Source organism: Lepeophtheirus salmonis, chromosome 8, assembly GCF_016086655.4.
Source record: "Lepeophtheirus salmonis chromosome 8, UVic_Lsal_1.4, whole genome shotgun sequence".
Lineage (NCBI taxonomy): Eukaryota > Metazoa > Arthropoda > Copepoda > Siphonostomatoida > Caligidae > Lepeophtheirus > Lepeophtheirus salmonis.
The window spans coordinates 12648312-12936669 of NC_052138.2; the positions used below are offsets into that span (position 1 = coordinate 12648312).

The following is a 288358-nucleotide window of genomic DNA, read 5'->3' on the forward strand; positions in this document are numbered from 1 at the left end:
TTTACAATAATTTTTCACAAAAATTTTAATTTTCAAATTAAAAAAATATACTGACCACAGATACAGATATCGTTTTTTTCCAAATGACTACCAACGATAAATATATACATATAATTGCAAATTATGCAGTAAGCACTGTAAGCGTATAAAATTGATAAAAGAAGGTGGATCTACCTCTATCTCAATTGGGAAAATAGGGTGGGAAAATGACGTCCAGAGACCTCCATGTATTTAAATTTTCATAACTCAGCTGTGACATTCTTTCTGATTTTATAGCCGTTGAGTACTTTTTTCCATTCTTATTAATTTTAATTCGATTTAAATTCGATGGGGCAAGTTGGCTTGGAAATTTATAAGCATTAGTATTGATATTACAGCCAAAGTACAATTAACTATGTATGCTATGAAATTGATGCCATAAGTTCCACATTACTTTGAACTTTGCAACAGCAAAACTCAAATTTCAATGCCACTTCAACAAACTGCAAAATGCAAAAAAAATAAAAAATAGCTTAGTTAGCTAGTTTAGCTATATTGACGTTTTCTAAAATTAACTGTAAACACCGATGAGAAGAAGGAAATAAACACAAATCCATCCCGTATCTAGTAGAGCTGTGGACTCGAGTCACATGATTAAGACTTGAGTCTGACTCGAGTCACGTGACTTGGACTTGCGTCTGACTCGAGCCATTAATATAAGAACTTGTGACTCGAGTTTGACTTGAACTGAAATTACTCTTGAATTGACGTGAGGAAGTAATGACCTGTGACTCAAGGCAGACTCATATATAAATGACTTACAACTCGTAGGGGATTAAATTGTATATAAGGTTAATGTATCGATAAACAAGTCTACAAAAGAAAAATATACTGATACACTGAAAAGGGGAAGAAAAAGGTGTATGAATATAAATTTACTTACACAAGTAGACCACAGAGTGAGCGACAGAGTTAGAAAGAGACAATTTCCTCTTCCTCTTTGAATAGGTAATGCGTGATATCATCAAGGGAGTCACGAGTCTTACAAAATAAGTTCATAATGATTTGTGTCTCGAGTCATTTTGTACTGACTTGTGACTCAAGTCTGAACTGAATTTACTCTTGACCTGATTTGGACTCGGCTTGGTCTCACCTCTGGTATCTAGCAAGAACATATACAAGAATTACTGTGATGTCGATTCTCAATTCTAGGCTAAGTCTACACTTCTAACTCCAGAAAAAAGAAATTATGAGCATATGCACTAGTGATTACATATACTTAGATTGTATGTCTTCAAAAATGAAATAATAATAATAACATCTTTGGTAATAAAAACACGACTCAGATTGCAGACTAAAAAAATATCGCACGTTTTTATAATCATATTTTCCACAATGATATATATTTAGTTTTTTTAGAACATGAGGAAAAACAGTTTGTGACTTGTTTTATAGATATTTATTCGTAGAAACATTTGTTCAATATAATGCGTATTAAAGCATCATAAACTTAATTTCCACTCGTCAATTAATAAATATCGATTGGAATTATTAATTATGAATGCGGATAATCCATTTTTTTAAGCACGAATTCATAAATTATTTGAATCAAAAAGTAAATTGCTATAATATTATCTAATAATGTAAAAATGTCATTTTTTTTTTTTTTTTTTTTTTTTGAGTATTTGACTACAATATGTAACCATGTTACGTACCAATTGTTTTCCAATTATTTATATCTAGGCATAGAACGCATTGTTCATTTAAATTAATGAAGAGGAAAGCTTTCACTAAGTATATATGGGTAATCGAAATTTACAAAAAAAAAAAATACCAAAAATTAATTATTATTTTAATGAAAACAAAGGAACGATGGACCATTCAGACTAGGGAAAGATTTTTCGTCCGTTGAGAAGGGACTCCAATCCCTTTATTAGAAAAAAGCGTATTCCTTAAAATAAACATTAGGTGAGTCATTAGGTGACGTAAATTGCTAATTGAGAGTGTAATAGTACTTTTCAAATCTTGTATTTATATGAATCAATATTTGAGGGGAAAAAAAGGTATTTACTGCATCTTTCAATCTTTTCTCCTGTAAAAAGAGTTGGTCAAAATAGGAGAAAGGAACTAGTATAAGTTAGCCAATTACATCAATATCTCCAACTTGAGATGTTCAAAAATAGTCGAAACCCTCGTTAATACAGCTGGTCGAAAGTAAATGAGGGTAACAAATAGTAATGAAAATCGTGTGCAATCTTGGCATGCTTAAAGAAAGGAAAAATAAACTTGGTAACTAACAAAAAATTTGATGGAGAACAGCTACAATCAGCTGTGACGAGGGAAGAGGAGGAGAAGTGAATAAACAACGAAAGGATCAAGAATTACTCCGATATCGATCCTCAATTCTACTCTGACTCCAACAAGCAGTTACAACTGTACCTCCGCAACAAATCTTCAAAGTTACTATCCGTTCTTTAATGAGCTCACACGACTGTTCAATCAGATTTTGAATATAATAGAATGTAGTAGGAAAGGAAGTTGACTACTGAGGAGTAAAATAAGAATGACGAAAGGTAAGTAAAAGAATGTTACTTCATTCTTCATATTACCAATTCAAAAAAACGGGTCAGATATACAAATTTACACGATTTACCTCACGAAAAAAGGGACGTTGCCACGGGTGTGTGTGGGGAAGGAGGGGTGACCCCCATGGACTATTGGAGTTGTAAAAAAGTATTAAAGTCGGATTTAAACCGGAGGTTTTGTGGAATCAATTGAAATTGAAATAAAATATTTTAGCTAAAATTGCCCCAAAAAGGATTGACTTTTATGGAAAAAGGTAATTAAAATATAAGAAATCTTAAAAAAGAAACCGTAGTTCCCTAAATAAATAACAAATAAAGAAACTCATCCAGAAATGCCCTAATTCTTTGAAAAGGCACGTACTTTATTTTCACAAAAAAAAACCCTACGAAAAGTCCTTGATCCGACCCTTAATTGGTAACCTGCATGATATTAACACTTAAAATTTTCCTCTTTAATTCAAAAATAGCCAGCAATATTGTTTATATAGTTATATCTGTCAGCAGGTATGTCGTCTCTCAAAGTTACAACCAAATATTTCTTCTTTTTTTCATTTAGACTGATGAGGATTTCAACAAATTTCACATCTCTATCCCCAAGTGTTACATTATTCTTTATTTCACACGGGGTTATCCCACAAACAGAATTTTTTTTGTAAGCTATCGATTTTTCTAACACTCTTGCCCTTTTATCTATTCAACTGTAATTGTTTCTCCTCAAGAGTATGAATTAAATAAATAAAGATCCCTTAATAACCCTATTTTCTTTATCTTTAAGAAAGAGAGGTTGAGAGATACAATAAAAATTTATAGGGCTGTAAATTGTACGCATTTTTTAGTGTGCTGCATTCTCAACTGTGTTTTATTTGTTTTCCTAAAGATATTATAATTATTGTTTCATTCTTGAGGTGAGAACATCTAAGTAAAGTATAACCTGGAGTGGGTTTGCTCACGAAAGAACAAGTGTAACCACAGAGCATATATAGAAGTCCAGTAAGACGATATCGTGACTGATGTTGTTAGTGGCTCCCTCATGCACCCAGTGTGTATAATTAATCATGATGCGCTTAAAGTAGGATTAGGTTTTTATAAAATCTCCATAAAATTTGTTTGTATTTATTAAATCTACATAGTCACGGTTCCAGATATTAAAAAAATAAAATCGTAACCCTGTATCCAAAGAAGTTAGCCAGAAATAAAAAATTTAGATTTTCTCTATATACCTTACGTATGATTTATAATAATGAAATACGTATATGCATTTGTTTTCTGTTTTAGTATAATCTTAACAAATATATTAATCGTTTTAATAAGTTAATATAGACATTACTACGCAATTAATTTACTTTCATAAGTTGCAGAGTACTTTAACAGATTGCTAAACACAATTACTTATTAATCATTGACAATCACAAAGGAAATCTTATTCGCATACTTCATATAGAAGAACTATGGCATACTATGAAGGTTATAATCCTGAAAATCATTATCTTAGAAAATCTGATAGACCAGCATCTGAGACATTAAAAGATTTTGTCCAAAATCAATTATTCAATTTTTATACAGAATTTTCCAATTTTCTACCAACTGGAATTTACTAAAGATGCCGATTGAAATTTGTAGCTGCACAAAAAAATGGCAGCGTTGTCCAGTCTACTCTTGATTACAAAAAACTTGTGGATCATCTTCAGTCGTTGCCACCTATAACCAGATTGCACAATGATTGCCATTGTGTAATTTGTCGCATCGCAAGAATAATAGGTACTAGGCCCTTAACTAGTGAGTTTTATATGGAATAAAACCAAAAGGTAGGCCATCTACTCAAACAATATGCCTCACTTATTTTTCCTACAAAGTTTGTGCCAAATGCCAGTGTAAAATAGGTCCGGGACTCTCACATCCTTGTTTAAAAAGTACAACTTTGGAACATATCAGCACTGTCTTAACTCTCAAAAAAAAAAAATCTTTTAGCTCTCTAATCAAACTGTAGTGTCTACGCACCCGACCCGCTTGACCCCTTAATATAAATCTACTCTTTTATTTATTTGATTATCTTACTTTTATCTTATTTTACATATGCAATTTCAGCTTGTGAATCTCCACGAGGATGTTACCAGTCCTCGTGTCTATTGTGTCTTTTTATAGAGTATACTACTCCTTTTGGTAAATATCAATCCACCCTCACTCTTTCTTCCCGACGTTCTTATCTTCCTGACCCTGGCCTGTCGACGAGTTTTTAAAGAATACCACACAAAAAAAAGTTCAATCAGTGTGGTGATAATATTTTAATATTATCCACTTGAGGACACCCTATGAGCTTATCTGTTGGTTCTGAATCTGTCAAACGGCAGATATTTTCCAATCCTTTGTCATATGACACGATGGCAAAAATGCAAACTAGTTTAAATTTAAGTGATAGATAAACGATTAAAGTTAGTCCTATCATCAGAGAAGGTTGGATTACCCCGGCAAGCAATTGCACCTAATCTTGTTTCAGCTATGAGAGATAAAAGTAAATTAATTATTCCATATTTCAATGTAAAATTCATTGAATTTGAGACCAAAGATGCTGATGAAGGAAAATTAACGAAGAGTCAAGTTGTGTACTGTAGCAATGTTGCTTCATTCATCCAGTTTGTCAATCAAAAAAGACAGAGTTCTAGTGATATAGGTACATGAAACCTATGGGAACGTCAAAAAAATGCTGGAACTCATAGGCACAGAAAAAGTTGGATTTACTTGTGCAACTGACATGAAGTTAGCCAATATTTGCGCAGGTATTGGCTCTCATCCCAGTAAATACAGCTGCTTGTATTGTGAGAGTTGTTCTCCAGTAAAGAAAGATGTGTTGTGAGAGCACGCAAGAGTAATAACTATTGGAAGAATTTATGAATGCCTTCAAGGAAGGCTTACAGAAAGATTTAACCGTTACTTTGCCCTCTTTTTATCAGGCTCTTTATACCTTAAATAAGGTCAGAAAAGATTGCTTTAGTAAAGATTTCTCGTCTAGTACCGAGTCTGATATTGCAGAATTTCAAGAAATATTTTTTAAATTGGCACTAAAAGTGTTTTGTAAGAATGAAGGCTGTGGACTTGGTCCATATTCAGAACAAGTAAGTACATGCCGATTGGAAGCATTCCTGGAATAATTTTAAAATAGAAGACACAAACGAAAAATTTGGAGATTTTTTTCTTGGCTAGTGTAGTTAAATATAACTCACTTCATCTTTAAAAATTTAGAATATATTTTAAATATATAATTCATACATTATAAATATATAGCCTTTATTAAATGTGTAAACAAAATAGAGAATATAAGTAAGTTCACTTTGTAACTATATACATATGCTAACGTTGATGTTTTAATGACTTATGAAGCAAAAAAAATGGTTAAATTATAAAAATACGTATAATTCCTTTGTTTACAGGGTTACAATTTTTTTTATCTGGAACCCTGAGAATATCTAGATTCAGTAAATACATACAAATTTTATGGAAATTTTTTCAACCTAATCCTGCTTTAAACACGCCGTGTAATCTTATGAACAATCACAATGATGATATAAATATTACCTAAAAGGATATTTATTGCAAATTTCTATGAAATGATGTATCCTCATTCTTCCCTATATCTGTTTCCCCAGTTTAAAAAAAATAAAGTGAACTCTTCATGGAAAATTAACCAATGTCAGTACTCCTGGAATGTCAAATTATGAATATTTTGAATTTCAACGATGTTATCATCATTGATGTCAAATGAATTAGTGGATCCAAAACGAACTTATTAAAGCTGAATAGTCAAAGTAATTTCTTATTAAGAACCGTACCGAACAAATCACTTTGAAATGAATTAGTTATGTAACTACAAGTATTTCCTTCTATCCCACGTCGTTAACTTAATTATATCATGCATCCTTTCATCCAAAAAGAAACCAGACTATCAATGTCATATTATTTCACACCATTTTAAAAATAAATTTCATCTTATTAAAATTTATTCGATACTGCATTACAATATTGCTTACTAATATTTTATTAAAAGAGTACTTATGATTAGTTATTATAGTATTTCTATGAAGAAATAGCCTAAATTTCTTCATAGAAATAGTAAAATGGTCAATATGTATATTATAGAAACGACGAGGGATCAACAAGAAATTGTTTTCCTGTTCTTTTGGAAACTGAGCATAAGAATAACTTATGAATTAGCCATGACTTATCAAGAAAGAAGATGGAATCGACAGCTGATAACGAAATACATCGGGTATTTTTGTAATAGTGAGTTAACACCGTGATCCATTTTCAGAAAAGGAGAGGCAGCTCTAGGAAAATAGGATGCAGTGACGTCAGAAATGTAAGACTTTGTAACAATATAAGCAATCTGGTGTTTGGAAGTTCATAGCAGAGGCAGAAAAAAGGAAAAATAACTTAAGTCCCCAAGTAGACTTCCAGTACTTTGTGAACCCGCTTTAAGTCCCTGTTGGACTCATGGTAGATTTGAGAATTGAAACCGGAGTAAATCCTCCCTTGTTTCATACGGAGTGGGACTTTTGTTTATTTTCTTGCCATCATAGCTGCTTGCTGCTAATCTAATGAATTTTCAAAACAGGTAAGCTGCTCTAATTCAAAAAATTATACAATTTGTCTCGGTTCCAATGCTTATTTTTTTTTTCTTTTTTTTTTATATACCCAAAATGCTTACGATTTACAGCCCCAATTTTATATATGTACATAGAAATAGTATGTATTAATATACTTTGTAAAAAATGGTAGTTATTTGCCGAATTTGGTATTATTTTTGAAATTTTTTATTATTCTTAATTATAGAGAGAAGAGGCCTTGATTAATGGACACAGTCATTTTATATCATAAATATGTACATACATACATATAGTATTTTATATCACTCACTTTGTTCAATTATTAATGCAGATTGTGTGTACAAGTATTAAGGGCGTAGCTGCGTAAATGGAAGTACATACATATTTGGTGTTTTAATGGAGGATTGCTCCACATTTCAAGGCGTACCTAAACTATTGCTTATTTAGGTTGGAGGAAGGAACATTAAGGATTAAAGTGTGTGTACTCATGAATGACGGAGAGAGTAAGACCAATGATTTGTTGAGGAATTGTAAGTGTAAGTCCTTGTTGGTCTCGGACTAACATTGAGGATTGACACAGAAGTAATTCCTAACTGTTTGTTAGATAAGGATTTGGATTTGTGTTTATTTCTTTCCTCGCTGTCAGAGTATCACATTACTATTGGTGTGTCAGTCCTTATATATTCAGTTCAGTCCATTCTTAGGATCGGTCCTATCAGTTCTTGGGACAGGTCCTTCGGACTGTCAGTAGCAGAACTGTTTTTGAAAGAAGAAATAGAGTTGAGTGACGTCATCAAGGACCGAACTTATTAAATTTTAAGGACTGATATATGGACATAAACAGACCGGACAGAGACTGAACTAAACAGGATTACAGTCTGTCACAACACTATTGTTGTGTTGGTCCTTATTTCTTGGCTCCACTCCCTAAAAATGTCAATGGTTTATTAAATCCAAATGAGATATGTATTAACATCATTGCACATTTGAGCAGTTTGATTTTCAACTTTTTTCGTATTTTGACTATGGGTTTACCTATACATAATTCCATTGTTCAACAAGGTCCTCCGTAGGTCGCACATATCGATCAAATTAAGAAAAAAGGCAAAAACTCTTTACTTAGAGTATATATGTACAAAAAAGGCTTCTTTAGTTATTTTGCACAAAATAATTTTGATACACATTTCTTGAACCTATAAAAATTTAAAAAAGTTGTATTATAAAATTGTTCTAAAAAACAAAAAAAAATGTGACTAAAATATGCGTATAATGTACATCATTTTGTATACTTAAAAGAAGGAAAGATAAAAGTTTTCTTATGTTATTATCTCTTTTTACACCATAAGGTAGCTTTGGAAAGAAGGTTATTAATCTTTTTTATAGGTTAGAATAATGTTTATCATATTACATCGATACAAAATAAAGATTAATGCTGTATTTTAATATTTATGAACAAAATAAATAACTTTTGTCTCCTCTCAAACTTTGAACTAAATTTGCTACGTAAAGATGACTTCGCAGAAAAAATAAACTTTGCATGGCTGTTTTTTCCCCCATATCACAAATTTTTGAACGAACAATAATCATAATTCAAAAAAAGGGAAAAAAGAAAAACGTCCTATTGCTCACATCTTGCAAAAAAATATTTATTTTTACATTATAATGCAATATAAAACAAACCTGTAAAATTTTTACTTAGTTATATAATTTATAAGAAAATAATCAAAAAAAGGAAAAAGACGCTCAATGATGTCACGAGGGATCGATTTTAAAGAATCTTAAAGGGTCGACAAGTGGGACTGGACTAGACTGTTATATAAGTACCAACAACTCGCAGCAAATCTAAGAAAAAAATAATGACAGCTACGCTGCTCTCCTTTTAAAATTCTTTAAATTGTCGGGATTACCAAGTACATATATTTTGAGTTTCTATTCTTTTTCTTTTTTGGAGGCAGGTAGGTGATATTTTTTACAACTCTACCTATATGCATCGGGAGGGTCTATCAGTTCTCATCCATAAGGCAAATTTTATATTTTCCAGTTAAAAGACTACTTTTTATCATTCGTTGCTTAAATATTGCATGAGTCTCGATAATAATAACGTTATGAATATTCTATGAGAGAGGAACAAAACCTTATTTTCTTCTGCTTATATACATATATACTCCTCTGGACTTTACAATAAAATCCACTCATAAATAAACATGACCAGTAACTAATCATATGATCGACACCTTCTTCTCAAGCAATGAGTGTTGACAAGATGGCCAAGATCGGTTAAGTTCAGCTTAGCACCTAGAGAGTAGGGACCCAAACCTTGAAGTAGCTTTTAATTAGGATTTTATCCCCGCTATTTTTAATTGCAAGTTTTAACGATAGCTGAAGCAAAATAATCAAGCTTTGAATGGATCCCATGTCCCTTAGTATAAAAATGTTGGAGCAACAACCAAAAAGACAAGGCGTTTGTTATCTCATCTGTAACGGTGTCAGTACCGAGAAGTTTGTAGAGACTGTTGGAATCCCCATCTAGACTACCTACATCATCAAAATTCCATTAAGGATGGAAATGGTGTTGAAATTTGTATTCTAAATCTAACCACCCCAACATTTCTTTTATCAACATTATGTCTAACTTCTTGCCTGCCTCTATTTTGCTCTCAACCCCCTGGACTTTGCAGTTTGAGGCGTTTTGGAGAAGAAAATATAAGTTGTACTTCTCAATTAAATTTGGATACCCTCCGAGTCGCAATATGACAGCGTGGTACGCCATAAACACGACCTTACCGTCAAGAGGTGCCAAGCTGTTCGTTGGCCTGTCCAGGTTTTTATTGCAGAAAAAAAGGACTAATTGAATTTCAAAAATATAGTTAAATATAGTATTTAAATATATTTAAATACTCTTCAGTAGTCATATCTGGATTTCATAAAAACAAATCTTCGTAATTTAGTCATGCTACTCGAAGTGTGGGAACACGGTCATATTCTTAACAATAACTCGTACATTAAAAATGCTTAGGATTGACAAATCAAGTAATTAATTCTCAAATAGCAGCATGAGAAACTACAAAACAAAAAGTTTCATTAATATAAATAGGTATTTTATAATTTGAAAATTAATAATTTTCAGCAAAGTTTCCTGTGAAATAGATTCTTTGAGTTTCTGAACCACATTTCATAGACTCATATTTCTCATAGTATAACTTCCCTGAAAAATCAAAATATTTTTATAGATGTTTTGTTTCAAAATGACGGCAAGGATTGTACTCTTTCAAAGCCGCAAGATTTTTGCTGCATATTACGCAACTAGCTTAGTATTTCTTTGTTTTCACAAAGAAATACTTTACTACTCACTCTTTACTGAAAACACGATACTTGGCGTCAACTTCTCTTTTTAGTACCCATAATGAAGGGTGAAGAAGAAAAAACGGGAACAGAAGGTGCTACATGTACACTGAATATATATTTGTCGAAATGCACGGAACAAGACAAGGCTCCTCTATAGTTATTTACAAGGTAATACGCATAAAATACTCTACAACAATAAATAATTAAAGGCACTTATGGAGCAATCAAGATCTTCCCCTATTCTAAACATTATATTCAAATTTAAACTTTATCAGAAAGTTGTGTGTTTCATACATTTCATCAAGCAAATTTAAGTACAGTCGTTGGGCCAGATGGACTCAATACTCCTATTGGACAATAAAAGTTGCCTAGATTGAAATATTCATCACTAGGTCTTCGTATAGCCACTTGGTTTAAGGGTTTGATTTGATTTTTTGACTTGCATGTGATTCTTTGACTTTGATTTACATATAATTAAAAATTTATTCTAATAGAACTGCAAAAAAAATTTTATTCATTTAATATGTATGACGATATCCTAGGTAATTGTGCTAAACAACATTCCATTTTTAAATTGTTGTAGCAATATCATTTATAATTAAGTTTATACACAAATATAGATTGCTTGAGTAGTCGATTATTACGTTATTAGACGTCAGTGGTGAAAAAGGAAACTTTATTGCATATATAAACTTGAATTATATTACAGTAATGCAGAAGGCAAAAAACTAAAATAAAATAAATTTCCCAAGAAAAAGCAGACACAAAATCATGCAATAACAGCGTCCCCGAGCAAATTACCGTCACTTTTCTATAAGATCATTGACAAAATTTTTGTATTAATGTTTTTAACATTACTTAACGGCGTTACTTCACTAACAAAAATATACATTGTATTTTTCTCTCAGCTGTCAATGTGTCTGTTTCTATTGTCATAATCAGTGTTATGAAGGTTGATTGATTGAATTAGAATTAGCTGAGATTAAGTTGACTATAATAATTCTATAGTTGAAAGAATGGCCTAACTGCCAACTGATTTTGGGACTCTTCTCTTTTCCAAAATATACACATTAAATACATTGAGGCAGCAAGTTATTTTTTATGTCAGTTTGTCATTTGTGAGACAAACGTCTTTTTGAATATACAGTATAGGTAGAAAAATTCAGCTTCTATAAACCTAAATTGTGTAGAAATGTTTTTGGTTTGATAAATAAATTTCAACTATTTAATGTATACTCTACTCCACTCAATGTTATTTTTTTTATAGATCAGCTGAGTTAATTGAATTGATACAATGATTGGACAGAACCGTATCCCAAAAGGAAGAAAAATTCTTCTTCACTCACGACGTTACCTCACAAACACAAAAATATACAGTCTATTTTGATATGAGATGTTGATTTGTATTCTTCTTTTCCCCTTATCAGTGTTCTGAATGTTGATTGGTTGAATTAGAACACTTTGCAACAGTTATAGAATAATAGTTCCATAGTTGGGAAGAACTATCGGGCGATGTTCGGCTTTTTTCTGTTTCTTTTCCTATGAATGGTTGCGTGATACATCCTTGTTTGTCAACAGCTGATATTTAAATCAAGATATTCCCCAATTTGTCACCTTTATATATTTCTTTCTCTATGGTTTAGAAGAATATATGTAATACGTAACTACCTGCAGAATCTTATTGAAACGCAGAGTGAGGCTCTTGAATAATTAATTATCACTCTGAGTATTCATAAAACTTCATACATACTTTATTCCCCTCTATATGTGTTGCTTGCCTCAAAAAAAAGAAAAAGCACGTATGACGTTAACCATATACGTAGGTATTGAGTACTTTCATAGAATGACCATAATTCATTGTACTCAATGAATATGGAATCAGTAAAAAGTTAATATATTATACTTGTTATATATATTGAAGTAAAAGAATGGTTTGCAATTTGAATTACTCCTTTAAATAATTTCATTTTATTTCGCAAATGCTCTTGTCAATCAATTCTCGCTCCACGGCGACGAGAGAACGTATACACACACTATACATTTACAAACAAAAAGGAGAATTAATGTTATTTCGCTACTGAATACAGAGTAAAAGAAGAACCATCGAAATGGCTTTCAGTTTTAACAAGTATGTCATCAGGTGATCATACGGCGTTGAGCTCTGTCGACTCTGGGTTCAACGACAGGGAAGATGGAGCTGAAGGCTCCAAGTATCTACAAGATGTTTTAGGAGATATATTATCCAAGGCACTCTCCCTTTGTGCACGTCATCGTCCCAAAGATCCCATTCAATTTGTAGCAGACTACTTATATACCCATAATCGAGAGAATCCCCTTGTGCCTATAAAAGACATTGATAAATTATCAGAGTTAGTCCGCCGTCCAGAAAGCAATCACCACCCTCGTCATAGTGTAGAACTGAATAATGACCATCATCAGCATGGTAATCCAGAACTCATTTCGCGTCATCAACATCGTTCCAGTGGGGGAGGAGGCTTCCCGGATGACAATGATGAAGATTTAGAGAGTGACGAATCCATCCAAAGTAGAAGACGGAGAATTCGACGTAGTCGAAGAAAAAAGAAATCCACCTATGATGCTAGTGATGATTATAACCTTCGTGAAACAGCAGGCTCAGAACCTGTTCCTCAATATAGTACCGTTGAATCCAAAACTCCATCTACTTTGAAACGTTCCTCGAGCGTTGGAAATCGACTAATATCCAACTTACCATATGATTTAAGTCGATTTGATCCGAAGCTAAGAAATTTATCCATGAAAGTTCCAACAGTGGCCCTTCCTCCAGATGAATATCGGCGTCGGAGAGGTTTCAAATGGCTGCCACCTATGAAGGACAAGCCAGAGTATGATGCTTCCTCTGCAGAGGATGACTCACGCTATGGATCTCGAAATGTGAGTAATAAAATCTATGGTCAGCCTAGACGTACTTCCAATAAAAAGCTAGAACCACTCTCTGGAGTGGAAGACCATGGAGAGAAGCCTCACAAAAAATCGAAAAAGAAGGTTTATAATAATCATCATGTCCGAGTTAAATAACTATAAGATCAAAGATGACATAAAGTATTCATATTTATTTTTATAAACAGTTTATGATGATTCTAATGTATTTATGATTGAAGATTTGACAAATAAACAGAACAAAAATCCTTTGTTTATATTTACAAATGATAATTAGAGTAGTAAATGGGCCCAATGAGTAACAGTGAGCAAGGTCATTACGAAATAACTTCTACTAAATAACTTTCTTAAGTCAATACAATGTAGTCAAATAAAACAAACAACACTTTTTTCATGTTGAATTACTTGTCGGTGATTGAATTATGTATTTAAGCCATTTAATGTTGGAGGTGCATGAAACTTGTGTGGTATCTCAACACAAAAGCAAGCTGGCCGGATTTTCTCCAAAAGTGAGTTTGTATTATTTGTATATTCGTAATCTAATTATATTAGCCCATTTCAGCCGCAATCTTCTATATTTATAATGTGATATAAATTTGCAGACTTGTAACGTAAATATTCACATTGTCAGCATTAAACTTCACACAAACACTTCTACAGATCAAATTAGTCATATTGAGCGTTTTTATGTGAGGTCAGGCTAGTAGATCTGGGACATTTAAAAGGACTAAACAACCCAGTTTTTTATTAATATAAATACTATTTTAAGGAAAATTGTGAACTATTGGATGTGAAAATCAGATCAATTATTAAATTAACAGCTTAAATTAACAAATACCAACTCAAACCGCACTGTCTATCAAAAATAATTCCTTTAATGCCTAGTTCTACAATATATATCGGAGCTTTAAAATATGTTATTTCATCGTGTTACAATCTTATTTCATGAATGTAGGTTGACAATAAATTAACTACTACTATGGAAAGAAAAATATATTTTTCTCTAATTATCCTACTTTTTTCGCCCTTAATCTATTAAAAGAAAAAACTGTTTAAATGTAACTAAATAATAGAGATTTTTAGAACCCTTTACTTTCATTTAATTCAAATATCAGGGTTTATCATCGGCATCAAGTAGTGTTCCGTGCAGATATTATTATTATTTTTTTTTATAATTTAAGCCATTTGACGTATTTTCATCAGGATTTATGTAAAATTTGAATATCAGCAAAGTAATATGTAATGAAAATCCTTATAAAATGTCTAAATTTCTGCAACTTTTTCTTGATCGCTTAAAGACGGGGAAAAATAGGACAAGTAGAGAAAAATATATAATCTTTAGATTTTAATTGTTAATGTTTATCAATTAAATATAAAGATAAAATTGTATTACGATGTAATAACATATTTTGAATGGATATTTTAGTTAGATATATAAATATTTTTTATAAAAAGTCAGTTTCAAGTCCGTTTAATTGTTGTTTTTCTTTTGCTATCGAATAGTTCATTAATATTAATGAAAAAAGGGGTTTTGTGGCTGTAACTCAGGACCAGGAGTAAAATTTTAACTTTTTTTTTTCAAATAAATTAAAACCCCTAGTATTTATTTGGTAGCCATCAATAGTAAATTTTATTAGTGAATTTGTTATAATGGAGAAAGTTAATCTTTTTAGGTGATGCAATATTCTTATTTGAAAGACTCAGCCTACCAGTATGAAAGCTGAACTGGATTCTACTCTAATTGTGTCTGTTTCTTTGTTTACAAAAGTATAACTTTGGCTAGCTGAGTTTATGTACTGAAGTGGTCCACCAAATGAGGTGACGACTAGAGAAATGGTGAAGAAAATCCACTAAGTGGTCCTAGTGGAACGTCGACGAGGTCATGAAGAGTTTAAATTTTGTAATTTTTGCAACCAAAATTCAGATTGTTTGCACTTCTTTATAACACTGTTTGAAACATGGTTCAATTTCTTAACACTTGATACAAAAGAATGTACTTAAAATTGAGAACCGGGTCCAAAAAGGCGAAGAGCGTTTTATCAGCAGACAAGGTTATTGTGTCGGTTTTTGGGATGCACGTAGTATAATTTTTATTGACTATCTATAAAAAAAAGTATTAAAACTATCCATGGTGAGTATTATGCAAATATATTGCAACATTGGAGAGAAAAATCAAGCAAAAACGGCTGCATTTGGCCAAGATAAAGGGTTATTTCATCAATACAATGCACCAATTGACAAATTAATTTTTGAATTGCTAACTCATGCTCCCTATTCTCTAAATTTAGTCTTTTAAGGTTATTTTCTGCTCCAAAACTTGAAAAATGGCTTAGTGGTGTACGATTTTCAATAATGAGAATGAAATTTGAATAATTAATGAATAAAATAATTTTGAGGAACAAGACAACTCTTTTCATAAAAAAGGCATTGCCCTTTTTGAACATATCTGGGGAAAAATGTATAATGCTGAAAGGAGACTATTTTGCAAAATGATTTTTTTCCCCCCAACATTTAGTGTTTTCTTTGCTGAGTCGGGTACTTTTGGGACCCCCCTCATAAAATGTAGTTCCCAGTTTTATTTAGCTATCATTGTGTCGTCAGAGAAATTGTAAAATAAGTGAGGCCATTATTAAATTTTCAAAAAAAAACTTAAAATAGGTTTATTATATGAAGTTTATTCTAGCTATGTAAAGACATCAAAAAAATATATTATTGTATTTGTTTATTGCACACTCTCTTTAAGCACTACTAAATTTAGTAGCAATAAGTCTGAGCGTTGTTTACTTATATTAGCTTGTTTACCAAAAGATCGATAAGGGTGCTACCTTTTAAAATGAAGAATTTTTGTGATTTAGAGTCTTTTGATTGTTGAAGTGAAAGTACAATAATAAATCACTTGAAATCACATAACCTATTTATTTTAACTGGGAGAGTTGTTCAGAGGTTTGAAGATTATACTATGAAAAGTTCTAAGAACAAACTAGTGTGTACACCCATGAAAGATATGTAGAGTTGTATAAAATATGCCCTCCCGGAATGTAAAAATACAAGAAACCGAAAATTATCGTCGTAATCCGGACAATAGATGTGGTAACTCAAGTACTAATAGAGAGAATGACTGAAGATATAATTGTGGTAGCTGTTCAAGGCAGTCCTCAAATTCAATTTATTTTTTATTTTTCCTGCATTTATTTGTTTTTTATTACTTCACTTTTATAACGTCACAAATTATAATGAGCAAGGAAGTTAAAAGACTACAGTCAACAGCTGACTCAAGGATCATTCCAAGTAAAATCAATCAAAAAAAGGACATATTTGATATTTGTCTAATTTGGCCCATACTTTTACTTTAGTTCAAAACTCAAAAATCCAAAATTTTACCATTTTTTGTCATATCGAGCTCAGAATTTAGAGACTACTAAAAAAATAGAGTCTCAGCCTTTCCAGGACGAGACTCTTTTTTCAATTACTTTATTTTGAATGTTTTTGAAGATATCTACTACTTTAAAAACCATCTAATAGATAATTGTTTTATTTTATTGTATAACCCAACAAGATGTGTGTTTACCCATAAGATCACGAGGCTAATATTTTCACCTCAAAAAAATTAAACATGTCCATTTTCAATTTCACACAAATTTTTATATGTTAATTTTTGATGTATCATAAACATATTTAAAAAGTATTTAGAGATGCATTCTATTCTACTCAATTAATACATGCTAAGAACCGAGCATATATATTGCAAAAACTCGAGTATAATATTTAGACATTTGCTTTACCTACGCACACATTTTCATCTGTAGTATTTAAGTAGTTTTGGGTAACCCACTTCTACTTATCTTTGGGGACGATATATTTTTGCTACTTTAAGTACAATAAGCTCAATTTTGAGCCAAAAATCATTATAGCTTACTTTTATGTTAAAATACCACATGCACACATTTATACCATGTTTATAGATGAAACTTTTGCGTAGTTGATTTATGTGAAAAGGATTTAATTGTTTGCATGTAAAGAAGTTATGTTATGTAGGAAGTTTTACTTTCTTTTTTGATCAATTAATTACTCTATGGTTTGCTCAAAAATTTATGAGATATTTCCCTTAATGTGCTAAAGTCATTCAAAATGTTTCTTACATTTCACATAAGTTATATAGAGCTTGGTTATATACTTACATATGACTTACAAACCTTTAAAAGTTTATTATAGCATATTACCTAAATAAACGAATAAATTTTATATTTGAAACTAAGTTACAAGAAATGATGTGTGGTTTCTGTGGCAATGTTTATAGTATCATACAAAAACGATTTTCAAGGGGAATGGAGCGTGTTTATATGACATCAGCCTTTTATGATGCTCTATGGCTATAGTTATAAGTAATATGACATCCTGGTATGTTTAAAAAAACGAAAAATTTACGTGCTCCCCCTGACATTTGGGAGAAGAACAGCTTAGCTGTCATGCCGTTTCATTAAATTCACTGCAAGCATCTATGAGATGCGATTTAAGTAGTAAACAAAAATCCGATTCCGTTTCTTGCACTTTCAATTCTAGCCCGAGTCCAACAGAGACTTACATTTATAACTCTACATTAAATACACAAATTTATTCTTCATGTTTCACGCATTAGTTCTCTCTTCAAGGATAAAATAAATATGATAACAGCTTGCAGGGACGTCTGCAGGGTGGGCTGGATGTCTGTATCCCCCAAAAAAAAAAGGAATTTTAGCTGTTTACTAGAAGGTTTAAAATTAAAAAATTTAATAAAAAAATTTCATATTTGAAATTTAAAATTTTTTTTTTCCCAAAAATTTCATATTTGAAATTTAATTTTTTAAGGGTAGTTATAGATTTTTGAAATTTTTTTATGAATAGCTGTGGATTTTTTTAATTTTTTGAGAATGGCTTTGGATTTCTGATTTTTTTTTTTTTTTTCAAAAGCCTTGAAGAAAAAAACTACTGTTAGCAAATACCAAAAGTCTTGCACTTTTTACAAATATAATAATAACTCTTTTCAATTCAATATAAGGGAAATAGTGAATTATTGCCAAGTGTATTTGAATGTCGAAATCCAATCAACAAAAAAATGTTTTTAAACCTTACTTTCTATCAAAATGTATCCTTCTTATACCTAGTTTTATTATATATCTTTGATATATAATAAAATATGTACTACAATCAAATTTCCATAGTGTAGATAATAAATGCACTATTACAACGGAAAGAATAAAATAGTTCTGTTGTTCCAAAAGTATTCTAAAAAACACAAAAATTTTACAAATTTAGACATTTCATTCGGAGTTTTAATACCTATTACTTTTATTAAATTATAATATAATTGTTTATCATTGCATCAATTAGGTTTTAATTTAAGTGATGATACTTTTTTATTCTTAAAGGCATTGGATGAAGTTCAATAAAGATTTACTGGACATTTATTTTTGTTTTTATGTAGATAAAATATCAACTAACAACTACAAACATGGCCGCATTTAGCTATTTTATCCATATGCAACCTCGACAGACAAAAGGGAAAGAAAAATTGTGAAAGACAATTGGGAATTAGCCTTCTGTCTTTTTCGCATTACGAACCATTAATTATTTGGATATTGTTACAGAAGACTAAATACACTGTCCAACAGCAAAAATGGTACAAAAACAGTATAAATTGTATTAAATAGAGTTTCATCCCTTGATTTCAAATATAGCCTTATTTTTTCTCTCATAGCCTCTTGGTCTTTAGAAAAATGTTATACATTTTTTATTATTTTTAAGGTTCAAATCTGTTTTAAGCCCTTGGTGTTGAAGATAGGGATAAATTATGTTAATATATTTTAAAACCAAATGTTACAAAATTCTAAAACCATTTTTAAAATGTCTGCATCAAACTTTTAACTCGAGTTATCTTTGTTTAAAGTGCAAAATAGGTGCTTTTTATTCAGAGGCTCATAGCTTCAAGACAAATAGATTTATAAAGTTTAAAAATATTGCATTCGATGCCTAAAAGTATTAACTTTAATTTTAAAAAAGGGCCTCTCAAAAAACACTCCATATCGTTGTCAATTTAAGATAAAAGAATTTAGGAAAAATGGTTCTTCTATGTACTTTTCTTTGTCTGTTCATTATTTAATAGGTCGTCTTGTTGTTAAATTCTCCTTCTGAAGTAAGCAATATTTCCTATCTTTGATGTAAATTGTTTTAAAAATACATAATTAAAAAAATATCAAATTTATCTAAATATTAGTGTTGAGACTCGGTCCAGCACTGAACTTTTTTTCGGTTCGGTCTTATGTGATTTTTTCTGGACTGATTTTTCTGTCCAGACTACGGTCTCAGACCGTTGACTGATTGTATACATATAAAAAATGGAGGGATCAAAATTAATCCGAGCTATCTTTGTTTAAACTTCGTATAACGTCATTTTACTTTAAAAAACCTTTGATGTCATGTTATAAACAATTTGTCTGGAAATCGGTGTAGACCGATTCTTTTGGGACTGAACTAGACCGAATTTGTATTTTAGCTTACGCCTAATAACTCTGGGCAATGATGGTACTCCCACTTGCAACAGCTGTTTGAGAGAGGGGATGTGAGTGTTTTTGTAAAAATTAACAAAATCGAGTATTGCTCTGATGGCGCAGTTTAGGCACCGATGAATTACTGTAGATGAAACTTGGATACACAATTATATGCCTGAAACAAAAATACAGCCCAAACAGTGTAAAGCAAAGATTTTCGTCAAATGAAATGGCAATCACGTTAGTGAACAATTATTTTGCAGAGAAAAACGCCGGGTACTATTTGGAGGGGTTACAGAGATGGGAGCATCGCTGAGAGAAGTCTGTAGAGTTACATGAAGTCTATGTAGAAAAATATAAACATAAATTCAGAAAAAATGTATTTTATCTTTAATAGGTCGGAAACTTTTCAGACCATCATCGTTAATTATGTAAATCCGGTGTGTTTTTTAGTTAGTCCGTTAGTTTGTAATTGGTAATACATAGAAGGAATTTTCTTTTCGTCACCAGTTTCATTTATTATTTTATTCCTGAGTAGTGAATATCCTTTCCTAAATAGAATCAATTATATTGAAAACCTGATTGAGCATTCGGGTGTACTCATAAAAGACGGAACGTAACCCTAAGGATTTGTTGCTGAGTTATAATTGTAAGTCCTTTTTAGACTTAGAGTATAATTGGAGATCGAAATTGGATTAATTTTAGCAAATGTCCTTTTTAATATCCTTTTATTCTTCCTCTCTTTTCACAGCTGATTGTAGCTGATCTAATGAAACGTCATGAGCATTATTCTTTCTCTCCTCCAAAACATTCTTCCAATTGTCAGGGTTACGACATTGATTTTTGGGTTTTTTTGTTTTTTTTCAACATGCCCATTCTTAACTTGATTTTATCATTAATCACTGTATATGTTGATCATCTTATTATTTCTATGAAGCCACATTTTAGCATTAATTTCTAGTTTTGAATTACACTCGCTCAAAACTCGTACTTCCGTTTCGAATATCCTTTGGTTTTTGCAATACATAGACTATCAACATCGTGTTTTTCAATAAAAATACATTACGTTCTTCATTCATTATTTGATTAATGTTATTTTTATATTTTCCTTCACTTTGAGAATTAAAATTGCAGGTTTTATCATTGTGAGTGATCACATGTACCATAAATATATTGGGTCCCATATGGGCCAAAGTTAATTAAGTTTAATACTACTAAGCAATATTATTATCCAGTATCGAATAAAATACTATGTATTTTTGCGGGGAGAAATAACACGATAGTAAGCGAGTACTTGGAAGATATGGAGCGGTTAGTATGATTGACTTATTTTGATAACTACCAGCTAATTTTGCCTTCTTTTCTGTTTATTTTGGTAGGAAAAGTTCTGGGGTAAAATAAAGGCAACGACGTGCTGCATATTTGTTTATTTCAAAAAGCTTTTATGGGGGTCGATTTCAATTATGAAACAAAGTAGGATGTCCATAAAAACGCTCTATTATTAATAATAAAACTTAAAACAGTCCACCCTAATCGATTTGTCTTTCTTCATCGACCATATTCCCAGCTTTTTACAATTAGGAAGTGAATTGCTATTTGTAAGAGCCTGTCAATATGTACAATGTGTATAATTATATTTTGATATAAAATTATGTACGTGTTATCTATTGAAGACAGTTTATTCGATAATCCAATAACTTCTTTAATTGTGCAATAGTTACAGTATTCATAGAGTTGTGAAAAATATGATTTTAAACTAGCACGATAATTTTTTGTAGTTGTAGCCTTCAAAACTGATATCATTATTCTTACATTTTTGAAGAGAGAATATATAAAAATAAAGTAATCACTAGGATGTGAAAATTGTCTAAGTACTCGTGAGTATAAATTTTTAAGATGAGTATATATTCAGATTAAATGACAGTTGAGAGTGTCATTTCACTACTCGGAAGTTAAATAAAAATGACAATGGGTAAATGAAAATGACATGTATTCTTCAGATGTGGGGCGATAACATAAAAGCAGGCTGGGATATTTCTTCACAATATTGCGACAGTATGATAAACGTATCCGTTGATATGAGGCCTATAATTTATATTAATTCTAAAAAGGGATAAAGTTCTTAGGAGTCGCGGTTTTTAAGGTTAATTAAACCTGATAAAATCGGTTTTTTGGTTACACTGATGATAATAGGTACTGAGACGTCATGGCGTCAAAATTATTTTCAAGAAGAGTGTATAAGTATTCATATTGCGAGAATAACGAAAATAAGAAAGGGATTAGCTTGTTAAGAATATGACTCACCAACCGAAATAGATTACAATGATGATATCAAAATTCGATTTAAAGTTCAAAGACCGCACGATCAAATTGACTGAACTTGCATATAATATGTTCATGTAAAAATTTAAACAAATATTAATCAGATTAATATCTTGTTAGACAGTTTTTCAATGGTTTATTATTGTATGTGAGATGATCTGATGGGAGTCTTCCGGGAATGATCTGCTTTGATATGTATGCAACATATCCTTCAAGGGAGCAAATGAGCTTTTTGACCATATCAAGAGTAATTTTAGAGAGGAACACTACTAGTAAACTCACTGCTACAAGTAGTGTATGGCGTTGCTCCCCACTCTCGGATAATACTTACTGGAACATTCCCCTCGTTATGTTTTGGAGTTAGTTTCATTCTAAAAATCAAATTTGATAGGAAAAATTGGTATGGAAAACAAATGTCCAGAAGATATATTGGCAGACAATGGAAGCGAGTGGATCACTTCAAGAAAACATGGAAGTCCAAATTCATTGATCCATGGAGGTACAAAGGAATTAGGGACTTAATAATATTAATCATATTTTGAACTCTGGTTTGTGATGCTGAAATGATGCCTTCAGCTCTCCAAATTTCATCTGCGTAGTTATAAAATTGAATTTTTCAAATACATATAGTACAGGCAAATTTGCGAATAATTCGAGCCAAAGTTATGCCTTTAGGCAAAGCATTAGTGAGCGGCTCTCTTTTGAGCACATACATTCGTCTGAATAACAGACAATAATTCAATTTATTTATTATCCTTTTAAGGTTAGAAAATATTTTACAAAACTGATATTAGAATAAAATATAATTCATATAAGTGTCATCCCTCATGGTTTTTAGACGTAATTTCCATGAACATCCTAACACATCCTTAGCCATTGGGAAGAAAAGAAAAGCAACTAAACAACTCATACATTCATATGAATATGTACTACATGCATTCTCTATCACTTTTTATAAATTTAAATATATATAAGATGGTAATATCAATTTGTGAATAAAGGAGAAAAATAATTAAAATTGTTGTACACCAATTCATCAGAAAGAACAAATACAAGAATATCCCTTCCCAAGAATGCCAACAAAATCATCTAGACTTTTCTATTGTATAAATGAAGGTCTTTTTAAAAAGGGAGGAATAATTAACAATTAATATAGTCAGATTCAACTAAAGCTGTTAAGGAAAAAACGCAATAATATATTACGGATCATTATTCTTCTTTATTTCAAAGTACTTCATTAATACAACAGATCAATGTAGAACAAAATTAAACGAGGGTGTGATCTATTTTGATATTAATAACACACCCTTAGTGAAGAAGACTAAATTTTATGTTGCACTTATGAAAGTACACTCTTCTATATAGTTAAATTTTGGTATTAATTAGAAATAATTAGAGGCTATTTTGAAGAAATTGTGAAAAAATCTATCGGAAATGAAAGCAGAAAAATAATCTTTGAAATGCAATTGGAACTTTGAACATTTTTTTTTTTTACGTGTAGAAAAAGAGAAAAAAAACTGCGACTGAAAGATCGAAATTCAATTTACGACGTCATTTAGAGTCTCGCCATGGTACAGAAGTCCTGGAAAAATTCGAAAAAATCATTCAATCCGGAAAAGGGGGGGGAAAAGTTCAAAGTATATTCACAATCTCAAGCCTCAATCCAACTTTCTTTTTTAAACTAAAGGCTCAAGTTCTGGAGCTCCCTAAATAAAGAAAAAAAACATGAAACATAATTGGTTGGTACATAGAAATGTCTTGTAAATATTTTTAAAAAACTAAAATGGGCAATCGGTAAATTGCAAAACCTTTACCTAAAATCAAATTCAGTTATTTATTTCCATTTGTTCTAAATGATGGTCTATTATGCATTTTTTACCTTTTGTGTTACCTCGGCCTCACAGAATTCAATGGCCTCTTACTGTAACAATATATATAATTTTCGTACCAAGTAGGATCAAAATCGATCCGTAACTTTGCAATAATCCTGGGTGACTAACAAACAAACCGAGGCAAAAATATAACCTCCTTTTAATTTAATCGGCGGAGATAAAAGTCATAGTATATCGTAAAGTGAAAACAAACTATTTTATAATTAGTAAAATGAGCACTTAAAAAATTAATATTTTAAAAAATATTTAAGTTTTGTTGCTTGAAAAATATTTTTGTTTATTTGTCGAGCTGTCAAGGTTTATTGATAGTATGTATGTGAAGTGATGCTATTAGTGGACCAGAAAAAACAGAAATTTTGGGTAGAATCTTCCTTTTTATTTTTTACAAGGTAAAAGCAATCAAGAAATAAAATAAGTATAACAAATGATTTAGAATATTATAGACGAGTACCTATTGAAATAATTTTGATCTCAACATATTAGTTCAAATTTTTACCATAATAAGAAATTCAAACACATACATTTATATTTTCTCCCAAATGGTATGAGGAGTCATCTGTAAGAATCGAAAACTAATTACATGTAAAATATTCCAGAATTCAATAGTAGTATTAGTACCTCATACAGTATATTTATCCAAAAAGGCGAAGATGTTTCATTTCTCCATGATATTCTAATTCAACTCCCATATTACGTCCTCAATTTGTAATGTAAAACAACCTATTTGAGTTACAACAACTCTTACTTCCTTCTCCACTCTTATTGACTTTTCGGAGATTAAGTTCATTCCATATTCATCTATTCAAAGAGAAAAAACTCACTTCTTATCTTCCTTTAAAATCAATTTATTTTCTTTTTAAGATACATAAAAAAAAGTAAAGTTATATATAGTTTTTTTGTTTATTTGTCATGTTATCAAGGTTTATTGATAGTAAGTATATGAAGTCCTGCTATTTGTTGAGCAGAAAAACCTGAATCAACAAAACTTTTAATATTTTAGCACAATCGCCAATAACTTATTAATAATCAACTAATCATCAAATTATTTTATTACTATTTAGGAATTTATGTGTGTGTCTGCTGTTCGCCCCGCTTAAATAAACAATGATAAAAACTCATTTATTTAACAAACGAAATACATAATTAATAAGTAACTTTAAATGCAAAACAGAAAAGTTGTTTAAAAAGAAATGGTCGGTATAGTAATTAACTATGTCACTATGAGATGTATAAATTTTATTTGGTCACAAATTACAATTTGGCTCTGATAGCAAGACAAATTTTTATTAAAGTGTAGAAAAATATCCGTTTTAAGATTTAAAAAAAGAAAATTTACTTTTGTCATATTTTCACTTTATTTTCATTCTTTTCCAAATGATGCTGTAAAAATATCATCAAAAAAGTATTATCAATCGAACGACGAATTTCCACTCTCGCACTCCAATCAGTTAGAGGAAAAAAGTCCGAAGCATTGGAGAAGAAGAAGGGCTCCATCAAAAAGGCCAAACTGGACTTGGAGGAGTTAAAGAAAACAGCCCAGGGCAATACCCTCAAGTCCATGAGGGCCCGTGCAATATATCTTGAGGTTGTATACCAGACTTTCGAGAGAGCTATCAAAAAAGTGGGTGGAAAGTGCCTTGTGATCGTTATATTTTTCGAAATCATTATTGTAATAATCATCAAATTATTTTATTAAGTGCCTTGTGAGGGGTGAAAAGGCCACTTTTTTATGAAAAAATTAAATATAGTTGAAAAAATTATTTGAACACAAATTACTTGTTAAATAATAATACTAGAGAGCTAAAAGTGAAGCCATCAAATTTGGTGTGTTGCAATAATTTTAAATTTGCACAGTTTGTCCAAATTGAGTAATTTAAACAGGATTATAAAACTTTTAAAAAATCAACTAATCATCAAATTATTTTATTACTATCTAGGAATTTATGTTGTTTCTGCTGTTCACGAAATAAACAATGATAAAAACTCATTTATTTAACAAACGACAAAGATACAGACTTTAAACAGAAAACAGAAAAGTTGTTTATAATTTTAAGTAAAAATTACATTTGTTTTTTCACTTATAAGTTCATTTTTTCAAAAGATTCCCCGTGTTTCAAAGTAATTTTTTAAGGTATGTTATCGACAAATTATATTAAATACGAATAAAAAGGAAATAAAGGACGAAGAAGTGAACATTATATCTTATATAATAATTGTATTTATTCCGAGAATAACCCTTACTTCAGGTCGCAATCAGTTTTCTTTTTCACTTATAAGAAAACAGTTCCGAATTAAGTTAGCAATGGGAATGACAATAAATAAATCCCAATGTCAAACATTTGAAAAAAATTGCTTTATATTTACTAAAATCAGTATTTTCACATGGTCAACTACATGTTACATATTCAAAAGTGTCCAAAGGGGTGCAGTTTTGATTATATTTTCTTTTCAAGAGAAATTTACTTTTATTATTGAAACATTTTTTATATTAGGTAATTAGGTTTAGCTACTTATATTAAACAATTTAAAAAAATATTCGCTTCTAAATAAGATCTTTCATTTTACTTGTTTATTATGATTACCCCCATTTTGTAGGAACTAAATCTCTAAATCCAAATTATAATCAAGAATGGCATAATAATTAGGTTTGGGTCTAAAGGGTTAAAGACCAAACATTCTGGCTATTGAAAATTTTAAAGATACTTTGTCGTGTTCTATGGCGTAAGTAACAATAACGAATGTAGGTTTTAGCCGGTGGGAGCTCCAAGACCTGAATTTTGTTGCATAGTGATAATCGGTGAAAAAAACCCAAAGGATATTGCACATTACAAATACAATGCCGTCGTAAGCGGGAGGGGACAGGAAGGTGGCATTTAACCCTCCAAAAAGTGATTTTTTTCCCATTTTTTTATTATTTTTTAATAAGTAAAAATTACGTTTTGATATCCAACTACCCTCAATGTTTGAAAACTTTCAAAAAGCTCTATAGAGCCTTTTGACTGACTTCACAAATGAACAGACAGCGTCACCAAGTAGAAGGATATGTACTAAAATTTTAGAATATAAAAACCTCCATTTAGACGGTGTTTTACGTGACGCCACGTAAAAATGCAACAAATATATAGTTTTGATTGAATAGTTACTATATTTATAAAGAGAAAACTTTCTTTAGGATCATGCCACGTAAACAAAACTTTCATATTTATACCATAAGGTAGTATATATGTATGCCCAAATGAAAAACTTCTTGGATATTAACAATAATTAATCAATACAGTGAAACCATTCATTGCATTGGTTTCCGGCTGAGGTAAATAACAACCACTCAATTATTTCCCCTGCTACTTTTCTAATCAAAAACTAAAGCCAGACTTTTTTATGTAGGACTAGAAGCTATAGGTTCAAAGTTAAAGAATAATTGATATCTTATGTACAATGTTAATGCATATGTAGTGTATCAACATCAAAACAATCTTGGACAAGAAATTGTGATTTTTTTTTTTTTTTTTGTACTTCATAAACATATTTGAGTCAATTAGAGTCAAGCTTTATTCAAGTTACTGAGATGAATTATGATATTCAATCAATTCAGCTATCGTTTACATAATCTATTTGGCCCGGTATCGTCTTTTAAACAAAATCTATACATTTTTTTCAGTTTTTAGCTACCACTTTAAGTGTGAAATTTGAGGAGCACCTAAAGGGTTAACAGAACATTTTATAGATGGAAATTGAGGAGAGTTCGTTGGAAAATATAAGTGTAATAAACACTCACTTTTGAGAAAAATCATTCTAGCTTGCTTTTGTGTTGACTGGCCACAAATGTAACTAAGGCATAAATAGCTATGTTTTTTAACCCTTAAATGTTTAGTTTTTCTTTTTTTGGCTTGAAAATAATTTTATGAATTGAATCATGTTTCCTACAAGTAGTAATATCTTAATAATAACTGTACTTATGATAGAAACACCAAAATATTACTAATATCTATACATACTAACCAAGAAATTTGTTTCAGATATTTAAAAAAGCTGCAATTTGACATATTTTAATATTTTGGCGTTTTATGGTATGTTGCATATGTGCAATAAAAGGCATTTAAGGGTTAAAAGGTTTTATTTAGTGTGCCTCTCCGTAACATAACTTGTTATTTTAATTTAATTCAAAACTGTAGGAGAGATAGTTGCAAAACTTTTTGCTTTTGGATCAATGGGTGAATGCTGATTTGTTTAAGAGACACCAAAATTTAACACCACCATGAATTAATTACCTCTAAGGAAAGAGGTGACATGCCAGTTGAAATAATAATCAAATAAAAAAACATGTACATAAATTATGTTCACTCATTTGCACACCTTGATCAAAAAATGACTTGAGATGGGGCTTTTGTAGAGCGAGACGAGAATACACCTGGTGTTGTGATGGTGATTATTTATTTGGTAGATTGAAGTCTTAAGGCCGGTCCTTACGACAATTGGTCCTGGAATTTTTTTTTTAAATATGGTAGGTTTATTAAATCAGAATACATATATCGTGCAAAAAATATGTGTTTTCATTATAATACAACATAATACGAACATATTATATTTCTACTAAGTTATATAATTTATTCTATGTATGATATAATTGAATAATTAAAATAAAGAAAAACACACTCAATGACGTCACAAGGGATTTATTTGCCTACTTTAAGAATCGATAAGTGGGACTGATACAACAAAAAATAAAACTGTTATGTTAAACAAAACAAAATCCCATCTCAAAAATGATAGGTGTCAAAGGCTATAGATAGTGCACTAAAAGTGGGTTCACTGAATTGCTTACGCCTAATTTCTACCTTTTTATTATTATTATTGAACTTTACTTCATTTATAATATACATATATATTTTTTTTTAAGTTACTAGATAAAAAGGAAGAAGATATGAATTCTAAATGAGTGCGTAAGCACTTCTGTGAGATTACCTTTAGAAATTTGAAACCTGAGTGATTCCATCTCAAATCAGCCAAGGCCTTACACCAAGTATCTGGGATTTTCTTCATTTTTAGGTATGCATTGGTTTTTACTCTAAAAACTCTCCTGCCAAAATTTGAAGTAATAACGATGAAGCGTTCCCGATTTTTTGATGTTTTCGTTAAGGCCCCATTTCCTAATATGGACTGATTCACAATTCAAATATATAATTTCAAACAAATTTAATTTCAAACGGATAATTTTTCTTCGAAAATCTTGCAGAAATTACTTTGATTTTATCTCTTGATGTGGAAATTTTAATACATCAATAACTCAAGAACACCTCATCGTAGTGACTTCAAATTTTGACAGGGGATTTATAAAATTTGAGATAAATCATATCCAAAAATGAAGAAAATCTTAATACCTTGGTATAAATTTTGAAAAAAAGGGTTATTTGACAATGACCCACGAATTAGAATTCGAGGTGTTTATTTTTTTCATATTAATATGTTTGTTGCCTTGTTTTCTTAGAGTTTTCTTTTAGTAAAATTATTATAATCCTAGAAAAAATCATAAAATGAACTGATCAGCCTCTCGTTTCTCATTAGTCAGTGTCAATAATTATGTTTCTGATTGAGTTTTCAAAATGTGTTTATGCTTAGAGTTCATTTCTACAAATTCTATTATCACGGATGTATATTGAACATGCATATAATATATGTCGTGTATACTTAACTATAAATTACAATATATAAATATGTACTAGCTTTTGGTTTTCGAAACATTTACATCAATGACGTTCAGTAACAATACAAATTATAGTCAAGCAGTATGATATATTTGCTGGTATTAGGACCATTTAAAAAATAAAATTATTTTTACGATAATTAGTCATAAATTCAATCGTCTAATCATTGAAAAAAATTATATAATTTTCCCAGATATCATAAAAATTTATATCGATACTATTTCGATATAATATATCATTTTTGCAGATCAATAATAATACTCTTATTTTATATCTCGAATTCATGTTATATTCATTCATAGATTGATAAGGGATTGGAAGCAACCCATTTTCTTCAACTATGATTGTCCGGTAACAAAAATGCTACTTTTCAATTTTATTTTAGAATAGTATAATAATTTTCGTATTATTGGAGTGTTTTCTGAAATGGGACACTAAAATATCCGCCTTTGGAGAGAATTAAGATTCTACTTTCAATGATAAATGTGGTAGGAAACAGAAAGAAATTAAAAGGAATCACATTAACGAAATTAATCTATCTTTCTTTTTTTCTTTTTTTAATTTTCTAGTATTTTATTGTAGATTCAAGTGCAATTTGCTACACACATAAAAGGATAGAAATAATAATTACTTGATATAAAAAGATAATTAGAAAACAAATATAATTCACAGTCAATTTTGAACAAAATCATTCTAGCTTGCTTTTGTAAAATAATCCATCAGGTCTAATGATATTATAATTGCTAACAGAGAATTAAGTGATTAGTTTTTCTTCCATTCGAACCGCTGTTGCACTTGTTTATTTTTCTTTTATCTTTTTTTTTTTTTTTTTTTTCAGCTTCATGTGTATGTTCATCTATCATAAATTATTACTTAATTTTTTTTTTTCGAGAATTAGATATATTGGACGACCTAACTCTCATCCTAATGTTGTAGAATCAATAGATCGATTTTATATTATTGTAATCAGTGGCTCTCTGAAAAGATTATTGTTGAAAAAGCTCCAATTAACTTTCAAAATGAAGATCACTCTCAATCCATGATTCAACAAGTCACAGAGAGTATATTGGATATAAAATTTTTAGAATCTATAACAGAAAATTATGAACAAGAAGAATACAAGGACCTTAAATCTGGTAATGAAGATGAAATCAGAAACTACAATGACGGAGCTTTTGCAAGTATTCCCAATAAAAAAAAATTGTCAGAAAAAGGGATTTAATTACGTTATGGGGTATGCTGCCAAAAAATCCCTCCAGAAATTCAAAACATTAGGAATCCATACCTCATATCTTAATGTTCCACCTAGCCCATGGCTACAAACTCTATCAAGACAGGATTAATTAAACCATCTTCAGAATTTATAATCTTTTCAAAGAAAATGGAAGACGAATTTAATCAATTTCACGACAACTAAGTAGATACTAAACCATTTGTTATGGATAAACTGATAAAAATTATTCATAGTAAATACCCTCATGTAACTCGTGAAGATATAAAAGAATTTATACGTGCTTAAATCTTTATTGGACTAAAATATATTTATAAATTAAATAAGAGCCTTATAAAAAATGAATTAGCTAAGAAAATAAGAAATTCTCTAATTTATTTTTATTGTAATTTTTGAAGCGATTTATATATTTTTTTATGTTTTCGAAATATAGATTATTTCCCTCTTTAATATTTTATTTTTTAGATTTATTTAATTTTAAAAACTGAAATTCATTTTAGTCTTAATTATTAAGATCAATCACTTCATAATTAACCGTGAATTCAATCAATGAATTTAATAGTATATCAACTCTGAAGTCACGCTCTATCAAAAACGAAAAAAGAGAAAACACTTGGTGGAAGACACACATCTGTCCATATATATTTATTATTGTAAAAAAGTCAAAAAATACCCACCACCCCAAAAAAAAAAAAAAAAAAAAATGCTTGCCTTTTTATTTATTTCTTTTCAAAAAAAAATTGTTGCATGGTACAATAAAGGTAAAGACGTGACTGCTTGTAATAGATTTCTTTTGGGTTTTTAAGTCAACTATTGATTCTGGTTCATTTTAATGTTTTATTTGTATTACAGAAGCCAATTAGTACTGTATATGGAAGTTATTAGTTATGAGTCTCAGCTGTCTATTAGTGACTGATTGTATTCCCAAGAAAACTTTATAATCTCCCCCTAGAATGAAACCACGTTAAACTCCACTACTACTTCTACAGTCTGATCCATCATGATTATTTAGTTTATTTTCTTTATGTTCTATGTATCAAATGAAAGCTGGGAACCTAAGTTGATTTTTTTTTACCACTCAACGAAAACAAGCGAACATTATCAATCTCCTCAAATAAGTAAATATGTACATATAAATAATAAAATAAGCATAAATTAATCTATAATAAAATGAATTTTTACAGATTCATTCATTTTCACTGGGAAACTTTTAAAGGTGTATAAAATTAAAAAAATTAAGTTATTAAAATGATAACTTCAAATATTCCCCCCCCCTTCCCACACAAAACAAAACAATTATTTAAAAAAATAAGAAGATTACAACAACTATAAAAAAAAGAACTGATAGCATTTGTGACTCTCGTGAGACGGGTTAGCGAGTGCGAGAAAGCGTGAAATCAACAGCAAAAAACACTAAATAATCTTAATCAACACATTCTCGTCGCATTAAAAGAATTAAAAGTCCGGTTAAATTAACTGGGAACCTAAGTTTTCAGTTAAGCGATTAAAACTTTTGGATTAAACTTGTCAAAAAAGGCGACTGAAAAGATGTTTTTCGTACCAAGAGATCTAAAGTACGCACAAACATAATTGTTTATAAATGAAGGAGAGTACCAATGAGGATTTGTAGAAGAGTTATGGTTGTTCGTGTAGGACTCAGAGTAGAATTGATGATCGTCATCGGAATAATTTCTAAATATGTTCTAGCTAGATACGGGGTAGGATTAGTGTTTATTTCCTTCCCTGTCAAAGCTGAATGCAGCTAATCTAATTAAACGTCACAACAGCTAAGCTGCTATCCTCCGAAACATGCTTCAAATTGTCAGAGCTACAATGCCAATTCGTCATTATTTTTTTAACATATCGACTTATTCGAACGAAAAACTCTATACAAACATATATAGACAATGGCAATGATATACACATGTTAGGGATGCCTGCAGGGGTGGACTGGAGGGGTTGTTGCCCTCCCTCAAATTATGGAATTTTTTCTATTTACTAGTCGTTGTTTTATTTCGACATTTGGGCAACCTCTGCAGCAGAGAAAAAAAATTGAATTTAATAAAATTATAGCTATGGATTTTTGAAAAAAATTTGCAAACAATTTATTTCTTTGTGAATAGGTATGGATTTCCAAAAAAATTAATCTTTGAAATTTTTTCCAAAAAAAAAAATAATTTTCTGTGAGTAGCTATGGATTATTGAATTTTTTTTTCCAAAAAAAAATTATTTACTGTAAGTCGCTCTGGATTTTTGAAAAAAATTTCCCAAATCTTGAATATGGGAAGTTTAATTTTTGAAATTTTTTTCCAAAAATTTGCATTTTTTTTGGAATAGCTATGTTTTTTTGAATTTTTTTCCCATAAAATAATTTTCTGTGAGTAGCTATGGGTTTTTGAAATAAAAAAATATATATTCCAAAAACCAAGCCCCCCAAAAAAAAAAAACACATCCTCCTTCAGACGCCCCTGCATCTAGCCTTTTGAGAGGCCTTTATCTAATGGAGTCTATTTAAGAATATTAGTAACAGTCTCTCCAACCTACAATCCTTATTCATAAAAGTACAACAAAGTTGTATGTACAATATTATATAGGACATACATACATAGGTAATTAAGTATCGATTTGAACCTATGAGTGGTTTCCTCTTTGCTGTATATTAAGAGTAATTTAAATTTTAATCATAATACTTGTTTAAACTTTTGACAAGTCAATGAATATATGTATTTAAGGGTGTTTCAATACAGAGAGACGAAATATCAAAGAGCAAAAAATTTTATTCTTCATTTACACTCCTGTTTCATTAGCTCATAAAACAAATTTGAACAAATTTCAGCTTGAATCGAACATATCTAAGAGCCCAGGAAATTAAATACTTTCTATAATTAGGAGTGTTGTCACGATACTGATGTTTTTGTAACAGTCCCGTTACCAATCAGGTAACAATACCAATAATGAAAAAAAAAAAAGCACACGAATAACTGTTTTTCCTTTTCTATTCGGTAAACTTAGTTCTTGTTTTTTACCACACATAATCTCTTTAGTTATTACTGGAGTTGAGTAGTTTGTTATGAATAATGGTGAAAATCCAGTGTAGAATGGGCATGTTTAAAAAAAAAGAAACCGAAAATCAACAAGGTAACCCTGACAATTTGAAAAAGGTTTCGAGGAGAGAAAGAATAACGCTCATGACGTTTCAATAGATCAGCCCCAATTAGCTGTGACAAGAGAGGAAGAAGAAAAGGATATAAACAAAGAAATTTTCCGGAATTACTCCGATTTTGATCCCCAATTCTAGTCAGAGTCCAACAAGTACATACAATTAAAGCACTGCAACAAATAGTCAGGGTTACTCTCCGTATTTTATGAGCACACACGAACGTTCATACAGGTTTTGAATATAATTGAATCTATTTATGAAATGATGTTCACTACTCAGGAATTAAATAATAATGACAACTCCTAAGAAAAAGATAATTACTTCTTTATACTACCAATTACAAATTAGCTAAAAAACACACCGGATTTACATCATTAATTATGAAAAAAAACGACTTTTAAAATTGGAAATGAAAAAACAGTTGTTGGAGGATGTTATATTTTGAAAAAAGCTAGTATATTATGTTAAGAGGAGCTTGGAGTTACATGAAGAACAAGGATTTGTTATGTTCTGATATTATGAACCACCCTAATGATATATTAGCACTAATATGTATTAGGAATAAATTAATGTTATGCTTGTCATAATATAATAATGCACACATAAATCTAATTTGATAATGTTTCATAAAGGAGAAAACAAAAAAACAGGACTCATTTTGTCCTCGATCCAGGGCACTTGAAAAAGCTTTATTTTCTTGAAAAAGTTGAAACTAACAATCAAATTGAATAAACATTAATTATTATTTAACACGTCCTATCATAATGAATGTTCAAGTCCTTAATATTTAAAAAAGTTAACTTTCTAGATTTATATGTATGTAAATAATTATTTGAATTATGAGGATAGAAGCAAACAAAATATTAGTATAGATTAGTTGTCCTAACATTCCCTTCTAAATTTCAGTAATTAAATATTTACTCCCTTGAATTTTCTATGAATTAGAGTTGATTATCGAAACTTTTTTTATCCTAAAGTTATTCTAAATTTGTAATAACTAATATGTCTCTATAAGTTAATTATAAAAATGAATATATAAATGATAATATACCAGCTCAACCAGTTTAATCTTGCTTTTATTATTTTCCATCCTGTCCTATATAAAAAACCTATACCTTTCTATGACCGAACTAGGGACTCGAACAAAACTTATCTCCTTGTATATTTAAAAGAGGCAGTCTTCAATATTCCACCAACTTCTACCGAACCAGAACACAGGGTTTTCAAGTCTTTCACTTTTTTCTACTAAGCTTCGCAATCGAGTAGAGATGATACTCTTCCTTCTTTGCCATTATTACGCGCAGATATCAATTTAAAGGGTCTAAAAACTGAAATATAAAACTTATTTCTGTCAATAATTTTCAGGATAATTTTTTAACCATTACCAATATTATCAATTCCCGGTAATTCCAAAAAGATTGATAATGTATCACCACTAGTACAAATCTATATGTAATACAAATATAATTTTTAAGAGCTGTTTCACTCCTTACATTTATTTTGCTTTAATTCTTAATTTAGTGAGAATGTCAGAGGTCGTTTTATTTCCCCAGGATGTAAAACGGGTTATTTGGGTTATAAAAAACAAGAATTTATTATGATCACAAAAGATTCCATCCAATCTCAAGGAGCTATAAATGGATAAAGGCCATCAAAAACGTTATGGGCGATTAGATGTATCCTTCAAACACCAAGAAACCTCTAACCTCGCTAAATTCCTTAAAATATGTATATTTGATATGGGTGGCCTCTTTGCATAATCAGAAATAGTAGATATGGTAGTTTTATATGTATAAATTTATATGAAGACATTTGGAAATCCCCCCCATATCCTCCAAAAATTAATTATTAATTCGGAAAGAAACAATCTTTATTTGCTCCTGCCATTACCCAGAAAATGGAGGGGGAAAGACTTAATAGATATAATATAAAAGATGAACGCAGATTTGGCCATTTCAAGGATAATGCTCTCTGTATTCATGATAAAGAATTACAGAAAAGAGGGATCATGTCCGGCAATGTAATAAAAAATATTAACCGACTAATCAAAGAAACATATCAAAATTGAATGGTAAATTATACATATTTTTGAGTATATTAAAGATAAGTCTTATAATCAGGGTTTGTGATTTTTTTGGCTTTTTTAGAAAAAATCCAAAAAATTGTCTTTTTAATTTAAATCAACTTTTTTTTATTGTTTTGATCAAAATAATTATAGTTCTTAACAAGGTATAATGATTTTTCATATACAAATAATTAAGTTTATAACAAAAATAACAATTAAATGAGAACAAATATAATTGTGAAAATGTTCGTTTTTAATAAATTTATATGATAATATTGCAGGATTGTGGACCACCAAATTAATAAATAGCCTGAGTCACAGAATTAAAAGTAGTTGGATTTAGATTTTAACTCATATATCTAAAAAAAAGTTTGCAAAATTATAAGTCTTTGATAAATCAAATACGTGGAGTCAGAGTTGAAATAGTGAAATGAAGTATAATGTATAAAAGTGGTCTATATTTATAGATTTAGATATTTCTCAATTGAAAATCAATGAAGGTTGAAATGAGGAACAAAAGTAAGATGTCTCTAACAAATATGAATGAAAAGGAAGTGAGCTTATATAAGGAACTGCTATTATGCTTAGTTCCTGTAATTTTTTTCTTTTGTTCTTAGTTGAAGCGAACTACAGGATTATCGTAAGGAGCCAATATACTGCGTAGTTTTGTATCGCACTTAACTGTATAGTTCGTATCGTAATTAACTGCATAGTTGTTAATTCTTATCGTACTTAATAGCAATACAAGGATATATCATAACACTTTTGCGACTGTTGTTTGATTTCCACCACGCTTTCTAATAGTGACGTCAAAGGGTATAACTGTTACCAAGAGTAGCAAGAAATCACCTTCCCTGACTGTTACGATAAGAATACCACTGTTATACTCTATAACGTCAAAATCTGTCTATTTTGAATAGCAGTCAATATGGTACATCAAATAGTTTTGTCATATTTTTCCTTGAATATTTAGTTACAATTTTGCATTAAGTTATAAATTAAGTCTTCTGGTTCTGGATTTGATAGCAAAATTGACCTTGTTTGAAATTATTTCGAAAAATCACCAACACCATCTGGAAAAGAATTCCGTGCTGAATGCAAGAATTGTAACCAAGATCTACAGGATATTGTTTCACGATTAAAATTTCTTATTGGAAAGTGTCAAAGCCTATCTCAGGAAAGAGATTCAGGTTAGAAAAGTTTATTTACAGTATTTTATTCCACCTATTCTAATTTTTATGTGCAACTATGCACATAAAAACGTGCATGTACATTACATGTCTTAATAAAATTCAGAAATCTGAATTTCCAAAAGAAAAAAAAAATCTCAAATTTGCTATCTACCCATTATGGAATAAGATAAATTTTCACTATCTTTCATTATCTGTGTCTACTTTATACAGGTTTATTCCCTCAATCATCGACTTTCCAGGAATTAAATACAAACTTGAGCCACCAAACTTTGAAAAAAAAATCACTATCAAAGGGAAAAATCGTATACAACAAAAAAAGGAGAGACGCAAACTTCTTTGCACCCATCAGCAAACCCACCTTAAGACAATTTACTTAGCCTATCCCAACCCTTACTTCGGCATGACTCTTCCAACACAAAAATATACCCTGTCAACTTCGATTTTTTGTTTCTTTTTTTTTTTCTTAAAATCTGTGTTCTGAACTTTGATTGGTTGAATCAGAATTAGCTCTTTTTAAGTTGTGAATATAACTTTTGAATAAATATTCCATGGTTGGGAAGAACTGATTTTGGGACTTTTTTCTTTTTGGGAGGAAAGTTTAAGTCATACATTACATGTAACGACGTTTTATGATTCGCTCTTTTTATTTAATTTAAAGTAGATATTTGAAAAGAAACGAATTTATAATAATTAATCTTGGATTCTGAACAACACTTAATTTCAACCACTTTACTTCAAAATGGATTTTTTACATTACTATTTATATATGCACGAGGAAAGTACAATCGAACTTAGTTTAATTTTTTGCTCGAGTATAACTTAGGTGTACTGTATAAATAGGACTGGGGATACAGGTCAGAGCGAGGAGAGAGTAGGAGCTACATATATCGACAGTACTATTACTATTGATTAAATTTTATTATAAAAAATCAGCTGCCTATAATGTTATGATTTTTAGAGGAAAGAAACATTTTACTATTGGGACGCCTCCAAGCTACATAAAGAGGGTAATTCATGACTTTTTCTATCAATATTGGTGTTACCAATACTCTAAAAGATTAAAGTATGAAACATACGCATACTATGTTTAATAAGCCGAAGTCGAAGTGTATCTAGCTCGGAAGAGAAAAATTGAGACTCATTTTACATGACTACACGTGAAATTGTCCTTTCTAGCCCACCTAAGCAAGTGGACAGACATAAGCTCAACAAGCTCTTCTAGTTGAAAATTATTCAAAGTTTTCGCCAGATCGTAGTTTCCGTGTCATTTCAAAATCTTATTATAATCAACAAAAAATTGAATATGTGGAAGATTTAGTGAAATCAGTCGAAAATGATCTACTGAATTTAGTGTGATATCTTCCAAGAAGAGCGGATGCCTACTAATTCAGTGATATAATCGTAAGATATTTTTAGAAAAATATTTCCACCGTCTAAAAGGAATAAAAAATTGTCACACCTTCGCATCTGCTTTTCCTGGAGTTGTACATGTTAAAATAAGTTGTCCGATAGTACACAAGGTATTCCTATAAATGTATCAAAACCTGGAATTCCGTACTCAGATTTGCCATTACCTATTCCTGAAAAATATATTTTGACAAAAAATAAATTACGTGAGGAAAGAATGGAATATCTCATGAAGAATGTCGTTCCTTTGTAGTGAAAAAAAAACTGTTCTTAAAGTCTATAAAAAACGAATCGAACTTATCCGACACAGAATTATTTAATATTCCTTCTTCTCAAGATAATGACTTTGTGTTTCCAACTACTTCTCAACATAACGATTTCATTCCTCCGTCAACTTCTTCTCTTAGACCATCTATCAATTTAACCGAAGATAGTCCATTTTATCTTTACCCACAAATTATTTGATACAAGATAATTCCTCATCATCTTTGAGTAATTTGTTAGAGGGTTTAACTCATCATTTTCTGTTGCTTCATTTTTTAAATTTTGATCTACTTGTTTTTCTATCATTATGTAACTTTTATAGCACAAATAAGGATGTATCTACATCTTTTGGTCCGGATAAAAAACTTCCAGATAAATCAAAAAATGATGTGCTTAAATCACGAGGAATAAAAAGGAAGTGCTTTTAATTTGAATGATGTAATTTGCGCAGTAAATATTTAAAAAAGGAGATCCAAAAATTGGGGATATTACAAACATTGTATTAAAAAGAAAACCAATACAAAAAAATCTTGCAAGAAATGTATTTGTACAAAACAGGGCTGGGGAGTCGATACATAAAATGGCCTACTCCAGTATTCTGAATATCACCGACTCCGACTCCAACACACATCATTATTTTTAAATAATATATTTTATTGCCAATATTAGTACTATTGAGTCATTTGAGTATATATATTTTAAATATAGATTTAATTTATAGCTATAGGTAGTTATTAGTTATAGGTTTTAAATAATTGTGCTCTATATAAAGAAAATATTTGGAATATAAGATATTTAAGAAGATGAACAAGAAATGAAATGGAGCAAAATCCATCTATTGCTAATATATTCATAAGTTTGCCAAGAGTGGCTTAAAACAAATATTCCTTCTTGGTACAAATCTATGTGGCCCCATTCAAGTCCATATCTTAACCCTCTCGACTAATTTTTGTAGTGTTATATCGAGTAGAACGTAAAAATTTGTCAATATTTAAATTTGGAAGATGTCCGTGCCTCAATTCACATGGAATAGGTAAAACTTCCCAAATCTATGGTGGCATGTGAAACATTTCAATCAGGAGGAAGTTATATTGAATAATTTATAAAATATGGATTTCTAAAATATTTAATTAGAGTGGTTTTCTCTACTATCAATCTATCACTCAATATATATAATTTAAAAAGGTTTAAAACTTGTGGTCACCCCTGTATATGAATTTAAATATAAAAACAATATTTTCCCGGCATTTTAAATGTAAAAGGTTCAGTAATTCATTTTCTCTCCCCCCTCCCAAATCATATAACTGGAAGCTGATATTAACAATGGTCTTAATTCTGTAAGACCATATGTCTCGCTCCTACCTTCCTCTCGCACTATTACACACATCCCATGTTTAGTAATGAGTAATGACTTAAATCTCTTAAATGAGAGAGTAATGCAACTTGCCACCTCAAATTTATTTTATAAGGACATGGAGAAAGTTTTTATTTAATATATTTGTTTACGCAGTCGAGGATAGTGGTGTCGTCTTGGTTGTTGTTATGGTTTAAAAGTAGTTTAGTAACTTATTTGTAAAGAGGGGATGTGTCTAAAGAAATAACTAAGTATAACGATTAGAAAAGGAAAAACGGTTGTTGCATGTGCTCTTTCTTCTTTTTTGTTTATTATTTAATAAGTTGTGTGTGTGTATTAACATTTCCCTCTAAAAGAAGAATTCTCGGCTCTATTTGGTGTAAATTAATTTAATAATGCATAATAAAATAAATATCTATGAATTTAAATATAATTACAATATTTTACTCTTTATAGCAATAATTCCTTTTTAGTCTCCCCCACCCCCAGCCTCAAAAAAAAAAAAATCTTATAACTAGAAGCTGATATTAACAACGGTCTTAATTCAGTAGCACCATAAATCTCGCTTCAGCCTTCTCCTAGCGCTCTCACAAAAAGACAACAAAAAACAAACATATCTATGCATTCATTAGCTTGCGATTTTTTGGTTTTTTTAAAACCTGAACTGGTTTTTTTTTTTTAAAGCTGTTATCATTATTTTTTCATTCCTGAGGAGGGAACATCTGAATGTAACCAAGAGTGTGTTAGCTCATAAAAGACAAAGAGTAGCACTGAGGATTTGTTAAGGAGTCATAATTGCAAACCCTTATAGAACTCAGATTAGATTTGAGGATCGGATCGGAGTCTCTATATCCTTACTTGTGTTTGTTTCCTTTCTCTCATAAGGATTTTAGTTTTGCAGCTAATCTGACAAAACGTCGTGAGATCTAAGCTGCTCTCCCAAAAACATTATTTAAATTGTCAGGGTTAACATATTAATTTTCGGGGTTTTTTTTTGTTTTCTTTTTTCATACTGAAAATGCTTACGAGATACAACCCCAGTGATAGCGATACGAAATACTACCGATAAAGAACACATATATAAGTATAAACTGCCCTGTGCCAGCAAAACAGAGTATCTCAATAGAATGTGATTGTTAATTAATTTGAATTCTTTAAATGTCAGGTACACACTACATTTTTTCATGTACAGCAATGTTGATCAAGTATTTATACTCTTATCAAATTTATAACTAGCCAGGCTTTTATACTATAATTATAAAATGAATTGTTATCAGTTAAAATATGTAATGGTTGATATATTCATTTAATCAAGTAAAAACAATTGTCCTTGTATTTTTTTATTAATTAATCCTACAAAAATGGCTTAATTTATTTACCTTGGTAAAACGATAGTACATTGTACGGATCAACAATCTTGACAGTTTTATATTTGTTTAAAATATATGTATTCAGGGGCGTCCGCAGGATTATGTATATAGTATATATATTTATTTTTTTTTTGGGTGGGGGGCTTGGTTTTAGAATTTTTTTTGAAAAAAAAAGTCCAAAAATTAAAATTTTATTAATAAAATTTATAAGAAAAAATGAATTAAAAATATAGTTCCTTTAGAAAAAAAATTCAAAAAGCCGTAGCTATTGAAAAAAAAAAACTTTATGGAAAAAACTTTCAAGAATCTGCAGCTGTTCACAAAAAATTATTTTCTTTAGAAATTAGTATCAAAAATATATTTTAAATATAAAATTATTTGAAGAAAAAAAAGAACCAAAATCTATAGCTATTGATAGAAAATTTAATTTTTCGGAAAAAAAATTGATTAATTAATTGAAATTTAAAATATTAAACTTTCTAGTAAAAAGCAAAACTCTATAAATGGAGGGGGGCTATATCCCCTGCAGACACCCCTGGTATAGCTGGTAAGAATGGAGTCAATATCTTTAAGTCATAATAATTAGTACTTTTATTGAACTATTCATGGAACATGAATACTGACACTTGGTTTAAGAAGTAGTACTTTACAAGGAGCGGATCTATACATGCTATTAAAATACCTCGTATCTAGAGCTTACTTTTTTTAATAAAGCCTAGGGCTAGGCATTATTTTATTATACATATTAGATTCATGATTTCAATTTATTGATTCATTGTTCAAACCTGCTCTTAACTAAAAAATATTTCATATTTATCAGAATGAATTCGGCTGTTCATATGGGATGTTTAACAAAACAAATTGAATATTTAAAGAGATTTTATACAAAAAGTTGTAGCGATTTTTGCATTTTGCTGTCATAATCAAAATATATTATACTCATTTTTAATAAAAGTCTTTAAAGAAGCAGCAGACATGTATTGGACGGTGTCCGGTAAAATGACATGTTTGAAAAAGTGAACATCGAGTGGGACAAAAATGATTCCACCGTTCACTGAGGTAGATTAAGCTATTTTAGGATAATTAAAAAGACCATGGCTCCAATATTTTGTTTAGTTATAGATATAGTATTTGCGTGCTTCATATGATACATACATTTTTGTAAGGCTAGGTCTTTGAACAAAAGATAATATTTTACGACCATATCAAAATGGTTCAGGGTAAATGTAACCTCCCTTGGGGCCTAGCAGTTCACCTGTACAACCCGTGGATCGGGGAAATTTTTGGAAATTAGAAGGAGTCCTTGATGCTCAAAGAAGCTGCAACTGTGGAATTTGACCTACCTAGAGACCCAATAGTTCACCTGCAGAGCCTGTAGGCCGGGTGTATTATGGGATATGAAATTGGGTATCTCATGACATGTTTTTTGTTTTTTTTTCATAATTTATTAGTTGTATTGTCGGAATAAAAGTAAATTGTATCGAAATTGTACACTATGGTATTATCTTGCGATGAAATTACTCACAATAATATTGTTTACAAAGATGTTGTTTCATGATAATACTACCTTCTACAATTTTGTCTCACAATGATAATGTTCACCTAAACTTAACCACGCAACAATATTACCCCCCAAGATTTGGTACGCAATCCTTTTACCACAACAATTTTAGAGTGAACTAAGCATTTTATAGCGTGCGAGTTTTGTAGCTGCTGTTTGAAATCTGAACAGTGTTATTTTTTATGTTTTTTTTTTCAAACTTTCCTCATTTTTATTTCATTCTTACAGAGAAAATATCTAAGTATTGAGTAACTACATACATATGAGGGTTTGGGGAGTTATCTTCTACATTATATATTTTTTAATGTTCCTGTAATTGGTCAGATGGAGTTGCACGGGTTAAGTATTGGTAAAAATTATAGTATCACTCCACTTGTCCTAGGAATTGTCTTTGTAGTCCATATACAGTTATGCTAATCTGGAGCATTTTTGTGAATGCTAAAAAAAAACAAAGGGGTAGAGGGAAATGGAAATAAAATTGTTCAAATGCTGATCCTCAATTATACTGTGAGTCCAAAAGGGATTACAGTTGCATATCTGCAACAAATCCTCAAGGTTACTCCACGTCTTTTATAAGCACACTCGAATGTTCAATCAGGTTTTTGAATATAATTGAAAAGAAAGTTAATTACTAACGTATATATATAATAATGACAACAGCTAAGGGAAAGAAAATTCATTTTTCTGATTACCGATTCCAAATAACAGGCCAGCTAAAAAATACACACAATTTACATCACAAAAGATAACTCTCCAACAAATCCATAGTGTTACTCTTCTTTTTATTGCCTACACTCACAGTGAGTTATTTAATACTTCGATGTTTTCTCCTACAGAATGGAAGTATAATGACAACAACTAGAGAAAATAAAACAAGAGCATATAATTATAGCTCAGCAGCAAATCTTCAGGCTTACTCTCCATCTTTTATGAACTCACGCAAATGTTCAATCTGGTTTTGGGTATATCAGTCAAATGTAGAAGAAAAGGAAGTTCACAGCTCAGGAAATATAATAATGGCTACAGCTTAGGAAAATAAAATTCGCTCTAAAATTTGCCAACTCCAAATAATCGAGCGAGCTCAATAAATACAGCCGACTTCATTATTATCCTAACATCATATATATCTCCTTCTCTATGAGCGTGCGAGTATCGAACCTACACACATTGAATTCAAGAGAGTAATTTCTCCCGAGCGCATTGTTCATTAAAATACGTCACGATAATCTTTAAACCTCTACAAATCTCCCAAGACGTTACCTTCATAATATAAAAATGTATAACGTTTTTTGTTATGAGGATGTTTCGACTTATTTTATCTTAATCAGTGTTCTGAATGTATATGGGCTGAATTATAATTACCTTCATGTAGCCGTGTATAATTCTCTACAATTCTTGAAAAATAGTTTTATAGTTGAGAAGAATTGGCTAACTAACAACTGATTTTGGGTCTTTTTTCTATTTCTTTTCGGGGGGAAAGGCATTGTGAAGCAATAAAAATCAAGATTTGCTCCCTTTCAAAATGAAGAGATTTTATGATTTAAAATGGGTCTTGTTTGTAAGTGACTCAACCTTGATGAATTATTTTTTGGAAGTACGAAAATTACTAACCTCTCATTTTCTCTCTCCCAAACCAAGCTCAATAGAAATACAAGGTTAGACCATCATGTAATCGGGCTTCATAGAATTTTCAATTTGATGTACTGTACCAACTGCTAGGCAAGATAGACATATTTTGACGTCACAGAGTATATCAGTGGTACTCTAACAGTAACAATCAAGGAAACCGGGATATATAGCTACTCTTGGTAACAGTCATACTCTATGACGTTACTTTTAAAAAGCGTGGTGTCTAACATCAGTCGGAAAAGCGTCATGGTATAACCTTGCATTTCTATTAGTCTTGCCCAAAACATAAAAATTTAAAAAAGAAAACATCTTTATTTTGAAAGGAAGATCTGTTTAAGTTTGAAGATTATAGTATGGAAAGTTCTGAGGAATAAACTGCGAGTAGACATATGATAGATGTGGTAATCCAGCTTTACATACAAAAGCCATAGGCATATAAAATAATATACAATATAAAAACAATCTTGAACAAATATTGATAAAAGAATAAATTAGGGGTGTACCGATGCATAGAAATCGGCAAGAAACATTCTTTTTTGAAGTATCAGAGTCGGTTATAGGAATCGACTCAATACTACCCATTCCACCCATGACAGTACATACTTATTTACATATGTTCATACATTATAAAGCAAACAAAAATAATATTTTCCGAATTTTTTTAATTTGATTATTTCAAATGGTCAACCAATAAAAGAAGGTGACGATCATAGTATAGACTAACCTAGGTTTCAGCCATCACAAAAAAGTGACCATAAATGTACTTTATACTCAAAAATTTAACTTCTAAAGTAGCCTGGCAATACTAATTTTCGGCTAAACTTATCTGATTTTTGACTTGCAACCAGGGAAAAAATATCATTAAGGTGATAGCCGGAAATCCAAACTGATTTTTGAATTAGTTTAGCCAATTTTTAGTAATGTCAGAAATATATAATTAAAGCTTCGATTTTGGGCTTTGTAATTGGTAACATTCAAATTAAAAGTTTCAATGCAATATCTCACAGCACACCCAGAATCGGATCTACCTTATATCAAGCTAATTTAGCCTTAGATTAGGATCACTCAAGGATTACTCTATATATGAAACAGACACTCATTTTAGTTCTTCCTTTTTTTTGACCTATTAAGGTCTAATTTTTAGAGTAGAATATTTTTTGAATGAAAGAGGGAATTTAATTAAATAATCGTTTTAATGGATATTTTAAGATTTTTTGGAATGAGACAATAAAAATCATAAATAAACATTCTAGAGTTGATTTATTAATTTTATATTGTCAAAATTATGTTAATTTAATTCACCCTTTATGGTTTAAATGAATCTATAATTTAGGAAATAAATTATTAATATTTTATATACCGCTTCATATAAGATATGCCCTTAACGGAATGTCTAAAAACTTTGTAAAATATAACTTTCCAACGAAAGTACTTGATCTTGTGGGATCACATGAAAAATACTATCAATCAAAAGAAGATAGAATTTATGAAGAAAATAAAAGAAAACGAGAATATATTAAGACATTGCTGATGTTATGAAAAATATTTTTCATTTTGTTTCTGTTTCAAAATTATATTAAGAGAATTTTTGAAAAAATTTATTTATTATTTTAGATAATAAAATGTGTTTGCTATGATTAAAATATATTTATAAGCCGTTTATCCTTTTGGTAAATTATAATTTAAGCAATTTTTATTTTGCTTGTAAGACATGCATTTATTAAATGTATAAAGCATAACTGGTGCTAGATAATTTTATTAGAGCAGATGGGGGGGGATGTTGAAGTAGTTTTAGTTTATAAAATTTTAGTAATTACTGAAGTATTAGCATTAATAAAGTTGGTCCCTGATGGTTAGGAAACATATGGGTTAACGGAATAATTTTAAATGTAAAGAGGATAAAAAAAAAAGAGGCACTTCAGGGGCGGACGGAACAATCTCTTAATAAAACATTTCTTTCTTGAATGTTTCATGTCTACTATTTTGAATCCTAGTCTTTGGCTGCTAGTGGATGCTCTCGTTGATCTGGAGGTTGATAGCGTTGATAGAAGATAGCTTCAAAAATTTGGTCATTTAGATTGTATAGCATCCCATTTTAGGTGTCTGAAAGATTTAAAAAATTACTAAAATACAGATACTATTATAAAATCAAATGTTTAATAAAAAAACATACTAAACAAGAGTATAACAATGATTTTAGTGAAAAATGAACTAACTTAGCTGGAATACTTTCTCTTCCTAGATAGATAGGGTAATTTATTCATTTGCTGTGAAGTGTTGACTACATAACCTTGAGCTTTTTGCTGTATCTAAAAATTTTGTATGCCTTGGTATGGCCTTAAGCCACTTGTTCATATTCATAGGATCTCTCAATGGAAATGTATGAAGACTCACGTGAGAGTCTTTAAAAGTACTAGGACAACTCTCATTGCAGCCAGGAGCAGAACAATCAAAAACCATGATGAATATTCACTTCAAAACGCAGTAAAAGCTCGATTGTTCAATTGCTCCAAATATTCGAGACACAATTTCTTTTTATTCAAAAACATGAAGATTTTGAAACAGAAACAAAATGGACAAACGAAAAAATAAAAAAACATATATAGAAAAAGTGTCATAACATCGTTAGGATTAAAAACAGGAGTGACAATTCAACAAGGGACTAGTATAATGTCAATGGCTGAGGTGAGGCGTAACTGGAAAAGTGATGATATAGAATTAAGGGCGAAATTTTTTTGAGAGACGATGATATTTACAATTTGTCGGAGCTCAAACAAAAATTTGATATGAATTGTATACCAAAAAAGTAAGAGTAGATTGGATGGAAGATGAAGTTCAATTTCTGTACATAAAAAAATCAGATTAAGATATTTTGTACAACACACAAAATAAGTGACAATATTTTTCTCTTTTTGAGAAGATACTTAATTATTATTTTGATTATAATAAATGTATTTTTATTTAATTAATGATAGATAACTAGTGTTAATTCATTTTAGGGTGTCCAGTTGATTAAGTGTAATAATTCTAAGATACTTAAAATTTCAAATGTGTAATACTACCAATAAGATTTTAATCAATGAAATCATTTATTTGGTTGTTGCAGAGCGAATAAATACATGCACCAAAGTTTTAAATTTCCTTGCTTTTTGGAAGACTAAGTATTAGTTCTCGAACACCTTATCTCGGAGATTATGAACATTTAGCTATATGCTAATCCTAAATTTGAAGAAGTATTTGTTTAATTATTTTTTGAATATTTAAATAGATTAGTAATAACACACCCAAGTCTTTACACTAAGAAACTGATCTTAGAAAACCTATTTGCACGCCATTTGAAGCTAAAACCACCTTTGAGACCATTCATGATGTTGTTCTTGACCATATTACTGTATTTCGGAATGAATGTAATTGATTCTTAAAAAAGTTATTTGATAAATACTGACAGTTACGAATCTAATATTTCAATATTCTATTTTATATATCTCAACATCTCAATATGCTGAAAATCCACTCTAAGTCACAATTTACAATAGGTGTGTTTCTGTAAGTTGTCTCCTCAGAATTTGCTATGTCTCGCAAATCGTAGTACGCAGGATTTTTATCTAAAAAAGAATATAATTTGGTTTTGAATGGCTCTAGCTTGATATCGACGCGTAAATGTTCGACAATAGTGAAGCTAACAAGTAAAGGGTGTATTGCTTCTAACGCAGTAATGACCTTGGTAATTGGTTTGAGATTATGATTAATTATTGACAATTCTTCATAAATAAATTCATCATTTATAACTTAGCTTTAACGAACGTTTGTGTTTTTTTCAAAAAGGTTGTTTAAATATTCCCTGATTACTTCGAAGTTATTGAAATAGTAATCAACTGCTTTCAACCCAGTTCCCTAGCGTGTGACGATAGGTGCTGGAGGTAAGGGAATTTGGTAAGAAGCAGTAAAGTTCCTTTTTCTTAGCCCGGCATTCGAAAACATTTTTTTTTTCTGAAATGAGCTCGTTTGTCTTTGGGAATTCTTTACGTGCAAGTTCAGCCACGTTATGGAGTACATGAGCTACACAAATAATATTCTCCCGCTTTTTTATAGTAGGACGCTCCATCTGTGAGGAAAACTTTTAAATTATTCTCATCAAAGTCCAAACCAAGAGATAGTTGAATACTCTGAACGACAAAAATTGCAACATTTATGCCTATCATGTTGATTAGATAAGGACGACCCAAGAAACGGCCATCCAAAGGACCCATCAATATAGCTGTCATTGATCGAATTCCCGATTGTCTTTAGTCTCATTAACAGCTATGAAAATATCCTTATCTCCAATTTTCCTTTTAATTTTGGAGATTACATTCCTGCTGACAACCTCCATTAATCTATGAAGAGACCTTCTACTAGGGACGGTTCTATTAGCATATTTCTTCATAAAATTTGAGAAAATGGGGTTCTCCACGGTGAAAAAACGTATATTACGGGAAATTTTTCAAGTCAAAATATTTTGTGTTCGTATGCATTTATTCTTGATGGTAATCTGGTAGCTCCAAATTTTTGTTGTCTTATGGTCTCCATTTCATTTCAAAATTCAATCGAGGCGTAGGAAGAATTTTTTTTGGGGCATTTAACTAATTTTATTGTTCAAACTCAAAGGTACTCGGCGAACAATAGATTCTTTAAGGAGATGATTGCACAACAATAATTTGAGAAAGAATGAATAAATAAAATTATGGGAAATTCTAGTAACTGTTTCCTTTTCTAATCTCAAAACAGTAATGGACTTGAACAAATAGCCCAGCTTTACTTATAACAAGAGTTACATAAAATGCTATTCAAAAAGAGGGTCTGCCTTTTTGCAGTTGTTACCTAATTCAGGGAGGGGGGGGGGTCCCTGCCTTAATATATGTTTTTATTTACAAAAGCTGACATCATTATTCTTGCATTCTTTTTCATCATCACTAAATGACTCTAGGCACGTAGCCAGTTCGCAGAGTGAAGGAGTGAGTCCCCCCCTCCCCCCCGTGAAAAGAAAAGAATAAGGGTGACTACATTAGGAACATATTCTTCCTTGTGTTTTAGATTGAATTGCTTATTTTTCACTTGGCCAATCTTTCCCGAGAGTCCTTTAATCAACACTAAACCGTCATAAAGTCAATGGATTCCAAAAGTAAATTAGTGTTGTTAAAGATTAAGGGAAAACTTGTGGTAAAGGATATTTTGCCTTAGACGAGACTACAGGTAGATACAGACATTAATTATTTTTCCATGGATTCTGGGCATCAGCACTTGTACTTGGAACCAGAAAAAACCAGCAGCATGATGACGGGATCAGAAAGACCCCAAGCATGATGACTCGGACTTGATTTTTTTATGAAATTATGTTGTTGAAATGCGAATTTTCTAAAGGCTTGGATCTCAAAACCACAAAGCCCACGTGACAAAAATCTTGAAGCCTCGCCATAAATCTCTACTTTTTCTCTCCTTCATAATATTCAGTGAAAAAATTAGAATGGGACATACACAATACTGTCTAGTATAATGTTAATACTATTAATAAAGTAATCACCATTCAACCCTTCGATTCACTCTTTTTCTTAATTCTTTACTAAAACCACAAAGATTTACGTTATTTATATTGTACAAACTTGGGACATACACAATACCAAAAAGATGACTCCTAACTTTAGATTTACGTTATTTATATTGTACAAACTTCGAGAAAATGTTCAATCTAAACTTTACTTTTGGTAATTTCTTTGTAATTGTCCTGTGTAAAAATGTTAAAGGGAATTTCTGTAGGAATTCCAGGCTAAAAAATACGTAAGTTTTTTGGATCAAAAACATTTTTATTTCAGTTCAAAAATGTTGTCTTGGTGGAAGATATATTAATTGTAGCACGTGACTTCACATAGATTTTCTAATGGTGTTGAAATAAAAATTAAGTAATATTGTACAAAGTTAATTATGTATTGCCATTTGATTTTTAACCATAAAGAAATATAAATTTCCCTACATGAGGTTAAGTGATTGGCCCTTGGTTCACTCCAGATATTAATAGAACTCATTGACTAAACACTTGAGATCAAATGACCCTACTAAGAAAATTATATAAATATTCGTAACTAAGCAGCTAAATTGCTTGTTAGCATATTGGAATATTGCTCTTTCGAAAATCTGGGATCTTTACAAAAATAAATGAATTACTAAGTGTGTGTAATACGAGCTAATTATCAGTTGTTTCATTGAATACAATGTTCTAATTGTTAATCTATGTTTTTTAAATGAGCAATTCATATTTAGTGCATGATATCCACTTATTCTTAATACATTATTGATTTCTTCGCTATACTGTATTTATTTGAAAATGTATGTTCTGATCTTATTTTTATTTATTCAAAACAACTTTTAATCTATTTTTTTAAATGATTCTAGTACCCTATTGCATATCTATTTACATTAATATAATTGTTTAATTAAAATAAAATAAAAAACTGTTATATGATGTATTAATACCATTAGTTATATAAATTTGAATTTCCTCTGTGACGTCATCAAAATAGCCAGTGCAATTGAAAACAAGAGCAAAGAAACCTCTTATTGAAATCATTATTAAATCACCTTATTGACTAAAGTTCAGGTCAGAACCCCATAAGAAGAGTAAGGTCACAAGATTTCAGTTCCCCCTTGTGACAGATATCAAACGGCCCAAAAAGAACTTAATGCAATAAATGAAACTAAAAAAATAATTTTATTGAGCTTAATTATTATGAAAAAATAACTGTAATAATAACTTCTTTAACTTTTTTAATTTCACATACATATTCTTAGTCTTCCGAAAGTAGAAGAAGCTATTCTATTTTCTTTGATAATCGCAGTTTGCATTCGTAAATGTATGTGCATTCTTATACTAACATACTTAGACACTATAAGAAATAAAAAAAATTATGACATTTGGCGACAATTATAGACGACTTAATTAATGGAACCGCTACTTCACTTATTGAGTTTTCAATTTTTTTCCATTTTTTAAATTGATTTACATTAGATTTAAATAAAACCTTTATTTTTGCAAATTGATCCAAACAGTTATTGGCACAATAGATTAATTGGACAACATATAGTTCCTCAACGAATCTTAACTGAATCAAAAATAACTTAATCAAGGATTTTTTATAGGTTCATACGATCTATATTAGTACAGAATTTTGTTCACACCAAAATGACTTCTATTTGTTGACTTCCATCCGATGATTGATTGCTGTACTAGAATTAATTAAAAAAATAGATTAAAAGTTGTTTTGAATTAATAAAAATTAGATCAGAACATACATTTTCAAATAAATATAGTATAGCGAAGAAATCAATAATGTATTAAGAATAAGTGGATATCATGCACTAAATATGAAATGCTCATTTAAAAAACATAGATTAACAATTAGATCTTAATTTGTCTTTTAAGGGGAAAATCCTTAAGTCAACTTTGCTTCGTGTTCTACTATAAGAAAACTATTTCATTGATCAGTGTCTTGGATGCATATAATGCAGAAATGTATTGCCTATATGGATAATTATATAACATGAACACTTTAAGCCTAACTCCTGATTAGTGATTTCTTTATTACATGTGAGTCCCTTTTGTGATTATAAAACAAGTGGAAGATTATTATAGACTTTAAAGATAATGTGTCTATCTTTTCATGATATTTTTGTCTGCATTGCATATTGTATTCTGCTATCGCTTATTAATAGTTATAGGGAACTATTAAGTGAGTATCTGTTAAAAATTTTAAGTGACTTCGTAATTTCTGTAGATTTTATTAGAATATTTAAATGTCGTTCCAATTTCCAAACTTATTGACTCAGGAATCTTCTTCTAAGCAGCTAAATTGCTTGTTAGTATATTGGAATATTACTCTGTCGAAAATCTGGGATCTTTACAAAAATAAATAAATTGCTAAGTGAGTGTAATACGAGCTAATGATAAGTTGTTTCATTGAATACAATATTTAAAATTTTAAAAAGTTATATTACGATTATTTGATTCATTCAGTTTTATTTTAGACTTGCAAATGCCATATTGTTATTGAAACTCTTGTCGGCGAGTAGAGACTTGATAATCATTCATATTATTATTTGTTAATAATTAGTTAAATAACTATACGGGTTTGTATTACTAACTATTCCATGCTATATAAAAGTAGGGATGCTTTAGAAAACTGTATTTCCATAGCTTTACTATTTATATGGATCAACGTCACTCATTGTTTATTAACCTGTTGATACTTGTTTTTCCTTTTCTTACTTTTCAAATATATAAAATTATGAGTATACTTAAGAAAGGAGGAGATGTGACTCATCTGAAAGTTTTTAACAAATTTAATAAAATAGATATACATAATTAATGTTTGTTTTATTATAACAGTTAACTAAGGAGTCAAATGGAAAGAGCTCGAAAGATCACGGGTCGTTCATTCTAGTTCAAAACTTTTAATACTACGTGTTTTGGTTACTCTGTTGTAGAAATTCCGCATCGAGGAGGACAACAGGTGTTGTATTACAAACGAAATGTCGGAGAAAGAAGTTGAGGAGGTATTGAGTGAAATAAAGCTGCTCGAGGACGAAAAAGAGAAGCAGAGAGACAGATTGGAAAGAGGTTTAGAGAATGGATTATCGAGTGAAGATTTGGAAAAATGATTAAGGAAATTTGAAGAAACAGTGACGAATCTCAACATTTTAAAGACAAAACTGATCTATAGCAGAGCTAATCAAAGCACGGAAGGAGAACTTACTTGCAGTTAGAGAAGTAGAAGATTTGGAAGAGAGAGTTATGATGGTAAAAAATGTTGATTTGGAGTCTCACGAGAAGTCGTGATCATAACTTAAAAGAGCTGAAAATTATATGAGAAATTTGTGGAAGACAAAGTAACGATAAAGAAACGCCAAGAGAAGATGCAAGTGTGGAAATGGGATCTACACTATCAGATGAAGAAACGCCTATTGATGGAAACAATATAGAACTAATCCAAGAGAGAATGAGAACCAAAGATGTACCACTGTTTCAAGAAGGTAATGATAATAATATTAGAGCTAACGATAGTAATAGCTTTAGACTCGGAGTAGAAGCATCTATGAGTTGTTAGTCAAATCATTCTCGGTTGGAAGAAGCATTTGGGAGTAATACAGAACTTCTAAATCATATAGTAAAGGAATTAGTAGAAACGAAACTGGAATCAAAGAGTTCGGTGCTTCAAATACCTGGATATAAACCTGAAAAGTGGGATGGAGATACAAAGAATTATCATTTGTGGAAAACTTCGTTTTTAGAAACCTTAGAGGCAGCAAGTGTTACGAATGAAACAACAAAGCGAACATTATTGATTCAAGCATTGCCTAATTCTTATCACGAGGAGGTAAGAGTAAGCTCGACAATTAAAGAGGCATTTGATAAATCTGAGTATACAATAACTGAACAGAATATACTGAGAGAAATAAGGGCAGAGTTTCATAAAATAAGAAGAATTGAATATGGAAATAGTGAGCAAATGAAGAGTCTGGCATTATCTATCGAGCGCTTTCGAGATCAGATGAGAAGAATTGGTCAAGCAGAATATGTTGATAAAGGTCTTTTGGTAGGAGATATTGTAAGTCATAAATTACCTCAGAGATTATCGGAATTACTTATAACAATGAACAAGTATTGTTTCTAAAAGAAAATGCGTATCCATGTAAGAGAAACGATGTAAGAACTCAACATCACTCACTATCGTCTATGTTCAATAAAGAAGCCGTGAAGATGGAGTATGATCGTGGTTGTGGCAATAACTGTTATGACCTAAAGAAATGTAAAAAATTTGTTATATCATCTGTAAAAGAACGTCAGAATATCATAGCTATAAGAAGAGTTTGTTTTCAATGTCTGAAAGTTGAACATAAAGGTCTATGTGTCCCAATTTTGTAAAATTTAATCTTTGTAATAGACACAGCCATCATACTCGCCTTCATATACCAATCAAAGGACATAATGAGATGGAAAACACGAATGTTAATACTTACAGGTAAATAAAATACGATTACCAGTGGTTATGATTGAAATTCAAGATCGGGATGGTTTATGGAGACAAGTTCGACGATAGATTCTGGAAGATATACAAGCCTTATAAGAAAAGATTTAGTGTATCAACTAGGTTTAAATGGAATACCTTGTAATATTTGTTACGAGGTATGAACCAAAATCAAACAGAAAAGGCTTACAATCTGCGCTTGTTTTCTATAGGCAATACATATGGGAAATCGCCGGAATTAGAAAATGATTTTTTATCAAATATCCATATTTTAAGTCTTTGTATGATAGAGTAGCTAAAGAAGGTGTAGTAATTGATGTACTCATCGTTCCAAGATTTTAAATATATTTTATAAAAAAGAACTGGGCCGAATAAAACGCAAATGGAATTAACCCTGTGCAATCAAGTATCCTCTGGGATGGGCTGTTGTTGAAGTTAAGGAAGTGTCAACTAATTCTCTATTTTGTGTTAGAAGCAAAGTCAACGTTTTTAGAATAGATGATGTAATTGATGAAGACGTAGACATTTTAGGAAAATAATGTTAAATGATCAATCAGGATTAAAGCTTACTAGATTGTGCATGTGTAGTGAGAAGGAATTTGACGAGTCTCGCTTCATCAAGAAAGTGAAGGAAGATATTAAATTGGTACATGGTCACGTGGAAGTGAGCCTACGATGGAAAAAGGGTTTTCCGACAAAGCTTCCAAAAAATAGAGAGGCAGCTATCAAAGCGATGAAGTCACGTGAGAAACAACTGAAAAGGAATGGACAATTATTCATTGATCAGATAAATGAATTGGAGGAGAATGAATTTATTCAAGAAGTTAAACCAAAAGACAACGAAAAAGGTTACTATTTAAATATTCGAGGAGTCCTAAAGACAACAAGTGAATCAACTCCTTTAAGAATTGTTTGTAACTCTGCAAAGGAAGTTTGGCTGGGATTCACTTATAATGATTGTTTCGAGAAAGGACCTGATTTGGCGAATAGAGTATTTGAAGTTCTCACATGATTTAGAAGAGACAAAGTGGCTTTCCATAGTGACATTTCAAAAATGTTTAATCGTATTTTTGTTAAAGATGATGATAGAAAATATCAACGCATTGTATGGAGAAATGGAGATGAACCCTGGCGGATGCTCTCACAAAACATATATCCGTTAATGACTTTAAAATTTGGCATCAAGGTCCGTCGTTCCTCTACAGTGTAGACTTGCCAGAAGATCCCCAAGATATATATATGAATGTTCAAAACGATCCGGAAATCAAAAGAGACTAAACGTCTAAGAAGAAAATGTAGGCGAAAGATGGGAACAATTTGTTTCCGGAGGTTTGTGACTTTGAGAAGAGTACGAGCAGGTATAATTTATTCCGATCAGGGAAATAATGTAGTTGGAGCTCACTAAGAAATTAAGAAAATATGTGATAATTGGAGTGAGTTGATGAAAAATGAAACAGTACGAACTAAGGATTTGGAGTGGAAGGGGAACTGCCCCCTCGCTAGTCACATTAATGGAGATGTAGAAAGTTTAATAAAAAGTGTAAGAAAGTCTTTAAACGGAATTATGGATTATAAAAACGTAATGTTAACCCCAGATGAATGGTCTACAATATTGTATAAAATAACTTATATGGTAAATTCGAGGCCATTATTTCCTATTAATTCAGCCAATACTTTGGAAGAAACAGGTTTCATTACACTGAACATCCCCTTATACGGGGAAGAAATAATAGTGGGTTTAGGTTTTTTTTAAATCTTCACTAATAGAAAATGGAATATGATGTGATGTATCAGTAAAATCGTTTTTGGAAGCTTCTTCTACTTAAGAAAATTTAGAAATCCAGTGGAGTCATCCTCTCTATTTTTATCAATTTGTTGATGTTACTTATATATTAAATTGCGGCCACACAATTTTTACCAAATACCAATACCCTTCATCTCTTCTAATTTTTTCAAAGTTCCCTTTATAGGTAAAAGGTGTAATTGATTCCTGGCATAGATTACTTAACATCTGGATAGACACAAGCCATGCAACCTAGTTATTATAACTTATAGAATAAATAAAAAATAATTCTTCTATTAAATAACAATTGTAGAAGAGAATAATTAATTCTTGTTAAAAAGTGATGAATCCATTGATCATTTGTGATCTAAGTAATCAATCGTGGAATTGTGGATTGTCTAGCGAAAGATTATGTTGGGAAATTTCATTTTTTGGTAGTGAAACTTGAAAGAGTCCTTCAAAAGCATTAACAAAACATGATTTAATTCTGTCGAAGAAAGAGCTAATTTTTTATACAAGGTTTCATTTTATTCCTTTCAGATCTAACTTAATTACATATTGCCTTTATTAGTGAGTATGGAGGAAGGACCTCTTATTAAGCCACATTGTCGAAATACATTTTTTTGAAGGAATATCCATACCATAATATAGTTATGAGATTGTCAGATCCAATGTGTTGGTCAGTTCCTTTGTAGTTCATCATAATTATCTTGTATTGGAGATGAGCGTTTCTTGATGAACCTGTTTTCATCTATTAATGACTTCACATAAAGTAATTCTTATCTCAACGCTTGTGTTTGGATATGATCTCCCTTTTCTAATTCATTAAAAGTTTTGAAATAGGGTTTCTGATTTGATTTCCTAGATGATTATGTTTGTGGTTCATTTTTGAAGAGTTTATAATCGAGAATACCTCATCCTCCCTGTATATACATATAGTCGATATATGCTTGAATATGTACCTCTAACCTCGGGAATTTTAAACTTATATTATGGATACAGAACCTAAGTGTGGATTATTCAACATGTTAAGCATGAATTAGTCCATATTTTGCCTATTTTAATGCAACAAATTGTTATTATCGTCACTACTTAAACTTAACACATAACGAAGTTGGGTTGATATTTATTTCATCTCAAATTTATTCATTAATATTTCAAATAATAGTTAAAAAATACAATTTTGCTATAAATTTCTGAGAATTACAATTGATAAAATAAATCGTCTTTCTTTATTTAATGTAAATAATATTTATAGTAATGTACCGCGAGCAGAATTTTGCTGTATGAGAATTTTCGAGTTAAAAAAACACTCAAGAAATTACAAGCTTTACTCACTCTAAAACTCTTGGTTACTTATAAATTCATCAGGCAAAAAAATCATATTTTTAAAGAATTATTGAAACTTGTAATTTAATAACTGTTTTCGTAATTTATTTTCCAAAATTAACTTAAAAATTAGTATAACTTATTTGAATCATAGTCATAAGCGTAATTCAACAGTCTATATAGTCGACTCATCAATATTTTACTATTGTGAGGATATAACTTGTTATAACCAATTTGTTTATATTGATACTGCTGATGCTTATTAATATGAATGCATATGATAATATGTAGAAAAATAAAAGTTTTTAGACGCCTAATATTTATTTTTTACATTTACTACTATTTAAACAAAGAAGATAATGATAGTTATTGAGATAATACTCTAGCACTGAAATGCTGCAAGTGCTAAAGGAATGGGGATTATGTACAAGTTTAAATCTCAAGGGAAATGTCAAATGAATTATTAGATACAAAATCAAATTTGACAATTCAGTATGTTTCCCTTCCTCATAAATTAATTTATTAATTGTCTTTGATCTATATCAATGCAGACAAGTTTGTCGTATGTCTATTGACTATTGGTCTGAGGAGGCCTTTGAGTGTACTTAATCAACTGTGTAATTCCATGCTATGTCGATTACTCCCGTTAGTCTAAAAAAAATCAAACGAACAGGGACTAAGTGTACACATTGCACATTAGTCAACAAGTTTCTACATAGTGTTTGTTGCCTGTGGAAAACATAAATTCTAAATTTCACATAGAAAGAAGTCAGTCTTGGAAGATTTACATAAACATGTTATAATGAGCTCGAAAAAGAAAAACATAGAATTCCAAGTAATAAATAATAATCGTAAATTAAACGTTATTTTCCCGAATCCGATTTATCGTCCCATCACTACTTTATACCTAGATATTTAATATATATGTATCTTTCAAATTTGTCCTTTCTTTTTTATTGGTCGAGGTTGAGAAGGGATAAAAAAGCTAGTCTTTATTGAAATATGAACCATGTTCTTTTTTGAACTTTTAAAAAGTGATGGACCAGTAGTAATTTTGAGTGCACGCGTGCTACAAATGAAGCTGTTGATGTGCTTAAATGTGTAGTAAATTGAAGCGGGCGATTTGTAATTCTTGAATTCTATACAGTTCTGTTTACTCACAATCCAAATATTCAAATGTAATTTTTAAGACTTGTGGGAAAAGTATGACCGTTAAAAGGAGGTTTATTAATGAGAACTTGAGCGAAATCCTGGATGGAGATGTGTGCTGTATGTTTTGCCGTAATGGAGTGAATCCTGAATTGGGTACTCTCTATGAGCATGTGAATGCAAGTGTTGGATCCGCTCACACCTTTCTTGTTCATTACTTTTGTCTCCTCTTTTCTTCTGGACTCAGTCAGACGGATGATGAACATCTCGGGATCGAAGGATTCCTCCTACCGGACATATACAATGAGTGGAAGCGCAGCAAGAGGCTCAAATGTTCCTATTGTCTTAAAACTTTGGCTTCAGTCGGTAATTACTCATTTCATTCTTTTGGGATTGATTTTGACATTCTTCCTATTTTCTATTCTTGTAGGTTGTGCCATTTCCAATTGTCACAAATCATTCCACTTACCCTGTGCCATGAAGCAAGATGTTCTTCTCGTCTTCAAAGATACTTTTAGCTCTTACTGTAAAAACCATCACCCAAAACAAAAAATCCCGATCGGCGCGGAAAAAGGATCCAAGGAGTGCTCTATTTGTCTTCAATCCCTAAACAATCATTCCAAGCTCCTGTGGTCGCCATGCTGTAGCTCATGGGCTCATAAACAATGTCTGAGTTCTTATGCAGCCTCTGCTGGCTATTTCTTCAAGTGTCCCCTTTGTAATGACTCTCACGTTTTTTGTGATGAGATGAAATCCTTTGGGATTTATGTTCCTGAGCAGGATGCTTCCTGGGAAAGAGAACCTCACGCTTTTGAAGAACTCGCTCAAAGATATGGACATTGCGACGTCAAAGGAAGATGTCTTTGTCCTCAAGGGCGAAAACATGATGTTGACTACTCGGATTGGGAAATCATTCTCTGTCGTATCTGTGGTGCATCTGGTGTTCATGTTAAATGTGGGAAACTAGTTGCATCTTCCTCTAAAAAAAAACTACCTGAATGGACTTGTGAATTGTGCCATGATGTTGAGAAAAATCTTCCAGTGCATCACTTCCATCCAGTTCAAAGAAAATCAAAAAAACTCGTATCGATTTCATCTCTTCTAAAGACTATATCCTTTCGAGTCAGTGATTCTAATGATGAGTCCATTTTGTCACTAAAAATGGACTCCAATCACATCATTTCCGTGTCAAAGAGTAAAAAGGAGAAAATTCCTTCACAAGTTACCTGTTTCCTTCAACCTGATATATATAATGAAAACTCTAGTTCAGAGCCTAGTTCATCACGAATGAACACTTCCTCAAGCCCTGTTGTTCCTATTTTATCTAAAATAATTACTAAAAAAGCCACATTGATTGGTATTTTACCAAATTCATCAAGAAACCAACAAAAAAGACTCAAACGAAAATTAGAAGAAAATGAGGATGTTAATGTTGAAGGGAAAACTTCTAAGATTAATACAAACGATTGGACATTTAAGCGAAAGTCGTCATCTCCATCTACTGCAACTCCTCTTGAACCTACCCAAAGAGTACCTGCTGTCAAAAGGATAAAGATTCAATTTTCTCCTAGTTCTAATAAAGTGAAAAAGATTCCTTTTAATGACCCTAATCAAAAGCTTATCAGTAATTTTTTTTACAAAATTCCGAAAATTTGCAATTCTAAATAATATTGCTTTTATATAAACTGATGTATAATTCTATATAATGTTTTCTAAATATTGTTCTTCTTTGGTTCTTTTTGATATCAATCATGGTTATAGTAATATTTCAATGTTTCCCTGTTTATTTCACATTGATGATAGGGTTTTATATTAGGGCATTAAATTGTAATTGATTTGTTCTATTTAATATCATTTGGAAATTTATGTAAGTTCGTAAAAATCTACGAACACAAAAGTACTTAATCTTTCTTTTAAAATATCAAAAATGTATTAACATTACATCGTATACCTACTTTTTTTTAAATAGTAATATATATTTTTTAATTATCCGTTAGTACAATTATTGTCTTAAGAATAACGAACATATCAATGAAGCAAGCATATTCATCGATTTATCTATTAGTATTCACCATGCCGTGTTTTTTTTTACCCATTCTTTGTGTTCAAATGTTTCTGGGCCGTATAAGAGATTCGCCAATTCAATTCCAATATCAACATATTCTCTCCATGTATCTCTATCACCCAAATCTTCAGCGATATCTAGTATGTTTTTGATAGCGTCTAATCTTGATATCACTTTAAAACCTAAGTATTTCATCAGTTCATATCGTCTTGTACTTAGAGAAAGAGCCATGAACAAACCAGCTTCGTCTAAGTTATTGCTTTCTTTGTGATCGCAGCTTGCATTTGATAATGATTCATCATCGTCACTACAACTACTACTCCAATCATAGAGGATATCTTGTATTTGTAGCTCCAATTCTTCAACTTGGGATCGAGATCTGTTATTATCCTCTGCTTCCGGTCCTGTAAATTTATCAACAACAGAAAAAGAATTATCCAGAATTAGGAAAGTCTACCTGACAATGAACAATCCTTGCATTCACATTTAAAACCATATGAATCTTCTAGATACTTGACTCGCTTATCTCTATCCTTTGTCGCTTCGTTAATCGTAAAATAACAAAGAAAAATCTCTTCCCCCTTAGGAATATGGACGATAGAGTGAATTTCTTGACGTTTGAGAAAGGAGTTCCAATGAAATTCTGCTGTTGGAACACAGGAATGATTAAATCTTGAGAGGGATGGGAATAGGCCATTGTGTGTCTTCTGATGAGATCTACCAAGAGCAAAATTATTTGTTCTCCATATCCCAGTTTCTGTTTTTTCTTGACCTGGTAAGATCTTTGAGTCAGCAAGGGAGTAAAATGCATCCTCTTCTTCATCAGTAAGTTCGTCCAAGGCTCTAAAAATGGCTTTTTGCATCTCCTTTCTTCGAAAAACAAAATTATAATTGAACTTCATAAAACTCAAACACATTTATTTAAATCTATCAGAATATTTTATGGTAGTATCTAGTCAGTTATCAATTCTCTAAATTCCTTATAAAGAACTAATCTTTCTTTCTATTTATTTATTGTCTCTTCATCTTCCTTTCAGTTTCTGAAATATTCAGATTACTGAAATCGTTCTACTTGATTTCTTTCAGAAGCTATCAATCATTTAGGAAAAATGGTTAAACTAGACAGGATCAAATATACTAATATTTGTCTATATATATATATAGAATATAGTCTATTGTTATTTACCTTTATGCCCTATATGATAAAATTATTCTAAAGTAATGACTCTTTTAAAGGTAATTTATAATAAATTTATACACTTTGATGAAGCCATTCAAAACATGTTGAAATTAAAAATGAGTATTATACTAAAATCTCAAAAAATAAAAATAGATTTCAAAACTCACACAGAAAAAAATTGAATAGATATTATAACCATGATTGTTGTGGCATTCTATAAAAAATTAACAATTTAATTAACTTTCTATCAAATTTATTAACTGAAAAAAAAACCTACAAAATAATATTTGGCAAAGATAATTGTCTTATTTAAATACCTCTACGTAAAAATTGTCTATAAAAATATTTAAGCAAAACTTCAAGTAATTACTGAAAACTTTTGTTACTAACATCCCTAATGATTAAAGTAGACAATCAAGTTTATTTTCTAGTAAATCTCATGTTTTAAAATTTAGTTAATGAATTACTTTGGAAATTTTGTGTGACGAACCCACCACGGGAGAACTATTAACGGTTTTTCTCGAGCAAGAAGTGTTCCCGGTGGAATGTCTTGAAGAGATACAACGCCTTTTCCTTTCCCAAAGATTTCTCGGATGGTAATACACGAAGACAAAGATTTTGAAAGATAGTCATTATTTTCTTCATTATAAGTCTTGTCTAGAACATAATTTCCTCGCATATACGGAGGAATGTCTGGATCGTCCATCGTGTTAACTACAACTACAGATTTTAATACTAGTTAAAGTAAAATAAAGACGCGGGGTTATTTTGTTTCTATACATATTATTCTTTTTGAAAATAAAGAAAGTTTAGCGTAATAAGAATTTCATGTATGAAAGAGGACAGCATGATAATTTATATTTATTAACGTTTTATCTTTCAATTGAGTATACTCAAAGGAATGTAAATTACATTTAAAAAATAAGTATTTAAAGTACATATATGTATGTGTTCAACATTTATTATTTTGATCCGAGGATCCAGATCTAATGGTGTTGCCTACCCATATAAACAAAATAATCATCACAGAATTGTGCTTACTTTCGTGAAAAGAAATAATATAATATTGTTATTCATCGATTACTTACAAAACAAGATATAGGTTAATAGATATGATTATTCCTTACCATCCCTTTCTAACACTTTAAGCAAATGATGTAAATTATAATATTATATGTTATGTCAGTTGCGATGAATTAGCTTTCTTTCTATGTTCTTAAATATCTCATTCATTGTATTTTATTCAGATAAACAAACATTTTCTTAAGGTTAAGATGTAAGAAAATATATATTGTGCATAGTGATAAGGTGAAAAACTACTAATTTTTTACTTACACACATAATCTTGTAGGGAAAATATTGTGAGACAATCATTTAGAATTGTATAGACAAATATTTTAATTATTTGAAATATACATAAATACTTTTGCAATCTGTCTTTTTTTATCTGAAAGTATTAAAATCTCGATATCTCAACTAATTATTTTTGCAATCTACAAGATGTATTTCAAACTGTTCATCAATATGTACAGGGGCGTTCGCTGGGGATGGACTAGAGTGGTTGTAACCCCCTCTCCAAGAAAAGGAATTTTTGCTTTTTACTAGAATTTTTTTTCGCCATTTGGGGAAATTATGACGCAGAGCAAAAAATTTAATATTTTAAATTTTTTTTTCAAAATTTTTTTTTTTTGAATAGCTTGTAATTTTTGAAATAATATTTAAATTTTTTTTCCAAAGAATTTAATTTTTCAAATTTTTTCCCAAAAAATTTAATTTTTCATTTTTTTCCCAAAATATCCTGTGAGTATGGAATTTTGAATATTTTGTTCGAAACATTTTATTTTAAATTTTTTTTCAAAAAATTTAAAACCTACCTCCCCATAATAATCCTGCGGATTTCCTTGATGTAGGTGGGTATTTGTCTACATACATAACTTGGGACGAAAAATGCAGATAGTTCCAAAAAGGTTAAAGTAATGTAATGGATATAATATAATATTTAAAAAAACAAATAATGTTTTTTCTGATCTACAGAGAGCAACATTTTATATACCATCAACAAGCCAAATCAAACAAAAAATCTAAAAAACCTTTGGAAATCCTTAATTTTTTAAGCTGTTTTTTATTTATTATGAGGAAGTTGTATGTCTTAACATAGGTCCCTATATGATAAATTATAATTTTTGTCATAGTGATTATAAATGAAGAATTAACTAGACTTTTTTTTCAAGAAAAGATCAATTTTTTGTACTATAAGATACAGAAATGATAAAATATTTATTGAATTTAGAAACATGTAACTACAATCTATATCTTCGCTTTTTCCTTTTATTAAGATATTTCAAGGGGAAAAATAGCATTAAATCATGAAGATGTTGCAAAAAAATATTTTTGTAGATTATTCGTCCAGTATAATCAATTTAGCTTGAGTTTTACTCAAATATTCAGGTTATATATTATATTCACAAATTATATCAAGTTTGATAACAGACGTGCCAGGTCCATATTTAAAAAAATATTTTCTCTCTCGAAGTAATTATTTACGGCAATGAATCAGTGTTTTCGTCACTCTTAAGAAACAATTAATATTAAAATTTGTATCGATTGCATTTATGAAACAATCCTGATTTTTTCCCCATAAAGTTATATGAACTATTTCAGTCTACAAATTATTACTCAACACTCATATTAAATTAAATTATTTGAAGAAAAAAAAGATAACTCCTAGTTATAATAATTTATAATTAAAAGAAATGACAAACTTATTTCGATATAAGACTATTACATAAGTAGATCATATTCCATCTACTTTCAATTAGTGGAGTGTATATCATAAGCATTGGTGTAACAATTTCACTTGATTGAAAAATCTAATATACCAATCTACCACGAAATCATTGTAACCATATATTTAAATATCTATCTACGTAATTTTTCTTTCTTGAAGCTTCTTAAATGTATTGAGCATTAAAATATTTACCCCAGCTTCAGTTAGAATAACAAAAACGATAAATACATTTCAATTTTTGAAATAAGTAGGACATATCTAGTTCATTAACAATATAAATATATTATCAGTTATATTCGATAAATATATGTATATACATTCGAGACTGATTTATTAATTAAAAAATAACATGGTCAATTTTCTTTTTTATTACTCAGATGCAAATTTCAGCCGTTTATAGAAGAAAGTCCTTGATGTCATCCCTCATTTTGTCAAGTGATTTATTTTTCCTTACTTGAAAGACTAAATAATCAGGATATGATTCCGAGAAATTAATCCGGCAACTGTAGCAAAGCTCTTTCTCAATATCCTCTCTGTTTAAAGTAGATGACTGACATTCACCATCTCCCTTTCCACAGCATTCACTTTGTTCTGATGAGCAATTACTCAGATTGGTAAAAGAATCTAAAAATTCGTCTACATTTGCTTGCTTTGCTCCTTTTTGAGATAGTAATTCAGAAAAACGAGTTGCTTGTAGAGAACAGGGTTTATCTAGATTGGTATCTAAAATCCCACTACAAAGTAAACACTTTTTCGTTTCTTCGACATATTTATTTGCTGAAAGTTTATCACCAGTACGAAATATGGTGGGGATAGTCGCAGGATAATCTTCTTGCAATCCCACAACAAATTTTTCACTCAATTTCTGAATTGTTTCACCTCGAACGCCCTCAAACCTTGAGTGTTCAGGAAATGGTGGAATAAGCCTATTGAAACAATTATAAAATTCAATTTCCTGACGTGAAAATTCTCGCATGGGTCTTATTATATTTAATTTGTCATTAACGGTCTCGGAAAATGCAACGTCTTGGGCTACATTCACTCCCCGACCTTGAGCTATTCCAGATAATAGAGAAACAGCACAATCTGTGGCTGAGTCCCCTGTCATGATTTTTGTACACTCCAGTTTCAGTGCAGCTGCAATGATGATTTTATTCCAATACTGGCGAAACAAATATAGTTTTGATCCAGCATCCTTTGCACCATCAAAAAGACAATTTTCTATGTCCCTAGGCTTAGAATCAAACTTTAATGTTTCATAATCCATCGAAGATACCTCAAAATTGACGATCTTTGTTTCAAAACTATAGCGAGTTGCATGTGTTATAACCTCATCTAAGGATTCATTTAGATCTAAGCTGCGCTTTAGAATAAGAAAAATTGGTGTATAAACTACTTTTTTGGATGAAGGATCATCAAAGCCAGAATTTAGTAAATGTAAAAGAGCTGTTGCAGAAGAGCCTCCGTCAAAAACAACAAGAACTCTGTCATTTCGAGAAATTGCCTTATTTTTTCCAAGGGTTGAACGAAATTTATGAAGACAATTTGATATAAAACATGCTTCACAATAAGAATCCTTCTTTCGCAATGTTACAACGTGTTCGACATTTTTACACTTTTTACATAGGTTTGAGAGAACACTTGTTTGATCATCTTCTTCCTCTTCGTTCTTGACAAGTCCATTTTCGATAATGCTACACATTATGACTGCAATAGAAAATGTATTGAGCTCTAGCATTAAAATTAAAAAATCAGCTTAAAGATTTTACTCCATTAAATACAATATTTTTATTCTCAAATTCAATAAGTGCACAACAAAAAGACCTACTCCTTTGAATGGAAATAATTCCCACTCTCATGATATTGAAATTTAGGAAAATTAAGCTCATTAGGAGATATAAGTGACTTGTTTTGAAAATAGGGTCGTAATTTCTCAGGAATTGTGACTGATCGATCTTTGTTTTGCTTTTGTTCAACTATTGCCATTATCATCCTGGGAACGGCACAAGCTGTTCCATTTACAGTATGACAATAGCCTCCATCTTCTGTTCGAATATTAAGGCGCATGCTTTGATAGTTTGTACAATTTGAGCATGATGAAATTTCTCCATAATTCTTTTGCCGAGGAAAATATGCTTCCATATCATATTTACGTGTAGCTGGATCACCTAATTCATTTGGAGACATGTCCAAAACTTGAAAAATAAGTCCGAGATCACTAAACAAAGAATACTATTTATATAAAAAAAAGATAAATAATAATATTTATTGACTTAATTCAAAAATTTCAATTACCTCAATGTCCAAAAACTCTTGAAGTAAAGCATCACTTTCCTGAGAATTACAAACACCAAACATTTCAACTTTTGTAAAATTATGTACACGATAAATTCCCCCAGCCTCAGATTTCGTTGTAGATACTTCTGCTCGATGACATCTGGATACAGAAGCTACTTTAGTCTTTTCCTTGATGGTCTTATTCATAAAATAAGCAGCAAGTGCCATTTCAGCAGTTCCACTCAGTGCTTTACTTCTCCCAGAAAGTTTATAAACCCGATTTCTTTCACCTTCAACCTCAAATCCGCAGCGTAGAATGAGTTCAGGATCAAGAATATCTGGGACGGAAATGAGTTTAAATCCAAACTCTTGGGTTAATCTATTCACCGTGTAATTGATAAGAGCGGATTCAAGTTGTGCCAATGGACCTAAGAGATAGTAAGCTCGCTCTCCACTAATACTAGTCAAATTCTTGGATCGACAAACACCTCCAAGAGCTTCGGCAATGTTCTCAAAGGATCTTCTTTTGAATTTTTCAGTCTATAATATGAAAGAAACAAAAGACAAGGAGTCAAGAGAGAATGAAATAACAGCATGGACATACGAACATATTACATTTCTCTCCCCTAAACATGTTTTTATGACTTTAGGCTCTTTTAAATCCATGACGGCAGGATGAATATCATTGGGAATTCGAGGCAATGGACTCTTTTTCCCTTCATTAAAATAATTTTCCAATTGCTGAATTCGATCCTTTCCCACTTCGCGGAGTGCTGCATTACGAAGAACATCCTCTTTGGAACCTATCGTTGACTCCAAACTCATCTCAGGAAATTTTAATTTCCCAGAGCTTAGAGACCATCGTAAAAGTCGAGACATGCTTGACTCAACCTGCAATGAAGTACGTTCTTGTTATGATTGAAATTTCTTTTTCTAATCAACAGCTGACAATTGTCCCTTATATAAAGGGGGCGGACTTACTTCTTTTCTTTCACACAACCTATGCACTTCCATTAGTATTACTCAACGAGTTAGGAGAAGGAGGGAACTGCGTGGAAAGACGTCCTTCCCGTTCCTCAATTGAATACTCCATTCACACGCCTTCTAATACTCTTTTCAATGTCATGGTCTGTTCAAGGGATCTCATCTCGTTTAATGGAAGGATCGTTCATTGTGCAGGTGCTTCTTCATATCAAGGCCTGTGATAGGGACCTCTGATGGCGTTAATCATTATCCCTATACATACATTCTTCCAGATCTTCTGCGGAATCATCGTATACTTCTACATATAAGAACTAAAGGAGTTCCATAAAACCACAGAACTCTTGACTGAAAGACGCAGTGAGGAACAGAGAGAGTTCCCATTCTCTATTACAAGCTCCTTCTTTGAAATTTTTGAAAGTCAACTCTCTTTCGTCTCATTTCATTAATAAGAGTTCTTCAGTGTTCTTGATGTATATAACGCAGAAATCACTCACCTCAGTAACATTTATATCAATTCCATTTATAAGTTGGACTTCGTGATAATAGGTTTACATGGATAATTATATAACCTGGACACTTAAAGTTCACGCCTGATTTCTATATTACTACTAAGTCTCTTTTGTGATTGGAAAACAAGCGGAAGATGATTATACACTCGTAAAGATAATATGCTTCTCTTTTTTAGATATTTTGATATGTAAAGAATGTTCTATTCTGCTATTACATATAAATAGTTGTTCGGAACTGTTAAAGTGACTATGTGATTGAAAAATAAAAATTAAGAGACCTCTTTACTTTTGTGGACTTTGATTGAAATATCTCAATATTATTGCAATTCCTAAATGTATCGAGACGGGAATCCTCTTCTAAGCAACTCAATTGTGTGTCACCTCATTGGAATATTACTCTAACGAAGTACTTGGGTTCTCCACAGAAATATATTAATTACAGATAATACAGTTATTTGGAGCTTTTAAGGGGTTATGAGTTTTACATAATAAATAACAGACCTCCTTACTTCTGTAAGAATGTCTGAATGACAAACTTATTGAGTTAAGAATCTTGTTGTTGTTGTTGAAAAACTGATTCATTCAGTTTTATTTTGGACATGCAAATGCTATTTTGTTAATTGTGATTGTTGTCAGGCGAATATAAATTTCAAAATCCTCTCTACTATTAGTTGTAAAACTTTTATTGGTCTGTATTATAAACTGTTCCAAGCAATATTAAAGTAGGGATGCTTTAAAAAAATTGATTTCACGAGCATAATTCAAATATATACTAATAATCTGTATATCTATATATATAAAAGAGAGATTGTGTGTGTGAAGATGTTCTTGATACGTTCCCACACCGTTGAACCTAGGAGGCTGAAATTTTGCATGGTCCCTCTTTTGAGCTCGGACGTGCTAAGACAGGGAGGGGAGGGGGGTCATATAAGGGGGGCTTATGCTATGCCCAAAACATAAAAACCGTTTTTTGCAGCTCATGCAGACTAGATAGGGGTTTGAGTTATTTATCAAAAGAGAGTGTCGTTTCAAAAAACAACTATACAAATAACTACGTTTTCTAGATTTATTCAAAATCAAAAAGTTATAGGCAAAAAAAGAGATCGTTGAAAATTGCAATTTTGTTTATTTCATTAAAAAATGAACTTCCAATGGAATATGGGAGTAGTAAATAGAATAAAGTTTGTAGAAATTTTTCTGAAGATTGGTTTGCATATAAATTTGCCAAATAAAAATTTATGTTTTAATTAAATATCTGTCATTTTCTGAATAATTTTTCAATTTTTTCTCTCTTTTTTTTTTCAATTTTTTCATCAAATCTCAATTTTCAGTTTTTTAGGAAAAAATGCTACAAGACGATACTTTTTACAAAATAAATTGCCAACGCAGCCAAACATTTGGAGTATTTTCAATTTCTGGAACATTTTATTACATAATTTTTTCAATATTTGCACAAATGAAACAGTTATCGAGGGTTATTTTTTCGACAACATTATTCTTCATAACTTTTTTTTTTTGCAAGTACGAAAAGAATATTGGTAGGTTTGTGTATCTTTTACAATTCCAATAAATACTATTAACTATTTTTTTTTGCAAAATCAGTGCAAAAAAGTTTGTGCAATTTTCTTCACGAATTTCGATTCGGGAATTTTTTGAAGTAAATACAAAATGAACGTCTCATCTAGAAATTTTTTTTTCTAGATGCATATATGTCGGTAAGTTATTTGAAGTTTATAACACAATATTTATTTTCAATGCAATAATACTATTGCATTTTAGAAGAAGCAATAATAAGAGTAATTTTTATTTATTTAGGAGTTGCTATTTACCCTACTTAACCGGATTGATATAGTGTGAAGAATCCAAGAGAATTAGAATGATCAAGATCTTTCTCGACAACAACGAAACATTCATATTATAATTATTAGTAGATAGAAATATTTTCTGAATATTTTTTTAATTTTCTCAATTCATTTGACCATTTTCATTATGATTTCCCTCTCCCTCCTTGACCCGAGCAACGCCGGGTAATCCTTAGCTAGTATATCTATGTGTTTTATTTTATATTAATAACTTCTATATCGTACCAATTGTCCTTTTAAATTTGTCTAATTCTCTGCTTATGACCTTTAGACATAATTCATTTAATTGTTTTTTTAGTTGTATTTTTTTTAAATTTACCCATACTTATTTAACTTACTATTATAAGTATATGTTATGATACTTAAATAAATTATCTTAATAATATTCATTATTTCAATGGAATGATAAAGACATTATACTTTGTAATAATTAATATTTCTATATAATACCGTTCTTACAAATTGAAATAAAGTAAATAATAATTCTATTTGATATATTGAAATTCCCTACTCATCGTGAATGGATCTCTTCAATGTTGCAATCTTTTAAAGTGTTTGTCTAACATCTGTTTCTTAGTGTAAACACTTGTGTATGCTCCATGGATTCGAACATGTAGATGTGGAATTTATTTAAGATAATTTTAAGTATTTAAAGTGTATTTGAAGTATGATTGGTAATATTTAATATTAATAACTTCTATGTATGTCGTATACTCTAAGTTAAAAAAATAAAATAAATAAATAAATTAGTCAACCAATGACATAACTATATAAATTTATATTTAACATCATATATCATATAAACATTGAGCAAAAAAGATAAATTGATATATTCATATTTGAAACCAAAAAATATTCATTTTCTCAAAGAATTAATATCAATAAATATTAAATATACACACAAACCAACAAAAACTTTGTTTAAAAAATACATAATAAATATACCTAAAAACTTAAATTGTGGACAATACCTCTCAAAAAAGTTTAATATATTGCCATGATTATCGAAACCATTCACTATTCTTTGGATCCTGAGAGCAGTGTCCTTATATTTTTTCTTTTTTGTAGGAATTTCTCCCCCTGCTACATACTGTTCAATCAATGACTCATTTTTGAGAATGTCCAAAAACTTCCAAATAGCGGGGTGAGAGGCTCTCACTAGTTCATTAAAAGAGCAATGCCATCCTTTGCACGAGTTCTTTGTTTTGGAACCACCCTCCTTAGCTGCATCATAGCAATTCCAAAGGGCATAACTGAAGCGAGGGGGCCGTCGTGTAATGTTACCTGTCGGCCTACCAATCCAGATATCTTCTAAATAGTCCAGAACGGGCAGCGATTCCTCTGGGTAATCATTATAGGTGCAGATATGCTCGAAGTATTGCTCTACAGACCTTGGGGGAAAAAGGGAGAGATGCCAGCATTCAAGGCAAAGTTGGGATCATTTTCATAAATGGATTGAAGGCCATTTGACTTTATACACCTAAAAATATACTGAGAAAAATGAAATGGTAAGAATCGGAGAAAACGTTGGCAAATAAATTTATGACTGGACGTTCAAAATCAGTCATTATTTGAAGAGGGACTAGACTCGGCACTCCCACTCCTTCAGTACCTTCACAAGTCTTGTGTAACTCATCAATATACAGTACTTAGTTCACGAGATTGCAGCTTGTAAGTACTCATAGATAATATGAGTTAGTTACTATTACAACTAGATGAAATCAATGAAAGTAAGCTTCTTTAATATCTTTTCCAGCAACTTTTCTAGCTTTACGAAATGGAACTACGCAAGTGGTCTAGATTTTTAAATAAAAAGTACTGTTATTATAAAATAAATTTAGAAAATTTATATAAATACATATAGTCATATTATAGCATTTTGAAAGGTTTCCTTGGAACTTAAACACGCGGCGGCAGGCGAGTTTAAACTGCCTTGGAGCCCATAGCTTCACCTGTACAACTTGTGGACCGGGTATATTTTAGAAGGGTACCTTGATGCTCAGGGAAGCAGCGGTGGATAAATTCAACTTGCCTCGGGGCCCAGAACTTCACCTGTACATCCTGTGGACGGGGGTGTATTATAGCATATTAGAAGGGTTTCTTGGTGCTTATAAACGAGGCGATGGGGGAGTTTAAATTGCCTTGGCACTTCACCTGTACAATCTGTGGGCCGGGGTGTATTTTGGGATATTAGAAGGGTACCTTGATGCTCAGGGAAGCGGCGGCGGATAAATTCAACTTGCCTCGGGGTCCAGCAGTTCATGTACACAACCTGTGGGCCAGGGTGTATTTTAAATTAGTAGGGTTCAGAGTAGCATGTTTCTTCATCATTCAATAGTTTTACCTTCCGAATGTAATATAAATTGCAAGGAAATTGCACACGATAATATTGTTTTGCAATGAAATTACTCACAATCATATTGCTTCACGATGATTTTACCCACAACGATATTACCCCAACGTTTTTATCCATAACCTTTTTACTATAATCATTATACAGTGAACCCTTCACATGTTAAACCTCAGGACCAGGATTTTTTTGTTGTGATATCATGAAGGTTTCGTGATTCATAGGGAAGCTGTGGTGGAATAATTTATCTGGCTTCGGGGCTCAGTAGTTCATTTGCGTAACCCATGGGCCGGGGTATATTATAGCATATTAGAAGGGGTCCTTGGTACTTAGAAATGTGTCGATGGTAGATTAAAACCATATTCAAACCATATACTACGGCGTTCCATTTATAAAATGATCAATAATTAATATAAAAATATTTTTCTACAAAAGAACACTAATTAATTCACCGATATAACATAATTATATAGTATATCAACAATATCTATTGATCATACTATGTTTTTAAGTTGAGTTAAAATATACAATCCTATGTCGTATCAATAAATTTAATATCATTTTCCGGCCTTTTGTAGAATGATCGTTCTACAAAAATCAAATGGAAAAAACTTAAATGAGTGGCGCTGTTTTTTTCGCCCGTATAGGAATATTTGACAACTTATTTTGATTGCAATTAATTTCCGGAAATTTATATATTATTTATTCCAAGGAATAAAACTTAAAGATCTAAAATTATATTTAAAAAAAAAACATCCATAAAATGATAAATCAAATTTTTAGTTGTTAAATATTTGATTCATTGACAAAAGTTATTCTATTTCAAAGTTTTCATCTTTTAAACTCTGGCATCTATCCTTAAATAATTTACCCCATTTAAGAAATACGCTCTCAAACAACAGTAGCTGAAGACACCAGTTTATAAATCAGAAGGTAACGTTAGTAGTTGATTAGATCCTACGGAAATTCTACCAAATATTCAAATATAATTGAATAACAATGATTAAATTGATAGAATTCACATTAGTCATTCCACATGCAAATAAGATAATATTAAGTGCTAATGGGTATTTGGAGAGACACAATCTTATTTATAATAGGAGAGATCCAGGATGACCAAGAGACATGAGGAGAAGAATTCACGTGGAGGAATAATGTAACACTAGATCATGTGTATTCTAACTATACTCTGATATATTTACATAAGACGATACTATTTATAACACGTAAAACACAGTACTTATATAAGAAGATAAAAACCAGAAAGGACATATTAAATACATAACATCACCCCCCAAGCACCAAATCCATGGCGGTGCTTAAACAGGTTCCTCTCCATGAACAGCAGCCTATAGATCCGCTCCATCCATGTCCAGGCGAGGACAAAACATTCTTCCTTGTATCGCAAAAGTTTATCTCCATAGACGTGCCGTGCTCTCAGCACGCGCACCGGAGAAAGGAGGACAATACTCCTCATAAAGGTTTTAAGGACCCGAGCACCTTGCTCGTCCCTGGGAGAAATAACATTCACCCTTGTTGAGGTTTTAAGGACCCGAGCACCCTGCTCGTCCCTGGGAGAAACAACACTCACCCTTGTTGAGGTTTTAAGGACCCAGCACCCTGCTCGTCCCTGGGAGAAACAACACTCACCCTTGTTGAGGTTTTAAGGACCCGAGCACCCTGCTCGTCCCTGGGAGACATCTTGCTCGATGTACCCTCATCCAACTCGGGATGATCCACAAGAGAGACCGTTCCACATCCATCAACCAATGATGTGAACGGGAGAGTAGGAACAGTAGAGAACCAAAAGTGCGTAGGAACAAATCCATTTTTAATTATGTGGTCCCTGACCCGGACACACACTTCACTTCTTGAAAGTGACCAAGGTTCTCTTCCTTCCTCCACGAGGCCCAAACATAGGCACAGTCCATATTGCTCCGCCTTCCGTAGACGAACGAGCGTTCTCCCCATCGACGAAAAAGGGCTACCCAACTCCAACAGGGCTAGCTTCGCCGACGATCCCACAGCAGGGAGGTCACGTGATCCTGATCCCATCCTCGTCGCCAATGTTGCGTCTTGACGAGGGAGAGACACAATCTTATTTATAATAGGAGAGATCCAGGATGACCAAGAGACATGAGGAGAAGAATTCACGTGGAGGAATAATGTAACACTAGATCATGTGTATTCTAACTATACTCTGATATATTTACATAAGACGATACTATTTATAACACGTAAAACACAGTACTTATATAAGAAGATAAAAACCAGAGCTTGACACAGCCTCTCAAGTTTTTGAACATATGCTCGCGTATTTTGAGATCTTAGCTCAATTTACTACATAAAAATATAAGGAAATAGATTTCAGTTGGGAAAATTCATTGACAAAAAAGAAAGATTGATCTTCCAACGTAATCTCCACAGACAAAGGAGCTGGCAGTGTCTCCGAGGCAGCTGATGTATAAGACTTCTTAGAGGGGCCAACTACATGAGAGGCAAACTAGTCAATTGAAGCAGCAGAGAGCCAGAGATAAAGGATAGAAAGAAAAAAATCTAGTTTATCTTGAAACATAACTTCAACCGTCTTTCTTGCAATCTTTAAAACTATTCTTTAACTCTTAAAATTTTTGATGTTATCTCATAACATGCAGAAACGGAAAAGTAATACAAATTTATATAAATGAACAAAAATTCGAGCGATTTTATCGCTCTTCTAAATTGAAAAGCGTTCTCTCGCTCAATAATTTTGAGCGACGCTAAATTGAGCGCCGTTCCCTCACGCCTTGGTTAGTGTTCATCTTTTTTTTGCATAGGATTTACTTCTATATAAAGTCAATCTTTAATATAGAATTACGGAGGAAGGATGGAAGGGATGAATGATGAAGAACTAAATTTTTTACAGATGATTCGTACATTTAGGTAGCAACTCACTTGAGTCTATTCAGTATTCAAAATTTATAATTTGCTGAGACTGGCATAGGTTGGGGTAGAAGAGTGGGGGATTTTTTGAATCTGAACAGGGTCCCTCATGCAATGGGGCCTTAAATTGACCTTTAAAAAATTTAAAAAAATTTGTTTTTCGATTTTTTTTTGTCTTTGGGTTGTACTTCAATTTTTTGACTAGCTAACTTCTCAAAATGCTCAGAAATATTCCTTTTTTTAGGGCAGGCTCAACCCTTTCAACTTATTTTTAATACAATCCCTAAGCTTTGAGAAATTCAACGATGGGAGGCTAACGAACCCAGGAATAGAATGATCTAATTTCAAGTAATTATTATATATTTTAGAAAAAAATATATAAGATAACATTAGGCAAGAACCTTCTCTAGTACTCCTTGCATTTAGAAAAGAATCCTAACATTACAATAATTGCATTTGCCTTTTCTAGTGTCTATCATAGGACTGACCCATCGCTATGGATGACTTACGTTGTTTTGGTCTATCAGAACAAAAGCCAAAGCCCTCCCCATTTGAGGTACAAATATAAAAAATCGATACTAATATATATAATTATGTGCGTCAATATAAATAATGTGAATTTTTTAGCTGTTTCGTTTTTTTTAGAATTGGTAATCTGAAGAATGAATTTTCTTAGATGATAGTTGTGGATGATTAGTTGTTTAAATTAGTTATAGACAATTTTGCAAAAATATTAAAAATGTAGGGTATTCTGGAATAAATCCGGTTTTAATTAACCGATTTGCACAAACTGCCCCAATTTGAAATTCTTACATAACACCAGATTTTATGGCACTAATTTAACTCTCTAGAATGATTAGTTGTGGAGTTTACCGGCGTTCAAAGAATTTTGCAAATTTCATATTATGAAAATGAATTGAAGAAATCGTTTTTTGTATATTAGAAATTGAAGTGTTGAACTCTAATCAAATTATGAGGATTTAAAAAATATAAACATTTATTTTTTACACAAATATAAATTATAATTGGTATATTAAATTATAATTAAGATTTTATTGTAGACTAGGATATATTTTGTCGTAGATCAATAAATAGTAATTAATTCATAATTCAAAACTAAGGTTTGATTTAGTTTGCATGACGTTTTATAACACAAGTTAGACATAAAATAAATATATGGATAAATTAATGGAAATGTATGACTTGGTAAGTAGCTACACTATTTTTTTTTCTTCATCAAACCCTCAAGTATTGGTCAAATCCCAACTCATCAATGTACCTATACCTCAGAGATGACGTTTCATAGGGACATGGACGACCACCATATATATCTATTGGGGCATCATTTGCTCGTTCCCAGCATCTATAATTAAATTTACTGTTTCGATCCCGACGAGTAGACTTTATATTTTGATAATTGCTTCGAAATTGATGGATGGGTGATCTTGTCTCTACGATGAAACTTTGTTGGAAAGGGATCATCTTTATATAATTTCTCCTTTAGGGTACCTTTGATAGTATTTATAATTTAAAGGCCTCAGCGGATGTGAGTAAATACTCGCCAAAGTGGATGACAGGATAATGAATAAGGCTCCAAATAGTGTTAGACCCATTCCTTTTTTGTACAAATCTGAAAATAATTGGACTTGTTTTAAATGCTTTTAAGATATAAAATGTGAGATATGGAGGCTGTTTTAATATGATGGAGGTCAAATATAAAAGGCCCTACAAAAAGTAAAAAATGCATAAATTACATATATATATATATGTTTTAATGTTCGTCATTTTATTGTATAAAACCGCAGTTGGGGGAGCCTAAACTTTGTTTCCGAATGTATTTATCAATCATAGGTAGGTACGTTAAAGTCACTAATTTGGAAGTCTGGGTCAAGTCATTCAAGTCTTGGTCATGTTTCAAAATAATATTGACAAATTGCATTTAGTATTATAAGATATTATAATTCTTGGTTATGATAAAAAATGATAAATACTGTTGAATTGAAGTACTTTATTTCATATTTTTAGAACAAAATAAATTATTCGAATGAATCAAATATCGTCCATTTTCAAGTGTTGTCAAACAATATAATCGAATAATAACTGCGGGTCCTTTTAGATGACTTTCATAGGATACATAATATCTTGATGACTTTTTTATTCTTCTCAATTGGCTTTTTTTTTTAAAAACAACACTATTTTTCATTACATTTAAATTCTACATTTGCGAATCGAATAAATATAGAAAGACCAGTATTTGAATATTCTTTGTTTAATAAATAACATATTTAGTTTTAAGATGAAGTTATCTATATTAATAAAGTAAAGTTTGTTCGGATGAATATTTGTCGAGGAGTCATTTTGATTTAATATAGCAACGAGTGTGTCTAGCGAAAAAAACGGCCTAATCTCTTTGAGCAATGACGTGTCCTCTAACTAGAATTAAATATCCTTTTGTTAAACATCATTGCTTGTCGATGGAAATCATTTGAAATGTAGCATAAATTATTAAAAGCTTTATATCAATTAATATTCAATATTTATAATAAGTTAGTTACATTATTTGTACTTAATGCGAGCATTGGAGTATGGAACCAAAAAAATTGCACCAACTAACGTACAAATTTTGTACACCTTAAACCTTTAAATCAAATTAGCAAAATGCACTTGTGAGCTTGAGAAGATACATGTTCGTATGTAGATATAACTTTTTTTCAACGGAAGATATCGCTTTTACTTTTTTTTTTTCAACAAATGACGTCATTTTATCATTATTTGTCATTTTCCGTTATACCGTATACAATTTTTTTCCTTTAACAGAGTTTACTTGTTTTATTTGATTTTAGGAAAAAATAGGTTTGACCTATAGCGGTCTTAGCGATTCTAATTCTTGAACCGTTAGAATCGGATCTGATGCAATATACACTGCTTAAATTTTGTGTCAGTCTAGATTCTCAATTTCAACTATGAATAAATGACTTGTAAATCTATAATTTTATCCTTCTCATGGGAAAAATATTATATTTCATTCTCACAGACAATCGTAACCTCTTGCCATGTATGAATGACGACAAAATAATAATGATACAAAATATAGGTGCAAATTAAGGAAAAAGTTTGTACTGAAAAAAATGAATAAATCTTAATCAGAATTCATCAAATCAATTTTTCCTTCATATTCACAAATATAAGAAGAAAAAAAAAGTTCATTAAATATTGGCAGATAGTTGTTCAAATTGTTTGTTCTTGAACTCTTATAACCGAAACCGTTGAAATAGAACCTGGAAATTTGGAATATTCTCAAGATTAATAAAAATGCATGGTTACACCATAATTTAGTCAGGCTTGCTAGAATTTTCAATTTTGATGTACCTGATCGACTGCTGGGTAAGACCGACAGATTAAATTATATTAAATCCATATAATAAAAGAAAATGATAATAATTATGATAAATTGTAATAGTATGTACTCTTTGACGTCAATATTAAAAAGTGTAGTGGAAGTCAAACATATGTGGGGAAAAGTGTTATGGTGTGTACCTTGTCTTTCTATTAACCTTGGAATATTCTTAGAAGACAATTTACATATTTATCTCACGGGAATAATTTTTTTTATGATTCCCATAGACATTTCAGACACAAAAAGACATACATGAAGCGTTCTCGTTTTTTTTTACGTTCTATCTAATTTAGCAATCTCATTGAGTATACGACTTTTTATGTCTCAAAACTATACAGCTTCATTTAACGACGATACAAATGTATTTATACTGCACAAGCCTCGTCGTAACTTATAAATGGAACGCTGAACGGAACGCGGGACGAAAATAATGGCTGAACGATAAACGAAAAAAAAAAAAATTGAACGAAACTTTGAACGGAACACAAGAGTAGTGGAACGCTTACAAGCCTGTCAATTATAATATTAATATCATTAGACATGATTATTCATATTGGACAAGTCTTAAAAGAATTATGCAATTTATTCCACTTACTCACTTTTCCTTTTTTTTTCTTTGGCATTTTTTCCTGACACCATTTAATTTAGGTAAATGGTGAATTTATAGAGGTTGCAGTGTAAGTTTTAGAGTAATATTTTTTGAAAGAAGTGTCACGATGACTACTACTATCTTGTACAAATATTGATCATGTGGTGATTAGTTTAACTACATTATTTTAAAGCTTTATTTAGAACACATGACCCTAAGAAACATGAGAAGTTTCTTCATTTAAAAAGTTCATTTGATATATCTATGTATTCCACTTTTTAGTCAATGAATTACGTAGAGGAAGCTTATATTATGAAATATTTAAATGCCAGATTACCTGATAAACATTTATTTGTCAAGAATTTCAGGTAGCTGTAAAACCGCGATAAGTCCCGGTAGAACAGGAACTGAGAGATAAATAATTGTAAAAATAAAGAAGGCGGGTATAAAGAGCAACAGGATCTAACAGATACATCCAGGCAAAGTTTGACTCCATCTAGATGAATAACGAGGGCACAAGTTAAAGGCTATATGAGAGGTTGAGAGTTTTAGCATCCATTTGTCTCCGATTTTGCCGCAAATACATCAACAACAACCATTAAAGCGACACAAAGGAAACGACGCCAGGACTATCATCGAATCCACCAGGTACCGCGTCTGCAGGAGTAGGCTGGATGGATTTGAGCCCCCCCCAGCCTTAATCACTTTTTTTTCAAAGTCGTCTTTTTAAAAATAAAGGTCATTAGGTTAAATTCAGGCACGGGACAAAACTCTTCCAACTTTGTAAAACGATTTGGCCAAAATCCCCCTCCCCCCTCCAAAAAAAAACCACCAAACATTAGGACATCCCAGTAAAAAACGACTGTTCATGATGTTCAAACCTCCTGAACGAGTCGGGCGATGACACCAGGAGGTCAATTGAGGCGAATTCAACAAAATCCATGTTGAAGTTGGCCATTGACCGCTATTGATGAAGTTATCTGTTAGACTCTGTACATTGGTGTCTTACTTAGGAATTTCAAGAATTTCCTTCCTAATACTTATAAATTACTTTATACTACAAATATGCCAAATCAAGCTTTTTTTATGTATCCATAGCAAAAAGTTTATTTTGATAGCATTTTTAAGATTTAAATAATATATAGTAAATTACGTATAAAATATTATTTCATTTTATCGCATTTTTTACTAACTTAATTTTATTGATGCAACCTTTGTTGCCATTCAAATATACATACATGCATAATATACAAAGTAATTTATGGATGCACTACGCTACATGATTTCTGATATCCTTCATACTTGAATATAAGAGTAAAACAATACTTAATGAACAGTAAAGGAAGTAGTGCTTTTCAAATGAAAAATTAAAGTGATAAAAAGGGAAAGTTCATGCAAAAAACCTTTTGCTCGTTATTTGGTACTTTTAATCACTTTGATCTTTTGCAATCTATTTACAAATTAAAAAAGAATCTCATTAATAATACAAACAAATGCTGATTCTAAAGGCGGATTTAAAAAAAACCATGTCTAATAATGAAAATCAGGTATATTTATAGTTTACCTTTTTTTTCTTTTTGGAATTGGTAATCTGAAGAATAAATTTTCTTTTCATTAGCTGTTGTCATTATTATTTAATTACTGAGTATTGAACTTCCTTTTCTACTACTAGGGGCGTCCGTAGGATTATATTTTTGGGGAAGGAAGCTTGATTTTGAAATCTTTTAAAAAAAAAATCCCAAATATCATTTTTTTTTGAAAAAGGTTTTACAATGAGCAACTTTGATAATTTGTTACAGAGTTGTAATTATAATTCCTTTTTTGTGTACGTACATACTTGCAAACAGACAAACTTTGCAATAAAATATAGATGATTCTATAAACTTTACCAAAAAGTTGTCTTAGGAATTTACAAAATTACTAACCTATATCTGTTAATCATTTTTTTATTTTATTTGATATAACCATTTTTAATGTGCCCTGCTTATTCTAAATTCGATCAATTCATAATTTATTTTTTTAATTCCATTTTTACGTGCATTGATAAAAATAAAGTGTCCTTGGATACTTTACATTTTTTATGGAGTTTTTTTTTTACTGCATCTTATATATTAAGCTGTCTAGTTTTTAACGCCTTATAACTTCAACCAATGCCTGAAACTCTTGCTAGTACATAATACATCAGTTTTTATTTTAAATAAGAACATATTTTTTTTTCTAAAATTTGTATAAGAACAGGAAATTCCTCATAAATTTGAGTTACTTGTACAAAAATCATAGATTTTTGTGATCGTCGAGTAGTTCACATTCTAAATGTAAATTTGACATGGAAGTTTGAATTCAATTGAATATTATGTAAGGGACTTTTCACTTTGTGCAATCTAATATATTTTGTAGCATTTTCTTTTTATAATTCATTTTTTCACGATAATAAAACTTTTTCAAAAATGAAATAATAATATTGAAATATTGATGTCATTTTTATGAGACATATTTTACTTTCTTGTAAAAAGATGATTAAAATCTTTCTTAAAGAACTTTATGTTCCTTCATATGTAAGTACATAAATTTATTTTTTTCGTTCTTATCTTAATTATGAGAACCAGCTTTTATTTATTGCTTCTTACAAAAAATATTCTTTTAAAAAACTCAAAATGAAATAAGAAAAACTAAATATCAAACATATTAGGTAAATATTAGTGTTAAGTTTCGGTTCAAGATTGATTTTTTTTTCTATTTGGTGTTATATGATTTTTTCTAAACTGCATTCTCAGACCGTAAACGGAAATTTAATCGTTTTCAAATATAATTTGAAAAAAAATGTACTATTTGCCTATTACGGTATTTTATCATGAATAATTTCTTAATGGTGAATCTTCAAGTAGTTGATGTTGCTGACTTTATCACTAAACAGGATTGATTAATCAGAAAATGAATTGCAATATTCTAGAATACCTTAACAATTCACCAATTAAATAGGTATAATGGTAACAAGTTCTGTTCATCTTATTTTCATTTGAGTTCATTTCATTTTTCATTCAGAAAAAAAATCTTGTATCTAACAAAGATACAAGATTTTTTTTCTGAATTTTTTATATTATTTTTCAACATAGCTTCCTTGTAACTCTTCAGACTTCTTCCAGCGATGCTCCTATCACTGCAAACCGTCTAATTAGTACTCGGCGTTTTTTTCTACAAAATAATTGTTCACGAAGACCTCTTCAATTAAAGAAAAATCTGCCATCAGTCTGTCTAGTAATGGTGTTAGTATGTTTCTGTTATTCCTTTTTGAAGATAATCAATTAAAATAACTCCATGACTTAAGAGTCCTAGACGAAAAAACCGGTGCACTTGGAGGCCATATTCTTAGTGTTTTCGAAATATGACCCGTACCCATTTTATTACTAACAATCATTTATGCTAAAGTCCATAATATGACAGTTAGAATAGGACATGCGTATACTAAATATCTGCAAGGTGACAGTCTGTAGCTTGTTTTTAAAATGGCACATGCTCAAAAGAATTATAGACAGCTTTCTTTATATGAGTAACATGCACCTTTATTTTATATTACACAATATTATCATTCAGGGAGTTATATTATTTTACCGCAAGATGGCAATACTCTCTGTCGCTTTGTTTACAAATTAATATTAGTAAACAACGCTACTTCCCCATTCGCACTTACCTGAACATTTCAGCTTAAAATAAATGTCAAATAGGGCAGTTTTCCAATTTAGAGCAGAATATATGTTCCAATTTTCTATCCATTCCTAATTTATGAGTTGTACAAATATGGTTTATGCAACACATTTAACTTGAGGTTATTGTGGGTCAATTTTTTCAATTTTGAAACACAACTGACGTCATCAAGAATTAATCTATGCAATATCTCTAGAACAAATTTTAAATGAGACCAATTTTTTGTAATATCGATTCAGACTGAATTTTATCTTTATGACTGATCTAGACTGAACTTTTTTAAAAGACCGAATTAGTTTTGTCCACTAAGAATCATAACGGTCTCAGACCGGTCTAGGATTTTCAGACCGAAAACAACACTAATATACATATACATAATTATTCTAATGTTTAGATTTCTGATAAATATTTTGTAGCATGTATGTTTGTATGTAACTAATAGGAAGATATAAACTATCTAAGCATATACTCGTATATTTTATATCATTTAAAACTTGGTAAAATGAAGATAATATCTAATAACATAAAAATACTTTTCACGCCGCGTTAACTCAGTAACATGAACATTTATAATATATTTTATTGGTCAGCTCTGGGTTTGTTTTCCTCACTTTTAGAGTTTTTTTTATCATAGAGAATAGAGCAACTAAGTTTATCTTGAGGAGGTGGTTATCGACTTAAATTGACATCAACTGTTTTTGGGATATAGAAATAGTGATGAAAATTGAGTCTATTTTGGGTATGTTAAAAACAAAAGAAAATCAAAATAGTAACCCTGACAGTTTTAAGGGGAGAGCAGCTGAGCTGTTATGATGTCTCATTAAATCAGCTACAATCAGCTGTGGTGAGGAAGAAGTAAATAAACAAGGACATTAGCAGGAATTAATCCGATATCAATCATAAATTTCACTCTGAGTCCAACAAATACTTCCAATTATAACTCGAAAACATATCCTCAAGGTTATTCCCCCTCATTTTGAGCAAAGACTCAATATAATTGAATGTAGTTGAATAAGAAGTTCACTACTCATTATTTTAACGATGATTACCATATTCTTAAAAAAAAGGCGAGTGAAAACATACACTGGATTTTCATTAATAGGGATACAAGTCTTTCAAAAAGTTTTGGAAACAACTTTAATTGGGTTTTGAGAGGTTTTGGTTAATTTTATGCAAAAGTTGCGTTAACAAAGAAAAACAGCTGATTGCTCACCTTTTGAACGCCTTGTTTACCAAGACTTTAGAATAAAATGAAAAAATGGAGCAAAAAAAGGTAAGTGGCTCGTTTAGTCTGTACCAGATTTAGCAATTCTGATATTTTAAAGACCCTTAATGCCTGCAGAACCATCGTCTGGAGGGCCAGGGTTAATGTAAACAATGGTGTAGACATCAATAATCGTCATAGAAGCAGAAGACCGATCAAATTCAAGCCTGAAATGGCAGAAAATGCTTTTTTGAAATATCCGAAGACTACGTATTTGGCAATGAAGCTGTCAGTGAGCCCTTCCAAGGTGTCCAATGCTGTAAAAAAAGCTGGTGGCAAGTCTCTCCGATCTGAGGTATCCCAGAAACCAAATTTTGTTCTTCTCAGACGAGAAGACATTTAAAGTGGATCCTGCGTACAATAGGCAAAATGATCATGTCGTATGTTTTCGAGAAGTCAACTGCAACCTCCGTGAAGTGTCCACTACCAAACATCCGTCCTCAGCAATGATTGTCTCATCTGAAGGTCACAAAATGAAACCAATTTGGTTCCTCGTTGGATTCAAATTGACCAGCATGGATTAATTAATGATTTTGCAAACAAAAGTGTTTCCCAAGCTTCGCAAGATCACAAAGCAATCAAAGAAACCCGATTATTGCTTTTAAATTGACGGGGTTCCTGCACATACGGCAGAAATCGTGCTGGATTGGATGGCCAAAAAAAATGACTGAAGGACTTCTGGCCACCGCAGATCCCTGACCTTAATACCCTTGATTACAGCATCTGTTGGGGAATTGAAAGCTAGTCCTGTACACAACGTCACAGTAGTATGGAGTCTCAATCAATCGGTCGGAAAGAATAGTGATCAATGTAGAAGCACTTCATTTTCAACGTGTAAAAAGCGTTACCGGGTCGTGTGGAGTGTGTGATTGAGGGCAAAGGTGCTCAAATTAATAAATAATGTTCTCTAATGAGTAATAAACAAGATCCAATGAAAAAAAAGATATCTAGAATTTCATTGAAAGCCGCTAGGTGTAATTAATTATTCACCGTTGATTATGTTCCAAGACTTTCTTACAGCCAGATATACGTTGAGTGTTACGTATAAAGTATAAATCCGGTATATGGACCATTTTGAAATACAACTGACGTCATCGATAATTTATCTACAGAATCGGTCTAGCTCGAATTTTAAATGAGAGCAATCCAGACCATTTTTTTAAAACTGATCTTTAAATTGGCTATATTTTTCTTTGGGATCGATATAGACGAATCAATGAGTTCTACTAATATCTGGAGAGGAAAAAGGCTCACTCACTCAACCTCATATAGGGGGAAGTGTATATTTATAGTTAAAAATCAAATGGCAAAGGATGAACAATATATATAATGTAAATCTTTGATATAGAATTAAGAAAGAAAGAGGATCGAAGGAATGAATGATAATTAATTTATTAATGATAATATATTAGAAAATATTGTGTCTGGGGCATTTTCATTTCTTCGCTGAGTATTATTAATTAATTTTGCCTTATATAATAATAGCATAATGAGAAATTTGAAAAGGTAATTATTAATTATTTTTGACATTTATCGCAGGCAGAATGTATTTTGTACAGTACACTAATATGTAGCTAGTCTACTGGTTTCACATTTACTCATCTTGCCGAGCGAATTGAATGTGATGCTTCAGGTAACGTTAGTTCTTAAATTATTATTTTGCTATTTTCTTCTAATATACATATATTTTTTTATGGAATAACCATTGAAATGTTTAAATAGAAAATTAAATTTTACAAAGTATATTCTAGAAATTATTTTTGTTAGGATAGCCCCCATCATTCTGTTAAACTCTCATTGGGTTACTATTATTTTACATATAAACAAAACAAACCATTTTTGGAACACTCGATCAAATCTTTCGAAATTATAGTTTGTGTAATAATCTATGAAAATCAGACCTCCATGAATAATGCTGCATAGTATTAAAATAATTTATGTGTTTTTGTGTGGGATGTACGTTCCCTTTAGAAAACAATGATAAAAACGCATTAATTTCAAAAACGGAGACAGATACAGACATTAAACATCAAATAAAAGTTGTTCAGAACTTTAAGTTACGTACGTAAAGCTATACTTAATTCTAATCAGACCAGATTCCTGGGCCCAAGTTTGATATTGACATAATAAGTTGATTTTTTTCATAAAACAAGATCGATTCGCATTGTTTCAAAGTTTTTTTAAGGTATGGATTGTCCTTTCAAAAGTGCACAAAAAAATAAAAAATAAACCCGAATGATTGTACTAACAGAACCTACATTAAATAAGAATTAGAAAGAGGATGAGCGAGTTAATCTTAGTATGTATCTTCAATCTTCATTAATGACAATGACAATAAATAAGTCACAGGGGGAAACATTTGAAAAAATTGCTTTATATTTAAAAAAAATTAATCAATATTTTCACATGGTCTGCATTTTCAAGAGTGTCAAAAGGAGGCGTAGGTTTACATCAAATAGTACACTACAAAAAATGTTGTATATATCACAGTAGAGATTGAAATCCAGTAGAATCGTTGATTCTCCCAATAGAGATCATGATTTTAATCTGTCCTAGGACAGATTACATACAATCATGATCTCTACTAAGAGAATCAATGATTCTACTACTAGAGATTATAATCCCATTCTCTCCTAGGAGAAATTACAATTGTACTGAGGGAAAATATGACGCCAAGTCATATCCGCTATGGTACAAAACCAACAATATATTTTAAAGAAATACTTCTATTAATGACATAATGAAGCATATACCAAAATATATATTTTAAAAATTGTATTATGACAGATTCTTACATACACCAATAGTAGAAGGCTGGCATTTTATCGTATAGGGCAGTTTGACCTTAAATTGCTTGTTCTTCATCCGTTTCTTAACTAACACAGTAGTTAATCTGCTTGGTAGGTCCTAGGTTGTTGATTTTCTCTTAACACAATCGTTAAAACTCTGTCTTTGATTATATTGATTATGTCAGCAAATAACATTTATCTATGCAATTTTTAATTCAGACTTAATACAAAAACATGTTTATAGAAGTTAATCATTTACATTATAAATTTGGGTACAAAGAAACAAAGCATAATTTTCAAAAATAGAAATCGGCAATGAAAGAATCATTTTTGTAACAATATTGCAATATACAATAGAGGCATAGAGGATATGACTTGGCGTTATATTTTCTAAAGCACACAACTTCTTCAAATATTCAATGCTACTCAGTAAAATTGTAATTTGTCCTAGGAGAGAATAGGATTGTAATCTCTAGTATTAGAATTATTGATTCTCCTAGTCCTAGGACAAATTAAGATTAATTATCTACTAGGAGAATCAACGATTCTACTGAATTTTAATCTCTACTCTGACCAAGGAGGTTTTACAATAAAAATTTACCTATTATATGATTATAGTTTATAGTAAATCGTTTTATTTTAGAATATTAATATAAACAATTTAAATATAAATAAAATATTTTTAATTGGTTATCTTCGTTCCAGTACTTAATAAAATAATTTTAGATATTAAATCATTAGCAAAATTGAGTTGGGCCTATAAAAAATCATCACTTCCTGAAATATGTTTGCAATAGATAATTTCTGTGTTATTATTTAGCTTTTTAAATTTATTTTTGGGTTATCATTTATTAAAAAAGTATACCAAATAATGTGATGTTTATATTCGACAATTTTTTTTTATAAAATATGAAATAAATACTTTTCATGATGAATAACTTAGAATCAGAACTTCAAAGATATATATATAGTAGGTAATTATACTGTTAGTATATAAAATAAAATAAAAATTAATTAATAATACTCAATGAAAAAATGAAAATCGTACGCACACAATAGTGTCTACAGTAATACTAATAATGATTATCAATTAATCATCATGTTTGAACACCTCTTTGAACCTCTTTCTTTCTTAATTATATACTAAAGATTTACGTTATATACCTATATTGTACATTAGAGTGTTTGCTAAAATAAAAAAAAAGTACTAACAATTTCAAAAAAATTATAAAATAAGTTTTTCTTTTCTTATACCTTAATTATAATAAGATTTTTTTATTTTTTCAATTTGATCTCATTTTGAAGTACTTTCGGAACGCTGGAACTTTGACCGGTTGGAGGGTAACGGTTTTTGATGGCACAGAAAAACAAATTCAGGAAGTCATTACCAACACCTAAACACATCTCATGCTTCATGATAATTTTGAATTTGGTCAACTTTAAAAAATAGCGAACACTAATGTATATCCTTTGCCAAAAAGATGATTTCTAACTTTAACGGATAAAATGTTCTATTTAGACTTCATTTTTTGTAAAAAACAATAATAATTAAATAGTAGAGAAAGGTTAAAAGTAGTATCTGTAGCACTCCCAGTTTGAAACACTTACTATACACCAGTTTTTTTTAATCGAAAACTTAAACATTTCAGTTCAAAAATGTGGTTTCTGTGGAAGATATATGAATTGAAGCACTTTAATTTACATAGGTTCTCTGATGCAGATGAAATATAAAGGAAGTAGTACTATTCAATAGGGCACAAGCAAACTAAAAATTATGCATTATCCGCAAGGTGGCGTTACTCACTGTCGCTTCGGCTAATATAAGTATTGATTGCTTGAGAGCATTAGTGTCGTGTAAGATTACATCAACTTTTGTGTGGTCCCACTCCATGCTCGAGTTATTAATATTATAGGTTATAAGATTTATAGTTAATAGGTTATGGTTAATACTTATATTAATATCCTACATAGTATTAAAATAATTTATGTGTGTGTGTGATGTACGTCCTAATTAGAAAAACAATGATAAAAACGTATTTATTTTAAAAAGTGAGACAGATACAAAGTTCCAACCAGAAGATTTCCAAGTGTCAAGGTAAACTCTAGCTTACGTGGGAGGAAAAACATATTAGTATTTGAAACGAGATGCAATTCCATCCCTTTTTCTTTTGTCGCAAGCAAGGAAAAATCCAACTGAGGAAAATCATCGTTTAATTAACACGTTTAGGGCCTTCCTAAGAAATTTTCATGTAAAAACTCATACTTTTTTTTTTTAGAATGGTAACATAATTAGCAATGACAACAACATATTTATGATTCCTGATAAAAACTTGGATGTGTTGGTGGAGGAGGTAGTACATCCCGAGAACATCAACTTTGAGTATTTTAAGTTCAACAAAAGACAAAGATGACCAGAAATGATTAATATATTCGAACTACCTGTATCAAAGAAGACATCCCTCGACCTATGTTCTCGATTCAAAACTTTTATAATAATAAAAATGGTCTTATCCATTCCTAATCAAACATTTGAAGAACTGTTGGAATCCTCATCATTACTTTCCTGATGCACTTCATCTTCCTATATTAGGAAGTTGTTATGAAGAGAAATTCTTTATAAATAATTACTGTTGTCGTTGTTTTTATTTATGAGCTAAAAAGTAACCATACTCAACAAAAATTATCTTGACTTTCGTGTGAAGAACTGTTGGTAGCTCTCCTCAACTACGTGTGAATGAGTTATTCATGAATGGACTATATTCGTATCATTTTGAAAGATCCTGATCCAAAAGGATAATAGCTCTTTGTTATCTTGGTGAGTCAGTCCCTGGTCACTAAAGAAACAGATTTTGAGGATTGAACATATCTAAATGAGGATGAGGAAGGCCAGTTCATACTCATTTAGAAACTCATTCTGAAGAAATATGGAAAACTGAACCATACATACGAATAGATGTATTTCTGTTTAATCGATTTCATTCAAAATTGATTTGAAATTCAAGGACTACTAGCGAGAACGACTTGAGACTTTTCTTACATATTTTTTCAAAGAAGTAGATTATTGAAATTAACTTCTTGGGTTGTCCAAATCATCTTTGGAAGAACCACTTTACGTCAAGGAATACTTTTAAATTAATTATCACTTAATAACGTCTCAAATAATAATGAGTAATGAAATTAAAGTACTTTTCATGTCAACAGGTAACTCAACTTAATCTTAAATCCTTATCTAGCTAGTAGTCCTTGGACGGATAATGCTAAATATTATTCAAGGAGTTGTATTATTTTCCCGCAATACGGTGCTACTCACTGTCGCCTTGTTTAGGAACTAAAATAAGTAAACATCGTTCAAACCCTATTAAGTTTTGCCATTTGATATTTAATTAATTTTAATTGAGCCTTGGTCCACTACAAATATTAGTAAAACTCTTTGGCACCAGGTTGTTCCTCTTTTAAAGTTTGACTTCCTTGTTTTTACAGAGGAAGATATTGCTTATTAAAAACTTGTTTCAAGTAGAACAAAGCAAAATGACATAATATAAACATCTGCCTATTAATTTTGAATTAACAATACAATTCATTCAATTAGTATAATTTTATCACGGTTGATTACTACTTAATCAAGCCCGGAAGTCCAAATTTATTTAAATAATGAAATGTATTATTTATGATATAGTAGATAATTGTTCAGAGCATAATAAAATTTAATCCGTGTTCTAAACTTTGATTGGTTAAATTTGAACTATAACTTCCGTCGTAACCTTTATTGTATCACGCAATTGTGGACAAACCCGTGGGTCGGGGCGTATTATAGTATATTAAAATTGGTCCTTGATACTCAAGATAGCTGTGGCCATAGGTTTTGATTCCGATTTGGGAACAGCTATCCACCTGCACAAAGTGTTGGCCCAGGTATATTTTGCAAAATAAAAGAAAGTCTTACGTGACAATTTCTTATCATACGATAGTTTGATTGTCCAAATACAATATAAATTTAAATGAAAATACATACGATTATCAAATTACTTCCAATAAAATGGTATCAAAATCAAATCCTTAATCATCAAATTACTTGCAATGAATTGTTTAACAATCAAATTACCCTCAATCATTTTAGCTGACATTGTGAATGAACGTAAAATGACAACTCTTTTGGAAATTTTATAGATTGCCCGAGCATTTTTCAAAATGCTTGGTTTTCCACATTGCCAGTAGCATAAATATTTCATAATATTAAAATCCTACATAGTATTAACCAGTGCCGAAATGATTGAGACAGGTTCGTTTGAAGGGATAGGAGAAAAGTTAGCTACAAAATTCCATCAGCATCGATTTTCTCATGAATTTTATGGTACAAAAACATTCCATAGTTATTCAGAGACTAAATAACAAATGCCTACTTATCACATTTGCACATGTTTCTCTATTTGTCGCTGAACATGGAGACTTACAATTTTTGCTCGTACTTGTTAATATTTTATTAAAAGCGTATTTACTATTTATATATTTGTATTTGGATACGACAGCCCAAATTCCTTCATAGAAATAATAAAATGGACAATGTATATGTATTTTTGGTTTAAAAGTTGCAATTTTGTACACATAGCAACTTGAATAAACCCAAAAATGAGAAGAATTATCATAAGTGAAGGATTTATATTATTTAGGATGATGATAACGCACTAATTGAATATTCACTGGATGATCGATGTATTAATGGTGTAAATTTTGGCTATTTAAATGACTAAAATATATATATGCTTTTTGTAATGTATTTCCTCCCCCCTTGATCTTCTTCTTATCGTCTTGTATTTTCTTTTATGTATTAAAGTACTGTCTTCTACGTAGTATAAATAATCATGTATTTTGTATATTAATTAGAGTAGGTTTTTGTATTATAAAGAATACAGATGTTTCTTTAATAAGTATTGTATTATTTCCTCCACGCCATTCCTTCTTCTCATTTCTCTCGGTCATCCTGGATCTCTCCACCTATAAATACGTTTGTGTCTCCTCTCCCTCGTCAAGACACAACATTTTTGCACATATATTACTCATAAATACATAATAATAATATTATTTAAATACATCAAAATAAAATGATAGTATCAATTAATGATTAGTAATTAGAATGACCAATGTTCTAATTAAATAATGAATTTAAGAGGAAGAAACGCTTGTACAATTTACTTATACAAGTTGAAACTTGTACAGACCAAGGTTTATAGAAATACAAGGTATTATACCATAATGCGAGTACAACATTCACCATGCTTTTAATAGTGACACCATAGAATATGATTAGTTGAGTGTTTTGTCAAAATCGATTTGGCTTGCCCAGCAGTCAGTACGATCCATCAAATTGAAAATTCTAGCTACCCCGATTACATGATAGTCTAACCTCATATTTCTATTAACCTTGATACAGACATAGTAACTGGCACACAGTATACAGTAAACATTATAGTTTTACATTTACTCCAGGAATCTTTTTTGAAGTCCATATACATTATGCATATTTCTATCTCTAGGAACGACTCGACAGAACCTATGCACATTGAGTTCAAGAGAATAATTTTTCCAAAGCCCATTGTCCATTGAGCTACGTCGTTCCATAGGTCATTTTTTTCTGTTTCAATACGACGTGATAAGTATAGTACAAGTATAACTGATTACTCTGTTTATTTATCAGAAAGTATGAAATAGCCATGATGTATCAAGTCAGACGAGGAAATGGACACCTGACAACAAAAACATACGGTATTTTTGTGTCGAGGAGCTAACGCCGTGTTTAGTAATAAATCCATACTTCTTTTTAGAGAAAAGGATGCGATATACAATAATGGTAACGACATAACCAATGTTCAAAACACTAAATATAAGCAAAAAAGTCGAAAATCGACATCTTACACAAAATGAAAAGTAAATATTCATATTGTAAGGGAAATAACGCCGATAAATATCTTAGAATAAATATAGGAAAGATGAAAGTGTCTCATTGGTACATTTATATTTAGTTATACATATATACTGTATCAAGGATATTTGCCTATTTCATGCAAATGCCCCTAGGGAAAAATTTTTCAGGTGGAAAAAACACATTTCATTTCTACTTTTTTGTTAAACAAAAAAAGTTGTTAGGATCAAATTTCATATCATGATGAGGATAAATAAGATGTTATTTACCTATGTTATGGTCAAATAGGAATGAAAAATATTTTTTTTAATATTATAATATTATTAACCAATTTTATGATTATATTTATGTACAAGTTTTGAAGCAATTCAAAGTAATTTAAGGATATGTACATACAAAGTTTGCATTTTGTTTAATTTAAGTTTTATAACTATGAAACATATTTGAGTAAAATTGCATATGTATGCTAATTAAATGCATCAAGTATAATTATTAATTCCTATTATAATTAGATAAAACAAATATAAAAATTAGTAACCTCATTATCCATAAGGAATGAATAAAAACGCTGGATATTCACGGATTAATAGTATACACTTTATAAAATTGCCCACAATAGATATTTTCAATATACCGTAATATGTAGATGACATTGACGTCATTGGGCAACAGCCTCGGATGACGTAATTTTAGTTTGGGAGGAAGGAAAGGATCAGTGATTACTTCTTTATTAATAATAGATACGAATTAAAATTGTAAACCATATGGAAGTTCACTAGTGGACCTTCAAACAGGCTTAGAAACATATGTATTGTCACTAGATACTTTCGCCTTAGTCTATATCAGTGGATCTTAACCGGGGGTGCGAGGATATGAGTAATTATATTCTGGAGCAAGTTGTTGATGACATCAAGTGGAAGAAAGTTTTCTCTTCTATCACTGACTGAAGACAACGTCAAGAGCCATAGATGGGTTCAGTATGATAAAATAATTCTTCACAAGATACCAACTTCATCTTGACAGGGTTGGTTCAATATGTACTGATGGTGCACCAGCCATGCTGGGCAATCGTTCAAGGTTTGCTGCATTGAGGGAGAAAAGAAATTCTTGACCTGAAGATTACCCACTGCTTTCTTCATCGGCAGCCTCTTGCAGCAAATACATTGCCCAAGACCTGACAAAGACTTGGGAGATTTGTGTGAAGGTTGTGAATATGATTCGTCCTCGTACTCTGAATCATCGACTGTTTCAGTCATTTTGTGAGAAAGTGGGTCAAGAATACACTGCGGTGTTGTACCATACCAAAGTGAGGTGGCTGTCACGTGGGCATGTGCTATCTCGTATGTTTGAATTGTGAGAAGAAATTCAGCAGTTTCTCCACGGACTGGGAGAAGATCTGGCTGGATATTTTGATGATCTCGAATTCGTTTAAATGCTTGTCTATTTGGCTGATGTGTTCACAGCACTCAATGAGCTCAATCCCTCACCACAAGGAAGAAGGGTGGAGATTTTTATTGTAAGTGAGAAGTTGGCTACATCCAAAGATAAAATTGTTTTGTGGATTAGGCGTGTTAAGAAAGATAACTTGGCAAATTTGCCTTCCCTTGAAGAAACAGTCACAGAGGATGCTTCCCTACATCCCAATTTTGTTTCAAAAATTGTAGAACATCTGCAGATACTGTGCACCTTATTTGATGACTGCTTCTCGTGTGGAGAGCTAAAAACCATTGATGACTGGATCCGGTACCCTTTTAAGTAGAATATGGAAGATGTTGATGATGATAGCAACATCGAGAAAGATCTCATCGAACTGAGAAACAATCGTGGAATGCAAATGGAGTTTGCCTTTGTTCACTTGGAGCACTAATGGGCTTCTCAGTTTGAAACGTATCCTGCACTGGCAAAGAAGACTCTCACTGTGCTCGTGCCTTTCGCGACTACTTAAATCTGCCAGACGGGATTTTCCTGTTTGCTTCACATCAAAACCAAGTGCTGAAATTGGCTGGATCCTCAACACGAAATGCGAGTGGGACTCAGCACCAAGACACCAAGATTTTATCCCATCATAAGTTGAAAGCAACAAAAAAAAAGTCACTGAGTTTGGCGCTCAGCCATAATAATTCACAACACACCATGTCAAGTTATGTAAATAAAGAATTAAATACATGATGGTTTTGTTACTTAAACATTATGAATATGGTATCAATATTGCTTTTCATCAATTCTGGAAGTGGGTCGGTGAATTAAATTGGGTGCGAACAAGGAAAAAGGTTCAGAACTACTGTTCTATATTGTGCTTTAAACAATTTTAGCTTAGGCCATTTTACCTTAAAACCACTTTGCCTCAAGGATATTTCAACTTTAAGATATTTGTATAGACAAAGCAGAAAGTGCTCTAAAAATCTCCTTTTTATGCTTTTGTCCAGTAAAAACTACACACTCGTTGCTGGTATGTTAGAAAAGAAAAAGAAATAAACAGCGCATTAGTCAAACAAGGAATCTTGAGCGAGCTCTCGCTCAGTGACCGATTTTTTCAACGCCCTCTCGCTTGTTTTTAAAGCTATGAGCGTGAGCTTATTTTTTCGACCATAAGACGTATTTGAATTTGACAACTCTTTATGATTGTACCTATTCAATATATTGCAAGTTCAAGTGTGGCGTAAGATTTGTGACAACCATACATTATTTGTAATAGCTTAAAATAATTCAAATGATTGACTTAAATAAAATGGGAGTGTAAATAAATTTTTATTTCTCTTTGATGTGCCTTGGGGACAATAAGCTTGACAACTACTGTTTAAGCCTGATTATTAACTTGAGCTTATATAAAAGTTTCTCAGGTTTTTGGACTTATGCTTGCGTAAGATTTTGACAGCTTTTGAAAAAAAGATTGTTCCTTATGTTGAGATAATAATCAAATCGTTTATTCTTGCAATCTTTAAAATTATTCGTCATCTCTCAAATTTTTTGATTTTATCTCTTAAGAGGTAGAAAAAAAAGTAATCAAAACTTATATATATGAGTAAAAATCCAAGCGATTTTATCCCTCTTCTGAAAAGATGAGTGCGCTCCCACTCAAAAATTTTGAGAGGTGCTCGTAGTGGCCGTCAATTGAACGTCGTTCTCTAATGCTTTGGCAATAACCTTGTTAATTTATAAATGCAACACAACCAAGCAAGGGTACGAATCGAGCCTTGGATGATTATTAAGCTTTATTAGTGGTTTTATGATGTTGGATTAATAATTTTTTGGTCGAAGAAACTTGATTTAAATAAATAATTACTTGCAAATAAGAATTATAATACTTGTGAAATGAAGTAATTTATACTATTTAATATTGATTCTTCTACTAATTTAACTTAAAATTTAAAGCCCATTTGCATTTTTTCTATTTCTAAGTTTTTCTTTATAATACTTAGCAAACATAAGTGTTTTTTTTTTTTCGTATAAAAAGAAAAAGAAAAAAAAGGTATGTGAAAATATAATATAAGAATAGAAAAAGAGGCCAAAAATATCGTCTGATTAGAAGTAAACCAGCTTTACGTATGTAATACAAAATTTTTAACAACTTTTATTTTATGTTTAAAGTCTGTATCTGTCTCCGTTTTTGAAATAAATGCGTTTTTATCATTGTTTTTCTAAGCAGGACGTACATCACACACACCCAAATAAATTATTTTAGTACTATGTAGGATTTATTAAATTATTTTGATTTATTCTTTGAAAGTGTTGCAAATTACATTTAAATCTCGTAAAATTTACAGTAACCATTTGAAAAGTAATATCAGAGTCAAATCATTTGCATACCGTAAATCAATTCTAAATCAGAGTGTCTCATACACTTTTTGATGCAAAACTTTCTTTGACTTTAACTCTTTTCCAGTATCTTCAGATTATAATAACACTAGTCAACTAAATTTATTTTTGTTTTGACCTTAAATTGAGAAGTTGTGTTCTTCTTGACCTACTTTTTGAAAAGAACATGATTTGGAAATATATTTTTCCCTTGAAAGAAGTTTATATATCCTCCATTGTTGGCGTTTGCATTCAAACTCTGTATCAAATTTACTAGGAGATTTGGGATTAAATGGATCCGGACGACATTATCAAATGGTCTCCAGATTCAGGTTGGATGGAGATGCCCGTTTAGAGGAGGCAATTAGGGACATAACATAAAATTATTCTTCTACGTCAATTTACCAAATGGCAAGGATTTTGAAAATGTCGCTCTCAAAGTTTCTTGTACTCTGGAGCTACCTAAAGTCTCCCAGAATCTATTAACTCCATTAATCATCAAGACAAGATCCGAGAGGTCCAATGCAATGTTAAATTTTTTGAAGGATATTCATTCAATCGTATATTGTACAGTTATCGCATTTATATAAAAACAAATGGGTTTACAATATAAAAACTACCCCTGCAAAATAATTATTGATCCATTATATCTTTAGCCTATATATTACATATATACCTTAAATATATATATTAGTGTTGCAATTCGGTCCAAGACCGATTTTTGTGAATTTTATCCCCTATACCGATTTATGAAACGTACAAATATGATTTATTCTACAGATGTAACTTCATATGACGTTATTGTGCCAATGTTAACAATTTTGAAACACAAATGACGTCATTAACTATTCAACTATAGATTCGTTATAGATCGATTTTTAAATGAGATTGAACTTTTCTTTAGGACGGGTCCAGAGCAAACTTCTTTAAAGAACCAACTCCCAACCCTAACATATATATAATATCCTCAGTTGCACTTAAGGTTTTTTATTTACTTTAAAGATTGAAATGCCTGCATACTTATAAACGTAATGTGATGTAATCTAAATGAGTTGTTAATGGATATTGTTTTTAACTATCCAAGAGTAGTCTATAATAATTATGAAAGCGATTTGTATATTTTTACGGGATTTTATTAGCTTCATTGTATGTAGAATATATTGTAGAACAGGGGTCGACAACCTATGGCACACGTGCCACTGCTGGGATGTGCAAATTAGAACATTGTCCTGTAGTTAGTGTATGTCTTTTACCATCATTATTGATAGTGGCCCACTCATTTATTAGAAATGTTGAAGTTGGTACTCCATGTCTCAAAGGTTGCCTTCCCCTGTTGTAAAATGACCATAGAAGTAACTTGAATATTTGGTACCATATGTACCTCGTGTAAATCGTATGAATTTTTTAGTTGCCTCGTTTTTTGGAATTGGTAGCTTGAAGAATGAATTTTTTTTCATTAGAAGTTGTCATTGTTATTTAATTCCTTAGTAGTGAACTTCCTTTCCCAAATAAATTCAAGTATATTCAAAACATGATTCGTGTGTGGTCATAAAAGACGGAGAGTAACCTTGAGGATTTGTGCAAGGTTATAATTCTAAGTTTTTGTTGGACTTAGAGTAGATTTGTGGATCGACATCGGAGTTATTATTGCCAATGTCCTTGTTCATATCCATTTCGTCTTTCACAGCTGATCTTCTCGAAAGATTCTTTAAATTGTTACGGTTAACATGTTGATTTTTAACATACCCATTATAGACACAATTTTCCTCACTTTTCTAGTTGGCAATTTTAACAGGGTTTTTTATTTTCCAAAAATGTTATCATTATTATTTAATTCTTGAACTAAGGACATTTAAGTATAACTGTGTATGAAAGACGGAGAGTTACTATGTGGGTTTGTTCATCTTGGAAGCTTCTATTCCTGATACAGTGGCCAGTATGTACAATAAGTTTCCCATCAAGGCCTGCGCCAGGCTCAGGGGCAGGTGAGAGTCTGTGGTTGAAGCTGGAGTTGGTTGGTTGTAGTGATTAACTTCACTATGGAATTGCTGAATTAATTTTAGAAAATTATTTTGTAACATAAATTATATTTAAATTTTCCAGTTTTAAAATTCCCCACATTGTAGATTAAACTTTTTGAAATTCCTTCCTATTATACATTTAAATATTTTCTAACATTTCCTACATTATTTGATTAATGACTATTGACTGTCTTCTTAGTGAGATATTTGAACCTACTTAAATATCAGTTCAATGAATAAATATTTTTATTTACATAATACCTTTATTCGAAATTCACTTAACTAAAAGCTCAAAAACTCTAGACTGAACTCGATAGTTATAACTCGAATCCAACTTTTTTTTTACAGTACATATTGCACATATGCATATTTATGTATGCAAGTTGTAGATGAACATTATAGTTGGTCCTACTTCTTAAATATTTAGTACTTATACCATCAAATAAAGTTAAAAAAAACTTTTATCATAAGAAAATATTCTTACTTTCCCTTCTTTTATAAATAAAACATGCATAAGCCTCTATGATATTTAACAAAGTTGAAGTTATAGTTGTAGATCCTAAGCATTTTTTACCGTGTAAATATTTTTGAATCTGAACAGTGTTTTTTCATTTATGGTGTTATCATTACTCTTTAATTCTTGAGGAGTGAACATCTAAGTATAAAGTACGTTTGCTCATGGATGACGTTGCGTAACGCAGAAGATTTGTTGGAGAGTTGTAAGTGAAAGTCGGTGTAACTCTGACTTAATAGGAGGTATTAATGACAGAAATATTTATTGAAATTTTGGTTCTGTAACTCAATCCAAATCTGAGTTCTTAGGTCCTTAAGATGTAAAAGTTATTATAAATGTTTCGTAAACCAAAGCAATGTTGGGCAAAAAAAAAAAAGAGTTGAGTGAAAATTTCATGGCATTATGAGTATATGCTGTGATGTATAAAAATAATAACCACATTTATAAATTATGTTTTGCACATTTATTATATTTTACAATAAAATATTATGTTGAATGAAATATTATTTTTTAATTCTACTAAATAACATAAATGAAGTTGTTTTTATAAATTATACAATTATTTCATGAATTTTTCACTCTAGACATTAACTTAAATATTTATAATGTTTTATCAATAAATGGGGGGAATTTCACAAAAAAACAAAAACAAAAAAAAAAAAAATCAAGGACCATAAACCTTGAAAAATATAAGCTCAAAAACTAAGTACTTGGTTTACTTTTTTTTTTTATTACAAATATAATATAAAGATTGAAACATAGGTTTTATTTAGCAAACTGATAGCTTTTCGACACCGTACTTGCTTCTCATTGCTTCGGTTCACGACATATCAGAAATCAAATATCTAAGGCGTCATCAAGAAGAAATTTTTCGTTCCACCTCTTTGTGAATCTGGATGATCTAAAGACTGCGTGGGGAAGGAGGGAACCAACATGTTGGAGAGTTATCGGTTATGAAGACCTTCAGGCCTAATCAAGACCATGGTTCTTAGGTCAATGGTGGCCACATTGATTTTAATTATTTAAATACAGTAAAATAGAGATGTAAAGTTCCATAAAATTTCTACTTTTAGTTTTGAGAATCTTGATAAAAAAATAAACTTGAGACAATTTTTGGTCGATTCGGAGGGTCACCCTTATAATGAGGAAGATTTGTGAATGCATTCAATATTTTGTTTTACTAACTACTACTCATCTTCATTAGAAGATGGAATAAATTTGGAGATAATTCGTGTCTTCGATGTAACAGTTTCCCTCTCTGTATTTAAATAATATTGATTATATTTATCATGTCTTGAATTTGGCCAAAATAAAAACCCAGTTGTTTAAAAAAAAAAAAAAAAAAAAAAAAAAAAAAAAAATAAGCTCAAAAACTAAGTTCTTGGTTTACTTTTTTTTATTACAAATATAATATAAAGATTGAAACATAGGTTTTATTTAGCAAACTGATAGCTTTTCGACACTGTACTTGCTTCTCATTGCTTCGGTTCACGACATATCAGAAATCAAATATCTAATTGCTCCATCTTTAAGACTTTAAAACTCAGAGTTTGATTAAGTTACAGATCTAAAATTTTATTTATGAGCTGATCTACTATCAATAACACAACATACTAAATTTGTTTCAAATCCTTTTCATCGTGAAAATTTACATGGAACAAAAAAAAAAAAACCGAAAACTCCATATCAATAAAATGATAATTTGTTTTTAATTTTTAAAAGAAATATCTTTTTTTCATCCTAACGTTTGTTTTTTCTTTATGTAGGTATAAAGAAATGAACATGTGCAGAATCAGCGCAATCTAATAGATTTTTCCATGGTATCTCTTACAAATAGTCAAACCATTAACGAGGGTTAAATTGACTGAGTTTTGAAATCACATATGCAAATTAATAACTTAAAGTATAAATGCAAATATGCGTTCATTCACCATATGTAAGATTTAACTAATATATTTATAATACATATTTATGAAAAACGAATTTGAATCATAATCAGATAAATAAATAACCTTCAAAGATATAAAATAACAATCTTATACATATATATTTATGAAAAAATTACTTTTTTATGCATTAGAATTTAATTTCCTCATAAAAGGAAGTCCTTTAGAATCAAATTATTATCTTCTTAAATAAAATAACATACATTCATATGTAGTTGTATTAGAATCAGTCATGGAAATCGTTGGTATTTTGGGAACGTTAAATAAAAAGAAACAAAAAATCAACACGGTAACACGATAATTTGAAGAGTATTTGATAGGGAAAAAGGTTGGATGTCAAAGCTAGTGAAGGGGAGATAAATCGTAATCGTGAATCGGAGAATCAATTGTTTTTTCTGGAATCAGAATAAGCGTCGAGAAAATAATTTTTAATTTGCAATCTCGATGATTAATTACTGGTATTTAACTATTCATTACCATTTTAAGTTAAGTTATCATTTTTTTCCCTGAAAATTTAGTTTTTCAAACATTTTTTCGTATAAATCAATTTTCTTTGAATAATTAAGTATTTTTGAAATTTTTCTCCAAAAATTTAATTTTTGAATTTTTTGATAACAACCTGGGATTTTTAAAAAAAATTTCCAAAAATTTTTATATTTGAGATTTTTATTTCCAAAAATTAAATATTTGAGATTTTTCGCCAAGAAATTTAATATTTGTTTCCAAAAAATATAATTTTTGGAAAATAACCGTTAGTTCTCGTAAGTGAAACTTTAACAAAAAATTTCCATTGACCCAGCCCCCCCCAAAAAAAAAAAAAATATATATTTAACTGTGAACGCTCCTGATAGCAAAATTGTATTTTTTAACTCCTTTTTAAAACATTAAAGAATCGGAATCGGGTTGTTTTTTTAATCGTCCCATCACTAGTCAAAACGTTTCATTAGATCAGCTACAACTAGCTTCGACAAGGGGAGAAGGAAATAAACAAGGACATGGGCAATAATTACTACTATGTCGATCCTCAATTCTACTCTGACTCTGTGTTTTTATGGGCACACGGACGCAAATAAATCAGAAATCAGCTGTGACGAGGAGGAGAAGGAAATAAACAAGAACATGAGCAAGAATTACTCACATATTGATCTTAATTCTACTTTGAGTCTAACAAGGACTTACAATTATTACTCCAAAGAAAATCCTCAATGTTACTCTCTGTTTTTATGAGCACACACAAATTTTAAAACAGGTTTTGAATATAATTAAATGTAGTAGGAAAGGAAGTTCACTTCTCAGGAGTTAAATAATAATGACAACAGCTAAGGAAAAGAATATTTACTCTTCAAGTTGCCAACTCCAAAAAAATGGGTTAGCTAAAAAATACTACAAATTATCATCACTGTATATAATTATGATTAAAGCCTGAGGTCACCCTGTACTATATTTTATTAATCATTTGTTGGTGTACCCGGCCTTGTTCAGATTAATTTGCTAAATTATTTAAACTTAAAGTTTCTCTAACCCGTTTTTGCCCATATTTATCGTAGCATTTTATAAAATTAATTTTTGTAATAAGTATGAAAATTGACGTAGTTCAATGAACGATGCGCTCGGTGATATTGTTTTCTTAAACTCAATGTACGTAGGCTCGATACTCAGTCGTTCTTAGAGAAGAAAAATATACTTAATGTATTATATACTTTGCATATGGACTTCAAAGATAATTCCTAGATCAGATGGAGTAATTTTGGTACTATGATCAGGGGTGTCTGTAAGATTATATATTGGGGCTTGATTAAAAAAAAAAGGGATTTATAATTCTTGCTCTGCCCCAAAGATTTTATACTTGTGGCGGAAGAGGGTTTTTTGAATAAGATTTAGGGAGGGTATACAACCCTCCAGCGTTCCCATCCCCTGCAGACACCCCTGATAATGTACTTATACTTAATCATCTGACCAATTAAAGAAATATTAAAAAAATTATGCCAAGTTGTGTATTTAGAAATTTTTAGATATTTAACAAAAAATTCAAAAGATATTTGATATATAATTCTAAAAAGTTATTTAAAAGCTCCAAAGACAGATACTAAAGGACTTCTTTTTAAACAATATTTTAGTACTTCCATCTTGCATTAACCTTTTTACTATCAACTCTTTAGCATCAAACGTTTAACTGACAACGTTGAACATTGATACATTGTTGTTTCTTGGATCAAGTAGTCACACATCTCTTAGACAGACAAACTTGGCTTTATTAATATAGATATTAAAACTTATATTATAATTTACAGACAAAGTGCTAGAAAATTAATTTGATTAATCAAAATGAGTTGTAAAAAAGAAGGAATAGTCATGAAAAGATATTAAATGCTATCATTAAGACATGAAATATTTCTTCACTCATAAATTTTACTATATAATATTTATGTCAAATGAAATTGTATTTCAAAAAAATGTTTTTGTAGCTTCTGCACAAGTCGTAAGAAAAACAAACCCAAAGTTATTAATATTATGAGTACATTACTATTAGGAGCAGTCCCGTTACTAGACACAAATCCAAGGAGATGTAATCCAAATCCTAGGAGGGTCAGGCTATGATTTTCTTTGTGGGTTGACATTATTATTTATGTATCACCTTACTTTTGTATTTATTTTTATAAATATAAATGCCTGAAATTTGAAATTATTATAATGAATATTAATTCATGCATTTCAAATTTATGTAATGATTAAATATATATCAGGCGTCACTGGTCTAGGGTAGGAACTATCTGACGGGATCCTTTTGTTTTTACCATATAGAAAGAAATATTTAGAGGCTACAAGTTAATTTTGATGCCAGTTTGCCATTGTGAGATAGACGTCTTGTGAATATACAGTTCGGATAGAAGAATTCTTAGGTCTTAGGAAAATTCCTATAAGTCATTGTGACCGATCCTTAAAACTATTATTCCTTCGGACATCAGTATTCATGTGTTAGTCCTTATTTAGGACTGAAAACTGCAGTCTCGTCCAGTTCAGTCTGGGTACAGTTAATTCCTGTATATCAGTCCTAATATACAGTTTAAACCTTGATGACGTGACTTAACTTTATTTCTTCTTTTTGTACCGACATGCTGAAAGGACCGGTCCCAAGGACTGGTTGGACTGAATAAGTAAGGACTTACACAACACTAACTGTTCGTACTAGAACTGATTAAAAATAAGAATTAAAGTTATGTTGAAGGACCCAAATTTATAAGCTTTAGGACTGAATTGGGTCGGACTGACATGAACTCGACGGAACTGTAGTCTTCAGTCCTAGATAAGAATCGACACAACACTACAAGTAATATTCACACCTCACATTCTATTAATATCGTGAATTATTCACAAACTTTTATTAAAGTTACAATGATTTCCCGGGTTCCTAAAATATTACTCGTATTTTCCAGGAATCCTTCGTTAAAGAACTGTCTAAAATGACAATCCCTAGTCTGGATACATCAATTTATAAATGCATGATTGTCAAGTACAATAATTTAGATTTAGGTACAATTCAGCAATTTTAAATTAAGTTTTATGTTTTTGTTGAGAGGGACACGTCCCCCTTGTACTTCTTTTGTAGTCACGGCACTGATTACATAGAATTGAGGATTTAAATATTTTGAATACTCACAATCAAAAAAAAAAGTTCAAGTAAAACTTTTAAAAATCAATCACATTGTAAAGTTTTTAATGAATGACACTCACCCATATTAACGCCGAATGACGAACAATTAAATTGTCTTTATCTTCTCCAATATGATGTAGATTTGTTCCTCACGTTGTATCCGTACGTCGTTTCTTATATTTCTAATTGATTTATATGTGGTTTTTTTAAATGTACGTAATCCAAAAGACCAAACTAGACCAACAAACTTGGAAATGATTTTAAAATCAGAGTCAATCAAGATAAAACATAAAACTATTTCAAAAATTCATCATCATATTATCAAATTAAAATACGTGCACGCTCTTCTTAGGCAGACACAGGGGATACATAATGGACGGACGGACACACATGCTAGCTTTTATATCCAAAAAGACATAGAGGAGTCTCATGAATTCCCTTTAGGCTATAAGTAAGCATATGTCAATTTCAATTTATGGGTAGTTTCAGGGGCGTCCACAAGATTATATATATATATATATTTTTTTTTTTTTTTTGGGGGGGGTTGATTTTTGGAATTTTTAAAAAAAAAAAAAATTCCAAAAATCTATAGCTATTCACAGACAATTAAATTTTCTGGAAAACCATTTCAAAAATCCATAGCTATTTTCAAAAAAGTTCAAAGATCCAGAGCTGTTTACAAAATATTAAATTTTTTGGAAAAAAATTTCTAATATTCAATTTTAAAAATAAAAATTTTTGAAAAAAAAAATCAATTATTAAAGCTTTCGGGAAAAAAATTTCAAAACGCTATAGCTATTAACAGAAAATTAAATTTAAATTCCAGCCCTCCCCCTGCGGACGCCCCTGAGTTTGATATCCAGGAATAACTCTCCTTAGAGTGAGGAATTTACAACTCAGAGTTCTTGATTCACTTCTCCATTCATGTATTGTGTAGTTCACCGTCCTGGAAGTGAGACTATATGAACTGCATTATTACTTATTAATAGTGTTTTGTATTAAATTAGTATTCGAACTAAAACAAACTCGACTTTTCTGAAGCTGACTATTTTCGGAAAATGACTCAAAGTCATTTTTTTTGGTGAACAATTTGATTTTTATTTGAACTATATTAACCATAAAAAAATCGAAGCATTGGAGTAATGATGGATCCTTAAACTTCTAGTAGCACTCATAAAAACAGTACAACACTTTTTTATTATTAAAATAAGAGTTGATATTGTATCCAAAGGGAGAGATAACCACATGTGTGGAAATCCTCAATAACTTGAACTACACCGAACTCGAAAATGTTGAATCGAATCCAACACTATTTATAAGGTATTACTTCCTATAGTAAACATTTCAAAGAATACATATTTATTTACATGCGTAGAAGGAGCAAGCAAAATATTATGCGTATATATGGATATAACTGTATGGCTATTCATCGCAAGCACAACATGCGTTATGATCAAAACGATTTATTATTCAAATTGTTTATTTTTGTATATTATTTTTTCAAATAAATAATTTGAATAACAGAGAGTAAACAATAACTGCTGTTAGGCACTTTTCTAGCAACTATTATCCCAACAATAGAAATTATTTTATAAGAGTGCAAAGGTGTGTGTAAGGTTTGGAAATCACGAAGTTAACTGTATGTACATCTTACAGTTATTGAACTTTTTGTTATAATATTTAATATATAATTATGCTATACGTAGTAATTATTATGCTTCCTTCACATACTTCAATGACCCCATGCACCATTTCAACAAGTAGGTACAACATGGTGATGTTACGTACTATTCCCCATGTTATATCAGATAGTTCGACCCACCCCAATGATATGTCCCAGGCCATTGATTACGGGATGTGGTTGGGAGAAGAATACATCCCAAATTGCAAAAATATATTGTTTAAAAGACAACGGTAGTTGCCAAACTTTTAATTAGTTAGTCAAAACATGAAATTATGTTGTCATATTTTAATAATTAACAACAATTTAAAAGTTATCCACCCAAAAATTGATCTGTCCAAGTTGTATAAATAATCAATTATCAAAAAGTGTAATTATATCGTATTATACCCATTTCACATCTATCGCTAATATAAATATAAATGGTGGGGATCCAAAACTTGCAGCAGGATTTAATTAAGATTTTATCTCCGTTATTTTTACCAACATGGTTTCATTATATAAACAAACTACAGTAGAAAAAAAAAGAAGTTTTGTTTTAGTGCCGTGGAGCATAAAAGTACCAAAACTTCTGGATCAACAATGTAACAGACTTCGGACCTGTCTCCATTTGACCGTCCTCCAGACTCTCAACCTCAAACCTCTGGCCTTTGGAGTTTAGTGTGTCTTGGAAAAAAATATCTACCGCACTTCTTATCCAAATTGAGATTCACTCCGAGCTTCCATCATGACAGTGTGGTACGCCAAGGACACGGCTTTCATTAAAAATAGCTGACAATCTGTTCGTTGGCTGGTCGAGGCTGTTATTGCATGTAAAAGAGGACATCTTGAATAAAAAATATAGTATTTAAACATATCACAAATTGATTTTGACTTCTTTTTTCTTGATGCGATAAAAATCACGTAAATCGTGATTTAGTCATGCTACTGCAAGGTTTGTGTCCCCACCCTGTAAAAGTAGTTTATTTAAAATCAAATTATTGGTTTACATTAAAGGCTCCTTTATTTTTCGTCAGAAGGATTTGCCTTGAACGTTTTTGTCTTGAACGTGTCTACTTTGTACGTATTCGCCTTGTAATGCTATTGCTTTGTGATGCTGTCACCTTGAGATTATATGGGGCTTGTCACATTTTCACCTTCTCCCGGTTTTGCCTTGTACACATTTTCCCTTGCAACGCTTTCTCCTAGATACTTTTCTTACCCCGGATAATAATAAAGAGAATGTAATGCTTTTGGATTGTGACATTTTCGCCATCTCCCATTTTTGACTTGTACTCTTTTGCAAAGTTTCCCCTTGATACTTTTTTGCATTAGATAATAGTAAAGGGATTGTTACTTCTTCTTATTTGTATAGGTCTTGGTAATGGAATTTTTACCGTTTTAGCGTTGAGATATTAGAAACAAAAGGGAAAATAAGCTGACTATTAAATGATTCAAACTTTAATACGTTGGGTTCAAAGCACTTGTAAGAAATCGGAATTACTACTGCTACGGTCCGTTACGAAGAATAATTGGGACTCATATGAATTCCATTTTTTCACCAAAAGCTATGAAAACATATTGAAATCTCTTCTTACATCACGGATTGTACTTGAGTTTTGAGTTATAAATCAAGATGGGGAACACGTCCATGAAAGTCTGCCCGAATCTGTGAATATGAGATATAATATATCGACATACTTCATTAATGATTGTATTTTATCTACAGCAACATACTATAGGATTAGTAATTATGATTACTTCCAAGTGCTTTGGACCCTACGTATTAAAGTTTGAATAAATTTGGTTGTTCAGCCTGTTTGTGTTATGTTTCTAATTTCTCAAAACTGGAATACAACGTTAAAAATTCCAATAACAAACCTAAATAACCTGGAAGAAGTGACAATCCCTTTATTATTATCTTATGCAAAAAAGTATCGAGGTGAAAACTTTGCAATAGAGGCAAAATAATACAAAACAAAAAATGGGAGATGGCGAAAATGTCACAATGCAAAAACATTACAAGGAGAAAACGTCTAAAGGGGAAAACGTCAAAAGGCGAATAGGTACAAGGCGTACACGTTTAAGGCAAAAATGTTTAAGGCGAATCATCCAAGAACCCCTTTATTTTGCAAATTTTAGAATATCATTTTTTATATATTTTTATCCTACAATTGTGCTTCTATAAAAAGCTTCAGATATCGGTGCAGTCTATATATGCTGTACACGTACAGCGTCTGAATAGTTATTATCCTTTTTCGAATAGGACAAAACAGTTTTCGAGAGAGAACATAACTAATGTTTGTGACAGATGATATATAGGTGTACCAATCCTATTTTTCAAATAGCTTATTTCAGTTCATTGTATTTAAAAAAAATTACTTTTAAAAAAAGTAGATCATTTCATCTAGAAAATACATACAAAAACTTTAACACAATTTCTTACCTCTCAATATTTTTTATTGAACTCTAAGAAAATTTAGTAATAATGCAGTACCACTGTATATATTTTATATTTATCAAATTTATAATTGTCGTCATCATCTCAGGTAATTTTTTTATCAAATAAAATAATGAAAAAATAGGCAGGAAATATCAATTTCCTCAGAAACTCCCAATTTTCTTTAAATTCTCAAAATCGTTCAATATAAATATCTCAAAATAGTAAATAGGTTTCAAAAGTTTTAGAAACGATTTGCCACAAGAAAAATTAAGTTTATAGAAGTGTGTTTTTATATTAGCTCATTTCGGGGTCATGCCCTCAAATAATAACATTTGACCTTAGTTTGACTCCGTAGATCAAAATTTATAAGGGTCAAATTGGATTCATTTTTCTATCTCTGAATCCCATCTACAATACATTTAAAAACGGAGGAATAAAACATTTTATATAGAACATACTTTGCTATAAATTATTTTTTATACATTTTAGGGTTAGATAATAAAACTTGGTAATATAGAGACAGTAATTCCTTTAATTTGTTGGCCCCCTTTTTAGATCCAATAGTTAACTTTGTTCCTCAATATTAATAAAAAAGGGTTGTGCTTGTTATAAAACTTAGTTGTTAAGGCTCCCAAAATGGCTCACATGAGCAAATGTGGGATCATGTGAAAAAGCTGTATTGCATGAATATTAAATTGAGAATTTTTCAAAAAATAATACAATAAATGTTTATATTTATTGTAATTCTGTATTTATATTATATACTGGAATTCATTACCATCTCCATATTCACACGTAATGCAGATACACACCTTTTCAAGTGACTTGCTAATTATTCTTATATTGTTTTTTAATAACCATGAAATACAATTAGATAGTTTTATGTATGAGAATGGTCACAGAAGTACACGATCCAACAAAGAAAAAGAACAAATTTTGAAGAAAAAAACTATATTCTTCTGCATAATCTCCTATCAGGTCTAGACATTTTCCGCGGCAATATTCAAAAATTCAATACCCTCTTTTTAATATGAACTTACTTGCTTCTCAAAATAGCCATTCACTACCAAACTCATTTTTTCAATGTTGGAAAATCTTTGACCACTGATAGACTTTTTAGAGTTTGGGAACATAAAATAATCTGAGAGGGCTAAATCTGGTGTTAAAAATTAAAACTTTAATTAATTAATTTTAGCGATTACAATAACAGATTGTTGTACTGTTGAAGTGTTTGAATGAAAAAGTACTTTTTTTTTGGCCAAATACAGCAATTCTTTCATGGTTTCTAAGCTCAAATGTTGCAATAAATATGTTTAATACGGTGCCTTGATGGTTTGTCCTTTTTCAAGATAGTAAATGAAAATTATCCCACGTATTTCCCAAAAAACCGACAACATGACCACGCCTTCTTTGGAGCTGGTGTGCCTTTTGGCTTCATTTTTTTATTGCTCTTTTGTCTCAGGTGTAAAGTAATGGACCCATGTTTCATCCATTGTTATGAAACTGCGCTAGAATTCTGTTTTATTGCTCTGAATCTTTGCTAAAATATCAATTGAACTTCTTCATGACATGGTTTTTGCTCAAGTGTGAGCAAATGAAGGCACACATCTTGCACACAGCTTTCTCATGTCCAAATTTTGAGATAATGTACGATGTATCACAATTTTGAAACAACTACAATCTCCACTTGTTTGCGCACTTTTAGTCATCGATCCATCAGTATTACTTTATGAATTTTCTTTTCTATTTCAGAAGATGTTGCCTTATTTAATCAACCACTCCACCATGTACGGCCTCGTGGTCGAATAAGCTAGCCAAAGTTTTACTTTTGTAATTGAAGGAGCAGACTCACCTACAGTAGAATATAGTTTTCCTTCTTTATTGGTGGGAATTAGCCTTTCAACAAAAAATATTGTATCACATAAGAATGTTCAATTTTCTCAATTTCCACAAATTCACTGACAACGTTCAATAATGATGGCCATCAAACAAATAAAATACAATATGGCGCCTCCCAACTTAAAACAGATGTTTAAATATAGATCGTGCACTTTCGAATTGAGTTTTTTTTTTTAACGACTACCGCCATTTCATATACAGGCCGATTAGTCCTGAGACAGTCCTACTACTTTATACGACACCCTATATTATATTTAGACAATTTCAAAAAATTGTCTAAATATTCCTGCCTAAATGTGTGTGGGATTGAAAAAATTAAAATTGAACACAAAAAATGGAGTAATTTTTATCGACTATGAAACTATGGATATGCATATATTTGTATTTTAAATACTATTATCTATATTTATAAATTTGCATAAAAAAAGTATGAATATATGTAGACTTAGTTTGCATATTCCCTTTATTTTTAACTAATGAAAAAGCTCAAAAGTAAATGTCAAATGCAATTATTAATATGAGGACTATATATAAGTGATTTATGATACGTTAATACTTAGTGAGGAAAATGGTTAGTCTTTTGGCCTTTTAATCAAGACTTATTATGAGATCAGCTGCAAGAAGCCGCGAGAGGAAGGAAATGAACAAAAATCCAACTTTGTATCTAGTAAGAACATAAGTAGACAATAATCCGATTCGACCATCAATTCTGCTCCGAGTCCAACAAGTGCTTAGACTTATCATGGGTGTCCGCCAGGGGAGGGCTGGAGGGACTTTGGCTCCCCCCAAAAATAAAGGAATTTATGATTCTTACTAGAAAATGTAATATTCAATTTTTTTTTTAAATTCAAAATTTAATAAAATTTTTCAATTTTTTTTCCCAAAAAAACTTTATTGTATGTGAATGGCTATAGATTTTTTAAATTTTTCTATGGGAAATTGAGTATTTGAAATGGAATCTTGGAAATTTTTTCCCAACATAATTCCTTTTTTCTAAACAGCTCAGGATTTTTGAAATTTTTTGAGAATAGTTATGGATTTTTCAATTTTTTTTCGAAAAAATTTCCAATATTAAATTGTTTAGATATTTTTCAAATTATTTTCAATAAAAAATAAATTTTTCAAATTTTTTTAAATCCAAAAATTGTAATTTTTGGATTAAAAAAAATCAAAATCCAAGCCCCTGCCGCCCCCTAATATAATCCTGCGGAAGCCCCCGCAAAAACTTAATTGTTACTCTCTATCTTTCAGGAGTACAAACTGGAAATTACTTTATACTTAAATATTCCCTTTTAAAGAATGAAATAATTATGAAAAATAACCAAGTCTGTTCAGATTTCCAACTAGAAAAAGCCGCTCCTGCAATGTAGAACATACCATAAACCTCTCTACAAAGTTAAAGACTACTCCTATGTAAATTATCAATTCTACTAAGTGTCCTTCAAGTACTAACAACTAAGACTACAAAACAAATCCTTAAGGTTCCATTCCGTCTTATATTTGAAGGCACAAATGTTTATACCGTTTTTTTATTTATTAGTATTTAGTAGAAAAGGAAGTTCACTCCACAGGAATTAAATAATAATAACAACAGTTTAGGAAAAGAAAAGACACTTCTAAAGTTTGCAACTTTGCAAAAAAAAAAAAAAAAATTGGGCAAGCAACAAATTACCAACGATTTGCATAATTGCATATAGGTATTTACGACTAGAGAAGGGATTTTTGAAGAGAACGAATTTAGTTCAGATATTATAAAAGGAAAAATTGTTGGAAGGCCTACTCTTTTTCTTTTTTGCTCATTATTTAATAGATCATCGATGTGCCGAGATAGCCAAGAAAAATTCTTGTCCATCTTTAGTCTCAATTGTTTTAAAAATGCAAAATAAAATAATATATATGTATTTAAATATAATTATAATATTTTCCCTGCACTAACGCTATTTTAAATCTAGAAGGTTTTCCTCTTCATTTAGTAGTAATTCCCCCAATCCTCACCTCCCCTTCCCGAAATCATATAACTGGTAGCTGATATAAACAGCCTTGTAAATATTTTGAAATTTGTGACCTTCTTATCAATATAATGACCTATTGTAGTTTTATTTTCCTTTGGATGTCTATTAATATCATAAAAAAAGTTTCAGACATAAGTACGTACGTAAAATTGACAGAGTTTCCTTAAAAAGTAGCTTAAATTTGAGAACCCCACCCTGAGATATATGATTGACCAAATGCCAACATGTTTTTTGGCACAGTGATTCCTCTACATATGTAAAACCCATTGCCAAAATTGCATTTTCATAGGATTTAGGCAGTTTGTTTATATTTTTGATCAAATACTTGCCAGCGTATTAAGACATTTAAATATTCTACTTTTAATTTCTTTTTTGGAAGCCTCACTCTTCAACATAGTCTAGTATCAAACTTCAAAAGATAAGAAACTTTTAGATAAAAACTTATTCAAGAAATAGTAGCGTCCAGTAATAAAAAATGAAATTATATCTGAAAATTATGACCCAAAAAGGGACTTGATCGATAACTCATGATTGACTAAGATTTATGTGCTGAAATTTGAGGCAATTGGTATACACATGAATTTGAGCTTCTGTGTCAAAAATCATCCAAATTTAAAGAGGGTCGAGTTATATTACCTGCTTGATTTGACATTAAAATGGATTCCAATGATTGTTCTTGTTAATCTGCCGTAACCAATTATAATTAAATAATAATTTCATGGCTAGGACCAATTGGGTAACTACCTCCTGATTTTGGCCCCTTTATCTTTGTTTCTTTATGGAGGAAAGGTTGCAAGATAAACTAGAGGTAAGGGTATGTTACAAGCGTTGTGGCTCTAGGATTATTCATAATTACATAACAAACTACGTAGTCTAAACTCTTTTATTGAATTAACAAGGTGAATTCTGCGAAGAGAAAGAAAAGAAAGAAGCTATTTCTCCACTTATGGTTATAACAATAACCAAAGGAAGGACAAAACCCAATTTAATAATTCATAGAAAATATATTAATCTTTTTTTAAATGACAAATCTAGATTATCCATCTTCCTCCTCTAAGGTATGGGTTCCTTAATGGGCGTGAATCATCAACCCACGTATATATATATATTACTTATTTTACAGCTTCTCCAAATAATATTTTTTGACACAACATTTTTTAGTAAATTACTGTTAACTTATTTAGGTATTCAATTATTTTAAAGCAATGATCATTACTTTGACAATAATTATTTTTTTGAAGTTAAAGTAGCCTTTTTTAAATCACTTAAATCTTATATGGAACTACCTGCGCGTTTCAAGGTGTTTTTTTTTAGTTGGTAGCATCTCTTGGAAGAAAACCCACCAACTTTCAGACAGATATATATATTTGTTTCTGTTTGGCATTCGTTTGAATCGAGGAAGTGGTGTGATTTTCAAAAAATGGACAATTTTTTTTTTCGTGAGTTGATTAAACATTACTTCATGAAAGGTAAAACGCCTTAGGAGACTAAATTTTTTTGGGAACACTGCACCCATGTTAAGAATGGTTTATAAGTGGTTTCAAAATTTTGGGAGTGACCATATAGGCACAGTTCAGTTTTTAAACAGTCCAATAAGGATGAATAATATGCATCTGTAATTGTTTTACCCTTTAGCGGATTATTCCTTGGCAATCCAAGATACAGTCGCCATGATCTTTCCGGCCGATTCCTCGATTTAACCAAATAGTAAAGAATCAAGTTTTTAGTACTCATTTCAATATGAAAACAATCAATTTGAAGAAATTTCATTGACTCAACCCTCCATTTGTGAAGAAAACAGTTGAACGATTATAATAATATCGTCCTTTAAATGTTGTCTCCTTTTTTAAGTAGCCAATCTATTTTACTCACTTAAATATTAAATATGCTACAAATACTTGTGTAAATATAAAATATCGAGAAAAAAAAAAATATATTAACAACATGATAGGGATTTCAGTAAGATTATTTGTATAGCAAAAATATTAAATTTGTATTTTTGATAGAAATTTCTATTAAATATTCATTAATTTATGCGAATTTTGGGAATTCAGTTAGTACTCGTCAGTGTTGATGAGGTTGCGTGTGTTATAACCGGGCCAACTGTTATTAATTACCCGTTTTAACACACAAAGTGTTCTGTCACAGGGTCCATGGAATACGCCGCAGAGACTTTCCTCTTGCCTTTTTTAGAGCCCTGGATACCGCCGATTCCACCGTTGGTGGTTTTGCTTCGAGTAAATTTTGACACATAAATATTCCCACTTTATATTAACAGTTCGATCTTTAATGTTGTATCTCGATCAGATTAATTAACTAGCTTGGAAAAGAACAAAAAGGAAAATAATATCAACATAATTGACTTATTACCCATTGATTAGTACATTTTATTGTCAGTCTGCCTGTTCCTTCTTTGATTTTGAATTGTATACATTTAGTCGATCCATTAATTTTTGGGATTTCAAATATTTACAAAAAATGAAAGAATTGCTAAAGATACCAGGTGATATTCATATAAAATTACAGCCACGACAAATATTATAGTTATATAATTGTACAAAGTTAATATGAGTTGACCAACAGGAATTTATCATTAGGAATGATGTTTTTCACCACAACAGATTGCGTTATTGGAGCTTGTGCTCCTCCAGATAGAACACATTGACTATTCTATTTCGTTATTATTTATTTTTCTTCTCCTAGTTATGGATAGGTATTATCAATCTGATCGAGATACAATAGTAAAATTCGAACCGATAAAATAAAAACATAAAAAAGCAGTAGTACCATGCGAGGCAAAAAATACCAGTGGCAAAAATGTAGGTGGCAAAATTACCAGTCACGATTTCAATGCAGTAACGGAAAAAGTAATTTCGTGTTTTTCACTTTATTTCAATGCTTTATAAGAAGTATTACAATCATCCGATTAATGCAAGTATGTCTCGTTCTGTTCGATAACTTGTTGCCAACGAGAATCCAAATTACTAATGCCCTTCTCGTAGAAGCCCTTGTCTCTATAAGCAAAAAACTCGGGTAAATAATTTTCATATGCTTCTATTGAGGCCAAATTTGCACTCCCATGTGAGTTGGCCATAGACAAGAACAGGTGGTGGTCACTTGGTTCAAGTTTCAAACTAGATCCATAAGAAGTTTATATCTGAGCTCCCGGAGGTTCTAGGGCGTCATCAAAGATATGTGCGGCCTGACGTTGTCATGTATCCACCCTTCTGGAAATGTTTGAAAAACGGTTTTATGATCGATGTTCAGCTCCTGGCGATGGTACGACGGCAAACATAGCGTCTATTTCGATATTTTCCATGGTTTTATCAAAATTTTCGGCGAGAGACCTGCCAGGGCGTGGCACATAATTCACCTCCACTACACCATAACGAAATCGCTCAAACCACTGTTGTACAACACGAACCGAAATAGAATTGACTCTGTATACATTGTAAATTTTCTTGGTTACTTTTGACATTTTTTTTCCTTTCAGGTAGTAAAAGTCTAAAATTACAAGACAGGCGACTCCTGTCTTGTAATTTTTAAGCTAACTGAAATGGAAGAAGAAGACGTTCATGCGTTGTGAATGAATCTCAAGTAAGGCGTCATTGCAATATCATGTGATCCTTCCCTACTTATTTTGAATAAAATTAGGTACCTTTGCTTAGCACTCACCATATTCAACAAAGGTACTTATTAAAGCTTCTCTTAAAAATCGTGTTTGTAGGTAGATTTAAAGGGACATGAATCCAATAAAAAGCACATTTATTTTAATGGTTGCAAGTATTTTGCGACAAACATATGTTCAACCATCATTAAAATAATTAATATATCTACGAGTATGTACTTACTACAAGTTTTCCTCCAATATCTCGTTTTCCCGGGAATTTATAGTATTTGTACACCAAAAATCAACTCGTTTAAGCCTTTTGTTGTTGGTGGGATAGGGTTACGGAATTAAAAAAAAAAAAAAAACGTGACACACAGGATGAAAAAAAAAAATAAACAATCAGTGCAGTATTTGTGATAATGATAAAATTAAACAAAAAGAGAACTAATGGAGCTATAGAAAATATGATCAGCTGATGTGCAAAAAATAAATAATAGGAACTAAAAAATGGTATGGTAACAATTGTTTTTCAAAAGCTGATACCAATATCATTTTATTATTGAAGAAAGTTTATCTAAGTATAATGTAATAACTATTGGATGTTGTCATAAAAGACCGAGATAAACACCGTTGCTTTTTTGGGGAGTTATAACGGGTGGAAACTTGAAACTGACACACTTATCTTATATAGATTTGAGAGATTCTGTGTGAGGAAATTAGAACTGCCTGTACGTATATAGGTAGCCATGTATCTCAAGCATCAGCTGCTTTTTGAATTTTTTAAATCAGACGAGACATGTCATCGTAGCGAGATTCAAGGGTTTCTAGGATAAGAGAATAGTGCCGCCATACAGTCAGGATATCAAAGCCATGAAGGCCTCTGTTGACAAGGAGTGGGCAGCCATGCACTCAAAACTTCATTCATAACTCTTTTTGCAAGTGGTGTGTTGCCATCTGTGAGGCCAATGTCGGCCAAATAGAATTCATCAATTTGATATTGGCTATGTATAAGAAAAAGAGGAATAAAGATTTTTTGTTAATGTATAATTAAAGAATACCAGGCTAATTTCTTTTTTCTTTCCAAGTGTATAAGTTTCAAGTTTGCACCCGGTATATGAAAATTCTTGTTGACACAATTATTTTATTCTTGAAGATAAAGCAACAGATATAAAATAATCATTAGTGAGTGATCGACGAAGAGTAACTCTGAGGATTTCTTGTGGAGTGATAAGGGTAAATCCTTGTTGGACTCGCAGTAGAATTAACGATCAATATCGGAGTAATTCCTGCTAATGTCCTTGGTAGAAATAGAGTGGATTTGTGATTATTCCCTACCTCTCATAGCTGCTTGCAGTTAATCTAAAAACAACAACATCATGACAGCTACGCTGTCATCTTCCTAACTTTTTCGCTAAGTCATATTTTCTACAACTCTAAGAATTGATCATTTATGAGTAGAACTAAAAAGACAAAGTTGATTATTTCTGTTTAAAATATATACAGAAATACTTAAATTTCACAGAATTTACTTTTTATTCCTAACCGGATTCCAAAATTAAATTATCCCGGGAAATGACCAATCCTAGTACTTACATCTATGTACAAATATAGCCAATACCAACATACATATGTAGTGCTCATCAAACTCAAAAAGTGTACCTTTATTTATATAGGATAATTTAAGAAATAAAAACATTCCCATCTAAATTACTTGTTTCTCTTAGCATTCCCAAGATACTTTAACAAATTGGGGGATCATCACAAACTTATCAAAATATGTACTTAATATCACTATATGTATGTAAGTAAATAGCATTTCCTCCTTTCTTGAAAGAAAAGGTTTACATATATCATCAATATCCAATAAAATCAATAAGAACTCAACATTTTTATAAGTAAATGAAAATAACTTTATGTTATTTCAAACTACAGTAGTAATAATTAAAAAAAACAAAAAATATTGAAATATTAACTTCTGGCATGATTTTATAAATATATATATTAGGACTATACCACCTTACATTTGCCTAAGAGTTTTCTATTTATAAAAAAACATGTCTGTTCCTGTCAAATATGTACTAAAGAAGTTATTTCTAAGATTGGAAATGCCTATACGATGTATATTTATTAAAAAAATATTTCTACACTGATTCCGAATACACAACTGAATGGCTACTGAAAGTAAAATCCGGAGGCTCACTTCCTCTTGTGGGTTCGGGCTAACTTTCTGCATGATAATTTGGTAATGCAAGAAAGTGACACTCCTGCCCACACAGCCAAATCTGCACAAAATGGTTGAGCAATAAAATCTATATCTTTTGAAAAGAAATATGGGCCCCGTATCAGCCTACTTCCAACCATTTGGGACTACGCCTTCTGGTCATGTGTAGAGTTCAATGTCTGTACCCTTAGACAAGAAAACATCATGACAATGAAGGTCCCTTTCAGGAATCCTTGGCCAATATGTCCAAAAACAGAAAAACGTGTGAAGCCTTCAGGACGTCTAGAGACCATCGTGGACAGTGGAGGGGCTAAATCAAATATAAGAACAGACAATATAGCATTACAACTAGTACCCAAATATTTTTTGTACATGTTTAGTGGCTATGGAAATATATCTCGTTCAAGTTAAAGGTATTGATTACTCAGATTTCAACGTTGTACCCGGTATATCAAAAATCATAAATTTTAAGCACTGGTGGTGTTTTAAGAAAAAAACAGCAACCCAAAAATGTAAAATTTAGGAGGAGAGCAGCCTAGTTGTCATAACGTTTATTAGATTAGCCTCAAGCTTTCATGAGAGGAGAGAAATCAACTCAATTCCACTCCTTATCAAGTTATGACATAGGTAAAAATTGTTCTGAAATCCATCCTCGTCTCTACTCTGAGTCCAGCACGACTTACACTTATAATTCATGAAAAAATCCTCAGTCTTTCTCTCCGACATTCATAAACACACAAACTCGTCGTTACTTAATAATTAAAACACATATATTTTCACTTCAAAAGTTAAGGAATAATGATACCAGCATTCGAGATTAAAAATTATACTGTTCAGATTGCCAACTACAAAATATTTCATGCACGAACAATTGCTCAAAATTTACAAGTCAACTTATGTTTTAAGTATTGACAATTTTACAAATTATTTTAGGTATCGCTGTTTTTGATTTTTTCATTTAAGCATCTTCTCATGTCAGGTGGAACCAACAACAAACAACTGCAATAAGATTCTGGTCGACTTCTTCAAAAATATAATTTAAAGTAGATACAATTCCTAATTTACTTTTTTTTTTTTCACCAACTGTAAATTAGAATAAAAGATGTATTCAATTATGTCCTTTTAGTATAAAAAGTGATTAGATTAGTTCATCTTGATAAGTCATTATGGAGGATCAAAGACACGCTGTTGTTGAACTTTTTAAGAACGGAAATAATCATGCTAAAATTGCACGGCGTTTAATAGAATTTATCACTGACAAGGAGATTTGTGAAATTATTAAAAGATATCATAAAAATGAAATCCCTCTATAAAAAAAAAAGAGTATTGGAAATGTGATAAAACCACCCATATGAGAATGTTGTACAATCTGGTAAGATCAATAAAAAGAATGGTCAAATCCATGAATATGTCAGCAAAGACGATAACTGAAATTGTTAAATAGAATTTTAAAATGAAAATATTCAGACCTAGACTCCATCACCTAATAACTGAAGCTTCTTTAAAAAAAAAAAATATTACCAATTACTCTTGAAAAGATCACGAACTAAGTTCATTTAGTATTCTGTAGTGAAAAAGTATTCATTATTGAAGCTGCCTGGAAAAATAAACGACATTGAATTCTGACTTAAGACATCAATCAGGTCTCGAGCCATAAAACATAGTGACAAAAAGAGTCAAACCTCCTTCTGTAATGGCCTGGGGTGCCGTATCCTCCAATGGGGTTAAGCTTCCTGTGGGTTTTTCATATAGATGCAATTATCAATTCTAAGACGTAAATTGATGAGGATTTAGAGCCTGTGGTAAAGGTTTGGTTCATGATTTTTTTAAATTGGAATGTTTGGAATGCGTGTGAAACCCCCTTTAGAACTGTATGACAACGTGATTTGACAAAAAATGAAACAATGAGCATGTGTAGTTATAGCTCACCGTTTCATAGTAAAAAAAAAAGAAAAAGAAAACAAGAATACATTATCAAAATTTAAAGTAATGAATATCACATTAGAATTAGAAAGTATAGGAACACATTTCTGTATGTAAAGCTCAGCTTGTCATATTAAAAATAAAAGAAGAGAATAGAAAATATATTAACGTGGGGGAAAATCCCAAAATTTTTAAGCTGGTGGGTTTTATTTTTGTTGTTGGTAATATGAATAGTGTCTTTATTTTCTAAATCTGTTTTCATTTTTCTTTTATTCTTGAGGAGGGAACATATAAGTATTGAGTTACTACGTGTAAGTGCGTTCATGAAAAACAGAGAGCATCACAAAGGATTTCATGAGGAGTTATCTTCTATATTAAAAAGTAAATTATATTAATAATAGAAATTTTCTCGGTAGTCTACGTGTTGCAATCGCCTGGAAGATGTATCCGGCTACAAGGCTTGTCCTTGAAGGGGAAAACCTTCCTCTTAGTTTATTTGACATAACCTTTCATAACTGATCAAATCTTTAGTTAAGTAAAATGCTTCATCTGTAGATGAACTCCTTTTGGGCGTATATTAAAATATTTATTAAAACATGTTTTCTTGTAATATGTATGTAGCCATAGGCCATATTGTAAGTTATTTCTTGGGAAATGTTAGTATATTTTTTTATTTTAAAATGATGGAAGAAACTAACTAAAAAAAAGTAAACCAACAACTTAACGGAAATTAAAAAAAAGAAAGAATATGTAAGTTAGTTTTGCATAAATTTGCAAATACATAGAGAAAGGGGAAGCAATTATTAATGCATATTAGATAAATATATTTTTAATATGATTTCATTGTTCGGAAAAAGAAATTGTAAAAAATATGTTATTTAACACTACGTTGACCCAGTGTGAAAATAAACTAACTGGCAAATGATTTGAACAACTTTTTGGGGTAACCATAGATAGAAATTCTTATTCTAATAATGTTTTTCCAAAAGTAAATATCTTTCCATTTTTCAGAAGCAAAAATATAATTACTGCAATTCCCTATGAATTTATTGGTTCTATGATGTTTCGGCCCAGGTATTTTTGTAATGGGAGCTTTCCCCTCATTTATATAATATCCCCTAAATAAATCGTCTTACATATAGTTTAAGATTTAAAATGGGTCTTCCTTCACTTGAACTCACTTGTCATGCATATTTGCATTCATTTTGTAAAAATATCATGTATCAATTCCTTCAAAAGTGAGGTGGTCTTCGTAACCCTGACAGTTTTATTGAGTTTTTACTCAAAAAATTTAAAAGTTGAAATAGAAGCATTGACTGTGTTTAAGGACTTCAAGTGAAGGAAGACCCATTGTAAGCTCAAAAAATTAGCACAGAGATACAGTTATGCTATAATATATATATATATATACGAGGCTAAAGTTTCCGGAGTGAAACTTCCAAGGGGAAAATTTCTGGGGAAAATATTCGGGTTACCGAATTCATTCAGTGCAAAAACTTGGCTTTAAAAATCCCTTTTCTAATGCAACGTTCTTGTCTGTGGGAGGGGATTCTAGCTTGTTGATATCTATTGCATTTATTCAGCAGGTGATTTGCACACGGTAATGCTTAGCGAAATTGCTTTCACAATATCTACAAACTGAATTAATATCCTAAATGAACTTACTCTCAGCAACGGAACAACAAAACCACTTATAGCACCAGTCATATAAAAAACAAGTGTAAACATGTCATTGTCAAAAACTAAGGACACAAAAAGCCTGCTGTCTTACAAGATTGAAGATGAAAGGCGCTGCTTGGATGCTCTAATTTCCAAATATTTATAGTTTGAGAAAATCAATAAAATATTTGTACATTTTTCAAATGTAGGCCTTGTTATATAACCTAAACCAGATAGCACAGTTTAGCCCTGAATTTAAGATATTTTGCCTGCAAAAATGTAATATCCGGCAAATTCATTTTATAAATTTGTTATTTACAACAAGAATACATAACAAAAAAACTCACCAAAAGGATAATAATGAGGATAGCAAAATTTGAAACTCCTCACTTGAATATTGGCAAAGATATAGTCATTTTTAAAAGAGGTTGTGAACTTGTCTGTTATGAGGTAGAATTCTGGGAGTAGGATCGGAGTCGATCCGTGGTATGACAGATGAGGTAAGACGAGATCCTATTTCGTTAAGTAAAACTTTTGACTTTTTCTTTGATCTACCATGAACCATGACAGGATGAACGTAATCTGTATCATGCAGAGGAACTTTTATGTCATAAAACCCATTAACTCCCGAGACAGAAAATTACTATAAACATATACATATAAAATTACTAGAAATATACCGTTTAAACTCCAATGATTGTCTAATCCTACGTGGAAACTTATTAGAGTAATGGGGATCGATTAAGTCAAAATTCTTAGCTTTCGATAGAAAGATAATGAAACTTATACAATTCCTTTCAAGTAAAAAAATAACAAAATTTGACCTTTTCTTCCGAAATATTTTTATAAAATCATAGTTTGTCTTTAAGTGGAATAAATTAATGATCCTAAAAGCTATTTAACATTTGTTTTTTTTTATAATTTTGTTTGTTAGTCCCCTTTTAACATTCAATATTTCATTATTAATAATGTGTAATATGAATGCAAAAAAGAACTTGACTGTTTTAAAGCTTGATTTTTCAGGCCCTCCAAAACTCCCAAATTCAAAAATTTTTGAACTCACGTGAAAACACTCTATATAGAGTTATTCTTTGACTATTGCAATTAATAGATAAGAAAGGAAAAATTGAAGACGCATTGATACACTCTTAAAAGAATAAATAAATAAAAATAAAAATGAAAGGTCAAACATAGTATAAAAAAATAATAATAACCTTTTATTCTTTATGAGGTAGAACAAAAGTTCAATATTAGCATATTGAAACAAGTTTTGAATTTTTTTTTTGTATGAGGAAGGCTCTTCCTTTCTTTATCAAAATCATAATATTCTACTACCTGAACTGAATATTTATTAGTTTTACCTACCTACAAAGGTACATACATATTTATACTTATTTAAATATTTTTTGTAGGTTTATATATTTATATGATATTTTTAAGAATGTTGCTGAAGTTTATTTACTTCTAAATATCCAAAAGTACTAAATCATTCCTATGAATTTAACAAATGTCCATTAGTTTTTCTAATTTCGATTAATGTTAGTGCGGAAAAATTGTCATTTGGTATGAAAAATACCTATGCAAAATTGTGTTGCCCTACGAGGTCAGCTTTAGGCCCCAAATTTTGATCAAATTATGATAAAAGGCAAAAACTCTTTACTTATATAAACTTATATAGATATTAAGAATACATTTTTAGTTATTTTGCATAAAATAGTTTTGATAGATATTTTCTAACCTATAAAAAGTATATAAAGATTATTTTACTTTAAAAATATCTGAAAAGCAAAAAAATAAAAAAATCTTAGAAAAATTTGATGATCCGGCTAAAGCGATTATCATTTTTTTTTACAATTTCATAAGGGATATATCCAATTTTTCTTATTTTTATCCTCTCTTTTTGCTCCATAAGGTAGCTTTAGAAAAAAAAAACTTAATTCCCCCTACAAATCCTGAGCATTATTCTTTACCATTAATGAGCGCACACACTCCTAGCTACACTTCATACTGAGATGTTATCTCATCCAAAACTAAAGTATAATTAGTGAGGAAAATTGGGTGTAGATTTTAGGTCGCCCAAGCTTAGACCATCATGTAAAAGGGCTTGCTATAATTTTCAATTCGATGCACCGTAGCAACTGCTAGGCAAGACAGACAGATTTTGATGCTATAGAGTATAACAGCGGTACTCTAAGAGCAACAGTCAAGCAAGGTGATATCTAGCTACTCTTGGTAACAGCTACACTATTTGACGTCACTATTAAAAAGCGTGGTGGAAGTCAAACATCAGATGGAAACGCGTTATGGTATAACCTTACATTTCTATTAATCTTAGCTCGCCCGTTTTATTGGAGTCGGAAAACTGAAGAGTGTGTTTTATTTTCCAAAACTGCTGTCAATATTATTTAATTCCTGAGGATTGAACTTCCTGTTCTACTACATTCAATACCTGATTGAACATTTGTGTGTGCATATACATAAAAGACAGAAAAGTAACTTTGAGGATTTGTTGCAGAGTTATAATTGTATGTCGTTCCCTCTAGCAGAAGGTACTTGACAACAGAGTCAGTATTGATATGGGGTTGACAATGCCATTGCGTATATAATGTATTGCTTATTAGATTCAAGAATACCTACGATGGGTGAATAGGAAAAAGAAAATTTAATTTTGATAGGGAAGTTCAAGATGTTTTAAGGAAATCTAACATCAGTAGATGAAAATAATGTGGATGATCCGACAATGACAATGATCTTGATGGAAGTGCAAAAGCAAGCTCATGAAGAGTCCATCACAAGAGATGATCAACACTGTAAATGATCGAAAAAATATGTAAAACATTTTAAGGCAAAAATAATGACAAAATATTCCTTTGGAGGATGAAAGTGTACAAATATATCAAGGAATGAAATTACTTATAAAATATCCACGTCAACTTGAGGAACACATATATTATAATGAATTTGTAAATTGAAAGACCTTATGGATAATTATGTGCTGGCACTGGGGCTTGGGGATCAGAATGAAAAGAAAAAAGTAGAATTGAGGGCTCAGCATTGGATTAATTCTTGCCTATGTCCTTGTTTATTTCCTTCCCCCCTCATAACACTTGCTTGTAGCTTATCTAATCAAACATCATTACTGCTAAGCTGCTTTGTCGGGGTTACCATGTTGATTTTCAGTTTCTTTTTTTTTAACATGCCCAAGATACAAACAATTTTCAACGCTATACATAAATTGTCTCTCCTCAAGAGTGAAAGTATAATAATGGAAACTTTTGGGAAATAAAATAAACGCTGTACAGATTGCTAACTAAGAATAATTTCACTCTTGAGTAGATGTATAGAATTGTACATTCTATACATATTGTAGGAATATATGTAAATCCATATTATCTTTCTTCTCTTTGAACAAATATGACTTTTGATAATATCTTCAAACAAATGTATTTTCATTTTTCAAGGGCATGCCTACATACAGCTATAATATACTCAATCGATAAATAAACAACAAACTCGGAAGTAAATGTGAATGAAAAATACATATTAGTACATGTTTAGGTACAATATTAAATATATTTATGTATGTTTATTTCCTCGTTTTCTCGAATTTCTAGGCAATTTATATCTAAGATAAATATTTATTTTCCCAAAAATTTATATATTGCATATTATAAGTTTAATTCAATTATAGTATAATTATATCTATATTAATAAAGCAAAGTTTTTCTATCTGGTAAGTACACATTTTTAACAATGAGCGTATGCAGCTTCAAATTTAAAAAGAACATAATAGTATATATAGGCGTTAAACTTTAATGTGAGTGGACTATTTATTGTACGAAAACATTTTTGCCAAAGGATAATTTGCCAAATGTACATTTTTTTTCCTCTTCCCTCAATCATAAAATATCTTTTTCAAAAGTACTCATTGACTTTGAAGGGGTCCCTGTCTTTATTCCTTTTTGGATTGGATTTACATGTTCATTAATGATCATTATATAAACCCAACACAGCATTATGAGGTTTGAATGTAGTTTGAATCTTTACAGATATTGTACTTTAAGTAAATTAAATAATAAACAAACACTACATCAACTCGAATGAAAGAAGCTATCATGCTTGTTCGACAATCCATGAGTACTTTCCAATACAAATAATCCATTATGTCGAATGAAAACTAATTGATAACAAAGAAGTGATTAGCACTTCTTCCATTATAATTGCTATCGTGTTTGCTTATGATTTCATTTGCTTAAAGTACTACAACAGTAAAGATTTGAACTACATTCGAACTACATCCTACTGTGTTTATATAATGATCCTTAAAGAGTATAATGAATAAAATAAATATTTTTTTGCAAAAGAAAAATAATTAATTTACCTTATATGACATATATATATAGCATATAAACAATACCTATTTATCATACCATCATATTAAATTGAATTAAAATAAACAATGACATATGTATATTAATTGCACAGTATATATTATTTACTAACGGGACACTGAACAAAGACAATTTCCCGGGAAATGATAAACATAAAACAAGTATGTCTGTATAACATAAAAGACTAAAAAGTATTTTATTATTTGGTTCATTCATTGTCTTCTACAGAGTAAGAAATGCTAAATGTATTATTATTGTCTTAGTGGAGAAAACTAAAAAGTAAAAAAAAAACAACTTGTTGTATCATAAATTTAAGGTCTCTCAAAAGTGAAAGGATTTATTCTCAATGAATAAACAAAAGTATGTAAAAAAACAAGAACAATATTTTCCCTAATCATTAGTACAGTTAGTATTGTGTCAATCTTATTTAGGACTGAAACTGAAGTCCCGTCCAGTTCAGTCTCGGTCCGATCCAGTTTAGTCCTAAAACTGATAAGGTATGGTCCTTGATGACGTCCCTTAACTTCATTTCTTTTTTTTAAAGATCATTTCTAGTACTGAAAGCCCGAATGACTGTATTTATTAAGACCGGTCCCAAAGATTGTTAGGACCCGTCCTAAGGCTGGACTAGACTGAACCTAAAAAATAAGAACTGACAAAATACTAAGTACACATTCAAAGCTTTTTTTTTTTTTTTTTTTTTTTTTTGCAATCAAATGTTGGATGCTAAAAAATCGATTTTTTTTTAAATTTTAGCAAAAACTATGGTACACACCAAATTTCAAATAGTCATACCTTCTTTATATGTGGTTAAACTCCAACAAGTAAAATATATCTGAAAAGTAAATATATCTAACAAAAAGTTATAAAGAATTTGTTTTAACATTAACTCCTTCTGGGACCATTATCTTATATTATTAATTTTGACAATAAATTTGGCTTCATGAATCCAGTTTTATATTTCTCAATTTAGATTCATTTTTTAGCTTTGATTATCATCTATATTAATAGAGTAAAGCTAGTCTGTATGTCTTTCTTTCTGTAAGCCTGACAGTAATTTTTGATCTAAGAAATAATATTGTACTTATAATAATTTAATTTTTTAGGCTATTTTATTCAACTCAATAATGGAAAACGAGTTCAGGACAACCTTTTTTAACAACAGTTGTTTTTAAATGGAAAATAATTACCTGAATATGACTTTAGATGATGTTTAATAAACGAGCGTATGTTGCGTTCTAGATACTAAAGTTCTCTCTGCTCATCATGTCATACTATTTTCCCCCCTCATAATAACTCAGGGCAATTCCGGTTAACACCGCTAGTCTAAGATTAATGTAAATAAGGAGTAAAAATTTTTGTTATGTTTTGGAGATATTTCGATTTTAATTAAATATGAAATCTAAAATTAACAGATACCAAGAATCAAAACATGAGATACTAGGGGATTTAAACATTAAAAGGATCTCTGCATAGCTGTAAATATGTTATCAAATGTTTATTCAACTTATTGTTAGCATAATTGAGTTGACTTTAAAAAATTAGCAGTTAAATCATGAAATTTGTACTTGAAAAAAAATATTTCAGTCTTTTTTATTATCAGGTACGCTTATTAAACATCATCTAAAGTCATATTCATTAAGCAAAAAAAACAAACCATTTTAGCTAAACAATGGTTTGAAAAGTCTAATGGGAACTCCCCTTCATCAGAAAAAAAACCAATGATGCAGAACGCAGTGGCCGTTCAAATGAAGCGATAACAACAGAAAACATCAAAAAGATCCAAAAAGTCGTTTTGAATGATTAGAAAGAGAAATTGCATAAGTTAGCTGACATTGTAAAGATATAAAAAAAACGTGTTGTCTATATATTGGATGAGTATTTGTCCTTGAGAAAGCACTGTTGAAAATTAGTGCCGCATTTGCTTACAGTTGACCAAAAACAAAAACATGCTGATGATTCTGAGAAGTGTTTGCCCATGTTTAAACGTTCAAACTGGAATTATTGCAACGGTATGTGGTAATAAATAAAACATGGTCCATCACTTCACTTAGGAATCCAAACGATCTTCATCTGAGTGGACATCAAGTGGTGAACCTCTTACAAGACACCAGAAAGTACAAAAATCAGTGAGAAAGGTTATGGGCTCGTTATTTCAGGATGCAAATGGCATAATATTTATATACGACCTCGAGAACGGAAATACCATCAAAAGTGAATATTATAAAGCTTTATTAATGTTTGAAGGACGTTAATAATATAAAATTATCATGGAATCTACTACCATTTGAGGAAACCTGTAATACCAGGTGCAACACGTTTTTTTTTAAACTTACTAAATATGATAAATATTTCTTTGTTATATAAACTAGATATATAAATAGAAAAAAAAAACCGAAAAAACTTCATTAACATACGGTAAACATGGCTTTTGAACTTGACAAACCACTTAAAATTTTTCCATACCTTTGGAGGTAGGCATGACACAAACTGAAATATCTAGGGAATTGAGGGTTTTCACGTATATTTTTTTCTATGTTATGAATTAGGACGACCATGAAAGGAATTGTAGATTTCGTAGAAAAAATCTGGTGAGTAGGTTGAAGACCCATCAATTTAATTCCAAATGATTATCGACTCAATTTGACTCTCTCTCCAAGCCGCTCCACACATAGTAGTGCGCGCAAGGCGTATGATCCGGCGAGCTAGAAAGCCACATTTCCACTGACTACAAAATTTTGTTGCCCAACAATTTTAGTCAATGGAATAGAACGAACATCCTTGATACCAATGTAGTCCCTCAGCATAATTTTACATATGTACACACATCTATGTTGTATGACCTCAGCCATCCTCACTGTAAATATGGACTTGTGGGAGAGTGAGATGTTTTCCACGTCAATTTCCGATGCTAACCCATAGGAATATGCTATAGGCCACGTATCGAGTACAAAACTTGTCATTGCTCTTCATATTAAGCTAACAAGTCCTGAGATCCAATGTTTTCCCTTTAAACAATGAAAACGTGTTTTGTTTTCCGGTAGCGCCTGAAAGTAATAATTGCTGCTTAAGAAAAGTTAATTAAATGTTTATAGGAATATCATATGTAATTTTTCATTTTTGAATAATTGTAAGAAATGGGTAAAGTTCAAGTATTTGTTCTTGAAGTTTCATGGGTCAAGTATTTAAAAAGTTTATCCACACTCGGTATGCTAGGAATACAGAAATCAATAGTTTTTGTAGAACTGAGTTAATATATTAAGTAGTTTCCCTATTCAATAATATATTTATCAAACTCTCCTGGGATATATAATTAAGACTTAGTTAATAAATACCATGAATATCCGAACCATCAATCCTTGTCAACAATACTAATACCAGTTTATTGGTTTTCTTTACCGTTTGGTAGATATTAAATATTTACTTAGTTCATATCTGTAAATAACATTTCACACTGATTGGTTTCAATAGATATAATGTCAAGCAAATCTAGTAATCTTAAATCTGCTAAAGTTTGATATTTATTATTGTAAATGGATTATTGTTTGAATTTATTTATAGCCAAAACTAGTTGGTTTGTTGAACTCTTGGTTGTATTAATCAAATGAAAAGAAACAATGAAACTATACCACCACTTTATAACCATCAAGCTTATGCAACGTAATTAGAAAATTTCCTTAAGTTTATTTGTATTGAATCTATATAAAAACCATTAAAGGATAAAGCTTTATTTATATGAAGTGATTAAAAATCATATATCTAACTCAATAAACCTATAACTCTACATTTTGTACACCAATATATTGTTTGTTCCATGCACTGATGAAATGTATTATCAAAGTTTGAGGTTATATATGTTGAGATATTCAATGTACAAACTGAATTGCAGAAAGGCCGCCCACGTCTATTATATATTTAAAAAAATAATTATTATTGTTTTCTTGGTATATGAAGAATAATTATAATCGTCCAAACTTTTTTGGTGGGCTTAACCCAATTTTCTCTCCTTGAGATTTGATAGGGACTTACATATGTGAACATAATATTTTATTTGTTTTTTTTCATAATTTGGATGATCTATATTATATCCCAGGCGAATACAACGATCTAGCATTTTTAATAAAATTAAAATCTAATATTTTATAAATTTTAATAGTAAAACAGCTCTTCAAAATAATATATTAACTTTCCCATTCATAGTACATTCAAGAGAGTGAGGTAATATATTAAGTAATAATAAAGTAGAAGGAAATGTTATGACGACTAATAAACAGCACAAATAATTGATTTTTTTTTTTTTTCCTTTTCTTGAGTAATCCATGATAGACACAATGCAAATTATATTGTATCTCTCAATCTTTCCTCCGAAAAGAGAAAAATAAGTCAAAAATCGTTTAATAGCGAGCAAATTCTTCCCTAATTGAGGTTTATTATTCATTTAATAATTCTCCGTTTGATAAATATTATGGTTTAAACTAGTGTTTAAGTAGAGTAATTACCAGGCTTAGAAACTAGCGTATTTTTATATATTTTCATCTATTGTTGATTTAATTGTGTGGAATAAATTGGGGATGTTGAGAGGCACCCTCAAAAGTAATTTAATTAAAAGTGGTGGTTTTTTAAAATCTCATTTTAGATATTTAGAGTTATAAATGGGGTTATGGGAGGGTTTCTTACTGTTAGTTTATATAGGGTGTTGGGTAAATATCTCAGGTGGGAAATTCTGGAGTGAAATGTAGAAACTGTTTTTCATATTTCGAATTGTTTTTGGTCGATGTTCTATCCGTAATTGCTTTGTACGGTCGACCTTTTGTCTTTTCGACATTTTTTCGTTCGTCGTTTTAATGTTGAAGTTTTGACATACTACCTATATACCTATTGTCAATTGTTCAAAACTATGTGTTTTTATGAAGGGAGATTAAAGGGTTTAAATAAAGCCTACTCTTTAAGCATCTTCCATAAGTGTAAATTACCTGTATTTCTTCCACTCAAAAGGTTTCAAAACTAGAATGAGTTATGTAGGTCAACCTAAAACATATGCAAAATATTATAAAACTGGGCCTTTTGGTAAAAGCTATCCCAATAAGTATCAGATGTGGTCGGACTACCTATAAATTCTAGAAAAGGAAGTTCTTCAACAAAATGACGAACTTAATAATACAAATGAAAAAAGGGATTGACGAGAAAGTTCAAAAGATTCCAACAAATATGGAAAGATCTGCTTCAAAGAAAAGAACCGAAAATTCCGAAATACAATCAATCCCTCTCTCAGAAGGGAATGATATGGATGCAAAAAATGATAGAAATAGATTGGACGAAGAGGGAGGCTCTTCATCGGATCCCTCATACACTGTTCGTCTGAGAGAAGACTGGCAAGTTGTGTTAAGGAAATGTCAAGAGGTGATTCAGAAACCTTCTCCGATTCGCAAGTAAATTCAATCATAACATAGATGTTATTCTGACACAAGGTTCTACTTTTGTCAGGGAATATGCAGCAGATACAATCAATACTTTTAGAATTTATGATATAGTTGATGAAGAGAAGAATAGGAAAATTGAACAGGAATGTAAGTTCAGTCTTCGGTTTAAAAAGCTGGGAAGAAAATTTTGTCCTCCAACAACAGTTAATAATGATGGATGGAAAAATACTTGTAAAAAAAATGATATCTTGATCTTTTTCATGAGTGCATTCAAAATATTGTAGGAGGGGATAGAAACAACTTCTCCTGTGCAAGGAAACACAAGGGAACAATCTTCTCTGAAGACAATATTGGAAATTATATATCTGAAAATACTTGTGGACCTGATGGAATAATTGGAAAAGTTTATGTAGTGGCAAAAAAAGGATATTCTGCCTTATTTAACGTGCATTGGTAAATCTATGGATAAACACGACCGTCTTACAAAAGGGTTGACTAATGAAAGAATTGCTCTTATTCCAAAAAGAGGTAACGGAACGGACTTCAGTCATTGGAGGCCCATAATTGTGCTTAACAAAGAATATATAATTATTGCTGGAGTTTTAGGAAAGCATATTGAACCAATTTTAAACATGAAGTGGGATCCAGAGCAAAAAGGTGTTTTTCGTGGGAGAAAATAAATCTATAAATGGGTTAGAGAGTAAATCAATTGAATTGAAGAGAAGATGCCGACAGGAATGTCGGGTTTTCCTTTATTTTTCGTTACAGCAATTGAAGAACTCATTAATATTATCAAAAGGAAATTTGGCAGTTTTGGTATTCAGCTAAGATCAAGTAGGTAAAAGCAGGTAATCTGTATACATATGATGTGACTCTTATGGTAAGGGCTATTAGAAAGGTAGAAATTTTCTTCAGTTGCTTAGAAAAGTTTGAAATAAAGTCTAGCCTTGCAGTCAATAAGTATAAACGCCAATATTACCAATTGGTAGGTGGACTCCGATATCTTACACCGAAGTTCGAGGGTACGTAATAAGTTTAGAAGTTGGGATTAAGTGGGCCAGACACGGAGTACCGTTAAAAAACAGGAACTTCCTTAACAGTTTGATATATAAAAAACTAGCAGAGTGGATAAATTTTAACTTACAAAAAAAGATCGACTTATATAACACTCAAGTAATTCAATGGATCTTGTATAAAGATACTTCGTCTCTGATAATTGGAGAGCATTTAATTAAGGAGTAAAAAAGTTTGCTTGAAAAGTTATCTTATAAATAAAATATTCCGCTATTAAAAAGTACATGGAGGTGGACTTGCCACGATTTCTACTATCTTGCCTAAAATTTACAAGAATATTTTTCTTAATTTAATTGTGGACCTAGATGTTGGTTGGAGGTATTGTATTTCCTCGAGTAGGATTTCGAAGTAGATTTTGTTTGGAAAGAAAATGATAAATTGGTATGCCGTCTAATTCTCTTCTTTTATTGCAGCAGTATTTTTATGGTTGAAAAATGTGGGGTTTGACTCGAACTCGACAATAGACATAATACATAAGAACAGAGGAAAGAGGTATTTCCTTAAAAACCATGAAAATCCAATAATTATGGAAAAGGAAGCGTTGGATAATAACGTTATTTCAATTCATGATGTTAAATGTGAAGATATTTTCTCCAAAGATAAGTTTTTTTTCTCTTTTGCAAAGGACAGGAGCAACACACTGTATGCTGACTCCTTGGCCTATTAAAGTGGGTTCAGTTGAAAAAGTGTCAACCGCATCCATTAAGGGTTGTGGAAAATATCTCCGTATTATAAGTTTGAAGAACGATTGGACAAGTCATATAATGAATTCCACTGAAGGAGTTACCGATGGCGGGAAATTCACCGCCAATTTCAAGTGGCTATGGCCTATATAAGAATTAATGATTATTGCAAAGACTGTGGTAAGGTGTTTCATTCTGTTGATCATGCTTTTGCAGAGTGCCCTTTTTTGCTGTTATTAGAAAGTTTATTGAATGGAACTTAGAAGGTCATATAAACACTGCACTAATCCATATCTCTGCCATAATTCCGAAAAATAAGTTAATTCCTCCAAAAAAGGCAAATCAATTGCGTTTGGCTTACTTAACTCTAAGTCTTACATTACAAAAAAGTTGCCATAGAAGTAACCAACAAATGGCAGGGAGTTAAGAGGTATACTTATTGCGGCTGCGTCACGATACATGGCTTTTGAATTGAAAATACCTAAGGACGATACATTGACGTTCGTTTTTGCATCGGAAATTATACGGTATTTTTGGAGAACTCAATTAAACATATAAAATTTTTAAATCACATTATCAAGATATTTTAGTCATAAAAATAGGGATACTTAGTTTTAGATATCTGACTTATAATCCTAATTTATTGCATAGATAGTGTACTTTTGTAACTAAAGAGATCTTTGTCTTTGGGAAGTAATTTTAAACTACAAGTTTATTTATATTTTTACTAAATGTAATTTTCCAATTTATTATGATGTATTTTTTTATATTATATATTGTAAAATAAAGACCTATATAAATATAAAAGAACTACCGAAAAAGATTGAGGGAAAGGGAGCCATTGTTTTATCTATGGATATACTCAATGATCAACTTGCTGCATAGCCCTCACTCCTGCTTAGGCTGCAGGTTTTAGGTAGTTTTTATGTATTACCTACAACTAATCAAATTATCATTACATAGTATTGTTTTTTAAAGAAACAATGTTTAGTCGTTGTTTATAAGCATGTTGTTTGTAATGTTCAAAAGTATGTCATTTTAAAAGTGTTGATCTGTCTTTTATTTAATAAAAAAAAAACATCATAACTATACTATCATTCTGTAACATGTTATAATAAAAATCACAACCCTAACAATAACACGAGTCAAAAGATATTTATATTGTAAGTAGATCATCAGATTTATAATGCAACTGTAAACCCAATTTATTTCTCTGAACTTTCTATATTATAATATTCAAACCTCAGCAATTCTTAATTTCAAAATAAATCGAATCAGTGAGTTATATTGTTTCTGGTTGGGAGGAAAGAAAATGTCACGTCAATCTTTTTAGTGCTTTCGGAATTTAATTTATCATGAGGTTTTCACTCCTACCAACATGACACTTTTTAAATCATAGAACCTCATTATTTTGAAAAGGAGAATGATTGAGGCTTGAAAACTATAATATATAAAGTTCTTAAAATATAAATGGGCTATTGCTCTATTTTCTATAAAAAAAGGTCAATTAATTATTTATGTATGGTGATTTTTTTAATAATTGACTTTAATAATGGAATTCATTAAATTTTTAATTCAAAAAATCGGAGAAAGCACGAATGGCTTGTAATTCTGAATTAATGGTGCCACTGTTCGAAGGAAGAATACTGAACAAAAAAACGTGTACCTAAGTTATGCAGACCCTTTCATGCAATTGCCGTCAAATAATGACTTGGGATGATACTTTTTAATAGCATGATCATAAAAAAACTGTATTTTTTCTTCACGAAAATCCAATACCGAATAATGACCGAAGACAATATACTGCACATTCGTAATAAAAATATGTTTAAAGATTAATCAGAAAAAACATTTTGCATAAAAACTATGACAACACTATGGCAACAAAGCTAAAACTCGATATATTCCAGAAAAATTCTATAATAATCTTTCAATGGACTCCATGGAAAGATTCAAGGACTTAAACTTGTTTGTAAAGTCTTGAAACTCGCAACATTTCTGACCTCTGCTATTCAATGGACATGAACAAAGTAAAAAAAATATATTATGCACAAGGTTATGTACCAGTAAGTAGTTTGGGGGTGAAATATAAATAAATCACAAAGGTTATTCCTTTGTCATTTATTTTTCTTACGCCCATAATAATATTTTGAATTTGAATTTACAAATAATGTCATTATTGAGGGATTTGTAATTTTGCCGCGAGACAGCGCAACTCAAGTTCGTTTTAGAAACAAAGTAATATATGAAAACAACGCTCATACCCATAATATTAGGAAATATGTATGTAAGTTAAAAACTTTACAAGTACGAGTACAAATGTGGATCCAATCCATCACTCATCTGCAAATTATACAAAGTTCCATTAGAAGGAATTACTATTCTTTATAAAGAAAGATATATATTTGTGGATAAGCGGAGGTGTCAGTTCAAAATATTTATCAGAGCGATCACTCATTTTTATTTAATAAATGAGGTTCAAAATAAAAATAATAGTTATATGTAGACATGATAAAGAGAAGTACTCTAAAAGTATGGAAGATGTTTGGGATATTTATATGTATTTACAATCGTGTTATATATAAATACTTCCATAACAATCAAACGTAGATATTTTGAGTCATCATTAATATACAATAGAGTACATATATGTAAAGGAGAGTGAGATTAAGAAGCAGATATTTAAATTATATGACCAACCGGTATATATTTATAATTATAAAATATACCGAAAATAAACGTCGTCACACTGACAATTGAAACCATTTTTGGGAGTAGAGAAGCTTAGCCTTAATGATGTTTAAGGAGATTAGCTGCAAACAGCTATGATGTCAGAAAAATAATCACAAATCCTACACCTTATCTACCGAGTACATAGGGGAGAGTTACTTCCATGTTGATCCTCAATTCTACTCCGAGTCGAATAAGGAATTACAATTAAAACTCGGGAACAAATAATCATTCTTACTCTTCTTCTTTCTACTTTGTACTTATTGTTCTTTCTACCAGAATAAAAGAATAATGATAACAAAAAAAAAAAATCCTCTTCAGATGGTAATCACAAAAAGAGCACCATCTTTAATTTTCATTTGTTTTAAGCTATACTCAATAAACTATCAAATTTTTCACATTAAGACTGTGAAAATTGCCGAAATCTGTGGGCCCATACATTTAAAAAAAGTATTAAAAGTACTGGGAATTTGGAAGATATTTTTGCTCTTATTAGGGTTATTTCTAGAGGTATATAAAATATGTTCTATAACACGGGAGTGGTTTTTATAACTGGCAATCTGAACAGGTTATTTGCTGTTAAAACAGTTATTAGTGTTATTTAATTCTTGATGAAAGGACATCTAAGTTTAAAGTAATAACTAATGCTTATACTCATTAAAGGCAACTAGGGTTTGCTCGGGAAATATAAGGGTAAGTCCTTTGTGAACTCAGAGTAGAATTGAGGACTGGCATCGGAGTAATTCTTGCCTATATGGTCTTGCTATGGGTATACCGGGCCGTGCAAAATTATTTACCGATGATGTAAATACTTTTTAAGAGGTTTTGTGGCAACCAATCTGATTGTTTCGTATTTTTACTGTTAAAATAAACAAAAATCCTTCCTGTGAGAGCGTAACAACTTCCACACGTGAGACCATGGCCAATCAGGAAACAAAGAGGATCAAAATTGCAGCCCTCCTCCGAGCGGGAGTGCCTCATAACAACATTAAGCAACAGATTGGGGCCTCGTTGAAGACAATTTACAACGTTTCCAAGCGGTTGGAGGCGGGGGGTGATATGAAGCATTCCTCTGGGGCTGGCAGGAAGCCCACTGTCTCAACAAGGCAAGTAAAGGCAGTGTTCAAGAGGACTCCCAACAGGTCCATTGCCGACATGGCCAGAAAGATGGGAACGTCGACATCAACTGTTTCAAGGGCATTGAAAAGGGCTGGACGAAAGTCCCTGAGGCGTACTGAACGCCCTCTGCTAACTGAACGTCAGCGAGAAGTCAGACTTGAGCGTGCCAAGAAAATCTTGAATGATATCAAGAGCTTATCTGGACGCATCATCATTTCTTCAGATGAGAAAACTTTTACGGGCGATCCTGTGTTCAACAGGCAAAATGACCGTGTTGTGAGCTTTGGAGATGTTTGGAGATCCAACAGGAAGGCCATAAAGCCGGTATGGTTCCCCACTGGCTCAGATTATGTGAAGATTCTGGCGTCCAAGGTCCTTCCGTGGATCAAATCCATAGTCGGCAACTCTCCTTGGGGTTTTCAACAAGATGGAGCACCCGCTCACGCTTCCAAAAAGCTCAGGAGTGGCTCAAGGACAACATGAAATTTTGGCCAAGGACTACTGGCCCCAGATCTACTGAGCCCAGATCTGAACCCACTAGACTTCCCTATCTAGGCGCACGTGGAGACCAAGGCCTGCAAAAAACGACACAAGAACATAAATGCCTTAAAAGCTGCTATCAACAAGGGACGCCGATTACATCCAGCAAGTCTGTGGCAGCTTCAGACGTCGCCTAACCAGTGTCATTGAGTCAAATGGTGGCTACATAGATTAAATTTGATCACAAACAATTTTATTATTCTAAAAATGTATGAATAAATTGCTTTTCAAGTCATTCAAATGTCATTATTGTCTGCGATATGTTCTGAACAAAAATCGGTAAATAATTCTGCACGGCCCGGTAAATGTAGATGAGGATTTTTGTTTATTTCTTTCTTCTAATGGAGGTTTGCAGCTGATATAATAAAAGTTCCTGGCAGCTAAGCTGCTCTCCTCATAAACACTTGTCAAATTGTCAGAGTGACCAAGTAAATTTAGGGTTTCTTTAAATTTTACATATAGGTATGATGTATTTTATCCATAACTGATTATTTCTACATATAATAAAATTCAAACTTATTACCAAGCAAACTGCAACTAAAATATATTATCTTTTGGAAATAATGTAAGATAGGATAGTATGTTTTTACATAAAAAATAATGGGTACAGTAGATTTGTAAATGGTGTTGAGGGTTGATATGATCTGAAGTCCTTTTTATTACTAACTAAAGTATAATTTTTATTTTTTCCCTCGATGACATGAAACTGTTTGTAGCATCAAAAATCTTCATCACTATTCAAAATAACAGTATTCATTTATTTGTGAAATGTATAAAGTTATTAATTCAATGTTAACTATTAAATATTTGATTAATTGACAAAAGTCATTTTTTTTTCAAAGTTTTCATCTTTCGAACTCTGGCATATATCCTTCAATCATTGACGATATTTTGAAAATACTCTTTTAACGATAGCTGAGGACAACAGTGTATCAATCAGATATTAACATTTGTGGTTGATTAGATCTAACGGCAATTCCATCAAATATTCAAATATCTCTGAATAACAATGATGAAATTGATATAATTCCCATTACCACATGAAAATAAGATAATATTTACTGCTAACGGGTGCTGGTTCCTAAATAGTGTGTCTTGAGGCGAGTTCAAGTGTCCTGTACGATTTGTGACAACCATACATTATTTGCAATAGTTTATAATAATCAAATCCATTAGTTTAATTAGAATAGGTGTGTCAAGAAATTTTTATTTGTCTTTTGGTGTGCCTTGACAGACCAAAAGATTGGGAACCATTATCTTAAAAGACATGTTATAACGTGGTATCGTGCTCTATCATCCAACTAAGCCTGATAATTAGTTTAATCACAAAAATCGTATTTCTCTCTCCCGCTTTACTCGTTATTAAAAAAAAAAAAAAAGTGAGCGCGCTTTCCGCTCACGAATTTAGAGCGGCACATATTTGAGTGCCACTTACTAATGGATTGTGGATGGCGCACATCTATTGTACCACAAGAATGTTAGAAAGTGTGTGTTTTTCTCGTAGGAAAAAAATATGAATGATATCAAATACCTACTCTCCTTTAGTATTTATTATCAGATTTCATACAAATATGATTTCTTGAACCAACGTTTCATTTTTGACAAATACAAATATAAGCGAGAAAAGCATATTTATTTCCTAATTGCAAGCTAAATTAAGTTGTTCAATTTATCTTCTGTGGTTTCAGGCATTTCATCGATTCTTCCCTTTAACTGAGTTATTATTGAGAGGTATAGACATCAAAATATGTATGGTGATTTATGTGTAATTGTGTACATAGTACTTCTTACTGCACAGTCGTGTAAGTCTTACCATATCTAGCAATCTGCAAATATATGTTGTAGGAAGCACTCAAACCGTTATTCGATTGTTGTGATTGATTAACACCATATTTCCAATAGTTTTCCGTGCCTTGTACTTTTTAAAAACTGCAAACAAATAGGTTCCATGATTCTCATGGACTTTTGGTTAAAATAGTTAAAGAAATAAACGATTATTGACACAAAAATTATCCTTATACAGTTTTATAATTACTGGACGTCCTTTAAGTACTTGCTTGAAGTTTTATATTTCTTTAGTTTTTAACTTAAGTATGGATATTTATTCTAAGTAGTAGGGTTGTATTTGAGAGTAATTGTATACTGAGTATAGAATAAAATATAAATGCACCAATAATGAAGTACATTCATATAACCTCGATATAGAGACCTTATTTTCTATCCACCAGATAATATTCAAAATATTCATTGCTGCTACCTTGTAGTCAATTTTTTTTATAATTTATATGTAGATCAATTTGATTTTTTTTAAATGTAATAATATGTTATTACCGTTTTTTGCTCTATCGCCCCCTAATCGCCACTTTTTGCATTACATTCACTCAAGATCAAGGCACCACTCCCCAGTGGGTAGTATCGCCCACTTTGAATAACGTTGGTATACATAATCGTATAACTTTCATAAAGTTAAAATCCTATTTCAAACTGTATTATAAATTATAATATTGCTTAGTAATATTTTATTAAAAGCGGATTTATACAGTTGTATTTCTAAATGCTGGACCAAATTTCTTCCTAGAAATAATAAGATGACCCATATATACATATGTATTAAACAAGGGGTCAAAAATAAATTGTATTCCTGTCTTTTTGGAAACGGAGTATAACTAGAGACGTTTTTTTTTTGTAAGAGCAGGAGAAGAAGGCTGGATCGATACATATGGTACACCTGAATTAAGATTATTGTTTATAACAGCTGGCTGTTTTATGATTTTGATGGGCAAAAAGAATTAGTGCTATAAAGAGGAAAGCCTTCTATATTTTAAATCGCATTAGTACAGAGAAAATATCATATATTCAATTGGATATATATCCTTTTTATCTTGCATTTTGAATCAACTTACGCAAAAGATACGCGCGAATTCTTCTTTTAGAGGGAAATGTTACTAAGGAACAATTTCACAGCCCCCTCTATTTGACAAACATACACCTATATTATTTATTAAATAATATCATCGTTGAGGGAGTTGTACTATTTTGCCACAAGACGGTGCTACTATGTGCCGCTTTGTTTATAAACTATTATAAGTAAGTAACGCTCATATTATATTATATTATTTTCATAAAATTAAAAAAAGTATAAAAATGTAAGCAAATTTTTTAGTTCCAGAAGATAATTAATGAAATTATTACGAGGTTGTAAATTCACTTCAGGATTTAACCACTTTTAAAGAGCTGTAGCTAAAACATCAATTGATTGTACTGAAGCACAACTCGTAGATACTTGCTGGAAAATTAAAGTGTGACTCGGGTGTCAACTATCAAACATCTTCACTCACATTCTGATATGGGTATTTCGGGGAATTGTGTAATCTAAAATATTCACAATCCTCTTCTAATTCTTTTAAATGTTTTTTTTTAAATTATCTCCTTTAAATATGCATATACGTACATACTTAAAAATCAACTCCTATTTAAATAAAACTTATTTTTGTACAATTTTATGCTGCTAAAAGTATATTTAAAGTTTAAAATATTAAATATATTATATTTGAAAGAAAAATGTTTCCCTTATTTTAAAATTGTTTTAGAAGATAATAAAGTATATTGTAGTATGTGTGTTTTGATGGATAACGATGAACTTTTTTTGGTACTGTACAGTGTGCATGGATCTATTGAAAACATCTGTGCAATTTCTAGTGTTGGATTCGAGTGTTAGTTGAACTCAAAGAAAACTCTATTTTTCTAAAAGATCCCAATTTTCTAAAAAAATAGTCTAACTCGCTCGATATATTTTCCGAAAATTCAACTAAAGTCGAACTTGAAGTATCAGAACTAGAAATTTTCAGGTACACCGAGCCAACCGTTATTATATTTTAAAACACAAGGAATTGAAGTCCATGGCAGATTCTGGATTATTTAGGAAACAAATTTATAAGCTATTAATTATTAATTGAAACCGAAAGAACATGTTTTAGTCAATGTATCTGACCTCAGAATTGATGGTGAGCTCCAGGCGGTGGCAGAAGCTGCTACAGACCCATTGGATGTACTTGAAGCCCGTGGAGGACCAGGCCTAATCGAAGAACATCTCCTGCAGGCATTGGACTTCACGTAAGCCTAGATGGAAGAGTCTTGGGGATGTCTGGGCTCTGTGGCGGCCAAAACTCCTTTGCTCAGATGTACATGTGTGCCTGGAGCCACTCTGGGGTCTTCTTTGGGGTGTGGGCAGGTACTCCTTCTTGTTGGAATAACCAGGGATAATTGCCCACGATGAATTTTATCCATGGGAGAACTTTGGTGTTCAGAATTTTGACGCTCTCATCAGCCTTCAGCCAGTATCGTAATGGGAACAACACGGGATTCTTGTCCTTCATGATGGATGAAACCAGGCCTAACATCACCACTGAAGCAGGTTGTTTCACAGTTGATACATATCAGTGATCCTCTGTTACATCCTCAAATGTTACAACTCGATCATTCTGGCTGTTGAATACACGGTCAAAAGTAAAGGTAATCTCATCAGAAAAGATCACAATGAGTCCACAGGTTCCCTTGAGGCGGTTCAGGATCTTTTTTGCAAGTTCCAAAAGGACTTTTCTCTTCTGTTCTGTCAATAAATATAGTTGGTTATATATTTGTAAGGAGTCATTTCTCATAAATTTTGTATTCGAGAATTCGTTTTGGTTTTTGTCTAATGGTGTATTAAAAATATATTTTCCTCAATACAATTTTGACTTTGAAATTACAAATACTTAATGTACTTAATAATGCTATCATTGAGAGATTTATATATTTTTTGGCCGATTTCGATCTTTTTGTCAGGGATGCGACAACAGGACTTTCTTTTTTATTATGCATAGCAATGAGGCTGTGATTTCATTCTAGAGGCGAGATTTTAAAGTTTTCTTGGAAATACAGACAATTGCTAACAGGCAATGTAGTAATGAGGGACGTGCGTTTGCCGTCGAAAATAAATATGCCAAAAAATGATTTGACTGAATATTTTATAAAATTAAACTCATTGTAATTTAGTTGTTGAATTTTTATTGGAGTAATTTAGGACAATTAGTTACTTGCTTCAATTTTAATATACAAAAAAAAATGTGATTTGCAATTTTTTTTGAACGTAATTAACTGCACGGTTAATAATACTAGAAAATTAAAATGGATTCTATCAGATCTGGTGTCACGTAAGTATTTAAATGGGTGTAATTTGTTCTAATTGGGTAATTCAAATTGGATTTTTTTTTTTCAAAAAAAAAAATAATACTCTTATGGAATTACCATTCACTAATGATCTATCAATCCAAATCTATAAAAAAATATATGTTGCTAATTTAATTTTGCATCTTTTGTAAAATATAACTATCCTTCACATACCTCTTAATTAAAAGTTACTCAAAGAAAAAATGGTAATCATTTTGATGACTGCATTATATAGGTGGTCAAACTGACTTAATTGTTTGTACTTATATTTTATCAGAATCAATTACAAAATATTATTCTTTATATTCAATTGCTCAAACACGATAGTTATAGCCGGAGTTGTAATGGGGTAGAAAGTTTCCCAAAATTTCATTGGGAATTTTGCTTCCGGAAATTTGGGAATTTTCAAATGAGTAGAATATGTGACTTAAATGTATTCCGTATTCATTTAAAGGATAATACTTTAATTTTTTTAGCTCATGTTCTAAAAATGAGATACGGAGCATCTCACTATACTGAAGATTTTGTGTGTACCCTCTGATCAACCATATTAAGGGCCGGGAAAGAGAGGAGGAAGAGTGATAACTTTCTTCAGTTAAATACATAAATAGGAAAGTGTTATCAGGGGAAAGACGGGTTACTATTCCAGACCTATAACTTAAGAAGACTACTTTCAATATATAAATGATGGATTTATTTCTTTAAAACAATCTATTTTATAGCGTATTTATGAATTTACATGATTAATTTAACGAAGTACGTTCAATCTCGATCGAATGAATTTTCAATCGTACCAATCGGATAAAATTTGTAAAAATTCAACGATGCAAATTTTTAGTCACATTTTTTATATTTTGCCTACTAACTTGTTTTTTTTTATGTACTAATTCGAGGGTTGTTTGAAAAGTCCGAGAGATGACACTACTGGTGCGTATCGAGGTTATGTTTAGTTAGTAGCATCTCTTTGATGAACACAAACCAACTTTGAGCCAGATCAGTTTATTTCAGATTATTGATTATTTGATGTGTGAGGTGCTGAGCTGTTCTTTTGTTTGTGAAAAATAATTATATATATGCAAATCTAAGTAGCTTTGCGTTGGAGAAGGCCGTATAATTCTTAATATTCCGTATTTTTAAATTGCCTCCCTTCTATATGATTATTACGTATTTAATGACGTAAAAACTATCGTAAAAAGATATAAAAAAAGGAATCAGGTAAGATTTTGATTTCTTTAGAAAAGAATGATCGCACTTCTTCCAGACAAGCCGCCTGATGGCCAAAATGAATATAATTTAGAAGAGAAAAGGAAAGAGAGGGATACTGAAATATTGAAGAAAAACCTAATTGAAGAAAGAATAGGTGATGGGGTAGGAAACTCATAGCCAATGGTAGCCTCTTACTTAAGCAAAATCAAAGTAAATAATAAAAAAAATGAAATCTAAATTGACCCCATTTGGGAAAAAGTTTACCTGGATTGGAAAAATGAAGAAAATAAAAATCTCCAGAGATTTATCCCGAAAGTCAGGCATTACAAACAAATATTTGAGGAATTATCTATATGCAAGGACAAAGTTCTTAGAGTTAATGATTGTAAGAGTGGGGAGGGTTTAATTGTAGAGTTAATGATTGTAAGAGTGGGGAGGGTTTAATTGTAATTACCTTCAGAAAGCCGTTAAACATTATCACCAAATCTAATGGTGTTGTAGGGAAATTTGAAGCTGAAGATGGAGTTATGTGTAACGTGACATACTTAGAAAATCTAAGACCTGTACAAAAACGTATGGAAGTGGCTATTAAAAATGGCTCAGAAATAGATTTACCTTGTTTGAAGGAGATATTGGCAGAATATGGAGAAATCTGTAGCGAAATAGAAGATTTTCCTCTCTCACTGGAGCCTGAGAATGAAGAGGAAGCTAAATATTTGGAAAAATTAAGCAAAATGGTGTCTGTTAAACTAAAATTTAAAATAAATCATATCAATTTATAGATCCAACAATCACAATCCACAATTTTTTGAATCACTCGATTGAAAACACATGTCAGATGAAAAAATGGTAAATGAGGTACTTATTGCCCTGGGAGACATTAATTTTGTCATGGATCAGAGGAGAGATACAGCGAATTAAGAGAAGTTTGGAAAATGGTACTTGGGAAAAGACCAAATATGTAAAGAAGACATCCATTATTTCTAACAATAGTCAATTTGTGAATATTTTTATTTCTGAGTAATTTTCATATAGTATTTTTATATTAACCATGTCCCCATATTTACTTCTACGCCCTTTATTTTTAAGCTGAATGTCTCCCTAATAGAAGACGAACAAACAGATGCAAGGGTTCGGGGAATCATTATGGATATATCATCAAAACCAAGGTTAATAGAAATACAAGGTTAGACCATCATGTAATCGGGCTTCATAGAATTTTCAATCTGATTTATTGTACAGACTGCTGGACAAGAAAAACTGATTTTGAAAAAACACGCAACCACTCATTTACTATGACGTGTTAATATTAAAAGTGAGGTGGAAGTCAAACATCCGTCGTTCATGCGTTATGGTATAAACCTGTATTTCTATTAATTTTGATCAAAACTACAATTTAAACGATCAACAACCAAAACGGCTTCTCATGTCCTTAAATTAATCTTAGACTGCACTAGGAGAGAATACATCAAACTGGGAGTTGGTAAAAGTGAAGAAAGGAAGAAATTACAACTAGAGGAGCTGAATAGAAGTGAATATAATACTACTATTAGCGAAAAACTGTGTAATTTAGTTAATACGTCCAGTAGATGCTGTCTGATCCGAACTGGCCTTAATAATATTGCTAAAGAGCATGTAATATTTGAACGTATTAAGAAACTGAAAAAATAAAAAAAATCAGATGTCAAAAAAGAGGTATTAACTTGTTGATCGGTGAAAATGGTAAAAAATTAAAAATTATATATATTAACCAAGTAACTAATTACTACCGGGAATTATTTGAATGAAAAAATGTAATACGTTAAATGATATCTGTGATCAATGTAGGAATGTTACAGTATATTATGAAAATAATACCTTCAAATGCAATACCCAAAGCCTTGCCCAATTATCGCAACCAATGAGAAAAATTTTAGAAGAAGAGATAATTGAAAGAGAAATTGAGGAATATATAAAGCTCTACAACAAAAGGAATGAATCTTCAGGACCAGATGGTTTCCCAACGGAGTTTTATAAGAAATTTTGTTCGTTATAAAGTCCGGTGTTAAAACAAGATTATAGTGAAGCACTCTCATGAGGTTTTTTCGATAAGCATATTTCATTAGGAAAGCTTACATTAATTCCCAACAACGGAAAAGACCCCAGATATGTCCAAAACCTAAGGCCACTAACAATTTTAAACACCTCCTATAAAATATACAGTGGTGTACTTAATAAGATAATTGGAAAGGTCATTCCTCATATCTATGCTCAAAAAGGATTTGTGGAAGATGTAAATAGGGGAATAATGGATTCAATAAAAGTGGAAAAGAAATAGAGGATAATGTGACGTTGATGTCCATTGATTTTATGAAATTTTTTTACAGCATTTACCACAACAATTTCATATTGAACAGTTTAATTATGTATGGTTTTGGTAGTAACTATACGAAGATGGTTGCAACTTTGCTTACGTAACATCTACACAAAATAATCAAATGATGTAAACAGCTTTGAAATTGAACAAAGTTGTCGCTAGCGATATTCCTTGTCTTTCACTCTATTTATCTTAGCAATGGACCAACTAATCAGGAAAATTGACTCAGCAGATTCGATAAGGGGCATCAACTCTGCGGTTTCTCTACACAGGGTTGAAGGTTTTGCGGATTATTTGACTGTTTTGTATTCTGGGAAATCATCCAGAATAACGTATGTTATTTGTATACTAGAAATTCTTACAACTTTCGGAGAATGTTCTGGATTGAGAATTAATTTCGCTAAGTCAAAAATTCTAGGCAACATATAAAATATCTTACCTGGTCTAGAAATACATATAGTACCTAAGATAAAAATCCTTGGAGCAATAATATCAGTCACGGGGACTTTTACAGAAAACTTGAGAGAAATCGAGGAAATAATAAGGAAAAATTTCTTCTAGATATACATTGTTGGGAGGAACCTGCCAGGGAGAATTCATATTTGGAACTCTCTTATCTTTCCTAAAATAACGTATCTGTTAAGAATTACACCTTATAATGAGAAATATGCAAGCAAAACAGAAGAAAGAAGAGTTGTGAGCGGATTTTCTGCTTTGGTCCGACCAGGGAATGATAACATGAAAGCAAGTTATCTGTCCTAAAAAGTATGGAGGATTGTGTCCATTCTCAATTAATTTTTTTTTTTTGAAAAACTTTTATTTAAGTGGTTCAGAAGATTGATGAATGAAGAGTGCACATGGTCTAAACAACCAAGAAAAAATATAGAGGTTGAGAGTCACCTTCATTTTGACGCGTTTCGAGGTAAGGACAAAAATAAATAATCGGTATTTAAAATTAATTACGGTGCGCAGAAGAAAAATTGGCCAAAGAGAATGCTTGTTCAACTTTATAAGAGGAATGACTAACAAGTCGATTCGACTTATACAAAATGATGATAACGTCAAAAGTCAGTAAGACAAATACATAGAAAGAGGGATTCATTCAGAGAGACGGCTCCAATTTACAAGATTTTTGGGATTATTTCTAACAATTTATTCGAATTTTCAACCTATTGGTTCCGATACAAACAAACACAGTTACTATAGGAAATATTCATGGAAGTACTGTTGAAGATAGATTTTGCTTCTTTTGTAAATCCGCAGGGCAAACAGCAATTCATTTTTTGTCTGCATGCTATGTCACGGAAAAATACAGAGATAGAATAGTGCAAATCGTATATGAAAAATATAGAATAATTTTAAGACCTACTCATTTTGTTTTTCTTTATACTACCCCTACCAAAACAAAATTAACTATTTTATATTTCAAAAGTTTTTATGGTCTTTTATAAATTTAAATGTATGAAAGCCCTTGACATGCTAAAATATGTAGAAAATATCGGTTTGATTTGTTAATTTAGGAGGTGTTTTTCGATGCTTTTTTTTTATCAAATATTTATAGTTGTATTTACAGCAATTTAGTTAATTAGAATAAAGTTGTTATACTTCGGTACAAAAATAAAACTTTCAGCCAGATCATTTTATTTCTTTCTCTTTGGCATTCGTTTGAATAGAGGAATCGACCGCTAAGATTATGGGGACTGTCTTTCGGATTGGCAAGGAATAATCCTGATCAACTATCTGGAAAAGGGTAAAACTATTACAGGAGCATATTATTCGCCATTATTGGACCGTTTGAAAATCGAGGTGCAAGAAAAAATTAAATTAAATTTCAAATATTCCAGTCTAATTTTTTTTTTAAAATATTAAAATTTGTAGTAAAAAAGCAAAAATTTGTTGATTTGGGGGATCATTAAAATCATGCTAAAGTTTAAAAAAAAACGGATCCACATTTTCTTCCTCCTAGTCGTTTCAAATATTTAGACGTAAATTTCGGATACACAAACTTTCGGATCCTGATCCAAAACTAAAATTACAAGGGTATCGGAATCTTTAACCGAAGTTCGGGCCTAAATCAAATAGGATCCGGGTTCAGACATGGAATTATATACACATGGAATAATCATGCATCGAGTTTAGCTTGTTTCTCTTAATTTTACCTCTTGAAGGAATGTACGAAGTGGTCCATTAAAATATGAACACTCTGAATTATAAAGTTGAACAAGTTATAATTTATTAATTAACAATAGAATTTCACCAAAAATTAATACTATAAATAGATGTGTGTCTGAGCTCTCTTAAAAGCTGCCCATAGCGGGAATTATTGCTTTCAGGCGACGGAATGCTTATCACCCGCTGCAGATGTAGTCGTCTGTCATGACGTCCCAGTGCTGACTGACGGTGGATTTGAGGGGCTCGGTGTTTGGATGACAGATCGCAGTCGAGGGGGTTGCAATTATGGCTGTAGGGGGGCCCAAAAGTGTCAAAAACGAGTTCAAAAGACTCATTCAAATGAATCTTGCAACATAGGAGATAGGGTTCTTTCATTGCTGCTGTCAAAATTGGCCTCTTCCTCTAACAAGGCTCTTTCCATCAACTTTTTTTATAGCTCTCTGGACAGTCTGGTTTGAATACTCGATGTTTCTTACAATGGTCCTCATTGAGGGGATTAGTTTTCCTTAACTATTCCGGATCCAGTTTTGCCTTTTTTACAGAGCCCTTATTCTTCTCCAAAGTTTAGCTCTTGCTGACGTCGTAGACGTTGGTCCTGGAGACGCCTAAGTGCAAGAACGGAAATTAGTTGATCACGTTCAAGTGCCATTTTCTGGACATGTACGTAAGCTAGAGGGTTCAAGTTTATTCTGTATTATTACTAATTGTGTATACTTAAATATCTAGAAATAAGAATTAATTTCGATCACTCAACCTTAATTAATTATTGAATTAGTCAGTTTTTAGATTTCAATGGACTGCCACATAACATTATAAAACTGTTAATATACAGGGAAGGACAGAAAACGTGGAATCGAGAGACGGATTTAGAAGTACATCAATAATTGTCCATTTTCAATAATAGGCCAAAAAATAATGTTAACAAAACGTGCAGACAAGGTTTTCAAAACATTTTTCAACAAGTATAGCCACCTTTTTAATCAATCACAGCCTTTACAAGTCCCCTGAAGGCCATGCAGGAGTTGATGACAAACTCTTCTGACAAGCTGTCCCATGCAGCTCTATGGAAGACTTCAGTGAGTTCACATTTGGGTGTGGGGTCTTGTCGGTTTCCCTCTACAAAGGGCGCCATATAAAAAAGTCGAGTGGTTTTGAATCTGGTGAGGAAGGGGCCATATCTTTTTGGACCAGAATCGTGCCAAAATGACATTGACTTTTTCAACCAATCAATCCTTTATATTATTCTCATATGGGTATAAAACTCTTTGTGATTATTACAGGTATCTTGAATTCCATGATTAAGGTTGCAGTTTTACTGATACGAAAATAATTGAATAACTCGATGTTATTAATATTAGAAGATAATATTTGGTGTAATTATACTTACAGTTTTAATAACATTGGAATCAAAACGTGATACAACTGTTTATATTGATGTCGTCCAAGCATTAATCAAGATAAATAGAGATGGTACTTTTGATATATGTATAATAATATATTTTTTTAAAACTAGATTTAAGTATTCCGCAAGATTATAAGCATTTTAAGATCTAAAAAATACATTATCTCTTTTTTAAGGTGGAGAAAAGTGCAAGTATCCGATGCCTGTTCTGATACCGTAACTCGGATAGTATAAATTTACCAATACCGTACCCAATTATGCCAGATCCGGATCCAAACCCGTTGTATCTTGATTAAGCAACTATCAGCTTTTTAAGATCAATGGAAGTTCAAGTAATGGAAGCCGGTTCATGTCTTGGATATATTGGAAAAATACCAATTTACTAATACTTTACTCGGTATATTCGCATCCAGGTCCAAGATCCATCATATCCCTACTACAGTGTTGTTTTTAAATTCATTTATCCCTCAAATTATTCCTGATTTTTCTATATCTTTGAAATAAAATGACCAACCGTCATCTTTTCTTCAAGCATGTCGTCTTTTTAATACCTATCTAGGCATTTAATAAAATATTTATAAATTTATGAAATATCCGATTATATAGATGACAAAATCGTGCATGTTGAAAATCCACTTAAATAGTAAGAAAACTATAAATTATCTTGAGACATATATCTTAAATATTTTCAAAAAACAAGGTAGAAAATATATGTATATTTTTTCCCAATTTATGTATTAGTCTTTTTCTCTTGCCACCAAAGTCCATACACATGTTTCCAATTTGACCTTGTATATATTGAACGTTATTAATCATGAAAACCAAAGAAAGAAAGGTTCAAAATATATTTTCACAAATAAATTTATTAATATTTTATTCTTACATGTACTAATTTCAATATATTAACACACACATATGTGGATACCCTCATCTAAAACCAACACATGTGTCCTTATTTTGGTAATAAAAATAGGGTAACTCTAATTTATAAAACTTATTTAATTAATCGGTGGTCAGAATTTACTGATTTTTATAAAAATTAGAATCCTTGTCTATTTATAAGTAAAGGTTACTTCTTTTTAATCGACATTTATTAGTTTTAAGTAAACGATTGTAATTTCTTTTTCTTATAATATATTTTCTTATTCTCAAAATATGTATGTTATTTTGTTGTATTTGTTGCATGAAAAATATGTGTTTTTTTTTTTTTTTTTTTTTTGCATTTAATACCTTTAAAATGAGTTTTTTTAGCACTTTTTTGATTATGCAATAGGTTTGTAATACTGTAAGGTCATACGTAAGGAAATCCCATTTTGCCTGTATACTTTTCCATCCATTAAATATTTCTAATTCAATTCATGAAGTTTTTGAGTAGACAAATGTCCAAATATTTTAAATAAAGAATTTGAAACGTATCGTCAGTTTAAAAAACATTTTATCAATTGACTGGAACATCTTCAAACTCTAATTATGAAATTTTCAAACTACGTTATCATTCTGTAAGTGTGTCATCTTGGAGGCATAAACAACTAAACATAATAAAAAACCTCTTTCCTTTAGAACAATTTAGTTTTTTTAATTTTTATTTTGAAGTAATTTTGTGAAGTATCTTTAAGATTTTTGGATTTTTGTTTCGGAAATTTGTCCATATCGTTATACCTCCAACACATCGTCACTTGCGGCTTATTAAACAATCTGGAATGTCAGTCAACTTAGGTAACTGACTTAATGTACGATGTCAATGGTTGATTCGAATAGATATTTAGTGATTTTTTTTAGACATACCAAATGACACTAATTTGAGTTATATATCTCAAAATACTCAAAAGTAATGGCCCACTATGCTTTTTAAAGATGACCTTGACCTTGAAGCTTGACTTTTCAAAATTTAATGGCCTACTACTGTTAAGATATAAAAAAATTATTCAAAGTTTTTCCATCATCGGTAAATAGCTTTTCTGTAATCCTGCCTACAAACAAACTCTGGCAAAAACATAAACTCCGTTTAACTTTGTTGTTAAAAGTAATTATAAGAATGGGTCCACTTACAAAACTTAAAACCTATTATTTAATAAGTAGAGTAATAGAAGTTTCCATATTTACAAAGAATAAATGTTGACTAATTCAAACTCTTGTAAGATCAAGCTCCAATTCGAATTTCAATATTGCTTCAGCCATTATCATATGTAATTAGCTACTAACATGAAACATAGGTAAGCTGCTCCAAACTGCAACTGTAATATGGATATCATGTCATGTACTTTTATACTATACTTATAACCTCCATATTGTATCACTCAACTCCATTCAACAAAAATTTCAAGTATTGTCAAATTAAAAAGCATTTTTTTGTTCTTTCAAATATTATATCAGTTAATATATAATATATTGGGGAAAAAGTAATTTCGTATTTTTCACTTTATTTCAATGCTTTATAAAAAGTGTTATAATTATCCGATATAAGCATATATGTATGCCCTATTCTGTTTGATAATTTGTTGTAAACGAAAAACCAAGTTCATAATGCCTTTCCATTTTAGCCCTTTTCCTTATTCGCAAAAAACTCGGACAACCCATTTTCACAGGCCTCTATTGAGGCAAATTTTTACCCCGAAGCCCGTTGGTGATATACAGGAAAAGGTGGTAGTCACTTGGTGCCAGGTGTAGGGTGGAGGCATAAGTATTTACAATCCAAACTCCCAGAACTTCTGGCTCTAATACTCAAAGATGTTTGCGGCCTCGTATTTACTTGATGCTGTCTAGTTGTAAAAATGTAAAATATGTCGAATTTCTTCCTTTGAGACCTGCATACTTGACGCACGATAGTTCACTTCTGAACTGGTCAAGTGTAATACTGTCCAAAAAGTGTTTGTAGGATACACTCATACCTTTACAAAGTTTTATTGCATGGTCCGATGATACCAATGATGATCATTTAAAGGGGCGCAAAGTACGAAATTACTTTTTCCCCGACCTAATATATATATATGAGAAAATCAACTTTATTTTGGAATTTTCGCAATTTCGGAATTAAATCCATATTTCGCAATGCAGGTATAAAAATATACAGCAAAGTACATATGGGTTCAGTGGATGGTATTATACTTGCAGTACATTGTCTGATATTTTATAAGTTAAAGATGTAAATATTACTGGAATCCTGTTGAGTATGAATTATCGTTATAAAAATATCGTATATCTGAGAAGCCACATATGTATCTGCTGATAGAGATCCCTATATTACTCCTTGTTTGCTAACGACAAATCAAAATAAGAAAGGATAATTATTAATAATATTTTGCATGTTAACAAAACAGACTTTATTTTATAATATACGCTTGTTGGTGTTCCAACAATGTGTACATTTTCAAAAATTATTAAAATCTAAATTAGTGATTGAAATACAACTCAATTAGTTTACTAGCAACTGATTTTGGACCCTTTTTTGTTTTCCATTTGGTAAGAAATGTAATACATATATAATTGTTAAATTGTATAAATATTAAAAATGTAGAATTTCACATATTGTTAATATAAGTATCTAATTTTTTCCTACGGAAATTTTTGTTTATATGTAGAAAGTTTATTATATCTTAGGGTGAAAATTTATAGGGGGAGGACTCAAAATTAGAATTCTCTTCGAAGTTGTCTAGCCTCAGTTATAAAAGTATGACAATATTGTACTTGGCGCCATTCGAAATAACTGATAAAAATTTACAATTTGATGATTGTTTTGTATTTGTGCGATAAAAATGTCACAGCAATAATCTTCTCTGCGCACACGTCGACAAGTGGACTCTGTTTTGAATTGAAAAAATGATCTCTTCTTGGCTGAATCAAGAGCTATGGTCAAGGGAACCTTCAGGACCAAAAATCTAGCTCAGGTCATGGTCCTCGGCGTCGTGGTATCCGACAGCAGCAAGATGTCTCCCTACTTCTTCAACACCAACAAGAAAGTCTACACGGACGTCTACTAAAAGGTCCTCAGGTACCATGCCTTCCCATGGTTGAAGATCATGTTCCCAGCGATAACTATTTGTTTAACCAAGACGGCGCACCGGCACATACGTCCAAGAAGGTGCCGCATTTCTGGAGGGAGATCATGGCCGATAGACTTCTGTCTGTCCCTGTATTGAAGCCATCATTCAGAATGGAGGGAGACATATTGAATAAAAAGTGTAGAAAATGGTTAAATTACCAACTTTTGCTTTATAAGTTTGCCATAAAAATGGTACAAAATAAAAATATGGAGAAATGAAAACGGCTTTTAAAATTTTCTAATTTTTGAGTCCTTACTCTGTATATTTTTTGAATGTGGCATTTTTAAAAGTTACCTATTCCATATTATTTTTGAACTAAAAGGCAATACCCTTTAATACACATTTATACATATATTACGTAAAAAGGAATGTCTTATCAAAAATTCAATCTCTACTTTGTTTTTGTATTTTTTTACCTTTTGTTGTTGTATTAAATAATTCTTCTTTACAAAAACAACATGCGCTTGTAAGCATAAATGTCATATCACATATTTCTTGTAAAACATCTTACTCGTTCATATTCCTTTTTACTCTAATGGATGAATAAAGGGACTAAAAAGTCGGGCAAAAGGAGTACGTGGAGGTATTGTAGACGGTTGTGAAGCCTTGTATTGATACCGATCGCAAGGATGTCAAACATGTATACCTGGTCACACGGCCAAGAAGTCACAGGAGTGGTGTACCGCTGATTTCAAGGACTTCTGTGCGTCAAAACTTTGGCCACCCTCCTCCCCAGGCTGTTCCCACCATGACTTTACTAATTAGAGCATAGTCGAGAAGAGAGTCTGTTCTACCCTCCTACCGAAATTTGGATGCCCTCAAGGCCTCAGTCGAGCAGCAGTGGGTGGACATCTCCAAAGTCTTCATTAAAAGGCCAAAGTTGGTGTAAAGGTAGTAGCCAAAAGAAAACATTTTGAAAAATAGAAAGATATATCAATAAGGAAGTTTATAATAAAGCCTCAATATTGACTCCTTTTCATTCTTGCAAAAGTTATACCTATTTGTTCTTTATCAAAAAGTCCGTGATTTTACCTGACACACTCTATAACTCCAGCACAAATGTAAAACACAATATTATCATCTGTTTTTATAGAGAAACACACAATTTCTTCTTCTCCTTAATTTGGTTCATTACATGGGTTTTACAGTCACTGAGTATACTTAAAAGCTCAAAACTCAAAAGCAACCAGATAAAAGATAAAAAAACGAATTAAATATTTCTATTGGTCAGAAAATATCTCAAATTTAATTACATAGATATATGTTATCTTTCAAGAAATAACTTTTTTTTCCCCCATTCATATTCAAATTTCTTAATAATCCAGTAAGAAAAAAATCTTTAACCATTTTTGGTGATGGAAATGCGCTGATTCAAACTGGATACTCTAGAGTCTAAAAGAAATGCTAAATAATATTTTGTTACTCCGTGCATATTAAATCAATATTAACTACATTGTGTACACTTATTGAAAATGTTAATTCCTTTAAATAAATATTAAAGATATATCAGGAACAAAAGCATCTTGTGTCTTGTATAGAGTTTTTTTGAATGTATTTTAACAAAAAAAAAAATATCTTAAAGAAAACAAAATGATATGCTTGAATATAAAAGTACCTTATGGGGAAGGGAGTAAATATAAGGTATTTTTCTCTAGAGGGAGTATGATTTAACTATTTAAAAAAACAAAACACCTTTTATGATATAAAAAGTCAAACATCATTCCATAAATTTTTTGGAGCATTAAAAAAATATTATGACTGCAAAAGTATTCTTCATTAATATTGTAATATTTATGGTATATGGAATACTTGGTAAATTTTGATATGAACTAGGAGAACATTGTCGCAAAATATTTTTAGAAGTATGTTTCCTCATATTCTCTTGAAAAATAGTTTGTAAAATTTTTCTAGTAGTTTGTACGTGTAGTTAATTATTGAAAATTGTTTTAAAGTTGACCAAAGCCAGCTCGTTCATTAATCTCAGTCTCCTTTCTGAAATATGCATTTGGGTGTATATTAGTGTTTAAAAATTTTTGGCTGCAAAAATTAAGTTCAAATTAATTGTATATGTGTTTTAGGGTGTCAATTATTTTAGTTTTTGTCAAAGAAATTTAAACCAATTGAAGGGTACTGTCTATCAGTTTGTTCGTTAACCAATTACAGCCAATCAATTTGATTGTTATTCTCGTAAACTAAAATTTGCAAGTATGTTTATTTTTTACTTAGATAAACAAAAAAGGTATAATTTTCATGACTTTATTATGAGAAAAAATACCATGAAAGCCAAATTTTATAATATCTAAGTGTAATGGAAATTTAGAAGGAGCTTTTTTTGTAAAAAATGACCTCTGAGGTTATTGGAGGCCAAGGGCAAAGACAATTTAAATACAAATATATATTTTCACTATAAATTAGTCACAAGGTAGCTCAATCATTTAGATTAAATGAGTTACTTAATTATAAATTGCAATTATTTATATATAATTCTTAAACTTTAGTTTTTGAGAAATTGTCAATTTTTTTTTTAAATGATTTAATATTTTTGGCCTATTTTCTCACTTGATAATATTGAAGAAATTAGTAAAATAGGGTAAGGTATTTTTTTAAATTGTACCTCTTTGATTAAATATGCAATTGTTGATGGTCTTCTATTCTTATTGAAAACATGGAAGTTGTGGTTCGTAATTCCTTATTAATCCACTATATTATTATAAAAGCGTATCTCTATAATCAGCCAGTATCATTAAGAGACAAAATTGTTTATTATGAATGAATGATATTTTCTTTATAATTCCATGATGAAGGATCAGAATTTTTCAACATAGTCTCGTTATAACTCTTCACATTTCTCTCAGTGATACTCTCTGTAACCCGTCTAAATAGTACTCGGCGTTTTTTAGTTTTGTTTTTGAAAATAATTGTTATCTCTTCATTTGACAAAAAAATTTCCAATCCACGGCTTGGAGAGTATTTTTGTTTCAGGCATTTAATAATGTGTATCCAAATTTCATCAGCAGTAATTAATCCGCGCTGAAACTCGGATTAATTGGGCATAAACGGTGCCAACATAGTGATAAAAGATTTTATTTATTTTCTCCAAAACACTCACATCAATTAACTCAAACGACATTTACATAACAACTGAGTCCAAAATGGCGGAAACTTTGGAGAGTAAGAGTCAGTTAATGCCGAATAGATGTGAAGGGCTTTTATTTACGAGTTGTCTCATCTTCGTGTTGAGGTTGTAAGCTTTTTAGACAACCTCGTATTACTTATTGATAGTTTACACATATATATTTTATTTAAATTGTCGTTGTGCTCACCTCAAATTACCTTTAATGTAATTATTTGTTATTAAGTTAAATTAAATGCTCATTGCAATTTTTTTGGTTCCCAAAATAAATTCAATTTGCCTTTAGAATTATTTTTTCTAAAAAAGTCATCAAAATTATCATTTTTTGTTTATCTTTGTAAAAATAAACGCACTTTCAAATTTTGATATATATCAGTTACGCTAAAGAACTGACAGATTGACAGACTTGTACAATTTTTTTAAGACAAGTAAATACGGAGTGCTCATCCAAATTTATGTCAAACTTTTAAAAGTAATTTTATTTAAATTAATTTGTTAATTTGACAAAATTGTTGTAATGTGTAGTATACGGATGATATTAAAACAGAATTACGTTTTTTTTTTCTTTAAAAATGGAAAATTTTACAACTTTAAGACCATTCAACAGCCTCTAAATATTCATATACAAGGTTCAAAAATTTTCAATCATATTTTGTTTGCCTAAGGTAATACTTTTAGAAAAAAGAAAGTGAAATAATTTCGACCCTAATATGTAAACTCGTACCTTGTACAATCTCTTAAGATTTCATCCAAAATGAAAAAGGGAAATGGTTTGAAATTATATAGAGGTTTCTCAATGGCCTGAGTGTTGTATACTCAAAAGTAGTTTGTTTACATAGCCAAAAATATTATTTCAGCTCAGAGAGGAAATACAGTACATTACATAAGTTGTTTTTGTTTATGAGTAGCGTATGTAATTATTTATTTGAAAGGATGGGTAAATCGTAGGGAAAAAATACAGTTTTAAGATTAGAATAGAAAAACGGTTTGTACAATCAAAATAGATTGTTGTGTGGTTAACATTTCACTATGAACTGCCTATTTTTGATGTATTTAAAAAAAATGCGTTATAAAATAGTAATATGAATGTTTAAATACAATTTTAAAAAAAAAATCCCGCCATATTGCTGCAAATAATGTTGAAGGTTCTCCACTTTATATAAGTAATACATTTTATCTGTCAAAAATCATATAAAAGGAATCTGATATTAACATGGACCGTAATTCAGTAGTACCATATCTTTCCACTCTTTCGATTTCCCCCTCCACTCTACAAAATGCTCACTGTTATTTATTTATTGAAATAGCTAAGTACAGTGGCGCCACTTTGCGTATTAAACTATTTTAGCCTGCTCAATACCCCATTACGTCATTCTAATCAACTCTTTGACTATTTTTTAAAAGTAAAGATTTCTTAACTTTTTAGAAAATTTGTATTTTTGTACCGTTTAAAAAAATAAATCAGTTTTTCATATTTCACATAACTATGTAGTATTATACTCAATCGAATGGAACTTTATTTTTATTTTTGTATTTCTACGTATTGAAGTAAATGATTTAACATTAAATAGTCTTTAGACATGTAATGTCACACGTCAATCAAAAGGATTTGCTTTGTGGAGTGCCTTTAAATTTTATTTTTATCAAACAAAATTGCGTAGTATTGATAGAAAAGTACACATCAATAACAAATTCAATTAAAAGTGAGTTAATATAATAGTTGATTAAATCTTTGTCATTGTAAGTATTTTGTCGGACTTGGAGGAGAATTGAGTATAGACATCAGAGTAATTCTTGCCAATGTCCTTTTTTTTCCCTTCTTTCCCTCCTCCTTTGTCACAGCTGATTTTGCTGATCTCCTACAAAACATTATTCAAATTGTCAGTGTAACTCTATTGATTTGGGTTTCTTTTTTTACTTGCCCGTTCTATACTCGATTTTCAACACTAGTTATAGATTAAAAATGACCTTACGTATTATGAGCTTAAAATTGATATATATATTTAAATTGTATGAACCGTGAAAAGTATTATTTACTAATATTTTATTAAATACATTATGACTTTTTTCGAGGACAGATGAGATGAAGTATATAAAATATTAATAAATAATACTAGTTATGATTTATACAATTTAAAAAAATAATAATATCATTTTTGAGCTCATAATACATAAGGTCAGCTGCTTTAAATCATACAACCGTCAATTGATTAAAACAGCAGAAGGAGAACACATTACAATCAGAAAATAGAAAGAAATGAAAATAAAAGTTTTTCAATTTTTTAGCCGGGGAATGCTAAAAAAAACAAAAAAAAGCAGAGTACTCACACTTAGCTAATTAAATAAATGCATTTTTTATGACTTATGTTCTTCTTAAAAAGAGTGCAACACAAAGTTTGTCTCCATAGGCATTACATCAAGTAAACAATCTACGATGAAATTTATTTATTCTTAAGTAATGATATCAAGGCTTGTCAAGTTACCCTTCCATAAAAATTTGCTCTATTTTTTGTAAAAATTATCTTTAGTGATCAAAATGGTAGAATTTTGGGCATGTAAAAAAAAAAGAAAACAAAAATCAACATAGTAACCTTGACAATTTGAAGAAGGTTTTGGAGGAGAGCAGTTTAGCTGTCATGACGTTGAATTAGAACAGCTACAAACAGCTGTAACGTAGGAGGAGAAGGGGGTAAACAAAGACGTCGGCAAGAATTCCTCCGATATTGATCCTTAATTTTCTTTGAGTCCACCAAGGATATACAAACTTTGATATACGTATAATCTAGAAAGTATTTACTCGTGAATGGCACGGAAAGTACTACGGAAAGGAGTAATACGAATAAGTCTTCGTTAGACACGGATTAGAATTGAGGATTGACATTGGAGTAATTCCTACCTATATCATTTCTAGACATGTAGTGGGGATTGTGTTACTTTCTTGCATCTCATAGCTGCTTGCAGCTAAGTTAATGAAACGTAATGACAGCTAAGCTGCTTTCCTCCAAAACATCCTTCCAATTCTCAGGGTGATCGCCTTATTTTTCCAGTTTATTTTTTAATATACCAGTGGATAGTATTATTATTATATATGGTCATTACCAGAGTTGGGCCCATTCACACTTTTCCCGTTCTTTTGTTACTTTTCTGAAAAGTTTAATTTTGTCATTCATTTTTTCCCGTCCATTCCTTCAATTTTGCATTGTGCAAAATATAAAATGGAAGAATAAAGTTTTGTGGGAACGATAAAACTAATTTTCCTTCGACATGGTAATCAATCCAATTAAGTCAGAGCTAGTCAATATGAGTGTATTAGAGGAAGTACTCGGGGTTGGTCGAGTTATTAAAGGTTGATGAACATTCCTTTCAAAATGTAGATATGTACTACACTTTTTCTTAAAAACATGATGAGCTGGGCTTTAGTTACACAGGCTTGTTGCAAAATCTCATATAAAGTAACATTAATTATTTTTAAAATTTTATATATGTAGCTGTCAAAACAAAACCAAGCTTGAATTAATTTTCTCAAAATTGAATGTCCATTTTATTTATATTCATCGACAAATTATCTTCAATTTTTATCAAAAAATTATTATTTTTGCTTCTTTGGGTGTGGCGGAAATTATACTTAGAATGGCCTAAAATGATTGTCATAATAAAAGAATGAGAAAATGATACATTTTATTTGAAAGACCCATCAAAGCATTTTAAATCAAATAAAGGTATTAAACTGAAGTTCAAATTCTTTGGCATTTGAAATCATCTCACAAATTTGAATACAAAGCCTATAATTGACTCAAATATGTCTATGAAATACTGGGCTGTGTGTATATATGATTTTAAAAAGAATAGTATTTTCCCTTTTCTCAAGATTGTTTTTATGTTTTGTTTTTTTCAAATTATGTACTACTTTCTTTTTTTTAAATTAAGCGCTGAGTTTTAGGTAAACACGTTCCTCAAAATGTGTCCTCCACAGTTAAAGAGAGAGACAGACTTTGCTTAATTTTAATATAGAAGTTAAAGATAGAATCCTTGTTATAGGTTTTCCCTCAAAATATATATATTTGCCTCTGAAAGGGAGGGCCTATTCATAAAGAAGAAGACTTGATAGTTTAAATTTATAGGTATAATAACATTGCTGAAATGGTATTAAGCCCCTGATAATAAGGAACTTCCGTAAATATCAATGATTATAATTGCTAAAGAAAAAACTTTGCTTTAACTTGAACCCCAAAAAAATCTCAGTCAGCTGAAGTCCTTATAAAAGTCAATAGTAGACTTCCAAGAGAATTAAATAAGATTGGAAGCAAGGAATCAAAAAATAATCTATGACATTATTTAAATTTTTGGAACCTTAAATGCTCATAACATCACAGCCCTTGTGACACAAAATCTGAGACCAGTCGCTTGGAGCCACCAAAAAATGGCTTCGTTACATTTTTACAACCACCCCCATAAATGTGTTTGATTTTAGACTACATTCAACTTCTTGTTTGAAATAAAGTTCAATAAAAATATAAAATGAATGGCTATGTATAAAATTGCACTCTAACCTAACCTAGAATTCAGATATAATAAAAATTAGTAAAGTAACAATCTTTGGAAAAAATACTAATCCATATGACGACCCCTTAGAGACAATAAAAATGAACGCCGTTCATTTTTTTTTTTTTTTTCATCGTTCAATTTGTTCAATAATGAATGGGAAGCCTTAACGCTGTTCATTTTTCCGTTCAGTCTCCAAGCCTAGAAGAGATGGCTTTTTGTATGAGTGCGAGGAGAAGGTGGGAGTGAGACATATATTATAACTGAATTAAGACTTTTGTAAATATCAGCTGCCTGTTTTGTATATAGATATATATATATATATTTTTTTTTTTGGGTGGGGGAGAAAATGAATTGCTACCTTAAAGAAGAGAACCTTGGACATTGAAATTAGCATTAGTGCTAAGAAAATATTGTAGTTATATTAAAATCCATTAATATATATTTTATTTTACACCAAAGATAGACGATAATTCTTCTTTTAGAGGGAGATGTTAGAAAACAACAAGACTTATTAAACAATGAACAAAAAAGAAGGAAGATCACACACATCAACCGTTTTTCCTTTTCTAATCGCTAGACTCACTTCTTTACTCATAAGACTTACATAGTACAATAATTCGTTAAAACAATAAGTGTATTTTTTCATTTCGCCACAGAAGTACCAGAAGAATAATGTTGTATCCTTCCGATCTTTCCGGAATATGAAACACTTTATACCCCACATAAAATAATATATTAATTATTCTATCTATTACTGTTACAACTTTGTATGATGTCATTGTAGTCCGTGTTCACAATTTGAATACACATATAACGTCATTAATAATTTTATCTGAATTTTAAATGATTTTTTTGGGACAGAACTAATTCGGTCCAGAACCGGTCTATGATTTCCAGAGCGAAAACCAATTCCAGTATGTGTATGTTACTGATATTTTCTGTAACATATATGTATATTTATGGATAAATATACATATTGAATAAATCCATAAATCAAGGCTATATTCATGCAGCTTAAAACTCCTAAGAAATATTTATTATTAGGAAAATAACATTTTTTATGTGTCCCTTCTCTTTTCTTTTGTTTTACTGCTTTTTTTTTTTTTTTTTTGCTTTTTGCAGAAAAATGGCACCGGTTTGTTTCTATAGTCATAAATTATAATAACTCATATCCAAAGAGATATAAAGAATAGAGGGAATATGTTTAACATACACTTTGTTTCTTTCTTTTTCTCTTTCATGGTGTATATGAGTAACATACGTATAAAATATGCTTCTTGACTTAATTACCTTGGAATCTTTAATAGAGTGTTTGCATTTTGTTGAAAATATTAAGGACTTTGATGTTATGTACGCAAACACATAAATCATTTCTGTGAGTCCTGTTCATACTTCTCTGCAACAGTCCTTCTTAAGTATTTAATACACTATGTCCTTGCATCCAAAATGAGCTATTATTAATATTTGTAAGCAGTAATCAGACAACAGGGTTTGATATTTGTGAGTAGATATGTGGCTTGTCAGCACAAAAGTAAGCTCGTATTATTTTTCTTCAAATTGAGTGTAGATTACATTTATAGCCTTTTCGACGAATTATCGTCATTTTTATCAACAATTAATTCTTGTTACTCCTTTGAATGTGTCGCAAATTGCATTTAAATTAGTCAAAATGGATCATCCCAATTAAGGAACGATATCGTTGTCAATAGATTAATGAAATAAAAGTTCTAAACTATAGCTAAAATTATCTTGTATCATAACTCATACAGAGGCTATAATTGAATGAAATATATTTATTAAATATTGGACTATATATATTTATGGATTTAAAAGATGGATCCTTTTTTCTTAGAATATAAAAGTTATTTACTTAAGTTTTACAGTTTTAATTATTTACTCATCGGACTTTGATGCAAGACAATCTCCTTGCAAATAACACTTAAAGTAGTCAAAATTGATTGTCACAATAAAATGAATAATAAATTGATTGATTTTATTTGAAGGGTCAATATTGGGTCAATATAAGTCTATTAACTCAAATGAAGTTTATGCCCTATAGCTAAAATTATGGTGTATTAAAACTTATCCCACAAATTTAAATAACAAGCCTTTAACATGGAGATTTAGAGATGGAGGAGACCATAAAAACCGTTACATGCGAATTGCGTAGCACGGTATTAACTCTGCATGAGATTATCAAACGTCTCAAGTACTCGAAAAGTACAGTTTACCGGATTGTGGCGAATTTGACGCGGAGGGAAAGAGCCACAGGAAACATCAAAAGGTGAGATTAGACAAAAATGATCGATAGGTTCGTGGTGGGGATCAAAAAGTCCATAGATGCAAATCCAACCCCTCTAATTACCAAGCTCGCAAAGACTAGAAACGTGAGCAAGACGGCCAAGTATACCATGGATATTTCTCTAGGGTAAGAGCTGTCTAAAATCATCTTACTAAGGTCAACAAGGCCAGAGGGTGATCAGAGGCAACTAAACCATCAACTCGAATAAGTCAATTGGATGATATTGAAATTTTTTTCAGATGAAAAAAATTTCACGGTTGACCGCTCATCCAACCGCAGGAACGTCAGATGGATCTGTTCAGAACCTTTAGAGGTCCGCACCATCATGAAGATGAAGAAGCTCCATTGAGGGGGACGTCATGTCCCCCACTTCGTCAAGAAGGGTGAAACTGTGAAGGCGGACAATAGAAGGTGAAGGTGTTTGAAGAGGTAGTCATTCTCTGGATGGATGGAATCGTCAAAGGAAGACATAACACCTCTCAACCTACAAATAGTCCGAACCTGAACCCATGCGATTTTTATCTTCGGGGAAAGGTCGAACATGAAGCCTGTGCCAAGTATCATTCGTCTATGGATGCCCTGAAGAAGTACATTGCCCGTACAACGACAAAGCTGGATCCGCAAAAGGTCATTGGGACTGTCAAAGCTTCAGGCGCCGTGTATCCAAAGTTATTAAGAGAGGCAGATCTCAATATAAATAATTGAATTTCATTAAATGTAGCTTTCAAAAAATAAAAATAATATGGTTTTAACCCATCTAGTTCTTTCTTTATAAGACTTCAAAGATTTTCCCAATTTATCTAGACTTACTTATATATGAAGTATTTATAAAAATAAAATTGAATTTTCCCATTTTTTTAAAAATTGTTTTTATTTTGACGAACCACATATTGTACATACATAATTTGTTCGGATTAACTCCGAAATTATAAAAGCAATACCGCAATAACTGCATTTATAAATCGGTTTAAAAATGAAGTTAAAAAAAAAAAAAGGAACTATTAAGTTCATACTTTTTCTTCAATTACATTGACACTTTTAATATTTAATCTGTTTATATGCTTGTCTACTCATTTGAGTAAAATTTTCAAATAAGGAGTATTGTTCTATAAGATAAATCACTTTGTGTTTGTTAGATATACACAAACCTCTCATATTTTTTATAACATTTGTCCAAGGAAATACTCTTGTTTGAAGATGAAAAAATGAGATTGCATCTAAAATGTGTAAATGTTTGTAAACTGAGAATGACGGGGGTTTACTAACATGAGTTTATTCACAAAACGATTGAGAGAGGCACCACCTAGGGGCAAACTAATACAACTGTCTCAATAGTAATATTATTTAATATATTTATTATGTATTTGTAAATTATAATATAAAATTGTGTATGGAGCACAAGAAAAAACAAAAACAAAAAAAACCCGGATATTCCCTCTAAATTTATTTATGCAAACTACTAACTGCCACACCATCTTGGGAATAATATATATTTTTTAGTTTACTCACGAATCATTAAAAAGTAGAGGTCAGAAAAATCATTATTCTGCAGGTATAAGGCGAGTCTCAAGTCTTTGCATTTTTAGTCCTTAACTATTTTCATGGAGTTCAAGTCGAGTTCTCAGAAAAAAAAATACTTTAGAGAGTAATTAATATCTAGTGAAAAATATTTTGCAAGTATTTACAATTCAAATGTATTATTACCAGAGTGCTATAAAGAGTACCTTGAATATATTCCTTATTGTTAGACAAAATTGAAAACATGGAAAAAAAAAAAAAAAAGTATCAAAAACGTTCCACCACGAAAAATATGAAGAACGTCTAAGATTTCTAGAGTTTAAACGTCTTAATCTTCAACTTTAAGTCAAGTTCCAAGTCTGAGATCAAGTCAAGTCGCATATCTCGTGTTCAAGTCTCCAACTCTTTTTAATACTATCAACACTTGAAAAAGTTGGGATAATGTATCCAATAACTTGTAAAGCCATTTATATAATCTCATAATATTTATTAAACGAAAAACTTGGCAAAGTGAAAGTGCACAGCACTAAATTCCCCTCCTTGAAAAAGTTTATTGTTCCCAAGTCCATCTCTTTAAAGTTATAATTTATTAACTAAAAATTAAATTAGATAATTTTCCTACAAATGCAAAAATAATTATTTTTAAATTAATAACATAAGATATGTTTTTTTTCAAAATATACATACAATCATAAATCACTTTTATAATATAGTTTGGAACAAGATATAAGCAATTCTTTTTATCGCTGTTATATACCCGACCAAAAGAACCTAAGACGAATAGTGAATAGTTTGGATATTTCAATTTTAAGATAACCTTTTATTTTCTTAATAACAGGAGTTTGTATTTTTTTATGGATTTAAAAAAATTTCATAAGTATTTACAATCAAAGAAAATTTTTATTACATTCTTTAAATTATGAGCCATTTAAGTGTCAATATGTTAATTTCTTTGCGATTTTTTAGGAAAACCTTACATAAATAATCAAGTCTTGGGGTTACTTAATCAAAATAATAAATTTAAATATTAAAATAACAAGTTCATGAATCGACAAATTATTCACATATTCCAATTAACGTCATCTATATTAATAAAATAAAGTTTGTCTGTATGTTTGCAATGATGGATGTTTGCTGTAATGTAATTTTGAATCCAAGAAATAACAATATAGCATTGAGTGTGCTCAGTGTGTCGTATGTATTTATAAAAATAATAATAAAAAAAGTATTTATAGAATGAAGATTTTAAATCTTTACAATTAAGGTTAATGTATATTAAAATTTATTTAGCAATTCTCAAATCTTTTGTTCTTATATGTATAGGTGAATAGAAAAAACAATCTCTCAAAGTAATCAACTCCAGCTCTACCATAGCCTCCAACTTACACTTAAACCTGGCTCAGGCATTGAAGATAACAAATAAACAATTGTATATTTAGATTGATAAGGAAGGTTACACTAATATTAAGTGAGTTGGAACTATAATCACTCATACATAATATACTACTAATAGCAGTAACTATAAATTAAATATATTGTATGTATGTAAATAACAGTATTTTATAAAAAATTTCCTTAGAAAAAGAAAAAAATCCATATATTTTGTTACATTTTACAAAATTTAATACTCTTTTTTCCTACAACGATTTAAGATTATAAATTCACAGGTTTAAAATATAACTTTGCAAAAGTTTTTATTTTTTTCATTGGTGCTTATAGAAACATAAATTATAAAATATTTTAATGTTGTATTTGGATTTGAAAGGAAGTCACTCTAACAGAAATTCTTTTGATGATCGACAAATATGAACAATGTAAAAAATATGCGTAAAAATTCCTTCCATTTTATTTAAATAGAATTTCTCATTTTCCAGTAAATTGTGCTTGAGCAGGATACTGGAAATCAAATTTTTGAATGACAGTGAAAAATATGTATTTTTTTTAAAGTAGAAATAATGCATATTAATTTTTATTGTCATCAATAATGATAAATAGGTTTTTTAAAGGCTGCAAATTGGATTTTTAAAATATATATAATCAGATCCAACCCATAGCAACACAAACTGTAATAGTACATAAGTAATGCAGGTAATTCTGACAGAACTGGGTGTTATATAAAACTACAAGAAGATTATATTATGAATTAGTTAAATGGGGAAACCCCCAAGAAACCCCCGGAAAACGGTATCCCTACAGAGGTCCCTAATCTGAAGGAATACTGTAGTCATATAAATAAAATGTATTCAATAATTTAATATCTAATATGTGCATATTTTTAAGTTTTAAATCCAGTATTTTCCATTATTGGAAAGTTTTTGAGACCCATTAAGGGTTAAAAAAACGACTTGGTAGTAGTTTTTTCACCGATCTCCAAATGTGAAAATAAGAAAGGGAATCGAATGCTTTTGAAAAATCTATCGCAATAATAGATCCAAAACGCTTGTACCTATCCAATACTTCAATTGCAGTCTAAATATTCCGGGAATATGTCAGATATTTTTCTTCCTTTTAAAAATCATTTTTGCTCTGGGCCTATCTTTTTATTTATAATAGGTTCAGTCTGACTTGCTATCACTCCTGAAAGTATTCTGTATGTCTCGTTTATTACAGTGATTGGTCTCCAATTGTCAAGGTTTAAGCATTTTCCCTTTTTGGGGATTAGAACAATTCGTCCTTTAGTTATAGCTTCTGGCAGATATCTCTTTTTTTCCATAAAGTTTCCCATTTCATATAAATACGGGGCAATCTCTTCTCTGCATGTCTTAGGTATCTTTCCCCAATCCCATCTGGACCAGAGGCCTTATTATCTTTAAAGTTTTTCCTAATATATTCAAATAATATCTCGTAAGAGAATATAGAGGTTCTTTTCCTTTTAGGGAAATTACTTATGAACCCACCGACTAACTTCTGGAAGGTTATACGAAATGCCTCTGCAATGCCCTCTTGCTTTTCTAAAGTTTACCCCAATACTCTATTCTCTTTATAACCGAGGCCGAGTAATTATTTTTGTTGGTAAGGTTTTTAATGCTTCGAAGGGGATTATTTTCATGTCTATTTTAATCCTCACTTCTAATTCGGCGATTTCCACAATCCTGAACAAATTATAAAACTCAGAAGTTATATTTCGTTGAAAAAGTGAATCCATGTTCAAGGTACGTTCCAAATTATTGTTCAAATCATCCATCACTTTTCTCTTTTCACTAATCCAGCTTCTAGCAGTCCTATGTATTTTGCGTTTAAGGGAAAAACATAATTTTTTTTTTACAGAAAATGAAGAATTAAAACTATTTGCAATGTTACTTTTCATTTTATTTATGCATTTTTCATCATCGGTCAACCACAAAGGGAGTTTCCGGGGATTTGAAGAAGTTTCGAGGACAAAACTAACCACCCTCATCTTGTGATTGGACAATGGTTCAGAACGATAGAAGGCATTCTTAGTATTTTTATAGATCAATTTTGACGCATGCGATAAATCAATTCGTGACGTTCATCGGCCTCTTCTCCATGACACATTATCACAGGGGATAAAATAGACGGTTAAGTCAATCCAATTTAATTCACATATAAGTTTCTTCAGATATTTTTTATTTTGATATGAGTTGTTGACACAATGTAGGTCAACATTAAGGTCTTCTACGAGTAATTGGTAAATTATTACTTTTACAATTGTTAATAATCGCCTGGAAGAATAATTGACTCTTTACATTAGAACCATAACCCTTAATTAATTCAAATTTAGCCTGTTCAGTAGATATTAAGATTTTATGGCTGCCACTCGCACTTGAGTAGGATTTGGTACATGTGGAATCACCAAGAAATTTAGAAAAAAACAATGAAAGAACTCCTCTATTTGAACCCGAGCCGGTAAAAAACTAGTTAAACTGTCGTGGAAGACAGAAGGCGCAATTATCCTTACATGTCGAGGATACTTTAGCTTTGATGTCCTGAAGACTTATAACATCTGGATAAAATGAAGATAATCTTTTCATTAAAGTATGGCGTGATAAGCGATTCTTACTCCCTCTCGTATTTAGCTTATTTCGCTTACCAATTGATTCTGAACGAAAATGCTGGGATAAAGTTTGTTGTTTATCAATACCAATAAGATGCTTTTACCCATTTCTTTTCATTTGGGTCCTTAAAGCTACTAATATCATCATAGATTGAACCAATTCCTTTGCAAATATTCGATACTAAAATTATTTTTTATTACCATTTGTCTCTATCGGAGTTGTAATTTCCCTTATTGTTCAGTTCAAGTGTTTACTCTTTCATTTTCTGGAATGTTTTATTCACTAGTTGTATTTCTCCTCCCATCTGAATCTACCACATTATCCGTGTTATCTTTAGTCATGTCAACAATAATGGAACCATTACAAATTTTTCACTTGTTTTATTATTATCAATTGCATTGCCTTTGGATAAAACTTCCTTAATTGACCTAAGATAATCTCCCCATTTCACAAACTGATTGATACAATTTTTTGCGAAGTTACCTATTTTGTAACACTTTGTACAGGTAATTGACTGACCTGCGTAGCTAATCCGAGTCTTTAAGCCTCTAAAACCTATAAGTCTTGGAAGGTCACATTTTGGTATCAATCCAAGAACAAAATTCCCCTTATTAAGGCCCTTAAATCTTCCATCAATAAAAGCAGTCTCTATTGTAGGTTTTACAATTTCGCCGAAATATTTAAATACATCATCTATTTCACAGGCCTTAACATCCTCATGAGGAGAGTGAATAGTTATTTTCTTTTCAAATATAATAGGATGCCCAGACTCGTCTTTACGTTTGTCTCTTAACCCTCTAACAACTCCTTTAATTCCCCCATCCCTGTCATTGGCTTCCCTTATTGGAAAGGTATCCTCTCCATGGGAAAAGGCAATACTAATATCTAATTCTTTTTACAGTAGTATAACCACTATAAGGCGAGTACCAGGATAAATATGAATTCCTTGAAGAAGGAATGAGTCTATCGTCAAAGTTCCAAAAATTAAGTTCCCAACTTCTGGAACAGTTGGCCGTTTAGGAATGCGACCTCCATCATTGCTTGTAATATCAATGATTATCTTTCTTATAATTGCTTTAGAAGTCAAATATTTTTTCAATGCATTTAAATAGCTATGTTGCTCACTAGATGATTCGTTCATTATAAAAACGTAAATTTCTCGGAACTTTTTCTAATATGAAGTGATAAACAAATATATGCAACCTCTTACCATCTGATCGATGTCAATAAGAAATTAGAGATGATATGCGAAAATTACCAAATCACTTTTTTTCTCACAACTATTCCACACAGTACGATATGTATCTCATTAAATATATACACAATATATTTAGAGTCTCACTTATACACAAATTCAAACCAAAATCACATTATAATTATATTTTGAAGAATAAAAAATCAGAGCGCCAAATAATATGACTAGTCACTCTTCTTCTCTTTTCTTCTTTTCGATATAAAATTTATTGATGTATACGATTGCATATTGTAATTCCATTTAAAATTATAGTATGCTAAATAAGTAATGTCATAGAGGTAAATTTATGAGTGTTCTTTTGCAGAAAAATAATTTTATATTAATTATATTCATTAATGATCATTTTATAAGTACAAAAAGTGGTGGTTCGAATGTAGTTTTCAATCTAACTCCAATGTGTTTCTTAGCGCCAAAGACCCCTTCTAATATGTTATAATTCATTCCAAACCACGGTTTGTGTGGATGAGCTGCTGTGCCCTGAGGGAAGTTAAATTATTCCGCCACCGCTTCCTTGAGCATCAAAGAACCCCCCTTATATCCCAAAATACACATCGGCATCGGTTTATACATGTGAAGTGCTTGCAGAAAATACTATTTAAACAATACCACCGATGTGTTTCTGAGCCCCAAAGACCCCTTCTAATATGCTATAATACATCCTGGCTCATAGGTTGAGCAGATGAACTGATGAGCCCTGAGGCTAGTTAAATTTTTCCTTCTCTACTTTGCTGAGAATCACGGACCCCTCACAATATCTTAAAATCCACTCAGATCCTCAGTACTGGGCCCAAGGCAGTTTAAACTCTACCGTTGCCACATTTCTACGTAGCGCAGACCCCTTCTAATATGCTTGAATAAACCTGTACATGGGTTGTGAATATGAACTGCTGCAACCCAAAGTATTATAAAATGTTCCGCCGCCGCTTCCTTGAGCATGAAGGAACCCTTCTAGTATCCGAAATACAACCTGGCCTTCAGGATGTACAGCGGAAGTGCTGAGCCAAAATGCACTTTAGACTCTACCTCCGTGGCGTTTCTAATTACCAAGGACCTCTTCTATTATGTTATATACCCTGGTCCACGGTTTGTTCACAATACATTCCTTAAAATCGGATATGTATACTAATGTTTATATGTTTATACTAATATATTGATTAGTCCAATATATGATAATGAATACAAGTTAATGACATCCTTATTTTTTCCCCAGTTTATAAATTTGTTTTGCTTGGTGCTTAGCGAATCTTCAATGCTACAATTTGTCCTACCTTCGTACCCAGCTGTTCACCTGCACAACTTGGGTTGGTTTGTGTTATTGCATGTTATAAAAGGGTTGTAAATGCTTAGAAATGTGGTAGTGGCGTAGTTTAAATTGCTTTGAGCCCCTACACTTCACTGGTACAACCTGTGGGCTTGGAATATGAAATGCCGTATTTCATTGAAAGTTACCTCATAATTAAATAATTTTATCGTCCAAATATAATATAAAATGCAACAAAATTAGAAATAAAAGACTACAAGACACAAGCCAGTTATGCTAAATATAATGAGGATTAAGTTTTCAATTGATGACAATTGATTTTTCGGAGGATAAGTCCGTTTCATATTCATCTATTCAAAGAGGAAATACTCACTTCTTATATTTATATATACGTATAATCAATTTATTTGCTGTTGAAGAGGAAGGAGGAGGTAGATCTTACATATACATGTTTGATGAAACGGAACAAGTAAGTTTATATTTTGTCATTTTTAAAAATATTTAAATATTCTTACTTTCTTTATACTTATTACAGAAAACTTACAAGAAAGGTTCTACTTCATCTATATCACATTTATATCATGAAATAATGCATTATAATTTTGCTACTCGGCCTGAAATTCAATGTGACAACTGTGGTGGGTGATTTCTTTCAATAATATTTTTCATTGTTATCTTTTTACTGCTTTTCAGAGGTCAAAATGAGAATTTCATTTTATTATGGGCCTTTTAACATACATTGTAATGCTAGGAAAAGTGGATAAAATCTATGTTAATTTTCTAGTTGATAGTTTTTTCAAACTTTATCCCGATCTCAGCTCTGGAATGATTTCTAAATCTTTTAAAAATCAGCAAAGTATAGATTACATTGATTACTTAATTGAAGTAATAATTAATACGGCTCTAAAATTGTTTGCAAAACAAGATGGAGTTAAATGATTCAATAGAAAAAAAAAATATCTGTTTACTTTTTTAAAATAAAAGAATATCATGTATTTATGTTTCTTCTGATCATCCTGAAAATGTAAGAATGAATTAATGAGTGGTCTAAAAGTAAAGAAATTAAATCGTAGAGACCATTAAAGAATAGCATTTCATCAAAGGAATTAACAACTTCTATTCCTGAAAATTATGTAAAGAAGCTATTTTACCAGAAGACAGGAAATAATATTTAGATTAAAATATAGCTATTCTGATTAATTGCGAGATTTTTTTAAATTTAAGCACTTATGCAGTACCCTTCAAGCCTTCCATATGCATCAATCTTGTCTGCCTCAAGTTCTCTTTCCACCCCATACTCTCTTTCAACCTTAAATCCGTTTCTTACCTCAAGTCCTCTATCAACCTTATATCTGTTTCTTACCTAGAGCCCCTCAAATATTTGAATTTTTTCTCCATCAATCCCTTCCATATATAATCAGCTTCCTTCCTCAAGTCCTCGTCCTACCTCATCATCATCAAGAGTTAAAGAAAAGTGCTTCAATTGTATTGGGTGTTCCTTATCTAAACGATATTTAAATAAAAAAACAAAAATGTAGAGGGTATAAATTTTCTATAAAAAACATTTAAAATAGTCGTGTAAAAAATTTACCGGTAAAATTATCAATAAATAGTTGAATCACTGTTATATTGATCCTGATGTTTTTTATTTCAATAAATAAATTATATGTTTAAAAATTAAAACCTGTGTATATGATGACATTCAGATGAAAGTTATGGACATAAAACCAAAATCTCCGAATAATTTATCCTATTGCACAGGTTTATTGAATCACTTTGACCACTTTGCATACATAAGAAAATTTGAATGCTCAATAATCATAAACTATATTCCATATTAACTTTCTTTGATTAAGCGAAGATCGATGACTCATAAGTTGTATAAATTTAATTGAGTTTATACTAAAGAACGCATCCCATCAAAGAGATGATTAAGAAGAGGTATTTCCCAATAACATCTTAAGTATTCCCATTCGGTTCTTGAAATTGCTAAAATAAAGGAACTCAAAGTAAACTTCTGGACATCCCATCTATTTTCTTCCTCTCTATATTTTTACTTGATTCCGTCCTTAATGTTGACAGTTATATGTAATTTATATGGTAAACGAGTGTAAAAAAAAACCTTCCTTCAAAAATAATAGTCTAATATAATGAATGATCCAAAATTGAAGACATCAAGTAAATTATGAATGCAGAAAGATCCTCTCGGCTGCTTCAATAATGACCTATTACATGCTTAGAATTAAGAAATAATTGTCTTCCTCATCCTCCAAAGAGCAATTTGTGGCGTAGATCCTAACTCAAATTTGATATACCTCTCAATAATAATACAATTATATTTATCAGACACTAGAGGAGAAGTTGAAGTGAAGGGATTCATTGGAAGTTATTGGGAAAATACTTTTTTTTTTTTTAGTATTAGTATTTCAAGTTGTGAGTCGAAAAACAATAGTCAAAAGAGCTCCTCACGCTTTAATATCGACTACGATCCTCAACTGATAATATGAGGATGAGTTCCTTCAATAAAAATTTCCAAATTAGGTGTTTCATTGAAGATTAGCAGTTCAAATGCACTCTTCATTATTAAATCCTAGCATCGACTCACAAAGATAGTATAATCACGCTATTAAAAATTATCGTTAAATAAAGTAAAAAAATAAATTTTGATATTTTCCCTATCCTCATTTATGTACAATGTAACATAATATGGAAAAATAATATTAAATCATGGACACCATATGTTTTTTTAAATTTTTTTGTGAAAATAAATTTTTGCAATATTTAAAGTAGGAATAACGGGGCCTCCGTAGGCCTAATCAAAATAATTTATTAAAAGAAATTGAAGATAATTAATTGAAAATACAAATATATCCCACACTTTTTTGAAACAAGTACTTTAAGCGTAATTTCTAGCCTCACTACATATTACATAAGTAAAATCAAACCATAATTTGGTAAGTTAATCTTTAAATTAGATTGGTGAACTCTATTTTGGCAACATTGTTGATGAAAGATTGAATTGTTGCAGGAATGTTAAGTAAGCAAACGATAAAAATCGAAAAAAGTTTTAACTATACATTGCTCTATTTCTTTTATTAACAAAGTTTCGCTTGTGAATAATAAGGCCCAAGTTATTCCATTTGGTTGTGTATTAAAAAGTTGTGGCATCACTCCATGACGTACTATAAAATAATGATACAGGGAGGCCCCTAAATACTGTAACATGAATACTTGCGACGTCGTTGTTCCCTACAAAATCTCCTTGCTTCTTACTTTTTTATTTCTATTATTAGTAATCTAAAATCTTTAATAAATATTACTAAATATCATATCAATAGGCTACAAAAAATACTCAAAATTGTCGCCTTTTGCAAAAATTAAAACCTTGAGTCTGTCTTATAAGCCATTAATGTACGCACAGGCCACCTCCTTGGTAATGTTGCCCCATTCCCGAAAGAGGTTTTCAATGAATCCTAATTAGGTCGGTACTTCTTGCTGACAACTTTTTCCATAAATTGACCATATCGCAAAATCCATCGGAATTTAAATCTGGATTATATAGAGGCTAACAGTTGTTGCTCCAAAAGCTAGATAAATGAGTTTCATATCACTCTTGCATCATATTCTATTTGTTAGAGGAGCACCATCATGTTAAAAAGTATACGTACCTTCCTTGAAGTGGGAATTGTCCCATTGTTGGAGACTATTCTCTAGGACGGTACTCACGTACTCAATGCTGTTAGTTTTGACCCTGCCCGGCTGATATAATCCTGATACTATCGCCAACTCTGATTTTAGCTTCAAATAGATCCTATCTTGGCCAAGGTTAGATAATTCTGTGAGGTTTAATTGAGCCTCAACAGATTATTTTTTTTTGTAGTACTAAATAGAATGTTGGGAGACGTACCAAACTTAAGCAAATTTAAGAATTTCTTGCTTCTCTTTACTCTCCTTCCTTTTGTAAATGAAAGATAATGAAAAAATATTTCAAGCAAACTTTTTTGACAAATGTTCTATATTTTTTACAAAATTGACTTTAAATGAGTTATATAAGTTTTTCTTACAGTCAACCCTGTATATTTGAAAAATTTGGTTAGAAAAAATATCTTATAGTGATATAAACAAATTTAAGTACATTTAAATGCTTAGAAAAAATAAACAATATTACATAGAGATCTGTCGTTTTGTCATGTTACAAAACCAATGGAAAACAAAATTAATAGAAATTAATTATTGCAAAAAAGAAGAAGATTGTGATACACTTATAAACACATGTTAAAATTGAACAATTATGTTCAATATTATGGGATAATATTTTTATCTGGTCCTGTCCTAAATCGTAACATTTCGTTAGTTAATACCATTTTGATAATGCAATTAGTGAACTGGGCAAAACAGAAAACTCTAAAATAGAACGTATTTAAGTACATAATAACCACAGTTAAACAATGACAATAATTACATCATTTAAATTTACTATCCTTTTTTAAATATTCCCTCAATTTTGAACCTGTAAACATCAATGAAAATACCAAAAATAAATTTATGTATATGTATAGGGTAGGACAGCAAACCTGGACAGTTAATTAATATTTATTTTCTCATTACTATGAAAAGGTTTAGTGATTATTTTTTGGTATTCTGTTTCCGCCTTCCTTTTTAAATAAATAAACTATACTAATAATTTAGTCATTTCATCATTATGAGCAAGCAACAAGCAAAAAGGCAGTGCATCTCAGATGAAGATTACGGACTTTGATCAGTGTTCTAGGAGGCTGGTTTTTAAGTTGGACAAGATAAAAAAAAAAAAAAAGAATATCTCTATCAGGATGTAAGGAAGTGGAGGGTATTATTTAAAGAGGATACGAAGTTATTGTTAAGTTTTGAGAAGAATATAAAGGATGATCCAACTAAGTTGATTAATTGCCTCCCCAACGGAGGCAACTACGGAGGTAACTACGTGTTGAATAAGAAAGGTACACCCTCTCTAGCGTCCGCTAAGTGTCAAAAGTTCTTCGCAGATAACAGGGCTCGATTCTGGTACAAATAGATATGTCCCTTGCCTCACCAGATTTGAACCCACAGGATTTTTCTATATGGGGTACTTTGGGTAGGGAAACCAATAGGACCTCACACCCTAATGTTCTCCATATTGGCTGCATGGAAAAACTTGTCAGAGGAGTTTGTCATCAACTTCAGCATAGCCTTCAGGCGACGTGTAAAGACTGTGATTGATAATCTTAACTTTTGATGAGGATGCATGTATTATATAAAATATAAGCTACAATATTACATTTTTATCGTTATCACATTGAAAAAAGAAATAATACAGAGAAACAAAGTAACGACTTTTAAGCTAAACAGTTAAATAAAAAACGCTATACATATTTTTGAATAAATCCTAAACAAGACATTTTCAAGATAAATAAATATTTTCATACTATCAGATTTAATGTTTCAGGAGCATACTGAAAAGTAATGGTGATAAAATGTAGATTTAATGGGGGTAAAAGTATTTTTATAAATCTCAGAGTGTAAAATAGCCCAGTTTATTAACCGAGGGTTAAAAATACCTATTGTGTTAAGAGATTTTTTCATGACATCAATGTCATGTTAGCCTATAACAACAATAATTATCGTCCATCTTGAAATTATAAACAATCCATGGTAATAATAATAATAAATACTCAATTTAATCTTGAAGTAAAGATAATGGTAGACCATTATAGTGCATGAAGTATATTAAAAGTTTTACTAAGCCCCTTCCATTGGTAAACTGCAGTACTTTACTACTATATTAGTTAAAATGCATAATGGTATCTAAAAATCTGTCGCATAATTTCTTCACCTCAGCAATATCTGTCCCTGGATGTTCAATTTTCAAATGACAGGGTATTATCAACCCATAACAATTCGAATAGATTTTCAGAGGAAATAAAAACCAACCACATGTGGAAATGTGGAATGTGGAACCATTAGTGATATCATGGATTTTTAAAATATTCTTTGAGAGAGCTTCAATCTTCAATTTCACTGGATCCATCAGATTTTTAAAATAATATTTTTTCTTCCAATTTTTACTAATTATATCAACTGTCTTACTGGAGTCATAATTAGGCTAACCTTTCCACACTACCATCTGTACTGCAGTCAATAGTGATTCAACAAAACCATTAGAGAGATCAGAGCCCCTTATTACCCACATATAAACAGATGAGATGGATGCAACTGTTGTCCACTTTTGGTCCAATTGAGATGAAAGATCAATGAGAACTTTGTTATAAATTTTTGGAAGAATCTTTGCCAAGGGAACGAGTTCTCCACCTAACTGATTTGTTGGTCAACTTATGGCAGAAACATAAAATTGATGGAAAAGGCCAGACAGCCATTTCCTTTCCCCATTTATAGTTTTATCGGCAAATATAGGAAGGATGTTGCTTTATATAAAACAAGTGGAGCAATACGGGTATTTTGACTTGATCAATATGATTTTGCACGTGTAAGTTACTCCATTTATTAACATTATTTAGAGAAGTCCAATTAGTCTCTGTTTCCGATTTCTTTAATACTCAATCCCAAGCACGACAACCTTGTTAGTCACAGGACAACTGACAATAACCAAAAAGCACTTCAGACAATCTTCGGACAAGCTGCAGTTCAGGATTAGCCTCTAAATACAGTTGACATCATCAGGCATGAAGATCGATCAAATGTTTAGACTCAGTAAAATTAATCCCAAAGCCACACTAGTTACAGATTTAGGTTAAAGCTAATTCTTCAATGGCCATGCCAAACAGTAAATGAGCTGAGGGACAAGTTCTAAAAATGTAAGACCCCTCACTTTTCCTCCCATTGTAATATTAGATGTTCCGTTGTGAAGGAGAGCTTTAATTGGATTGTAGAAACCCTTTGGTTAAAAACGCTTAACCGACCTGAGTAAATGATAGTGAAGGAAGGAATCGAACGCTTTCCTAAAATCAACAGCCACTATAGCTCAAATTTCAAATTTTTCCCTTAATTAATTTGTGTACAACATTATTATTTATTCGACTAGAGTTTTGCGCAGTAGTAAGAATTTTATTATGCCTGTAGATATCTGAAACTGGAATGTAAACTTTTTCCCATCATTAATACCCCTCAAACAGCCCATAATTATTTTATCCCACGAACGAGGAAGGTCCAAAGTATTTTAGTCCATATTATTCTATGAGCAGCAGCCCATTCACTAAAGAAATTCATCATTACATTATTTGATAGATCTGAACCGAATAATAAAAATTTATAAACAGGAGACTCAGTAATATCATTCCTCCATTCTAATTGTGATTCAGCCAGAATGCTTTCAAAATCTTTATGTAAATTTTTTGGCAGAATATTAGACAAAAGAACAAGTCCTTCTCCTAATTGTTTGCAAGGCCTCTTTAGGGGCATTAATGTAGCTATAATCAAACAACAGCTTCAGCCATGTTTTCTCTTCCCTTAAGTCTTTTCAGCTATAGAAGGGATGGCTGTAGTACTTATACAATCCATTTAATATTATATAAATCAACTCTATTACATAAATTGTAGCCCTGCCATGTTTGACACCACTTTTGAGACTGGGAGTTTAACTTTTGCCAAATCGGGAAGACTTATCTTAATTTTATTATCTTCAATTTGTACTTGCGATGGAAGACGATCTTTCATGGCTTTTTTGAGAGTCAATTCCTTTTACTTTAAAAGTGACTTCCTCCATTGAACCGTCAACATTTTTTATTTTCATCACCTTGTGTTTTTTCATGACATCAATTCGATCCCTAACGCCTATTGGAAATTTAGTATAAAAACAAGCTTGACCTAAGATAAATCTAAGATCAACCCTCACAATTTTTTCTTCATTAAAACTATATTTCATTGGTATGTCGTAAATTTCAATGGGTTTAATATTTTCTCCTCTCAAGCACAAACCTTCTGCATTTTCCATTGTGAGCAAAAAAGTATCCCATTTATAATTATTATCCAAGTTCATGTAAACCTCTGAATCTCTATGAACGCCGTCTTTTTCCTTGTGGATTGAGTAACCTCTTCCATTAATCCTCGATGACTTCCTGATATTATCATCATGAGGTTCTCGGGAGGTTTAGAGGACATATTTTTGTTTAAAGTTCCGACTAATAATTTATAATTAAATAGAAGTTATATTTATAAAATAAAAACACCATACCAAATAGAAGAAGAAAAAAATAATAATAATTTGCTTTATGCTATAAAATTTAGGAAACCATTTTTGACTCTCAAAAACTGACCTCTACTACACTGCAGTGCAAAAATAACGTCAAAAAATGAATTTGTAGCACTTAAAACACTTTTTTCCATATAAAAAGGGCAAAATACCCCCTTGAACTCAGTTAATCCGAATAAAATTTACAGAACACAAAAAAAAAGGTCTGCACAAAATACATAACACATTTTTTTCTCAAATATTCATTCATTCTTCAGGAGAAAACAACCAAATCTTGAGTAACAATGAATGAGCGTGATCATGAAAAATTTAGAGTAACACTCTTAATTTATTTGAGAGTTATGTTTTATACTATTAAAGCAATGTGTTAAAAAAAATAATATTAACTTAAATTATGAAAATTTTGATTTGGTTCTTTTTATGTCTAGAAAGTGATACTTTTAAGGTATTTTTTGTAATTGTAGATATAACGAAACATATACTAGATTACAGGAAATGTCCATTTCAAAGAAATGGCTTTACTTAAAATTTTGCTTCTTTAAAATATATGTAGTATTTTTGGATGACTGTGAGACTATATAGTAACAAGAAATACATTTTTGTTGTTTTATCATAATATACTCTAAGGAAAAAGATTTTAATAGGTTTAAAACTATTTACTGCGATTAGTTAATGTTTTGTCTCGCGTCATTGTTAAAATTGTAATGTTTCTGGAGAAAAAATGGAGTTTTATTCGCCTCGCACTCTTCAAAAGTCCCATCCCTAGTTTTTTTTTTTTTTTTTAATGTTCCTTAATTGGTTAGACAAGAGTTGCACTGATTGATTATAAGTAAAGATTATAGTATTACAATTACTCCATCTAGCCTAAGAATCTTTTGGTGAAATACATACACATACATAAAGTATATTTCTTTCTCTAGGCATCACCTGGGCGTGAGTCTACACACATTAAGCTCAAGAGAATAATTTCTCCTGAGCGCGTTGTCTATGAGCTACTGCGATTCCATCCTATTTGTTTTCATTATATTTTTTGATAGAGGCTATGTCAATGAGTGAAAATAATTTAAGTATCTTTTACCTTATTTATTATTTCAACCCTCTTGTTGATTCTTTGCTAGGAGTCACTTAAGTTTTGTTTAATTATTTCAAAGATAAAAAAAGTAACCAAAGCAAAACTATTGAAATCTAGAAGGAACGGATAACTGATATTTACGTAAAAAATGTTGTATTGCATTATAGTCCTTTAAAGTTGACCTTTTTGAATAAGTTAGTAAACTTATTAAACTTTTGACACTATCCTTGTCTCATATAACATTTGATCATAATTCCTAATTCTATTTAGAAAAATGAATTCATGTTTTATTTTTATTTAAGAAACTTTTAAAGATGATTGAAATATATTTTGTATTTTTGAAACAAATTTGAGATTTTACTTTTTATACAGGTTCAGAAAATTAATGAATTTAAATATTGTTCGAGTAGTCCAATAATGAAATTTTAGGTATGCTGTCCATCCCCACTCACAATGTTAATTCAATTGCAGACCTAAGGAGAAATAATAGAACTATCAACTATATCTTAGTCCTACGAAAGTTTAATATTATTGCATTACAGGACACTAGAGTGGGATGGTATGTTCCCTCTCTGTCACGAAATTTTTAGTGCAAAATCACAACGTCTGGCCTCACAACTTTCTAGGGGCGTAATTTTTTCCATTGACAAATCTTTGAATCCAACACTGAGAGCCACGGACCTTCTTGGAAATTATTTGGTAGTTGATTTGGATATGTTCGAATGAAAGAGTTTCATTATGTACTATGTATGGACCAAACTCCGATAACGCGGAGTTTTTCTCAAAAATCTTCAAAAAGACACGAACAGAAAAGAGATATATTTCTTCTTGGCGACCTCAACGTTACCAGATCTGCAAAGAGAGATGCTAAGGGCTACGAGGGTTCAAGATATAAGTAAAATGTTGGGTTTTTTTATCTAATTCTTTTTTACTCATTGAGATATCTTTTAAATGTCCTTCCACTTCTCTCTTGAAGTTGAAGTTGCTTCACACCGTATGGAACACGCTCCAGAGTTTGAGAAACACTTGACATAAAGCGAATCATTTTACTATAATCTCTCAGAACGTTGTTCGGTATATTTACTCTCTTCTTTGTTACTCTGGTCATCTTTGTCATTGTATTATTGTCCACTAAATTCCTCCTCATTATTTAATTTTACTTTAATACCTTTATATTTAATACCCAAATTTTAAACTCATTAATCAAATACGCTAAACTAAATTTTACCATTGTTACATTCGCATCGCACTATAACTTAAGAAAGTGAGGAAACTTTGGAAAAGGTGATAGACCAAGATGAAAATTGTAAACCCTGTGTTGATAAGTCTACTCAACACAAAACAACTACTATTGTTATGATTGTGCAGGTAGTTTCACGAAGGAAATTGTAAATGTCTGTGATGATGCTGGCACTAAAAATAATTGTAAATATACTCCAAATGCCAAGTAAACTGGGAATGTCAGAGAAACTGCTACTGAGGACCACGAAATGCCAAATGAGCCAAGAGAAGACCTTCAAAAACAAGCAGCAGGTGTAAAAGACTCTGGAAAAATTCAAATATATATTCAAAAAGTCGTGATGGCATAAAGCAGTCCCACGTAGATATTTTCTTCGATTTGGTTGCCAAACCAAAACGATAGAAAAAAAAAGGATTAGCTGCTCTTATATCAAGAGGATGAAGATCTTCGTAAATTTAGGAAATGTACAATAATATGAAACAAATTATTGATAATAGCTATAAAATTAAGTAGGACTTAAGATTAACTTCTGCGGTAGTAGCACCTTTGTGTGGTCGTGTTCTTTGCCGTATGTATGTATAGTTTTGTAATGTATGTATGCACTATGGTAAGCAGCAATACATTCTTAAATAACTACCTTCGCCATTGCAGAATAATTGAAAAAGTTAAAGGTCGATTTTGGTGATATTTTATAAGAATGTTTTATATATTAACAGTACCCCATTAAATTTTGAGAAGTTAAAGGTCAAAGTTACACAAAATGACTATTCCTTTATTTTTGAAGCAGGATTACGGAAGTTACAAATCGATTCTGGTGAAACATTGAAGGAAGGCCATATTTTTTAGCAGGAGGAGTCAATTATATTTTGAAAAATCAAGGTAAAGATCACACTACATATTAAAGAGGCAAAATTTACCGTAACTTTGACACAAATTGAGATACATAATTCTATTTAAATTTTGAGAAGTCACGGCCACATAAAACATATTGAGATACATAATTTCTATCATTTCTTGTAAATTTTGAGGGAAAATAATTTTATGCGAAGGTTTATACTCTACCGAGTGTCTACTCTAGCTTGCTATTTGCTACACAAATATCATATTTTGGACTTAATCTTAACCAAATATGAAATAAACATATTTTAATTTTGAACTTTATTAAATTTTGTTGAGATTAAGTACAAAATGGAACTTAGATCTCCCTAATTGTGAAAGCAATTGCCAGGATTGTTTTTTAAATGCTGATATAAATGTTTAGTGTTCAATAGAAGGAGAAGCAAATAATATATAAATAATATGCATACAAATTAAATAAGAGTTATAAAATTGGAAAAAAATACATACAAAACTTTCGTAATAATTATATATTTACCGGGTGCGTAATTGAAATCTGGGCATTTATAAAAGAGAAAAATAAGAAGTTAACAAACTGTGTGTACTTCCCCTCTCCCTGTCTACAAAAGAGTGGAGAGTTGCTGCTCTTTTTGCGTGCAGAATACACATCAACAGAGATCAAGACAAGCAAGCAGACTAATAACAACGTCAAGAAGGGCATTAATGATGGTAAAGCCATCGAGACAAGCTTCAACAAGACGGTGCACCGGTTAATTCTTTTTGGAGACCAACATTCAATTCTGGCTTACAACAATGTGATCACCATACTCGCCAAATATCAAACAGGCTCTATTTTTCCTTCTGCCGTATCTCGAACCTCGAAGCTCTCAAGGCTTCAAAAATCCATGAGCCCAAATTAAATTATTATTATCTGCTTCCAGTGGCGAATAAAGACCATTATCAAAGACCATGGAGGATACAGTGAAGATTATAAATGACAACACTGTTGGGAACATGTGTACAAAGTTTTGTTAATGTATTTCGAAATTAAACAGGTTATGACTCCATATTGAAAATGTGTCGTTCTCAATTACATGCCCCGTATATATAAATTAATATTTATTTAGGAAGCCAGATAACCATTGAAATTTCCCCTATTTAAATAATAATAATTTAATACATTTCAATAACGGTTCAAGGTATTCCGTTTTTAATTGTTCATTTTAAAAAAGATTTCTCGCGTGTTTATCCTCATTCACTTTTATGAGTTTAGCATTACAAAAAAAATAATAATTAAGCATTACAAAAAAAAATGCAAAGTCGTAATTAAAATATTAATTATCAGTCTAGGTATAATGACAGAGAAGTAATGCAAATATTTTTTTTCCAAAAAATAGAATACTTAATGTTTCAATATAACTTTTTTTGGATGTATCGTGTTGCTATTACAATATATATATGTATATGTTGTGCATCTAAAGCAGTGGTTGTCAATGTAACTACCGGTAGTGTCACATGTCTTTTTTGAGTGGCTTTAGCCTTCCAAAATTTTTATAATATCTCATAAATTTTTATATGTATTTTTTTGGTGTTATCACGCATAGAATCCAAAATGGTTGAACAAATCAGTCGGAAATTTATCAAGGTGACGTATATATTAACCAAGCCTATTCCTGTAATATTTTTTGGAGCATCCATAGTCATTTAGAGCCTGTTTTTGACCGAAATAAAACCTCAATTTCCTTCTTTCTTTCTATATATCTCTCCTTCTCTCTGTGTCTTCCCCCTTCTCTTCTTCTTTTGTATCTTTCTACATCTCTCTCTCTATTTTATTTAACCTTCATTCTTTGTTTCCATTCCCATTATTCAGCCCTGTAACGTGGGCACCCCCTGCTAGTATATATATCAAATAAACTTATTTATATAAGTAACATGTAAAGGGTTACCCAGTGTTGCTCAGGCCAAGGAAGGAGCAGGAAATCATATAAGAGATTTTAGGCGGAGAGAGACCCAATTTCCCGAAGAAAAGGAGACCCTCAAAGGTTGAAGTATTTACAATGGCTAATATCGTAAAATATAATAAGAATGATTTCAAGGATTCCAAAGCATCTGGTCCGGATGGCCCTCGTGGGAGAATTTTCTCTCTTGCTCCTGAAGAAATTTGGCCATATCTTTTAAAAGTAGGAAAATCCATGGAGAAGTCTGGAAAAATGCCTGTTTCTCTTACAAAAGGAAGGATAGCTATTATACCTAAAGAGGGTAATGTACTGATTTCAATCACTGGAGGCCCATCACAGTTTTAAATGAAGCTTACAGAATATTGTCTGGTGTTTTAGCTAAGCAAATTGAACCCATTTTAAACCAAAATTTTAGAGATGAACAATAAGGTTTTACGGAGAAATAGAAAACTACGGATATTTCACGAAAAATAGATACAGTAATTGAATCTCTTAATAGGAGAGGCAAGTTTGGTGCATTGATTGCAATTGATTTATGCAAAGGATTTGACTCTGTACGTCACTGCCACATTATGAGATCTGTTAAAAGGCTACTCCCCAAACGTTTTTTAAATCCTATTAGAGCTTTACTCGCTAGGGCTCTTCGATAATTTCGTTGGATGGTAAAATGAGTAAATGCATTCAACTAAGATAGAGCTGTAGAGAAGGATGTCCAGTCACCCCCCTGCTATTTATATCTGCAATCGATGAACTAACAAGGACCATTTCAAAAAAGTATATGGGATTTTGAGTTTCTTTTTGTGGGACTCCACATCTAATTGACCTATATGGTGATGATGTAACGTTAATGATTGAAGCCAATTCGGAAATTCAACTTCGGTATAGGATAAAATTGACCTTTTTTGTAACAAATTTAAGGTCAAGTCAAACTAATAAATCGAAAACCGCCATCCTTCCCCTTGGATCTTGGAAGCCGGATAGTTTTATTATAATAGAAGCTTGTAGAGTTGTACAAAATGTTAAGATATTAGGTAATGAATGGACGACCAATGGTGTCTCAAGAGGTAATTGGATCCAATTAAATATAATGGTTTACAAACAGATCCAAAAATAGCGTCAATTATCTCTACAAGAACACATCGATTTATATAATATGCGAATTGTTCCTCTTGTATTATACAGAGCTACATCCATTCCTTCTCTAGCAGAATCTGCAATGATGCAAGAAGAAGGTTTTTGGGTCTCTTTCATAAAAATTATATTCCTGCTTTAAAGCGTCCAAAGAATAAATTAGGCGGTAGACTCTGCCTTTTATCTTGTATAATCCCAAGATGTTATAAAATGTTGTGGAGGAAATAGGTGTATACCGTTGAGAAACTAGATGATGAATTTCACGTCCTCTAAATATTATGAATGGATCGAAATGGGAAATCCCTTAACTAATCGGGATTTGGAAGTTTTTTCACCACTTCCAGCATCTATTCAGAGAATTTTATGGAAAAGAAGGCCTAATTATAATCCAGATTCAACAATTGATATAATTTACGAAAATAGGACTAAAATGCCTTTTATTAATAGGTTTGGAAATACTTTTTTTTAGAGACGACTGCTTTTCATCATAAAAAAAGAAGTTACCATAACTGAAGCCCGAAATCTGTCTTTTGGGGAGATAAATTTTGTTTTCCTCTTGAGAGGTCTCTTAAATATTTTACCCCTTCGAATCCATGGTCTTTAAAAATGAGTTTTTAAATAAAAACTTTTGTCAGTGGAAGTGAAGTCTATGTCAGATAAATTTATAGTACTACTTGATCCTACTTCTTCATGGAGTGGAGTTTGCGTTATTAAACGTTAAATAATTGATTTCTCAAAAATTAACTATTGACTCTCCCTTACATGTTGAAGAATTAAGAGATATAATAATAAGTGCAGCTGCTCGATATTCAGCACTTTCTATCAAAATTCCTCTGTCATCATCTTCGTTGTGGGCATGGGCTGGAAATATAATCAAATTTGTTCTTTCGATGTCCGTGCAATATTTTAATCTCATCAAGTCAATGATAAGAAAACATTGTCGTTTTTTTATTAACTTTAGATGATGTTTAGACTTTCTTTAATATTATATCAGATTATTCTGATTATTCAGGACATTAAATGTGAACTATAATGTTCATTTATGTTTTTTTTTTTAAACGTAATTGTCCTGTTGTTTTTTATTTATATGATTTACTTTTATCTTTATGTATATGATTTACTTTTATCTTTATGTATATTCAATATTTACATTGTTTGTATTGTAGAATATAAATAAATTATTTTAACAAAAAAAAAAGGTATAACTTCGTGAATGCATCAATTGTAACCGAGGCTCATTTTTTAGAAGAAAAATTCTAGCTTGTTTATTCGTTGACGGACAATAAAATGCCTATACTAATGCCTGAGTATAGCGATTGCATTTCAGAAAATGAATTTGCATTTGAAACTTTTTTAAGTGACAAATTTAACATGCAAGAGGTTCGTTTTATGAATGTAGAAAACGATGCTTAAGAAATGACAAATATATTGTTAAAATTCAATATATGTACCTATAGAAAAATGAGTCAAATTTAATGAAATAGTGAAATGACAAAAACACTCATTTCTACATATTATTTATGTATGTAATTTATATTATGTTCTATAAATCAACCAAAGAGCAAAATCATTGGTTTTGACGTTTCACATATTCATAATAATTGAGGTGTGTATATTAGACTCTACTGTAGTAAAAAAAGTTAGTAATTTGATATAGCAGGATATTTTTATTTTATTTTCCGAAGTTTTTTTTATCCTTTGGCCCTTCCATTCGGGATTTTGATATGGAGAGTGAGACACCTTTTTAATAGCGACTCTTTAACAAAGTTAAAAAAGGTAATGCATTGTGTTTGGGTTTCTCAATTTGATACGTTATTAGATTGTTGTGAAATAATCAAAACTATATTTCTAATAGTTTTTCAGGTCTTAAACTTTTCTAAAAACTGCAGACAAATACGTTTCATGACTCACAATGACTTTTGGTTTAGATAGGTAAAAAAATAAAAAAATTTAATACAAAAATATCTTTATACAGCATTTTAATACTTTTATGTAGTTACTTAACGTTTTAGGGTACATAATTTGGGTTTTAGTTTAGTTTTTAAGTAAAGTATAAGTATTTATTGTAAGTAGTCTATGTATTTGTATTTGAGAGAAATTGTATACTGTATGATGAAATAAAATGCACCAATTAATACAATCTCGATATAATTTATTTATATCTTTTCAACCAGATAATAATCAACATATTTATTGCTGCTACCTTGTAGTCACATTTTATGTATTATTTTATTTTGTAGATCAATTTGTTTGTTGTATATAATAATATGTAATCACCGTTTTTTGCTCTACCGACCCCAATAGCCCCTTTTCGCACAAGTACACCCTCAATCAAAAGCAACACCTCTAGGGGGGGGGCAGTATTGCCCACATTGGGGAACACAGCTTGGGAATAGTTACACTTATAGGTTGCTAAAGTTTATGGTTATAATTGCTTTTAAATGTTCCTTTAATTGATTTGGTATAATAAACATAATTTGTATAAGCAAATTAAAAAAATGTATTTTCTGCAAAGTATTTTCTTAAATATAAAGTTTAATCATTAGTGTGTGTGTCCATGTAAAATGGAAAGTAACACTAATTATTTTTTTGGAGTTATCTCCTATATTAATAAAACAAGGTTTGTTTATTCATCGATGCCAAATAACTTTGAGCAATACCAGGTACTACCGAATGGTGAATTAAAATTTGAACACTTTGAATTGTAATCTTCAACAAGATATAATTTATAATTAAGCCTAGAACTTCAACAAAATTAATACTTTGAAGAGATGTGTGTCTGAGCTCTCTTAATCATGAATGTAGCCACCCTTAAGAGCAATGATGGCTTCCAGGCGACGGCGGAATACCTGGCACCCTCTGCGGATGCAAGAATCTCAAGGCATTTTCCTCGACATGTACATAAAAGGTGTAGCCGAGGGGTCTGGTATCAGGACTGTAGGGGCGCAAAAGTGTAAAAAAAGAATTCAAAAGAGTCTTACTACGGAGGAGATTGATTTTTTTTTCCATTACTGATGTCAGAAGTGGCCTCTCCACATTCACAAGCTCATTATATTCAGTTTTTCGATAGCTCTCGGTACCGTCTGGTGTGAAACCCTGAGGTCTCTTGCATGGGCCCTCATGAACTTAAGGGGATTGGCCTGGGCTATTTTACTTAACTCTTCTGGGTCCAATTTGACCTTTTAGACAGAGCCTTCTTTCGTCTTCAACATTTCAGACTTGCTGACGATGTAGACGGTGGTCTTAAAGACGCCCAACTGCTTGGAGTCCACGAATGGAAATTTGTCGATTATGTGGAAGTATTATTTTGTTGACTTGTACGTCAAGCTAAAGAACTCAGGTTTGTTTTGTTTTGTAACTAATTGCTTGTGCTTTAATATATCGAAATATGAATTAATTTCAGTAACTAAACATTAATTAATTATTGAAGTGTAGTAAGTTCTCAGATTTCAAAGGACCACCCAGTATCAATTGTACATAAATACAGAATGAAATCTTTATACTCAGAAATGGTGATACTTTTTAGTATAAAGGACCATATCAAGGGAATTCTGATTAAAGGACACATTTTTGTAAGTTCTTGATTTTCTACAGCTGTTATCTTGTATTAGATGTTGGATATTTGATTGGTATAATTTTTACTAGTTGTTATGCTGTAAACAAGTCACCCAGATGAAATGAACCGCATATTTGCACAATGAAGTTATGATGATTAACAACTAACTAATTTAGGATATTTTTTTTGAGGAAAAGTTTGTAGAATCAGTCAAAATTGCTTAATGTTTTGTTAATTTACATTTGAAAATATTTAAATGTAGAAAATTCGACTTAATCGCATTTATAGAGCTTCATAACTGCTTTTTTGCAAGCCCTCATAAATTATTTTGGGTCAATTAGGACTGAGGGGTATTTTGCTCTAGGATTTGGATAACATTCTTGGCTTTGTAAAAATGTCCCATAAATTTAAATATAATTCCTATCATAAACTAAATATGCCCGTGAACTATAATATGTATGAATTTAAAAAAAGTAAAACAATAAGTTGGTAATTTCGTATTTACTTATAATTGTTTTTTGATGAATCAACACATATTAACCAACCCCTATCAATTGGCTCAACATTCTCCTAAGATTTGATTTAGTGAAACCTAAAGGATATTTATAATTTAAAAAATATACATAGTGATATAAAGCATTGAAGAATGTATAATAATCCTTATTTTCTATATAAATCCTCTAAAAATGAGAAGGACTTTGTGAAAAGTTGAAGATTGAGATCTGAAATTATACATAATATTGGCAAAATATAACATGAATAAAGTTATAGTTTAATAAGACAAGTCAAATTTACCAAGTGGATAGAATACAATCTTGAATTACGTTGTTTTAGGAAAACATTTTGATGTTGTCGAAAGAGGAAAAATTAGATAAATTCCTCATAACTATTTAATTATAAAAAATATTTTATAAAGGTATTTACTAATTAATTGCACAAAACCCTACGTCTAATAATTGGATAAATGACTTTTTGTGCCCATGTTCACATTTTAAAAAGCAAATATCGTCATCAAACATTCATCTACAGAATTGGTCTCGATCACATTTTGAATTATACTTTTTTTTTAAATGGATATACTAGGTATGCGCCTATAAAATGAGGATTTCGGCTATTGGTCCCTAGGTGTCGCCAGTTAGACATTATAAACGGGTCCAAAAATCTATATATGTACTTATTTCGACATGTTTCAACTATATTTAATTCATTGTTTGTTTAGTTTCCTTCAACAACGCACTTTCGCTCGTAAAAATGTTTAATTTTGTGCCTACAAACTACGATGTGCAAACTGATTTTCTGTTACCAATTGAAGAAAAACGCTTCTCAAGCCCATCAAATGCTTGTGGAAGCTTACGTTGGGCATATTCAAATCAGAGCACAGTGCTTCAGGTAGTTTGAAAATTCCAAACTGGTGATTTTCACATAAGAAATGAAGAGCTTCGGAAAGAAGAATATACTGAGTGTGTTCTCGGACCAGTGTGGTGTCAAATATGACCTTCTACAGCCCGGTAAAACCGTTAATGGTGATCGCTACCAACAACAATTAGACGATTTGAACCATGCTATACGCCAAAAACGCCCAAAATATGAAGCCAGGTAACGCAAAATAATTTTCCTTGATGACAATGCACCACCGCATTCGCTCTATCGCTACCCGCCAGCTTGTTGAATCGTAGAATGGGAACCTCTTTCTCATGCAGATTATTCACCACCAGACCTGTTGCCCTCCGATGATCACTTGTTTGTATTGATGGGCCACGCACTCAATGATTTAAGCATCAATTCTCACGCTGAAACCAAAAAATGGGTCGATGCTGGTTTGCAGCCAAAGAGGAACATTTTTTTTTTGGAAAGGCATCCATAAATTGCCTGAAAGATGGGGAAAAAATTGTTACTGGCAAGGTGCATACTTTGAAAATTAAATTTGTAACCATTTTTTCAGAATAAACGTTCAATTTAAAAAAAAAAAAAAGTATCATTTCGTAGGCGCATACCCGGTAGACCGAATTTTTCTCTAAGACCAGTCCATACCAAACCAATTTAAAGGACTTAATTAATCGAACAACTAAATACCATAACAGTTCTAGAGTGATCTATGATTTTCCTACGGAAGCCCAACACTATATAAATACATAATAAAGAATGAGCAAGTTAATTCAAAATCGTCTCTTTTCAACAATAACTTTTTTCTGTTTATTTAAAAATCCGTAAAACCAAGTTAAATTTTAATTGGAGACCAGTAATAAGAGTATATAAAATGCTCACTTTACGCGTGTGAGATTTCTTGCTATTTAGCATTTGAAGAGTATTTTTATTTTCCAAAACTCTTAAAATTATTGTTTAATACTTTAAAAAAGAGAACATATCAATATAAAGTAATCCCTTGTACGTGGCCTCACAAATGACGTATAATTACTTTGAGGATTGGTTCTGGAGTCACAAGTAGGGATGTGAAAATTATCAAAATCCTAGTGAGCATACATTTAAAAATAAAATATATAAATTTATAAACTGCAAGATATTAGTGTTTTTATTAATTACTTCAATCTATTTTGAAAATTCATACTTATTAGGGAGTAAGGAACACTATAATTGTTATAGTGACCTCTGTCAGTAAATATATCGTCGATCAAAGTTGCCTACCTATGTTCTTGTTTGATACAGAATGAGACAAATGTTTTTTTCCTTGGTCAATACTAATCTAAGAAAATGTCGTAGAGCTTTTCCTCCTAAGCATTCTTAAAATTGTCAGGGTTACCACATCGTTTTTAGTATTTTTAGATAGTTCATATTTATCAATTTTCTATAGGTGTTTATGGAGATTCTCTGTCTTAATATTGTATTCTAATGTTCCTCTTAACTTTATTGGGATATTACAGATGTAGAAAGTTAAATAATCGTATCTTTAATACAAAAGAATAGTTTGCCATTATTTGAATTTCATAAATATAAAGTTATTCCATATTGATTTTATTGCTTAAGATTTTATCCAATCATTTTTTTATCCCGACATCAAATGTAATATTTTGTGCAACTCTTTCTTTAAAATAATTTATAAATAAAAAACTATCAAAATATGTCTTTTCTTTTTTATGGACCAATCATGGTTTTTAAGTAGATATCTTGATTGCTTTGATCGCTTTTATAAAAAAATATTTTCTTTGAGAAAATAATGCTTGAAAAGCAAGAAAAAGCTATTCTTACATTCTCTTCTCATTATCATTCAATATACGTTCCTCTTCAAAAAAAAAAAAAAAAAAAAAAAAAAAGAAAATAGAGAGACAAAAAAAACAAAAACAAGAGCAACAAATAATAATTAGAAAAAGTCTAGTCAAAAGTTCATGTCTTTAAAACTAACATCATAATTTGTAATGGACATACATATTTGGGATTATGTAACACAATGTAACTCATAATCTTGAACTTTTGATTCGTGGCTTCACATTACATAAATATGTACTGCGAGTTTATTTGTTAGGATTTTGAGCATCTGTTTCCTTTCACTCTTCCGGGTCCAGTATGACCTTTTTACGTTTTTTCTCCAACGTTTCGGACATGCTGACGGCGATGACGTTGGTTTTGGAGACGCACAACTACTTGGAGTGCGCAAATGGAATTAAAAATAAACAACAACCGAAAATCCATTCGGTAATCCTAACAAGAATGTTTTGGATGAGAACAGGTTAGCTGTCATGACGTTTCATTATATAGGCTACAAGCAGCTGTGGCTAGGGGGAAAATGATATAAGCAAGGACATTGGGCAGAATTACTCTGATGTCGATCATTAAATCTACTCTTAATCCAACAAGTACTTATAATTATAACTCCGCAACATATCCTCAGGATTACTCTCCATCTTTTATTTGTACACACAAATGTTCAATCCGGTATCGCATATATTAATGAGAGCTTGTATGTTGGATGTAGTAGAAAATAAAGTAAACTCCTCAGGAGTTAAATAGTAATTATAACAATTTCGGAATAGAAAATTCACTCTTTATTTTATCAACTCAAAAAAAAAAAAAAAAAAAATGCATGAGCTAAAAGATGGATCAATTAGGATCTCTCCATTTGTATGTAAGTAATCATGCGCAGTCACTTTGCCGAAATCCACTTTTGTGAATTACCACTTTGGCGAAAAAGTAATGAATATATTTTATGATGATTAATGCTCTAATAAGTAAGTAATTATGATTCCCATTCATGTTACCCCAACCTTAAAATATAAAATGTCAATTATTAGCAATGAATTGTAATATTTTGTTGTTCATTAATTATAAATTAATTGAGATATTTCATTATAAGGATGCTAAAACAATTTGCTCAAACTGATATTGTAACTTTTGTAACAAAAAATAACTAACAAAAAAATAAATAGTGTCTTTTGTTGTTTGTTGTCGATGTTTGGATATACTGGGCGAATATTTTTTGTATTACTTTGCGCAGGGACTTATGTTCCTTGTGTGATCTAAGTGTTTGTCCAATGACAAAACCATCTTGAGAATTATAGGTAGAGTTAGAGACGACAATTAATTTATGAACACCTAATCATTGGAATTCGTGGGAAATAATTAAACATTTTATGTCATTAAATTCAAATTCCATGAACAACAATTATAACTATATAATATTGTAGCATGAATCATCATAAAATATTTTTGTTATATTATTTAACAAAGCGTTATAGAACCATAAAAACTCTATGGACGCAAGAACAGTTCAATTGAAAACCTTTGTTAAAAACATAATTATAGACATAAGCGAGTGATGTCATCATCAATCCTTCTTCACCAATATATATAATAATTTAAATTATGTTCAAACTACTCATTTGTATGAAAAATAAATTTATTGAACGTTCTACATCTGTAAAATACCAACAAATTTAGAAAAAGACTAGAATCCAAGATTAAGACCAAGCATTTTCAATAACTCTATTTGAGAATTGAACAATTTGACCTATGTAAAAAGGAAAATATATATATATTTGACGTGTTAGCCCTAACAATTTGAAAAATGTTTGGGTTGTGGGGGAAAACAGTTTATCTGTCATGCAGTTTTCTTTGATTAACTGCGAGTAATGAAATAAAAACTTGTCCCACTGCGTATCTAGCAAGAACATACGTTAGCAACTTTGATAGACGACATACCTGCTGACAGGCATCACTATAAAAATTATAATGCTCCTTACTCGCTAATACGTTCGAAGTCTCAATATAAGGATAAGTGATAAATAAAAGAATATTGTACTTTTAAGATCTTTTCTTTTTACAAGAATTAAAAAATAATTATAATAGTTTTGGAAAATAAGAAAGACTCTTCAGATTGATAAATATCAAAAAATCTCACACGTATTAAGATGATACTTGATACTACTCTAAGTACAGCTTAACTTGGTTTAAAAGATTTTTAAAACCTCAACAATAACTTGTTGATTATTTGTTTTATTGTTTTTAAAGACATTTCATATTGTATTGAAGCAGTGGGTTTAGGTCTGAAAATCATAGTCTGCTCTGTGAACTTTATTATCTTTAGTGGGCCGAACTAATTTGGTCCTTTAAAGAAGCTTGGTTTGGACCGTTCTAAAAAAATCATTCTGGATCCGTCTTATTTGAAATTTACTCTAGACTGATTTTGCAGATGAATGGATGTTAACCATATGTGTGTGTCTTAAATTTTGATTTTGATAAAAAAAAGTAAAATATTATAATATATATATAAATACAAATTAAACTTCTCATATCTTCCAAGTCCATTTATACCTACAAATCTAATCTTTTTTTTCCTAGATTGAGATATTAATTTGATCTTGTTCTGATAATTTTTTTATCAAAATCAGAAGATATAATGTTTGAGATATTTAATGTCAACCATACTGTTTTATAATATAATAAAATTAAATTGTACAGTATTTTGTTGAATAAATTATAAATAGACTTAGAATTTCGAAGCGATAGCTCAATCGCTTAAAAAATTGCTGACTTTGATTTTTTAGGGAAACATTGGTAAGTTTGTTCTGTTTTGTGTGAAAATTCCTATTTTTTAAGTTTGGTATAAAATAAATAAAATGAATTTGGATTCTAGTTAGATTACCCAGCAGCTTAGGATGATTATCTGATGATATTTTCCGAGGGAAAATCCACCCTCAAAAGCCTCCTTCATTTGGCTCTCTTTTTGGAGGTCAAATACAGGATTGGATATGTGATGGAACCAGATTTCAACAACAGCAAGTTAGAGGAGGTTGTCGAAATAGAAATAATATTGTGCCAAATTGCAAATCAGGGCTGTTAAGGGGCCAAAAATGTCAAAAAAAGAGTTCAAAAGAACTCAAAATAGTCTTGCAACGGGGTAGTTGGGTTTCTTTCATTGATGTGGTTAAAAGGGACCTCTCCATCCTCACCCTTTCCATTTACTTTTTTAATACCTCTCTATATAGTATGGTGTGAAACACTGAAATCTCTTGCATGGGCCCTCATGGGCTTGAGGGTTTAGCCCGGGCTGTTTTTTTTTAACTACTACGGGTCTAGTTTGGTCTTTTTGACATGGCTCTTCATCCTCTCAAACGTTTTGGACATGCTGACAGCGTTGATGGTGGTTTGGGGGAGGGGGGTATGGGGTGGGATGTTAATGGAAATTCGTCGATCATGTTCAAGTGTCATTTCCTCGACTTTTACGTTAACTAGACAGCTTATGTTTGTTTCGTTTTGTAACTAATTGTTTATGCTTTAACATATCGAAATATGAATTAATTTAAATCACTCAGCCTTAATTGATTATTGAATTAGTATGTGCTCAGATTTCAATGGATCCCCGGTATAGTGGGTTGCACATTATAAAGTTCAAAGTATTTTCAAAATGAAATGATATCACCAATTCGTTTTTCTTAATTAAAATTGTTCATGCTGTAATTAAGAAGGTAATTTAATTTGAAGAAATTGCAACTTATACAATTTGATTACACAAGTTACAATTTACTCGATAGGTAAATAAAAGGACAACCATTTAAATTTTTTATTTATTATAAAGATGAAAAAAGAAAGCAATTTAATTTCCCTTTTTTCTAAAATATATATATATACGAGAGACTGCCACTTATGACCATCGGTCAAGTTACTCAAGTAAAAAATTATTAATAAAAAAAAAAGAAAAATGTTAAGTTGTAGTTACTTTTGTTAATATTTAGGAATGAAATGAAATACATCCCTTCACATCCATACAACACTAATTTTTCCTTAATACTTTTATTTAAATTAAATAAGTAAAATTATAATAAACGGCTATTAAACTAATAGAAAAGTTTAATTTTCATATTTTATACACTGGGAGAAGAAGAAAGGGGTACATGAAAATATTTAACAAGGTACACAAGCTATCTATACCGCCACTATGGCGTACTCTCTTGGGGAAATGGGTGCACATAGGCAGCTATATTTTTTTTTTCGTTAGATAGCTTGTTCAAATCTGCACCATTTGAAAAAAAGTGGGATCAATTGACGAATTCTTTGTCACAAATATTTGGAAAAGGAACGGAGCCCTCCTTGGAATCTGGGCCATGAGTGACATCATAACAATTAATCGAACTCTGGGTCTTAATGAAACGTTCGTTTGCAAGCTTATGAGCTAATTTGAGGCCCCTATATGACTCAAATTCTTGCCACATCTATAAAAAAAAGAGTCTAAAATGGCACCAAGGCAATTTGGACGAATTCCTCTTTACAGAGTTTTGGCCTCCAAACTTGTCGGATCTGAATCTTTTTTTGTGTGCAGTACGCAATCGAAAGATAAACCAACCAATCCCCCTGCAATACCAAAACAAACTTATCAGTCAGATGAAAAAGGAATTCCAGTATCATTCCACTTTCAGCCTCGTAAAAAACTGTAATTGAGGCTGGATGTGATTTTATTATATAAAATAAATAAGAATCTATCAAGCTTTAAGAATTTGGTTTTATTTTTAAATTTGATGACTGGCTGGAGAGAAAATTGTGTTTAAAAAAAATCATTTTCGTAGTACAGTTAGCTTTCACACCCTTTGTGACTTACCTATTTAATCATTATTTGGTGAATATACAGTACATGTATTTTTATTCATAAAATATCCATGATAAGTATCGGTCAGAAAAAAGATGTAGAAAGTGTGACTTTATACAATTTACTAACACCTTAATAGCATAATCAGTCTTTATTATTGACTTTAGAAGAACATAGTTTAGTGATTAGTCGACTTGTGTAGATTGAGTTGTTATAGGGAAAATGAGAAAAAAATGAAGTTTATACTTGTTTTGAAACTTGGTCCAAGCTTTCATTTTTTTCCTGTTTGTTTATAAATGTGTTTTTTTCTTAAGCTTTATTTTTGTCATTCACTTCATTTTAAAATACATCATGACTCTATACAATTATAACTATATAAAAAATGACATTTGTAAACGGCCATAAAAATAACAATTACAAAGTTTACATAATTACAATCGATAGACAAATAATCAAAAATGTACAGATAAATACTCTATAAAACACAATTATATTGTTTTTAACACATCCATTTGTGATTTTTTCCCCTATTTTTATCGAATATGAAACATTTTGGTGTAAAAAACAACTGAATAGCGTTAATTTCCCCATTGCTCGTGCCATTTAAAAGGTTAATAATAATCCTTTTTGACTTTACATCCGATTTATTCCCCAAGAAAATGATTCTTTAATATGAGCATCTTTTACTATTGAACAATCCTAGAACAAATGGTCTGTAGTCTAGTATGTTCGGGGAAAAAAGTCATTCACCTGGCTTGACTCTATAAAAAATTCCCGTAAGTTTTCTAAAAATAAATTATTTCTCTGCAGCCTTAAATAAAAAGTTCTTTAAAGTATTTATAGATCCACAAATTTCCCATTTAATTTTCTACCGTTTTAGATAATCCCTAATAGGATTCAAAGTTGGGGGTTGAGAGCATTTTCTGAATAAGTACACCAGTACCATTTAACTCCTCATTCTACGGGGAACGATTGGGCGCTGTACCCTTTTCTGAATTTGGTTATAAATGATTTTTTAGAACGATTTAGACTGATATTTCGGCCCTGACTGCGATCTCCAACCGTGAACCAAAATTTAATCGTTTTCAAATCATGAAACGATTTTCTCTCCTATTGAATGCAACAAATTTAACTTTAAATGATTTTACTATGGCGATGCTCAAAATTTTGTAACAGACCACACGTCAACGGCTTAGACCAAAGAAGATTAATACATTACGAACTAAAGTTTGTTATGTCATCGATTCTGTCTGAATTGACTTAATTAAAATTTCGGTCCAGACTGCAATCTCAGACTGTAGACCAAAATTTAATAGTTTTCAAATCATGGACTGCTTTTTTCGGTCTCAATTTATGGACCGATTTTCTCCCCACTCCTGATTTATGAGTTGTACAAAACTTAATTAATGTGACACATTTAAATTCATATAACATGGGTGTAGACTACATTTTAAAAGAGAAAAAATGAAATTGATACAACACGGTGTTACCTCACTTACACAGAAATATACAGTGTATTTCGTTGTCTGCTATCGATGTTTTTGCTTTCCCCACCTTCATCAGTGTTGTGAACGTCGATTGGTTGGAATATAATTGGTTATTGTTAAGTTGTAAAAACTTATCGATAGGGGGTTATTGAATAATAGCTTCATGGTTGGAAATAGCTAACTATTAACTGATTTTAGGTTTTTTCATCAGTTTTTTTAGTATAACCGATTGCATGATACAAATAAAGACCTTAGAGCCAAAACTAATATCAATCAAATCGTGGACATATTTTCCTTTCTCTCAATCTATAAACAGATTTTTTCCCCTTTCCTGATTAATGAGTTGTACACATATGATTAATATAATGCATTTAACTTTAAATAACGTTATTGTGCCGATTTTCACAACTTTACAACACACATAACGTCATCAACAATTCATTAGGGTATCCTTGGGTTGAGTAGTGAAAGGAAATCAATTCCGTTCACCAATCCGGATTTCCACAAGTTGTCTCTTTTTCAATAGTACTTGAAAAAACGGTAGGAAGTTATTTTGCATTGATTTGTTAGATAACATTTTGTAACCATACTTCAAGAGTTCTTGTCATTGAACATGAATATGATAGGGCTCAACATTAGGGAAATAAAAACCACAACTTTATTTTGTGTTTCATCAAGAAATCATCCCAAAAAAGTAGAACAATACATTTTGCTCTGTTAAGTGCTAAACCTCTCATCTCTTAATAGAGTGATAATGCTTTGCTTTAACAATTTGTAAGCAATATCTGAGGATAATAATTATATCTGTCTCTGCGAGATATGCTTATTTTTCTCTAAAGATTTCAAACTTTGTTGGTAGCTCCCGGGAATATGCCCTGGATTTGAAAACGTATCCCATATCAGATTCTTTTGGTTACCAAATACGTTGCAGTATGAATTTTATTTTGAAGATAGATTAATATCATAACATAATTTAATAAAGAGTTGTTCTCCTATGTTACAATCTTTTATCCTTGTTGTGTTTTAATTAATTATTTATTTTTGATACTTTTATTGTTGTTAGATTTCGGTTAGGTGGTATAATTTTAAACTCCAATGTTTAGTTATGTTTTTTTTCCTAACATTTTATATTATATTAAATCTATGTGTACATAAATCGCCAACAATATGACTTTAAAGACTTTGAAAAAATCATCTCTATCTTGACAAAAATTTGAATGAGACCCATCCAGACCTAATTGGTCTTGAGACAGGTACTGACTCATATTCTTTAGAGGATCGAATTAGTTTGGTCAACTATCATAACGTTTCTCAGCAGTCTAGGATTTTCAGACCGAACCACAACACTAAAATATATATGGCACGTATGCGCTCAACCTGTCTATTAATTTATTTTCAATGAAATTTTCTCTGTGTTTACTTTGTGCATTACTAATCTACTTTTCATGTCCAATTGCACGAATTTTTTTCTAGCGTTATGAGTATTAATAAATTTAAATTTTATTATAATTGTGAAATCATGCAATTCATAAAGAAACCATGGCATATATTTTATCTGTCTCCTCAAAGGCAAGAAGAAACTCCTTGAAATTTTGGATTGATTAAAAAAATCACTTAATGACTGCTCTATAAAAAAACTCAAATCGTTTGATGAGGTTTAGTGATAAAAAATATGCAAAATTTATCTTCTTTTTTTTAATTGAGTGAATATTATGAAATTAGTGAATGAAGGTCCCATGGCCGGTGCTTAGATTTTTCTTCCTAAATATACCTGTTGGGCTCCAATAGGAACCGGTTTATTAATAAAACTATTGCTAGTAGGACTAAGATATATGAATAAATATATGATTTGGAAACGTATTTGTTATTGAATAATTAGACTCAAACTTGAAAAATTATATAACATATTCAGATAGATTGACTTTATATTTAAAATAATAACTTTAATATAGGTATATCACTTTGAAATGTGCCTTTGAATCTTAATTATACTTTAAAAGTGTAATTTTTTAAAGAGTGCTCTAAAGCTATTGCGGTTGTAGGTTTTGAATGGCTGTTTTCGTGTACTACGGTTTAAATAACAATAATAAATGTGATTTTTTTTCTAGCAGGCGTTCCAAGACCTGAGTTATGTTTATAATGTTATCAATTATTGTAAGCGAGGTCTAATGGCTGCATTTTTGTGTTTGGAAGCTTGTCCCAAGAAATTGGTTGGACTTTTCAAAAGTTTTATGTTTCCTTGGGACCATTAGAAAAATTGAAAACATACAATAAGGTAGCAGTTTATTGTTCCCCGAAAGGATTGGTCTTAGATTACGGATCACCAGGGCAATGTTGTTAGAACCAAGTTGGGGAAATATATATTCTTTGATATCTTAAAACGACTTAATATAAATTATTTTTGTTTCCTCCACTTACCATGTGATTCAAGATAACTCTTAATTAAAGAGAATATACTATTTACTTTTATAAGGCCTTTATGGGTTGGAGATAAATAACCAGTTAAAAAAAAGTTAACGTATGTCATTAATATACTTATATCCAAGATTAGTATATATATTTTAACTGTTTTATAACTTTAAATGTTAATAAGATTGTAATAAAAAAAATTAACTAACCATTTTCATAAAAGGCCCTCAAGAATAATTTGCTACATTTTCCATTTTTTAAACTATAGATATAAATAAAATATACTAAGACGTTTCTTAAGTTACCAAGCGCATAAGGAAAATCAACAAAGGAGCATATTTTGGGGAAGAAACCTAAGGGACCGAGTCTTAGGAAGGCGCTTTATACCAGAGTTGGTTGTTATTAATCAAATTTTAATTAATGGTAAAAATTGATTTAATAACCAAATTTATTTAATGGACTTAGTTTATTAGATGGTAATTCAGCATTTATAATAGCTTAAAAATACTGATTCTAAAACAAAAAGCAGGGTAGCTTAAGTCAATTAAAAAGTTGAAAATACAACATAGTTTTCCATTTAGTAATTATCATCTCAAGTATAAGTGAGGAATACCCACTTATCAGGTAGATTAATAACATTTCAGCAAACATATCATATAAATCTAAACACTAGATATTTGCGCTAAGTGCAGTGAAACGCTTAAAAAAAGTAGAAAAAGCTTAGAAAAGTGAACGAACGAGCTGAAAAAGGGTGAGAGGTTTTAAACCTGCTTGTGGTTAATTATTCAACAGCGGATAAATTTTTAAAAAAAGTATTCAGATCCTGGGTTTGAGTTGGATCTGATTTTTACGGCAGTATTTATCATACTTATATCACTATGGACGAGTAATTTCGAATCTTTCTTTTTATAAGATTACTTAGTTATATCCAAAAAGGGCTGATTGAGCAAACAAAGTAATTCAAGTTTTTTTTGGGGTATCCTGTATAAGTTTTCCTGCACATCATACTTTCTCTTTCTATCTCGAAATTGGAGACAGCAAAAAGAGGATAATTGACATTCAATTCTCGCAACCTTCCAATAATAAAGAAATAACTTCGGTACGTCAAGCGTTTGGATGCGAAGCGAAACAAAGAATATATTGAGGTAAGAATAGGAGAAGGATCTCGACTTTTTCGAGATATTCGTGTAATTAAAATTTCGAAGTGTCATAAAAAGAAGATAGAAGGTCTCATTGTGTGGAAGAAGTTGTGAATTTGCCTTTGGGGTATTCACAGGAAGGGGAAGAGGAGTTTTCTCGGAGAAAATTCGTTTCCTGAGGGATGATGCCGAAGGAAATCATATCTAACTATGTAAGGTTACCTCACGAAAGTAGATGCAAGGTCTCATTGTGTGGAAAGGCATACTTAAATACTGAAAAGAAGCATTCTAAAGTACATTAAAAAGATTGAGTATATTAATAAATATATAAACATTTAATAAATAGCAAATTAAACAGTGAACAAAAAAATTATGAGTCACAAAAAAATAAACAATATTAAATAATGCTATTGTAACCAAACCTAAACAAACGAAACAGCATGTAATATAATATTAAGACTTATTATTATATAAAAAACAATTAAGTTTGAATAAGAACCATGATTATAGAATGTGAACTAAGGGTAACAATAATTCCTTGTTATCAGAGTTCATCGATGTCCCAGAAGAAAAACACCAGTACGAATTTGCAAACTACGACTCCCGTTCAAAGTATTCCTGAAAGTAATTCTACTCTCATTATTCATGTTAGATGTAAGAAAAAGTCTTAATGCCTAATATAATTAGATATGCTCTCCTCCACCCTCATTCCTCAGTCAACAGATGGACTCCGAGAAAACTCCCCCTCTCCCTTCCTCTGAATACTCCAATGCCAAAATTAAAACTTCTTCCAGAATTTTTTACTTGTGGGCAAACCTTATCTGATATATAACAAAATTTAATTTTCTATAGTTTCTATTCGCGCACTCGAAGAAGTTGAAAGTCTTCAGGACCACCTTCTATCAGCAAGTCCAAAAACATTACAAAGGATGAAAGCTTTGCCAAATAGGCCAAAATGCCCCTGGAGGAGTTAAAGGAAACGGCTTAGGCCAATCCCCTCAAGTCCATGAGGGCCATGCAAGATATCTCAGGGTTTCACAACAAACTGTCCAGACAGCTATTAAAAAAGTAGGTGGAAAGAACCTTGTAAGAGTGGAGAGGCCACTTTTAACACTACCAATGAAAGAAACCCATCTTCACCGGTTTTAACTATTTTTGTCAATTTTGGGCTTCAGTGTCCGTTATCCAAACACCGATGCCCTCAAAGCCAGTGTCAGCCAGCACTGAGACACCATGACAGGGTATTACACTCGCAGTGGGTGCTAGGCTTTTCACCACCATCTGGAAGCCATCATTGCCGCTGTGCGCGGCTACATTAATGATTAAGAGAGCTCAAACCCACATCTATTTATAGTATTAATTTTGTTGAAATTCTGTTGCTAATTAATAAATTATATCTCGCTGAAGTTTAAAATTCAAAGTGTTTAGATTTTAATGGACCAATCCATATATTAAATGCGAATGAATGTATGTGTGTGTGCTTCTGTGAATCACATTCAAACCAATAAATTATTTTTCTGGAATTTTTCATGTAGGTTTTTATGGGTAAAAAATGGCCATGGTAACCATTTTTTTTGGTTTCAATGGGCATGGCATCTGTAAATAGCACTTTTTCTAATAATAAAAAAGAAAAACAATTTTGACTAAACAAAGATTACTTCATATTAAACAAAATAATAAAAATGGAAAAATAATTAATTTTGTGACTTTTGTTTTTATAAAAACGAATTGATATTGTTGGAAAGTATCTAATTAATTCTTCAGAATAATTCCACGATGAGAATTAATTAAAATTTCTGTGATTTGGAAATCCAAACCAGGGATAAAGCGGTGTATCTTGTATCAGCAGCAAAACACCTACAGCACGTAGGTTAAAATTTGATTTACAGAGTCAAAAAATTTGCTGAAGTCAATCGCAAATACTGCTCCAATTTTTTTCTTATTTTAACGGAATTAATAGACGTCTGAATGTTTCGTGAAATATCGGGAATATGTCTGTTTTTTTTTAAGAAAACCTTTTTTTCTGAACCCAACTTTTGAAAAGTATAGGCTCGATTTGTTTTGCTAAAACATCTGCTAAAATTCCGTATGATCCTTTAAGTATTGTCAAAATATTTAAAAAAATAATTTTTTTAGTAATACAACATATTTATAAGAAACGTCATAGTCTATTATTAATAGAATTAGTTTATTATTTTTATAAAACTATTTTTAATTAGCAGAAATATGATTCAGTTAAGATTTCGACTCCTAATAGAGTAAAATCACAACTATTTAGCATTTCATCGATTTATTCATTTATAAATGTCCAAAGTATATTATGTATTATATGATAGGAAATACAAATTCAAACCAAAAAATATGTTTAACTCATTATTACTGACAATTCTCAGGCAGTAATTTCGACACTTGAGAAATTTACATTAGTTATATATTTTAATAAAAATAAATATTCTAATTTTTTTACTTTTTACAACCATCCTGAAAATAAATAACAGTAGGATTTCTTTCCATCCAAAAAATAAAATCATGTTTTTACATAAATCATATAACTTTCAGCAAAGTAAATTTGATTAAAATATGAAATAAATGCACATAACTTAAAGTGGGTTACCATATGCGTGTAACATATGGGCTAAAAATTCTAGGGAAAACCCATTATTTTCCTTTAATATTGGCCTTTTAATTATTATTTTAATTGTTTTTAGAACGGAGTGTCCATAACACTTTTCAAGCCATTGCTTAGCTTCAACGGTATTTTTCCCCATAATTAAGCACTGTAAAATAAAAAAACAATTTTTTTTTTCGTATTCGTTGTTTTGAAAATACCAAAAGTAGCGTTACACTTAGCACAATAACTCACAAACTAAAGAAAGTTAGTACAAATGTAAAATATGGTGAATCTTAAAATTAAAATAGCACCATGTATGTGTGAAGCCCGGTTCTTTCAGCCCTTGTTTTACAGTATATACGCAAAAAGTGTAGTGACAATAGATTTATAAAAACTTTACATATTATAATCTTTAAACCTCAACAATTATCTCTTTCTATGTAAAGAGATATTGTGATCTATAATATCTTAATTGTAAGAGTGAAAGTACCATGATAAATTAAATTTTGGAAGCACTACAATTACTAACGTGGCATTTTCTCTTTCCCAACAAGAAACATTTAAAATCAGAGAATCTTTATATTTTGACAACGAGAGTGATTGAGGTTCAAAGATTATAATTTGTAAGGTTTTTGAAATAAATTGTTTAAACCAAAATTTACAGTTTTGATTTTAAAACATTTGCTATCGTTTCTTTCTTTCAACAATACGTGTTTTGGAGGAGATGGGACAAATCAAGGACTACTTTCTTTGGTCTCAAAGATCATCAATAATCCCAAGTGCGTAAATGAATTCTCTAGTGGGGGGAATGGCATAAAATATTTATTTCAACAGTAAGTTGGGATTTCTATTTAGTCAACGCATATGGACCGAATGTCTAATACTTTGCCTTCTTTCAGGCAATCATTAACGTCTGCAAGAATGACTTTTATCCTCTCCTGTTAACTCGTGATCTTAATGTAGATCTATATAAATCAAATTTTCGTAACCTAATGTTCAAATATTGACCAAACTTATCATGGAACTTGACTTATGTGATATCATTAGATTTTTTAAACCAAAGGATAGTGTGTCTTGGAGAAGTGGGCAGAAGTCCTCACAGATCGATTTAGCTCTTGCATGTAATGACTTTAGTTTAGAGTTTTAATTGTAAACTAAAATGTTTTATTTATATATGTAACTTCTCTAAACGAATAATGTCTTTATATATAATAAAAAAAAAAAAAAAAAAAAAAAAAAAAAAAACCGTGTTTTTGAGAGCATCATAAACATTGTACGATGATTTAAATGCATTTAAACCCTCAAGGGAATCATCATGAGCTTGTAAATAATATTTTAACCAATCATTTATCATTTAGATGACAAAAGAGTAATACAAATTTGAGGCAAGAAACTCTGCCACTCGGCGTTAATGAGTTAATCTCGAACTCTTATCTATATAACTGTGACAAGAGAGTTCAAAAGTGATAATAAATAAATTTATAACTTTATTTAATATGGTAACTCCATATTGAAAATAGTGAGCAAGAAAGTCAATTCTACTCACATAAAAAGTTAAAAAAACCCACTTTGTCATCCAACATACAAAATAAAGTAGGATACTATAAGATATCAATATAACTGCTTGTTAAAGCAGTGATTCGGTTCTCAAAGTCATCAAAAAATTTATTTTTGAAATAATTGTAATAAAAAAAATGAATTTTCTAAAAAAAATGTTAGGAAAAATATTCTATCCATAAATACTTGGCCAAATATAGGGGCTTCTCAGTGATTGACAGGTTGGAAATAACGGATTGTGAACAGGCAATTTATTTATAAGAACTTAGCTTATTATAGTCTTTAAACCTCAACAATCCTCCTTTTCAAATGAAAGAGGTTATGTAATATCAAATGTGTTTTGCTTGGAGTAATGCCATGCTATTAATTATCAATATTCACTCCTACAAATACAACACTTTTTAAGCCACAGAGCTTCTAAATTTTGACAAGGAGAATCTTGTAAAGATTGTTGAAGTTTTTTCATATAAATTGCGTAAGCACTCATGATAAATATGCTAAGCCGCCTTTAGAGTGTAAAATCATACATTTGAATACAAAAGGCGACTTATAATAATTTTTAGAAATAAAGGTATGTATAAGTCAATTTTTTTTTGATAGTTATGTATATACTTATTGGTATCTTTCCATGGGTACAGTTTAGAAAGTCATTCTCTATACGGTATACATTATATTAAAAAAATGCAAATAATATGATTAATATCGTGAATATTTTACAATATACATCTTTTGATACAGTTCTTTTTTTTTAAAGTAGTTAATGATAAAACTTTTTTTGTTTGATTAGTTTGAAGTATACGTCATTAGCTTTCCTTTCATATACATAATTTACGGATTTAGCTTTGAATAAGAAGGCTTTATATAAATATATATCTTGAGTATAATAATTTTTTGAAGGATTTTAGGGAGAAAAAATAGATATGTGTTACAATTTTACCCGCACATAATATTAAAAAAATAAAAATTCGCTAAGCATGCAAATTATTCAATTATTCTTTTTAACCATTTATCAGTCCAAAGAACCGATTAGTCGGTTCTCAAGTTCTAAATATGTACATACCTAGGAGTGACGAAAATAATGAACGATAGTTTGTTCATAATACAGGTTCGTCGGCAGGGGGCCAGCTGGAAGAACTGTAGCCCCCCAAATTAATGAATTTTTGCTTTTTACTAGAAAATTTAAAATTTGAAACGATACAAAAAATTACTTTTTTGTAAATAGCTGTGAATTTTGAAATTTTTCCCATCATATTTAATTTTTGAGAATAGGATTTTTAATTTTTTTTTTATTTCTTGCGCATGACTATGAATTTTAAAGTTTTTTTAGCAGCTGTGAACTTTTAAATTTTTTTTCAAAAAATGTAAATTGAACTTTTTTTCCCAAAAAAAATATTTTTTTGTTAACAGCTGTGTATTTTTGAAATTTTTTAAAAAATATATTTTTTTTTGTTAATAGCTGTAAATAGCATTTTTGAGCTTTTTTGGAAAAGTTTAATTTTTGAATTTTTTTTCCAAAAAAATTAATTTTAAAATTTTTTTCGAAAAATTTTAATTTTTATATTTTTTTCAAACAAAAATCCAAAACTCAAGCCTCTCCCCGCATAAATAAGTATATTTCTGCGGATACCCCTGTAATAATGGTTGAGTATTACACTTTGAAGCCGCTAACCTCCTACTCTAAACTTAAGGTATCATTAAAAGAGGTTAAGAATAAGACTTCAACTACTGAAATGACATAACTTGTTTCAGCTGTTGTAGTTACAATAAAGTTTGAAGTACTCATAAGGTCCGGTCTTATAGGACAGCAGTCTTTTAAGTTTCTTCAACACTGATCCAACACTTATTTATATTAAACCTTAATTATCCGTAAAAGTTGTTGTACATCTGCTAATAAGAAGTAAAATTTATTTGTTACTATTCTATAGACGACCTTGAATAGACGTTAAGAAATAAAGGTACTTCAAACTTTGAATTTATGAAGAATAAGGATTAGCGGTTATATTTGTTAGTTCCTGCTTCATTTTTTATGTATGTATATGTACATATTCTAGCTCACTACGTGGTTTAAACTTTATTTCTTCAAGTAACTGTAGATGTATTCAATTAATTAATTTATTAAACCTACCCGGATATACTCAAGTTTTTTTCCCCCCTTCATTTTCTTTATTTTTTAAAATGGTATAGCAAGAAAAATACAAAAATTGAAGGAGTTTTTGCTTTTACTCTTCTCATTGTAAACATTGTCTTACCGTTTTGCTTTTCCTTTATTTTCAATTAATTTTCATCATTAATTAATTACATGTAACGGTTCTAAGACAAATTAACAAAAACCACTTTGCTGATTGACCACTTTGTCCAATGGAGTTTGCCGAAAAAAATCAATATTACATAATGATTCATGCTGCAATACTTTGTAATTATTTACTAAACTACTCAAATGACAAACACATCTTGATGTATATAGAGCCAGATGCAACCTCGAATAAAGGACCTGGCCAGGTTCATAGAAGCTTCCCATATATTCAATCCAAAATATTGGAGCATTGCTATTGTCCGCTGAGTCTCAATCATTAATTGATTGACTCCTTCTCTTCTCTATTTTTTTTTTTTTTTTGATGGTTGTCATCAAATTTGTTACAAGGGTTTTAATAGCGGTTCCAGCCAACTGTTGAAACATTTTAAAATGAAATAAACCAATTATCTATTTGTTGTCATTCGTGGTAAATAATTAAACAATTTATATTTTAAGGTTAGTGTAACATGAATGGGAATCATAATTAACTACTATCGGGGTATGATATATAATTTTTTCCCGGCACAGGTAGGTTATATACTACATTAATAAAAATAAACGGTTATTTTGTAATTTCGAATTCAATTAACTTTCGATTCTCAAAAATTTAAGTTATTATGTTGGTACACAATGTATATTCATAATATCAGTCATTTTGTCAAATATATATGTATATGAGGCTGGAGAAAAAGTAATTTCGTATTTTTCGCTTTATTTCAATATTTTATAAGAATTGCTACAATCATTCAATTAAAGATAAGTAGGCCCCGTTTTTCACAGGGCTCTATTGAGACGAAATTTATACCACCAATCGCATGGCCCATAGACAGGGACAGGTAGTAGTCACTTGATGCCAGGTCCCAACTGTTTGGTGAATGCATAAAAACTTCACATCCGAGTTCTAGGAGCGTCTGGATGTGTGTGGCCTGGAGTTTTCTTGTTGAAACACGACTCCTCTTCTATTCGAGTTTCTTTTTGTATTTGCCTTTTGCAAATAGCTCAAAGTGGTTTTATGATCAACGATTAGCTTCTGGGCGATGCTTCACCTGCTAACATGACGGTCTATCTCGATATTTTCCATTATCTATTCGACATTTTCAACAACAAATCTGCCAGTGTATGATGCATCACTAACCTCTACTACACCAGAACGAAATAATTTACAATTGAACCGTACAAGTTAAATACTGTCAAAAGTTGTTTACAGTATACATTCAAACTTTAACATTGCCTTATCGTGTGATCCGTTGTAACCAATAACTAACAAAATATACATACTTAGTTAAAAAAAAGCCTGGGAACTACAAAATTAATTTTCCCTTATCTATTATATAATTTCATATCATTTGTAATATATATTCAATTAAAAGAAACGGTGGATTCTATATTCAATTAAAATATACATTTTGTCAATTTCATGGTGTGCGGAAGTCTTCCGAGCCTGAAGATATTATACTAATCTTCTTTTTAAGTTCATCATCATAATAAACCTTAGTAAAAGCAGTAGCTCTGATCATCTTATTATTTATCTTTCGATCTCAATGCATTCAGAAAGAATGACTTCGTTTGATTCAATGAAAAATTTGACAATTTAATTTTAATTTATTTATGTTAGTTATATATTTGAAATTTTCTACAAGACGCGAGATCAGTGTTTTGAGTCCCATAGTTTATCCTTAAATTGTTGTGATAGCCTTATATCAAAGAGAGCCATAAAGAGTGTTTTTGAAGGAAATTATTATTTTTATTAAAGTTCAAACTTTCAGCTATCAAATAAGATATCTTTACTTAGGAGCCTCTGACAAAAAAACCCACATATTCAAACTTAACCAAAGATAACTCAAATTTTAAATATGATGAAGACATTTTGAAAATAATTATAGAATCCTTGAACATTAGGCTTTAAAATGGATAGATATAATTTATCCCTAGTTTCAACACAAAGCTTATAAAAATGCTTTGAATATTACAAATAGTCCATCATTCCAAAACCTTTATTAGTTTTTTTCTGAAGACCCTAATGGTGATAGAGAAAATAAAATCTATATTTGGAAATAGAGGATAAAATTCTTCAAAGCTTAGTCAATTTCAATTTTGGGAAATTTTTGCTGTTGAATAGTGTTAATCAAGGTTTCAGAAAATGTTATTTATACACCCTTATTATTTATTTATCCAACGATGAATTGAAAAAAAGAAGATTGTTATTCTATATAGAAATGTATATTTTAATAATGGATAAATGAAAAATAATCTATATGCAACATTCTAACAAAATTAAATATTCTTTTTTCCAACTACTATTTTGCACTAAAAGTTCACACGTATAAAATATAATTAAAAACAATTATTTAATTTCTTCACTGGTGCTTATAGTATCACCTAAGGGTAAATAAAGTTATATATCAGATGTTCCATTGAAATTTGAGCTCTTACTTATTCAATAAAGGTGTAGTGATTATAATTAATTCATATTTCGATATATTAAAGCATAAATAATTAGTTACAAGATGTAAACAAACAAGTAGCTACGTACAAACCACTAGCCTACGTACAAGTCAAGAAAATGACACTTGAACTTGAACCAAGATTTTCCATTCACACGCTTAAAACCGTTTAAAATCTCCTGGACCACTGTTTATACCTTCAGTTGGTTGGAAACTTTAGAAAGGCTCTGTCAAAAAGGCAAAACTGGATCCGGAGGAGCAAGGGAAAACAGCCCAGGCTAATCCTCTTAAGTCCATTAGGGCCACTTCAAGAGATCTTGGGGTTTCGCATATATATGGGAAAAAACAAGAACATTAGCAAGAATTAATCAAATTTGTATCCTCAACTCCACTCTGAGTCCTTCAAGACTTACAATTATAACTCTCCAATAAATCCTTTAGGTTACTCATTGTCTTTTATGAGCCCAAACAAATTTTTAATCAGGCTTTGAATATAATTAAATGTAGTAAGAAAGGAAGTTCACTACTCAGGAGTTAAATAATAATGAAAACAGCTAAGGAAAAGAAATTCAAGGCCAGCTAAAAAATACATATTATGTCCTTACCTTTATTGTATTACGCAATAGTTATTCAAAAAAGAAACTGAAAAAAGCCTCGAAATCATATGGATGTTTGCTAAATAAGTCAATTATACCAACCGCTATTTATCTTTTCAGTACTCTGAGATCCCAAAATATTATTGCCATATTATTTCTACACAATTTTTAAATGAATTAAATATATTTATATTTTATAACATTAAAATTCTACATAGTATTTTATTTGAAACTGGATTATAATTTATAATATTGCGTAGTAATATACTATTAAAAACTTGTCTATACGTCTTATTTCTAAATAAAAGCCAAATGTTACATACAAGAATAATAAAACATCCAATATATATATATATATATCAAGGTTAAATGAAATAGAAGGTTAAACCAACATGTAATCGAGCTTGCTAAAATATTCAATTTGATGTATCGTGCCAACTGGAGACAAGAAAGACAGATTTTGACGAAAAACGCAACTAATCATATTTTATGAGGTTGTTATTGCTGGAATTTTCAATTTGATGGAAGTAAGACATTAGTTGTACACGCGTTATGTTATAACCTTGTATATATAATGTATATGGGGCGCAATAAAAATAAACTAAAAGAAATGCTCTTTTTCATAAATTTATGTTGCGCTCCAAAACTACATACTGTCCCACCTTGCAGGATAACATATATTTTTTGCTTAGTTCATGTTCCATTAAAACTACATTAAAAAAAACAATAGCAGATGATATAAGATAGTATTTGTGTCACACCAGCTCCGAGTAATTTGGTTCGAAAATAAAAGTGTTGTAACTGTCCCTGGACTCCCACACTTGTGTCTTATTGTACATACTTTAATGCAATTTGTAAAATATATACACACACCAATGTACAAATATATTATATGTATGCGGCTGAGAATAGTTGTAATCGTACAAGAGTCATTAATATTTTAGCTCCCTCAAGGGACTCATTGACAAAAAGGCCTAGCAATCAATTTTATTATCTTCGTTAATAATGAAGAAAATAAGAATAAATAAAAATGTTATTATCAAAAAATACATCCATACGAATGTTGAAAATTGTCATGCAAAAAAGTAGATGACGTCAAGGCGTTTATACAAAGTAAGGCACATCTAAAAATATTTCATGAAATAATTTTAAAAGGGGAAATTATATACCATATATAATATTTTACGAATGTTTATTAACATCACGACTAATAAATGTCTTAATGCAGTTACTTGAAAATAAATCATTTACCTCGGTAACCTTGATGCGATATTTTATTATCACGACGAGTTCTAACGGTCACCCGTGTACTTTCCTTTCTAAAAAAAAAATTACAAAAACTTATTTATAGCTACATGAAGTTTTGGCATACAATGGTACCTCCAGGGAAGTAAAGATGTATTAACTATTAATATAGTTAAAGTTGGAGAAAAAATTACATTAAATGTATTTGATATTTTTTAACTCCCAATCAGTGTATTGTTTGTTTTATTTTTCCAATCTTTATAATTATTCTTTCATTCTTTAGGAGAAAACATTCAAGTATAAAGAAACCAGGAGTGAGTGTACTCATGAAAGAAACAATGATGATTTGTTTTGGAGATATAAGTGTAAGTCCATGAGGGACACAGGGTATCATTAAAGATCGACATCAGAGTCATACCTATGTATTTTCATAAATGATACGGAATGAGACTTGCATTTATAGCCTTTCTTTCATAGCAGAAACGTCATGACAGCTATAAAGTTCTTGTCAGAAACATTCTATAAATTTCCTTCGACTTATACCTCCTACCAGCTAATCTAATAAAACATTATGATACCTATTTTGCTCTCCTACCAAATATTGTTCAAATTGACAAGGTTACCTTCTTACTTTTCCGTTTCTTTTCATAAAATTTGGCAGCTCATTTATTTTATAAAACTCTAAATATTCCTTTAAATTAATAGATTAATGCTTAAAATCCATCTGACGAAAACATACCAAGAGAAAATTATTAGGTTTTTTTAAGTATCCAAAAAAGTGAGTTTTGTACATACATGAAAAGAGTATTTTTAGCACACGCTATAAAAACTAAAATGAAATAACCAATAAACTTGTTGGGAATTTAATTTATGTAAATTTATGTTAATAATTTTGTGCTAAATTAATTATAAAGTGATGTCTTGGTATCTGTATATTTTGTATAAATATTCAACATTTAGCTAGAAAAAATACATGTAATTAAACATGTGTTGTGTAAAATAATACCGTGTGGTAGAGGAAAGGACTTCGCCTAAGGATGCATAGAAATTAATTCTTATTGATTCTCATAAAACTAAAGACACTCTGCAATGAAATAAGCATTATTTTTTCATTGCATGCGTCATGAAAATAAGTATATGGTTGACTTACCACTTATTATATAGCTTTATTTATTATGATCATTTGCCTGTTTTTTTCTTTTTGATACTTACATTGTCATTCATTTTCAAGGTAACTGTTAAAATTATTATAGGAAAATGGCAAAGGAAAAGTGACAAAGTGGAAAAAATTGCACAATTTATAAAATATTATATGCATATACACATTTAAATTAATGCATATAATTTGCATTGTTATCTTTTTAACCATAAATAAAACCAGGTAAATGGGGAGATTTTTTACCATATGAGTTAGTCTGTAATATTGTTAGATCGTTTAACGCAAATCAGTTATTTTATTTCTTGACGGATTTGATATATTTTTTTTTTTGTACAATACCAACATTTTCAAAATAATTTTTACTGTTCCAACACACTTTAATGACAGAGTGGATCCTATTTAAGAGCGTGATGGGACTGTTGGCCCAGAATAATTTTACCGAATCGACATTTTGGCGAAGGACTATTTGCCGGACAGTCATTTTGCCAAAGGATAATTTGTTGAACCTTCATTTCAACGAACGATATTTCGCTGAAGGAAATTTTTTGAAACAGACATTTTGCACAAGGACATTTTGCAGAATGGACGTTTGGGAAAACAATTTTGACATTTTACCGATGTACAATTTTCCTAATTTTCATTTTATTTATTTTTGGACTGTTTATTTTAATTCAATTTAAAAAAGGATAAATAGGTATTGTTCATATGCTATATATGCAATAAAGGTAAATTGATTAGTGTTTCTTTTACAGAAAAACATTTTTCATTAGTTATATTTATTAATGATCATTATATAAACACAACAGATTAGAATCTTGTTCGAATGTAGTTTGAATCTTTACTGTTGTGGTACTTAATATAAATTAAATAATAATAACACAGCATAGCCATTCGAATGGAACAATTGCTAATCACTCCTCTGCTACGTCCCAAATACCCCTCCACCGAAAGGTTCGTTCGACAAATTGTCCTTTTGCGAAAGATCTGTTCAAGCCAAAAAAAAAAAAAAAAAAAATCCGCCAAACTTCCGAGAACTATTTAAGTGATAGGATAGATTATAGAAGAGAGTAGAATGTAGATTGTTAAGTTACTTAGTGTTTTATTTTCTAAAACCAGGAATACAGAAGAGATTTCAATCAAATCAATATTTTTTATTATTAAATAATCTAAAAGCCCATTTTTTTCTCGAAAAATAGAAGGTTTCTTACGTACATTGTACACGTCCGTTGAGATCCTTCAAGTACTTCAAAAGACTTTAGTTATCTGTGGAAAAATAACCATTAAAAATATAACGTTTTGACATTTATTGTTTTTTGTCTCACAGAAAATAGAAGTGCTTTTTTGAAATTATCCTTATAGTAAACTTACAATATATTTTCATTTCGTCTTCTATTCATACTAATTTTTCGATTACAAGTTGATTTTAAAAATTATTTAAATGTAAAGGATGAAATTAACCATTTCATACTAATTCATTTACATTTGAAAAGAAAATCAAATGATTTAGTGCTAAATATTTTTTAATTATCGAAACTTGCTATTGAATAAGAGTTATATATATGATAGAAATTGAGCTCAGAATAAATGTAATATGACGTTATTAAAAATGATTTGTGATTCTAAAACTTTTTTATTGGATAAAAAAACAACTAATAACTACAGAAAACTTTATTCGAAATTAGTATACAATGTCTTGGAGAACATGAATATACAGACAAACCTCGACAACGGCTACAAACTTGCTTGTCCTCACAGTATTATCCTTGCTTCTCTTTGGGATGTTAATAGTCGAGACCTTAATGTTTCAGAAAATAAATAATTCATTCGTCGTCAATTTAATAATAAGCTTACATTATTCGCTTTTTTAATTTATTTATTGATAATAATTTATATAATCAACCCTCTGTTTCTTTCAACCCTTTGTTCCCTTAGTCTACTCACCAAATTTCAGACTACTACATGGCTATGTACCTTTAAATATAAAAGTTTAATGTACGGCGTGGGGCTTCAAAACTTGCAGTAGTATGACAAAATTACGAGAAAACCTGATTTTTATAGAATCAAGAAAAGACAACTACAAAAAATATTTGTAATATATTCAAATACTATATTTAATATTCAATATCACCTCCTGAACAAGCAATAACAACATGGACACGCCGACGAATAGATTGACAGCTCTTCACAATGTTAGTTGTGTCCATGGCATGCCTTATTGTCATGATGGCAGCTGTAGCAAAGTTCCTTTTTGAGGAGAGGTGCAGCAGTCATTCTTATTTAAGACACCCAAACTGCAAAGTACAGGCGGTTAAGGTCAGGGCTGGAAGAGGGTCACAGTGGGATGGACCAAAAGTCAACCATATGGTGACTGCAGAATTTTTGGTTCTACTTGGCTGTATGGGCCTTCTTGATGTTGTATGCAGTACGGGTGGAGATGAAAACTGAAAATATATTATACTTTTATTTTGAGGTATCTTTGTTGAAGGAATATCATAATCTTAGTTTGAGGAATCTCTGTTATCACCTGACGAGAAGAGAAGAAGAAGAACAACGCCTGTTATTTAAATAGAGTAAAGGAGAGTTATCTCTGATGAGTGATCAAAGGATATTATATTATATTAATATGGCTCTAGTTAATTACTAGTTTTAATTACACTTACGTTTAATTGTAAGTTTAATATATTAATTGTATAATACACATTTATGTTTATATTAGCAATAATCATATGGAAATATATGACGTATTCAAGAGGATTTTTATTCTTCAACTGTCTGTTCAGTTTTCTTGACAGTGACAGTGAGGAGATTGCATACGCGTTGCCTTTTTGTAATGGTTTCGACATTTGTACACTTATATACACGGATGAAATTGCAAAAGATGTTGTTTGGTTTATTTATGAAATCTTTTAATAAAAATAACACGGATAAAATCGTAATTAAATGCAACTGCAAGTTTTGGCTCCCCACTATGTTTTTCATACATATAGGGAAGTGTAATAATGTTGTAATATATATGAATACGTTTAATCAATTACAACTACAACAACTTCTGAATGTAAAGATACATAAAAACCTATTAATTCATTTCACGTTTCCTGCATTAGCATATCTAATACCTCGGAAATAGTACAACATGCTTTGAATATCACGCACTCCTAAGAATCTGGCTTCTTCTTGATGTTTTAAATATATTCAAATAAACACAGGGTTCTCAATATGTGTATGTATAATCCACTTTCATATGGTTTTGAGCCTTTCATATCATTATAATATCAAAGAGGACTAACCTCAGTCACAAACATAGCTCGTTTTTTTTTTTTTTTTGAAAAAATAAAGATTGAATCTTTAGAAACAATTTCAGTTTATATATAAAACTGGCGAAAAAAACAAACAACTTTCCAAGATGAAAGGATGAACAACACATGAATATACTTAAGTGATTTTCTTTAGTAAAGCAACCCTTTAGGAATCTACTCATGAATGATTCTAATAAATCTAACATTATATCTACATATATTATACGCGTTTTCTATGCTAATATATATATATATATATCTATAGAAAGTTGATAAAACGAGAGAAAAGGGGGAGGGGAAGAGGAGCTACTGGGGGGGTGGACCCATTGAAATGTCAGAAAATAAAGGACAGAGTACAAAAGCCGGTTCACAAATAGGACAAAGATAAGGATGTGTGTAATGGTTTAGACATCCTTCGTTAGTTCTCAATAGGCAAATGGAACGCTTCGATAAACGTGTTTTACATAATGCACTAGACACACTTGTTTTTAAGTATTCCATAATCTTCTGAGATGCCAATGGCACAACTCAATCAGGATTATTCTCTGTCTCTTGGGGAAAAGATAGTATTATTTATTCACTGTATATACATATATAGTAATATAGATTGTCAACACGCAAACAAGCTTTACTTATTTATGTCCAAACTGAGCTAAGATTACATTCTTATTCTTTGACAAATTAATTATCTATTCTGATTTATCCAGTGGGCACAACAAATTTCACTTCAAGTAGCAAAAATTCGTCATTACAATGATATAATTAGAAATAGTTATTTCAAAAGGGCTTTATGGGTCTCCAATTTAGAATCATGAATCAAATGACTGTTTATAGTATAGAAAACATTCTTTTATATCTCAATGCATCAATGCATAGAAATTTGAATAAGAATTCTATAGTTGACAAAAATATGCTTATGAAATATTGAGGTTTATGTATTTCAGTGATGGGTTTCAGTCTGAAAATCCTAGATGGTCTTAGACCAATAGGATTTTTCAGTGGATTGAACTAATTTGGTCCTTCAAAGAAGTTTGGACCGTTCTCAAATAAAAATTCGGTCTGAAACTGTCCAAAAGAAAAATGTAGTCTGTATAGGTCTTAAAAATATTGCTCGGGATCGGTCTTACAAAAAAATTGTCTGGATCGATCTCATTTAAAAAATTTTCTAGACCAAATCTATAGATGAATTTTGGATGACTTCCGTTGCGCTTCAAAATTGTGTCCATCAGCATTATATAACGTTATTTAAAGCATAAATCATATTTTTACTGCTCATTAATCAGAAAATAACCAGTACAAAGCCTGAGATAAAAAAAACGGTCTTTACATATATTGAGAACGAAAAATCGGTTCACAATTTGAAACCAATTAAATTTTGGTTTACGTTTGGAGATACCCTCCTGGACCGAAATTTCGCTCAAAATCGTTGTAGAAAAAAATCAATAAAGATCGAATCAAACAAAATGCGATCTTGTTTCAACACTAATATATATATATATATATGTGCCCGTCAGCACAATGGGAAACTCGACTGACTTTTCTCAAATTGAGTGTGAATACATACATTTGTTTTCTTTGACGAATTATCGTCAGTTTCTATTTACAAGTTATTCTTATTAACCCTTTGGTTGTGTAGCAAATTGCACTTAAAGTAGCTAAAAATCATCAGTACATTGAAATAATAAAGACAATAAATCTTATTTTAAATGGTCCATATTGTGGCCAAATTTAGGAAAATAAATGAAATGGCAGTTTAAAGTACATTGAACATACTTTAATAGCTCAACTAACCCCGGAAATTAGATATACAAAGCCTATAATTGACAGATGAAATATTTGACGGAATTAACACTAGTGCTGGGATTTGGTCTGAAAATCCTAGACCTTTTTTTACAAGCTTGACCTCATTGAAAATTCGGTCTAGATTCTATAGACAAACTGTTGAAAACGTCAGTTTTGTTTAAAAATAGTAAACATCGGCAGAATAACTTCATTTGAAGTTAAACTTGTTGCATAAATCATATTTCTATAACTCATAAATCAAGTTAATAGGGGAGAAAATCGATCCATTGATTGAGTCCTAAAAAAATTGGTTTGTATATTAAGCATAAAACAATCGGTGCACTATTTGAAAGCAATTAAATTTTGCTCTGTGGGTTGAGTTTGTATTCTGAATCAAAGTATTGGTTTAGAAAAAATCAATTAAGACCGAACCGAATCTTGGATCATATCTCAACACTAAAAAATACATAACTCATTTGAGAAAGGGATTGGACATTTTCAAGAGATTGTTTTTGTGGAAACTCATCAAATATGTATTTAGGTATATATTTCGTCAGAATCTGAAAATAATATCAACAAATGCTGCATTGAATACTTTTTAATTGATACCCCGTCTTGACAGTCCGAGTCAGGGCGATGGATGTTGTATGTACATTAGGGTGGAGCTTTTTTAAATTTTCAAAATATGAGGTTAAGGTCTCAAAATGTTTTTTTAGTCTAAAAATATCATTATCTGTTTTGGTTTTGTATTATCAATAAAGTACACATTAGAGCTTTTTGTTTCAATTCACAAAGTTTCTCAAAAAAAAAAAGTTATCAGCACAATTATATAAGCTTCTATGAGAATTCCGTATCTAAGTTTCTAGTAAAACAATAATTTTATTTAAATAAATTGTAGCTTTTCGCCTATCTGTCTGTTCGGTAGGGTATCGCAGTCAAGCAATTCGACTGATACATACCAAAATGCATCCCATTTGAGGTCTAGAGCAACGACAGGCTAAATAATATTAAGGTATCTTTTTATCTTTATCAACTACCAAAATGTAGGAGAAATTTATTTAAAAAGAAGAATGTAATTCTTAATATATATCTCCTTTAATAACGTCACTTCTCATTGTTAGCCATTATATATTCAATAATATATGAAAACTTTGTATTATCTTTTTTTTTTTTTATGATCTTCGACAACTTAAAGAAAGAATTGGAGCTGTGATTCATCGGATGTTCATAAACCACTATATTCCTTAATGAGACACACTCCACGCTTGGTTAGATCATTAGCAACTTTTAGTAGCTCACAAGTATATTGACCCTCTTTGTCGACTACTTACTACCTTTGAATCTTCCAAAAGGAATGTCTTGACATGTTAACCCACAGAGAAGATATTGATCCTAAACATGATCAAAAAACTGACAAATTATAATTTCCATAATACAAGTATATACGCAAGATGTAAGATCTCTTTTCCATTTTTTTTCTCGAAGAATAAAAGTTCTAGAATTACTAGTCTAAATTTTGAATTTGTTGTGTTAAAGCAAATGTTTTAAATACTGTTACCTATTCTACAGTCTTGAACTGTTATACTGTATACATCATTAGCTTCAGCCTCACATTTTCCATGGGAAAGCTCAACAATATCAAATAATTTAGAAATGTATATCCCAAAACCGATATGGCAGTCTTTCTTTTTCTCTAAAAGACTAGAAAGCATTTCACCATCCCAATGAATAAAACTGATAGTTACTATGGAAATCAGTGTTTATTTTAATGGTTTGTTGTCCTAATAACTTTGTTCGTTTGCGACGAGTTTTGTCTTTGGTAAGAGCAAGTTGATCAATGTTCTGATGAATTCCATTAGCTTTTTCTACTAAAATAAATATACCTTTTTGATCTGATACTATTAATAGTAAAACTATACATTTACTTTGCTTATTCCATTGGCGACTTCGGCCTCAAATGAATTTGGAGATCATTTTTAAATTGTTCTTCTTATTTCCCCCCCCATAAATTTCTGCTTTATTATATAAAATTTAGTTATATAATTATTTTTCCTCAAATAAAGGTTATAAATAGGTTTTTCTAAGTAAAATCAAATAAATTTGCACTTTTTTGTTTTTTCTCAGTAAAAAATATGCATACTTCAAATTTTGCCGAATATTTATTGAATTGCTTGGCTATTCAACAAACGATATGCGGCAAGCTAAAATAAATACTACATTTATCGTTCTTCTGTAAGCGTAGATAAAAAATCCACATAAAATAGTTAATTTGAAAAAAACACACTATTATGTGTGCTATATAGATGATATCAAAACAAAAAAATATTTTTTTTCTAAAAAAAGTGTCAAACTTCAAAATTTTAGAACCTCTTAATATTTTTCAAAATAGTTCAAAATTAGCCAATCCTATGTGTAGACTTAAACGAACATTTTGATATTTGAAAGACCTCATATTTCGAACATGTAAAAAATAATCTCCACCCTAATCTACATTGAACATATTTATAATATTATATACTTTTCTTTTCCCCTTGCTCCTAGAGTAGTGTTGGTCCTTATTTAGGTCTGAAGACTTCAGTTTCATCCAGTTCAGTCTCGAATCGATCCAGCTCAGTTCTGCATATCAGACTAAAAACTTATAAAGTTTGGTTCTTGAGGACGACACTAAGCTTTATGTATTATTTTTTAATCAATTTCAGTATGACAGTTTTAGGGACCGGTCCTTACACGGGTATGGACCCAATAAGTAAGAACCAATGCAACACTACTTGCATTTACTTGAACTACACAATAAATGAGAAAAAATAATATTAAACATTTTGATCATATTTCAATGATGATATCATTTTGCTGACAATTCTAATAATTTAAAAAACTATATATTGTATATATTATTTTAATAATGTATACAATAAGGATTAATGTTTGTGGATGTATCTTATATTACAAATTTATCAAGAGAAGATTAAATTTTTTTCAAGTACTTAGGTAATGTGAAAGGGTTCGAAACCATTCTAGAAATTATATTATCAGTCAGTATAATATTATTAAATTATTATTTACAATGCACTAAGTGCATAAAAATACAGACATATATGCTCTACGATTGTTCCATTGAAATAAAACACTTTTTTTATTATAATTTCAATAAAATGCTAGCGTGGTCTCATAATTTTCCGACATAACAAAGAAAGAAGACAATTATTCTGATTCATTATTTTAATGATCAACATAGTATCTTTGTAACCTTACACACTTCTCCCAGCGATTGCCCATCTCTTTAATCCTTCCAAATAGTACTCGGCGTTTTCTCTGCAAAATAATTGTTCATTTTACAAAAATATGCCTTCAACTTGTCATGTAGGTAATTATGGGTAGTATCCTACTATAATAGTTTTTTCCTTTTTAAAGATAACCAAGTAAATAACTCCATGGTTATTCCAAAAAACAGTCGCCATTACGTTCCTAGCCGGAAAAAAAACCCAGTTTTGGTCCATTTTCACAAAAACACTCGTATTACCTGACTCAAGCGACTGGTACATAATAACTGCACGTCCAAAATGGCTTAAAATTTAGTGAGTAACTGTGAACAGATGTTGAATTGATGTAACTAGCTTTTATTTACGACTGATGACATCTTGACTTTAAGGTTGGAAGATTTGCAGACCATCCTCGTTGTATTTCTATAACGTATAGCATATACAGATGTGCTTTTTTTTCTTCAATTTTCTTCACACACTCCTTCAGAACAATTACTTCATAACGTATTCCCCCTTGGGGGTGACGATGGGCTTTCAGTTGTTTCTAAGCACTCCCTTTGATTTCTCATTGACGGAGCCCTTCATGCCGGTGATGATCGGTTGGTGGATGCTGGAAGCCCTTGATTACACATGTAGCTAGAACATAAAGCCACGTGGGGTCATGTCAGAAATGTAAGGGAGCCACACCATACACTGTATATTTTTGCATTTATCAGGTTTTTGGGTACGGCGTAAAATATTCTTTGTGATTTTGTAGGGAATATACTACAAACTGAATTTGAAAGAATTTTAGATACAAAAGTGTGGTTTATTAAAACAATGCTCCGTGTCACAAATAATTGAAAACAAAGGCAAAAATGCATGGATTAGGCTACTAAGTACTTTTCCATTTATAGTATTCTTTAGATATGGCCCCCATTGACTTTTTTTTTTTTTTAGAAACCAAAAAAACAGCGTTTTTTAAACTATTTTCAGTTTGGGTACCTTTCAAAAGTGATAAAATCTCAAAGAACCCTAGTGTTAAACATAAATAAAAATTACACTGCATAGTCTAGATGCAAAATGTGCTGTTTATTTAGACGAGACAGTAATGAACAGATCATAAAATGAATTGAAATTAATATAAAGTTTAAGCGTACTCAGAAATTTGCAGTAATTGTCGTTTTATGTTCTCTTTTTAGCCTTACTAGTATCTACTTGCGACATTTCGTGTAAACTCAGAGGTGGTAGACGAAAGCTCGCATGAAGTAGGCTAAGTTCCCTTTTTAGAGTGAATCATGTTTAATTGTTCTTGGGCTTTTCTTTTTAAAAACGATATATGATGCTTTGGCTTGTTCCTTGCTCTTTGTCAAGTCAAATGTATTTTCGTGGTTAAATGATAAAACAATATAAACAAATTTCTCATTTAATCCTTAAAATGTATTTAGTTGCCTTCAAAGTAATCTCTATTGGATGCAATACATATATGTTGACATTTTTTCCAGTCCTAGAAACATTTTTTATAGGCACTTTTTGGCATGGCTCCTTCCAACCAATTTTGTTTTATGGATACAATAGACTCAAAACGGGTTCCACAGATGTACAATTTAACTTTGGGGGACAAAAAAAAGTTACATGGAGCTAAATCAGGTGAATATGGTGGTTGATGGAAGCTATTTATTACGTGTTTGGTTTTGAGTTCGCTCACAATCCTGGCACTGTGCGATGGATCGTTATCGTCTTGCAAAATCTCCGAGTTCATCTTCGATAATTCAGGCCGTTTTGACGGATTTTCTCGCGCAAACAGCTTAGAACACCCACTCCTTATTTATTGTTTGTCCCTTTGGAAGGAATTAATGCTGCACCAGACCGCATATATCAAACAAAATAATGGCCTGTGTTTGGCCCTCTTTGAACGCTTTGTATCCCTCATATCCCCTGGTTTTTGATAAAACTGATTCCCCAAAAGCTTTTTCTAACATTTATATCACGTCGGCACATGAAAATTCGTTCACAACACCAAATTTAAGGCACACTTTTTTTTTCAATAATTTGTTCATTGTAAAAATCGTGGAGCACTAGTGAGGTAGACTGACTTAACCAGCTGATGCAAGCACACTGCTTTATAGACCGCGCTGAAACTTGACATCATAATAAAAAACAGTACTGCCGACCAACAAAAAAATTTTTATAAATCCCTTCAGTGTGGGAAATTTAAATTAACAATTATGGGACTTTTTGACAAAATGTACAGTGAAGAATAAATCGAATTTTTGCTAAATAAATTTTATTGTTTTATTATTTTAGCCTACGAACTATTTAGCCGACCTGTTTTGTATTGAAAGATTCTAATATCCCTATGGCCTGTGATATTCCAGAAATATGATCAATTATTTACCTATTTTATTTATTCTAATTTCCAGAACAAAAATAAATGTCAAAATGGGGAAAAATCAAGTAGAATAAGCAAGGAAAAATTAGATCAAAATAATGTATTCCCTGATGTTTTTAAGGAGTTATTTTCTATGTAAAATATCTTTTTAGACTTATTCATCAGCCTTCTTAACATCTGTTAGAATGGGAAAAGGTTTTTTTTTTCTTTTTGTAAAGAAAAGATTAAAAAAAATCATATCATATCTGCTATAGAACATACAAACCTTTCTATTTTATATTTATAGGCAATAAAAGAATAGATCCTTTAGAAACTCTTGAACGAAATCGATCCTGTTACAAACCAAAGCAAACGTATCAAAAAAATTTACCTCTATGTATTCAAAATAGTTTAATATTATATCTTTTGAACATAATGCATCATTATGTCTAGTATTAAACCCAGATACTGAACCAGATATAGGAATAGGAACGATACCATATTTTCAGTCATAAATTAACTTGTAATTGTGCTACTATAATGATAAAAACCATCAGAAGTGATATTTCACCCACTATATAGTTCTGACCTTATTCTTTTTGACTACCATTTTGAGTTTAATTCGATTTTACTCAATAAATGGACGTCTTTTGCCCAAAATATAATATTTAATGTTTGTAACAAATTAAAGGTTCTGCTCAGGATTGCTCGGAGTTATCATGCGTCGACGAACAAACAAAATTTACTTCAATAATAGAGTACACACTTTCCTCTTTCTGACTATAATTTTGAGTTTCACTCGATTTGAACTCGAGAAAAGGACGTCATTCCTCTAACACATAATTGATAATATTTATGCAAAAAACTAAGGGTAGTACTCGACATACCTCAGAGTTATTAGGCGTTGACAAACGGACGCTATTTTCTTCTATGTTATAGATTTGCAGTATTAATATTGAAAATAACTTCTTTCCAAAGCTTAAGAGTTACTCTATGTTTTTTATGTGTACACTTACACATAGTTACACTATCCTTACATGTTATCTCCTCAAGCATGAACATAACATAGAAACAGCTTATGAAAATAAATAAAATGGTTCAGGTTACTAACAAAACAAAAAACTAATACGCTAAAAAAAATTAGGATATAAACCCTGAACAAATGTGCTCCCTTTTTTTTCTTTTTTAATATGAGGTGTTGATCTTTATCTACACACTCTCGTTGCTAAACTTAATCTAAAGTAACACTCATTACTTGTAAAATTATACTCCTCTTTTTAAAAATATATAGTTACACACAAAATTTGCTTTATAAATATAAAAGTACCTTTTAACTTACGAGGATGGTCAGAAAAGTTTCCGACCTAACAAAGATATAAGACATTTTTTCTGAATTTTTATTTTATTTTTGAAAATAGTCGCTTTGTAACTCTAGACCCTTCTCCCAGCGATGATCCCATATTTTTGTAACCTGTCCAAATAGTACTCGGCTTCTTTTCAGGAAAATAATTGCTCACAAGACTCTTTTTGTTTTTGGCTCAATTAATCAAAGGTTGGATTGAGTTAGAGGCTAGACCGGTTTGATTTTCTACTTTTTTTGAATTTAGATAAAAGATAGGGCAGAAAAGTTGCCTTGGGTTATGGAAATATGTAAGGTGCACAAAATTTCATTGAGCTACGATTTAATCTTCTGGTGGCACATTTTTTTTTTTTTTTTTTTGAAAAAATGATAATTTTCCATTATTTTGACTATATCTTTTGATGAATGCATATATAAAATTTTTTAAATATACAATCGTTAGATCTTAGTACTGAACTTTTTCATAAAATGATAGTTTATCCCACAAAAAGGGAAAATTCATACCAATTTTTTTTTATGGCTGTTGTATAACGCGCACCTGTTTGATTGCATTTCAATGAATAATTTAAATAGTAATTCATGTGAAAGTTTATTTCCTTTATATTCCTCGTGAAATTCAAATAGAAAGATAGCAAAATATATAAGTTTGGTAATTATCTATTTAATGACTTACACTAATATGTATCAAGCTATCATTAAATATTTGTTTTTGAAAGTGTAATTTTTCAATAGACTCAAACAATTGCAGACATTTAAAAGACTTGATGTGCTAAAATTTGACGCCTCAAATTTCTTCCATTTTTACAAAAACCCTCACATCAACTCACTCAAGTGGCTGTTACATAATAACTGCATGTCCAAAATGGCTGAAACTTTGTGGGCTAACTATGAAAAGATGTTAGATAGATGCAACTAGCATTTATTTACGAGTGCTGCCATCTTCACGTTGAAGTCGGAAACTTTTCAGAACCCCCTTGTTGAACTCCGATTGTACTAAAAATATATGTGTGTACATAGTTAATAATCCAAATTGAAGAAAAAAATAAAATAAAATTATTTCTTTATCTTTTGATATTTTTACATCATAAGAAAAGGTTTATTAAATCACAAAGTATATTATTCACTTTTTATCGAAAAGGTTCCAATGGTTTCATTGTAACTTGATTTATATCTACTTTTTTATTCATAATTTTTTTTTATGATTATGAATTTGACCTCTCAAAGGTGACAATGAATTAATGGGATGCTTTTTTTTAACAGACCATTGTCATGCTAATGCAAGTTGTAGAAAGAATAAGCAAAAAAAAGATTCCAAAATTCTAAAAAATGATTTCCAAATCAGATACCTACACCTATAATTTTTGGCGTAATAATATAAGAACAATTGAAAGAGTAGAAGAAGACAATTGTTTTTTTTGTTTTTTTTCACATTATAAAGCTCAGTAGTTTATACGTATATTTCGGATAATTATTGGGTTTGTATTCAATTTTTTTATGCTCTTTTAATTGGTGAGATGAAGTTGCACCAATTAAGAAAAGAAAATAAGATTTAAAATATTTAGGTTTGTAAATCCTTAACATTTTTTGTTGTTGGCATCCTAAACAATTTAATTTTAATTTTATCAAGTTGTTATGAATATTGCTATTTCATTCTTGAGGAGAGAACATACAATTATTTAGTAATTACATGTGAGTGAAAAAAATTTAAAAAGTGGCAGTAATAACACTGATGTTTTTTGGAGTTATCTTCTATTTTAATAAAACAAATTGTGTTTGTTCGTCGACGCCTAAGAACTCGGGGGAATATCCTATAGTACCACAAGTCTTTAAATGAAGTTGTTCAAAATATGACTTATAGGCGTCTAAGATTTTTTTTCTATTTTTTATATTAATCGTCATATCCAAAAAGAAAAGGGAAATACATACATTTAGAGTTGTAAAACAATTGCATTTTTTAGAATGCAATTTTTTGTTATTGTCAACTAGAACATTTTTTGTTTCTCTCAAGCAGATATCAACAAACAAATATTATTTCATTCTTGAAAAGAAAGCATCTAAGTACTAAATAATTATGCGTTAATGTGCTCATGAACAATGTAAAGTAACACTCAGGATATTATTAGAAAAATAAATAATTATAATTTATATAATTATATCGAATTATGTATGTACATACAAAGTGTCTACAAATATATGGTGCACTTTTTAAAATTGATGTAGCTTGTAGCTGATTAAAGCAATCAGAAAAGTTTCTTTTTCATAAGATTCCATGATGCTTAAACTAAATAATCTGATATATTTGTTTACATTGATTTTCTTAGTTGCAAGAAAATCAACTATAGCTAAGCTTCCTCAAAAAGTATTTTCGAGGAATTTGGCTGGATATAAGTAATGGTTGTCTTATGCATGTTTGGAGCTTACCTTGTTACCGTCTACAGACCCATGGATACCTACAACGACACATGATATTATACAAAACGTACTCCGAGAGCAGAAAGACCAAAATCTGCTCGTTAATTAAGGTTGGTGCAAAATACGAAGACCAAAGTGGAAGAGAACCTAAGAACTTAGGTTCGGCAACTGGAAAGGTGGACCCCTTCTCACACATGCAACACTGCCCAAAGCTACGTGAAGAGCATGTTTGAATCCAACGGGCTCTGGTCAACGAACTATTGACCACCCTCAAGTCCGAACCTGAACTCCCTGAACTATTTTCTTGTTCGCATTTGGTGCACAATGCCTGTGTTCAAATGAGGAGTCTTTAAAAACAGCTGTTGACCTCCACTGACACAAAATATTAGCCTGAAATACACCTTTAACTCCTTCTGTCACCGTGTTTCACCTGTATAAGTGGTAATGGGGGAATGGGACACACGGCTTACTTTTTTTTCTAAATACTATTGTTAAAGCACCCATTATTACCGCGATGGTTCTTGATAAAGTTGTACTAAAAAGTGTATTGTATATTTGTAAACACCCGGTAAATAATTCAAATCATTTTATCGATTATACTCAGTCATAAATAAAATAGATTGTTCAAAGTATTTTTAATAAATATTATTCCGTGTTGCTGCTACTAAAAATATAAACATGTACATATTATGTATATAAGCAAGTATTGAATTATTGCAATAAAATATATTCAAAGTATAGTTCTATGTATCTATGTATGAAATTTCCATGGTTATAAATATACATAAATATATTAAGAGCATGTTACAATTATATTGCATCTAAATATACACTGGGTGCACAAGCTATCTATGCCAAGAAATTATTTTTTTTCGGACTTTTAGTATTGGAACTAATTGAAATAGAAGAAATATAGTTGAGTGACGTCTTCAAGGACCGAAATGATATACAGGACTGAACTGGACAGTATTGCAGGGGTCAGTCCTAAATAAGGCCTGACACAACACAATACATGTATATATGTATTGATAGGTTGGAGAAAAAGTAATTTTGAAATTCCCACCCTTTTTTTAAAACTATGTATATCTGAACTATAGCTGGCCACATCAGATCATACGATAACATGTTGTAAAGATATGAGTGTATACTACTTATACTTTTTTGTACAGTATTGCATTTGGACGATTCATTCGTGAATTATCGTGCGTCAAGTATTGAGGTCTTAAAGAAATTAATTTGGCACATTTTACATTTTTACAACCAGAAAAGGAAAAACGGATCGACAGCGACCAAAAAAAATTGTGATGTATACAGGGACAATACTCTTTCGGTTTCTGTTGCACAACAGTATTAAATTAAAGTAATTAGAATTAACTCCTGGGATGAAAATTATTTCAGTCCTTCTATATCTAATTTACAAAAATGAAGCTTCTAAGGTCCTTTTCATAATTTGAGATGTATGAAATATACTTGAATGCAAATAACTCTGCAGATAATTATTCTAGAGAGCTGAATTAGTGTCATCAGATTTGATGTGTGATGAATTTTAAATTGGTGTGTTTTGTCACAATCGGGTGATTGAAATTGTATTTGTTCTTGAAAAACTAATATTTTTCATAGCCTTTTGGAGTCTCCAGAAATAATTATTAATCCATTAATCATCTACGTTTACAAAATAAGATATATCAATAATTAAACTTTGCATTTTTTTTTAGCTAGCAATCCCGATAAATCCTCTTAAAGAGAAGGTATTAAAAGAGAAACAAAATATGAAAAAATCAAGATTTAATAAATTAAATATGTTTTGCTTAATATTCGATCCTTTTTATTTCATGGATTATTATACTTAATATTGCAATAAGAAGAGAGACGTACAACTGTATCCACAAAAATTTATTATGTATCTCTTATTATCGATCATAAAAAAGGCAACTGTATCAAAACTGATTTGATTCCCAATATTCGCATAAATTAATAAATATTAAATATAAGTATTTATTAATAAACAAAAATTTAATAGTATACTATAAAAATAACAAATCACATATATTTTGTTGAAATCCAAAAATCATGTTGTAAATATTTTTAAATTAAAGATACTATTCAATATTATATTATATTTCAAGATGATTATTGCTAATATAAATAGTTTATATAAACATATATTAATTTTATACAGTTAATTAAATAAATATATCAAACTTACAATGAACATAAGTGCAATAAATACATAACTATCAATTAACTAGAGCCACATTAATATCCTATTATCACTGATCAAGGATGAGTCGATGACTCTTCTTTTTCTATTTAAACAAAGAATACTTGAAGAAAAGGACTAGAGATAGAGAAAAATCAGCAGACAGCTGCAGTCTCATTTTCATGTTTTTTTCTTCTGAAGATATTTTGTACTGATGAAATTGCGTATGTTTTTTGGACATTGGAAACTTTTATATTGTGGTTCTTATCCTAAAATGCTGGATAAGATTACATATACGAAGACTGGGATGCTTAGTCGATTCCTTTATCTTAATTTCACCCTAAAATGAGGATGGGATTCTTCGTCAGAGTCCTCATACAAAAGAGGAATTCAATCACTCAAATTTAACTCCCAAATCCCAGGCATGAAACACAATTCATATCATTGGTAGAGGATCCCATTCAAGAGGTAGGGCCTTCTTATTTTCATACGGCGGGATTAAATGCAAGACTCAGAACAAAACATGAAAATGGGATTACAGCTGTCTGCTAATTTTTTCTGTCTCTACTCCTTTTCTTCGAGTAGTCCTTGATTTAAATAATGCGCTCTCTCCTTCTCTTCTCATCAGGTGACAACAGGGATACCTCAAATGATCATATTTCTTCTACAGGGATACCTCAAAATAAGAGTATAATGAACATAAGAGTATCAAATTTCTTAAATTTTAATAATCATTCATCATGTAATGAATCATATTTTGTTTTTTACCCAATCCACAAACTTTGTTATAAATAAGGATGTTCACTAACGGAAGGTTAAGGAATATACATATAAATATATTATAATCTTTAAACGTTAATAACTTTTATGTAGTTACTTTCTCCAAGAATGTTTATATATGTTCACAGTTAAATTTGAAATACAAATTTGAAATTTTCAAATTGAAATACATAACTCCATTGAAAGTTTCTATTAGACTCACTCTCCCAGCGAAGTAGGAGGGCAAATGTCCATTCATTTTAATGGTGTATTCTATTAATTTATTCTCAATTAAAACGATCATGAGTCTTCCATGCAGTATTCACAAATCATCAGATTCTTTGAAAGCTTTGGCAGCATTGTAAGCAGTTGATTTGGGCAGCTTCGTAAACTCAATAATTTCCTTAGGTGTACACCTGGTACGGAGGCACAAATTAATGACCATATGGCTTCTGGTTTTGTAGGACATTCCAAAGATTTCCTATTTTTACTTGTACAGTTTTATCAGCAAACTCTGATACGCACACTTTAATTAATATAGATTTTAGAGTTGCCAAGATGTTTAGGTCTCAACTTGTTCTGGATTTAAATTCCCAACCTGTATATTCAAATCCCGTTGTAATCACTTCATTAAAATAAGTAAATCATTTACAGAAATATATATCCTTATGCATTTGTTCCTTAGAGAGTAAACATCAATAAATATTGAAAACCCGCATTGAAACATTTGAGCTATTACTAAATATTTAACAATTTTTATTAGTTTCAGACAAATGAGAAAAAAAGCTGACATTATTAGTCTCCCGTATCAATTTTAGTTTCCACGTGAAAACCTCCACTTTTTATACAAAACCTGGTTCGGTTATTTTTTCTCATTGTTCAATTTACAGATTCTATATATTATATTTTATTAGTACAAAAATATTGAATAAATGGTCCACATTATGACGAAAAACTTCCACCCAACCACTCTTCACCATTTCCCAAACTTATATATAGAGTTGTATAAAATATAATCCTATCACATGAGATATTTTTTCTAATGGGTAATCTAAAAGAGTTTTTCTTATTTCAAAAGCTGTTATAATTATTTTTTAATTCTTGAACGGGGAACCTCTAAGTATAAAGTAATAATTAGTGTATTTGCCTATGAAAGACAGAGAGGGGATTAGGATTTGTGATTATGTCCTTCCTCCGACGATTGCTTGCATCTGATCTAATAAAAAAAAAAAAAACAGACTAATAATTAGATAATAATCTGCTGGTAGGATGTATTTTACGTAAAGACATTTTGTAAGACAAGAGAAGACAGGAGTGAGACATTATGGTATTACTGAATGAAGACTCTTATTGAGACAACTCCCAGTTATATGATGTTTTTTTTGGCAGGGAGGAGGAAGACAATGAATTACTGCCATTTAGAGTATAATCTTATTTATTTCAATTAGCACTGTGACAGGAAAAACATCACAAGAAAAATTCATATACATAATATATATTGCATTTTTAAAACAATTTACTCTGAAGATAGGTGAGAATACTTACTTTAGAGGGATAAGTAGTCAACAAGACGACCTATTTAATAATGAACAAAAAAGTTTGAAAAAGCACGTACAACAACGTTTTTTCCTTTTCTTATTTTTAAACATAGTTATTTTACTTACATAATGTCAATTTTAGTTATATATTCATCCTCTTCCAGGTGCTTAACTTTCCTTTTTATTTCCTTTAAATTTAAATCGTTTTACTAAAACATAACATATACAACTGACCGTCAAATACGTGTTTCTACTCGCCTTCTTTTTCACTTTGTCAGTCTATTTTTTTATGTATTTTACAAGACATTCTTCACATTGTCAGGATAACCACGTTATGTTTCGGTTGATTTTATTGTTACATACAAGCAAGTTATACTTTATACAACTCTACTCATACCTACATGTTTACAACAACTTAGAATCTTATAAGTTTTTGCTACACTGGAAATAAAGCACTATGTTAAACCATGTTCTAATATTTGTCATTAAATATTTACACTTTTTTAGGTTGTATAAGGCATAGGCTCAGTTTCTAAATTTTTAAGTAATTTCCCATTGGTCCCTCCTTTATTAGGCCCAAACGAGTCCCTGAAATATAATTTAAGGGTACATAATAATGAAAAGCTATACACATCAGATCAACTCACCTCATTCGGACAATTAAAGGGTAGGAAGCCCTCCTTGACTTCCCACAACTTCTTGGTGAGAGGTCGTGCGATTAAGCAATGACGTGACACACATCAGGACTACCTGAAATTGGGACCTTACACGCCGGGTATTATTGCACTGTCGACATTGAGCATGAGCAGATTCAGGAGAGCCTTTTCTGGAAGAGTCCTGGAGAATACCCAGAGGCATATAATAAAAAGACGTCTGGAGCAGTTAGGTATATCCCCCAACCACCTTATTCTAAATGATGAGGGATGCATTCTTCAAAATCCCTTCACAAACTCGAAACAAAGATGGGTTCGCTATAAGTTAGCTACTGTGTCATTATTTACAAATAATAAAACCTCGAACCCACGGGGAAATATTGTAAAATCGAACAACAGTCCTCTCTCCATCTATTTTATAGTTGCCCTAGGGTGGTCCCCTTCTATAAGGTAGAAGAAGTTCAGTACTTTTGGAGGGAAAGCAACTGGCTCATAATGATAGACCCGGCGTTGGAGGAAAATATGAAGCTGGAGTGTATCATAACAGACGCCCTTCTATTAATTTATGAACATAAACAGAGAAGTAGCTGTCCAACGCCACTCACTCTAAGTAAACACATTGGAAAATTATAATAACATGATGACCCCTCTTTGATGAACATCGCTTGTTATATCATTTTATTAATTTTAAAGTATTTATTTTACACACACGCGCTAGCCTTCTCGTGCGCTACCTGTTGTTTTTTTTGCTGGTGTTCTTTTTATTATTATTATTATCTCACATAGAACTCTTTAAAGTATTTTTAAGGTAAAATAAAATAAAATAATCGTCTCTAATTCAAACCAATTTAAGTTTAAAAGAACGTTGATTGGTTGAATTAGACAATCACATTTTGAAATTCTGTTTTAAGTTATTATATCATTAATGGACTATAGAAGCCTTCTTTTTTGTAATGGCATGAAACGTGAGGCTTGATAAAAACAAACCAAATGTATCCAATTATTATACTTTAAAAAAAATCAAAATGAGGCCTTGAAAACTATCTTTACATTATTGTTTGGTCGTGATTCCGTGACATTTAACAAATATATAATTTTTTTTTCCTTAACTGCGCAAAACAGAAAATTGTACGCCTTACTAATTACTTTCTACTGTTTTAATATATAAGATTATATAGCATGCGTTCAATTTCTGTATACATTTCAATTTTTTCTATAAGTCGTCGTATTGAATATATATTATGTATCCATAAATAAGGTATGCAAATATGAATCCGGAATTCATCAATAGTTGACTATAGCAGACAATGTCGCTGTCATCAGAACACACAATTGCACCATTTTCTTTTTTTCTGTCTTTTGGCAAAGAAGATTTTATATTACTTATTCAAGCAACTTGCTCACCAGACATATTACGACCTGTTTTTATGGATGGAACACGCACTACTCACTTCTTACAAAGATGTGCAAAAATAGCTGGATGGTAGATTTAGCTCAAAAGAGCAACGAATTTTTCGCCTTGGTATCCACAAATTACCGAATAGCTAGGGAATGCTAATAGCTAATGCAATGGGAAATACTTCAATAAAATATTCTTTGTCATTTTCATGCAATAAATGTATATTTTTGTGTGGCCAATACATTAAAGAAATGGTGGGGAAATTATTACCAAGATTTAAACACTAATGCATTTGGCATTTTCAATATTTTGATTGATCACACCTTTGGTTCTAGGTAAAAAATTTCAGATATTTTTTATCCGTTTGTTATTTAAAAATAGTGTCCCTCAATAATATGTCCTTTTAAATGTAGTAGCTTTTATGTTGGGACTTTTTTATTCAAATATATACGACATAACTATTTTGACACCATTGTTGAAAACCAGTGTTAACTTCGTCAGCTATTTTCAGTTTCGTCTCGCCTTCGTCTTGTCTCGTCTCATCTTGGTCATCCAATAGTCTTTGTCAGGTTAATCCGAGGAAAAAGTCACTAATATAATTAGGAGGAAATTTTTCTATACCTATTTTTTTTTCAAATTGGACACCTCATGGATTCGAACTTGAAGATGGAGAACTAGGAAAGTCAATTAATTTCTATATAATGGTTTTGTATAAACTGCATGTGAATTCATAATAATTAACAATTGAAAAAATGAAATGAATATTTCCTACAAAGCTTTTCTAATAACTGGTACTAATGTTTTTATTCTCTGTACGCTTTTTTGTGAAATAATTACGTCTTACAAGATGGCGTACTCAATTTTAAATATTTAAAAAATCATAGAACACCAAAGAGGATAAAATTAGTCTGAATGCACTGCTCCCCCCAGTTAGTAAGTGCATACTGCATATCAACATGATCCACTATACATATATTCGTGCAGTTGTAATGTTTTTATTTTGTAACACTTGTCTACAGTTTTCAATTTTATATTTTGCAATGGCTATGGATGTTACATTTTTAATTATTTATTATATTAGAAATTTTGATTTTTTTTTCGGAAAAAATGGTTATTTTAAGCCATTTTTGACTTGAAAAATATGGTCATTTTAAGCCATTTTTGACATGAATTTCCTGAAAATAGAGGTATTTATATTTTCTCAGAATATTATAAATGCCCAAGGCAATTTATGCATTCAGCTTTAATATTGAATATACATATTATTGGCTAATATTTTGTATAAGGCGCCAAATTCATGCTGATTGCATGGTTGATTCCATATTTATGAAATTTAAATAGAAGAACCAAGAGTAAGGAGAAGCGATAAACGTCATCCATTTGCCTTTTTTTTGATTTTTCAACTGGCTTTGTCTGAGGACCAAAAAGGAGTAACTAAATCTAACTAACTCGAAGATAAAACTATAAAATCGACTAGAATTATGTGCTCAAGGACCCGTAACTGCGAATTATTGTTTAAAACAAATGATTTGAATTTAATATTGCAATAATAAAACCTTCACAGCTTGTTAGGCCCATTCATCAAGTTGAGTATGCTACGTGCCTTAAGAACATGTCTCTCTCTAAGTTGATTAAATAATTATTGGCAGGCAACTTCCCAAATATATGGCTGTTTGATTTCATAGTGTTTCATATTGTTTGATAAATATCACTGAAGTCTACTGTTATAAATGAAGTTACATATTCAAATGTTATTAGGGTATTTTCATATTATGAAAATACACTCAAAAATTTGTTGGAGGAATGTATAAGTCACTTGTTAAGGCCTCACAACTTGACTTGAGGTATAACTTGGCATAACTTGGCTTGAGCTCTCTATATGAATTCCCAGACATTTCACCAAAAAATATATTAGTATAATACTAGTACAACTTGTAGTAAAACAATGGCATTTTGTTAAACTTTTTTCTTTTTTTCTTATCCATACTATTTAACTTAATTGCAATATATTCGCCATTCATATTTATTTAGCTATACGCTGGATTACGAATATATTCACTTTAAAAAAGATTGTGGACAACATTAGTAGGGGTAACATTGTCCTGTGGTAAAAATTGTGTGACATAATTGCTGTGGGTAATATCATCACAACATCTTTATTAGCAATATTTTAGTGAGTAATTCCATTGCAAGGCAATATTATAATTATATATTGTTACGATTTATATTATATTCGAACGATAAAAATATTGAATAATGAAGAAACATGCCATAAAAAAAACACACTAATTTAATGTCCTGTAATTAGATAGTTTTTATTTGGAAGATCACGAAACGAAGACGGGAGCATAACATGACCTATGTCAATATCAGGTGCCTGATATGTGATTTGGAGGGAGAAAATGGATTACTGATAGAAAGAGGAGACACTTCTAAATTTAAAATAGTATTAATATAGTAAAAATATTATAACTATATGTAATTAATATATATTTATTTCATTTTAAATCAATTTACACCAAAGATAGTCAAGAATTCTTCCTTTAGAGGAAATGTTAAAATTATTACGAATGATTAAATAAGGAAGAAAAGAAAAAAAATCACACGCAACACACGATTTCCTTTTCTAATTCCTATACATAGTTTTTTTTACAAACATCTCTTATTATCCATAATAATCTCCACCCTACAAGTTGTGGAGGTGAACTGTGATTAAAATATATGGGTTGTCTAGCGGAATAATTTAAACTACCTTAGATCCTAGTAGTTCAACTGCACTACCTGTGAGCAAAGCTGTATTTTGGGATATTAGAAGAGATCCTAGATGATCAGGGAAGCGGCGACTGAGAATTTTTTTAACCTTCCTTGGGTCAAATTGTTCACCTGCACAATCTGTGGGACAGGTTGAATTATAGTATATTACAAGGGGTCCTTGATACAAATATATTTACATGCCCTACGTAGATGGCTTTTATGGCGTTTTATTAAAATAGCTGTGAGCAGCTATTAGATGAAGGAACAAAACACCGTACTCACTCCGTATCTAACAATGATATAGGCAAAAATTACTACAATGTTGATCCTCAATTCTACTCCGAGTCCAATTTACAATTTTGCAACAAGCCTTTAGCGTTACGGTGCATTGTTCATGCAATATATATTATTTTGTAGTTGAATATTCTCTCCTCCAGAATAAAATTAATTGTCTAATTTTTACAAACCTATGTACTCTTGTATACCTACATAAGGCCGAGCAAGAGTTTGTATTTTCTTATATATATGAAGTTACACGGCACATAGACCTACTAACATGAACTAAATGTATTTCAAATTTCTTAGAATACTATATAAAGGGATCTCAACCTGTCTCGTCTTATAAGTCCTACAATACTCCCCTAAGAGTTTGTGTCGATTATGACCTATTAATTTTTATGTAAAATGTAAACTGATAAGTTAAATGAGTGACGTAGAAATAAATTAAATAAGGTAAAAATAAGATATAAGGAATACTCTTAATTCCTTGCGTTTCTCTATGGCTCTTTTATAATAAATTTTATTTTACAAAATTTTGGGAGCATATTTTAATTTGTTTTTACAGTTATTATAGAAATATTGTTATTATTAATTAATCAATGCAAGTCTGACAACTAGTAATATAAAAAGTTTAAAAAATAAATTAATAAGGTAAGATGGAATAAAGATTAAATAAACAAAAGTAGATGATTATTAGAGTCATCTTTTTTTCAAGGAAGAATATCCTTTCGAGACTTAAAAGGAGAAAGATTCCGTATCGCTTCAACTCAATCACTTAATGAGGATATCCCATTTGTTTCCACTCTATGTTAAAAGAAATTCAAGGTGGGGGGTTCCCTCCATTCACACTTCTCACAATTAGGACAAAGTTAATTCCCCTGCAGTTTTGACAACACCTTCAACAGCAGCTGCAGATGTTCATCGAGTGACCCAGAAGCCACCAGAATGACATTGAGGTAGACGAAAAATTCTGGAATCACACAATCATGCTAAAGGGAAATTCTATGGACCAGGTAGAAGGCATTTTGAAGTTAAAGTCGAAGTCAACAATGAAGAAACAAACCATGTAGACTTGCTAACATATATTAAATGATAATAATATAATCTAAACCTGTCTCGTCTTAGAAGTCCTACATATATTTACGTATAATTTGGTTATTTAAGCTACCTACAAAATGATTGACTTCTAAATGATACCTTTATATATTAAAGCTTTATTTAAATACCTTTAAAAGACAATAAATTGTTAGTTATTATTGGACATGGTTGACTTTATTGTATCCGGCAACTTTTAAAAAAAACAAACAAGATAAATGCCCAAAATAATAATTAGCAGATTATCTTCGAACAATACAAATATTCTTCAAAAGCATCAAAGAATCGTTCACAGCTTAACAAGAATTAATTTCAATTCAAAATCAACATTTATAACGTTAATAAGAGGAAAATAAGTAAAAAAAAATCATCACTCTTCACAAAATAACAGATTGTAAATTTGAATGTAATTTGGGTATTCCGCTTGATATACAGAATATATATCCATTATCTTTTTTTTTAATAGAAAGTATCCTTCAAAGTTTATCTTTCTACTAGAAACTATTTAGCTTTTTCTAAACAAAATGGATAAACTTAAGAAAAAAAGAAATATTACTTTTGGAAATTTATCGAATAGTTTTAAAATTGAAAAAAACAACAACATTCAATTATGTTAGTAAAGGAGCTAGGATTTTTATTTTTCTTATAAAATTTGGTTATTTATGCGCTCTTCTTTCATACTTCCAGAATAATGACGTAATATAAAAGTACTCCATACTTCATTTTCTTTATTTGACAGTTTTGTATTTTCTTTTTGTTAATCTTACCTGGCTGTGTTAGTGTTCTTCTTTTAATTATAATTATTTTTCTCTCCATTTTTTGAACACAAACTAAGTTTATTCAATATTACTTAGTCAAACTTTAACTTAACTTTATTTTTGATATATTATTTGTTTTAATAATAAAGTTGGTAGATAGAGCAATTTGACTTTCCATATATATTTATCACAATTTGGATTTCATAAAACTGATTTGACTGACAATATGGACAAATATTAAATTGGAGATGACAGTACTATTTTTTTTTTTTACAGATGTAGATAATTTCTTTTTATATAATAAAAATATAAAATGCAGTTTAGAAATCTCTTCAGTCCATGTATCTCACACAAGATAAATGAGTCAATCCGACGGCTTGAGACTTATACCTAATTTATCTTGTGTGAAACTTTTCACCATACAGGGTGCACAACCTATCTAAGCCACCCCTTTGGCACGCTCCCTTGGCCAAACGCAGGCACTTAGGCAACTGATTTTTTCTTAGATAGCTTTTTCAAACTTGCAACAGTCGGAAAATAATGGAATAAATTGAAAATTTCGTTGCCCAAATATTTGGACAAGACACAAAGCACTCCTTGGAATCTTCCCGGAAATGACAAAACAATGATTACTTAAACTCTGGGACTCCGTGAGACGTTCTTTTGCAAGGTAAAAAGAGAATTTGAAGCCTTTAAAGTTAATTTTGAGGGAACAGCAAGGCGGACTGAGTCTCAAACAGCTCCAAGATAATTTTGACGATTTTTTCTCACCGGAATTTTGTCTCCGAACTTGACAAATGCGAATATGATGTTTTTTTATGTGTCGGACGCGATGAAATGACAAACTAACCGAACCCCGCAAAACCAATGACTAACTTATCAGTCGGGTCAAGAAGGGATTCCATGATTTACCAATGGACCAAGTGGCGAAGGTCTGTTCTTACTTTCGTCCTCGTATAGAGACTTTAATTAAGGCTCGAGATGATTTTATAAAAAAAAATAAGGAAAATCCATCAAGATTTTAGAAACTGGTTTTAATTTTTTGATCTGATAACTTGTTGGAGAGAAAATTGCGTTTGAAAATAAATAAATAATAATAATGTTCTTGGCAGAGATAGCTGGTGCACTATATCACTCAATAATAATAACAAAATACGTGGAATGAAGCTTCCATAGATACTTTATAGGAAAAAAGATATAAATTAATTTTTTTAAAACAACTTTTGTTCGAATTAGCCACTCATTGCCAGGATGACATAGTAGAGACGAAAATACACTTGGGCAGCGACAGCATAGACAGTTTTTCCAAAGATATTGGCCTATTTCCGGATGAGAGCACGCCTTTCATGCATGTCCTAGGCTGAAGAATGGATCATAAGGAAAGTTCTATGGGATTCAGGTCAGGGCTGCTAGAAGGCCAGAAATTAGCTCCCCAAAAACCTTTTAAATTTTCTTTTCACCAGTCATTTGTCTACCAACATGGCTTTATGGATGTTTTGGTTGATCTTTACAGCCTCCTTAATGGGAATGTTGGGGATTTCTTCCTTTCTGGCATCATACCAGCTGAGACCATGATACTGTGCAGTTTCTGGCACCTGGTGATGATGCAGCACCACTAAGAGATGATTCTATAGTCTTGTCTAAGAGATGGTCATTTTGGGAGTTGTTGATGGTCTCAATGGTGAACACTCTGTCCTTGGCGCCTCTGCCTAAGTGACTCTTCGTCTCCACCATGTAATCCGGGCAAAGGGTAGCTACTTTGAACAAAAATAATTTTAAGTTAATTTTTATTACAATGTGATTATTTTCACAAAAGTATATATATTATTTTATAAATTGATAAACTAAAATAGATCTTCCTAAACTTATTCCTCATTGTCATCCTTATTCAAAAACCAATTTCCTTCTTCCACAGCTTGTTTTCCTTTGTTACAAGTAGTGTTATTTTTTTAATTATCATCCTATTTCTTTTCTATTTTTTGAGTACAAACCAAGTTTTTTCGATAATACTTACTCAAACTTTAATTTAACTTTCTTCATCATCATTCTTTCAACAAAAAGTCTCTACATGAATCATAAAAAACAAAACAAAATATAGCTGAAGAGAAAATTAAATATAAATTTATTTGCAGGCAAATAAATGTTTTCATCTCATTTCTTTATATTACTAATTCTTTAAAATTCTTCATTTTACGACAAAGTTTTCTAATTATCAAGCTTTTAAAGTAGTCAACAAAATTAAATGTATGTTGTTTTAATGCAAGACTTTTTTGTCATTAAATTTCAGTAATTACAAATACATAAAATATTTACAACTTTTTCTATAATTATTTATGTATCATAAAACATATATGTTATGAGAATGACCAGGACTTTGAATACATAAATAGTGTGTGAAATGTATATGTGAACATATAGTTGCTAAATTAGTATATGGTAAATTGGAACAACTTCTCTTCTCTTAAAAATAACTTTTTTTAAAACTTTTTCTCTTTCTAAAATCTCAATTTTCGTCAACTCATTATTTTTGCGATAAAACTCTCCCAAGAACGATACATTTCCTTTGATTCACATATCTGATATATATACAAATCTCCTATATTCTAAAACTGGTTCTTGCCATTCCATTCTTTCTATAACTTCTTGAGCTAATTTGCCATTAATTACTTCATTTATTTTAAAAATGGGATGCATCTTTAGTCTTCCGTAGAAGTATGCATGATCCGAAGCCTTTCTTCCCCTATATTAAAGTTCCCATCAGTGGCGTTGTAAGATTTTTTTTAGGGGGTCAGCCCTTTAAAAGTTTCTGAAGGCCCCCCAAATTTTTTATCATATCATAAAATTATTATAAGTCTGTTTTTTTTGTTATCACTTACAGAATTCAAAATGGTCGAAGAGATCAGTCTGAAATTTTGCAAGTATAAAATAACGGAAGATGTTCCTGCGTCATTTTTTAAGCCCCTGAGGTTATTACTACCCTGTTTTTGACTGAAATAAGACCTCTTTTTCCTGTTATCTTTCTATCTGTCTTCTCTTCTCTTTGTATCTCCCTTCTTCTCTTCTCCCACTGTCTCTTTCAACATCCCTTTCTCTTTGTTTTTTTCTTCCCTCTATTGTGCCCGGTAACGTGGGCACCTTATACATTAGACTTGGAACTTCAAATATATTTCGAAATACTCTACTTCGTCGTTTCCTTATTTATTATTCTGAGAATATTGTTCATAATAGGAGTACGTAGTATATCTTCAGTAAACACTCTCGTTATACCCTCAAAAATCATAATAAAGTAGGCACAAAATCACATCAGTATTTTAAACAATAATACCATAAGTCTTCCCCAACCCCCTTGCACGCGTTTTTCTCTCAGGATTATCAACTAGTTATGACTAGGCATATTAGTAAGTGCGAGGAGAGGTTGCGAGTGGGATATACTGATAAAAGTTTATTTTTTTAAATCAGCTGCTTAATAATTTATGTTCTATAAATGAGAATCTACTTATATTTCAAATAATACTAAAGGAGTGTAAATTTTCTCTATCAGAAAAACATTATTCACTTCATAAAACTTATAAAATACTTCCATATTTTTAGATTTTAGATATATTTACATTAATATCTTTTCAAATTTGTCCCTTACAGTCAAAATATGATATTTTATAGGATGAAAAATCAAAAGATTATCACTTTTCCCGTAGCAGTAAATTACTAATAAATTGATAAATTAAAGTATTCTTACTTATATTTTAATAAAAAGTTAAATAATGACGGGTAAATATAAAAGAAACACAGCTTCAAAACGATAACAATGAGTAAAGATTTTAGTTATAAATCTTAACATTTATTATACATAGTTGTCAAATAAATTAATAATGCCACTATATAGAAATTATTAATATTAAATAAAAGAAATGGATTCAACAAATTAATTATTAATGACAATTGTAAATGTAATTATAGCTATAGAAAAATAAATGAGACATTTTTGTACAGAAAAAAATCTACTAATTATGAAAGAAATAAAATCTGTCTTTTTTCTATGATTCTTCAAATTGCGTGTATCATCGTCTTTCTTTGTCTAGTTAGTCAGATGTAAAACTAAAAAAGAAAAGTTAATTAATGTATTTGATATTTAAAAATACTATTATTTATATTAAATATTATGCTCATCAAAATATTATAATCCAGAGAGCCTACCCAAGTCTTTACACAAAGAAACTGATGTTATAAAAACTAGTTACACACCATTTGAAGCTAAAACCTCGTTTGAGACCATTTAAGCAGTTTAGGCACTTTTTGATATAGTTTTATAATACATTTATCTTATCTCGGGGATAATGAACATTGAGCGATATGGTTATCCTAAATTGGAAAAATAGTTGTTTTATTTATTTTATATATATTTTAATAACTTACTAAGTTTGAGTTGCCAACATCATCTTGAATCAGATGATGTTTACATACATTTATGTTTTTGATGTGGGGCGAGGTTATTGAATGTCGTTTGACTTTGGATTACCGTTCTTTAAAGGTACTAATTACGACAAATTCGACAAAATATGTTGTTCTCATCCTGAAAATAACTCTATTAATTGCAATAAAGGTGTAGGGGGAATTTTTAAAGGTATTTCACCAATAATATCATATTGCATAAAAGCCGGGGCGATCTTTATTAGTGGAAAATGTTATCAAAATATTGATTTGGCAAAGAAGGAATTAAAAAAAAAAGAGCGCACTATAAAATATTAAAAACGGTTGGTTCAACCGTTTTTCCTTTTTTCATCTTTAAATAGTTATTATTCCTTACTTTTTGCCATATTTTACTTATGACTCTTTGAGGATAGTGAGTTCGGCCAATAGAATTTATAGAATGACAAGGGGTTTATATCGGTCCTAAACTTCCATACCGAAAAATATGTACTGTATAAATATATACTGATTGTTTGCAAGTCTTATTTTGCCGAATAAGACTCCTTGAAACTAAAATATGATAAAAAAATTCATAAAACACTTTTATTATATTCTGCAAGTGTCATCTTAGTGATATTCATTTACGCGCACATCTTTTTAGCGATATTTTTATTTATTTAAACATTACAAGATGAAATTTTAATATTGTATTGTTTTTCTATTTTTTTTTTTTTTTACCAAGGCTGTCATCATTATTCTTTCATTCGTGAAGTTGGAACACCCTTGTCCGTAAAAGACGAAGAGTAACTTTGAGATATGTTGCGGAATTAAGAGTGCAAATCTTTATTGGACTGGGAGTAGAATTGAGGATCGATATCGCTCTGAGTTCTACCAATATCGTTTCTAGATACGGAGTGGGATTTGTGTTTATTTTTTTTATCTAAAGCTGCTCGCTGCTAATATAATGAAACATCATGACGGCTAGGCCATGTTTTGCAAAAGGCTGCTAAGCTGTCTTTTGCCTTTTTGAAATCTGACAAACACCTCAGTTGTTCTTGATAGAAGTATCCCATTTGATTTTAAACACTACTATGAAGAGTCATGACATAAAATAATGACCTCATTTATATTGTAATGTTTATTAAATGAAAATGTCGCTGAAGTTTACCTCGGATAAAATAAGTTACCCAAAATACATCATAGCTCAAATGAATGTCATTAAGATTATACTCACTGAAAATAATCTTGTACAAATGAGCAACCACGGTGTATGTACAAATATAAATGTTGTAGCATGCAACTTTACTTTTTTTGTCATTAAAAAAAATGACCAAATTTATATATTTGTTATTGTATTTGCTTTCTCCAGTTTTATTGACTTTTATGTTTGTTTGAGAAAAAATGGTATATTTATTATTGTGCATTTGATACAAATATATCAGATAAGAATTTACAATAATTTTTTATAGGATGTTCAATAACGTATATAAGGAGACAGGGTGAAAAATATTCCCTATAATTACATCCAATTATTGTTATCAAAAGTGAGTTAAACATATGTATGTATTAGTGTTTGTTTTTTATATGCAGTCATATACTGCTCTGATAACATTTTAATTTTTGCTAGATCGAACTATTTTGGTCCTTTATAGAAGTGTGAACACATTAAATTTTAAATTCAACAATATATAATACATATATTAATTAGCGATATAATTTCAACAAAATAAATACTATAAGTAGATGTGCGTCTGAGCTCCCTTAATCATTATTGTAGCCGCTCATAGCGGTAATGATAGTTTCTAGGAGGCAGCAGAAGGTCTGACATCACTGAAATTATAGTTCTCCGTTATGGCATCCCAGTGCTGGTTGATAGGTGTTTTGAGGGTCTCGGTGTTTAGATGACAGACACTGCAGGCCATCCCCTCGACATGTACTCAAAATCAGTATGTTGTCAAGGGGTTAGCATCAGGGCTGTAGAAGGGGCAAAAGTGTTAAAAAAGAGTTCAAAAGGTTGTGCAACGGTGTAGATGGGTTTATTTCATTGTTGGTGTACGTAGGTGGCCTCTCCACCCTCACAAGCCCCGTTCCACCCACTTTTTTAATACCTTTCTGTACTCTCTGGTGTGAAACCCTGAGATCCATTGTATGGGCCCTCATGGACTTGAGAGGATAAACCTGGGCTGTTTTCAATGACTCCTTCGGTTCCAGTTTGGCCTTTCTGACAAAGTTCTTCTTCCTTTTAAACGTTTTGGATTTGCTACGAGTGTAGACAGTGGTCTTGTAGACGCCCAAATGATTGGAGTGCGCGGAAGGAAATTCGTAGATTATGTTCAAGCGTCATTCTCTTGCTGGGACGTAAGCTAAAGAGCTCAGGGTTGTCTTTTTTTTTTTTGTAACTAATTGCTTATGCTTGAATATATCCCTATATGAATGATTTTCAATAACGCGACCTTAATTTATTGTTGAATTAATAAGTTTTTTAGATTTGAATGTACGACACGGTATATCGGATCAAAATCGAACAAACACTATATTCTGCAAAATATACAATATCTGAATTGTATCGTTATCCGAGAAAATTCTTGGACATTTAGATATATATATGGTACGATATTTTATATGCTGTAATCAGAAATAAAAAGGGAATGAAAAATAAATTGTGTTAACTAACAAATTCAAAAGGACAAGTCAGATTTCAATACCTAATCAAAATCTTATTAGTGAAAAGCTACTACTATGAAGTTTTATTTGTTGCATAAATCGTATAGTAGATAATATGTCCCTTGAACCCAAAAAACAAAAAGTGGTCTATATATTAACATCCAAAAGAATTTCGTAAAAAAATTAATTTCGGGCTACGGTCTGAGATCACAGTCTTGACCGAAATATCGGTCCAAATCGCTCTAGAAAATCGAACTGGAAAATAAATCGGTCTCAGACGGAGTCTTAACACTAACAATGTAACATATGTATTCTCTTGTAAAATAAATTTGATAATTTGATGCTCCCCCCCCCCTCTTTTCTCTCATTTCTCTTTCTTAGATATCAAAAATCCTGTTTTTTCTCTCCCTTACAATAATTAATGTTAAACTACCTTTTATATGAGCTAAAACGTCATTTTAAATGCATTTAAAAGTACAATAAATTAAATACCAGTTTACTTTCTAAAAAAAGTTTATTTTTAAAAAGGTGTAAAATTTTGAAAACCGGTTGTCTAAGGATTTGAAATGAACTCACGTTAAAAACCAAATTGAATCAATTGGTTGATCTTTAGCTTTAAATGGATAAGAAGCCTTTCACTCTCTCTGATAACCCATATAAATGTTAATTTACAATTATAAATGTAGGTTTGTTCTTAAAGAAATAAAATTTATTTTCTAGAAATATATTGTATAATAAAGTCATGGTGAGCATTTATAGAAGAACTTCCAATTATGGTAGTGTGTTCAAGAAGTAGTAATTCAATAAATATATCTGACTAGTACGTAAAAGTAAAAGAAATAAAATTCACGTGGTAATCCTAACAAAGAATGTTTGGTAGGAGAACAGTTTTGTAGTCAAGAGGTTTTATTAGATCCGCTGGAAGCACCCGTGAGATGAAGGAAATAATCACAAACCCGAGTCCATATATAGAAAATATTATATGCTCCAATTATTCCAGTGTTCATGAAGAACTTACTCTAATAACTCCCGAGCAATCCCTTAGTGTTACCCTCCGTCAATCATGAGCCTAAGTGGTAGTGATTATTTTCTTCTGTCTTTAATAACTAAAAAATATTGGTAAAATATTTGGAACATAAAAAAACCTTTTTCTGATTGGAAACTAAAACTAGTACTTTTTAATACTACATTCTAGAACATATTTTAAGGACATATTCCCCTAAAGGTATCTGTAAAATATCAGAGACCTTCAGGTGGCTATTTTTTCTAATCAACTATCAGGGGTCTGATCTATGAATGGTGAATGGGTACCTCCCCAGTAAGGATAATGAGGATAACAGCATAGAAAAATAAAATGAAAACTCTGCTCAGATTATCAACTGGTAAAAGTAGGTCCCACTTTCTCGTAAATATTTTATACTCCTCTGACCATAAGAGAAGTGTTTAGTACATCAAAGGAGGGATAATTTTGTTGTCTACAAAAGTATTGAAAATCGAAATATTTTTATTGTTATAATGAAAGGGTAGAGTGCAAATCAACCTGTGAGGGCGTACACCAAATTTTTAAGAAACATTACTGTATATAATTATATCTTTTCGACAAACATAGTTTTCAATCAATCCCATATAGTTTTCTTTTTAAGTGTGTATGATTCAGGAAAAGAGTTGGAAGATGGGTCTATCAAATGCTGCTTTCTTAAAAGTCCTGTTTTCCTTTGCATATTGTACCAGTTGATTTATGTATCTCGATTAATGTAATTTTAATCTAACTTTAAAAAAGCTAAGATACTCCAGTCAATCAAAGGACCTAAAATATGTAACATATTATTTTGTTATTATGTACACAGAGATGGGAACTAATTTTTTTTTTCTAGAAAATCCAAATATGTAGAGGATAAGTTATTTGGTATTGAGTCCCAAGTTTCATTACTTTTATTTAGTCAACAAATTTATGTCGAGTCTGTTAATTTGAGTTTTGGTGACAAACATTCAGACTAACTTTTCTTTATTAATATGGATAAATCAAATACTAGCCCTCAATTATAAATAGGATATAATGCATCTTTAATATCATGCTACTTAAATATTATTTATCGAATTGAGTTTTTTTTTCATTCGATTAGTAATTTGAAAAGTAGTTTGTATCCTTTAAAATAATTGAAATGCTAAAAGAAAATTTGTTAAAAATGGTTTTCAATCCTGCAAAGTCTCTCATCTTAGCATGCAAGTCCAAGATAAGTATTGAGTCTTGGATTTTAAGATGAGTTCAAACCTTCAAAATGCGAACTCGAGTCAAAGTACCTGCGTTTATATAAATGAAAATGAAAATTTATATGAAAATTTGAAATATTTGGGATATCAAAGTAAGAATAATCTTGAACAATAGTTCATAAAAGGATAAAATCCAAATGTATTACTTTACCTAATATATACCCCAATATTTATTAGACAGATTAGAGTCAATTATTGGCTTTTGTTTTTAAATTTATGGTATGAGCTAAGATACTCAAGAACTGTGAATATTATTTATATCTGATTTAAGAGACTTATATTATCCTTAATACAGTCTTTTAAACAATATCGATCCCTTTAACATTATTTTATTATGACGAACAATTTTGGCTCTTGACGAAGAATTTTTGGTGTATCCAATAAAAAAATAGTTTGTTGATAAAGACGGACGATAATTCGAAGAATACAAATGTAATTCATGCTCAATTTTCAGAAAACCATTCTTGTTTTTTTTTTTTTTTTCTTGTTGTAGGGTAACATTTTGCATAAATAATGAACTTAATTTAATAGAGGCAGTTGAGACCTCATACTTTCATAAGGAGTCTATAATCTCTATTGAATGTAAACTAACGTTCTTTAATGGCTTGAACCCGTATACAATTATAAACCTTTTTTTTTTTCTTTTTTAATTATCTCAGATATACATACACTGAACCATCATTAATCTAGTAACATATTGAATAGATATATAATTATTCATGAAATTACAAATTAATATTTGGGCAAAACAATTACTGTATCTGAAATCTTCATTGCAATTTTTTACTAAATTAAATATATATTTTATCAACATCAACTCTATAATGTTATAGAATTTATTGTTCATACTAGTCTATATCACCAGTATGGTTCGTTCGAACTCATTCAAGATAGAATAAGTGATCAATTAATATATCATATAAACAATATCTACATAATAGTGCTGATATTAAGATTGAAGGCAGATTGAACCTATGTTTGAATTTATCTTCAAGGTAAAAAATTTAAATTTAATTAAAAAACTCACAAATAAAGAAAACTATAATTTTTGTATTAATTATTATAAATTATTTAAAATGCATAGAGATTTTTATGGATATGATTTTTTTAGATAACAGGATCATAACTTAATTAATAAATTCATGCTTCAAAATCAACTTAATGGGGCATGAACGTTGTTTAATTATATTAGTTTTTTTTTTTACAAAACGATCGAGAGTGGCACCATCTTTATGCAAAATATACAAACCCCTGAAGAATAATATTATTTAATATATTCTTTAAATTCAAAATTGTTATTGGAGTACAAAAGAAATACAATTTTTAAAACACTCAGGCTAGTACCATATAATACCCAAAGTAATTAAGCATAGTCTAAAACACAAAATTCTGTTTTAATAATATAGAAGATAACTCCCCAAAAAGTTAACGTTCATTTTAACATACCGGCATTTATGTGTAATTCAAATTTTAAAATATACTAAAAATGTATATGAATTATTATTTACGATATACATGAGAGAACATAATCAAACCAAACAGAAACAGTGCTCTTGTTGTGCACACACTTGCAATAATTCATTAATACGAGTAGTACTATATAAAGTGCACCCTGTGCACACTTTCGATGCTACAATGTGTGTAAGCTACTGTGCTGCAAAAATAACTTTTTTTCAAACACAATTTTCTCTCCAACCAGTTTTAAGATTATATATTTAAAAAAAACCATATTCTGAAAACTTCCTCATCTTGTAGTATCGAAGGTTTTCGTGAATGCTGAACCAGATCATAGACTCTTACCGGCTAACTTCTCCAGCAATTGCCCTGATGGACTCATTGACGATGTGGTTGAATTTTGGCCACCAATTCTTGGATCCAGACAAAGTCACTTCGACCTCAGCCTCAATTCCTCAAAATTACCTTTAGATGATTCAGATTCCCTTTTAAATTTGTTATTTTGTCATGGATTCCAGGGAGGCTCTTAGGCTTATTCGAATATTTGGGACAACGAATTCGTCAAGTGGTTCTATTTTTTCCAACTGATGCAGGGTTGAACAAGCTATCTAACAAAAAAAAAACACATGTGCCTAAGTGCCTGCTTTTGTCCAAGAGAGTGGCATAGATTGCTATAGTATGAGTATATGCACACGCCTGCAATATTTCATGAATACCACTACATTATTATTTCTTAGATCAAAATATATTTGTGGTATACATCATGGAACACTATATACAATGCACGCAGTTACTTGTTTTCATATATTCAGATACACAACCTGACAAACCTTGCTTTATTAATACAGATTTATGCCTCTTCAGTCCATTTTTAATCAATTCGATCCTGTTACAAATTTATTAACTAAATAGTATTCATTTTGGTACATATATAATTTTTTTTACAAGCATAGATCAAAAATCAGAAGGATAGGAAATCCCATTATACCATAAATCCTCATTCCAATATTGTTTACTCATGTCTACTATCTGTATAAAATGTATATATATACCTATACTGGTTTCCTCCCAAAGTTTTTTTCTTAATCCTGCAATGAATGTGATGATTGATAACTTCAAAAAAGACGGCACATAATATGTCTCTTAAACTTACATACATAAATATCACAGAAGTGATTTATATAAGCAATTTGTTATTAAATGTCTTTTTTATGGTGGGTAATTTAGGTTCTCCTGTGTAATGATATTCAAAGCAATTACGACATGAAGAATGAAAAAATATAACTATATATAATTTTATTTTGAAGCATATGTGAAGTCATAAAGGATCATTAATCATTTGACTCTTAGGAAATCTTACCAAGACATTTTGAGGATCATATTTTGTGTGTTTAAGTATGGATAAAAATTAATTCTTTATAAATATCATATTACTTTTGTATGACCATTAACCAATCGTACTCTTTCCCCACGTGCATATCCTTTTTTTTACATCCTGTCTAGAGGGTACGGGGACTTTCTTACAGTTTCTGTTGTCTGAGTGGAATGAAAGTTGACTTAAAATAATCTTAATGTATTTTAAGAAAAGACTAAAACAATATGATCTAAGATCTAAATATGCAACATACTAATATTTGTTGTAATCTTAAATTCTATTAATAGGTCTCAAAATACTAACTCAACCTAGTTCAAATCCCCATAAACCTTTAAACTGCCACTGATCTGGCCCACGTGTCTTCTTTTTTATATAAAAATATGGTCGTTCTATATTGCATTATAATAAAGTCCATTTTCAATGACGTCACAGATTGTATCATACACTGAAATGACGCCATGTTAGGGGACTACTTTGGATATATAAGAAACTTCATCAAATAGCTTTTATAACTTAAAAAGACAACAACATGTCAAGGGAAAACAGGGATATTTATTTGAATTAAATATAATTAATAGGAACGGAAAATCTCTATCAAATTCCTAGATTATTGTTACAATTTGTTCTTTTTGTTGATGGATTAGGACGAGAATGGTATCAGATAAATATCAGATCCTTGCAAATGTAATAGTTACTTTATTGTCTACACAGTGTTAATAAGTATGTAAAATGATGTAATGACTTATTTAAAAATTATTTTTAAAAAACAAAAACATTAATTGAGCCTTGTTTTTATTATATTAAGTCTTGTATTTAACACTGGTTAACAATTTTTTTTTTCGCGCATTAACTTTGACAACGTGTTCTTATAGAGTTTAGGCTGCTGATTCCTTAATATATGCTTAGATTTGCACCATCACATCAAGTTTTTGTACTATCTGATATTTAATATTTTTGGATATTTCCATTAAAAGGCTATAATGATACCACATGTTCCTGTTCTATATGTATGTCTTTCTCTCTCTTAGACTCGAGTACCTGCCGTGTTTTAATATATAACTCAGCTTGTAGCAACTTTTCCTTCAGCAATCCATATATCTGTAGTTAATCCAATCGATACAAGTATAGCACTCATTGGATGCACTTTCTGGTGTTGCCCTCATTTGGATTTTGCAAACGTTGGGGATTATTGAACATATTTTAAATCACCGTCATAGCTGTTTACGAAATTCGAAGATATCTGTATAAGTGCTAGCCATGTGTACAACCTCACAGAGAAGAAAGTACCATAACGAGCCATATATATTCTGCTATATCTGTGGAGGCTTCACTTTATCACCTCAAAGACGGAACATAACTCCCTTCGTTAAGAGTGTGTACCTTGCTCATTTTAAAGCAAGGTATTGTAGACCAAGATAAAAAATGGGTACCTCACATAGTGTGCACAAATTGTCTCGAAACTCTGAGATCATGGTCTCACGTAAAAAATAGCTCAAATTTGGTATGCCGATGATTTGAAGAGAACCAACAAACCACCTAGATGATTTCTACTTCTGCCTTGTAAATGTTAAAGCTCTCGTAAATTAAGGATTTTTGGTATGTGTTGTAGCATTTTTTCATCACCCCATTGTTCAAAAACTTGATGGGATAGGCAAAAAATAATGACAGATTTAGAAATCAACAGCCAAAATGCAGTTAGATTCACTTTAAAAAAAAATCATACTAGAAACATTGTGTTGGCTAGTGTAATAAATTTAGGCGTCCGACACGACCTTGTTGGCACAAAAATCGAAACTATATTTTCTATCCGCTGTCACTGTTTTTACTTCTTGTCCTCAAACCAGTAATATGAACGTTATCCGTTTTTAAACTATGAATAGTTTCCAACAGTAACTCCATAGTTGCAAAAATTGCCTACCCACACACTGATTTTAGGCCTTTTTTCTGTTTCTTTTCGTATTAACGGTTGCGTTATAAAGATATCGACTTGTGCATAGAGATAGAAAAGTTCTTGAACACCAATCCGAAGTACCTGGGTACGATATAAGTAAACTTGCATAAAAAAGATTTGAGATCAGAGCAAACTTCGGCTACTTGGACTTTTACAGATCTTAAGAAATATTTGAGAAATTTTTCAGATCTTAAAACAATTATAATATTGTATAATACTTAATTCTATTTAAAATATACACGTTACATCTCTATTTATCTTGATTAGTACTTGAAGCAACAAACGCATAAATAGTTTTCTGCGTGTTTATTCCAATTGTTACTACAACTAGTCATGTCCAAATGATGCACTTAAAGTTTATCTCTATTTTTGATTTTAATTTACATTTTTTTATTTTCGACCTTTATATTTTTTAGTCAGAAAATGTGTAGAAGTGCAACTGTTCAGTAGTAACTGTCCTGATAACACAGTCTCTAACATGGAGTTCAAAGACTTCTTGGGGAAGTACACCAAGAAAACTATGCCAGTAACACCATCATGACCAAGACCATGGAGATAAAAAGCAAGGAGATCGTTTGCAAAATCAAGGAGAAGCTGAAGGAAAAGTTTTTGTTAGTATCCATTCAAGATCCTAAAGGAGGGTATAACTCGGCTCGAGGAAATATTGCCTCTTATCCAGACCATGTCCAGGATTTCCCGTAAGGGCCTGACCATTGCCAAGTTTGCGCACAAACTGGAAAAGTTTCTCATGTAGAACCCAGTATTTGAGAATATGTGTAATATTGGTTTTGTACTCTCTGCTGAGAATGTGTATGGCGTGAATGAGAATCCAAACATCATAGCGAGTTTCAACTGCACCCCTAAGACATCCGTGTACTATGAACGACCCCGTAGCATTTTCAAGGACATTCTCACAAATAAGAGGAACAGACTAACAGAGGACCGCCTGAGGGATCAGACGAATATTCTGTAGAATAATGGCTTACTGGAATAAAACAAAATATAATTTGATTGAAATATTTAAAACAAAATGAACCATTTTTTACTGGATTTATTTGCATTTTTAGCCTTTTTTTTATTATTAATTTTCATTTTCAACTTTTTTCTGCATTTTTGTTAGTATATTTAGCTCCATTTTTTTGTATTATTTGGGTATAACTAATTATAAAATTAATTATAATATTAGCTAAAAATATGTTCCTATAGTAATAATATTTGGTTATTCATTATTTCGACACCAGTAATCACTAAAAATGTAACCTTAAATTGAATCCTATTTTATTTAGGTCAGAACATTGGAAAAAATACTCATAAAATTCGTGACAAGTACCTGTCTAATTTTGGCTTTATATCTGGATCCAAAAGTTTACTCAAATATTAGCTTTAAAGATATGAATTGAACTGTATATGAGAAAATGTGACATCCAAATTCACGACAGTAGTTCAACATATTCCTAAATTTTCATGAATAAAAAGATTAATCTATGTTAATAAAACCAAGTGGGTATGTATTAATGTTTAAAAATGGGGCGTATTGCTGTTATACTGTTCCCTGATTATATCATAAACATATTTTGATAAAAGAAATAACAACGTAGTCGTATTAATAAACTATTGCAGATGTTTGAGTATAGAGTCGACCATGTAAACAGGGGGAACTATATTTAGTGATTCCTGACCTACATGTATATTAGTCATATTTCCAATCTAATGAAATATTGTAGGTGTGTGCGTGTAGCATAGAATACGTGCCCCTGTTTCAGTTATTGCTCTCTTATGTATCTCTGGTATATAAAATGAATTAACTATCGCAGGAGTTTTGTATTTAGCTTACAGGGACCACTTTTTTATTAGTAAGCACACTGAGATGAAAGAGCTCATCAGTTATTCCATTGTATTAAGTAATTCTTCTCAAATTCTTATTAGTATTATTTCGTTCTTGAGGACAGAATCCTTTATATGAAGTTATATAAGTATACTCCAATACTTACGTGTGAGGCTCATGAAAAAAGAAAAGTTACACTCAAAATTTGTATTTTAGCTGATGTTTAATTACTCCATTCAATACCGGTACTACACCTAGTACTAATATAAATTTTGATTGTTTATGCCTCCAAGATGGCCAACATCAACAAAGTACTGACGTCAACCCACAACAGTCTATTTATTTATTGAATCTAATATAGTTCCTTTTGATTTTTTAACTTTTAATGGAAAAATACACATGTACAATGTACATCTTTAAATTAAATTGAAAAAATAGGAAAATATAAATTGAGTTTTGAAAATGAACTTTATATCAAGAAAAGAAAATAAATAAATAACTTGATTCCGTTGGGATTTTCATTCTAGTTTATGAAAAAAGATATCTAATTTTTTCGTTGACATTTTGATGATCTCATAAAATATGTATTTATATATATATAAGTACTCTGATTTCAACAAAGACCTGTATGTATAACTAGGCTTGTAAATTGCAAGCAGTTTTAGTATTAAAAAAGAAATGGAAAATTAAACTGATAATCTTGAAAATAAAATAACTTTTTTTATGATATTTTATTAAATTAGCTGCAATCATGAAGAAAACCAAGCAACGGCATATGCAGGAATTACATCGTTTTTGATGTTCCATAATAAATTGAGCCCAACAAGGACTTACACTTATTACTAGGCTTGTAAATTATAAGGAGTTTTAATATTTAAAAGTAAATAAATAGAGAATTAACTTTGTAATCCAAACAATTTGAAAAATATTTGAAAGGGAAGCTGCTTGGCTGTCATGACATTTTATTAAATTAGCAGCAATCATGAAGGAAAGTAATTAAAATACATAGGGAAGAATTAATCCGTCTTTGATCTTTAATTCTACTCTGAGTTCAACAGAGACTTTCACTTATAACTTCTTATAGCTCCTCAGATTTACTCTCCTTCATTCATCTTAACAAACACACGTGGTTACACTTTATAATTATATATAATGTCTCCTCAAGAATGAAAAAATAAGAATAAAAACAATAGAAAATATAAAACACTGTTCAGATTTCCTACAATGTCAAAATTTGCTCGATAAAAAGTGAATAGGATTTACAACCCTGATTATAACTCCCCAGAAAAATCATCAATATGATTCTCTATCTCTTTAAAATACTCACTTAATACTTTATTTAGATATTCCCATTGCCAACTACAAAAAAAAATTGCATGCTAGATGATGATATAACTCCAACAATTAGGTAGATTAAATTTTTAAGCTATAATCGAATTTACATATTTCAAACAACAGAATAAGGTCTTGGAATTGATGTAATCTTTATTGCATCAAAAATTTGTGAAATATTTTTATACATGAGATGGAAAAGTGAATCAAATATTAAAAAGAAAATCATAGTCCATTGAATACATCTTGGAAAATAATCAAGTCTGAGACATTTCAAGCTTCCATCTATTTTATACCAAAGAGATAATTAATAATATAATGAGAAGATCTTCTTATATGTGGTAATTTGTAAACAATTTATCATATTTCTAAATAAGATATTTGTACTATTTTGATTGTTGGTGAGTGATAAATACAATGTGGGGTGTAATAGAGTGGTATTGACTGGAAAAGTGTGAATCTCACGACAATTGCAGGAAACTTGAGAGCCCTGTCGGTTTTAAGTATTGAATATTAATTAGATTGTTTTCTTCTCAAAAGCATCATGGAATCACTTCGCCTTCTTCGTGAGTAATTCCTTGGTCACTAAGAGTTGAACTTAGTTTACAATCCCATCCAAGCGACCATGAAGAGAACCAGTCGAAAAACATCAAGGAACTCTTTCCAAAGTAATAGAAAAACTGAGTCAAGGAGGCAAATAGATGGATTCCCCATGAAAAACGAACGTTTCTCATGAATGCATGAGATAGATTCCCTAGTATAAAGTCTTTTGGTCGAATAATTAATTAAATTACTACCTATGGCCATAATCTAATGAAATTAATTAGTTTTTTAACCACGTAGAAATAATAAAGATAATTGTTAATATCAGCAACCTACGTGTTTCCAGAAAATGCGTGAATTCTCCTTGTATATAGTGCTCCGTAAATGGATGAAACGAAGATCGAGGAAAAGATTCCTTAATTTCCATTGAATAATCATAGTTAAATTTCAACCGATTGGACTAATCAGTAATATTTTTGTCTCTTTTCAATGTTTTTATATGACGTAACAGTGGTAACAATTGTATTTAATTGTCTTACAATGATATGATTTTGAGCTTGAGAGCAAATAAATGTGATTTTTATATTAAACCCATGGCACTGTTCCAATTTCATCTGCACCTTCTCTTTTTTCAAATTTCTCTAAGTTTTTTTGTTTTGTTTTTTAAGAAGAAGGAATCCAAAGAAAATATTTGAAATTATTGGAAAATGAGAGGTTTTTTATAAAAGATCCTCAAACAATAAAAAGGACCTGTTGCAGTAAAAATGGACTGAAGAATAATAATAATAAAATGAGAGAAATTATGCGTGCTAAATGAGTGCGTAAACTCTCCAGTGCTCACACTTGCAATATGATAACTTATTATTTCTTTTATTTCAGAAAGAATAAAACATGAAATAACGATGACATATCAAGTAAGACGAGGGAATCGATAGTTGACAACAAAATAAACCTTTAATTTTGATTAGCGAGGTAAAAACGTAGGCGTATTACTCAATTGACGTGAGTGAACAGGATCCACGGAAAGTCCTGTTAAATTGACTTTTTATAATGTAATCATATGTAAGTTTGCAAGATGTTATGTTAATACTCTAGTTGTGTCAGAACTAGAATAAAACAAACACTTTGATTAAAATAACAGCTTTGTTAACCAAAATACAAGCCTAGAGAGAGTCCGTCTATAATCAAGGAATACTGGAGGGGCAAATCTTGACCAGCCATCAAGAGGAACGTGAAGAACCGGGAGCTCGATCCCATGATCATCAAAATAACCATTTAGAGGTACAAAGAGATTCAATTTATCATGGGCAGGCCCAGATCAGGCAGACCAAAGTCAAAAATGACGCTCGGGGTACTTGAAATGGTCGTTTAAGGCAAAGATTACAAGGAATCCTTAGAGGAAACTCACCAAGATTTCAACATGGGCACAACAACAACGAGAGACCTTATCCAGGATGAACTTGGGATGGATCCCTAGATTTTGAAGAGGCAACAGCACCTTTCTAGCAAGGTCAAGTCTAAAAGAGTTGAGAGAAGCAATGTCATTCTTCATAAGCTTAGGACTGGCACGGCTCCCAATATTGTGGTTAGTGATGATCCGGTTAAAGTACTTTACAGATTTTTAAAGCGTTTCCGATGTTTTTAGACTTTTTGAATTAAAAACAATGAAAACATCAACGACAATTGATCTAAGATTAAGAAATTTGTCCTAAGTTAAAAAAAGTAATCCGTAGATTGTACTGTACAAAATTGGTCCATGATTAGAAAACGATTAAATTTAGTTCCACAAAATATCGATCCAAATCTGTTTAGAAAAATCATTTAAGACTATCTGTAAAAAAAAATGGTATATGATAGAGTTTAAGCAGTAATACAAAAATATCAGTAATACACTTTATTTCTCCAAAATCATATAACAGGGAGCTGATGTTGTCATGAGTCTTAATTCAGTAATATTATGTATCTCGCTCCTACATTATCTTTGCCCTCTTCAAAATGCCTACCCATTGGTAAAATATATGTATATGTCAGATTTTTACTGTTTCGTTAAAAAGTTGTTCAACAACAAAAAGTTGTCAAGGATGCCCGACGGCTCTTCTATTATTTTTTATGGCCATGGAAGCATTTGCCATAAATATTAAGAACAAATATAAAGGATGCGGCATTTTAATTGATGATAAATCCTATATAACTTATGGTTACACCGACAATGTGACGTTGTTGATAGAAGCCAACTCGTCAACCAAACTCATTAAGAGGATTTAGCCTTATTTTCATTTTTCAAAAAATTATGGGTTAGAAATTAATAAAAGTAAAACTAATATTATTCCATTAGGTGAATGAAATCCAGTTATTGGAGCAAAGCTTGCAGGTTGCACTATGAAAGGAAAAACTAATGAATTGGGGATTAAGTATGAAAGGATAATCTGATTCAAATTGGGCTACACTTAGGACTTTAATAAATAAAACGATATCTTTTCGTCGAGGTATATCCAAGGGATATAGAAATGAAAGCAATAAATGGTAATATATATACTTTTTATGACCTGAACACCACCACAAACTACCTGTTAAATAGTGAAACATATCAGTTTCCCCTTATAAAATTTGCAAAACATCATTTAATACAGTGCTCTGGGACTTAAAGATGAGGATTTCACCTTCATGTGCTGATCTATTTAATTCTATTTATGAAAATCTCATAAAAAATTTAAACTGTCGGAGTGTTGGACAAACACGATTGGGAGTTTTTTTTGTGGAGTTGTTGAAGCCAAATAATGTACTTCTCATTTCGAGATTTTGACTGTCTGTATTGTTTTTTTACGGTCCCTGTAAAGACTGTGGAAAATATTTTTAAAGCATATATTTTGAATGCTTTTGTCGAGTGACCTTTGGTTTCCTTTTTACTTGAATTTGTTTCTCGTAATGTGGCGGGGGAAAATCTTAATACCTTAAAAGCAACATTTTCCCCCCCCGCTTGCTGACAATGCAAAGACAAAAAGCTCTGAAAATCGATTAATACATTGCGCTCTTTTGAGCGCAAAAGCTATTATTGGCAATAAATTGGAATGTGGGGAACCAATTCATAGGAAAAACTTGAGAGGAATAGTTTTGTCCTCTGCAGTAAGATATGGGGTTTTTTCTTTAAAAATAGCAAAGATGGATGGTGATTCCTGGGATCAGGCTATAGACATTATCAAAGTTAATCTGTCCGATTCAACTAGATATATAACTAGTTTAAAAGCAACTGTTCGAGGGAGATCAATGGATTGATGATTATGTTTTATCAGTTAAATCAGATATCTGAATTGCCCCTTCAATATATTAAAAAAGGAAATTTTAGGCCTTCTCAAATCTCAATGCAAGTGTTGATATTAAAACATTCATACTGTTTTTTATAACGTTATTGTATTAATATTTCCTATTTGTATGGGCACATCTTCAATACTTATGACTAATTGTTCATCTCTTTTAATATATTTTTTCTATTATTATCTTCAGAATAATATTTATATTATGTAAAAGATCTATGGAGAGCAAGAAATTCCCCAATGCCCACCTTTGAAGCGAAAAAATAAGAATTTATAAAGACGATGAGATAATTAATTTATTGCAAAAAAAATATTTATGTATATAATAAAACACAATGTTTAATAAATTATAAAGTTTTAATTAAAAACTATAAAGTAAAAAAAAATATCTTAGTTGCAATATGTTTTTAATTACAGGGATGAAATTGACATAAAATAACTTTTGCATCATTGTTGTTGTTTTTACAAAGTAAACAAAAGTCTCTTCAAGAACAAACCAAAAACAAAATATGGTTTAGTTGTTGTTTTTTTTGTGCAAAAAAACATTTATGGTAAATCGAATTGTGGCTTCCAAATTACCACGTAATCATGTAACGCAACTATAGTTCAAACATCAGACGACAAAACCTTTATTTTCAATAATAGCAACACAATAAATTATATAAAAATAATTTTTTTCTTATAAAGATAAATAATTACATTTCCTATAGCAAATGGGGATTTTTTATTTATTTATATTTCGTTTATATTATTGGGTTATATATATAATGAGATCTTGGTAATTGTTTTTATTTTTTGACTTATATAATCATTAAATCATCATCTTTTCAATCTATGCTTTGTCTTTCTTTTAAAGAGTTCGATTTTTGATTCGTAATGTAATTATTATTATTTTTATTTATTCAGTAGGATATGAGAGTTGTTTACTTATATAAGTTTGTTTATAAAATGATCCATAGTGGCGACGTCTCTGGCAATATATTACAATAGCCTGAGTTAGGATCTGGAGATGCTTAAACATAATTTATTCGAGGCATCTATGAAATAAATGACATTATCTTGCCTAAGTGAATCGGTTATACTCTTTCTTCACATTGAACTTAATGCACTGATAGAAAGTGGACAGAAATCAATTTAAATAAGTTTGATGATAATATTAGACTCTGGCAACCCCTTTTTTTTTCATTTCGGCTTAAGTAAACAAATAGAATCCTGCTATTGTTCTTTTTTTTGGCCATGTTTTGTTCAGATACAGGGACGTCCATTTGTGGTGGACTGGAGGTAATATAGATCCCCTCCCAAGTGAAGGCACTTTTGCTTTTTATAATAAAACTTTTCGTGAGTCGCGAAAATTATGCGGCAGAGCAAAAAATTTAATATTAAACTTTCGAAATTTTTTTCCAAAACGTTTAATGTTTAATTTAAAAAAAACCTTTCTGTGAATACCCATGGATTTTTCATTTGTTATCCAAAAGTATAATCTTCTCTGAATAGCTATGGATTTGAAATTTTTTGAAATAAAAGAAATACTGAAAGTTTAATTTTTAAATTCTTTTGGGAAAATTTTGTCCAAAAATTTAATTTCTTGAATAGCTATGGATTTTTTTTTTCAGAAAATTCCTTAAAACCATTAACTATTTCAACATTGGACCTGCTTGTGCGGATTCCGGAGACTATGGCTCCCCTTTGGGCTTCTGCAACCAACCCATTCATCCTGATTGAACTGACATTAATTTTTTTTGTTTTGTTAACCTAAAAAGCACGTTAAGAGATAAAAAACTGGAATGAAGTGGCGCTACAAATACCCAACTCACCCAATATTAATCTTGGTAATATTTTACATATTTCAAGGTCTCCAAAATTAAGAAAAACGACTTGAACTACTTATAGAAAAAAAATTACTTGAAATTTGTCCGAAATTATGAATTTTTGGCTTTTTTTTGATTGAGTTCTTAATTCTTTAGTAACCTCTTTATTCGATGTGTCAATGAAAATATTATCATACACACTTCTTAATTACATATTTCTTACAAAAAAAATCTCAAATATAGGACAAGATGTCTAAATAAAGTACATGAACTGACGATGCATAGCCTATTTCATTATTTTTAATCTATTTTGAAGGCTCCCATACTACATACACGTAATTCACGCAATCTATCTTCCAAAACGAACACCAAGAAGGCACAAAATTAGTAGTAGTTTGTCAATTCTTCCCAATCTATGGTACTATTACTCCACCATTTTTGATAATTCTTTACACCTTAACATGAGGATATTTTTTTGTTAGTAAGAAACGTCACGTTGTGTCTACCATAACACCACTCTTTAGATATTTTTTGTCTTTTTGCTTATGGACCATTGAAAAACTAAGTAGGTAATTTATCACCTAGGTTTAAATCGGTTCCTAATATTGTACTAAAAATAGATCCCTTTCCGGTTATTTGTCCTTGAAAAAAGTACAAAACTTTTAAGCCCTCTACATGGCACCATTTTCACTAGTATTCTCGTAATTACATACATTGATTGTACTGTAGGATGGATCATAATATCTTCCCAACAGAGCTCCCGGATATTCTGGCACGTCATCAAAGATGTGTGCAGCCTTGCATTGTCTTAATGATGTCTTGTTGTATCCTATTAACCAAAACTAGCTGCTTCATACGGTCGAGTTCTCCACAGTAGATGGCAGAATGGAGTAGGGAAAAAACACCACTAGAACCACTGTTGTGCAACACTAACTGAAAGAGTATTGGCCCCTTATACATTGCAAATTTTCTTGGTTGCATTTGACGCGTTTTTCCCTTTCAGGTAATAAAAATGTAAAATATGGCGAATTTCTTCCTTTGAGACATCCATTCTCGACGCACAATAATTCGCATCTGAACCGGTCAAGCGTAATAAACAGAAAAAGTGTTTGTAGTACACACTCACACCTTTATAAAAATATATTGTATGATCCGATGTGACCAATAACAAACAAGATATCCTTAGTTAAAAAAATGAGCGGAAATACAAAATTATTTTTTCCACAAACTAATCTTTTATTATTATTATTTTTTGAGAAAAACCTCTAATTTAAAAAAAGTCTGTTATGTGCAATGTATGAAAAAATAGAGAATATAATTCCAAATATATAAGCGGCATGTTGTAATAAATAGGAAGGATCATGTGAAAATTAAATGTACATCACAAAATTTTCTATTTGTTGAAATTTTTTAATCAATTCTGGTACTAACAGTCCAGAGGATCGACGGTTTTAAAGACCGGTACCACGGAACAATAGGACTGGTTCTAAGACTGGACTGGACCGAATAAATAATGAACGAGACAACACTATACATTATTTTATTTGAGTAGGTCCTTACATCTAACTATTAATATAAATTTTGTAACATTGAATTTGTATGATATATTTAAAAGTTTATTTTTATTACCATTAAACACTTTGTAAATGACGGTATAAATTCGAAAAGAGTTTCATTTCTTCATTACAAAGAAGTAGTACAGGGGTAAAAGTTTATTAAAAAATAGATATATACAAATTGTGCTTTGCAACATTACGTCATTCAATAATAACCCCACCGATGACGTAACCTCCTTCTTGTTGACCTTTTTCCTAAACAAAATTATCTATTACAAACAAACGCAATGATGAAAAATTTATGAGCAGAGGTATGTATGATATTTAACAAAAACAATTATTCTACAAATATTTACCGATTATATAATCATCATTAAATAAATTATAATTGACATATTTTATCGATCCACAATTATAAATATCAGTCAGATACTCAGACATGTACAGTGGAGAAAATAAGTATTTAACTCCTTGGCAATTTTGTATGTTTGTCCACTATTTTAATGCTAGGTTTATTTTAACAGTTAGATATATAATATGAACAAAAAAATGTTGTCAAGTTGTCTTTTCTCCTTATCATAGACACCCTACAAAAACATAATGTTTTCACCACCATGCTTACCGATGAGAATGGTGTTCTTGCGGATAAAATCAGCTTTTTTCTTCCTCCTAACACGGCAAGAAAAGTTGATGCCAAAGAGATCGATTTTGATCTCATTTGACTACATTACAGTCTCTTATACCTCCTCGAATATTTTATGTCTTCATTGGCGGAAATTCAGACGAGCCTGCATGTATTTGTAACTCTCACGTAATGTAATTTTCCGGATTAAAAAAAATATATATTATGTCTCTTACTTTTAAAATACACTCGACATTAAAATTACCGACTGTTCTTTTCTTTATCAGTGGGCAAAATTACAAAAGCAGGACGGAATCAAATACTTAGTTCCATTACTGTATACTGTCAAGACTGTTTCAAAATGTAACCATGATGGACATCATTTTTTCTGTATTTGGGTCAGTTTCAGATAATTTAGATGAATATCAGTTTTGTGATATTTATATTGACAAAGCACAATGGGGTTAAAGATTTTGGGGTTGTGAGACATGAAGGTGACATTTAAACGTTTTAGCCAATCATATTTACTTTAAATGTTGACCAATCATAAAAAAATTTGCTCAAGTCAAATTTATATCTGAAATTTTATTATATATAAATTATAAAATCTCTCAATAACTAAATTGTCTATAAAGTTCAATTGTCAATAAATCTTTTGAGTTATTCCGAACCTTGTTAATAGGAAAATACGAATTTATTCATATTAAAATCATAAAACCATAATTTTCAAAGTTTGGTACCTCTCAAGCTATTTTTGTACAATTAAATTGGCCTGTACTTCCTCATAAAAGGTTTGAGTGGCCTCCAATTTGGCCAAATTCTAAGATAGTTTTATTCTCAGAAACTAGGTATGTTACTTTTTTTTTTTTTTTTACCTATTCCCAAGGATAGATTGATGAGGATTCCTGGGACTTTGCTCTTGATTTGTTCAAATACCGACTGCCAGATTTGATTAAAAACAGTCATTAGTATAATAATAATTGTTCAGAAGTATAAATACTTTGTTCAAAAAAATATTTGCAAGTTTAGTAATGTTTAGCTTTGCTTTTGTTTTATTTAATTTTTTGTAGTATTTTTGGATATAGGTCTTGACTGGATGGTCTAATTTTAAGCTGTAATTCTGATATAGGGTAATTTCTATACTCAATTCATATTATTATATATTTTGTATTTGAATTGATCGGTATATGTGGCCCGTCATGCCGGAATAACTTTTATCAAAATTTAGATTACGTTTGAATTCTTTACGGATGATGGTCAACTTCTAGAAACAATTTTTATTTTATTTATCCTTTTGGTTTGTTTCATTTGTTCTTAAGGTAGCCAAAATTGATCGTTACAATAAACGAAGGATAATTGATTGATGTTATTCGAAAAAAAATTTAATATTTTTCTTTTATGTAACTTTCTTATTTTGTTCAAAACGATATTTAGTGTCCTAATTCTACCTACAAATTTCATACCAACCTAAGTTATGTATTTCAACTTTTTCCAATGTTATTATGGTAACTTATGCTTTTTGAACGGTTACCTTTGACATTAGACATCTCAAAATTTGACGGATATTCACTTTTAATTTGTTTAATCTTCCTACAAAGTTTTATCAACATCGGTTCGTAACTTTTTTCGTTTTTGTTTGTTTACAAAAAACATCCCCAATACTCAAGTTCGTCAGGGGATGTAAAATTTTAAAACCATTTTGCAAAATATTTATTATCATTTATATTTCACATTTTCAAAATAAATCATTAAATGATTCTAAAACTCAATATATTAATAAAACATATGACGAACAATGTGGGTGAGTTCTGTTAGTAATAAATATTATCTTAATAAAAGTCAGTTAATAAAGTTTTTTTTATTTACTTATTTCTTGATTGTGATAATGTATTTATTAAATTCTTTATTCATTTTGAACTTGACTTGCATATTGATAAATGTTGTCCGTGGACAAAATAAACAAATTAATCTCATTGCACAATCATACATTTTTCCTCATTTAGTTAATCATCTGAATAACTGCCCATCAGAAAGGTTTTCTTAAGAATATAAATATATCTGAATTTTAAATTTATTTAAAAATTCTAATTGATCTTTCCACTAAAGTGGACCAAGAGCGGAAAACATTTGTCTCTAGCTCACCTGTTCAGAAGTGGGTATTGAAGGGTTCTGATCTTTCTATTGGTTTTATCAAATCACTTTTCCCTACATGGGATTAAGTACAGAGAGTAGTTTGGAATGGTCAGCCTACGTATGACTCCAGTATGACAGTGGATATACAGGAAGCGGGGATCAAATTGTCGCCTACTTTAAACCTTGATAACTTGAAGACGACATTATCAAATAAAAACCGGTTACCAAATAGGAAAGCTATTCTCGTCAGCTGACGATACGTAGTTCAGTTAGCATCATGCCATCATCATATGAGGAGATAAAGAGCTATAAGTGGAACGAGGAGCTTTCGAGGTCCGCCGTAGTCATGGTATTGGTTAATAATGGAAGATGAAATCTCCAATTCAACGATTGCTTAACCTTAGGAGTGAATTTACGGACTGTTCAGCGTATCTGTAAGAAGCTAGAGGACACCTGGGATGTTGATGCCACCATAAAGAGGGCACCCAAGGAAGAGGGCGCCGACAGGAAGGTCAGAGCCACCGACTTTGTCAACAACGTGAAGAAGATGGTTGAGGATGACCCTACCAGGTCCATGAAGGCCATGGCGAGGGATCTGGGTGTGGCAACAGGACTCAGCACCCTGCCATGTGTCCAAAATCTCCATGCAGTGGTTAACCGAGAACTGTTATGACGTCGTAACCAAGGATTTGTGGACTCCTAACTCTCCCGACCTTACTCCTTTGGACTATTTTGTCTGGGGCTATGTCGAGAGACATACCAACAGATATCCTTATAGCACCAAGGCCAGGCTGATGGCCTTAATCAAGGAGGTATTCGGCAACATGGACAATGAGATGGTCAGAAGAGTCTGCGGCCGGTTCAGAGGCCGTATTGAGGCCGTTATTGATGCCAACGGTGATTATATCGAATGAATGGCTATTGTATAACTATATGCTCGTCATACTTTTGATTTTCAATAAAAAAGTTAAAAAATGTATATTTTGTGTTGTTTTTTGTAGAAAAATATTTTGGCGACAATTTGATCCCCGCTCCCTTTAATTGGTAATCATAGCAAGAAAAAGTATTATTTTAAAAACCTTCTAGGATTTCATAAATTTAGAGATTAAAATTCTATAAAAAAAAAATATATTAACTATTCATGACATAACTGATAGCTCTATTTTCAATTATAGGCAGTTAATAATTTCTCTGAAATTATTATGGTTGTTCTTATGGATTGTCAATGCCCTGGCATTTGATGATGGAATATCCAGTAGCAGACGTGAATGAAGTGAAGAAATTTTGCAGCAGGTTTTTAGATGCCCTTATGCTGTCAGAGTCTTGGCGAAGTCGAATTTTGAAATATATTAGTAGCATAGCAGATGCTAAGAAGTTTATGACACAATTTCAAATATCCTTGGGATGTATTTATTTCAATTTTCCCTGTAAAGACTGTGATAAGCTATTTAACTATGTGGTTCAGATTTTTAGTAATTATCAGGCTCTGTGAATACTGAGAGAGTTTGGTTTGCTCAATGTGAAGGGAGTTATAAAAAGAGCGGGTTTCCGATTCTACTGTTTGGATTATCGAGTAGAAAAGTGAATGCTCCAGATAAGACCAAAGCAATGGACCTGCCATTTTAAATAGAAAAGCTCTTATTGTAGAGAAAGTGACACATTGGACACCTATAAACGTGGGGAAATTAAGCGAAATTCTCATTACTGCAGCTTCTCGTGATACTACTATCACGATTAAAATTCCAGATGAGAACATCTCAACCTGGAAGTTTGCTGGAGATCTAATTAAATTTCATCTTTCATTCCAAACAAGATAATTTTGTTAGATTATTCGCAATTTTAAAAAGTTCAAATCTTTTATTTCGAAATAGTCGTTTGCTTGTTTTTTGTTTTGTTATTCTAGTGATATTTTATGGTTGTTTTTTAAGCTTCAGAAACTTGTTCTCGGCTTATTGGTTAGTCATTCTTTTTAAAAGTGTGGATTGGAGTGCATTGTAGTATTTTGTGGTTAAAATATATGGTTAAACAAAAAGTTTATTTATATCTGTATGGTGCAACTTTTCAAGATAAATAAAGAGGAGAAGAAAAAAAAATAGGTAAAATTTTCCTTGTGACGTCATAGAGGGGTTTTTCCTAATATTAATTATTCAATTATATAATGGAATGAATTATAAACTATATAGTATGTTCGTTTTATATTGTTTTATAATGAAAACATAAATATTTTTTTCCAAGATATGTACAATTGCATTTAACTTTCTGTTAGTAAACATCCTTTATATAACATGGTAAGTAAACCGGGTGAAAATGTAACACTTTAAATAAAACGTATATAATCACAAAATAAATAGTATTGATGACTTTATTTGATTTTTGTATCATTTTATTTTTTAAATTGCCCAAACGAAATTTGCCAATAAAATTGCAATCGTAAGAAAAAAAAGAAGTTCTAGAGAATAATATCGTTGAAAAAGTAACACTCGATAACTCGTTCATTTTTACAAATGTTCTGTAAAATGGAGATACTTTATTATAATATAAGAGTCTTCAATTTTATGAACAAAATGCATTGTTTTGATGAATTTCTTCATAAAAAATTGAAAATTGACACTTAATGAAAAAAATTGGTAAAAAGTTGCAAATTTATCTGATCTACGAAAAACGAAAGGACAATTTTCACCTATTTATAATCTTGCCCATAACTTTTTTGATTTTTCATAAATGTAGAAAAAGTTTGTATTCGTACATTTTTTTTTCTCAAGCACTGATAGTCTTTAGAACCGTTACTATTTACCAACAATCCTAAATGCAGATAGTATCCGTCCTAAGACTGGAATGAATAAATAAGTACCAACCCCATACGAGTTTTAGCTCAGCTTGTCATATTAAAAATAAAAGAAAACATAAATTTATTTGAATTGTAAATCAAAAATATTTTATAGGGTAATAGGTTTTTTTGTTTCTTGGCAACTCGAACAATGTTTTTGTATTTTTTTCTTTTGCTGTAATTATTTTTCTAACGTTCTTAAGGAGATAACATTAAAGCATTGATTAACAACGTGTACTCATAAAAAACGGAGAACAACATTGTTACCTTGTTGGGGAGTTACCTTCTGTATTATAATACAAATTTATATTTTTTAGAGAACTGTTGTTCTGTTCTTTGACTTCAAATAAATTCGAGCAATGCCGTATACTACCACTAATACTAAATATATGTAAAAGAATCTTATCTACACAAAAAATAAAAAATAATTAAAACTTTATTTCCTTCTAAACACATTTTTAATTAATAAATGCATAAGTTGATAGATTAAACTTAATTAAATACGAAGAAAAACAAGTTAACATTGAGCTAATTAAATATGTAACAACTGTTGACCTAATTCAATCACTTTGATTTAATATATATTTGGTAAATTCTTAATTCTTTATGGCAGATGTTTTTCTTATTTGATAGTACATTGCAAAGGGATTCAGAAAATGAATTTAAAATTGGGGATAAAAAAACAAATAAATCTATTTAAGAAATCAAAGTAAATAAAAATACGAAATCCCTTATATTTAATCTGATTAAAATGACATACAAAGGGACATTAATTGAATTTATTTTGTAAGAAGACAAATCCTTTTTTATTCACTAAAGAATAGGCTGGGTCTTACTTTCCATTTTATTGAAAATCAAAAATCGGTAGTGTTTGTTTTCTGTGTATTTCACGTAAATTTCAAAAATATAATTTTTTTAAAGATAGAATGACTCTAAGCTACATCAATTTAACTTTGAAGATTAGAGAAAATTCAGCCTTTTATATATTTTCCAGTGCGGGTTTTCTTTATGTACTTTATAAATATTCATATTAAGGGAATGTATATGTATTGCCCTGTATAGGAAGAGTTCAAATATGAAGAAATTTTAATCATAACTTAACATTAAGTTAATCAAATTTACGATCTGATGATGCTATATTTAGTTTAGATATCAGAGTCTTAATTGAGCCCAATGGGTAATTTTAGTTAACTTTTAAATATTTTTGGATCAAACAATGTCACTAGAGTGTTTTATTGAGCCAGGGAGTAATTACTTGTTGCACTTTATAACAGAGAAAGCAAAGAAGGAAGAATCACACCCTACACAAATTGCAAATCTTATATTTAAATGGCTAAAGGAGAGGGGTTGATAAAATAGTCATGGCGATCGGAAGGGACTCAACAATGTGAACACTGGTGCAAATACTTGAGTTATACGAAAACTTGAAAAGAAGTTTGGGAGAAAACTGGTTTGGTTGGTGTGTAGTCTGCATACTAATTAATTTCCATTACGCCGTATATTCTTGAGCTTGATGGCCCAAATCTTTCAGATAATTCATTATTTGGACCAATAGGAAAGCTGCTAGACTCGGATACAACCTTGGATATCGAACTTTCCCCAAATCTCTATTGGCCCACCACTAGTCAAACTTTGTAATGAGGTTATTTGATATTTGTCTACAGATTAGCACTATGGTTTTATGATAGTGTGTTCTATCAGGGAAGGAGTTTTTCCAGGCAGGATGGCTTTCTTGAAGGTTGGACCTGTTTACCACAGCTGCTGGCTCAGTACTGGTAACATACTTTTAAGACTCATAGTTAAGTTGATAATGCGTGTGTATTATCCATCTTGGTTGTTCAATACCAAGGTGAAGTAATAGTGGATTGAATTGCCAAGGTACGTCATATTTCAACTTAATGGTCTCAAGTCCCAGAAAACATAGGTGTGTGAACTCGTGATGCTAATAGTGAACACATCTGCTCAGTATGCTCACAGATAATGATCTTGCAAACTCTAGTTTGCTTTGATGACTAGAATGAGATAATCATAGGGGTAGAACGAATCTTGACTATCAGGGAGAGAGTGGACCAAATGGAAAACCGGGGAACCTATCTGTCAGCATCGGAAACCACACCTCCTAAAAACAGTTGGGTTTCTAGCATGATTGCCATAATCAACTGGTCAGAAGGAGTATCAGAGCCACCTCTTACCTACTTCTTAACAACTTCCGAGTTGAAGAAATCTATCCAAACATTAATGAAAGTTTTGAAATGGCCATGCCACACCCAATGTAGTGAGTGGTTTTGTAAAATGATCTCACCAACTTCTTCCCAGTATTTCTCACAATACAAGATAGGTGGAGTAATTAGGAAACAGGAGGCCAGCAAGAGAGAGATGTCAAAGAATGACTTCAAGCAAGACCTCTAGAACCTTCTAAAATTAAATGAATTACAAGAAAGATATAAGGAAAGAAAAAGTTGAAAACTCTTTAATTGATTAAAATGGTATTTAAATATTTTCATCATTTAATGAAAAAAATTTTTGTAAATAAATTATTCTGAATTCTGATATTTATTTTCTCTTATTATATATTTAGAGTCAAAATAAACAAACAAATAAAATATAGCATCAACAGATATACATCATAAGGTTAATAAATAAAAGTATACGTTTCTAAGTATTCTCCAGACAAGACAGTATTGAAATTACTGCTTATTTATCTATTTTAAAGTGGATACACAACTTGGTTAGAATGATTTAATGATTAAAATTTCTTCAAATTTGACCTCTTCACATCAAGGACAATGCATATACATTCCTTTAATATGAATATCTATAAATTATATAAAGTACACCGGCATAGAAAAACTGCATTTTCTCTAATTTTCAAAGTGTCAGTCTATCTTTTTGAAAATTACATTTTTGAAATTTACGTGAAAAAACAGAGTAAAAAACACTATCAGTTTTTTGATTTTCTATAAAATAGAAAATACGACCCACCTTACTAAAGAACTCACTAATTTTTCCTCTTATTGTAAATGTTAATTTGTAATGACTAAAGCTTAGTTATCCATGAAATACTTATGAATGACCATAACAATAAAGTGTTGCTATTAATAAATACGTCATTATTACGTAATAAAGTTATAATAGTTTTTGTATCTTTTGTATAAAGACTCATCCAAATTGTTTTATTTCACAAAAATATATTTTTAAAATATTTTATTTTATTTTCCAATTATTTTGTGATCCAATTTTGATGCAGCTATCACAATGTACCATCTCAAAAAAGTATGAAATATTATGATACAATGCCATCCTGCTTGATTGGAGGCGTGTCCTTTTTGCGATCCAAAGTTTAGCTAAGGGAGGTTGTATATTTCATGAACATGAGAAACTTTCCACTTATCATGACAAAAGGTACTAATCATAACTGATCAAATGCTATTTGAAAGGACAGAAAGTGTTGAAAAGTTTGAAAAACACTGCATTGAAGAAAACACCAAACTATTATGTAATAATATTTATTTGCTGCTATCATTCTGGATCAACATATTATTGCTACTTAGGATACATTATTTAAGAAGATGGTGAATGATGAAGAATAACTCCCTGGACGTAAGTAATTATATCAATTTCCTTAATTATGAAAGTACTTGCGTCTTACACATAGATATTTGTCGCATTCATTAACAAAGAAAGTGAGGATTGGGATATGATAATAAAAGAGGAAACTGACGAATGTAGCTAAAAGCCTCCATTTTTTTTTATGTGTACTTCTCTGATTTATTTATTTTTGGTCTCGTAAATCATCGGTCTCTTTTTCTTAATTCATAAATCATTTCTTGGTTCATATTTTTTTTCTTATCATTAGTATCTACAAAACAGTTAATCATAATTATGAACAGAGGAATCAACCCGTGATTTATTTTGTATAAAATGTATACGAAACTTTTCTATGAAACTGCATCCAATTAGTAAAGAAGAGTTTCTCATTAAGCTCTTAAAAGGAATATATATATATATTTAACGTATAGGTTAAAAGTGCATTATAATTAGTTATAATTATTGGTACATATTAGAATATGAGGGATTAGGAAATTTTTATTCTTTACTAGCTGTTAAACTCTACTTTTGCTTTATATTAATGTACCAAACATTGATTTGTTTAATTCAAATTATTTCTTGTTCAGATATAAACATTACAAATAGCTATTTGAAATGAAAAAGATTGCAGAGTACCTTTTTTTTCAGTCGTTTTTATCAGTTAACTCTTGTATGAGTTAAATCAGCTGACTCTACGCATTATAAACTTAAAAAAGGTATTATATAGAATCGGGATTTGTATATTAATTTACATCAATCAAGGTCCTTATTTTAGAAATTATGTCATTTCATACTCTGCCATTAATACTTATTTTGATTTTATTTATCAATTCAATGTATATAATAATTAATAACTATTACCTCAACAATAATTAACAGGTGACACTAAAAAAAAAATACAGAAGGCTAGGTACCATATGTTTTTTTTGCTTCAAAATTTTCTTTCCCTTTGACAGTTGAAGTTGAGAGTTGATAAAAAGCTGGTCGTGCACAACTCTAATATAAATAGGAGGGGCAGGTGCTAATTTTTGAAAATAAGAAAATAAAATTTTAGCCCAACTTTTCCGATGTAAAAACATCTTTAAGCACTCTAGGAAAAAAATATTTCCCCCCCCACCTATTGTTGAGTTTCGGTCTGAAAATCCTAGACAGATCTGAGACCGTTATATTTTTTGTTGGACCGAATACGTTCGGTCCAACAAAAAAGCTCGATCTGGACCGTTTCGATATAAAAATTCGATCTAGATTGGCTCAAAGGAAAAGTTCGGTCTAAATGCGTCCAAAGGAAAAATTTGGTCTAGTTTGGTCCCAAAAAAATCGGTTTACACTTATTTTACACATAAAATACGTCATATGTTTTTTCAAGTACAATGTCGTGATACGAAGTTTAAACAGAGATAGTTCGGATTGATTTTGATCCCGCCGCTTCTTATATTTATACAGTATTTTTTCTAGAACTTATTGTGTTTGAAAAAAATGAATGCCAGTTGATCTGGAAAAAAATTGGTCGAAGCGAACAATAAAGTATAATATTTTCCTTTTCTAACTTGTTGAAACTAGAGAACATAACCTCAACCTGAAATGCTGTTATGATTGGTAACTATAACAGAATCACAAATCAAATAATTTATATTTTTTGTCAAATAAGTTCAATTTCAATTTTATAGATCAATACAATTATTTCAAATCAGTAAATGTGTTCTAGAGATGTCTCAATTAGACCATCTATGTTAGCAATGGGGTGTAAAAAATTAGAATTGATATTATGGCTATAAAATAGTTTAAAAAAATAAATAGCTTCTTATTTTGCCTTCTATAAGCGAAATGATATTCAGAAAAGTTGATTTCGCTTCAACTAAATAGTCCCTGCAAGCTAGCAAGAGTGATGTCTGCAATTCAAATTCAGCTGTTGAGGATGTTTTAACAGTTCACTTGAACCATTATTGCAACTGTTGTTACAAAAATAATGACAATCATGTTCTATTGTAGCATGAATCATCATCAAATATTCCTTTTTCCCTGAAAAAATGTCCGCTTGACAAATATCATTCGGCAAAGTGCCTTTCGGTAATGTGTCCGTTTGTTCAATATGTTTCTCTCTAAAGAACTACCAACAAAAAGTGTATCTAAATACAAAAATATACGAAGAAATGTAAGTGTATAATGTACAGTGTTGGTCAGCAAAACGTGAACTCGAGAGGTTGTGTTCGAAATAATAATTTTATTTTCAAAAATTACAAAAAAAAATATTTACAAAACTTGTAAACAAGGACTTTGGAAATTGGGCACTCAATATGGCTACTTTCAGCATCAATCAGAGCCTTTACAATTCGCCAGAAGTCCTTGTTGAAGTTGATGACAAACACCTCAAACAAATTCTCCCAAACAGCCACTATGACGGCCTTCAGTAAGTCCACATTTGAGTGTGGAGTTTTCTTGGTTTCCATCTTTAAAGTGCTCCACGCAGCAAAATTCAGAAAGGACCACATCTTTTTGCCTCTTTAGGTCTCGAACCTTCTTTTCTTCACGACCTCAGTCAGAAGGTAGCATGGGTTCCTTGTACATGAGGGCAATACCAAGTGGCCCTTAACAGCGCTCCTGATGCTCCTAGTAGCTACGGTGAAGTCGTTGAAATAAGATTCATAAATTTGGCGGAGTCCTTCTTGATCTTCTTCTCCAAGGTGGATAGGAACTCCGGATTCCTATTTAAATTGCTCACTCCACTTCCTGCTTTCTTAAAGAGGTCTTCGTCATAATTCTTCATCTTGGCCACTTTGAAAAACAGACTAATGGAGCACTTCACAATGTCAACTATCCTCGCTTCATTAACTGCAGCACTTATGGGATCTGAGATGCGCTGGCTTTGGTTTTTTGCTCACTCTTGATGACGAGATTACGAAATGATATTATAGTTTCTGTATGCAAAAAAATGGCAGAAGCAGAATGTAAAGAAATAATCACTAAACCTTCATAAATTAATGAGAAAATTAAGATAATTCAATAGTCCCCATTTTGTGCCCAACCTTATAAATAGAATAAGAAATACCTATGACTTAAGCGGGAAAAATGAAAAAAAAAAACATGGCGTTAATGGATTTCTATTCAGCTACAATTCTGTGATACAAAGAGGTGAATGAATCTAACTTTAATAATTGCACAAGTTACAATCTACGTATGATATACTCGTCATCTTGTACTCATCCATTAAATCCATTCAATGGTTAAAGAGCTATTTCTTTCATGATTCATTTTATTGCTTTTCAATTATCTTGAAGGTTTATACATTGAACATATGTGTGCGTAGACAGATACATACAACATGAGAATGAATTCCTTTTGCCCCCTTTTTTTCATTCCCCTCTTCAAATCCATAAAAATTTAAATTGAATTTCTTATATATAATATAATGTGTGTGTTGATGTATGAACAGACTTCAATTCCCACAAAAGGATTTGTTGTTGTTGTTGCTTCTGTACAAAAAGAATAAATAGGTAAAGTCTTGAAAAAAACAAGAATGAATGTGTAAATGTTGACAAGACGTTCAGTACATACATACAAAGTAATTGTAAATTAATATGTACTACATTACTCTATTAATGGAATTTTGGGACTGAAGATGGAAACAATATATGTTAGAATGTTCCGTTTTAGAGTATAAATTTTTCCCCTCTCCACAAAAAACGTTTTAGTTGGGGGACAACAAAAAACTGACATTGGGAAAGTTGCAAATCTCTCAAAAAAATTTGGCGTGGTACAAGTCATATTAAATAGTCAAAACTGGACATTTTAGGCGCCTTTTCTGTCATTCCAAATATAATTTATGAGTAGATTTGTATAAAATATATTTTTGTGGTTGCAACCGAAGCACTATCTTTTATTTTCTAATGCTGTTATCATTATTATTAAATTTTCAGAAGGGACCATATAAGTATTAAGTAATAACTAGTGCGTGTGCTCATAAAGTGTTTAAAGTAACGCTAATGATTAGGTGCTTGGGAGTTATAAATGTACGTCCATGTTGGACTCACAGTAGAATAGAAGAACGACATTGTAGTAATTTCTGTCATATGTCCTAGCTATATAAGGAGCGGAATGTGTTTTTTTCCTCTTCTCTCACGGCTATAATGGTCCTCCCAAGTATTCTTCAAACCCCCAGAATTTCCACGTTGATTTTCGGTTTCGTATATTTTTTTTTACAATTCCAGCTATGGGTTTTACTTTTTTAATATTTATGCGTTGAGAGATAAATATTATCCACCATAGTCTTACTAATTTAAAATATATAAAATGTGTTCAATGATTTGAATAATTTTGCAAAATCTTACCTTAGTCGAAGTGATAGTTGCAAAAAGAAAAAGATGGAACTCTATCTTTGATAAAATAGGGAGATTGCAAATAATTGAGATCATCATATACCCTTTGAGTTATCACAAACAAGATGCACTTTCTTTTGAATAATAATATGTGAGAAAATTAAAATTGTCTAAGATGTCTTAAACATTGCCAAAGCGAATTTTTCATTTTCTCCAGGATTTAAGGGGTTGTGTAATGGAAGAAAATAATAATCGAAAAACGGGGCAGTTTAATATATGTGCTAGTACCATTAGAAGTACAATACATCTGTATATTTATGGCAACGAATGAAGATAGTTGTTTTTGGGATAAATGCTTTAACCATCATTTATCTCGGTGTTGTAAATAAAGTGGTTGCTTCATTCTGGGATCATTATCTTTTTTTATCATTCCTTTCTTTTTATATGCATTGCTTGCGTTTTCATCCTTATTTTTCTTCTTCCCACTCCAATCAAAAGTCATATAATATTTTTATTTGATTACATTCCATTGAAAAAATAAAAATACACATTTTGTGTATATTGATCAGACTCCAAGTTTGAATAGATGACACCTATAAAATGCTAAATCCTTTGTATTATTTATTTATTAGTACAAACGTTGATTTTTGTAAAAAAAAAAAATATAGGATAGGGTGGGGTATAAAGGGTGAATTTTTGCGTTTCGATAACATTTAAAATCTTGAATGTTTCCATGTTCACATTACACATCTTAGCTATCCATTTCAAATAAACAACATTAATTTGTAAGTGAAAAATCATCCCAAATAATTCGAGGAAAGATAAAAAGTTTAAAAAGTTATTAAATTGATTTTTTTTTGTTTAAAATATTTTTTTGTTATTATTAAGAAATGCAAGATATTGATTTATAACTTTACAGTTTTGTTCAACGTCTTATTCTTAATATCGAAGGCACAAACAACAATCTTTTTCTTCACGTGCCTTGCGTTTGCCAATTTCAAACAATAAAAATTGTTAAAGTTAGCGGGCTTAACATGATTTTCCATGAACTTGCACTTTCCGGATTTAGCCCACTTCTCGGATATTTTATCTTCTTCCCAGGCATTTTCTCACAACATTGGAGCAGGCATTAAAGGATAACGTGGTGGTAAGTTTGGTAAATTAAAGATTTTTGATCCTATTTGAATGTCGAGGAACACTAGGGCCGTCAAAGAGAACTCTGTTTAAATGTTCATTTAAAAAAAAAAAAATTATGGTCAGTTTTATTATAGAACAAATTTCTATTTACATTGAAAAAAAACACACAAAAAAAGTAATCTTATGAGTATTAGAGTGAAAGCCTAGTAGGAACAATTTATAATGCACGCTACATATTTTGTTGAAATAGCCATATAAAAATTTAATTTTACTCATATACATTACATTAACCATACATATGTTAGAAAAATTGCAGTCTACTAAAAGAAAACCATCCTTATAGCTCCTACACCTTGTTGCTTTAATGTATTGAATGAGGCTTTACGAAAGGTCTACCCAATTTATGTATTTTTAGGTTCTGGAACTTTAATTTGGGTTATTTTTTCGTTGATACTTTTAAAATTATATATTGCCCCAAAAATACACAATCACTTATACAAATTAGACTTAACTTACACAGTTTGATAGTCCATAGTATTGAGAATTTTAAAATGTTAATTTTTTCAAAATAATATTTGAAACTTTGAAGCTATAAGCTGAAAATTAAGATCCAATCATTTGACCCCATCCTATAATTAGTTATTATTTTTTTTTATGTTACCAATTACTAAAGCTACATACCAAGTGATCAAATGCACATGTTAACAGATTTATTTGTTTTTATTAAAAAATCCGGGATGCTTAGTTAATGCTCAACGATCCTGGTGGACAAAAAATTATTCCCGCTCCAAACTGTTTTGGTCAAGTATTGATCACGTGGTCTTTCTTTTGCCATTTAGCTTATAGATTTAAAAATAGCTAACGGTTAATATAGTCAAATCCAAACTTCGTATTCTATCGCTGAAGGAGTCTTTTGATAAATAACCATCGGATGATTTAATTGATATATATATTACAGTCAGTCAATCACTAATACATTGTAATTAATAAAAGAACTTTTGAAGTTACGTATAATATTAATTAGTAATATTAAGTGGAGGAATTTTTTTTGATCTCCTGCCCATTTTGTTAGTTTGCTCACTGACAAAAAGTTTAATCGTGAGAAACAGTACATATATGACCAAACAAAGAAGTGCATGAAAGAAAAAAAATACGGAGTATAATCCCAAGAACACTATTCCCACCGTTAAGCATGGGACAATTTACCGGGAAATCTTGTCCGTCAACATTGTTCCTTCAGAGTAGGAATATAAAATGGGTCACGTAAAGGTATTCCAGATTAGGATGTCTCTGAGCTACATAAAGAAGATCATTAATGACTTCTTCTATCAATATAAGTGTGAACAACATAAAAAAGATCAAAGTATGAAATATACATATATTATGCTTAATAAGCCGAAGTTGAAGTGTATCAAGCTCGGAAGAGAAAAATTGAGACTCATAGTACAAGCCTACACTGGACATGACCCTTTTCTTGCCCACCTAAGCAAGTGAAAAGACATAAGCTCAACGTGTAATATCTATATGGAAGAATTGCAAAGTGAAGACCATCTCATCAGTAGATGCATTCTCCTTATCTTACAAGAAACATCAAGTAATGAATGAGGAAAACGAAGGCTATTGAATTTTAAAATTTATGGAATGTAAAAAAATATAAAATATTGTTGAACAAATACCCCATTGTGTTGTTGTGTGCGTTACTTTTTATCTGTACAATTTTATTCTATGTATGTATGGCAAGCAGTAGACAAACTTAAAATATGCATGCGATCATTGAATTATTTTCTTCACTATAAATGTTAATTATTAAGTTGAGTATTTTAATGATAGTTTTAAGTTAAAATTCAGAAATCAACTTTTAATTAGTAAAGGAGAAACGAAATTATGAAATCTTACTTTCCCGTCTCATTATGAGAGTAAATTGGATACGAAATGATTTTAAAATCGACATAAGAGGTTTAAAAAGATCAATTAAGTTACATTTAACGAAATGTTTCTGAGTGAAAGCCTTCAAAACACCGAAGTTACGCTAGGTATGTTCACCAAGGAAGTGAAGGAGATTGGGATTTTGAGATATAAATTTAAGAAGCCTTGAAAAACATTCTGTACTTAAATCTGGTAGTATAATTCTAGGTTTGTCTCAGTTGCCTTCGATCACGTGGGGGAGTCAGCAAATCTTCCATCTCTTCTACCTATCCATGGAAAAATAATAAAATATGAATTTGACGAAATAAAGGAACACTGCTCAAATTGCTTCAAATTCGGACTTACTTGCAAATAAATAAGTCGACATCATAAAATACCCAAAAACTTTGTTCGAATCTTTATTTAAAAAGTAGAGAGTTGATGGCAAGTTTAATTCATACTCTCATGAAGTAAAATCAACGGGAGAAAAGTTCTACTTGAAATTTTTGATTTCAGGATTATACCAAAAATCCAACCCGGTTCTCTCTGAAAGATTATCGTACTCAAATGCAACAGAAAATCGAAAATCAATAGAAGATTCATTATATTACTGGATAATGAATCTTCTCTTCAATATACAAGTTTGAATACTTCTTACTTTTTGCATGACCTTTATATAAAAGAGTTTAGCTCTAATGGTTGTTTTACAATATTTACAATAGACATTTTTTTTATCAGTAGGAAATTGAACAATCTTGTCTTTGGATACATCCTCACTAACCCTCTCTGTTCTAAACCTTTGCTTGTATGAGGTTGTCTTTAGCTTCTTAATTTTTTTATGAAACATTTCTAGGATTGAATATAAAAGAAGAAATAAGAAAATTAAATGTATCAAATTTTTGTGGGGTTTGTAAAAAAATGATGGTCCCACGCCTAGCAAAAAACAAATATACATGGAGTACTTTTAATTCATAACTATTCTACTCTAAAAAAAAAGGAAGCGAAAAACTTCCCAAGGCAATTTTTTCAATGACGAGCTTTCCTGACACGGTCATATCTGAGCAGTACCAATCGATTTTAAACGTGTATGAATATTATACTATATCAGTTATACTCGCTAGTAGTGTTGTAACATCACCCATCGACTGTAATATATACAAATGCACTTACCAACTTTATTTTATTTATATTATTGCAAACACATCACAAGAATGGCAAACTAAGCAAAAGATGGCAGTAAGAGTATTGTATGAAAGTTATTTGCGATTGATTCTGATAACAATGCAGAATCAATCTGCATACTATATGACGCTCGCATATCTAGAGGTTCAAATTCTGGAAAATCAAATTATACCACATCTAATATGTTAAAGCATTTGTCAACACAGCATGTAAAAAAATTAAAAGAAGAGGAAGAAAGGGATAAGATTGAACAGGAGCAAGCAAAGAAGAAAAGTTTATTGCTTTTTCTATTAAATGTTCAATCAACAAAAAAATGAAAAGTTTGAATGTTTCAAAAGACAAGCAGTTAACGTTAGATGCCATTCAAGAGAAGTGCAAAATATGGGACATTAATAACTCAAGGGCTAAAAAATATCATTATCCAATTGGTGAAATGATTTCAGTTGATTTAGAACAGTTTTCACTTGTTGAAGACCTAGGATTCAATGGGCTTTTAAACAATGTTTGTTCTAATTATAGAGTGCCTTCAAACAAATATATTAGAGACAACATCGTAACGGATATTCATCAGAAAGTAAATAATATATTACAACAAGAGATCAATAGCACAAAATTCATATCATTCACTAGTGATGGTTGGACTGCCACTACTACAAATACCTCATTTTTAAGTTTAACAGGACATTGGATTGATGACAACTTTGACCAAAACACTTTTGTACTTCGAGTTGTTTCATTTCCATCAGCGCATACAGCAGCTAACATAAGTAAATGCTTAGAAGATACGATGACCGAATTTAAGATTTCTTTTGAGAAAATACATCTTCTAGTAAGAGACAATGCTGTTCATATGGTAGCAGGGGTTGCTCAAGTAGGTTTGAGTTCTTTGCCTTGTTTTATCAATACATTACAGTTAGTTATTAGTGATGCTATTTCTGATCAAAGATGTGTAAAAGACTTACTATCAACATGTAAACAAATTGTTGGTTACTTTAACCATTCACCATCTGATTTCGTAAAATATATAGAATATCAAAAAAAGTTCAACTTGCCACTTCACAAGTTCATTCAAGATGTATTTACTCAGTGGAATAACCATCATTATCTTCTCGAGAGGATTCAAAAACAGAAAACTGCAGTCATGGATGATTGCAGTGACAATGTTAAGTCACCTTGTTTAGAAAACAACGAATGGAAAATACTTGAAAAAGTGATTGTTGCGTTGAAGCCTTTCATAGACTGTACAAATATTCTGAGTGATCCCAATGCAAGTGCTTCAATTATCCTTCCAAATATTAAATCAATTTGTCATTTCTTTGAAAAAGGTGCATAAAATGGTATTTTTGCTGGGCTTGAATCTAAATTATTTGAATGAAAAGCCTCAATTAAAAGAAGATTTTATTACGATTCCAATGATAAAAAATTAATTATTGCTACTTATCTGGATCTACGATATAAATGTTCATTTCAATCACTATCATTGTGACGACATTATTTGGCAAGGGATGCTCAAAAATGTTCTATAGTCCACGAATAAAGATCTTGATACTCGACCAATGGATATTTCTGCAAGCTCAATAACTTCAAATCACTCTACAGATGATGACAGCAATAAAGAGGGAAATTTAAATATTACCTTCTCTTCATGCTTTGCAGAAATTAAAGAAAAGTATTCTCAAAAAGATGAAAAAGATAATCAAACTTCCAATCAAATGAAAAAAGAGTTGGAGGAAATCAATGCAGAAATAAAGGTTGAGATGGACCTATACAAGGCATCAAGATTGATCAAAATGAAAATAATCGTCTAGAGTGGGGGAAAATTAATCAATCAAGATCCCACGCATGACCTTCCTAGCAAAAAAATTTCTTTGTGCACCATCTTCTTCAGTGAGTTGGTAGTTCCATCTATTCACCCAAAAGAAATAGACTGACTCCTGTTACTGGAGAGATGCTAATATTCCTACATTATAGTTTGAGGTTATTAGGCTTGAAGTATAATTTATAAGTTGTTGTTATTTTAGTTTCAGTTAGCTAAATATAAATAAAATATATTAATTTTTAATTATAGTTTTATTAGAGATAGTAGCGAGTTAAATTTAGTTCATTTATATATTTTTATTTCCCATTAAAATTGGACAAAAAGGAAATATACATTAGTTTAATTTATCACAATCAATACTGAATTGTTAATCATGTTGATTATGAATGAATACATTTATTTTATTAATTGTGATTCTTAGAAATTTACAGCAAAATGGTATTTTTTAACTATTATTTTAAATATTAAATAATCAGAATCGGTATCAGTAATTTTTACTAGAATCGCATTGGAATTAGGTATTAGATCCTAAAACAATATTTATAAACAAAATAATAGATTATAATCAAAAATGGTTGTGATACAGATTGGCCACCTCTTCTTTTTTTATAATAAGTTTAAACCAAATGTTTAATCTAGACTGTTCTCCTTTTGTAAAGCAAATATCGAGATCTCTTCCATTTGTTTTACTTTTGCTTGTGTTGTTAAAATGGTGGATTGTATCATTCGTGAAAAGTACGACCAGGAACTTATCATTATGGAATATCTACTAGCAACGTTTATATTATTTCAAAATTCCAAGAGATGCTAAATGATGTTTATGATGTTAAAAATAAACTCGTCTCAGTTCCACCAAGGCTGCAAGAGGATTTACTCAATTCAACGGATATCCTAGAAGCTGTCTCTGCCCAGTCGGTGATTACAGGTGCATGAAGAGGTCTTGGATTTATCTTTTGATAATGTTATACTATTTTAATTATTATACCTGGTGGTCCATTGAATTCTGAACACTTGCTAATTCAATAACTATTGCAGGTTGAGTGATTGAAATTATCTCATATTTCGATATATGAAAGCATAACAATTAGTTACAAACAAAAATAAATTTGATCTCTCTTGCTTATGCACAAGTCGAGAAATTTACACTTGAACGTGATCAACAAATTTCTATTCGCGCACTCCAAGCAGTTCGGAGTTGTCAGGACAATTGTATACGCCGTCAGCAAGTCCGAAACGTTGGAGAGGAAGAAGGGGTATGTCAAAAAGGCCAAACCAGATCCAGAGGAGTTAAAGAAAACTACCCAATCCCCTCAAATCCATCAGGTCCTACGCAGTAAATCTCGCGATTTCTTTTCGTTGTAAGACTCTTTTGAACTCTTTTGTCCCCTACAGCTCTGATGCCAATTTCCTGGACATACACCCAAAAGTCAGTACAGTTGAGGGGGTTGGGGTTGCAGTGTTCTTCATCCAAACACTGAGGCCCTCAAGGCCACTTTCAGCGACCAGTGGGTCGCCATGACAGAGTTCTAAATCTGCAGCGGATGTCAGGTCTTCCACCGCCATATGGAAGCAATCATTGCTGTTGAGGGCGGCTACATTAATGATTAAGAGAGCTCAGGTACACATCTATATATAAAATCAATTTTCTTGAAATTATATTCTTATTAATTAAATCATATCTGGTTCAAGTTTAAAATTCAAAGTGTTGAGATTTT

General features: G+C 30.8%; 5 protein-coding genes and 6 long non-coding RNA genes across 16 annotated transcripts; 5 read left to right on the top strand and 6 right to left on the bottom strand.

Moving 5' to 3' along the window:
- Positions 1–46735: 46735 nt before the first annotated feature.
- On the bottom strand, positions 46736–63811 carry LOC121122573 (uncharacterized). 3 transcript variants are annotated; one of them, XR_011781357.1, is made up of 5 exons: positions 63129–63811; positions 61939–62351; positions 61509–61885; positions 52092–52357; positions 51824–52017 (listed from the first exon to the last, which is right to left on the bottom strand). XR_011781357.1 is itself a non-coding variant. In XM_071890302.1 (4 exons), exons 1-4 carry the CDS (start codon positions 63365–63367, stop codon positions 47174–47176), a joined length of 1059 nt encoding a protein of 352 aa, XP_071746403.1. In that variant the 5' UTR covers positions 63368–63810; the 3' UTR covers positions 46736–47173. The 3 variants fall into 3 exon arrangements, 2 of the variants coding, with proteins under 2 accessions (XP_071746403.1, XP_071746402.1); XM_071890302.1 differs by lacking the exons at positions 51824–52017; positions 52092–52357 and adding an exon at positions 46736–47203 and having other exon boundaries at positions 63129–63810; XM_071890301.1 differs by having other exon boundaries at positions 51824–52357.
- LOC121122574 (uncharacterized) lies at positions 56483–58160 on the top strand. The gene is made up of 2 exons (XR_005865810.2): positions 56483–57457; positions 57510–58160. It is a non-coding gene; the product is annotated as an uncharacterized lncRNA (long non-coding RNA).
- LOC121122572 (PHD finger protein 7) lies at positions 59320–61405 on the top strand. Of its 2 annotated transcripts, XM_040717600.2 has the most exons (3): positions 59328–59782; positions 59847–60997; positions 61289–61405. In XM_040717600.2, exons 1-3 carry the CDS (start codon positions 59473–59475, stop codon positions 61319–61321), a joined length of 1494 nt encoding a protein of 497 aa, XP_040573534.1. In that variant the 5' UTR covers positions 59328–59472; the 3' UTR covers positions 61322–61405. The 2 variants fall into 2 exon arrangements, with proteins under 2 accessions (XP_040573533.1, XP_040573534.1); XM_040717599.2 differs by having other exon boundaries at positions 59320–59782; positions 59847–61405.
- A 1897-nt stretch (positions 63812–65708) lies between the features above and the next one.
- On the bottom strand, positions 65709–67187 carry Ctu2 (Cytosolic thiouridylase subunit 2). The gene has a single exon (XM_040717640.2). The coding sequence runs from the start codon at positions 67185–67187 to the stop codon at positions 65844–65846; it is 1344 nt and encodes a 447-aa protein (XP_040573574.1). The 3' UTR covers positions 65709–65843.
- Positions 65709–68656, bottom strand: SerRS-m (Seryl-tRNA synthetase, mitochondrial). Of its 2 annotated transcripts, none has more exons than XM_040717641.2 (3): positions 68342–68656; positions 67745–68266; positions 65709–67681 (listed from the first exon to the last, which is right to left on the bottom strand). In XM_040717641.2, exons 1-3 carry the CDS (start codon positions 68603–68605, stop codon positions 67274–67276), a joined length of 1194 nt encoding a protein of 397 aa, XP_040573575.1. In that variant the 5' UTR covers positions 68606–68656; the 3' UTR covers positions 65709–67273. The 2 variants fall into 2 exon arrangements, with proteins under 2 accessions (XP_040573575.1, XP_040573576.1); XM_040717642.2 differs by having other exon boundaries at positions 65709–67667; positions 68342–68654.
- An 83-nt stretch (positions 68657–68739) lies between these two features.
- Positions 68740–71567, top strand: LOC121122612 (uncharacterized). The gene is made up of 4 exons (XR_005865813.2): positions 68740–69625; positions 70551–70757; positions 70822–70934; positions 71035–71567. It is a non-coding gene; the product is annotated as an uncharacterized lncRNA (long non-coding RNA).
- Positions 71568–74518: 2951 nt separating this feature from the next.
- Positions 74519–75131, top strand: LOC139906155 (uncharacterized). The gene is made up of 2 exons (XR_011781486.1): positions 74519–75032; positions 75092–75131. It is a non-coding gene; the product is annotated as an uncharacterized lncRNA (long non-coding RNA).
- Positions 75132–77332: 2201 nt separating this feature from the next.
- LOC121123425 (uncharacterized) lies at positions 77333–172653 on the bottom strand. 2 transcript variants are annotated; one of them, XR_005865995.1, is made up of 3 exons: positions 172432–172653; positions 106020–106186; positions 77333–77983 (listed from the first exon to the last, which is right to left on the bottom strand). It is a non-coding gene; the product is annotated as an uncharacterized lncRNA (long non-coding RNA). The 2 variants fall into 2 exon arrangements; XR_011781563.1 differs by lacking the exon at positions 106020–106186.
- Positions 172654–218331: 45678 nt separating this feature from the next.
- On the bottom strand, positions 218332–219256 carry LOC139906234 (uncharacterized). Its single transcript, XR_011781597.1, has 2 exons — positions 218576–219256; positions 218332–218519 (listed from the first exon to the last, which is right to left on the bottom strand). It is a non-coding gene; the product is annotated as an uncharacterized lncRNA (long non-coding RNA).
- Positions 219257–235590: 16334 nt separating this feature from the next.
- LOC139906236 (uncharacterized) lies at positions 235591–236273 on the bottom strand. The gene is made up of 3 exons (XR_011781609.1): positions 236179–236273; positions 235808–236122; positions 235591–235718 (listed from the first exon to the last, which is right to left on the bottom strand). It is a non-coding gene; the product is annotated as an uncharacterized lncRNA (long non-coding RNA).
- A 48864-nt stretch (positions 236274–285137) lies between these two features.
- LOC121122964 (zinc finger BED domain-containing protein 4-like) lies at positions 285138–286632 on the top strand. The gene is made up of 3 exons (XM_040718045.1): positions 285138–285695; positions 285738–286095; positions 286481–286632. The coding sequence occupies exons 1-3, from the start codon at positions 285138–285140 to the stop codon at positions 286630–286632; spliced, it is 1068 nt and encodes a 355-aa protein (XP_040573979.1).
- The last annotated feature ends 1726 nt before the right edge of the window (positions 286633–288358 follow it).

Excerpts from the sequence above, each read along its gene's own strand:
- LOC121122572 (XM_040717599.2), top strand. The coding sequence starts at position 59,473 with ATGACCGTTAAAAGGAGGTTTATTAATGAGAACTTGAGCGAAATCCTG. Across the intron at positions 59,783-59,846 it reads TAAAACTTTGGCTTCAGTCG|GTTGTGCCATTTCCAATTGT; the intron begins GTAATTACTCAT and ends CTATTCTTGTAG.
- LOC121122573 (XM_071890301.1), bottom strand. The coding sequence starts at position 63,367 with ATGGACGATCCAGACATTCCTCCGTATATGCGAGGAAATTATGTTCTA. Across the intron at positions 62,352-63,128 it reads CGTCACACAAAATTTCCAAA|AAAGGAGATGCAAAAAGCCA; the intron begins GTAATTCATTAA and ends TGTTTTTCGAAG. Across the intron at positions 52,358-61,508 it reads CATTTGAACACAAAGAATGG|TACAGCAATCAATCATCGGA; the intron begins GTAAAAAAAAAC and ends AATTAATTCTAG.
- LOC121122964 (XM_040718045.1), top strand. The coding sequence starts at position 285,138 with ATGAAAAGTTTGAATGTTTCAAAAGACAAGCAGTTAACGTTAGATGCC. Across the intron at positions 285,696-285,737 it reads TGGTAGCAGGGGTTGCTCAA|TTAGTTATTAGTGATGCTAT; the intron begins GTAGGTTTGAGT and ends AATACATTACAG. Across the intron at positions 286,096-286,480 it reads TCTGAGTGATCCCAATGCAA|AAATTAAAGAAAAGTATTCT; the intron begins GTGCTTCAATTA and ends CATGCTTTGCAG.
- Ctu2 (XM_040717640.2), bottom strand. The coding sequence starts at position 67,187 with ATGCTAGAGCTCAATACATTTTCTATTGCAGTCATAATGTGTAGCATT.
- SerRS-m (XM_040717641.2), bottom strand. The coding sequence starts at position 68,605 with ATGTCTCGACTTTTACGATGGTCTCTAAGCTCTGGGAAATTAAAATTT. Across the intron at positions 68,267-68,341 it reads CATGTTTAGGGGAGAGAAAT|ACTGAAAAATTCAAAAGAAG; the intron begins GTAATATGTTCG and ends TTCATATTATAG. Across the intron at positions 67,682-67,744 it reads AAGAGTTTTTGGACATTGAG|TATTCTTTGTTTAGTGATCT; the intron begins GTAATTGAAATT and ends TTATATAAATAG.